Source organism: Anoplopoma fimbria, chromosome 18 (assembly GCF_027596085.1).
Source record: "Anoplopoma fimbria isolate UVic2021 breed Golden Eagle Sablefish chromosome 18, Afim_UVic_2022, whole genome shotgun sequence".
Classification (NCBI taxonomy): Eukaryota; Metazoa; Chordata; class Actinopteri; order Perciformes; family Anoplopomatidae; genus Anoplopoma; species Anoplopoma fimbria.
This window is the reverse complement of record NC_072466.1, coordinates 11,020,789-11,296,086: the sequence shown is the minus strand read 5'-3', so window position 1 is coordinate 11,296,086 and position 275,298 is coordinate 11,020,789. Positions and strand designations below refer to the sequence as shown.

Sequence of the window (275,298 nt, the reverse complement as noted above, 5' to 3'; positions counted from 1 at the left end):
ATATAATGCATAAATCTTATCGAAGCAGATAGTTGTCTCTTTCTCTTAGCAAACCTGCAAAATGCGCAGAGATGCTGTCATTCATTCACACTAACACACACACACACACACACACACACACACACACACACACACACACACACACACACACGCACACACACGCACACACACAGAGGGGGAAGAGAGAGGGTTGGGTGTCTCCTCAGGCTTCAGTTGGCTCAGTACACAAAGTACAAGGTGTCGTATCTTGTTATATGCATGCCTGAGGTTGATTATGTCGGGTTCTGCTATGAGTCCCCAGAGTGAAGTGACAGGATGCTTGTGATGAAATGGGCCATCTCTGCTGATATACTGTATCAAGTTGGACTGCATGTCTAGCTGAGTTATATGAATGAAGTGTTGTGTTCCAGTTCTATCAGCTGTTTGACTTTATCTCCTTTGTCATTTGTGTATACAAATAGTGTGACATTAGGCTGTTAGTCCAACCATTCTCTCTTAAACATACATGCAGTCTGTCACATTTGTTGGTTATACTGTAACTGTAATATATTGTTTTAAGCTGATTGTAGTTTGATTGCAGCACTTTTGCCCAAGCAAAGTTTCCCCCTTCAACACAGCAGAGTTTATTTTATTTTTTCCTATCTTACTCCTTTGGGTTATCTCGTATACAGAGATGATGAATCACTGAACCAGCTTTTTCATTCCACTGTTAGTTTACCTTGTTCTCTGGGAGAGTCAAGAGAAAGAAAAAAACATCCAATTATCTGACTTAGACAGTAACTAAAAATAGAGGTTCAGTAACACCAAGCTTTGTGGGAAAACTGCTCCTTAACGTTCTTTAGATGAGCACCCAGTTGCCTGTTTATTCGCTACAGCTAGCTTAAACTAATGAAATCTAATACAATAGCACTGCATTAAATCCTACCTCCATGGCAATTTAAATGTTCATTTTTTTGTTGAAACTGTTAAACTCGTTGATTCAAATATATGATAATTTGGGGGATGTAGTTTGTGGTGCTGTTGATCTGTATTGTGTTAAACTGTACTTTTTTCCCCAGTATTTTGTCCAACCCATTTATGTCAAAGAGGGAGTGCAAAATAATGGAAACCATAGTGACACACTTGCCGAATATACTTGTGGGAAAGACTGTATTGTCACACAGCATATGCTTTTTTTGTGTGAGCAGATAGTTTGACTTCTATCTGACAGGCAGTTCCATATCTTGGTAGCACCAATAAGCTGTGCGGATTGGTCTCATTTTGTCCCTATGTCTGCTGGGAAACATCACATTTCTGTCAGAGGGGCTCCTGCTGCCACCAGTGAAACTGTGTTAATCCTAATAGTGGCATTTATGTCCCAGCACAGTTTAGCATTTTACTTGTCAAATGCTATAAGGTGAAATTCAGTATTACTTGGAGATTTGCTTACAGGTTTTTTTTTCTAAAAAAATATGCTAACCATGTTGCATATTTCAAAAGGGCTAGGTCAGGTGTTCTCAAATATTTATGTTAAGTACTCCCACATATGGAAAATGCCAATGCAATAGTGCTCTGGTAGGGCGTTGGTCTTTTAATGTCTTTTAAATTGTACCAACATCTGGATAACGAGTGATCATTTTCTACTTGGGGAACCCCCTCAGAACGGGTACCTCTGTTTTGAAAACTCTTGGCACAGCTGCCTACCTGCTGGTCTTTCCTTGTAACAGATACATGAATTACAGCCAGCAGGTACAACATGGCATTATGGCCCAGCATCAGACAGTGGCCAACTGGCAAAGCTCATGTGACCCTGACCTTAATTATCCATATAAAATGGAGAAAAGGAGTTGCCTAGCAACTGTATTTTATTTTACAAGATTGTATCCTACAATACAGGAAGTTTTAGAAACCTTTCACAAGAAATCTTAAAATTAATTTAAGTCATTACAGCAATATTAATTGAGATAGGTCTCCACCTAACACCTCTCCCCCCATTCACACCTCTGCTGGGGTCTCTGCTCCCCCTCCCATCTACACCTCTGCCACCTCCCCCTCTCCCAGCAGACTGTTAGGACCAGAGGATGCCCCCCCTCACCCACTAGCCCTCTTCAGACCAACACCTCCACAGATGTGGACCAGGACAGCCAATCACTCCCCCCATCCCCCCTACAACTGTTCACCCACGGCCAGGAGCTCACAGCTCCCTTCAAACCCCCTCACCACCCAGCCCCACCTTCACCACCATCCAGGTACAGCATCAGCTCTCCAGGCTTCAGATGAGTAAAGCCAGTGGACCTGATGACATCAGCCCTAGGTTGCTGAAAGTGTGTGCTGGACAGCTGGCAGCTCCTCTCAGGCACCTCTTCAATCTCTCCCTGAGGTTGAAGAAGGTGCCCACAATCTGGAAGACGTCCTGCATTGTCCCGGTGCCGAAGAAGAGTCGTCCCAGCGGTCTTAATGACTACAGACCTGTGGCCCTGACATCACATGTCATGAAGACCCTGGAGAGACTGGTTCTGCGGCACCTGAGGACCCAGCTTACAGCTTTCCTGGACCCACTACAGTTCGCCTATCTGCCACACATCGGGGTGGAGGACTCCATCATCTACCTGACACACAAGGCCCTCTCTCACCTGGAGAAGCTGGGAAGCACTGTGAGAGTCATGTTCTTTGACTTCTCCAGTGCTTTCAACACCATCCAGCCCTCCCTACTGAGAGAGAAGCTGCTGGAGATGAACCTGCACCCCGACACCACTTCCTGGATCACAGACTACCTCACAGGCCGGCCACAGTACGTCAGGGTGGATGGCTGTGTCTCTGAGTCTGTGATCAGCAACACCGGCGCACCCCAAGGAACTGTACTGGCACCGTTCCTCTTCACTCTCTACACCTCGGACTTCCGCTTCAACTCTGGTTCCTGCCACCTCCAAAAGTTTTCCGATGACTCCTCCATTGTTGGATGTATCACCAGGGACAACGAGGAGGAGTACAGAGGACTGATTGAGAGCTTCATCACATGGTGCAGCAACAACCACCTGAAGCTCAACATCAGCAAGACCAAGGAGCTTGTGGTGGACTACCAGAGGAACAGAAGACCCCCTGTCCCTGTTTTCATTCAGGGAGGGGAAGTGGAGAGGGTTGAGTCCTACAAGTACCTTGGGGTGCAGATAAACAATAAACTGGACTGGACACACAACACTGATGCCCTCTACAGGAAAGGACAGAGCAGGCTGTTCTTCCTGAGGAGGCTGAGGTCCTTCAATGTGTGCAATAAACTGCTCAAGGCATTCTACCAGTCTGTGGTAGCCAGCGCCCTCTTCTTCGCTGTAGCGTGCTGGGGTGGTGGCATCAGGACTGGAGATGCCAACAAACTCAACAAGCTGGTGAGGAAAGCCAGCTCTGTGGTGGGTCTGGAGCTGGACAGTCTGGAGTCAGTGGGTGAGAGGAGGATGAAGGCCAAACTCAGAGCCATCCTGGACAATCCCTCTCACCCTCTCCATGAGGAACTGTGGCAGCTGGGCAGCTCTTTCAGCCATCGGCTGATTCTGCCAAAGAGCAGGACGGAGCGCTTCAGACGCTCATTTGTGCCCACTGCCATCAGACTGTACAACAACAGCAGAGACCACAGTCTGTCATCATGCTGACCAGACCCCCCCATGTGGATATACTGTACATTTTTTATTTGTATTCTTATTTTTTATTTTATTCTATTTTTATTTTATTGTATAATATGTGTATTTATGATCTGTTTCTGTGTAGTTGAGCTGCTGCAACACCCGAATTTCCCCCATGGGGATCAATAAAGGAATATAATAATAATATTATTATTATTTATTGCAAGCACTGGAACATCATTACTATTAAAACTCTTTATTTACTACCACAAACAACAGTCAAATGCCTATTCTGTAAGAGGATGAAAAATACACTAAGTGGCTTTCTGGAACAGTCTGTCCTTGAATATACTTGAGAATTATCTAAATTAATTCAAGAGTCTTTCTATCTGATGAGCAGTCTGCAGAGAAGATAACGAATATGAATCTGCTATACTGTAGGCTGATGACAATGGAAGATTTTTACTCCCTACAAAAAAAGGAAACAGTGAATTTCCCTCAAATCCCAGAGCTGGAATGATCTTTTACAATCCACCACATCCACCATCCCCACGCTGATGCTGGAGCACACCCCCGCCCTTCCTGCACGACGAGCAGAGTAAAACCAAGTGTCAGCCCGGAGATGTGCGACAGACCCAGCAGCCACGGACCACGGAGCGAGAGGAAACGTTAACTGGAGCGTATCAATAATTCGTTTGTTTAAAAAACACAAAACATTATTCTACATGCTGCCTGTATGGAAAACGATTTATGTGTCCAAACGCAAGGAGAGGATCACCTAAAGCTCGTTAAAACACAGATTGCACCAAACCGGCTCAAGTTTTTTTTTTCTTCCCTGTGGAGTAAAATTACTCCTTTGACCAGCGTGGACTAATGATGGCTCTAATGGTCCACCTGAAGACGGCAGCTCATCTTCGGGGGAAAGGTGACAGGGTCGCCAAAGTTACATTCAGAGGTAGGACAATGTTTCTGGGTCGTAGACTGTATGTTGTGAAATTGAATCAGCCCGTGTGGTGTGCTCAACATTTGATTTATGTTTTACAATGTGTTGGGGGATAATCAGATAAAAAGTTGGGGGAACCCCTCCTGGACCTCCTGGACCGGTGGTCTCCTGAGACGCGCCTTGTCCAAAGATGGAAACTGGACTTATCTTAAAACTAAAGAAAAAAGACAGTACTGCAATCTGAAAAACTAACTAATTAGCCTATGCGATTTAAAAAGAATATACACAAAACCATACCCCTAATGGGAGTTTATTTCATAATGTTTCACTTGTTATATAAGCATTTTGGTGTACCACCCTATCATATTCAGATTGTGTACATGCTTAAATGCTTAAAAGTACTATAGAATCAAACTGCATTTGACATAGTTAATGATGTTTCATCACAGCTATTATATACAGTTTTTCCCCAAATGTCAGGATCAGGTCAGGACACTTCTCTTATGACTTATTCAAATGTAAATTATTGATAATAGCCACAAAAAGCAACAGCAATGTGTAACTGTCTGTAAATCCTTGGGAATATAGTGTGATTAGAGTGATTTCTCATGTGTATTCGCTTGATAGATCATTTTACTCCTAAACCATTAAGGGCGAGAAGCCAGTACTGTAGGTAACAGTTGACTAAGCTGATGGCATTGATTTCTAAAGAAGGTGTTGGAGGTGGGCGTCTCCTTCATCATACCCTCAGATCATTTCCAATCCACTGGTTCTTTGGCGTTTTATAACTCCTGTGGGGTCATTAGCCTAACACCTGATCGGCTCTGCCTCTCCTACTGTTCAGAGGAAAAGAGGGATCACTGGAGGATTGGAGGGAAACATTTGGAGGCAGTTCAGTGGATTCATTCATCAACATCAAACGTTTCTTTCTCTGTGAGAGAGAAACAGAGCCAGAAAGAGAGAGATAGAGAGGCGTGTGTGTTTCAGCACCTTGGACAGAGATCAGTCCTCTTTCAGACAGATGACAAAGGTTCAATCCCACCTGTCCTCTGATCAGACTCCTGCTGTCAGCATCAGTTTTGTGTGGGGTGTTACAAGACCACCACCCCTCCTTCCTCTCTCCGCTGCTATGTGAGTGTGTGTGTGTGTGTGTGTGTGTGTGTGTGTGTGTGTGTGTGTGTGTGTGTGTGTGTGTGTGTGTGTGTGTGTGTGTGTGTGCATGAATGTGTGTGAGCTGCATAGAGGATGGCTTTCAGTGTTGTGCTGCAGGGAATTCACCAGGGTCTTGAAATTACATGATGCGTATCACCCAAGTCAAGGATTAGGTTGTCTGCTCTTCCCCTCATGGGTGAGCTGTCAGCACAGTAGCTGCAGTTCATCTGTTTTATAAGTTGTTAGCCTAAGAAACGATGTGTGTGTGTTCCCCTTTTTTTACCCCATTTTCTGCCCTTTAGTATCTTATTCAGTCAGTGTTAATTAAAATTCTGCCTAGTCAAAGAAACATGTGGCTTTCACTGATTTTCACTGAGGCCTATGTCAAACACGTACAATATTTCAAAAGAAAAAGCAGTAATCTCCTTTGCAAGTTACTATAAAGGTTTATAAAATACCTGCTAGATGCACTAAAGGTTACACGCTATTTCAGTTAAACCGGACAGGGTCACAAATGTTGATAGTCACCAGAAAACCAGAAAAAAAAGTGGCCCCTATATATTCAGATTGGCCTGTTATTAATGGAGAGAAAGCTTTTAATAGCAGTGATAATGTGAACCTAAATGTAAAGGTAATGTAGCCTATGCTAATTTACACTTTCAGCTATCAAAGTGTATGACTCCATCTATTTAAGTACCCAGGTCCGAAAGTTGAAGGGTAATAATTATTTGAACAACCCAGAAGCTAGAATAACACAATTACCGCTATTCAGACGGTATTTTCAAAGCTATCAAAAACTCTTCAAACCAATATGATGAAAAAAATATATATTATTAATCCGTTTCCCATATTGCTAGTCTGTTTCACCTGTATAGCCTATGGTCTTCCATCTTTGTTTTGATTGGGAAACAGTCGCAACTTGGAAAACGTTTTTTTTGCTGACTGAATATCTTCCAAGATGGTTTGGGATTCTGGAGACGGCTTCAGGACAACGACACGTGTCTTCAATCTGGGGTTTTCTAATATCGCTTGTTAATCAAGATAGTTACATTTATTATAACCTCAACGTAACTACAATATGCAAACACATGAAAGGTACAAACTGGGACCAGTGCTGGGCGGATAGTGTGCAGTGGGACAGCTGAACAATAATCTATAAAATCTCAGTACAGCCGACGGGGAACTGCAGATTCAACTAACAATTCTCTGTAGGTTCATTACTACAAGCCACCCCTTTCCCATTATCATCTTTCTTTTTTCACTGAAATTAGATGGGACAACATGGTGAATTTCTATTAATAAACAAGCTGACCCTTCCGTTTTCAATCACCAATGTTATTAACTTATATGAAAGCACTTCATTTGATCATTAAACATCGATAAGAGTCCTATAAGTACAGTTGCATTATTTCACCTCATATACACACATTAACTTATCTGTCGTGTATTCTGTGGCTCCTCTCCTCGGCTCTGCCACAAGTTCATGTAGGGCCTCAGAAATATTTTTCCACACATCATTGTATTGCTTTATATTGTTATATTCAGGCATTGTCCTTTCTCCGGCCAAATAGTATCTTCTTTCCACATCTGCAAAGTCTGTTCCATGTTCGCCCGACTGTAAAATCTATGCTACATCATATTTTAAGGCATTATGAAAGTGCTTCTTTAAAAGCAAGAGATTTGAATTAAAAACATTTTGGTGGAAGGTTGAGGTTTAATTAGAAAAGGAAAGAAACAAATCAGTTCATCTGAGTGGTTAGATGTTCTTCTACTCACAGTATTTGTATTAGTCTTTTATCCCCAGTCTCTTAAATTACTGTGGGTTTTTGAGTCATGCTTTTCACTGTACGTCTGTCAGTAGTGCTTCCTGAGTGCTTCCAGCTTAAACAACTTCCTGTCTGGAGAGGAAGAGGCTTGTCAGGAAGCCCCAGCCCTGCCTGAGCATATCAAACTATATATGACCCCTTGAGAGGCTGGTGGAGCGTTGCTATGAAAGGCTTACTCCACATGTAGCGTTTGACCAGAAAAAAGACCTAAACACACTTCATTCAGGATCTAACATCATCAATAGTTTGAGAAAATAAAAGCCATAAATCAGTGAATCGATGGCACTCATGGTGTAATACAAATAAAGCAATGAAAGAGACTGTAGAGTTCCCTGTCCAGTCAGGCTAATAATGGTTCATTGTTATCTGTTACCAGGCCAATGAAGTCAGCTTCAAAGGGGAGGCATGAAAACTTAATTGATTTTGTGGCAAGACTCTGATGGATCCTTGCTGTTATCTGTAGCTCTTGAATTTATCAAAGAACGACACTCCAGCGCTCGTTGCTTATTGGCTGTGACTCTGCATAGTAGCCTGCAGGATCACACACACACTGTACATCAGTGTTATCTTAGAAATTAAAGCTTTATTTCCAATCTCAAGATATGCCAGTATAGCTTGCTTCTTTCATCCCAACTCTTTCCTTGTTTCCTTGTTTGTCATCCTTTTAACTCCAAATCTTTAATATTTTCTGGGCTGAAACAAAGCTTTGTGGAATCTACTGTATCCTACACACACCATTACATTTTTTAATTTTTTTTATGTCCTCTGCTGGAGCAACCATTTACCGTGTCTTTAGTTTAAATTTCTTATTTAGCATTTACACTGTCTCTTTTTCGGCTAGTAAATTTGCCATGAAATGAGACAAAATTAAATCACAGTGTGGAACAACAAAGATGAGGCGCTCAGAGGCATAAAGGGAGACTCTAGTTGTATCCTAAACATTAAGAAAATGCCTTCCTCTTTTCATTTATACGCTGTATTTGTTCTGTTCCCCCTATAGATCCAGCTAAAGCTGAATAAAAGCTAAAAGCACCTCTGTGCAGGCTTCAGTTGTGTTGGCTTAAGTCTTTCATCTTTCACAGTATTCTCCATCCTTCTCTTTTACTCTTTTCATCCCTATATGCTCAAGAATCAAAATGTACTTTCCATTTCCTTTCCTTCTTCTAAAACAGGTCGGTTCTTTTAGTGCAACTCTGTTTCTCTTTCTTGCTGTTTCCACCAAGGCCAAAACGCAGCCTGATTAGCAGAATGTTGTTTTAGTTTGGTGTGGAGCACCTTACATAAGCCTCCCATGATCTACTTTTCTAAACCCACGTCTCGGTTAGATGAAAACCCTGGTATGACAGTGATGCCGCTGTTTTGAAAATGTAGGAGGAATATTGTCTCTTTCCCTCTCTTACATATAAGTGGTGTTTATTTTCTCAAAAATATTTCATAGGAAGTGGGTTTTGTAAGAGTGTAGAGAGTGTGAAAGAAAAGAGAGATCGTGGTTATGAATTAGAGTCAAAATGGACAATTTTATAAATAAACTGATACAATTTAAGCATAATATATTTAAAATTTTGCTTTTGCATGTCCGTGTGTCTTTTTTCTTTAAACTCAGAGGTTGTTTGCTCTGTGAATGTGTGAAAAGAAACATTCAGTACAAATGACAACGCATCAGAGGAGCCAGAAAGAATCTTTTTTATTTCGATTCAAAATTAATTATTCCAGTCAAACAGACAGGGGCTGTAATTTAATTTGTAGGTTCCTGTGCGTGTGTGACTATATGTACATATTTATATATGAATGTTTGATCTGTTCACATCAGCTGTCCACATGCACCCAAACAAACACCCACACAATGCCTCAGATACACAAAGCAAACTACCGCTACAAAGCAGAATGCGAGCAGTCCGGCACCATTCATGAGGATCACAAATGAAGCCAGGTGAATACAGGCAGTAGAACGCATGAGTAAGTCCGTTCACTGTGCGGTGAATGGCTCGCTGCCCTGCATATAACCTTGAATACACACTGCACCAAGACATTATTGTTTTCACAATAATCAAATCTTGTGTAAATGATTTATTCCTGTAGATAATCTCACTTCTTTGTTATTTCTATTCTGCTGAAGCCTTTTTCTCTCTGTTTGTTTTTATTCTGTCGCCTAATGAGTCATAATGCGGCCATTCAAATTTCTGCATCTCTTTTCTGTCTCCTGTGGCTCCACACAGCCTGTCTCATTTGAGTGTGTATCAGATACTTAAGGCACTCATTTGTCGTTTCACTTGTCTGTAATGTGATTAACAGTTCTTTGACAGTGATGTTGATAAATATCTCGCAGCAATAGAGAATAAATCAGAAGTACTAGATGCAGTGGAGTAAAGGTAAAGAAGCATAAAATGGAAATACTAATAATAAAAAACTAAAGGAAAAAGCATAATTTCCTTCAAACTGTTTTTCCTGCCAAAACTTTATATTCATTTATTTATTACGCTGTGACTGACAACCTACCTGGCACAGTTTCATTATGCGAGCAGATAAAAATAAAAACCAAGATTGATAGTTTTTCCTTATGCTGAATAAATTGCTGATGCTGTGTGTGCTGTCTCGAACTAAAATGACAAATAAATGCAATGTTTTTTATTGAACCATTTATCTGTTTCTAACCTCTACATTCCCCCTCACTTTCCAGGTCTGTCCTTCTACAGCCGTGTGGCAGAGAACTGTGAGGATGTGGCCCACTTCAATGAGGTCAGTGACTTAATTTCCCCTGTCATACACCTCCGTAATGACCAATAAGCAATTAGCCCTTTACTTAATAGAAACAGTCCCAAACCTTCCAATCTCCACTGCAGATAACAATACGCTTACTTCACTTACTGCAGGTTTTTTTAATGAACCTTGTGGTAAGTCAATTAGTAGGAGACATCATTTAGGTAATAGAGTGAGTTTTTACTTTTATATTAATGAGCCCAATGGACCCGGTACCGAGTCCATCCATGTGTTGTAGTTACAAAATGTTGAGATGAAAGATGGTCTTTTATTGTAGATATTCATGTAGATATTCATGTCCAAACTGTGTAAAGGAATAACTCCTAAAACCTGGAAATGAGTCGGCATTTTTGCACCACTGGTTCCCTCGTCTTGCAGTCAATGTTATTTTTTGAATGGGTTTTTCGTTAGATGTCTGAAATAAAGTCTGTGATTAACACAAGCTTAAAAGATTTTAAAGTTTTGCTCTAAAACATAAACTATGTCGGTAAATACCCCTCTCTTGAATTTTGCAGATTTTACCTGTCTTAATAAGGGTGGTTTCTGAGAAGTGGCTAAATGAATACAGAGACTACAGAAGTCATTAAGCTGAACATGAGTATACCTTAAGCTTAGTGTTGGTGACGTGATGTCATGCTACAGAGGTGTTTGTTAATAGCTAATGCTAGCTTTTTACTTCTGGCGATTGCATTAATGCTTCAAAAAATAATTGAAGTAGTGTTCCTTTAGGGGGGTTATCTTGCTGAACCGAGTTTTACTGATGAGTCCATTAATCTAAAAGATGAATTTTCATCCAAAATATTCAAATTGACGATTTTATTTCAGTAAATTTTATTTTGACAAACTGTAAGCTATTTCGTTTAATAATAAGGCAAAAAACATATGGTCTGTGTCACTGCAGCGCAGAATAGTACATGCAGATGAAAGACTTCTCCACCTGGCCCAAACATGGAAACCGTCTGTGTTTCTCTTTATTTATTCCATAAATTGTGTATTTTAGTGTATTTTCATCAAATTTACTGTCACAACTGTAGTAAAAAGTAGAAGCATAAATTCATTGTTGCATTATTATCCATGGGATCTTGGTTATTATTTACTGTTCAATGGTAATGGAGAAAAGGTTTCTTTACAATGGATTCATAGTCCTCAGTTTCTTACCTTTCAAAAGAGACCTTTATAGTTAAGGAGCTAATCCTGATTCCATTGGGGTATGTTATTCTTTTTACTTCCTAGGGCTATTGCTTAAAAGGTATGTCTCTTATTAGATTTAAGTGATGTCATTAATGCGACTAAATTGTATTAGTATGTATCATTAAACATAAATGAGAACAGGAAAATGTCACATTTACACCTACACGATCAGGACTCAATTACTGTAACTGCTATAATGGAAGGATTGCATAATTTGATTGCTATTGATTCATCAGTTCATTTGAATAGGTCTTGCAAAAACAAATTTCCACCAGGTAACAGTTCTTCCTCCTCCTACTGAAACAATCTAAATTCTATTATTCTTTAAATCAGTTAGGTGTCTCTACAAATTGTCCAGCTGCTGTTTACATGTCTACATCTCCTGAGAGGATAGGTTCCATACATTGATCAATTTTGATCAACCTTTTCCCAGCATGCATTGAGCTAGAAGCATGGTAGATCCTGGACAGATGAACATTCACATCTAAGAGCAATTTAAAGTTACCAGGTAACCTAAACTTCTTGTCTTTGGACTGTGGGAGGAAACTAAAGCTGGACATGCTACACGCACCTCCACTTCCCCAACTCCCCACTCTCTTAACTTGTGGCTCGCTACATACAGAGCACCCTTCTTCCTGCGTTGGCACTTAAAAATTGGCATTGCACTTAAAAAGCAAGGTGCTGAATTCTCCAATGTGGTTGTACTTACCGGGATACTTGTCTGCACATAGACTCAAGGAGAAACCTACAATATGAACGGCACATGATCATTCATGCAGTGAGGCGACAGTGCTAACCAATGAGCCAGCCGAGGATCACATATAATCACCTTAATGTTCTTAATCAAAATCTAACTTATTCTCACTTGTAAATGGCCAATGTCCTGCCAAGTGTCTCCTAATGAGCCTCTCCTGTTCGCTGATGGCCTGTAAGGGTCTGAGCGGCGAGGCAGAAGCAGTGGTGTCCATCCATGCATGACATTGAACACTTGCTCTGTATTAATTAAACTAGACACTCCACTGCTGTAGAGAGATATAGCTGGTCCCCTAAATAGCCCTCTTACCAGAACTTAAAGTTCTTTGAACTTGAAGAAGATGTTTAAATAGATATGAACATGGACCTGAAAAATCCTCTCAGGACCTAAAGGATTTCACTGCAGCACATCTGTTTCTTTGTTGGTATGTTTCTTTGGTCGCTGCTGTGGTATTCTGGGAAATATTTCCACTAGGATTCCTGCAGGGTCCTGTCACACTGAGAGACCAGCGATATGATGGATTTAAAAGCAAAGAGTCATATAAGAGATGAGGGTTGGAGGATCAAGAGAGAAGCGCTGGAAGACATTCTCACAGAGACAGAAAAAAAGGACAGAACAGAGGTAGGGGATAAAGTCAGAGAATGAAATAAAAAAAACAAAAGAAAGAGGGCCTCAAACACGAATAGTACCGTCCCGGGGGATTTTTCTTCTTCTCTTTGAGCTGCTTGCTTTTACAGAGGAAAAATGTTTTTCCTTTGATGGGCTCACAGGCAGACGGCTGCTTCCTTTGCTGAAAACCAGGGCTTTTGTTTTATTGTTTTCAGTCTAATCAGGAAAATGGCTGAATGACTAAACATTTTTGGTAACCAGCATAGTGACACACACACACGCACACGCACACACACATATATATTCACAGTCACTGCAGAAAAAATATTGTTTTAGTAGTATGGTTGAAAAGTAAACAAAAGTGAGAATGGAAATATCTATACTGGTGCATTATATTATTCTTGCGACCTGATTATAGTAACTGGTATAGAACTGTGTGGCCGGCACTGATATGTGATCTCTTGTGACTGCCTCACCCGATGCTCTCGTCTCGGTCCTGTAGTGCTGGCGAGGTCGTTAGCATCACTCAGCATCAATAAAACGACCATGGTTTCCCTTTGGACAAATTGTGCTTCCAGTAGTTCCTGTGTCTTTGGTATTTGTTTGTGTGTGTGTGTGTGTGTGTGTGTGTGTGTGTGTGTGTGTGTGTGTGTGTGTGTGTGTGTGTGTGTGTGTGTGTGTGTGTGTGTGTGTGTGTGTGTGTGTGTGTGTGTGCATGTCCATGTGCTACATGCTGCTGGTGCCTGAGCATTCATGTACTGTTTTCCTAGCCACCCTCCGACCCCAGCCCCGCAAACTCTTCAGCAATTCCTCATCACACCCTCCTCATATGACATCTTCATCCTCAGCACTGGGACATTTGCATGGCTCAGTAAGCTCAGTCCAGCCCCTAAAGTCGAGGGGCCATTAGCATAGAGTTGTGTGTCTTGTTGCTTCATGCATGGACTGGCAGGATGCCTTTGAACTAGTATGCGGATAGACTGGATGGGGATTCTGTATTCATTATTCATACCGTGGTGGGATTTGGCTTTTAGCTGCAGTACACCAGGACTTCCCCCTCACTAGTTAGACATAACTGGAGCAAAGAACAGAAAGCCTTGCAAGTGCTGTATGGGAACCACAGGGTTCATTCTATGGGCCTGTCGGTATAGCTTCTGTACACGTGTATGGGTCTACGGCAATGTGTCAGGAAGGATATGAACAGGATGTGGTTGTTTAGTTTTCAAACAAGATGTCAAGAGATTTGAACTATGCATACAAGAAAAAGGGGAATTATTATTCAATCATAATGAGTGCAGGGATATTCCCTCTCCACTAGCCTCAAGCTGCTACATCCCTACAGTGTACTAAGTGCACAGTCTGACATTTTAATGAGAAACTTCTGATTACGTAATGCTAAATTCTGAGTATTTAAGGCCATTGTGTACTAACTGTTTTAAGCGATGTGTCCTAAAAATTCTGTTTGCAACTCAGAGCTGCCTGGATTCCGTTATTTATCGCTGTAATGAGGAATCATTGATAAAGGAGTATTGCACCAATTTAGCATTACTTCTATATCATATTAAAAAAAAAATGTATTTAATCATGAAACCTTAAAACCCATTGATCATATTTCTGAACCCCTAGCATATTGGATTCAGACAAGTATTATGATTTTTAAAGAGATAATACGACAGTGGAAAGCCTCCACTGGGCTTCTACTGTACTGATATTTGCCTGTTACTGCATGTGTTGTGTATTTATATACAACACAGACATTTTTTCTTAAATATGCAGTAAAGCTCTTGTCGAGACTGAAAAGATTTTATAAGGGTCAATGTGGAGAATGGGGCAGCTTGAAAAAACATTATATGTACACTATTTAGACAATTTAAGGACTCAATGGCTAATTAACAGTGGTATGGTTGACATTTTACAAATTGACTTTTAGTATGAGTTGATCCTACAACGGCATATCAGGGCCATTGTAAGTTGAAAAAAGTGTTTTTTTTAAAGGAATATGGAGCCGGGGGAGGGGGGCAATATTCTAAGAGAAAATAATCGAAGAAATAGTGGAGTGCACAACTGTGGTAAATCCAGTCCTCGTCTGAATTTTGTTGCTTCTTAATTAGTGTTTTTATGGTAGGATGTGTACAATCTATTTGTCAGTCAATAACAACCTTTCAAGACCCAATTCAAGTTCCCATGTCTTCCTTGCCAACTGCTGATTTAAATGAAAGGGGTTAGTCCTGATGTAAGCGACAACTTAGTCTTCAGTTTGAATTTGTTTTAAGATTGACTGTCGGTCAAAGTGGGCCAGTTATTCATGCCACTTTAATCATAGAGAATTTTCATGTTTTTTTCACGTAAATTTGCCAACTTTAATCTCTGAAATTCAAATTTGTTCCTCAGAATATTACCCCCCATCTCAGCTCCATCATTTTTTGTTTTTTTACTTACAATGGACCTAATACGTGGCTGTACAATCTTCCCCTTATTAGTTTTAGAAAAAGTGCTTTTGTTGCCTAAATGTAACCGCACAAGGGACCCTGTGCTAGAGCGCCAAAATCCTGTGGTATGTGTACCAGCCATCAACCCCAAACAAGCTCATAATGACTTGCGCACAGTACAGAAGGATAGAATTTCTTTCAAAAGAAACATTGCCAATGAACTGTCCTAACCTAACCCTTGGTAAAACCTAATGTTACTAAAGAAATTAGTAATGTATGTAAAAACCAGTTATAAGGGACAGGGTTGCTGTTTTAGTAGTCGCTGTGTCACTGTTAATGCTTTTGTAGTACTTCAGCACTGAAAGCCTCATAAGTTTGATCAGGAGTCTGAGTCCGGGGCGTGCTGCTGCTCACCAAAGAGAGTAGGAAGAGACCACTTCCACTAAACTTCCCCGACTGCCTCTGTAATCAGGTTTGGGAAGTTAGTGGGCTTAAGGAAGGCGTGTCTGTTATATGAGAACATCCCACCATCAGGGTCTGGTTTTTAAACTAATAGAGATCTCACACAGCAGTACAGGATTCATATCCAGTGAGCCAATGCAGAATTAAACAAGATAACTTCATGCATTAAAGCAATCCACTTCTGGAGTTCATATTTCATCTGATACTTTATTTACCACTTAACTGATACTACGATGACTTGACCACAAGTAAGAAGAAGAGGAGTAGAAGTTGCCTCAAGACAAGACACAAGCTGGACTATTGCTGGTGCTAAAAATATTTTATAAACTCCAGTTTTTAAGATTCAGGGCTGCTCCAGGGAGGTGATTTCCCATCTCTGAGTGTACTGAATAAATGATGATCTGGCAGAATATTTTTCTTTGCCCGCTCAGAGTTTGAAGGAAGCTGAAGACTTGAGACTTGAGATTTGCCGCTGTACTTGCTGTATAGTAACTAATCTAATGACCTTTTAGTTTTTAAAGCTGGTTTACGTATCAGTGTTGTGGATTTAGAATGACAAAACAGCAGAATTAAAATAGTGTGCTGATATGCACACAGAGCTAACAAAACATAATTTCTGTAGGGAATGTTGGATATTTACTTTGTTGTGTGAGCCCTTAGGAGAAGATAAATATATGAACCTCGCTTTTGCTGTTCCTGTGTGTACCCATGTGCATCAGCTTGTAACTCCTCTGCCTTAATGAGTCTCTCTGAAGAGTGACAGTACCGAGACAAAGTAATCCACTTACTGTATACATTCCAAAACTATGAAATATGATCTGGTATTGTAAAAACAAAATAGGCCCCAAAACAGAATAGAATAACACAAATTCAAATGTTGAATAGTAGATTTCTTGTTAAGTCAGTGTTTTTTGCTTTGTTAAGCACGCCAAGAGCTTAACAGAACTAGGGTCAACAGTCACAGTATGTCTGAGTGGATTTCTGTCCTGGGATGAAGACGAATAGATTTCCTTGTGGTCCAATTGTACAAATATAGAAACCAAGGGGTGTTTCATTTGCATATACAGTGAGAGCAATGGTGAGCAGCAAGTGAGGAATGTATTCAACTTGTGCTGCCCTGCCCATTATTCCTTTCTAGTTGCATGCAAATAGAATTTGTTCCTCTGGTTTAGCGTTAGTAGCGATGTTAACGCTGAAAGGTATTTGGGAACATTTGCCCACTATCACACAGACAGAGGCTCCTTACAGCTCCAAAAACATTTATGTAAATTTCCAAATAGCTGTTATTTGGATGAATTGAAAACATATTTGGAATGTATATGGTTACTTTCTTGCCTGAAAAGTTATTAAAACTTATTAACAGATTTTTTTTTAAAGAGATTTTTTGGCAAGTAAAGGATGATTAAGGTGGCAAAGCTTATCAAAGTAATCACACTTGCACTCTATAACATAACTAATATTACAAAAGGAAGTAATGCAGAAGCGCCCTAGTTCAGGCAAAGAATAAGGTGAATAGCTGTAAGCCTCAGGGACACTGCACAGTTTAGCTATGATAAGAGGGTAGTGCTATATTACTGTGAATAGTTTGGAGATATGTTTGTTTGAAGCTTTGTGTTGGCGCAGCTCAGCTCTAACAATAACTGTTCTTTCTTGTCTTCTACAAATACATGCTTTTTAATTAATAAATACAATCCTAAGCTTGAGCTATTGTGTAACCATTTGTAACTCAGCATGGTTGAAATAAATAGGCACAGGATAAACAGAAGGTATAGGTTAAATTGTTGGAGAAAAATATCCATCTCAGCAAAAAAGTTTTTAATGAAGGGATAAGTTCTGTCACCCAGCACAACTGTTTATATTCAAGGAGGTGTGAAGCAGCTTACTGGACAAATGTGTTGTTATTTATCTCTGCACCATCTGGTCTTCCACAGCAGAAACTGGTGAGCTAATTGCTGTTTTAGTTTAGAGTCCAGCTTGCAATAAAATGGGATTTCATTGAATTAACGTGATAAAAGTCTTATACCTGTACTCACTGTCTGTCAATTTCAATTGAGGAGGAAGGGTTAAGTTTCATATTGAGATATATGCAATTTGGTTTAACAGCTACCCTGCTCTTATAAAAAAGTAAAGCCCACTCTTTTATGGATTCAACTCTATGTAGCAGTGGTCTCCCAAACACTGTCAGTAGGGATGACGATAACGGTAACCTGTTTCATGATAAACTATGGTTAAATTCCTGATGGTTAGTATAACCATTTCAGAGAGATGGTAAGAGAGAGACTGATGAAAGTGAAGGGGTAAGCCCCGAAGTTAGCGGTTAACTTAGCCTTCAGTTTTGTTTAAGGTTGACCAGCTATTCTGCAATGTGGGTTGACTCCTATACAAGAGTCCTCTGAATATCTTGTTGTGCGCAATTACTCAAATTCAAGACAGGAAATGAGTTAGATATTAATAATATTGTAATTGTGTATATCAGTACCACAATAATCATAAGTAATATTTGTCACTTTAGTCTTGACATGATCTCTAATTATAACTAACAAACTCTTATCAATGGTTGATCTTGCATAGCACCAATGCAGTAAGGATTAATAACATAGAAAACAGGGCTTGTAGCTGCTACAGTCATTGATAAATGGCATTCTGGGTGATTGAAAGTTTCTGACTGGATTAATGTCAATATTTCTTCACCCTTGGCATTTTAGTTGACACATATTGTAAATGAGACTGAGATGAATTTAGAAACACTGGTGCATGTAGCCACATCAAACTGACATTTGAGGTAACAGAGCGGGTTTGGAAATGAAAACAGGGATGGACAGTCCAATTGGAAAAAGTAAATTGAGACTGGGTTGGGGTGGAGGTGGTGGTGGTGATGGGCATGCAGCAATGTCAGTGAATTGGATAAAATAGAGTTTTTCAGAAGAACAAGCTTATGAGAGATGCTGTTTCATCCAGACTGTCAGACACACTTACACATCTAGTGTATGTGTTGCAATGGTGGAATAGATCCTTTACTCAAGTAAAACTGGTAATACTACATTGAAAAAAATACCATTCTTAATCCATAACAATAAAGCATCAATGCCTTTATTAAGCAAGTATACCAACTGTAGATTGTAATGTGATAATTTTGGTTGCACAAATTTCAGTTTTCAGCCAACATATTCTGCTCAGACCATAGTTTATTTAGTATACTCAGAGATGGGAAATCACCTCCCCGGAGCAGCCCTGAATCTTATAAACTGGAAACTGATGCTCTTAAAATACTTTTAGCACCGGTTTGTGTCTTGTTTAAAGGCAACTGCTACTCCTCTTCATCTTACTCGTGCAAGCATGTTTTTTTTTTAGAGGAAAACATCAAAATGAGAGGCTTAAAGGTTTCACAACGACAAAACTGCTTGGTAGTTAAAACCAAACTCACAATGGTCAAAAAAAGAGAGAAAATGTGATTTAAAGAAGCAGAATAAAGACAGGTTACTGTATGTAGGTGAGGGAAGTACCAGCATCAAATAATTTAGTGTCGAAAAGATGGACTCCCTCTTTTATCATCTGGTACAGCAAACTGAGAAAACAGAGAAACCCTTTTTTCACCATCCTAAATATTGCATAGCATTTTTGAGTGTGCTGGTAAAGCCAGCTGTAATGAAAAGGTGGCTTATATGTCCTCTTTTCTAAGTCTACCCTTATCTATTTTATCCTTTAAGTATACATCTAAGCTTGCACAATCCAGGTGCTCAGGACCGCATCAACATATAAGATCACAACAAGCCTGAAAAACTCAACACCATGACTACATACTTCATACAGAATGCTCTCGTAAATAAAACATAGTTCTCCCTAGCTGTGAGTGAATATGAAAGATGGAACATATTGTTCATAATTAAGCATAGAGGTGTTTTAATCCTCTGTGTCCATGGCAACAGTCATGAGATATGATGAGCGGGAGGAAACTGAGGACGGCCTGGTCAGAGCTCCAGCGTGGGATCACAGCAATAATAGCCGCTCTTCAGTTGAGCATTTAGCCTCTCGTACTGGCCACTGTGGCCTCAGGGCTGCTGGTTAGTGAGATCATACCAGTCACTTTTAATGTTCGGCCTCACTCCGCCAATTAGGCTTTGTATCATACAGTACAGAGGGTTGGAGGGGGGAGCTTGGAATAGTAATCTGTGTTCTTCAGACAGGCTCTAATACTAGAGAGGAGGAATCTAATTGAACACCAGTGTTGTGGTGTATTTCTTTTATCAGTGCAGTGCTGATTGCTTTTTTCAGGTTACTATTGTGCATTTTTATAGCCACATAACTGCGATACATTTTTATAAAGTCTGACTGAATGTGAGAGTAGGCGCATTGCAGCAGCTTTACGTCAGTCAGGGTTAGAGGCACAGTAGCTACTTGACAGCATCAAGTCTGATCTGTGCAGAGCTACAAACTGTACAAAACAGAACAATTTAAAGCCCTGCACAACCTCACTGGTGTTTTCACTTATTGTGGCTGATTAGACCTCTGCTTAGATTAAGGTTGGATGCAGATTTTTTTCTCTTCTTTTTACTACTTATAATGAAATAAGTGCAATATTTACCACTCATAAGCTGCAGTCAGATAAAAAATTTCCCCGGCAAAATGTACTGCCCAGTTGTGGTCGAAAGTAGAGGGGACAATAAAGCGTCTGTGACTCAGAACTGAGAGCAGTCGTATGCTAAACAGACGGTCAGGGGTTTAATCACTGGACCCTACAGTCTACATTTCGAAGTGGCCTTGAGAAAGATACCAGTAGCTTAACTGTGTTGTGTATTGATATAGCCATGGCATTGTCCGTGGAGCTGAAGTAGCAGACGTATTTGTTATTGTGACTTCTGTCAGTTTCATCTTGTATCCATAATAATCACCAAACTTTAAAGCTAGGTTTGTGAGCAGAGAGTGTGGCAGTTCCCTTGTTGCAGGTGAATTAAATAACAGATTTCCTACTGGCAAATATAAGAATGAGAGTGTAAGTTCCAGTCCGTCTAGTTATCAGAGTTTTTCATTATAAATGAGAACACGCTGTTTTTATATTATAAGCATTTATTTATATAAGACACAAGAAATGGAAGCAAGTCTCTAAATAGTTTTTGCTTTATTACTTGACTGCAGCAATTACTGACTTTTTTACATTTGTACCATTCTGGTATAACATCCTTGGCTATAGTCACTTTTATCTGTAGCCTAATGCTCCTTACACATGGAATCATGCAGATGACAGCAAACCAAATATAATTTTACTGGACTACAACAGGACGGTAAAATTTGGTATTGAATACAGACAACGGTAACAATAAACAACATTGCCATCCATACCTTCCTCCGCAACAGAAGTTACAACCCGAGATTATGTTACTCCCTCACACAAAGAGAGAAAAATTGTTTGCAATAGAATATTAAGAGAAAGCTACGTTGTATAGTTAAATATATTATTAAACTAATTAAATAAAATAGTAGACACAAAATAATTCTATTCAATATATCTTATTCTATCACCATAGCAACATATCATCATGCATGCCTCGTTTTTGCAATCCTATCATTCCATCAGACTGTTTGTTTGTTTTTCCCGTGAAGGTGTTGTCCGTCTGCCTGTTTCCAATTAATTAAGGTTGAACCACACTTTTAAAAATGGGTTACCATCTCTGGGATCTTTATCAGTCCACTTAAAACATTTGTCATCAGTAGCCTTTCAGTCTTATGTATTTGTCTGTCCACAATTGTCAGCTGACTGGAAATATACTGTAGCTATCCCATAAAGGTTTTATTGGGGTAACCATGGCGACACTTAATCAAACGATGGTACACACATTTGATTTGGTGTGTTTCATACAGATACCTGCGTCCATTTAGCAGGCTAAAATAGCACTGCAATGTTGCTCAGGGACAGCAGGTTAAAATTAGATGTTTTGCTAAACCACTGCCATCACATAATAATGTCTCTTGTACCTGTTAAATAAATAATTAGAGCTGAGTAAAGAACATTTTTGGGTTGGTGTGCGTCTCTACCTGGGGAAATAGAAGTTAAAAATAGTCATTTCTTTCTTCTGAATAACAAAACAGTTTGAGGTTTTAAATCTTTAAACTTGGCTTTTAGATAACTCTATTTCAGAAAGCAAGAAAAATTAAGTGATTGGAGATCTTCTAAGCTTGACAAATGTGTATATTTCGCAGCTTAATGTTGCATAGCACTATCTGAAATTGCTTTCTTCTGAGAAAAATTGCATCTTTTTGAAAATGCAGTTGTCAATATTGCAAGAGTATTGTGTTTTGATGTTTTGTAACACTGTAGCCAAATTCCATTTGATTTTTTAAAAACCTATGCACAGCTGAAGCATGCTAAACCTTTCCACTTTCTAATCTTAATGGATTCTCTGCTCTCATTTTATTTGTCTGCACTGTGAGGGTATTTAAACCAGTTTAAGCACTCTTGTCCGTAATGGTGGCTGTGAAGGCATAAGGCAACAAAAACAGCTTGCTTCTTCATGTTGTGGAATTCTGCATGTGTGTTACTCCAGAGATAAATGGTCTTGTACAGCAGAGAATGAAGACAAGCAAAGCTTAAAGATTGTACGTCTGTGTTTGTGCATATAGTAAAGTGGAAATGTGTACCTGCACCAACACATGAATGTACCACAGAGATGATTAATATGAGTGGTTTTCTTACTCCGGGGAAATTAATGTGGCTGCCCTGAGTCACTGGTGTTGGATAAAGAAAACATAACAATGTTTGCAGTGGTGTTTGTATGTATAATTTTAGCTGCAGTGTGTGTTATGCTCTGGTATGTGTATATTTGGCATAATTTGCTCCATTAGCAGTGTGGGCTGTCATCCGTGCATTAAAACCATGCTGGGGCATTGGAAAAGATTTAGTTGTAAATTGTAAATGAGATGTGGCACGACTGTGTTAGCCATAATCGTAGCAAATGACCATCACTCTTATGGTGTTTGCAGGCTGAATGTTGTCAGTGAAATGCAGCTCAGAAGGAGGCAACAGTCATGGTCATGCCTGGCTTAAGCCTGGGAAGAGGCAGCAGAGACTGCAGGGCCTCAGGGCAGAGAGCTCAGAGTTTTGGTTTAATGCAGTGCGCTCATGCAAACACACACATCCGAAGATCCTTGAAGGCAGGTCTATCAGTAGCAGGTGGGAACCCCAGGACTCAGTAATGGGACAATCCTGAAGGATCGCTTGCCTGACAGCCCGCAGTGTTTTCCTGAATGAGAGGCCAACATCAGCAGGGGGCCAATGAGTTTTAAATCACCTGTGTAACCCTCATGCCCTCATTCAGAATCTTAGCCAAGATATTAAAGTACAGATAATAGGGCTCAAAGGTGATTTTACTGAAAGTGAATCAAATAATTAATTCATCATGTCTCTAACCTTCCCAATGAATCATGTTGTTCTGTTGTTAATTGTGCTTCCTTGTCATAGTAAAAATCAACCCATGAGAGCTGAGTTATACAATTTTTCTGGCAAACTTTACTGATGTCCACGTTAATGCCTGTAGTGGAACTCTGATGCTTTTGGGACATCTATCACTTTTCTCATAGATATTAGTTCCTTAATATTTCAGAAATGTCTATACCCACATCATAGTCCAAAGGAAGTCCTTTTAAAGTATCTATCTTAATTAAACGGATTCTGAATATATTTCCATGCTAATTTGAGCTTTAATTAGACATTTAAGAGGGTTGTACATTTGTTTAAATTTTCTTTAACTGTGGACCATTCCCAGAAATATTGGGAATTGTAACTTTCTCTATAAATTATTCTCAAACATTTTGACATAAAAGTAAAAAAGAATACAGACAGACAACAAAAAATGTGAAATACCTCCAATAAAACAATACAGTAGAAAGCAATGTAACTTAGATATTAATGATAGTATTTCTGCCATCCTAATTTCAACATGCCATTCTGATTATACATTTTAAATTTGGTCTTTTAATCATTTAAAAAAGTTAGTATCTTTGTATTTATTTTTCATACAAGCATACATGATTTGTGTCGTTTTAATATGCACCATACCATAAATATGCAGATTGTATCTACTGATGATGCAGACAAGGTCAATGAAATTATAAGATAATACAATTACAATGATTCTTACGGGAACAGTTGGGCTAAATTAGATTCACAATTCACTCACAAAGCTTGGGTGAGTGTGGCAGGTACCGAGATATATCACAGTCATTTAATCCCACAGGATCTATTTTAAAGCCTAAAATCTTAAAGTTGGATCCTATTGGTCACTCAGAAATCTGGACTAAAAAGATTTTCAAAAATGTAAAATCCTGTGTAATTGAGTTTTTTCTACTTTTCCTATTAGCTTTAAGTAGTGTGTTTCACCGTTCATACAGAAGGTACTTTAAAAAAAAGAAATTACGTGTTTCTATAACTGATCTAACTTAATTCATTAAAAATGTACTGTGTGCTTATTGGTGTGAAAAACAATTAAAGTAACATCCTGAGTGTCTGATCTGCCTGACAAAGCCAATTAGCAAATATATTACTGAGATTTGTGGTGAAAAGGATATAAAACAAAGATGTGGTTGTTATTATTCCATTTCTCATCTAAAGAGACTTGAAATGAGCCACCTGAAATTAATTTTAGCGCTTATTTTTGTAGCTGGAAGGGATTCTTTTAAACTCGAGGTCACTTCAGAGGAACATGTGTATGCTGACATAAGTGACATGAAACCTTTTGTTTGTGGACTCCGATGACTTGCACCAACACGGTTTTAATTTTTTAGCAGTTATTCTCATCTTCAAAATATGGAGCATTGCATTGCAGGATTGTAAGCAGAAAGTAGCTTACCTACCAAGGACACTACTTATTTGGTTCCATTCTGGAAACTCTAGAGACACAATATATTTAATTTGTAAGAATTTGGACTCTTGGACAATTTGGAAATGGCAGATGGTGAATATAGTCTGCTTTATAGTAAATTGGGTTTGATTTCGGATGCAACCTGACTTTGGGCTCCGGCTGAGACAGAATTAAGACAACTAACAACTAAAAACAGGATGCATAATGTTTTGTTTACAGAAGTTATGATAAGTCATAAAGGAAAAATGTCCAACTTCTTCAGGTTCCTCAAATGTGATTCTTTGTGGTTTTCTCTCTTATATATATTTTTAAATGGATTATCTTTGGGGGATTTACTGTTGGTTGGACAAAACAAGACTTTGAATTAAACAATAATTGATAGATTAATTGATAATAAATATAACCTTTTGTTGCAGCTAAACTATATTCTAAACCCGTCAAATTTGATCTTTTCTTTCCCAGATGTTTCGGTGGCCCATTGCCAGCAGGCTGGATGGAAACGAGATGCTGGAGATCCAAGTGTACAATTACAGCAAAGTCTTTTCCAACAGGTAAGGTTGTACTGCTGCCCCCAGCTTGTCCTAAAACCACATTTATCAGAACAAACAGCATTTCAGTGGCAGTTTGTGGCCCCAGTGCCCTTCCTATCTTCCTGTCACAGGCTGTGAGCAACTCAGACCGACACACGGTGAATGTTTCTCAGATGAAGGAGAATGAGCTTGTATTCCCTGAGTGCTTGTTCTAAATTGAATCAATTGTGTGACTGCAAACCACAGAGCTGGCCATGAATGAGTTTCACGTCAGGAGGGAATGAAACTGCATTAGATCCTCAGTAATGGGTGTATTTGTCACTTTACACTCACAAAAACACAAAGGGTGCAAATTGGATCACTTAAAGTGTGTTATTGATTCTAATACTAGTTAATTAAATATTTGCAATTCAGACAAATTTTGCTGACATTGTTTGTACGATTTTTCGAACAAATCCAAAGCTAAGAAGGAGGTATTTCAATTATGAGCTATTTAAAGTTCTTACATTAAAGACCAAAGGGCGCTTGAGCAATGCAAATCACTTCAATTACTCCAAAGAAATAATTTGTGCAGAGGCGATGGTTAAAACTGGCTAATTGACTAAATCTCCTTTACTCCTCCTCATCTTCTTCTTTTTATGTTCTACATCTTAGTTTCCCTTGAAAAGTGTTTTTCTCTGATGTTTCCAGATCTGATCAGACGTAGGCTGGCTTTGCCAGGAAGTCTGTCCATATCTCGTGTCCGTTACAAATCCAATCAGATCATTACAGCTGCTGCGTTAAACTAACTGGCTCATTGGGTGATGTGTCCAGACTGAGGACACATTATGTTACCCACACAGCCATTAAAACTGTGCATGGTTGTCTCTCTGTGTTTGTGGGTGGCTATGTACTCTGTGTGTGTACCACAGCCTTTACATTTTATCTGTGTGACCTTATTTTGTCAGCCATGAGTGAGTGTAGTTTTGAGTGAATGTGTGTACTGTAGTTGTAGACACATTTCTCAATGTGTCTCACATTACTCACAGAGCTAAAAGCCGGTGACAGGTGTGCAGACAGATGTTGTATCAGTTCTACGTCACAGCAACTATTAACTGTCATCATGATTATTTTTTTCTGGTACCATTGTGTGCAAGAGGAAAATAGAAACAGGACAGCCACACATAAAAGTTCAAAGAGGGTCAGAAAGTAGAGCATAGCTCAAAATATCCAACTCAAGTAGCTTGAATTTTCTGTAAGAGCTATCTCTGGCCGTCAGTCCACCACTTTGTCCAGACAGAAATATCTCAAGGACTTTTGGACTGACTATCTTATAATTTTGTGCGAACATTCAGGTCTCCAGTAGGTTTATCCTAATGTCAATATCCTCATTCTTTTATAATTGCCACCATCAGGTCAAAGATTTCACCTATTCTGTGAAATGTCTGTAATAGGCCAAATATTTTGTATAGATATGCATGGTCCCCAGAAGAGAAATCCTGCCATATTTGGCCAGCGTCTCCATGAGGTTAACATTTGGGGACCTCAACGACTATTGGATGGATTGTCATGGAATTAGCTACATGCATTCATGTGGAATTTGGTGATCATTTAAATTTCTTTCTTCAGGTCAAAATCCAAATTTGTCAAATACTTTGATTAATGAGCAATCATCTGCAAAACAAAGACATTCTCATCAGTCTCAGCTGTACTTTGTGTTTAGTGATAATAAGTAAATGCTAGCATGCTAACATGCTAAAGATTTGTGTATCCTTTTTTCTACACAGGAGGATCACGTCCCCACTCTTAATCTTGCTTACAAAATCTGTGATTCGCGTGTTCTGTCAAAAAGCATAAAGTGAGACCTATTTGAATCAAAATGGAGGCATAGGCTTCAGCCAAGAACCAGTCTTTCATCATCAACCCAAATATCATTGACTTAAGCCAGTGAAAACACATATAAAATACTTTGCAGGTTTTGAGCAAAGAAATGGAGGATTCCAGACAGAAAAAAAGCAAAACAGATAGAAAATGGTTATATCTCTTTTGCTAGCATTTGTCCTCCACTAACTGTCATCTCAATGCACATGCATGTACACAAGCAAAATATATGCTAAAACAAACATGTGCACATAAACAAGTTAAGTTGCATGGAAAGACAATTACCTGCACGCACACATACATACACACACACACACACACACACACCCACACACACAGCCCCACACTCATTGAAGTGGGTAAATAATTCAAGATGAGTCATAGCTTGTGTTGTTCTCACACCTGCTCCATATGTCCACAAGCAGCATCATTACCAGGGTAACTGATCTGCTTCATCACTGTCTGCACCAACACACTGTAAGGCCAGAGTGTCACGCTGTGCGACCATACATGCACTCATATTACCACAACACATAGAGAAAGCGATGATGCAGGGATAGTCTCTTTGGAATTGAGGCATATAGACCATGTTCTATGATCTGTTTCTCCTTTGGCAGAAAGATATGCTTATATATTCTGCATGCTGTGGGGGCCACTGGGTGTGAGTCGGAGCACTGGAGTGAGAAGGTTATATGATTGTATATTTCAGCCTGATGTCCTTGGCTCCCAGGTGCATGGAGAAATATCAGGGGGTCCTTGGAATTTCAATTGGGATTCCTAATTTTACTTTTAAATCAAATGTTTTGGAGCAAGCCCAGTCCATGATTAGCTCTGTTTGCCCTGCAGTAGACACAACTAAAGATAAACTATTGGTGTCCATGATGACTTCCCATAGTGGTCTGACTGGCTCACAGTGTTATAAAACTCTGTGCTGGGTAACAGTATCTGATAAGCTTGCAAACGTTATTGTATAGGATTCTTTTTAAAGTAGAAATCATTAAGATGTCAGTCCTGGTTGATTTAGAATTTCTATTTGAGTGAAAACAATGGGATTGTGCTTAAAGTTTAGCAATAGTGGAGTTTTTTTGTTGGTACATAATATCTCTTTCCCTGATCTTAGCAATAAATCAAATCATGCAATTTATTACCCTTTTTAAATGTCTGTTTATCTTTATGGTTTTAATTTAGCAATAGCCACAGGATATAGATTTGTAGCTTGGCAACTGGTATGTCCTGGCTTCAAAAGTAATTTTCCATGCTGAACACATCGAGGCTCAACAATTTATTGCTTGGTCTTAAAATGCAAGCTGAAAAGCATAAACCTGTTAGTCTGTTGAATTTTCTCTTGGCTTTGTCAAGCCTGAAGCATTGGAATGAACACTGTGGATATGTACCTTTTTTAACATAATTTTTGGTGATTATTTAGATTCTGTATTTCAATGACATTTGATTGAGTAAGTTGTCAATCAAAGGGCAGAACTGCCTTATGACATTATTTATAATATATATTGCATAAATGTGATATAGCACCTTTATCTAATTTGCTGCATTTGCCAAAACAGCCCCATTATTTCCTCCTTATTTCTGTCTCACTTTCTACAGAATGACATTTGAATAAACCACATGTGGGTCATACTGCGATCACCCGTTATTTTTTTATGTTTATTTTGTCCAGTTACACTGCTGTTGTTACTGGAGCAACACTCTGTTCGTAACTTTTTCTATTGGTTGTCTATTATGATTGTCTTTGTGTGTTTGTGTGAAAGACTGGAGTGTAGTTTGCGTCCATGTGAATTGATAGATATTCATCCTTGAACACCAGGTTTGCTGAATCTTCTTATGTTTACATCAGTGTTTGTGCACCGGTGGGGGGCAGTGCTTGGCAGAAGCTTTTCCTCGTCCAAATCACACACACCTGTCAGCTGTTACATTTTCATTTCACACTGTCCTCCAGCTGAGTTAGTGTAGCAGCAGCTGGGGTGGATTAGTGGAAACCTCGAGTCACTTCCATTTGATTTGGGAAAATATTTTACATTTCAAAGCTGTGCTCACTTCCACTCTAGTTCACCTGAACCTCGAGATTTTGTCACAGTCACGCCTCGAAATGCAGAAGAACCTTGAGGCAAACAAAGAAAAATAATACAAATTGAAAAGGGAAGGGAGTTCTGAATTATAAAGCAGATGAAAGTAAATTGTTTGCAGAACCTCAATCAATAATGAATGCCACCTTTTGATGTGCTAAAAAGTGAGCCAGAACATGATAGGCCCTGCTCAGTTCAATTATTCAGCACTTGAACACATGTTACAATGGCTGAAAGGAAATGACCGACCATTTGCTGGAAATATTGATCACCGCTGTCTGGGGAAGGAATGAGGATTATACTGGGTTAGGATTTTCAGTGATGTTGCTCAGAGGTGCAGAAGTTTCTGCTCCTCTTCACGGAAAAAATTGACTTCAGAAAACCATTAAAATCCTTACAGACTGAGTCACGTCAAGCCTGAAAAGTTAAGCATGGAGTGATTCAGTGGAAAGCCTGGCAGACATGCACCTTCACAGTGAAAGCCTCTGCCAGCGCCTTAAGGGAAGCACATACTTTTAACTTTTAACTGAGATTCAAAGTCAAGTTGTAAAGTTTTGAGGCTCTGCTGACAAATGTAGCCTCACTTTCAACTGTACGATGAACTCATCACCACCAACTCCATAGGACTGACATAATAAAGATGAGGACAGAGATGGAAATAAAGACAGAGGCAGGTGGACAAGAAAATGCATTTACTGAAGAAAATGGGTGTGAGATCTCTGGACACTACAACATATGTATTTACTGGAGGAAAAACACAGTGTTATTGCTGACAGCTTAACTATAACAAGAACCCAAGAAAATATCAGAAACTTATATGTCCTCTGGCTTTACAGAGACTCAAACTTACAGTGCTTGCTCAGCTAGATGCATGCTGTACCATGGGAGCTAACGCCTGAGACAGACATGAAAGCTTTTGACGGAATTTCATCCAATAAACAAATTTAGATTTTCAGAGCAGTGCTGTGAAGACCACTGTCCTTAGAATGGATCAAACTCGGGAACTTTTGACCTCACACAGGATCCTGAATATGCAAACAGGGCTAGCCACTGAGCAGACGAGCATCTCAGAAAAACACACATTTTTTTGAGGAGAAATGAATCCCCAAAATGCGTAAAGTGAATGTAGGGATAGGGGAAGAATAATAGCAGGTGTTAGCATTGTGATTGTTATTTGCTCATTGATAATGCCCTTCTGCCTTTTTTATTCTTCTTTTGTTCTAAATTTATTAATATGGTACTTGGTGGTTTTATGTATTGAGGTGCAGGTGTGCTTGTGTACATTCTCTGTGTTTGTGTGTCCTGTACTCATTCACTAACGTCTGACTGTCAATGTCGATAGCCCTGTTGGGAATCTCACATCATTAGCAGACATCCCTGCAGATTTCTTCTCTCTCTCTATTGATTGTATCCCCTTGTTTTATGATGTAACCTCTCTCTGTGGACTCATATCCAGCCAGGTGATTGTGTGTTCTCTTCCCTAATGACTGTCCTTCGCTCCATTTTATTTAAGTATTTTACATGTATTAACCTGTCTGTCACTTATATATTGAAATTTAAAACGCAGTTGGATTTTCAGTCCATCTGTTACCTGGGTGGGTGAATATTTGTGAGCTAGTGACTATTAAAGTACAGTGGAATTAACATATGGCTGTGGCTCAGTGTGGGCTGCGCTGCATGTTTTTTGTGTGTGGCTGATTGCTCTGCGGACAACACACTGTTTTTTTCGGAGGAAACTGTTTCAATTATTCACCAGCTCTAATTGGCTAGCTGAATGGGGACTGTACCGGGTTTCTTCCCACTGTTATGTTCTGTGACGGATCCTTGGGCGGCATAGAAATGAACCTTCTGTCTGATGATCTTATGTAAGAACAACAACAATTAAAGACTCTTATTCTGTTCTGTTTCCAACCACGACTACAAAGATCCCCTAACCTTACCAAGGCTCTTATTTTAACCCAAACTGATCATCACAGTTACTCCAAGATGACATGAAGGTGGCATAACTATATTGAAATAATCCATTAATTCAGCAATGAGGTATTACTCAAAGAAAATAAAAAGCCTAATTTGAATTTACCCTGCTGAATAGACATTTTGTTAAGATAGACATACCATTTTGTAAAATTGTTTCCTTTGATGCAAATTAGAAGAAAAAAAGTTACAGTTGAAGGCAAAATGTTCTGCACTTTCTGAAGATAAATCTAAGGTGTCTGTAGCCTACAGCTTTAAAATGAAAGAACTTTATTTTCTTCCCCTTCAATGGCAGCTTTAGAAAATAGAAACAAAGGAAAATGAATGGTTGGGTGAATGAATGGTGTGCAAGTCTCCATCCATTTATTTACTTGTCCTTGGGGGCATCAATAACAGATTAATTGGCTGACAAATTGCTGCCTGGTGATGAATTGTGTTGAAAGCTTTGGAGGAATAGCTGTCTCAAATGTTTTAAGACCTGAGTCAAAGCAGAAGCTTGACCCTAACCCTGGAATACAGGATGTGTTTTAGCATTTACTTAAATGTGCCATCAGATCGGTGGTATTTACAAATCAAGATAATTAGATACAATAACAATTTTGCTATAACAATTGTCACCCCAACGTTTTCAAATTTGTTCTTAATGGTGCTTATTGTATATAATAATTAAATACCACTGAATGATACTTGTGTGTGGGAGGTAGTTTACAATCAGTTTGTCTGAGCTTGGTGTGGCTGCCCATTGTTTTATACAGACAGGTCATTGAGTGCATTATGAAGGCAGCCACAAGGAGCAACAAACCAAACCAGTTAGATGAAAAGAAGCTAAAGCTACAGAGTAGATAGTTGATTCTCAGTGGCATCAATAGTATTAGCAGCTTTCACAGTATTAAAAACTTTCACACTACAGTGAGTTTTTGAATTAAGTGTAAATAGGTGTTAATTTCAGATGGCTTGTGGAGTTTTCTTCCAAACAAACAAAATGTATATTAACATTCAGTGTTTCTTACCATACGTCTCACAGTTGTATAACATATGGATAAAAACAGGGGATGCTAAGTGAAAGGAAGACTGATTGACAATGTTAGTGTGTGTGTTTGTGTTGGTCTATTTGAGCTGCTATCTACTTCCTTTAAACAGCTTTGAGAAGTGACATACTGTAGTGGGCTGATGATAAAAGCAGTATGGCATTTTCTCAACGCCTGTCACTGCACATATCCATCACCACCCACCACACAGCAGCCTGTTCATGACTATCACTGATATAAACACTTAACTGCAGACTATGACACTGAGTGGTGGAGACCAGATGGTTTTGGCGACTGAAAAAAGGTATATTTGTCAGTTTTTTTTAGTGTAACTTAACAAGTAGATAAACAAGCGATGTGACAATTTCTGAAAAGACTGTAGATTCACACAGAGGGTAACAGATGGGCAGCAGAGGTGAAACAAAGGACACAGTGAATTGATCTAATGCCTTGTATTGATCTCACAGATTTATTTTAACGACTCTCTTTTGGTGTTTCCCTGCAGACTGGTGGGGACTTTCTGTATGGTACTCCAGAAACTGGCTGAGGAGGGACACTTAGAGCTGACCGACACCCTCATTGACGATAACAACACGTCAATAAAGGTAAGGGTTGTAACATTGGTGGCCAAAAGAAATCAATTAATGCAGGCTAACAGCTGCCATGGGTATGTTGCCAGGTCATCTAAAATGAGGAGAAAGCACCATTTACATGTTGGGATCAGATTTGAAGAGAGGTGTAAAGAATTATGCACAAGACATCTAGTCAATTACGTTGTAATTGTATTGCTTCAAATAAGAGCTGATACAGAATATATTTAATCTCATTAAAGATAAATTTAAAGGGGGAAATTATAGTCCAAAATAGTTTACAAAAGCTGAAATCAAACTGTTTATATTAGTAAAAGGATACTATGATTGCATAGTGGAATTGAAATTAAATCTTATTAGTCAGCAAAATGCATTTTCAAGAAATTTGAGAAACATTAAATGTAGAAATAAATCTTGCCTATAAAGACACCAGAGTTTAAGACCTGCACATCAACAAGGATCTGATGGAAATTGAGTCTCTTAGCAACATCAGCACAATAGGACACTTGCCATTAATATTAATCCAGATATTCTCTATTGATTAGGAATTGTGTTTAGAACAGCTAAACTGGGAGCAGCTTAGTGGTGACAATGAGTGTGAGGGTCATTTTCAGGTTTTTAAAGCAGTGGAGCTGGCAGTGCTGATGTGATGTTTCTGAGATGATAACACACAGCATGGGAGTGCTTTAGCGCTTACACACCCACACACACCCACACACATCCTGTCACATATGTGCAAGTGGCTTATTGTGAAATCACATATCAAAGCACACACACACGCACAAACACACACTCAAAATTAAGAGAACTTCAGTATTTACCTCCTTGTAGGAAGAAACTAAATCCGACACAACCTAAGAGACGACACTTTTACCTACAGCTGCACTGGTGAGGTTGCCATAGTGACAATATGCTTGTTCTACTAGGGCATTTTGCAATCTACTCCTTGTGAACTACAGTAATTGTCTGGAGAGGTTGTAAGAAAGAGAGAGAGACATGGAGAGAGAAAGGGGACAAGAGCCCCTACTCTGTCTTTGTCAATAGAATAAATTGCCGGCTCTGTAATAAAGATGCAGTCATTGTCAGGAGGATAATATTGGTCCAAACACAACTTCCCAGGAGACATCAGAGACAAACTCCAATGTCACAGATGTTTCTGGCCTGGATAAAACTAACACTCATTGTCAGTCTGAATTCCTACAGCAAATACTAGGTAGAAGAGGTCTAGTAAAAGTGTGTTGTCTTTACTGAGAGCTTTTTCTACACATTTGAATGAATTGTTATTGATAAGCCAAGACTAAGCTTTAAGGTGTTTCCCGTATCAGACAGAATTGTCAACTCCCTACACTCTGTTTGCATCTGAAGTCGAAAGTTGCCTTCACTTTAATCAATTTCCACAAGGGTTTTGAGATTCGATTTGTGCTAACCAACCACTAGAGACAAATGTATCCGCCTGAAACTTACGTTTTTAAGACTTAAGAACTCGACAGGTGATGTGCAGCAATGAATACATACTTAGTGCTGGTGTTTAAAGATTTAAAAAGAGAAGTTAAAAAAACAGACCTAGCATCTAAAGTCTGGCTATATTGAGACAGGCCAAAGTATTTAAATTTAATTTGTAAATCAAGTCATGTTAAATTCAAAACTTAAATATTATTTTACTAGCTGATGAGAACAGCTGATTACACTTTTTTATATATTTCAGTGTAGACTAAATTCTAAATGATCTTTACAGCCGAAGGAATATAAGATGTGACAGTGATGACAGTACTGACAAGCAAATTAGATTAGTTTCAGGGACATTATTCAGAGTTTCAAGATTTGACATGTCAGATAGTCCTTTTAGATTGTGGTGCAGAGATAACACATCAGAAGCAGCTGAGAGGTGAAATAATAACAGCTGCTGAACAGGTGGGTTTAAATACATTGGCACATTTTATTAGTATCAATTTTTTCACAGACATTAAGATAAAATGATCTTTCCACCAAATGCTTTGAAGATAAAAAAGGTGCACTGTGACCTTCTGTGGAGGCGTGATAATTATCTTCTAATAGTTTCTAATTTCCAACTGTTTTCAGACCAGCGTTACCATAGAGATAAGGTACCAGTCGATGGATGGCTCAGTGGGAGTGTGGAGCGACGGGGAGTTCCTCGATGTTCCCGACGACCGTGATGGGATGTTTGCCTTTGAAACGGACAGTTTGCTGTCAGGACAAAGCCACGGGTCGGGGATGTCTCCTGGACGATCCTTACAGGGATCCATACCGACCTTCAGGAAGTGAGTCAAACACTCAAACTATCTCCATGATAACTCGACTCCCTGATGTTACAGTGAATCAAGCTGTGAAATGCTGATGATTTGCCTCTGAATATTTTATGACTTTCCACACCAGCAAAAAAGATGCCATTTTAATTTTGTTCTTTAGTTTTTAAGAGCTCAGTAGTACTGTTACTTAACAGTAACAGTACTACTGAGGCACAGATGGGGGAAACATTAACTTGAATGTGTTGAAGTTGACAGATGGATCCAGCATTCACACATTAAAAAGGCTTCATGCCATCCAGCTGATGTAACATCTGTCACTGTTATGGAGGAGAACAGGAAGTGGTCCTGTGCTTAAAGGGATAGTTCTGGTCAATTGAAGTGGGGTTATATGAGTTACTCATGCCTAGTCAGTAGTAGTGTATTATGACCTGCAAATGATGGTTCGGCAAGCCCCCGCCTTGGAGAAGCAGAGAGGAGTTACTATGAATGGGGACGTCAGCAAAAGTTTTTTTAGCCACAAAAAGTGTACACTATATTTAGAATATATTCGTCTGTTTATTTTGCCATGGGACAACGGTTTCTGACAAAGAACTGAAGCCGTTGTATCCATCTAGGCTCTTTTTACCTTGCAGATCACAGGGGTTACTGGTCTACCTCTGCTGTAACACAACAGTGTGATGTTCTTGTTTTATACTAGCAATAAAAGGTAATTACACTGTTAAATAATGAAGCACCACAGGAGGACTTTAAATAATTTATTTATTTAAAATACCACGGAATAAAACGGTCCGAAGATCAAATAAATAAAAGACAGCCATTTAGAAAATGCTAAAACTCTATAGATAAAACAAAGGTTTAAAAAAAATGTGTATTAAAATGGCAGAAACCACTAAAATGTACCCAGGTAGATAATCAAGAGTTTATTTATTATTAAAGAGTTTATTAAGCAAAACACAAATGCTTTGAAGTGGATACTAGATTCCAAAATATCTCTACTGGTTCTTAACATTTTACAGGAAGGACAGTGTTCTACTTATGTTCCAGGGGTCACAACAGCGGGGGTATCCATTTAACCGTTGTCCTGTTCGGCTGCTCTGGTTTCGGGTCCTCTGCGTCTCGTCCTCACAACAGTCCTGCTTTCGTTCTCTTGGTCACTTTCCTTACTTAGCTTACAGCAGGCGTTGAACCAATTCATGCTGCATATTAAAAGAATGTCCCACATTGACACTGCCTCGATCGGTTAGTTTGTGTGTGTTATTGTGTGACTTTGTTAGTTTGGATTTACAAAAGTCACACCATAACACAAACAAACTTGTTAGTTCTATATAACACACAAGTAATCTTAGGCTGTACAAGGCTGTATAGATTTAGTGTGAAAAACTGTAAGACCCACAGCACTGCACTGTTAGCTTGTCTTCTTTGGTTTCCTTGTCATTCTTTTGCTGAATAGAATGTGAATTTTTTTTAACGCTGGTATTGATTTCCACTGAGAGTATCTGCACAGCCAGAACTCCAAATCCATAATTATACCGCATGTTGAATATATGTTGAATATATATGTATGTGTGAGACCTAATGCTGTCGGCTCCTTTTTTTTGTTTGTTGATACTGAATTGCAAAGTTACACTGTCTTGCATTATAACATTGTTCAGGGTCTGCCGATGTGAGACTTGAACAAGCCTGAGGTAAATTTGACAAATTAAAGTTTTACAGCATCCCACGGGTGTTATATAACAGATACAATATTTGGATTTTGTCAACAAAGAAATAAGTACAGCTACAGTGGGATAAAATGAGTCACGAAAACTCATGAAGCTAAAACCTGAGCTCAAATTTCATTACATTTCCTCACCTTTCTTCAGGTGGAGAAGCTCTCTGTCCTTGCCGTTGACGAGGTCACCTGTCATCTTGTTGCAGTGGTTGCACAGAGCTGTCTGTCAGACTTTGTAATGGCTCCCGTAGGGCATTTAAGTGAAAAAAGTTGAGAGCCGCTGTGAAAAATACCAACTAGCTTCCAGCCTTGCCAACAAATCCACCTCTAATCTGCCTCACACTGGTGTTGGTCGGACTTATGGGCTTGTAAAAAACTTCTCATCAAAACCCCTTTATATCCTGAATTTCCAGGCACTCAGTTCATACCTTATCAAGAGGTTTCCAGGATAAAACTTTCTAAAATGTTTAATTGTGTCCTGAATTCTGACACTATGTCTACTGTTCTTTTTCTGGTAATTAGGTGTTAATGTGCAGGAGATGATAACCAGGGATGACTCTCTCATTACTCTAGGGAAGAGGAGGAGGAGGAGGAGGAGGATGATATCATAAACAATTTAGCCTCAAGGTTTTTCGCACATTTTTTGTCTTCTCTTTCATGCAGCTGCAATAGTTCTCACCAATGTCACCTCAGTAATCTTTTTATTCTTTATGCCAAATACATCTGACAACGTCTTGGAGAATAACGTGTCTCTCTTGGTTATGCTTATAATCTTAAAACTTCTCAAAGTATTGTCATCAGCTGTCTGAAGTCTTTCTAAGTCTTGAAACTTAAACCTTTAAGGGAGGAGGTCTTATATTATATTTCTAAAACTCTTCATAGGCATGCAGACCCAATTTCCTCTATGATTCATTATCCCGAAGCACTATAATAACTGTTCTGAGTAAACGCATGAATGCAGAGTGGAAGAACAAACAGAGGAACTGTATCTACATGGTACCCTGGAGCTCCACCTACTGCTGTCTATTTCTGTTATGTCACCTGCAGCCTAAAGGTCATGTATACTGCTTACATGAGAGTTTGTGAACTTTGCCATTTTCAGTGGCAATTTCATTTCATATGAACTATATGAGTATGACTGCAAGTGAGTGTAGGTGGCTTGTTAGGGTATGGTTCCTCCTCCTCCTCCCCTTAATTGAGTGAAATTGCACCCGAAGTTGACCATCCCACTGCTACCACGTCTCATTTTTTGCAGCTTTTTTTCTACATTCACTCTGGTCCTGCAGGATGATTTATAGCGATGCCTATGGAGCATTTTGTGCTTTCTACGATACTTGATGAGTCGGCTTTGCAGGGGTTCTTATTCCTAATAAATAAATCACCCTCTATGTGGTTTTACTGCCAATGAAGCAGAGCTGCTGAAAAGTGCATGCAGAAGAGCAAATGTGCCAGACATGAAGAGAATCGATTTAAGACTCCAATTGTCATGTGGACATCAAATACTGGAAAAAAAGACGAACAGTGAGATGAAATGGAGCGTTAACATTGGTGCAACAGGCTAACAGGCCAGGATTTTCTCTTGTAAAAACAATCATGAATTATTTTGCATTGCCTCACTGAGACATTGCTATAAATAGTAATTGTGTTTATTCAAACCTTTTTAATATGCATGATTCATTAGCATAACATCAAATAGGCACTGAAAGGTGACAACTCAGCCGGGGCAAAGCTTCTGTTGAAAGGCTCATTTACTGAAACAAGTGTTCAATTATTTAGTATGATTTTTTTCTCGGTGTGTGATTCATTTGTCCATCAGTGTCAATTGCTGTGTCTTCAAAGACAGCTCCAGCATCACACGTTGATAATCTATCTGTACTCGGCACTATGGTGCAGGTGTTGCAAGGTCTTTTATCTCACACGTCTTTGTCTCAGTGAGTTTGCTCACTGCAGCACTGACTCCCTGTGGAAACATTCATAACAACGGATGTGTCCGTTATTACAGAAGCATGTCATTCTTATACAGTATGAATATATTATTGTTAGATATAGATTTTGTGCCTTTACTGTTATTTGGATATCTGTCATCTTTCAAATGTACTGTACAGTAAGCCCTTGTCAGCAATTTAAAAAATCTTAAGATCAGTGAGTCGACAAGTTGCTGACACACTGCACCACAGATGAAGCCTTACAGAATCCATTTCTGCCTGTCTTTTTAATCTATAAAATCAGATAAAAATGTAATTTTAAATGATCAATCCTTCATTATAGGTTTTAAAGTATCTAAAAGATATATTGGTCAGCTTTGTTTCCTTCTGCAGAGACAGATGCTGGTTTGAAGCAGATGTCTTTTGAGTTTTTGACATTCCTTGTCTCCTCTCATGTAGCTGTATTCTCCTGAGAGACTGCTCTGTGTCTGTCAGCTCCTCTCGTGCTTTGCTGTGGTTTTGCAGTGGTTGTTGTTCTCAGCTTGCATGATAGTACGTTTATGAATTTGAGCACAGCAAGCGAGTGTGTAAACTCCTCTCTTGTTATTTTTCTGTTCCAAGCCCTGATGTGGGAGCAGTCGATGACGACATGAGGACATGCCTCTTGGGGTAAATCCCATTTTCTGCATCACCTGTGAGTTTGTCCTTCCTCAGTCTGCATTAGGAAGATGATTATCCACACAAATGTGCTATAAAATATTGTGGAGGTTTAGTTATTCTACTTATAAATGTGTCCATACACAAAATCAAAATCAGCGGAAAGATTTCTCCAAATGTTTTATTTGCACTATGTAGGCCATGAAGGCTCACAACAGCCTCATTTTTAGGTGTGAGAGCATTGAACTAGCTTCTAACTATGTTACACTAATGAGGGTAAAGTTATGCACAAACATTTGCAAGATCACAGGCAAGAATATCAATTACTGCATGAATTAACTTTTTTGTAGGCAAATAAAGCGAGAGATGCCAATATAACAGGTATATGTAATGTTGATGTTCCATTTTATCTGCTGTGGTCACATCGAAGTTGTCAAAGTGGAAAGTTAGAAAAACATTACTTGATGCCTTGAGCAGCAGAGGAAGAAATCTCTCAATGAAAGAAAGTATTGGGAGTGAGAGCGAGAGGACTGCAGAGCATTCGATAAGGGTTCAGCACAGAGGGTTCTGGTTTAGAGAATGTTTTCAGCCCCTGTAACTGTGTAATCAGGTAGAGCCGATCTTTGTCTGGCTCCAGTCCAGCAGCTCCAGGAGGCATCGAAATATGTGCATCCAATCTTTGTCTATGAGAAAGAGAAAGAAGGTGTGTAGGATATCTCACTGAGCTCCATTAAGCAAAACCTCTAGAGCAGGACACATAGACAGTATATGTCAATGAATTATTGATCGCTGGTGGCTTCTTTTTTATCGCTGGTGGGTTATTTAAAATTTTGAAACACATTCAACGATTTGACACTGAACATATAATTCAAAGTAACTCCTCTGCCCTCCCTATGTGTGCAGGTGTGCAGCTATGCAGTGATCTAAACACACTTCCCAAAAAAAGGTTGAAGACAGGAGTTTGACATTGACGTTTTTACTGAAAGCAATTGTAAAACTGAAAACACTATAGGATAAAACACAAAAGAATTAAATGATAGTGATTACAAATCAGTTACCATAAACAAAAAACCAAGGGAATTTAAAAAGAAACAAGAAAACTGGATTCATAACTGTCAAATTATCTATATTGTATCTCATTACAAGAATCAAAATACCACCCGTGAAAGAATAACATCAATTTGAGATAGTGTACAGAGAAAGTACAATACATTTATTATTCTGGTAAAGATACACAGTCTAGGTGAGTAAAAGTCAAAAGAAGAATTCAATACGTGCAAGTAATAATGCATAATATTATATAATGCAGAGTACAAGTCATAACAATCAACAGAGTCGTCCAGCGAGTTGTTCTGGATCTGAGACATTAGGGAATGAAACTAAAGGAGTGTCAACAAATCATTGGAAAAGCCACCATCGCTGGAAGTTACATCTAAATATGTTTCAATATTAATAAAATAGTAATGGAATAGATAATGCTAATTTAAAATGTTAAGAGCTATATACTTTTGTTTACTTGTTAATGTACCATACAAAATATGTTACTGCAAAATAAGATAATTTAGGCTATTTAAATGTTCGGCTACCAGGCTAACAGTGGGGTAGCTATTTTGGAATAATGAGTGAATATTCCCAGGTCGGAATAACAGAAAGTTTTCCTGTCCTTCCTACTCTATTGTAGGAAACACATTTGTCTCGAAAAGCAAGTATTAAAAATGTTTTTAAAAATTGCTTAAATTTAATATCTTGAGCAGCAGTCACAAAATTAATATTTGTTTCGTTATAGCAGTGGCAAAATGGTGGATGTAATCCTGTCAGCTCAACAGCATGTGTTGTACGAGCAACATAATATTAAACTGAAACCAATTGACGACTGCAGAACAGTGACCTCTTGTTAAAAGTACATTTCCAACAGTTCTTTACACATATAGACGTCCTAGTAGCATCTTCAAAGCCAGGTCTGTGGAGTTAACTGCGATATGCCCACCCATCCTCTGCTCCATACCCAACTGCTTGACATGCACATTAAAAATAACAGTGGGGAATATGTTTCATGCACAGTTATCTGGAGGAGTTGGAAATTAAGTTGCCAGGTGCAAGCGAATATCCTTGGGAGTAAAGCTGCTTCAGTTTGATAATTCATCTTTGCCGTGATGATTTACACGTGTAATAAGGCAATTTATTCATGGTCCCATAAATTATTGATTCTCGCAGAATCACCCCCAGATGCAGTACAGTACATTCTCAGCTTTAAGCACACACGTACATATGTTGCCTGAAATTTTTTAAATATGCAATAGCTGGCTTTGCATACTATAGTAATCTTATTATCTCTAGATCTGCAGTACGAAGCTTGAATGAGTTTCACGTCTCTTTCAAGTTGTTTGAGTGTTCATGTGTCTTAGATATTGCACTTAACATTAAAGTCACTGATGCATTTATGGTCTTTATTTCAGATCAAAAGGAAAGATAAGAGAAAACAATAGGTATAAGAACCTCTTTAAGTCTCTGCTTCGGCTTCTCATCAAGTTGACTTTTCTCTGTATTTTATTTCAAAGGATGACTTTTACCTGCAAACTTTTGTGAATTTGTCTATTTCTATCACCCTAATTGGAAACCCCACTTTTGAACTCTCTTTGCCCTTTCACTGACATCTTGTAGGTTTCATTTTATATTAAATCAACATAGAGGGAGGAAGAAAAAACTTTTGAGGTACAACTCATTTTAAACTCGTCTGATGTTTGTCCTTGTATTCACTCTTAATTCGGCTCAGCAAAAGGAAGGAAAAGAGAATGAAGGGAGCGAAAGACAATATGTATTTTTCCTAGAATCTCTTCTCTCTTTTTGGTTGAAAATCACTGTTCTTTTGCCAAAGAGGTACTTGTTACTGCTGGCAGAAAACTGTCTTTACCTTCCATAACTTCATGGCATTCTGCCTGGCATTCTGCCTGCAACTGTTAATATAACAATATATGTTCACACTTTCCTGAAATGTATCTGTGACCTTGTGTGGTTAATCTCTCTGAGAAGCAAAGGCAGAGGTAACATGACATTGTTATAGTGCCAAAAACGTGTCCTCTACTGTGACTGACGTTGACACAGAAGCGTCCATACAATATTGGTTTCCCTTTACAGTGGTATTGTTTCCACAACCAAAAAGCTTTAGTTCTACAAACTTAACAAGACTTTAAAGGCTCTATGTAGTAACAGCAACCTGAGCAGAGAGTGAGGCCTCACTGCGTGTTGTAGTTTGAGCTTCTTTGTGCTTTGTTTACATAGTAGCATTTTAGTCTTTCTGTTGTGATCCACTGGATAGCTAATGGCCGCCGCTCAGCACTGTGCTCATATGGCAGTTATCGCTGATAATGTTGTCCAGACCCATGCCGTCGTCGCAAAAGCGTATAACCAACCCCAAATCCACCGGCCCACGCTCACATCCACACCTCAACCAATTAAGAGTAATTAATAAACGTAAGCTGCATGTCTTTTGTCTTTGAACTCCATCTTCTTCGGTGGTATACAAAGCCCAACCCACTCCATCCTTCCCCTCTTCTCCCTCCTATCTCCACCAGCCATGTTCTCCACCTCTCTCTCTCTCTCTCTCTCTCTCTCTCTCTCTCTCTCTCTCTCTCTCTCCTCTCCCTCCCGTCCTCTCTCCTGCATCATCCACTCATCTGGCTGGCCTGCAGGATCTGCACTTGGCAGGTGAAGACTATGGAAATATAGTTCATAATAGAAAGAAGCTCTGGGAGGAATTTTGCTGGTGTCAGATTTATGGTAATCTGACCTCTTTTTGGAGTTGAGTAGGATCAGAGTGTTTCACGTGGTATGTATGAAATGCATTATTACACACATTTGGCAGTTGTGTCTTTTGTTTTGGTAGCTTAATACTGAATCATAGATGAATAAGGAGGAATGGATTACTGAAACAACTGATTTACGATTAACCAAGGCTGCAACTCACCTTAATTAGATTATCTATAAATTGTTTTTCAATTAGTTTGTTTGATTGTTTAATCTATAAAATCTGAAGTCTGATGCCTTTTTTTAATTGCTTCAAATTTCTGTGGATTGACTAATTAATCATCTAATTGTTTCAGCGTTTCAGTTACAATTAATAGATGTTACGTCCAAAGGTATTTCCAAGGTGTTTTCATTCATGCACATATAATTCAATAGACTTGCACATCTGCTGGAAATACAATGGTCAAACTGTGCTTCATACAGTTGACATGACAAAGGCTGAGAATGCAAAGACCACATTTTCAAGTGTGATTGGCCGTGATTTGATTTGACTGGAAAAGCTTTTCCCCTTTTATTGATCAGCGATTATTTTTATTCCCATTCACATGCGTCCAGGCTTTTACTTTTAAATAACTCTTGGCGCTGAGCCACATACTCATCTAATGAGATGTAAAACCATCCAGTTGTCCATATTCCATCAAATGAGGTTGAAGGTTGCCTCTAGAATAACTGGGGCGAGATCAAAGCCGAAATTGAACTCCGATACACTGGACTCTGAATGCTTGTGGAAACAAAAGGAAAACCCTCCTATTCATTCATTTCTTGACATGTATCGAAATCCACAGCAAATTGGACGGTCACACTCATTTTTAATTATTAAGGCCCCTCATTTGTCGTCCCGCTGATGATATCAAAAGCTCTTTGTTGTTGTGGTGACATTCGATCCAGATAATATCAATGTGGAGACACTGGATACTCTTGTTTTGTGATTGAAGGTTTGGTGGAACAGAGCAAGGGAGGGGGATTAAATCCTTTGGAATTAAGTGTCTAGCCGAGTTACAAAGATGTTCATGATATAAGTTCTGGTGTTGGGTTGCATTTTAATTTACATCCGCGAGGGAGCCGTGGAGTTTTCTGCTAAAGTCAAGTTCAGAAGTAATCAATATCTCCTGTGGTTCTGAGTCTACTGATGGACAGTGAACTTCATGAGACAGGATGAGAAAGTTCACTTTACAGATACAAATCTAAATTCCCTTGCCCTTCTCCTCCCATCTGCTGTGTCTGTCTCCTCCACCAGAGCAGGGAAGGGAGTGTTCTCAGCCATGAAGCTCGGCAAGATCAAGAGCTCTAAGGACGATCACAAGAGAGGAGGTAAAGCAAAATTAATTTAACACCAAATGAGTCCTTTAACTTGTTGTTATCCTGCAATCCAGCAAGTTAACTGGAAGCAAAATACATGTTTAAGCCCATTTCCCAAGGTATATGTCATATAGCACATGTAGAAACAAGTGGCTCTTGAAATGGACTGTCCTATTTAGGGCAAAAGCCAGGAATTACTGAGGTCATACATCTGAGACCCCCTCCCTTAGAAAATTAGTCCCATGTCAAAGTAATGGAATATATAAACATTAAGATAAGAAATACTTAAATTAGGCTTTTAAATATCCACCAAGTGTTTTTAATTGTATTGTTATACAATAACAACCCCCTAACTTTCAAAGATAATAGCAAAGACATGACCTCAGTGTCCTCAACGGTAGTTACTGCTGTGGTCCTACCTTCAAAACATTTATGGTTGGTTCTGGATGATGTCACCATTGTGAAATTTTCATTCAGATGAGCCAGCGGTTCTGGAAATGGAGGACCTGGACAGGAAGGCGATGCGTCTTGCTGGAGCCCTGGACCCAGACACCATCTCTCTGGCCTCTGTCACCGCGGTCACCACCAACGTCTCCAATAAGAGGTGTCTTTTTGCATTGAGACATGCATGCACACACATGGTAGAGAAATCTGCCTCAGTCAGTACTGTACATCTCAAACTACTGATGCCGCAGGATGATTTGAAGCTGGTTGCACAGTGATGCAAATTAATGAACCTATTCAACCTGGGAAGATGGAAGAATGAGAGCATTCACACTTTGGGATTCAAACTTAGAATTTACTTTTTAATCATATGCCACCTCAATTTTCAATATCGGAGCACAGGAGAATGTAATCCTTGATTGTGTTGTGTTTCTTAAGGTCAAAGCCGGATATTAAGATGGAGCCGAGCTCTGGACGCCCAGTGGATTATCAGGTGTGTATGTGTGTCTGGGTGTTTGTGCATGAACACATATCTGCACATAAAAACGTATGCAGGTTCATTGATGTGAGTTAAATCTTCCTCTCCAACTATGTCTATTTCTCTTGAGGGGTTTGCTTTAATTTTTTATATCTGTATATATGTTTCTAATGTGATATTTGATATGTGTGCGATTTCAATGTATAACTGGCATGGTAGTTAGGAGATGGAAGAAGTACAGCTTGCATGTTAATGTAAATTTAGCAAATTATCTCAAGTTGTGCCGGTACCCTTTAGAGACATATAGTTTTTTGGGAAATAGACTTCTTTGCTTTCTTGCATATACTTAGATGAGAAAATTAAAACCATTCTAATATATATTTAGGTTTAAGTAAAGATGGAATAGTCATCTCTGTTTAGTTTTTTATTTATTCACCACAACATGAATGAAAAGAAGTAAAAGAATAATTGTGGACACAGTGTACCTGTCAACCAATTCTAACCAATGGCCCATTTCCATGGCCTACTTCATTTAAGAACATGAATACATGTGCACCAGACTGAAATACTAGTGTAATTGTTGGCTGTTGACTCTTCCTCGTTTCCTCTGTTTTCCTCGTCATTATCCAACGACTAATTAAACCAGTGGGATATTACTTGGATGTCGAAATCTTAAGCTCAGATCTAGTTTGTCCATCCAATGCTACATTACTTTAACCAAGGAAGAAAAAGTGGAATTAGGCTAAAGCCCTCACTGACTGGAATCAGAATCATTATTTTGTGAAAGATCAATTGTTTTGTTTAGTTTTTGCCTTTAAATTGTCCTAAGGGTAATTACTGCATAGTTGCATGATCTATGGTGATAGAGTTGCAGCTGGTTAACTCATTGTTGGTGGAAATTTCAACCTGAGTCATATCTGATGTGCTTATGTCTACAATCAGATCAGCATCACAGTGATCGAGGCCCGACAGCTGATAGGCCTCAACATGGATCCTGTAGTGTGTGTGGAGGTTGGAGATGACAAGAAGTACACGTCTATGAAGGAGTCCACCAACTGCCCGTACTACAATGAGGTGAGACTTTGTCAGCCTTAAAACATCACACTGAAGGAATGAAACTATAAACTAAATATAAACTAAATATAAACGTCCTTTTTAACTCTATATGTCCCTACTTTTCTTCACATTGTTTCTTCATACAGACAATTTTATTTCCAAGGCTGAACTAATTTTTCTAACCTAGCGGTATTCAAGTCATGCTTTTAATTTGACATAAAATTTCTTACATCACATTCTGGCCAACATCGAGGTTCGGCGGAGATTTGTTGTTGAAGCAGCTTGAGATTGAATTTCAACTAATGATATTAATTACATATGACTTTACTGTAGAAAGGTATAACACTGCTACAATATATATAATGTATTTTATGTAAATACAGTACAGTGTCCATATCAAAAAATCTGATGTCAATATTTGAGAGGTTAACTGGATCTCTGTTAAAATATTATGTTTCTTCTGTACATTAACTAAAGACAACACAACAAGGCTTGTTAACTAATGCCAACAAAACAAGACTTATGTATAACTTATGTATCCTCCCCGAATAACCGCAATAAATATTACATGCTTACAATTTGAGTATGTTAAATAAATTGCAAACCTAGGTAGTATTAGATAAGACCATAAGCTAGGTAATAAAATGCTGTGTAAAGGCTATCAATGCTCTCTTTGATGGTCTAACATTGTTGTGATTTATTGACTTTAAAACGCCACACATAAAGCTCTTAACTCGACAGTTTTTGCCAGCTCTGAGTGTTCCTAAACACGTGGTGGTAGTGGTGAGAGTCACTCAGAGCTCAGCCTCTGGGTTGTGTCCTGCAGGGACAGAAAGTTTGTCTGTTATCGATTGCTACTGTTTGTCTGAAAGTCCCCTGTGGACAGACAAACTGGAAAAAAAGAGTGCTCAAGATAATAGTCCTTTGTGCTTTCTCTCCTCGTATCCAGACCCCCCAGTCTGTGCTGTTTCAGATAGGTGCACACATCTCAGGACTCATCATCTGAAATCATCTCTTGTCTTTTGAGGCTCACTGATAATATTCCCAAAACTCATAATCAATCATGAGAAATGTAATTTCACCCCTTTTCATCACCGTTTTCCTTGTCACAAGTTTTTTGTTTAGTTAATAAATATGTTATTCTGACTTAACAGCACAAATTTGGAGTTTTTACTTACCTGCAAAATACCAAATGCAATTCTGAAGGATGTGCTAATAGGTCCATGACTGAGATGTCGCCTGAAGCAAAGTCAATGATGTACAGTTCTGTATAGTCTGGCTCTCCAGTGTTATTCTTTGTTTTCACTGTGAACAAACACTAACAGCACATGGAAATAACAAACAAAGAGGAATTGCAAAGTGATCTCATGAGACAAATCTGAGTTCTTGTGATGTCTGTGCACCCTGTAGAGACACTGCCTGTAGTAGAGTTGCATATATAGGTCACAGTATAGCTGTAACCAATACAGTGACACATGAAGACACATACAGAAAGGTATGAAAAATATTTGATAAAGAACTTACTTCTTTTCAAGCCACTCATCTTTGCCTGTAAGGAACTGAAAGCTTTAGGGGCTAGAGCTTTGATGTGGCTTCAATATGAGTGGATCTCATGAAGTTTCTACTCTGCTACCCTCTGAACTTCAAAGTTATCTTGCACATTTTACTCCCAAATCTGAAAGAAGAATGTGTTATCCAGTAGTATAAGGGAATATGTTTTTAATGAGCAAACCTTTTTTCTCTACTCTATGCAGTACTTCGTCTTTGACTTCCACGTCCCTCCTCACGTCATGTTTGATAAGATCATCAAGCTCTCAGTAAGTACTCCACACCCCAAAAGTACACACAGCAGTACTGCTAAACAAACCCATTTTTCCCACTGTGGTACATGTTTTGGTTCATGGGTTTGTAATGCTTTCACTTAAGGTTTGATTTTAGAGCACATAAAACACTAAAACATGTTATGTTTTAATGAGGAAAAATTGAATGATGACGGTAATGTAACTCCTTAAAGGAAAACTTCACCCTTAAAATTACCATTTGTATATCAGTTGCCCACTGCGTGTTACCTTGAATTCTTGAAGAAAATGTTGTTTATCTTGCATGCTTCCAGGGAGAAACTGGGAGAAGTTTTGAGGAAAGTAGGAAAGTAGGAAGTAAATGGAAAACTATATCAGACAATCATAAACAAACTCTCTGTGCAGTGTCTTGTGCAGTATAATTCAAGTCTTGTTTATCCAGTCGTATGCTTACTCCCCAAAAACATGCATCTTCGCAAAACCTTACAATTAATAATTTCCATCTCATGCTTGTATTGGTGCTACGATCCCTTGCATTCGAGAGTTCAAGGTAACACACGGTGAATAATTGATAAACAGATGGTCATTTTGGGGGTGAAGTATATTTAATACTTAATGGTCGGAGATGAGAAGATATTACTGCCCTTTGGTATGTATAAATGACTGTGAAGACATAAAAAGGTATTGCCAGTTATTGCATCACATAGCTCATCCCCACCAGTAAAAAAAAAAGCTCTTGAAATAACCAACACATCTTTTAGAATAATTTGTCTCCCCATTCCTGATCTGCTAGCCCTCATTGACACTGCTGCTGCTTAGGAGCGCCGACCATGGCACACAACCCTGCAGCCTCTCAACCCATGCTTAATCCTACTCCCCTCTGGCCGCAGATACAGACATCCAATCTGCAAAAAAAACACGCTTTAAGAGGAGTTTTGTGTCACCAGCCATTACTGCTTTAAAAAGCCTAGGCCTACTGTAATAAACTTGTGTTGTTGTTATGTTCTTACATTGTTTATACCTTGTTTTGAATGTTATTTCTGTGTACAGACTGTGAAAGGAAATATTCTTTATAGAGGCGATAAAGAATTAATCTGAATCTGCATTAATTTGGATAATTAAAGATCTGAGAGAGAAGCTGGTTAAGTTTTAATGGAAAATGGTGAAGACACTATGCAGCCCCTTGTTAAAAATATAGTCCATATCCATCTGTTTCCCTTTAACATTCACACTTCTGAATTATTGATTGCTGTTTCCAACACTGTAGTGCTCTCTGTTTTAATATTTAATTCTCAATTCTGTCTGCGTAGGTTATTCATTCTAAAAATCTTCTTCGAAGTGGGACATTGGTGGGAACCTTCAAGATGGATGTAGGGACTGTTTACTCTCAACCTGGTAAACTACAAGTTGTAGCTCCAAAATAAATCTAATAACTGATCATAAAATACATGCATAGTCTCTTGAAGTTCTTTTGTTGATTGTTAAGTGAGACTGGATTTAATTTTAGCTGTAAGTTATTGACTAAATTATTGACATCTATCCTAGAACATCAGTTTTACCACAAGTGGGCCATCTTGTCTGATCCTGATGACATAACAGCGGGGTGTAAAGGATATGTGAAGTGTGACATCGCCGTGGTCGGGAAGGGCGACAACATCAAGACCCCACACAAGGCCAACGAGACCGATGAAGACGATTTAGAGGGGTAATAAACTGTGACTGTTGTGTTTCAGATTGAATTAATTTTGAAGTCGACTGAGGTCAACTAAAATTTACATTTTACCAGTGGAAAGTGGTATACCAAATGTGATTATATATATATTTCTATATATATATATGCAGATTATTCCATATAACAGATATTTTTGCAGTTATGTCTGCATCACTTTCTTCATTTCAAAGTATCTCTTACAGTACAAGAAGTCAAATGTTTGACTACTTTGACATCCGGTATTAAATAATGTTAAGTATTTTATACTAAAACCAAATGTTTATCAAGCTTATTCCACAATCTGTACTTAACCTAAATGTAGTCAATAACTCCACAATCCCGTCTCTGAAAGAGTTTTTGTGCTGCTGTTTGTTTCTAGGAACCTCCTGCTCCCAGAGGGCATCCCAGCAGAGAGACAGTGGGCAAGGTTTTATGTGAAGATCTACCGCGCTGAGGGACTTCCTAAAATGAACACCACTATCATGGCTAACGTGAAGAAGGCCTTCATTGGAGAGAACAGAGACCTGGTTGACCCCTACGTTCAAGTGCAGTTTGCTGGGCAGAAAGTAACTCCCTCCATGTCCTGCAGTCTCTTATTCTTTGTGGGGTTATTACTCCCTGTGGGGTCCTTCTTTCTCCCCCTTATATACAGTGTGGTTTTGATAATGCATCCATACATCTGTGGTGTGGATTTTAAAAGCTTTACGGTACTCAAATAGTTTAACTAATACTAATACTCAAATAGTTTAACTAATAACTAACTATATTTATATTATTATCATAAAGGAGCATCATGTATACTCAATTCCACCTTTCCCACAGATCCAATTATTTACATTAACACAAGCCTACATTTCTCACATACATAAAATCATAAAAGCAGGCTTCAAATAAGTAATGTAGAGAAAGCATCTTAAAGGATTGAGTCACATATTTGTTGAGTGTATCTTAATATCATAATTGCATGTCCGTGTATACTTTTAAAGGGTTATTGGTTGCTTCTGTCCATATCTGCCACAAAGAGATCCTGTCCAGGAGAGTTTTCAATGTAAAGGAAGTGGAACAAAATCCTTCTTTCCCTGCAAAAGATACTTCTTAAGTACAGGCTAAGCTAAAATGAGGTTTCTGCCATCAGTTTGACTAATTAAAATGAGTTTTTTGCTGCTTTACAGGCTTTTTAGTATAACATTCCCTCTGTTTTTAAATGGACATGGTTTTCTTATTGAGTCATGGCAGGGGGACAGTAACACAAAGACAAAATGTTGTACTTAAATGACAGCAACTTTGAAAGATAGCCATTTGATTTGTCAAACTCAGACTGCTGAAGCCTTATATTAGCTTTTGATGAACTTCAAAATGCATTTTTACACTAAATGAGGACTGTGGATTTCATCCCTCGCCTCATTACATTGAAATTGCTTAAGGACCAGCATGAGCAACTGCAGCAAATATATGCTGTATATCTTTTAAGCAATTCACATTTACTCCTGAACAAACATTTTCCCACTTGCTACTGGTCTGAGGAGGCCTATGAAGTAGAATAGCTCCTTTAAAGTTAATTGTATTAAATCAACAGTATCAGCTACTATAACATACAGACTAAAGCCACATAACTGATCACTACAAATGTGATTGTATTTTATACCTTGTTCTTGAGTGTTTCTCTTTCATGTGTTTTTTACAGGGGAAGACTTCAGTCCAGAAGAGCAGTTATGAGCCAATCTGGAACGAGCAGGTCGTCTTCACTGAGCTGTTCCCTCCACTCTGCAAACGCATGAAGGTCCAGATACGAGACTCGGATAAGGTCAATGACGTCGCCATAGGAACCCACTTTGTTGACCTACGCAAGATATCAAATGATGGTGACAAAGGTAGGTCAACACACACAGTTGGTCTTGTTAGCATTGATTAGCTGTCAGGTACATTAATTAGTCATTCTTAACTAGTTAATATGTTACTCTATGCGGTAATGAGCTGTGCTGTGTGAATCGAACCTCATGACCCATCTGACCCTTCGCTAATGGCTGTATGAATTTAGGGGATGACATTCAAATTAACTTGCAATCATTACATACATTAGCATATATTAAATGAAAGTGCAATAGCCATTATGAAGAGTTTTGCTAATTGTCTGGGGACATTCCCAGCAAACTAGTGATAAAGTATAATTTCTAGCAGAGACTGAAGTTTATTTTTATTCAAAGAGGAAAAATTGATGAGCATGATTAGTGATTTTCCACCATTACTGATCAGACAATCAAACGTTCAACCTTACAGAAACTGAAAAAATTACAAACCTATAATGCTCAAAAAAAAACCATAGCACAGCACTGAGCTTAGGACAATAGTAAAAAAAATAGTCTTATTACAAAGACATTTTAGATTTGCCTTTAAGCAGTGGCAAGCCAATTATCTGTTATGATAGAATTGGCTCTGGTGAAAAGTTCAACAAGAATTTATAATTTTATGTCGTCTAGATAAAGATGACAACTGAAACTGTCCTAGATTAATATGTGATAACTTGCCTGCTGCTGTCTGGCTTTTTGTATGTTTGTTTCTGTTTTGCTGGGCAGTGGTGGGAATAGCTAGTGTTGGATGTTAAGGATGTAATTGTTAAAGCATTATTGTAGATTACCACGTCATCTCCCACAGACATGTATTTTCCCTTTTCCAGGGTTCCTGCCCACCATGGGTCCAGCGTGGGCCAACATGTACGGTTCCACCCGTCAGTACACTCTGATGGACGAGCACCAGGACCTGAATGAGGGTCTCGGAGAAGGCGTGTCCTTCAGAGCCCGTCTCCTGCTCTCCATCGCTGTGGAGATCCTGGACACCACCTCACCTGAGCTCATGAGCTCCACTGAGGTGCAGGTGGAGAGCGTCTCCAACATCTCAGAGGTGAGAAGACCTGACTACAGACACAGCTAAGTGGTTTTTGGAAAGTCTTTTTGATGTATCAATTTGAGGCTATTATTTTATGTAAAGGAAGTATTTTTACACTCATAGACTGGTCAATTACTAAGTAGTTTTGTTGCCTAAACACCACAGTGACTTGCGCAGATGCAATGATCGCTCGTGTTGCTGGCCATTTGTAAAAAATTGCACAAAAAAACCCTACTTTTTGGAATATATCATACAAACCTCTGTATGCTCCAACTTCATCACTTAAATCATATTATCTTACAACACATTTAGCGAAAAGCTGTTATCCTGACTTGTGATCCATGAGAACAGCATGCTGTTTGACCTCTGCTGACCTCCTGACCCACAATAAACAGTTAAATGCTACAATCCATCAAAGGATTGGTACTTGTGTAGTTAACTACTCATCAGTGAAATTAGAAACGTTAGATGCTTTGCCTCGGGGTAAGCTTGCCAGCTATTTTACCTCCTGGCTGTTGGTGTAAATGGGTCCCCTGGGAACCTCAGTCATTCATGCCAGCCTGACTCTGATTCAGTTGTCGAGTGCTTTGCTTTGAGGGAGACACGAATTGCTAATTTAATCATAGAAATAAGAAATGCTGTAAAAGCAATTTTTTTGTTTCACTCATCATTTATTTACAAGACAAAGTAAAATGTGTTTATCAGTGGTTTTTAATCATTCACTGGAAAATAGTTACTCATTTCACTTTGGACGTGTAAAAAAAAAAGCAGATAATGTCTTTCTGCTTCAGAAAATTGTGAGCTGGCTCCGGTCCATTTATGGTTGTCCGATTCAGTTAGGTTGTTGGAGAGACCAATCACGATTGGATCGTCCCATTGATTTCAGCTACATGTTTTCTGGGCTTGCCCTGAAGTTAAAATGTTTAAGAGGGAATAATTCATTGATTTAATGTTTAAATTGTTTTGAAACTTCCCTTAAAAGGCCCTATGAGACCGAGCAGGCTTGAATGTTTTGTAAGGTTATTGCCATAAAGGTTATTTTGAGGGAATGGAATTGTTTTAGGAAGTGTCTCAATGTTATGGTCTTTATTTGGAGGACACTAGGTACTCATCATATGAACGCAGCATGAATTTGTTATGATTTGGGGGCCCTTTTAATGATTTATTGAACAACTCTTCTGCAGCTAAGAAGTGTAAGCCAAGCTGTATTAGCTACCTTGGAGGCATTGTGATGAACTGATGCAAATCCTTTTCAAAAGAATAATGAGTTTTGAGTAATATTCTGATAACAACCATATGAATAAGTAAAACGCATCATAAGGCAGAAAATATGGTGGAAATTAGTGCATTTACAAATGTTGTATATCAATTAAGTGGCTCACTAATTCAGAGAGGAGGCAGCTAGATTTTATGTGTGTAGAGACAGAAAAGAGCAGATGCAGTAATTCTTCCACAGACTCTACAATAAAATAAATGTGCTTCAGTCCAATAAAATGTTTGCTGTTTTTTTAATGAGCTTCTCCTCACCCCATCAGAGCGCCACTGGGAAAATAGATGAGTTCTTCCTCTTTGGTTCCTTCCTGGAAGCCACCATGATAGACAGGAAGATTGGTGACAAAGCGATAAGTTTTGAAATCACAATAGGTAAATAAACCTTTCCTTCATCTTGGTAATATTGACATGCAGCCCACACTTTTACAATTTGTCAGAGAGAAGTGACATGGAAAAATCGATATATACCGTAACCAAGCAAACTCCAGAACAACGTGAAATGTTCTGCCCACTAACAGGTAACTATGGCAACCAGATAGATGGTGTAAGCAAACCTTCAATGTCGAAGAAGAAGAAGAAAGACGGTGAGAATGAAGAAGAGGAGAGCGAGCTCATACAGAACTCCAGTGAGGACGAGGCGGACGAGGACGGGGACCTGGTCTCTGTCTCCTCCACTCCTCCAATGAAGCCTGTCATCACCGACAGGTCAGGGGTCAAGGGTCACAGGGGGAAGGTTCGAGGATGTTTAAAACCCAATTGTAACAATTTAGGATTTTAGACTGTAAACCAAATCTTTTTTTGTACTTTGCAGGAATTACTTCCATCTTCCCTACTTTGAAAAGAAGCCATGTGTCTACATCAAAAGTTGGTGGCAGGACCAGAGAAGACGACTTTACAACTCCAACATGATGGACAAGAGCGCTGACAAGCTGGTCAGTATACACATTTATCCAAATATGCAAAGGTTGGCTCGGATGGCAAGGTTGACTAAACTAAGTAGCATTTATAGCAGTAATAACAAAACTAAGATTCTATAGTCCTGCTGTTGTTGAGATATTTAAGACCAACCAATATTGTTACCCCCAGAACCATGTTGATGCAATGGCTAAAAAGATGGGAAATAAAGGAAAATTCATTATAAACAAATGACACATAAGAGATGGATATACTAGCCATGTGTCTACATAAAATGTCGGTTACCTATAGATGCCGTTAAAGTAAACTACAGGAGATAGCAGTATGTGTATGTTGATATGGGGCATTCCCATTAGTAAAATATGTTTTGGATATAAACCTTATCAGTACTAACAACTTGTTTTGTCCTAAGTTCCAATATTTTTGTGTCCCGACAGGAAGAGGGTTTAAATGACGTTCAGGAGATCATTAAGACGGAGAAGGCTTTTCCAGAGCGCAGACTCAGGGGAGTGCTGGAGGAGCTCAGTGTCAGCTGCAGGCAAGATACATAGAAATAATAATTTTCCATGGTCTTGTATTATAACTGTTATTGTGACTCAGTTGTCAGCACAGATACAGAGAGTTTATCTTGATGCTGAAAGCTGTACTGTAAGAACTAAAACTGCACAGTGCTCATTATCCAGTTTCTGCATTTAATGCTGTTAACAACTTTTCAAACATGCACATTAATTATTACTAGCAGCTTCATTAATGACCCAGAAACAACTGACGACAGAAGTGCTGCACATAGACATCTCTAAAACACAGTCATTATGAATGTCATGGTGACAAGAGTGATCACAGAGGCATAAGATTTATAGAGTCAGTCCACTTTCATGTTTCATCTTCTGTATTTTGTGGTTATTTCCAGTCGGTTTGTGATTCTGGCTAACAAGGATTTGAACCAGGCAGGCCGAACCAAACTGGATCGAGAGCGGCTCAAGTCCTGCATTAGAGAGATGGTATGATTTATGTTTCTCAAATTGGTAAAGAAAGAAGAAGCGTGAGTGACAGAGGAAAAGGAGGAGAGCAGTGATTAATCAATTTGGCTGCTGTTCAGTCTCTAATCCCATCGCCTTAGTGAGTAAATAGTGTGGAGTCCCTGTAAAGGCCACGCTGGAAAATTCATTTTTGTAATACATTTTCATTACCTTGAATAATTATTTGCTTACATTTGCATGTATTTGCAATACTGTCATATTCTCAGACCTGTTTATATTCTGATTAAAGTTTGTATTTAATTGCAAGTAGGGTTTTGATCTGCTTCAAGAAGAAATGCAAAGGGAATACAAAGTGTTCTGGAGAAAAACACAAGAATTGCATGAATGCCTTGGAGTTGTGAAAAAGAGGAGGTTATGCTATGAATTAGATCCATTGTTTAACCTGAAAAGTATGTCTACTAAGTATGCATACTAAAAAAGAATATAAATGACTATATTGCATACCCGCCTGTAGCTGCACTACAACACTGTGAGGGAATGTGTAAACTGCAATGGAGAGCACAAGTATTGCAGCAGAACACAAACATGTTCCCTGAAAGAAATTGGTGGGAAAAGTCATGGATGTAAAAGGACTCAATGAAATAGCATATAGAAATCAGCAAGATGTTCTTGTGTATATCATTTCTATATAGTCTTAATTCTTAGATTCACCAATTTTTATTTTATTTTAAGATAATCCATTGATGCAGTTAGTTAAATTGAATATTGATAGAACCCCAGCTATGATGTGTGCATGTGTGTTCATTATGTATATATGTAATCTGCAATGCCCCTCTATTACTAAGCTTCATCGTCACTTATCACCTCTCCTCCTGCAGGACAGCATGGGCCAGCAGGCCAAACAGATCCGAACTCAGGTGAAGAAAAATACAGTCAGAGACAAACTCAAGCTGGTGCAGAACTTCCTGCAGAAGCTCCGTTTCCTCGCAGACGAGGTATTGTACCTAACCCTAATCCTGTATTTCCAAGTACAGAACTGACACAGAATGAATGCATATAACTATTAATGCAGACTCAATATACAGTATAAAGCGTTGTACATTAAGTAAGAGAAGACAATGTTGATCACCTCTCTATTGATTCCTATCTATTTATCTTGTCCAGCCTCAGCACAGCATTCCAGATGTTTTCATCTGGATGATGAGCAACAACAAGCGCATCGCCTACGCCCGGATTCCTTCCAAAGACATCCTCTACTCCATAGTGGATGAGGAAATGGGAAAAGACTGCGGCAAAGTCAAAGCTGTCTTCCTCAAGGTGCAATCATCTCTTCCTTCTCCTCTCTTAGTCAAACACTGTTAGTTATTAAAACACATTTTGCTGATATTCAACCATTGTAAATGAATCATCGCTCATTATACTCATCAACAGTTAAAGTTGAAACCATGGAATATAAAGTTGTACTTTGCTGCTGACTGCACTGTGAGATTATCAGTAGTGGTGAATAGTCAATATACAAGATACAGTATTGACAAGTATGGTGAATAGGCTTGTAAACAATGAAAGCTGCCTTGGGAGAAGCGCGAAAATCAATGAGATGGCTTCCTAAAATTTATGGGTTGGGCCATGTTGCAACATTGTCTGCATAATGCTTAATGATTGAGCCACTGTAATGATACCAAAGAAAGGATGTACTGTAATATATACTTTCCTGTGGTCATTCAGTCCACTGTTGTTGTAATCTGTGCCCACAGCTGCCCGGTAAGAAAGGGTTTGGTCCTGCAGGCTGGACAGTTCAGGCTCAGCTGGAGTTGTATCTGTGGCTCGGCCTCAACAAGCAAAGGAAGGACTTTCTCAATGGTCTGCCTAATGGTTTTGAGGAGATCAAATCTGCTAAAATGGGCCCTGGTCTTCACTCTGTCCCCCCCGTCAGCCTTGTCTACAACAGTAAGCTCTTGAATACATACGTTTGAATTAATTATTGTTTTTGGTTCGTTTTTCTACTCATTCACTGGAGGGATCTTGATTGATCTTTGAGGTTTAACTCTAAAATCTAAAATCAATTAGAGGCAAAACGCCCCAAAAACTCACTCATAAATCAACATTTGACTCCTTTGATCGCTTTGACTCTGTGGTTCACTTTTATACCTTCTATTGAAGATTGCTAACAAAGTGTTTTGATTGTTAGTTAATATGATGTTATGTGTGTACGTCCATCAGTGAAGCAGGTGTTTCAGCTGAGAGCACACATGTACCAGGCTCGCAGTCTGTTCGCTGCTGACAGCAGTGGCCTGTCAGATCCCTTCGCCCGGGTCTTCTTCTCCACACACAGCCAGGTTACTGAGGTAGGAACATGAATGAGTGTACATGTACTGTAAGTGTACATACACTGTTTGTGTGTATGTGTCAACTGAACGAGTGTTTGTATTAATTATGTGTTAACTGAGTTGACATGGGCGGCAGTAGCTCAGTCCTACTCAGTCAAAGTATTAGCGTTAACTGTTTATTTGATTTGATGTGTGTGCTACAGATCCTGAGCGAGACTCTTTGTCCTACATGGGACCAGCTGCTGGTGTTTGACGATGTGGAGCTGTTCGGGGAGGCCAGTGAGCTTAGAGATGACCCTCCAATCATTGTAGTTGAAATCTATGACCAGGACACTGTGGTAGGATCTTAATCTATGTGAATGAATGGATGCATCATTGAGACACTAATTAATAGATGCGTCAATGCTTGTTAAACAGTTAAAAAGCATTTACTTTGCGAAAAAACAAATCTAAAAGTGCTTTTCTTCTCCTTCCTTCATATGTTGACTGTTCGTGCACTCTTGTTTCATTCCACCCTGCTCTTCACCTGATCTCTGGCCTTGCTCTCGCTCTGCTGGCTTAATAGAGTGTGAAAGCATTAGTGCTGTTGAATTGTGTTGAATTAGATGTTCTGATAGCTATTGGTGTCTGTTAGCTGATATAGCATGAATGGCCAGGTTCAGCTAGCTGCTGATGAGCTCTGGAACAAACTTGCATGTACCCACTCCATTTCCCCTCTCTCACTTTGTAACAGCAGCAGCTGCAGGGGCATTAATGCTTGTACACTATAAGCAGTGGTGCGTTGTAAAAAATCCATCTTGCAACACTCAAGATGTTAAAAATTGCTGATGTAGATATATTTATAATGAGTATGCCTCTTTTTATTCTTTCACACTTTCACACATCTTTAGTCAGTGAGTTTGTTTTTGTTATGTAATACTGCTGCAAGCTTTCCCTCTCAAATTACACAATTTTGAAACCTTCCACCACTTTGACAATACTGACCCCAAGTGGCTGCCATGGAAACTGCACTTCCCTCACCCTTGTTTAACTCCCTTCCCTTGTCCCCCTGACTGTCTCGACTGCCTGCTGTCACAATGTGGTCTTCAGGGCAAGGCAGAGTTCATAGGTCGCACGTTTGCGAAGCCCACCATCAAGATGTGTGACGAGTACTACGGCCCCCCGAGGTTCCCACCACAGCTGGAGTACTACCAGATATACAGAGGGAACAGCACTGCTGGGGAACTGCTGGCTGCCTTTGAGCTTCTGCAGGTAACAACAAAAACACATACAAATTAATGAAGCTTTTACATACGCATGCACACACATGCATTGACACTTACAAATGAATGAATGATTTTTCATATACATGCACACATACATGAGACTCCGTAGGGTCCCTTTGAGAGATTCCATGTCACTGCTCTACGGTGTGTTTTGGTTGTATTTAAGAGAACAACAGAAACGACAACTGAAAATTCTTGAAAACCATCACTGCCTTTGTTGTTACTACATTTGGTTTGTTACAGTCACCAACTGTTAAAAGTGTGAATCTATTCGTAGAACTTTGTATCCACATGCTTGCACTATTCTCAAAAAACAGGGACCCTCTCACAAAAGCACTTCTCCATAACGCCACAAAATCTCCACAAGGTGCCTTTAATGATGTGGAGCATGTACAAAAGATCAGCCAAGCAGTCAGTATATCTGTTATCTAGGGTTGCAAAGGGTCGATTCATTATTGGAAAAATTTTAAAAAGAGATCTGGATGTTTTCCAAGGGAAGTCGAGCTCAAAAATATTGGAAATTTTGCAGATTTTCATATTAAAACTCATACCGTTTTAAGGTGCAGGATGTAGGATTCTCCTGTGTACCAACCATGTCGGAGAACTACAGTGGCTCACACACAAACATGAATGGCCTTCTCTAGAACCAGTATTTGTTTTTTCTGTTCTTGGCTACTTGTGAAACATGGGGGATGGCTCTGTGAAGAGCATTCGATGTAGATATAAACTGCTCATTCTAAGCTAATGAAAATACAATGATTCTTATTTTCAAGTGATAACACGCTTAATAAAACATTCTTATTAATGTTATATTCCATTGCTGCCAGTGGATCCTTCAAAATTCCACACACTGTTTATTTAATAGTGAACTTTTTTGGGAGGAATTATATATCTTATTGCATTATTTTGGCTAAAAGTAAAGATGTTTAATTGTAAACATGCATTGCATTATGCAGCGCACTCTTCCATCACATGTACAGATTATTTGCCAGCAGCCCATTAAATAGGAATTCTGATGGGATAATGAAGATGAGGAATCAACAGACTATGATATTAAATATATTTCAACTCTACTTAATTGTTGGGATGTTTTTTCATATCTATTATAAATACAGCCTGAGCAAGTAACCTATTTAAGTTATTTCACATTGATTCGCATGGAAAGTTTCTATCTCATACAAATGTTTCTTGTTTTCTATTTTGATAATCACACGCATTACTTCCTTCCTTTTCTCTAAATATTTGCATCTTCATTTTTTCCTCTGCCACCATGTCAACTCCCTTCCTTTCCACTAACATATTCATTTTTTGTCCTTTGAAATATCCATTTGCCTCTTTCTTCCTTCCTTCCTGTTCCGCCTCCTCCTGCGTCTACAGATACCTTTCGATGAGGAGGCGATTAGGCGAGCTCTGATCGCTGTCCATAACTTTGCTGTTCCTCAAATAAAGGTGCTCTTTTCTTGCATTCTTTCTTTTCATCCCACTTTGTCTTACTATTCGATTATTGTCGGTGTTTGTGCTGCAATAACTTTTATCTCTACCAAATTGACATTAACCTCTTACTCCTTAGTTTTCATACTAAGAAAAGACAGAATTAATACAAATGTTAGGACTGTACTAAAGAAAACTGGTATGGTTGTCATGCTGTATCACAATACAGAAATCAAAGACACATTGCATCCTTTTACAGTGAGGTTTACTTCGGCTCTCTCCTCCTTTATTAGATTGGTCAAGGAGGGAGGGCCGATCTTCCTCCACTAGAAGGGCCGACAGACTCAGAGCGAGGACCCATTCTGCCTGTGCCGCTGGGCATCCGACCCATCCTGAGTCGCTACCGCATAGAGGTAAGATTTCAAACACCAGATCTCTTTAATTGAGCTCCCCTGCTGCTAATGCTGTTTTTTATTCTGGTTCAGGTTTTGTTCTGGGGCTTGAGGGACCTGAAGAGGATTAACCTGGCTCAGGTGGATCGGCCTCGTGTGGACATAGAGTGTGCAGGTCGAGGTGTGCAGTCAGTCCTCATCCAGAACTACAAGAAAAACCCCAACTTCAGCACCCTGGTTAAATGGTTTGAAGTGGTAAGTACAGCTGTAAATTTGACATTTAGACCCCTACAACGTTGGATCTTGTGTATTATATCCAGTTCCTCTCAATAAACATGAAACCTGACTTGAAATTGGTCTTGTTGCCTTCACTTAACTGAAAAAACATATTGTAACTTAATGCAGGAATAATGCAAACTTATCTTCTTTCCTTTCCGTTACCTCACCAACCTAATGTCCTAATTTTGTCCCCAGGACCTTCCGGAGAATGAGCTTCTCCACCCTCCTCTCAACATCCGGGTGGTGGACTGCCGTGCATTTGGCCGTTACATCCTGGTGGGGTCCCATGCTGTAAGCAGCCTGAGACGTTTCATCTACAGCACCCCAGACAAGACCTCCAACAACTGGGCCACTGCAGGTGCTAACACTCAAGTGAAGGATTATGTTTCTGTTATTGTGATATATTTTATTACTTTTAGTGAGGAGCCTATTAACTGTGGGATTTTGTGTGTGTATTAGGAGAAGCATTGTGTTTCTATTGCCAGTTTTCATTTCCTTTATTCAATTTACACTCAAGCAGAGTTTCTAATCTTCAAATATTGTAAAAAATATATAGCAATGAGTAGCAAATAAATTTGAACAATGTAGAAGATATTATTTTGTTCACTTCTTTGTCATTTCTGGGTTTCCTTTATTTCTTGCAAAAGACCTGTAGGTCCTCCTAAAACATGACTGGAAAAAACATTTTAGACTTTTTTTTAACCTTTTTTGAAATGCCAGTTGGACAGGCCTCCTGCAACATTTAGACAATACCAGGGTATTATGCATCAAGGAAGGTTAAAACAAACTAATTTAAATATTTCTGATTCAGCTCTCTGGTCACTAAAGAATGAATGATCATTCTTTATTAACTTTGCTGATGTCTCTGCTTGCTTTCTGCCCTGACCTCTTTTCCTGCCTGTGTCCTCCCTCCATCTGTTATCTTATTTCCTCTCACGCATGTCCTTGACTGTCCTGTCCTCCTGCCACCTGCTGTCTTTGCCCTTCGGCCTCACTCCAGCTAAGCTAATGAATGGCTACATGGTCCTTGCCAACGGCGGCTCCCAGCCTCGCTCCTCACCCAGCATTTCCTCCCGCACCTTCTCTCGCCCCGCAGGTGACATCATCCTCAACATGGACGCAGAGCCTTCGGTCCGAAAAATGGACACGGTGGTCAAGTTAGACGCTGTAAGCATTTCTTTGAGTTCATGAACTGTAGAGCATTGCCTTTTCATTTCTATTGTACAATGTGTGTGTTTATATATGTAAATAGTAGCACTGCTTTATGTCCAGTCCTTTCTAACTGCCTAGTCTGTACTTGTGCCGCTCCTACCTGCATCATCCATTGTGTGTTTTAACCCTTGTGTTGTTTTATGTGACGCCCCCTATCATAGACGTCTGACGCTGTTGTAAAGGTTGACATGGTAAGTAATCGTTCCTTTGGCAATGAAAATATGTGCTGAAGTTAACTGTTGCCTTATTGTGCATTAAAACTGAGCTACTGATAATCACTTAATGTTTCTGAACTGTTCAACAGACCGAGGAGGGAAGCGACAAAGACAAGAAGAAGAAGAAGAAGAAAAAGAAGGGAGGAGTAGAGGAAGAAGATGAGACGGATGAGAGAGTGCTGGACTGGTGGTCCAAATATTTTGCTTCAATAGAGACACTGAAGGAGGTTTGTCTATTCTATTCTTGTATATTTTCTTTACATGTCCACATGTTTTTGTTGTTGCCCTCACAAGTGAAGTCCTATTAGACTGACAACATTTTCTTGTCTGTTTTTTCCAGACCCTCAGAGCCCAGGAAGCGGCTCAGGCAGAGGCCGAGGAGAGAGAGGACCTTGAGATAGCTGCAGAGGCAGCAGGTATTGAAACAAAATCAGCTAGGCTGCCTGCCAGTGTGCTCAAATGTCTGCTGGTTTGATTTCTTTTAAAGGGATATGACACTAACATTGGCTTTTAAATTGGGATTCTACATTTACTTTTTGAAGGAAGGAAATACAGTTTTGTTATGTCAACTGCATTGCTTGAGATGGCGTCGAGAAATTAGTTTTTATTTGAGTGTCCCGGTATGAAATCTATGCTCTTTATAGTGCCCTGAAAACATTGGAGATGCAGTTTGAGCTTAAAACGTTTAGAAGCTTTTTGATGTGCTTTCCGCTTTTCGTATCTTTGCTCCCATGGATTCATCCTTCATCCATGCTTTGAACATGAGTCAAACATTATCATGTTCATGACCATTTTCAACATCAGCATGGCCTCCCAGCTCTACAGTACACATGAAAGCTGGCTCATACAGACCCACAGAATTAAACAACATTTACACTGACATGCTTACATAATTACATAAATGATTCACTGTTAGGCTGCAATCCCTGCAGCATTAAATTTATCTAAAGGTTTTGGATGCAGTGAAAATAATAAATATTGTCAAATTCAGCATCAAACTTTGATATTAACTGTAAACAATTGAGAAGATGGTGTTTGTGACATGTAAAATTATTACATTTACCATGAACCCTCTGGTCTCTGCCAATCTTCTCACTGATTAGTTCTTCCTGAGAATCTTAAAATGAATGTGAAAATAATTTATTTATTCCATTTAATATTTATTATGATGCATTAATACCCTACATAATATGGTAGTTTTAAAAAACAAGTTTTTATTAATTACCTCCCACCATGTTCTTGTTTTCCACCCCAAAGCTTAACACCATGCTGAGAAGCAGTGTTTTGCTGTCCTCACCCAGCTTTACTGATGGGTTCAGTTTGTCATGAGTGTCCTTTTATGCAACTGTAACCACACCCAATAGTGATGTCACTAGGTCCCATGGTACACCTGTACATCACTGCAGCAGTTTGAGAAGTTAAGTCACTGAAGATCACCAAAAATATGATTTTCAGGTGGTGTTGAGTTACTCTTTAAGGCAGATAAATTTAACATGTTGTGATGTTTTTGGTTCATCAAGTGCATTTCTAGCATACAAGAACAGTTGACTTCTTTTACAACATGAGTTCAGGGAAACTTACCCCCCTGATAAACACATCGGTCAGCTTTCATGTTGAGTGACACGTGTAGTGTGCAACCCTGCCACCCCTCTTCATGACTCCAACCCTACTTTGTGCACCTCCACTTTCACTCACCCTTCCAATCAGATATCAAACCTGATGACCTTCTTCTGAAAGGGTCCAAGACAAAGGAAAAGAGCAAAGAGAAGAAGAACTACAAGGACAAGAAGAAGGGTCAGGCTGCAGACGGCTCTGATAAACGACCAGTTAAAGCAAAAGTGGATGAGCTGGTGGTGAGTATGTCATTTGCAAAAAAAAAATACCAGCACACAATAATAGACATGCAGAGACAAACACTAGTTGTGTTTGTTGACCTATGCAGGTGTACAACAAGGAGCTGGAGAGTGAGTACGGAAACTTTGAAGACTGGCTTCACACTTTCAACTTGTACAGAGGAAAGGCTGGGGATGACGACGAACACGCTCTGGATGACGACAGGATTGTTGGCAGATTCAAGGTGGGGAAAAAAACAAGTAAAAACAAGTATGTCCCAGCCTATACTAACTGACAGAAAACAAGTCATACACTTGTCTTTTACTCTGTTAATTTATTATGTCACCCAGGGATCCTTATGTATGTACAAGCTACCTCTATCTGAGGAAATCACAAGAGAGGCAGGATTCGATCCTAATATGGGCATGTTCCAGAGCATCCCACATAACGATCCGATCAACGTCCTTGTCCGGGTCTATGTGGTCAGGGTGAGTGACTTATCATTTAAATCTATACTGCAGTTAAAAAAATTCACACATCATAATAAACCGAAACTGACAAATATTTCGGTTTTCCTCTAGGCTACAGATCTTCATCCTGCTGATATCAATGGAAAAGCTGATCCATATGTTGTCATCAAGCTGGGCAAGTCAGAGGTCAAGGACAAAGAAAACTACATCTCCAAACAGCTCAATCCTGTGTTTGGCAAGTAAGTTGATAGTTAGCTGCTTTTCATTTGGTTTCAGTTTGTTGTCATGTGTTGGTAAAGCAGCAGAAAAAAAGTCTGGCTGACATGGCCGTCATCAAAAAATGTTTTTGTGCAACAATATTCTGAACGAGCCTGAATCTGTTGCCCTTCTCACATTTGTTTTAACTCTCTTAATTCTGGTTCTCACCTGTTAATCTACTACTTGTCTGTGCTCAGATCATTTGACATTGAGGCCACATTTCCCATGGAGTCCATGCTAACGGTGTCGGTGTACGACTGGGACCTGGTCGGCACTGACGACTTGATCGGAGAGACAAAGATTGACCTGGAGAATCGTTTCTACAGCAAATACAGAGCCACCTGTGGCATTTCATCCAACTATTCTGTGTGAGCATCCTTGTGTTTTATCCTTTATATGTTTCTAGTTATTGGTTTAGTTACAGTGTCACAATATGAAACCTGTCACCTGTCTTTATTTACTTGTCACTTTCTGATTGGCTCCCATACCTTAACACTTCAGAAGTTCAATTACCTCTTTGTTATCCAATCATGTCAGCCATGGATACAATGTTTGGCGGGACCCAATGAAGCCCACTCAGATTCTGGCGAAGCTCTGTAAGGACGGCAAGATCGATGGACCTCATTACGGGCCAGGAGGCAAAGTCAAGGTGGCCAATCGAATCTTTATGGGATCTACAGAGATAGATGACGAAAATGGTATGGCTGCATTTTTCTCCTAAAAACTGTGGTTATATAAAAGTCCTGCATATGATTAATCATCACTATTTAACCGCCAAATTAATTGTGATAAAAGTGATTAGTACTCTCTGATTTCAAAGTTGTGCGGTGATTTATTATGAGTGTATTTACTTTTATATGTGGGGTTTTCTGTTGTAACAAGATTGTTTTCTTCTTTATTTTTTTTTCTTTAAATTCTTTTATTCTTCCCTGTTACTGATTCATACTTAAAAAAAAACCCCAATATCTCTTACATAATCAAAATGTCCCTTGTTTCAATGCTATAATTAAGGAAGAGTATAAAAGAGTATAACTGCACATAAAACTTTTGACATTTGGTCTTCTATTGAAGATATGTTAATCCTAAAAACGATGAAAAGGTAATATATGATCATATATTTACATTAACATGAGGCTGTAAATGTCTAAATTGTTCCCATTTAAGTGTTTTGCATTCCTTTTTTGTTTGTGTCGATATCCCAGGTCTGAAGAAGCAGACTGAGGAGCATTTGGCTCTTACAGTGCTGACCCACTGGGAGGAGATCCCGAGGGTGGGCTGTAAACTCGTCCCTGAACACGTGGAGACCAGACCCCTGCTGAACCCCGACAAACCCGGCATCGAACAGGTAGGAAAGAGCCACGCTTGTCTGGAGTCTACAACAGATTGAAATGAAGGTTGGAAAGTATTTTGTTCTCTGTGTATTAAAAGGGTCGTATTGAGATGTGGGTGGATATGTTTGCTATGGACATGCCTGCTCCTGGACCTGCGATTGACACATCACCACGGAAACCTAAGAGGTAGGCTGGGGTGGGGCGAATAAGACAAACATCACTATGAATATGATGTTTCCGATTATGAAAAACTATAAAACTAATGCAGGTGAATGGGAAATATATATATTAATTGCGTTTTAAGGTGTTCATTTTTTCCAACAGCATATGTAGTTTTATCCCCAGCTTAAGTTATGGTGAGTCTTTTTGACGAGTTAGTTCTCCATTTACTGATAAATGTAAGTCCAACTGTTTGTTCCTTCCTCCCCCCCTTACCAGATATGAGCTCAGGGTGATTATTTGGAATACAGACGAAGTAATACTGGAGGACGATGATTACTTCACTGGGGAAAAGTCCAGTGACATATTTGTCAGGGGGTAGGTACAGTGGGACGCGGTGATCAAGCCTCGTCCCGTGGGTGTGAGCTGTGCGTGGACTTTTTTTTTTTTTTTTTGCAGTTAACCATTATTTTTTTGTTTTGTTTCCATTTTTTTCTGTGTGCGTTTTTGTGTTGTTTGTGTTTGTGGTGTGTCTCCTGTCTGTCTGTCTGTTGTCCTCTCTCTCTCCTCCGGTCAATGCTCTGCTGCTGTCTAGCTTTGAGCTTCGTGTTGTTATTTGGAACACTGATGACGTAATTCTAGAGGACGATGCTTTCATGACAGGAGAGAAGATGTCTGACATCTATGTCAGGGGGTAAACACACAATTCCATCGCATGGCTCGTACAACTACCTTCCTTCCTCCTGGAGACATTTCTTTCTTCCCTTTCTCACTTCCTGTCTCAACTCTCCATCCAGCATGTAACCTTGCTTGTCTTAAACTCTCCAAAGAGCACGCAAATGAAAAATGAGTTCAGTCAGGATCAAACCACATAAACAACTTGTTGGAGAACAATCATGATCATGTCGTATACATGCCAAAACAATCCTATATCCTAGATATGCTGGGCTTGAAATAAATACATACATAAAGTTGCAAGTCTAAGAGAAATAGGTATTTATGAACATCTACATTATCATAACTAACTACATTTTTTTTGTCACACTACCATTATCTTTTTTGTCACAATGCGATTTTTTTTATTTTGTCAAACTACAGCACAATTTCCTTGAAAAACTATTTAATTAACTTAAACTCCCTCTTTTGTCAAACCTTTTTATTTTATCAAGCTTCCATGTTTTTATTTTGTTGAGCTAAAATTTGGTAATCTACTTGTTTCCCTCATTTGTTAAACTAACATTTTAATTATTTATTCTGTCAAAATACCATTTTGTTTTATTTTGTTAAACAAGCATTTTATTTTTTCTCAAACTACTATTTCCAAAGTCAAGTTTGTTTAAGGTTTGTGGTTTGGTCCTGTATTGTAGATTTTACTTAAAATTACTTTACATGCAGACTATCAAGATATTTGTCATTTTTTTGTTTGGAGCTTATTGCATGTTTATTGGTAAAGAATATGCATGGCGGTACGACAGAGCTCCAATGTTTTTGATAACATTGTGATGTTGCAGACTGGTCCCAATACTGGACCCTTTTCATGCCAGACATTTTGACTTGTTTTAAGGGGCAGTTACATTAGCCTTCAGTCCAATGAATTTGCATCACATTGAACCTCAAAAAATTATGTGAATAGTGAATGTATGCCTTAACTCATTTATCATATGAACCTCCATTAAAGTGAATGGAAGTCGCAGCAAATGTGCACAGGCTTGCAGTATAATGTGACCACCTATGAATAATAGAAAAAGAACTGGGGAAACTAATAGCATTAATAATGTCTCATTTCATAAAGTGTCACAGTAAGCCATGAAAGTAGAGCATGCACAATAATACCAGCTTCAGGAGCTTACATCTAAACGCAATGCAGCCATTATTAATGACTTCATTGAAATTGTGGTTTTCTTGTCATTTCTCGTGAAATTGATAAAATGAAAAAGGTATTTTGATATTTTTATCCACTTAAAGTTTTTAATGTCAGTGTTTTGTGGAGCCTCCTCACTCCTGCATCTATCTCTAAACCAAACTTATTTTTCCGTCAGCTTGGTTTCACCAATGGATGTTTCACCTCAGGACTGCACTGTAACAAACTGGGTGCCATCTTAAAACAACCCGATATACATGGAGGATGATAAAAGTATTTTAGAAATGAAGGTCTTTATTAAGTGCTGTAGAGTTAGTTAATGGCCAAACTGTCAATGCAATGACAGTAAATAAAGGAGGATGGGGTTGTTCCAGATGGATCCAACGTTGTGATACAGTGGTTGTGATTCAGTTGTTGGGTCACATGAGATCAGGCATGTTTCAGTGACCTTGTTTCCTTCATACCAAACCAAACACTTTCTCACCTTAACCCCAGTCTTATTTATGCCAGTGCATCTCAATTACCAAATCATAGCACTTGCCCTCACATTTTTCCACTATTCACTGAGATGTTCGTTTTGATAACTGAGAGTGCAGATTCCCTCCTGTTCCCCCTCACTAATACAGCCAGTCTCACTTTACTATTAATGAAAGAGCTCCAGTCGGCCCAGACTGACATCATAGCATTTGATCCTCTGCTATCTGCATCCAGACACTAGAGATGACAGGGTTTTTTAAGTTAAATTTCAGGTAAATTTCACTAATGGAGTTTTTGCAAGCTTTGTGTATGCATGTCTATAGTGTGAAGCTCCAACACCAAATCAGGTTTTAATGCATCATTCAACAACTTTTGTGTCATTATCTCACAGATAACAATCTGATTTGCTTTTGGGGAGCCACATTATGTGTTTTGATTTTGACCTATTAGCATCATCTCTCTTGTTGGCAGACCGGTACATTTAACCTGTCCTATGCTCTTGTTTAAATCCCCAAAATTGATATTCAGTTACTGACAAACAATTGCAATATCCTTCTTTACTAGAACTTAGAAGTGCATGACTGACAAAATTAATCATCACAATATATGTACTTATCCAGCCCATGATCCTATAGGTCAACCTAACTCTGATCTATGCTACTTCCTGCAGATGGCTGAAAGGGCAACAGGAGGATAAGCAGGACACAGATGTGCACTATCACTCCCTGACTGGTGAGGGAAACTTCAACTGGCGCTTCGTCTACCCCTTCGATTACCTCATGGCTGAGGAGAAAATCGTCATCTCTAAGAAAGAGTCTATGTTCTCCTGGGATGAGACCGAATATAAGATCCCTCCTCGTCTCACGCTGCAGGTCTGGGACGCCGACCACTTCTCTGCTGATGACTTCCTGGGTAAGGCGTGATGGAAACAATTACAGAACTTTCCATCTGATCTTCCGCAGCAAAAATGCTTAAGTATCACCATCCTTATTGTCTTTGACTATCACCGCCTGCAGGTGCGATTGAGTTGGACTTAAACCGGTTCCCTCGTGGCGCCAAGACGGCCAAGCAGTGTTCCCTCGACATGATCCGAAACGAGCATGAGCTGCCCACCATTTCCATCTTCAAACAAAAGAGGGTCAAGGGCTGGTGGCCATTTGTAGCCCGCGATGAGAACGATGAGATGGAGCTAACGGTTAGTCAGTCGTGAAATACTGAGCACAACAGCATGACCAATGAAGTTTGGCACCACATGTTAAATCATCATCTTGAAATTACTTCCTAAATCATTTCAAAACAGCAGTTAGAAAGTCACATCCAAACGGAGGGCATTAAAAGCAATAACATTAAATTACAAAAAACATTGGTTTGGAAACCTCTCCATTCATCTATAGAGATGAATGCACTGTCTTATCTATAGAGACAGAAGAGAGAACTAGATGTAGTGTACTTAAGGCAACTAACTAATTGATTAATTTTGATATATCACATGTGTCATGTTGTCATTGCAGGGTAAGGTAGAAGCTGAGCTTCATCTGGTGACGGCAGAGGAGGCGGAGAAAAGTCCTGTAGGGCTGGGACGAAATGAGCCTGATCCACTGGAGAAGCCAAAGTAAGATATTGACGTTTATTCAGAATATAAGTATATGCAACTCACACACACAGCTTTTTCACTAATAAAAATTTGACGATGGTTGTGTGGGGCTGCCCTTTAAATATCCTCGTCAAGAAAATCATTCTCACAGTGCAAAAAGCAGTGAATCAAATGTAACAAATCAGCTTCAATCAGCACTTAATATTTGATAAAAATGTGATCGGGTCTTGGTTTACCCTAACAATGCTTTTTGCACTGTCAAAAGCCACTGTTACACTTTCACACTCGTTTCTCCTCCTACCATCTCTTCAACTGTCTCCCCCTGTCTCTCCCCTCCTTTCTGCGTGCGACTCCCCCTTTCTCCTTACCCTTTCTCCCTGTTTTTGCCTCTATCTACATTCCTTCCTTCCTTCTTCTCTCCCTCTCTCTACCTCCTTCCGTAAAGTCGCCCGGACACCAGTCTTATGTGGTTTCTGGGCCCCCTGAAGTCCATTCGTTACTTCATCTGGCACAACTACCGCTGGCTGATCATCAAGGTCCTGGGGCTGATACTGCTGCTGCTCATGCTGGGGGTCTTCCTCTACTCACTCCCTGGCTACCTGGTCAAGAAGATGCTGGGGGCCTGACTTGCTGGTAGCCTCCGCCCCCTCCTTGCTGTCAATTCTTCTCTATGTAGCCCCTTTGCTTCCTGGATGTTCCTGTCCTACGTGTAGCTCCTCCTCTCCTGTCCTCAGTTTTTTTTTCTTTAACTCTGCTCCTCTGTTGTTTAAGCTGTAGAAAAGTCTCTTTTCTGCTGTATCTTGTCTCACCTTTTGGAACAAGCCTGTGTCCTTTGCCACAAAGTGCCATTGTGACCAACTGTTCTGTATGGAAACACGCAGGGACTTTTTTTTTAGGCATTAGAGAGCCAGGCAGCCACCAAATACCTCATTCACATATTCATTATATAGGATGGATGGTAGAGGTGGGAAAGATTCACAATCATGATTTTTGATTTAACATACTGTGCATTGACAACATAACATTGAACGACAGACTTAAGCTGACAAGCCATGTTTATCGGTTTTCTGTCTCTTCTGTATTATTACCGGACACACATCAGTCAGATTCATCCTGTCCAGACCATAACACAACCAATCCTCATTGGCATCCAGATATTATACCAAACACTGTTTAAAATATTGTGAGCTGTGAGGCAAGTTTTAGTTAAGTCACATAACTAAATTCCTTATTAAGGTACATTTTAAGTTGTGAATGAATCGGAAGAAATATTGGATCATACATTACATTACATTACATTACATTACATTACATTAGTCATTTAGCAGACGCTTTTATCCAAAGCGACTTACAATAAGTGTATTCAACATAGGTATTCAAGAGAACTACTAGTCACCAGAAGTCATAAGTGCATCTCCTTTCTTAAACAAGCATCTAAAAGCATAAACCAGAGCAAAAGTATAGCGCAGAAACAAACTAATACGAATACAATAAGTGCAACAAACTAATACGAATGCAATAAGTGCTACGAGGAAGGCTCAGGGTAGTACTTCTTGAAGAGGTGAGTTTTCAGCCTGTGCCGAAAGATGGGATGGGCACATCATATAATGTGTTCAGGACAACTGCACCTAAAAAAAAAAGAGGAATAACATAGTAATCAAACAAGAATATGAATAACTATGTTTCTAGTTTTTTGTATCATATCCTGAATATGAATACAATCAGAAGTTGTTATATTATATTATTGACAATCTAAGAACAAACCCTTCAGAGGCACTGATTTAAAAAAAAAAAAAAAACTGTCCTGGAGAAACATCAGTGTTTGGAGTTGTTGGTCATCCATCCATTTCTGTCAACATATTCATAGAGATGTGAGCATGCTGTTTTGAAACACAAATCCAAATAGATGCAACGCGGCTTACTAACCACTAATGCCAGCTTTCTCTCTCTCTCTCTTTTACCCATGTTTCATCCCATTTCTCTCCTCCCTCACTCACCCCTCATTAACTAATTCCTCCATTCACCTGCATGCCTTCTTCACCAAATTCTTTTCTTTCCTCTTCCTAAAATCTCCATCCCTCTAGTCGCCCAGACACTACCTTCCTGTGGTTCCTGAGCCCACTGAAAGCAATCCGCTACCTGGTGTGCAACCGCTACAAGTGGCTGATCATCAAGATTGTGCTGGCCCTGCTGCTGCTCATCATGCTGGGCCTCTTCCTCTACAGCATGCCGGGCTACCTTGTCAAGAAGCTGCTTGGGGCCTGAAAGGCAGCTGGGAGGACAGGGAGGGGGGTGGCCAGCCGGATAGATTAGGGAGAGGCGGATGATGGATGCAGGCTTGTAGGCGTAAACCAGAAGGAGAGTACGAGGAGTCTCACCCACAGGAAGGGAGGTACACGGAGATAGAACTTTGGAAGTATGATTTTATTATTTTCCCCTCTCGTCACAAACGGCTCGCCACCCTTCACCTTCGCTCTACGGAGAGAGGCTGAAACCACCCAAAACTACTTTTTCCTCCAACTCATGAGAAACACTAACTGTCTAATCCTCCATCCAAACTGCAGCAAGCCTAACAAAACTAATGCTCAGTATCTGGACTCCATCTTTGAACTGACTAAAAAGCAATCATTTTCTCAAGTGTTGTAACCCCAGATGTTCTTCTTCGTTTCAAGCAATGTTACATGACAGTGAATGTGTCTTTATCTGTTTGTTCAACTTTTAAGTTTAATCGGATTGCATGGACATTCATTTCAAGTAATGCTCTTGAATCTTACTGCTAAAATGTTTGCTGTTGTTTTTAAGTTAATAGGCAACAAATGAATATTATGTTTGATAATGCTTGGCTCTAAACCCCCTTTTAAGAAATGTATAAGCAATATATTTACATTTAATAAAGGGTTAACTGTAAAAAACACTGAGCAGAAATAAGGACATTAAAGTGTTTATTTATGTACAGTTATTGTCAACAAATATACGTCCCTGAGAAGGGATTTTATATTATTGCATCTGAATTTTACGATAATTTACTATCTGTTAAAACAACATCCTCCTTATGGGAGCCCACAGGAAGAGTTATAGTTGTTGACAAATACATAAATAATCATTTTGCTTTTATTACATTTATTTAATGTTAATATATTGCTTACAAATGCTGAATAGGGGGGATTAAAGCAAAGTGTGATAATTTTTTTAAACTGTCATAGCTCCTGCAGTCTTTGCACACGTTACTACTAATTATGTAGAAACAAAAATATAGATGTCTATTTTCCTAATTAAATCCAATGAGACATAGAACAAAATTAATCCAAAATTGATTTGACATTGTTGAGTTCAACTTCAATGTTACCATGTTTAACCAAGCCAGACTTGGGTAAAATAGAATTTGCAAATAATTATTAAAAAAGGGAATAAAAACAAATTATTTGCAAAAATCATTTGACTAAGTCTGGTTGAAACGTCTTCAAAAGCAACAAATACTACAAGATTATTATTGTTTTCTACCAAAATGTAGACGTATATTGTCAATATGCATGCATCATTGTAATAATTGACCACAGAGGTCATGTGTGTTGGCATGGCTGTCTCTCCAAATCACCAAACTTCCTATCTTTAAATTTACAAATAATGTAAAGATGATTTCATGGGAATATGATGCACTGATAATTGCACTTGAGTGGGGTGGTGAAAATAGTCTGGGGTTGATTCTCTAAACTCTGGCTCCATCGGATGGCATTGTTTGCAGTGTCTGTTACTCCCTTTCAAATTTGCCTGCGCCCGACCTCATTTGTGTTGCAGTCTTTGTTTGTAATTCTGTGTTTCACTTATTACAGAGTTATTGTTTGCACTAAACTTGCCTGTTTTTACAATAACTGTTTATATATCTGGTAAAATGTGTGCAATATTTTTTTTTTTGTCTCTTTTGGCAATTTTAAAATAAACTGAATTCCATGGACTACATTGAGATTGCCCTGAATATGACATGAAATCTGCATTCCATTTCAATAGCTTACATTTATTACACTTATTTGGTACTGTAGCTTATTGTTCTAAAAATGTTATAGAAACGTAAAGGCAAGAATGAAATAAAAAATGTCTCAGCATACTATGTAATTACAAAGTCATAGTAATGTACGTAACAAAAAATGTCATGGTACGGTAATTCGTGAAAAAAAAGTCATAAATGTCATAATATATTGTGAAGAAAATGTTATAAAAAGTCATAGTACAGTATGCCATAAAATGTTTTAGTGACATTTTCCTACATACTACACCAGGACCTTGTTCATTTCATTTTTGGACATAATGTGCTATGACATTTTTCAGAACATTTCACTATATTAAGAATTGTTATAGTGACACTTTAGATACCATACTATGACTTTCATGACAAACTCTTTTATAACTTATTTTATGACATTATATACTAAAACTTTTCTTATTACATTTTTCAACTTATTATATTATGACTTTTTTCAAGACATTTTTCAACATAATATACTGACATTTTTGTTCGACATACTATACTATGACTTTTTGAAAACATAATATACTTTGCCATTAAAGACATACTGTATGATGACTTTTTTCACATCTTTCTTCAAAATTTTCTATGACTTTTGTCATGATATTTTTGACATACTATGATTTATTTAACATACTGTACTATTACTTTTTACAAAATGTTTTGACATACGATGACTTTTTATGAAATGCAATATCAAGACTTTCAGGACATTTTTCAATATATTATTCTATGACATCTTTGTTTGGCATACTATACTATGACTTTTAAAGAAATACTATACCTTGACTTTTTTTCATGATATGTTTTGACGTACTATTGCTTTTTTTATTTTTTATGACATTTATTAAACATAAACTATACTATTACATTTTTGTTTCGACATAATATGCTTTGACATTTTAAATACATACCATACTAGAACTTTTTTCATGCCATTTTTTTTACATACTATACTATGACATTTTTTATGAAATACAATATTATTACTTTTTTTTGGACACTTTCCAACATATTATTCCCTGACATTTTTGTTCGACATACTATCCAATGATTCTTTTCAGGACATAATTGACATACTATGACTTTTTTTAATCTTTTATGACATTTTTGTTTGATATAATATACTTTGACTTTTAAAGACAAACTATACTATGACTTTTTTATGTGATTTTTGGGTATACTATACTATGACATTTTATGACATACTTTGTTTTGAATTTTTTCAGAGTATTTTTTGACATAATAGACTATGACATTTTTGTTCAAAATAATATACTATGACTTCTAAATACATACTATACTAGGACTTTTTTCATGATGTCTTATACATACTATTACTTTTTATGAAATGCAATATTATGACTTTATCATGACATATTTGACAGGACTAAACTATGACTTTTTTCATTAAATGTTTTGATATACTATAACTTTGTATTTAACGACATCTTTCAACATAATATACTATGAAATTTTAGTTTGACATAATATACTTTGACTTCATAAAGACATACCTTACTATGACTTTTCAAGAAATACTATACTATTACCTTTCAAGACATGAATAATGAGACTCTTTTCTTTCCCTTTTTTGACATACTATACTATAACATTTTTGTTCGACAAACTGTACTATTAGTTTTAAAGAAATACTATACTTTCATATTTTACATGAAAAACATACTATACTATCACTTTTTCAGGACATTTTTTATCATATTATACTAAGGCATTTCTTTTCAACATACCATACTATAACATTTTTGTTCGACAAACCGTACTATTAGTTTTAAAGAAATACTATACTTTCATATTTTACATGAAAAACATACTATACAATCACTTTTTTCAAGACATTTTCGACATACTATCACTTTTTTTGACAGGCTATGATTTTTTTCCAACATACTATACTATGACTTTTTTCAGGACATTTTTGATCATATTATACTAAGGCATTTTTTTTCAACATACCATACTATTACTTTTTATGACATACTATATCATGACTTTTTACAGGACATTTTTCGACAGAATAGACTGACTTTAAAAGACATACTATGCTAAGGCTTTTTTTCATGTTATTTTTTGACATACTAAGACTTTTTTTTTTTTTTTCATCTTCTTATGAAATTTTTCAACATACTATACTATGACGTTTTTGTTCAACATAAAATACTTTGACTTTTTAAAGACATAACATACTTTGATTTTTTTAGGACATTTATTTTTAATACTATGACTTTTTATGACATGCAATATTATGACATTTTTCAACATACTATAGTATGACTTTTTTCATGATATTTATTGACGTACTATGACTTCTTTTAATGACTTATTTCGACATACTATACTAAGACATTTTTGTTCGACATTAAATAATTTTACTTTTCAAGACATAGTATACTATAACTTTTTCATGACATTTTTCGACATACTATACTATGACATTTTTGTTGGACATAATATACTATGACTTTTAAATACATACTATACTATGATTTTTTCAGGACATTTTTCAATATATTATACTATGACATTTTGGTTCAACATGATGTCATAAAAGATTATAGCATGGCGAAAAAAGTAAAAAAACATACATCGTATGTTGAAAATGTCACAAATATGACATAATGTCAAAAAAATGCAATGAAAAAAGTCATCGTTTAGCATGTTGGAAAATGTTATGAAAGAAGTCATCGTAGAGTAAATCAGAAACAATTTATTGCCAAGTACGTTACACGTGTTAGGAATTCGGATGGCTGAATGGTATATAACAATAAACAGGAAACCCAAAGAAATGGTTTAATACTAGAGATTTTAGCTCACCTGGTAGAACAATGTCTTCTGAACAAATTATGATTCTCTGCCAAATGTTCGCAACCAACCAGTCCCGTTAAAAAAAAAAAATTAAACATCAGCGTGTAAAGTATGTCAAAAAAAGTAATAGTATAGTATGTCGAAAAAATTCATTAAAAATGTCTTAGAATAGCATGTCACAAAAGGTCATCTTATAGTATGTTAAAAAAGTTTAAAAAAAGGCCATAATATGGTATGTTGAAAAAAGTCATGAAAAGGTCATATATAATATGTCGAAAAAGTATTGTATAAATGTCACAATGCAGTATTTCGAAAAAAGTCATAGTATAGTCATAGCATTGCATGTCAAATAAAAGCAAACTATAATTAAAAATACTATAACTGGGAAACCAAAGCAATGATAAGTCACTAGAGACATTAGCTCATCTGGTAAAAAAATGCATCCTGAACAAATTCTGTCCAAGAACTCATAGTATAGTATGTCGAAAAAATTAATTAAAAAAGTCTTAGTATAGCATGTAAATAAAGTCTTAGTATAGCATGAAAAAAATGTCATAGTATAGTATGTTGAAAAAAGTCATGAAAAAGACATAGTATAGTATGTCGAAAAAGAGTTGTAAAAATGTCACAATGCAGTATTTTTTAAAAAGTCACAGTATAGTCACAGTATTGCATGTCAAGTAGAGTCATACAGTAATACAAATAGTATAAATTAAACCCAAAGTATAGTTTTCTTACTAGAGACATTAGCTCACCTGGTAGATCAAATGTCTTCTGAACAAACTCTGATTCTGTGCCAAAGGCTTGCAACCAACCTGTCCAGTCTCTTCCAACTTCTCTCACAAATACATCAAAAAGCCATAAACAACGAAAATGTAAAAAAATCTGTCTAAAACTTTACATCATCTTATGTTCAAAATCCTGTCTCTCTCACCATTTATAATACCTTTATCAATTCAAAAAAATAAAATTTAATGAGTAAAGTATGTCGAAAAAATTCATTAAAAATGTCTTCGTATAGTATGTCACAAACGGTCATGTTATGGTATGTTAAAAAAAGTTATAAAAAGGTCATAGTATAGTAAGTCATAAAAGTCATGTCAAAATGTCATAGTGTGTCATTAAATGTGTAATAGGTTAAAATGTCCTGAAAGAAATTAACAGTGTAGCTTGTCATAAAAAGTCTTAGTACCGTATGTCAAAGAATGTCCAGAAGAAAGTAGCAGTATAATGTTTCAAAAAAATGAAATGCAAAAAGTCAAGAACAGCAGTGGGATTCATAATAACGCTTCCATCCCTTGACAAATTCTCCAGATCTTTGCATGAAAATAATGAATGAAGATGAGCGCTGTTTAATCTCAGAATCTCTCTGTGCAGACGTCCCAGTACCAGCATGTCGTGGCTACTGAGCCCAGTGAGGACGATGTGTATCCTGGCCTGGAGGCACTACAGGCTGAACTGTGTTGTGCTGCTGGCTGCTGTGCTGGGTCTGCTTTTCCTGGCTATGCTCTTCTACTCTTTCCCCTCAGAGCTCAGCCATAAGCTCTTCAACACTGCTGGTTAAAACCACCATATTGTACTATTTTGCATCCACTTTGTGTCCCATATGAACTGTTCTTACTAATATTGGAGTTACTTGTTCTACCTTTTTATATTTTTAAAAAAAAACTGCAACCTCACCATTTTTTATTAGAGGCTTTATTTTACAGCGAATTTAAATCCTTTCATACGTATTCTGATGATTCCACACACTGTCCCAGTTCTGCGGATTCCAAGTTGAGTTTGGATTACTGCTTCTCCGCCTCTGTGCTGATCTGTCAGATAATCAAAGATGTCAGATGAATGATCTTAGAGGAGAGGCACATTCATTTTTGCCCTATTCAATATATAGATTGAATTACACTAGGGCTGCCACTTACTATTATTTCTTTTAATGTTCAATCTGCCAATTTCTTTCTTGATTAATTGATTCATCTTTTGGTCTACAAAATGCCAGAAATATGTACATCACAGGTTTCCACAATTTTTTGTCCTGCCCGACCAAAATGATTGAATGAATGGTTTATAATTATAAAATATACTACATTACATTACTATATTATGCACCTTTTTTATAGTACCTTACTCTTTTGACCTTTTTTTCTACAATATGGCTAGGAAAGTTCCTCAATCCTCATTTTCATTGAATATCTGGAAAACAGTTTGAAATATACAAGAACACTATAACAGATACATGAACACAAACACACACATACTCTTGAGTTCAGAGACTGTTGCAGCAACATACGCAGCTCTGTGTTCTGCTGCTCCAGACTCTGAGTCTCAGGGACGAGCTCAGAGATATCCGTCAGGACCGCCCTGGAAACAAAAAAACACAAAACATTTGAGTACAGATGGTGTTTGCGTTGTGTGTGCGTTCCTGCTAGCGTGCATGCATGGGTGTTACTGACAGGTACTGCTTTAGTGTGTTCTCTGCGGCATCCCAGAGTTTCACTTTGTCTTCAGAGATTATGTTGCCCATACTCTCCCAGTAGGCTTCATCTTTTGAAGTATCCCGGGCTTCTACATGAAAACTATGATGTTGGCTGGCTGAGCTCTCCCTTCGAAAACACCAGGAACACATACACATCACATATTCATAGAGAAAGACTGTTGTATCATAATTTCATGTTCAAATCTCACAGATAGTCCAATTAACAACCATAATACAGCCTCTGTTGGTATGGAGATACAGCAATGATGGAGAGTAATCCATTGCTCATAAATAAGTAGCTTAGATTAGTGCAAATGCGGTCTTACCTGGACCTCATGTGCTGCTTGAGGAAACTTTTTAGAGCAGGCAGAATATGGTTAGGATTGATGAGTTCAGAGGTCAAATGAGTCATAGACTTGGTCTCCACATTCTCTGTCTTGATACTGGATTCACCCGACTCAACACAAACATCCTGCAGGCAGTCGAAATGTACAAACATTACTAATTACAGTCATCTTGTATGTCAAAGACTCAAGGCTATATTTTGTACAAGCATTCATTCACAGCTAACCTCATCTCTGCCCTTCCTGACCTCAGTCGGATCTCTCTGCTGATGTTTGTACTTTAATAAGAATTCAGCCAACTTGGGCACATCCTCCTCTTCAATGCCAAAAGACTGGAAAAGAAAAGCAATAACGCTGGTTGTTCAGTATTTGATCCACACAGTCCAACAGTACACTGATGCATTACACTACATGAACTCACAGAAAGAAGAGAGCCCAGCTTTACAACAGTCTGTTCTTCCTTCTCCAGGTGAGCCAGCAGGTTTTGGAGTTTATCCTCCATCAGGAAGCCCTGAGATAGAAGGAAGGGACACTTTTGGTTGAAGCTGCTTGTCACATAATGACATAGATGATGAATAGAGTTATTAGAGCAACCAAAACCTGTTTCAACATTCATATGGGCCCCTGTGATCATTTCATAGTTCAACATTTTAGGAAATACTTATTTGCTCTTTTGCTGAGTGTTAGATGAGAAGATTGATACCACTCTCTTCTGCATGGCAAATATTAAGCTACAGCCAGCAGCAGGTTAGCTTAGCATACAGACTGGTCCAAAGGTAACAAGACCCAGCCATAAGTACATGTACAGTTCACAAATTAACACATTGCATTTTGTTTGTATTAGCCATACACAAATCTAAGTTTAAAAAAGCATGTTGAGATATGGGGGTTAAGTGCCAGGCTTTTCTTGGTCTGCAGAAATTACTTCATGGTGTCTTGTCTCACTGTGAATAGAAGAGACTTAAAGTATTTACAGGAGGGAAAAGAGAGTGATATTGATCTTTTTATCTTATATTTATTTAACTTAAATGTTTTTCCTAAAATGTCGATTCCTTTAATATATTGTATGCATACAGAGACATGTTATTACTCTTTGTTATGATATAAATATATATTTGATTTTAAAAACAATTGTGTCCACTTCTTGTCCTTTTCTGTACAAACATCTGCTTGATAAACTCTTCCAGTAATAAACATTAACAATGAACTTGTTTCTCACCGCCTCATCACACAGCAGCTCCATCACGTTTTTCAGTGTATCCATCGACAGCTTCTCTTCCTCCAACTCTTCATCAGTCTCACTCTGCAGTGCTTTCCCTTCCTTGTACATTTCCATATCCATGCTCTCAGTGTCAGTCTCTGGCCGGGACTCAACTGAGAGTTCCATCATCCTCTGACTAAACTGTAAATTTTGCCTGGTGTGGAACAGCTGGGAGACAGCCTGGCGGGCAGGCATCCCAGCCTGTTTCTGAGGCTGGATGGGTCCAGAGAGCTCCATGAATTCCATGGGAGGTCGCTCCCAGGTTAAACCAAGGTGCTGCTTGCAGATCAGCGAGTCGATGACCAAAACCCTCTCCACTAGTTGCTTCACTTCCCCCTCAATCATAAGCCACATCTCCTCAAATTGTTTGGCATCAGCAGCTGAAAAGTGTCTGCATGAAGTGGATGGAGGTGTAAAGAAAAGAGAAGAAGAAGAAGAGAAAGAAGAAATTCAGTCTTACAGCATGTCAGTGTTACTTAAAACTGACAGGGTGATTATGACTTACTTGATTTTCTTCTGTATGTGTTCATATTGCTGGATGCTGCGTTTGTATCCCTCAGACAAATTCTGGCTCTTCATTGTAAACTGTTTCTTCTGACTGGAATACTTATTATGAAGTTTTTTAATCTCCATCTGCAGACTGAAACACAAATCCAGCAGAAGAAACAGAGTTAATTAGTTATACCAGTGTGTGTCTGTGTGTGTGTGTTCGTGAGTGTGTGCATGCTTGCGTATGTATGTACGGGAGTATGTTTGTGAAAATCTTTACTACCTGCCAACCCTGGCCTTCATATGGCTCAGACTGAATCTGTGTGCTGTTAACTCCTCCTTTGGCTTTATTATTCTTAGCTTCGTGATCATTTTTCTGGCCTTCATATGTTGACAGTCTCTCTCCAGATTCTGCAGAGGCAAGAATGGAATGTTAGGGCACTCAACACTGGGCTTTTGTATGTCAGATGGTAAAACAATTGCGGCAAATACTATATTATTGGTTTCTGAGGCTGATTCAAATTTAAATTAACACCAAAGGAAAATGCTGGGTTCATCAGAAGCATTTTGTTTATAAAATAGAGCTCATATCACAAAAGTTCAATTCAAAGGATAAGCTATTGGTGTGCATCTTGATATTTGTGCTAACCTGAAACTTTTCATTCTGTTTTGTCTGAAAAGAGCTGTTCTGGTCAGTAGTCTCCAACATCCGATTGTGAACCATTGCTTCATACTCCTCCACTTTTTTCCTCCTCTGCGTCAGCCACACCAGCTAGAAATAGATTAGATATCATTAGATACAGAGCTGATATATGTTAGATATAAGATATGAATTAAAGAAGACTGAAAGTTGAGTCTGCATGTGTAGCTGTGTGGGTGTTATTTATTTTAGTTTTCCTGACCTCTTCTTCCCAAAGTTCCTTCATGCATCGATCCCATTCAGTCTTGTCTTTTGTAAGTAAGGCTTCGTTTTCCTGCTGATAAACTCTCTACATACAAGGGCAACAATTAGTAGGAATGACAACAATGGCATGAACAAGATTAAAAATAGTATTTAACCATGGTAACAGCACAGTGGTGCTTTGAGCTTACTGATAACTTTAGCATGATAACATGCTCACAATGTTAACAAGCTGAGGTTAAGCATTTAATGTTTATCATATTCACCATCTTAGTTTTTGCAAGCATGCCAACATTCTTAACACAAAGCACACCTGAGGCTGATAGAAATATCAGTTTTGCAGGTATTTGGTCATAAACCAAGTGCTTGACATTTTTTAATTTTGATCTGATGATGATGCTAGATGGAAAGTCAGAGGATGACCAAAGTTAATGTTAACCTCATAGTAGTACTAAAGGAAAAGTCAAGGGATCCTTGCCATTCATAGAGCCATGCTTCTAGCCAGAAAGATAAAACAGTCATGCAATTTTAATCAAGACAATAAATGAATTCCCTGTTGCTCAGCGATGCAATAAGCCCTATCCATCTGATTACCATTTGTAGATAAAAAATCCACACTACAAATTATTTAAAGCTGCTTCTTGAATGAGATCTGGGTCCTACTGAAATCTGGGCCAGCTCCTCCCTGTAGGCCATTGTCAGGGTTTTGATCTGGTTCTCCATCCTCTCCATCATCAGGTCCAGCTCCTCTGCCTGCCTCCTCAAGTCCTTAACATAACGATCATCTCCAACTTTCAGCTCCTGTTCAGACAACACACAGGAAATTATCTAATGAATGGACAAGCTTTCAGATAGATAGATAGATAGATAGATAGATAGATAGATAGATAGATAGATAGATAGATAGATAGATAGATAGATGTACCTGTTGCAGGTCATTTATGAGTTTTTTCTTGTCTTCTATGAGAGCATCACATAACTGCTGCTGGTTGTTCAGGGCCTCCTGGAGCTCCTGAGGGATCACCTTCTGCTTTGCTATCGACCAGCCTCTGGCGATCTCCTCAAATATTTCCTGACTGGATTTAAAATCATTCTCCAGCCGCTCCAACCTGGACCAAGACGGAAAAACATGGTGAAAAATAGGAGGAAGAAAGACAAAAGGGTAAGGATAGTGTGGAGGATGTAGAAAGAAACATTGCCCCTTTGTTTTTGTTTTTCTAAATGTATGTTTATATGTGGTAGGGGTGTTGGTTTAGGGCACAGGTATGGTAGTAAAAGAGATAATGGGGAATTAAAAGAGATTACCTGATTCTCCGAGCTTCCTCCAGCTCTGTCCTTCGCATGGACTCTTTGGCGTCAGCTGCAGTTTGGATGTTGGTTACTAATGTCGTCAAATCTCTCTGAAGGTTGATGATCCTCGGAGGAGTGATTAGCTATCACAAAAAAAGGAAAGTTTATTTCTGGGTACATGCCAGAAAACTGCTCTAAAGTAAAATAGCAGCTCATTATAATAACCTTAATATAGCCAGTATCTATTAATTGAACTAAAATGGAACATAATGAATTTGTAATAATACAAATTGTGACTTTTGATTAATACATTGATGAATGAAATTACTTCAGATAGGCCATGACCACAAACTAAACAAACCTTCTCACTTTCCTCCAGCTCCTCCTCCTGAAACTGGCTCTGGCAGGGCTCCTCGTTGAACTCCTCATGGGCCTCAGTACTGGGGTCTCCTTCACCATCCTGCGTGGAGACCCTGAAGGTAAAGTTACAGTGAGCAGTTGTATTCAAGCTTAGGCTAAAAAAATGATTTAAAAAATAGATTAAAACTACAGTCTCTCATTTGTATTAACCCATATGTTATTATCATTATTATTTTTACCATAACAAATAATCCATGCAGCATGACAAATATATTTGGATGAATACTTTTACTTTAGGCATTCTAAGCGAATTTTCCCACTATTTCCGGTACCGTAAAGCGACCTAACTAGTGGACTTACATGTTCTTAACCTCTTGATTTTCGGACAACACAGAAGGTTCAGACTCCTCTTCTGGATCCTTCTCAACTTCTTCCATATTTAGAGTATGCTATCTAAAAATGATTGGCAAAAAGTATTTTTGGATTTTTTTTGGTGATCATGAGGATGAAAACAAAGTAGCAGGTCTGTGTCGCAGCGGTCTGTTTGGTAAACGTTGCTATGGCGACAGAGCAACCGGAGTGACGAGTGCTGCCTTCAAGTGCCCCTCGTAAGCTTTAAACTTCAAGATCATGTTCAAACAACAACAACAACAAAACAACATCATACTATATACAGTACCAGTCCAAAAGTTTGGACACACCTTCTCATTCAACTACTTTGAAGGATCTAAAATATAAAACATATTCTGGTTTGTTGAGCATTTGTTTGTGTAGAAAAAAATAAAAATAAAAATAAAGAAAAACCATTGAATGAGAAGGTGTGTCCAAACTTTTGACTGGTACTGTATTTAGTTAGAAGTTATTTTCTTTATGTGTCACTGTCAATGCTCTCTGGCTCTGACATTTGCAGGTTTTCACTTTTTATTACAGACAAAAACTACATACAGTACCAGTCAAAAGTTTGGACACACCTTCTCATTCAACTACTTGAAGAATTTAAAATATAAAACATATTCTGGTTTGTTGAGCATTTGTTTGTTTACCATAATTCGGTATGTGTTCCTTCATAGTTTGGATGTCTTCAATATTAATCTACAATGTAGAATTATTATTTTTTTTAAATATAGAAAAACCATTGAATGAGAAGGTGTGTCCAAACTTTTGACTGGTACTGTACATGCTGTATGTAGTTTTTGTCTGTAATAAAAAAAATTGGCTTAGTATCTTAAATTAAAAAGTATTATAATGCTAAATATGAATGAAAAATAATAGACAAAGCTTGGTATCCACTAGCAGATGATGATCCTCCAATATAGAACAGGAACACAACAGGGAATTTGCATCACATTGATTCAATTTTGAATATGTGGACATGTACAGCAAGATATAGAAAACATTTTACAGTTATGTAGTAGCAATGCAGAGAGAGTGAACCACAGAGACTGGGATCATTGGTATATCATAAGTGGCTTGGTGCCGCCATCTAGTGGCAGCAACATATTTCCAAACTTCTGTAATGTACCTTAAGGCAAGTTTTGGACTAATTGCATCACACCAATATTTTCTGTTTTCAACGAAAATATATTTTTCTGGAAAGCTTTAGATTCCGTTTTTTACTCTTGTTTTGTTGGCAAGGCTCTTAGATAACAATTAAAGAAATTTACTCATAGCATTTTTACAGGAGAGGTATATGGTCAAAGACAATTCGAACTATAAATACAGCTGGTTGGAAAAATGTTTTGTTAGTATCAAATGGAAAATGAAACTTTATCACAATTATAAAAAAACACTAATCTTTCATATTAGGCTGAATCCTAACACCATTTGTCAACTACAAATGAAGCCTACGAGGCTACTCTTAAAGAACCATGCAGTTTTTTAAATCAATATGAGACTACATCGCAAGACCAAAATATCAGTAGCTGTGAAAAACAATGTGAAACATTTAAAGTACAAAAATCATGATAACTCATCAAAAAACACACAAACAACACTCAAAAACAAACAGGTGCATAATAGATGTACAAAACATGGTATCTGGTTAATAATAATAATAACATGCAGTATTATGGCAAAATATTTATTAAAAGGTTTGCAGTTAGGGAAAAGTATCATTAAATATTAAACACTGTTACATGTTAGGGCTTTAATGTTCACACAAAAACTAAGGAAATCCCAAATTTGAGCAAAATTAAAAAAGTGACATTTTTATGAGCCGTACCTTTAATATTCAGAAGCTGTCTGGAGGTGGCGCTACGGGCTTGTGAACCAAATTCTACTTAGGTTTCACAAACTTATTTTCTTGAAACCTTTCATTTTTACAAGATGCGTGTTTCAAACACATGTAGATTAAGCAGCCACCTCTCTCTCTCTCTCTCTCTCTCTCTCTCTCTCTCTCTCTCTCTCTCACTTTCTTATTCACCCACACACTCAACATAAATGATAAATGTCTTCTCAAGCTGATGGCAAGATGGGCACTCTCGAGGTCGACACAAACAAACCCACACATGGGTCAGATGTTCCTGCCCTGATGAGTGCCCCCCTGCCCTCCCTGCCTGTTGGCAGCTATCATGCTTGCCATTGCCCCCCCGGGGGCACCTCGCCGCTCTTTTGGCCTCAAGTGGCCTCGGTTGCTACTGAGCCACAAGGGATGTAAGTCAGCCCGCAAAGGTTTCTGACATATGATCCAGCATCTGTGATGTCACCAACAGCTGACTTGTCATAAGACCTTTGTGAAAGGGGGGAAGTAAGGGATGAATGAGGAGAAGGCCTTATTTTCAACAGACCCTTAGCTGGAACGCTGAGTGCTTTTGCATCAAGCTTCAGAGATTACAAACTGAATGACTGCCATTAGAGAGTGATTCTATAATCTATTATAATACCATAAGCTAGGGATTGACAGACTTTGACCCCCACTCGCAGGTGTATAATAAGCCCCATTCACTCTGCATATGCTCCGTGAGAGAGGGTGCATGTGGGTGTGTGTCTGCTAATTCCAACCCCCAGGGGCATATGTTTACTCCTTCTTCAACAAAGCATCATATTCATTGCTCAGGGGTTGAGAGGTGCACAATCTAAGCCTGACCTTCAGCCAGTTAACTAACTGACAGCTTAGAGTGTTGGTGGTGCGGAGGGGTTGCATAACAACTTAAGTCCTGACTAACAGTTTCTTAATATTGCAATAACGAAGGAGACGTTCGCTGCTCCTTAGCATGGGGTGCACTTTACAGAATACAGAGGAGTGGAGGACGGCTGCAGAGGACAGCAGAGAATTCAAAGGCATTTAGTCTAGCGGAGGCCGTGACCTTGTCAAAGAACAAATCATTCATTTAACAAAAATTAGATTTAATAAACAAAAAAAGGAAGGCCAGATTCAGGAACAACATGAGTGTCCCCTTACTCCTCTATCAAATATAAAATGTACTGGCCTTGTCTCAAGGTAACCTGTCCAAAGAGAAGTATGTTTTTCCATCAACAGGAGCATCTATTGCAAACAGGCGTACAGTTTTTCCCCAACACAACCCTGTTGCCTCTAAATGTTCAGCTGCACAACTTTACCCTTTAAATATAGAGAGATTTGTTGCCTTCATAAATGTTGTAGTAAATAAAATTATTTCAAGGTCTCTGTGCAGTGGACAAGTGGGTCCACTGCACAGAGACCTTTAGATAATTCTCTTACAGTCCTCATTTCTTATCAGACATGATGTGAGGAAAAGTTTGTGTTAAGCCACTCAAACATCAACAATACTCAGTTAAGCTTCAGCCGTCATGCTCTATACGTTCCTGCTTTATTCCCTCCTCAGATGTGAAGAAGTCAACTAACAAGTTTCCACATTACAGTAGCTGAGAGCTCAAGAGAAAGGAACACATTTTATGGTCTGGATTTACGAATATGACAATTTTTACTGTCCATCTGCATTTCAAGAGAAAAGAAAGGTGTGCGTCACATAATTGATTGTTCGGTTCATCTAACATCTGCTATTTCTGAGATGGGTATTTAGATGATGACAAAATTGTTAACTCTACTTTCTTTCTAGAAATGAATCAATAAAAAAAGTTGTATTTATTTGAACTTTTGGAGTCAAGTTTTGGAATAATACTTGAGTTTTTATAATATGTGTCTTTCAGATAAAATACAGTGTGCATTTACTACCAAATCACAATTATTACAGTTTGTTACATCCCTGTGCACTGCTGATGAACAAAAGGAAATAGATTTTTGCATTAAAATGAAGCTGTGCAAGGAACTACTATGCTACAACATTTAAAGTAAAGATAAATTTGTTATCATTTTGTATGTAAATCTATATGCAATAACTGCCATAATCTTTTCTTTTGCAAGTTTCTATATATTGTCCATTCTAGTGGTCATAGTTTTCTACAAAACAACTCACAAAAACCTCAGCAGATTTTTTCCCCGTTAATCCAGCAGAGAACTAGAGCAAGCAGTCAAGATCAAAATATTCGTCAGTTTACAAAATCATATTAGTTTCCTCCAAATAAACTGTAACACTTTATTACTTACAGTAATTTATTATTCGCGCAGTCATTTTTCTTATCAAAGCTCTTTCAGAGTGGATTAGGTGTACAATAATTATGTGTGGCATTAGGCCATGATTACTGGTGGATTGTGTTATTTTTTGTTGCACTGCAGTCGGTTCAGTGAGAGGGTAAATCAGCTGCCTTTATCATTGTATTGTATCATAAACTGTGGCCAAGACAAAGACAAAAACAATGTAGCTCATTCAAAACAATGATTGTAGCTTTGTGGTTATTTAAGCGCGTTAACCTGTGCACACTTGACACATCAGTTAAAATGAAAAATGTTCTTCTTGCAGCTAACTAAAAAAATCTTTCTCTCTCATTACAGTCAAAAAGCCCTTTCCCCTCTTCAGCAGATGAATATGCAAGCATCTGTGTCAAACACATACATCATTCTGCAGAGAACTAAATGCAAAATGAGTGGAGGGGGGGCTTTAAAATTAGTTCTACATTATCAAACGCCTGCTCATATATTAACGCATTTATAGCCTAATACTAATAATATAACATAGGAAACAGTAGGCCAATAATGCACACAAAATGTAACCATAAGGAGTACTTCTTCTTTTTAGGCTTAAGTAGGCTACATTTTTCAGCCAAACTTGTGCACTCTGAATGCAGGACATTTTTACTGTGAAGGAGTGTTTTGATTGTGATATCACTGCTCTTAATAGTTGTTCCATCATTGACTGTAAATCACGGAATCACTACACAGCTTTTCCATCGGGTTCTCTGATTCATGTGGCGGCCTCCGGTCCATTTTTGCCGGGAGAGTTTTCCTGACTTTCAGCCCCGCTCAAGGACCCGGTGTGGTGCAGAAAAAGCAACGAGGCTTAACGGGAATCAAAGCTGTCATTCTTGAGCTGCGGGCCGCGCCACACACGAGCCGCTCAACACACTTCACTGTGCGGGAGCGTGAATGACAAAAGCCCGTGTCTTTAGCCGCTCTGCTGGCCGCAACTGGATCATATGACTCGGCATATCCGTAATGCTCTTAGACCTGCTGATGGCCAGCAGTGGCTGCGCTCCACAAGACCAAAAAGCCAAAGGAGTTTAACGGATGTGTTGCTGCGATTATTTGGCCAAGTATCTTTATCCCACATCTAGATTAGCTGCTAATGACGGAGGAAAAATCCCGTTGCAAAAAACACAAGGCCATGTAACCTGAGAACAAGGGCCATTATTGTGTGAAGAAAACAGATTTAACCACAACATGGGCTCTTTAGGCGTAATAAGTATAGTCAGTTATGGAGTATTTAGACCCTTTAAGTACCAACACAACAACATAAATACTCCAAGTAAAAGTTATGCATTCAAAGTAGAGAAGTTATAGCAAATGTACTTCAAAGTATAAAGAGGAGAAGTACTAATTGTAAAGATTGGCCCCATTCAAGTTGTATTATTATCACAGATATCGTATAACATTCGAAATAAAATAAAATCACTGAAGATAAATGAAAGCAGTATTTCAAAGTTATAGATGGTTAGGGGTCATTATAACTGAAAATTGATTAAATTGCTTTATATGTTAAGGGATTGTCATATATTTTGAATGCAAATGTTAATCTGAAATGTAACTGATAGTTGTCAGATATGCAATGGTAGTACAATATTTCCATCTGAAATGTAATAAAGAAGAAGTATAAAGTAATATAAAATGGAAAATACTTTAGCAATATTGTACCTAATCAAGTGTTTGAGTAAATATACTTAAAGTCCTTTTATAAACAAACTAACTTACTTTCCATCACTCTGATTAGACTGGTTAAATTACAGAACATGCATCTTCAGTTTTTTCAGACAAAAATATTTATTTGTGCTTATGCATTCAAAATTAAGGTTTACATTACTTCACAGCAAATGCAGTAGGAAATTTGATCAATTCAAAACTCATAACTCATAGAGGAGACATAAATGAGACTTCCCTGTCAGAAGCAGTCAGAAGCCCCTTAACAAATTAAGTTAAACATCTGTGGAAAACGACAACAAAGCACATTAAAAGCTTTATGCAACCACAAAAAACACTGACTGGAAAACAGGTAGCATCACAGTGTGTTACTCTGGAGTGCTCTTACATTATGTGTGTAATGTCTTTATCTACTCCCCCCACCCCCCTGATGTGCACCACCCCTCTTCTTACAGCAGATACATGTCACCACTAATGGACATCAAGTGCTTCCTTTTTTGCAGCTCTCTTCTGGACATACATTAGAGACAGAAAAACCCATTTTTTTCAACCCATAAGTAGAGCACACACACACACACACACACACACACACACACACACACACACACACACACACACACACACACACACACACACACACACACACACACACACACACACACACACACACACACACACACACACACACACACACACACACACACACACACACACACACACACCTCACTCTTTCTAGTGACAGCTATGTGTATCAGGCTACAGGATGCTCTGAACAATGTGAAGATTGTTAACGAGTTGAAAGCAAGGAGAGGCAAGGATCTGTGCAGCAACATGAAGGATAATCTGATTAGCAGTTTATAAAGTTAGATATTATTTGATTCAAACAAACAGCTCGCTTAATATAGATCAAAGTTGTCCCAAAATAAAGCTCATCTCAAATTATAGCAGTAGTAGGCAAACTCAAACAGTCTGTGTATAATTTATTTGTTTGTTTTGCTGAAAAATTATGAAAATGTCAATTCTTCATGTTTATGTTTAATGCATTTCAAACACCATTTAGACCATTTTGGGAAAAATATTTTAAGAAAATGAAAATAAATATAAAGCAGAAAAAAGCAAAAGGTGCCCAAAGCATTTCATTCTCGTATCAATATTCTTGAAGTCCTCTGAATTTTGATCATAGTCTCCTGAACAAAAAAAACAGGGAATGCTGTTGTGGAGTCTGCTACATTCAAACCTCAGGCACGAGATGATGAAAAGTCCAATCTTCTCCCGGGTTGTAACTTCTAATAAAAGAGGGTTGTCCTCCATTTTAGTCATCACCTGCCTCCTCTTCAGCTCAGTTTGTCCTGAATGTTCATCAGACTGCTGTATGACTTCGCCCGTTTGGCTGTAAAGAGACAGAATTTACATTATTCTACAAAAATGAGTTAAAAACACAATTTAAGAGGTTAAATTACTTTTGTTGTCTTACTTTGAGTTGTTCTAGTAAATCAAGTACAAGATGTTTGTTGAATTGTTTTTTTTAAGATGCATAAAGAAATATTCCGATTCAAGCCAAGATGGTTGTGATGAATCGACACTCTTGAGGTAAATAATTCAGTTAATGGGATAAATAATAATACCGCTCCATTTGTGGGAACATTTTATTCACAATAATAATTACCGCCTCGCGGTTGTTGAAGTTTACATCTATGTCTGTCTTAAATGTCAATTCATGTGTCCAATTTTAGGAAAGTCCTTCAGGTGTTCATGAAATATTGCGTTCAAGAGAATGGACCGGACAGATGGATGTACAACTGAAGACCTAAAGCCTTAGGTCATGGCTGTCGACAGCGTAAAGACATGTACATTTTACCCAAGATAAAAAAAGAGGAACTTTGCACCACAGGGCCTCAAGTTCTTTTGTTGAAAATAATAAAAAAAGGCAAACATAATATATTTAGGTGCGTCAGTCATCATTTTAGGGGACCTGAAGCAATAAGAAATAAATAACTTAATGACTCGTATTCAGAGAAGAACTGTGTGACTTAAATATAGAGGGTAAGGTCTGAAGTGAAGTTAGATGATTAGAAAACGTTACTGTTGCTTCAAAACAACAACATTTTAGATTAGTTTTGTAGTGTCAAGCCAGTCTTAATTCTGTTTTAAGATTAGTCTAATGCAAGTAAGACAGTTTCAAAACAGACAGACACTTGGAAATCAACCTGCATAAAGACAATGAGAGAAAGGAAAAAAAAATTCGGACATAAAAAATTGGCAAGCCATAATCATGATATGATCAACAGAATATCAATATTGTTCAAAGTTCATTTTTGTTATTTTTTTTTTTTTCAATTCTTCCCAAAACATATTTAAACTTCAAATTCATTCAGATTAGGAATTATAACTCAGGTCTGAATAACTTGATTATGTTAACTCAGAACAAATCTGTCCCTACAAGTGTTTTCCAAAACCTAAGTAAAAAAAGTTTCCACCCTCCTCAGGTCTTTGGAAACTCTCTCTGATGCTTGAAGGCTACCATCATTCACCGACACGCACACAAAAATAAATCCTCCAACGTTATGATCCAGTTGTTTGCAGGAGGAAACCCCACAATGCTATGAAACAACCTAGAACTCTCCCTCCTTCCCCGCCAAACCCCAATATCACAGTCAGTCAACCCCCCTCCCTCCACAAAGATCCCAAACCCCCTCAAAACCCCGTCAAAAAATCTCTCTGTGCGACAATGGGCGAATTAAGCTGGTTACTCACGGTGTATGAGCTTGCGTTTCTTTTGTTCAGAGTGAAGGAAGCTGCTCAAGTAGAAGATGATGGGCAGAAAGAGCATGAAGCTGGACACGGCGATGACAGGCACCGTCTCCTCACGGGGGAAGGAACAATTGAAGCTCTTACTCCACAGTCTGCGAGTCATATTCATCTGAAACGACGCAAAATACCAAACGCAATATAAGCTTCAGTTGAGCACATAATTATAGGACACTATTAATTCCACTCTTAAATGTTTACTGTACTCAGGGATTCTACATCCTGCAGTTCTTATTGAAAAGACCAGAAGGAGATTCAGGAGCAAAATCCTTCAACCACAATAGAGATATTTCATTGATTTTGATAAGTAAAGTTTTCTGATTTTTGTTTTAATTTCTTGCATTTCTGATGACATTCCTGAATCAGACACCCAAGCAATATTTTCCATTTTTGTTACCATTTTTATTTTTTTTATCAACGCCCTCTTTTTTCAATGGATTATTATTATTATTATTATTATTATTATTGTGTTTAAACACATTGTCGGACATGACACAAAAAAATCCCTGAAGCGACCGTGATACCAGCTTTAAGTTGTTGTTTAACCCTATTATTGTCCTTTAGTTTCTACAGATTACTCTAGGTGTTCAGCTTTCTCTCCTCCCATTAAGAGAAGAGTTCTCAGAATCCCTGACATACATACCGCATCCTCTATGTCAATACACATAGTCAGGTTTGTCTCCATTCTGCTGTACAGCTCATTCAGGCCTTTGTATGTGTTCTTACAGTCTTTGCACAGCTCCGTAAAGTTCCCCTGCAAAAAACAGACATCATTGTCAACTTCTGAACATGAACTCATAATAGACAGATGGACATCTGCTCCTAATTTATGGTGTACCTGTTGATACTTCTTAAAGCAGGTGAGAGTTTGGTTGAGAGTGCTCATGAAGTACAGAGTGTCATTGGTCAGGCTCTGGAATCCTTTAGTGATGCAATCTACACAACAGGAAGTAAAAACATCAGTTAGGTCTCTTTATTCAATAAAAGTGGACAAATGAAACAGCGGTTTGTGATGGTTTCAGCTTGGTGGAATAAATGACTTTCCCAAGTTTATCAATACAATTGCTACATAAGCTTGTGCTTACTTTCAATGTCAGCAAAAAAAAAGGTGTATGCAGAAACAAACTTAAGTTAAAACAATGGGTAGATAAGAAATGTAACTATATTATTTTATAGTAAAGGATTTGCTTAAAAGATTTCACCTTCTCATTTGTTAAGGATTTATTTCTTTGTTGCATGTGATACTAAACTGAATATCTTTGCATTTTGGAGTGTTTGTCATGTTAAACAAGCTAATTGATGACATCATCTGGGGCTTTGGGAGAGTTGACAGGCATTTTTCACTATTTTCTGACATTTTAAAAACCTAAAGACCAAACGAATACTCAATTAATCAATAATGAAAACACTAATTACAAACAACATACTCTGGCTTGTAGAAAACTGTGTGGAGATCTACCAAATCTGATGCAATTATGTCATAAAGTCACAAGCTACTATGGGTATTACTTGTTTTGATAAAAATAGTCTATAAAAATGAGTCACATGTTTGATCTCAGTTGCAACATCCACTGCCCGCTCTTATTAAAACATCCCAATGCAAATCACTGAACTGAACGCTGCCTCGACTTGACCCTGCACTCTGACCTCTCCAGTCAATGCACACCAGTAAGTGAGTCCAAAGTTCAAACAAAAAGGCAGAAGTTCCCAAATAAACTCGTAGAATCACAATATTCATATATATATATATCTAGTTTGAATTCATGCAGAGGACTTACTGCCACAGTTTGATATGCTCCAAATATTTTCCAGGTTGCTGTAAAGCAGATAAACCAGCATCAGCCGATCACTGCGCAGGAGGCTGTCCCTGCAGGTCACATTACCAGGACCCATCTGAGGACACAGAGGCACAACGTATCATGACATTCACTCAGATGTCTCCATTTCTTTTTGACTGACAGAAAATGTTCCTCAGCCTTCTATTGATGGCAAGTCAAGCAGATGAATTCGTGTTTCCTCTAATTTGTCACCAGCAGTCGGTCACATCACGAGACTCGTGACTCTTCAGACATCTGCGCACCAACAGGGCTTGTCCTCTTCATGCAGTCAGGCTGCTTGGGGCAAAAACTAAAACCCAGAAAAAAAAGGACTTAGCACGTACCTGGTCTAACGAGATGTTCAAATAGATGTCCTGGAGGCTGCCATAACTGGAGAAACAGTTCATGCAAACTTTAACGGGTCGGGCAGCAGGGATGGAGCAGTTCACATAGGTTACATATCTCTGTCCGAATATGTGAAGCAGGTCGCTGCAGTAGTCGCTGATCTCCAGGTCTTCAGGGAAGGACGAGAGCAGGTTGAGGGAGAATAGGGGGTCCACGCCGGGCTGAGACACAGGCGGGTCAACCACAACAACAGCAGCAGCAGCGGGGCTCAAAGACGGGCTTTGTTTCATATTGTCCGCTGAATCTGTAGCGCTGACGCTGGACACGCGAGCATACATAAATAATAATACTAACAAAACCATAAACGAACTGTTTTTGTAAAGAGACATCGTCGAAAACGGAGATTAAATCATGTGTTCCTCTTCTTTCACTACACAAAACTCATGATTTCCTGGTTGTCTCCTAACGTGATCATGTGACGGCCCGGAATCTCGCGAGAACAAATCATCACACACGGGATCAGTTCTATTGTGACTTCACATGCTATATATATATATATATATATATATATATATATATATATATATATATTGATTCACTGTAAAGCCTATGTTCCCTCACAAAGCCTATTACTTATAATACTTTTGCCACTTTGACTGGGAAAAGAAAATGTATCATCATCAATAACAGTAACTCTTGTTAGGAAAAATGCACTTTCGCGGTATCATCATCAATAAAGTAACTCTTGTTAATAATAATAATAATAATAATATTTAATAATAATAATGTATCATCATCAATAACAGTAACTCTTGTTAGGAAAAATGCACTTTCGCGGTAATAATAATAATAATAATATTTATTTAGACCTATAATAGTGATATAAACTATAGTGTATCTGTATAACACAAGTGAATCACAAAGGGAAGAGTTGAAGCTATACATCTCAGTGTGGTCACTGCCTACAGTTCCTGTAAGGGGGGTTATGCTTGCGAGCACGTGCGGCTCTGAAAGAGATAGCCGCTCCTCCTCATCTCCTCATTATTTAGGAGTTTTGACACCATACAATTTTGCAATGTGCGCTCGGCTCGGGAGAAAATAATCACGGAGTCAAGGTAAACGATTTGGGCTCCAATCCTGATTGTGATAATTGTCAAAAACCCCCTCGAATCAAGCAACCGCAGTCAATGGTCGTTAATGTGAAATTAGTGGCTCTTGATAACTCGCAGGCCGCATCAATTCCGCAGTCATCAGAGCCTAATGAAAATAAGGGGGGAGAGAATGCGCGCGGCATTAGCGGCCTATTCTGATGCCTGCGCGCAACTCCAGCGTTAAATATGGATTCTGGCCTCTACTGCTCCTCTCGCTGCACATGGCACTATTAACTCTTCTTCTCCTGGCCAGAGTTCACATAATTGTTCAGCTGTTCCCCATTCCTTTATTAGCTATATTCTAGTGTGGTTCTCAGAGAGAAGAAAGGATTACAACCTTAATGATCCTGCTTTTCTCTTTTCTTTTTATATATTTATGTGCTCTTATAGACGTTCACTTGGTTACACTTTCACTTTTAAAGATTTGTCACAAACACGTCTTTCGTGTTATAAACATTATTATGAATATTATATATATTTTTTTATTAGTTGTTGTTGTTATCGTCATTATAAGCATTACTAGTATTATTAGCTTAACGCATGTATGATTAAAACGTATAGACTTATAGGTGAGTCTGCACTCACCATCACATTATTCACTAAGTTTTGGATACTCTGGGGGCTAATCAGCAGAGCACCAAGTATAATCGGCATATCATTATTATTTGAGATGACCGTTATTGTCAGATGGCAGAAAATGCCTTCATTAGCATGTGATAGATAGAGAAACCAAGAGGACAAAAATCACTAATTAGGTCCATAAATTAGACCATGGTGATGATGAGAGCCCTTCAGGAGCGATGGCAAGACTCAGTCCAAGAGGCTTCTCATGATTTTGAACATGATGTACATCATAACCATGCAATGAAGACACTGGTCAAAGAAGGTAAAGCCTATTTTATAATTCGGAGAAAAAAAAATACCACAGACTAAAGCTGTAGGCCCCTATGTGCCTAAGGATTAACCCTTCGTCTAGGAACTTTAAAGAAAAACGTACTCTGATCTTTTACTCAGCTAAAAGCACTAAAAAACAATGTAAAACAGTCCATTACAAGTTAAAGTATTGCATTCAAAGTCACATTTACGAGTATATATGTGAAGAAGTATGAGCTATGAGCTATATAAGTATAAATTCTGCAGAAAAAACAGTCCCTGCGAGTGATATATTATTGTATATGACATCATTAGATTGTGAATGCCAAAGATGTTACAACTAAGACTACTTACTACCTAATCCTTAAAGCATTGTTTTGATAGCCCTGTACCTTTTATAAGATATAAGTCTATAGGCTAAGGTAAAGATTGTTGGCCCAATTTTGGGATTCTGAGATTGTGATTTGAATTCTTTGCGTCCTTGTGAAAGTCTCCAACTGGACAATCACAAAGGGGTTAACTCAAACCGGTTCAGCCTTAAACTTGGCTCTTGGCGTGGGGAGAGAAAATAGGCAAGCTGTAAAGTTATGCAGAAGTTATTCTTCATCCTTCGGGCCGTCCCTAATCCGCCAAAAACCTCATTCTTTCATCGGAGAACTGTGCCTCCTTTCTTGTTCCCCCCTCTCTATACAACATAAAGTCAGACTGCATTTAATGGTTATGTCGGGATGGGAGAGGGGCTTTCTTCTTCCCCTTTTCTCCAGAATATTGCCCTTTTCGTCGTGTGAGTCTCCCAACCCGTAGGGACCCCCATATTCTTCCCTCCGCGTCTGACTCGAATCACAAACTAACCCCGATTTTCACCACTTTGCTGGGAATTGCGGGGAGTGATAATAGAGATTTCGCTTTCATTTTATACGCTTGACTTGGTTATTGTTGCTTTTCTCCTCTCCCGTGATTCTCCCCTTTTCCAGGGATTAGCCCTGACTTCGCCCGCTATACTGGCCGCCGAAGTGCCCCTGAGCCCCGGGATGACAATTGATGCAGATCAAGGCAGGCCTATTCTGCGCCTGTGAAAAGGACCGAGCTGAGCCGGGTTAAAATGAGGGAGTTTTAATGGGAGAAACGGATGCCCCTCAGTTTGCTTCCCACAAATTAATTGCTAGAGTTTTTGTGGGAAGATATTGACAAAAATGTAGGCTAATATATTAAAGGCTATAGGCAGTTTATTTCAGACTTACGTAGACTACTTTAGGCTACACAGACCTTCAGACTGCATGACGATGATGATGGTTGGAGTGAGATGATGAAGCTGTTGATGATGGTGATGTCAAGGATGATAGGTGGACAGTAATGATAAGTATGACATGCATGTAGAATAATGGAAGCGGTGGTGATGATGAAGAAGAAGAAGAAGATTACGATGAACGGGTTTTGATTAGAATGACGGTGAAGATGCCAATGATGAAGCTAAGTACAGAGATGCTGTTGAAGATCATGATGACAATGATATGTATTGTGACGGGGGTGGTGGTTCTGCTGATGGGGATGAGGAAGCAAAAATGCAGATAATGATGATGATCATAGTGATGAAAATGAGGATGGGGATGTTGAAGATAAGATCAGAATAAGAAGCGGCTTTAGCCAAGTATGTTTACACAGGTAATTAGGTAGTTTAAGTAATGAACACATAGCTTATATGTATAGGTGCTGATGCTTTTATATGAACAACAAATGGATAATTTCGATATATATATAAAATAATCGAAGGCGGCTGTAAAGCCCAATCAGGGTCTGTCCATGTTGGACTAGTTGCTGTTGGGAGCCCCCCTGTTTTGGCTGAAGGAGTTTCTGGTGAGCCTGCATTATTTCATCAGATTTTCGACCCAATGACAACGATGACAAGCATTAAGAATAACTACATATAGCCAATCTTCTTCCTGATGGTCTCATTTACTTATTTAGGTCATATAGAGGCATGAGTTAAAAGCTCCTCACAGTAACTTTAAGAATTATTTTAAATGCATCACTTTTACTTGTAGTATTTTAACATTGTGGTATCAGTTTTATTTTAGTTAAGGTGCTCAATGTTTCCTCCACCACTGGATGAGAGTAAGAATGAAGAAGAGAAGGATTGATGGACCGTGGCTGTGTTATATGTATTGCAATCCAACAGCTCTACAGGTGTTACTATCTAATCCCTGCAACAGTTTGAAACAGTCGGACTGTGCAGATCTGCTCATCACTAGCACGTCACACAAGAGAAGGTTTCAGTATTTGCCGTGTCTCCCCCAATCAGGCATCTCTGCAGCACTGTGAGAAGTTAATCTCTGTTGACAGTGTGTTGTGCACTCTTCCGTAGGCCGGTTGGGTTGGGACCACTCCTGGAAAGCCTGGTCTGTGCTCATATAGAGGGGGATAATTACCAAACACGCAGCCGACAGCAGCGACACAAAAGCCGCTTTGACTTCCTCACTGCTGGTCGCCTCCAGGGGATGGTCCCGCTCCCTACTCACCCTGCTCGCCCAGACCACTTCTCATCACTCCTGAGAGGCAGAGACGTCTTGTTCCATAACAAGACATGAAACTGACTTCTTTCAGCTCCAGTGAACTGGACATAAACCCCGACTGACAACCTCCAGTGCCCAAACAGAACAGGGAGAGGACGGGTGGGCCGGGACAGAGGACAAGAGAGGGGTGGGGGCGGCACAGGGCGCACTAAATAAAGTTGTTATTCACTTTAATCTTACATCTTAAGGGGAAAACCACACCAAAGCTACTCAAGTTGAAAATTAATGTAGGCCTATCCAGTTCCAAAAGACCAGCCGTGCAGCATTTACATTTTGAGAGTTTTAGACCTCATTCACGGATGTTTGTCAACTTTTTATGAGTAAATTTATGATTTCTCTCCACAGTCCTCTCAGAGCCATCTCTCTCTCTCAGAGCTCAGCGTGGTACAGCATTGAAAGCACGACGTGCTGTAAATGTAATGGGCCGGGAGTGATTGTTTCTGACAAGCAACAAAACACATCATCCCTCCCCTCAAATTAGTCCCCCAGGAGGGGGTGGGGTGAGGGGTTCATGTCCCAGGAGACACATCGGCAGACAGCATGCCAGCATATAGCATGAGCATGCATGTGACTTCCAGCATCTAACCCAGACCCACACTGGTGTATTTCTTTGGTGGCTCCAGTGATTTAGTGGGTTACTGCAACACACTGTAAACAAAGCAAAGATGACTTATGTTTTCCCTCTTAAACGACTGCCTAGTGCCAGTTTAGTATGTGGCAAGAATTAATAGAATACAGTTGGTTTACCAGCTTAAAGAAAAATTAAAAGTAATTTTAACCATGATGTTGTACAGATAGTTGGATGCACCGTGATGCAGCCACTGTTAAATATCTTTTCTCCCAGTTAAGTAGAATCGGAAACTTATTCTGAGTTTTAAATTTTTTTTAATAAAATTATTCATGAATTGCACTGAAAGTAAACATTTTCTTTAAAAACTATATTTATGTACCAAGTTTTTTCAGTTTATATGTTTTTATGATCCACCTACACAACATCAAGAAGAAGCCATTTGACTTTGAAGCATTAGCTTTAAATTTTGCCACAGTATTTTAAAAACTTTTCTTAAAATGTCACTCAATACCTACATTTAAAGGTACCCTTTGGAGTTAAATTGAGTTACTTACATTTGACGATCTTCAACAAACTTGTGTTCTTAAGGCCTAACAAACATGTCAAATCCATAAAACATTTACGTTACATACAATACTCCAACATTGGCTTGTGAGGGTGGTAAAAACAAGTATGCTGTAATTTATTGATGCAATCTTCATGCCCTTTTTATAAAATAATTAAAATGAACTGTTGTATAAAATATACAAAAATATAATAAAAGGTTTTATAAATCAATTTATTTTCAGGATAATGAAGTTTTCAGATCTTTCAGATATATTTTTGATATATTTAAATTATAAAATAATTATTTAACTATAGCAAATTTAGTCTTAATACTTTGGGGTTATCAAAAGTAACAATAGTGGTCCAGAAATATGTGAAATTGCTCAGTTTTAAGTCAAAACCTTTTTGGAGGAGGACTCCCAAACCCACCATCTCCTGGTATCTTTTATTCACTGTAGCAGTTCCGAATGTAATAATGATTGTTGATCGCCAACATGTGAATAAATGGAGCACTGGCCCATGTTTTTTTTCCACTTCGAGCACTGGAAATAAAAAATCCAACAAACCTCTTACAGTGATTGAAAGCCAAATTCAGGTATACCTTTCTTTGCATTTATTTGTAATAAAGGTTGGGGGGAAAACTTAATACTAAAGTGGAGCAGCACAGAAATCAATTGCTGTGGTCATGTGCAAAGAAAAGAGAAAGTGTTAAGTTAAGGTGTAATGTACAAGTGGCCTAAACCTTTTGCTACTATATGTATCATTAAATATAGAATGAAATAAAAAGGAAAGCCACAGCAAACCTTGTAGTAGAAAAAGACTGATTTAAATCCTACCTGGAAAGCATTTTGTTTTTTCAAAAACAAAGTATAAGCGTTGTTTTGACACAAAATGAAAAGCTGTTTCTTAAGTTCGTAAAAGCAGCAGAGCCGCATTACAGCTCCATGTTATCCAGTTATATTATTCATAGTGGGCCAGGGATGAATAGGCAGTTAGACTGGAGAGAAAAGGCAGTTAGCTAGTCTGTTAGCAAGGGGGTTAGCTTTAAAGCAAGCCCTGATTTGTGAACGAGGGAGTGGGAGGAGTGGTGGAGGGCTTGGCGTTCAGGAAAGCCTCTCCTGGGCCAGAAGAAAAGGATTTGGCCCAGATGCACGCAGCGATGTTAACTTTGAGTGGCCCCTGTGGCTCAAGCTCAGTTCCCCCTCCTTCTTACTTCCCAAGCCCCCAGGTTGCCTTTGCATGACATCATCCCCAAACTATGCCCCCCATACCCATGTGAATCTGAGCTGTCACAATCGCCAGCCACCCCCACACACATTAAACTGTACTGTGCCGCAAACCCATACGTTTCTTCTCCCCCCTCCCCTCCCCTTTCCCTCTCTTCTTCTACCACCAATCTCCTCCCTTCTTCTTCTTTTTTAACCCCCAGAAAGGCATTGTTTGAGTCAGGGCTTGATCAAAAAACTGTTGCCCGCCAACCACAGGGCTTTCTGTAAATTCAATAAGGCCACCTTAAAGATTTTCCTAATTAATGGATGACATCTTTGGCTGGAGGAGAGGCTAGGCATTCTGCTCCAGCTCGCTCTTTGTTCGCCTCCTAATTAACTTTCCTAGGTCACTCAGGTCCCCGCAACCTGAGAGTGAAGAGCCCCCATTGAGGAGGGAGTTGTAAACTTACTTTTTTTGCCTCGGCACTTAAAAGGGGAAAGCAACTATAGGGAACAGAAAATATCCTATTTAAGTCCTTTGTGAGTGAACTGCTTGCACATGTTCCAATAAAGGAAGTCTTCTAAATAAGCTGCCATGTTGCTCTCCGCTCCCCCTCTTTCTCCCTTATCCCACCTCTTTCACTCCCAGCTCCACAGAAAGGTTATGAATGATAGCTCTGGGTTGAGGGGGGTAAAGGGCCAAAGGACAGCATCTGGGCATTGTGGAATTGTGAGCATCTGAAACTTTGAGGGAATTTGAGGATGGGAAAGCACTGAGCTCCAGGGTGGTGGGGTGGATGATTGAGAAAATGTGGTGAATATGAGAAAAAAAACAAGTGCCTCTTTGCCCTCATCATTGTTTGGGTGTTTCTAAAGGACCACATGTCTCCCAGCCGCTTTCATCACTCTTCATCTTTATCTTTCAAAGTTAAAAGAAAAAACACAGTCACACTGAAACACGGCTACACATGAAATATCTTCACATGACACAGATTCTGTCACTGCCTTTAATTAGCTAACACCTGACACAGATAGCGACAGCATGCATTGTGTTGTCATATTTTATTATAAATATGTTTCGTTTTAAATTTAATGTTTTATTTGTTACTTGTGAAGTTTGAAGCACAGTTCTTATATTTTTACTGATACAAACAAAAAAATGAACTGAAAAGAGCAATGCACACCTACATTAATGTTAATCTCTAATTTATTTTTATTTTGTTATAGTATATGTTACACAATTGACATTAAAGAAGCATATTTGCGATGTCCTGGTAGCTTTTTCTGTGTGTGAATGGTAGCAACCTTGAATCACAACTTTTACAGGAATATGGCTCCTTCATTACACCTGAAATTATTTAATGAACACTTTGTCAACAGTTTTGTAAACATGTACATGGCATAGTAGTTTTGTATTTGTACAAATGCCTATCTAGGGACGTGCATTACAAACTAGCTCAGACTATAAGTGTGGCTGTGCTAAAGTCTTGTCCCTGAAACAAAATATAAATAAAACATATTTAGGCATTAAAAATGGGCCCCTCTAAAGGGATATATGAGAGGTAAATAAGAAAATTTAAGAGATTTAACAGTACAAAATGAATTAATTCAAATAAAAAGGTAAAGAAATAATGACAAAAAAATGTACGTATGATATGTTTGCACCACTCTTAGCTTTTAGTCAACGTTCATTCATCAAGTGTTATTAGTATATTGAAGGGGCAAAAGGTTGCATCAAAAATTCTCATGTGATTGAAGCTTTCACTTTTTACCTTGTCTATGTGTGTCTGACCCTCAGGAAGACCAGTGTGCAGTAAATAGGTTGGGTCTAGTGTGTAATCACGTAGCCATGATAGCATATCTACTAAAACTTTGTACTGGCCCTGATGGAGATCCATGTGTAATGTTGTGTCTCCACTAAACTCAGTGCTCATCATGTGCTGGAATTCAACATTTCCTACACACTTTTACCATGCTTGCATTAGATTGGACTCAGATCCAATTTGAGCTTTTTCCATTGTTTTTCCTTCCACTTTAGAGTGAATTTGAATGTATACACTATCACCCTCACGTTATATGAAAACTTTAGAGTACTAAACTTCTTTAACTTTACACTGAACACATCTTATAGCACAAGAACAGCTTCATTATCTTATATTTTGTCAGGTTTAACTAAAATGACAACAAATCCCACAGTGCCTATCATCCGCTGTGAGGGACTTTATACAAAGTATAACTGTCACTAACCTACAAATACCACATGCTCATCAATATTCTCATCATGTCACCTGACACACACTTGTCCACTGACCTAGATCTTCTCTCCAAAGAGCCTCATCACACACATTACGCCCCAGTCTGAACACAGGGAAGGTCACATGCCCTGATTCTTTTAGTGAACCACCGGTCCCCAGCGTGTATGGGTGTGTATTAAGACCTATGAGGTGAGTGTGAGCCTCCTGATGACAGCTCCTGTGCTGCACGGTTCCTGAGGGTTAATGACGAGTGGAAACTGTGACCCCAGACTGTGACCGCTGAACCTGACCTGTGGAGCCGGCGGGATAACATCAGGGGAAGCAGTGCAAAAGCAAGACTGACTGCTGAACAGAGCAGAATAAACAGCAGAAAGACCATCAGAGTGACTCCAGGTGAAGCGCTGCTGACGACGGCCATTCTGTGGTTAATCTGTCTGACGGCCGAGACCACTGTTCACACTGCTGCTGCTTTTTAAAGACATTTAGAAACTGTGTGTGTGTATGGAAGGCACATATACATAAAACTCTTTTTTTGTGATATGCCACTGGAAGACAGCAAACTTTAAATGTACCCCTCCACTCAAAATGTTTTATTTGCTTATTTCCACTTGGATGTTCGCCCGCAGACTATGCAAAGGTTAGGTTTTACACTGCAGTTTTCACATTCGCCTACTGAAGAGAGGATCACCTTAAATCTGACGTTTAAGACGTGTAATTTGAGCAGGACTGTGGGACATCATGGTCAAATGTGTAACATATAAGTGTTAAGTGGAAACCTCCAGTGGACAATCATAGAGAGCAGAGAGGGAGATGGAGATATTTGTTTCCAATGAGGGAGGAGTAGATGTAATTTTGGCAAGTTTTAAAAAACTTAAAAAGTAAATAAACTTTTTTGGGGGGGAAACCATATTAGACAAAAAAATATGTCTGGAGAGTATTTGTAAATTATGCAATTCTTTTGTTGTAATGAACACTTGTCTGGGCATTTATACATGATGGGTTTATTCAAACATATTTATCAGCGACCAACCCAAACTTTCATACATGAATATGATATGTTAATATGTTAATGATATGTTGTATAATTGTCCCAATTATCAGTTGTCGATATGATATGACTTACAACTTTATTTCCTCATCAAGTTGAAGATCAATTAACTAAAAATGACGTTCTTTAAACAATACACAAAGTTGTTAAATGTGAGGTATTTATGCTCTTAAAATATCTGATACATTAAAGTAGCTCAAAGAAAAACATGATACATTGCCTGTTCTTTAAGATATGAGATGTGATCAGATAAGAGTTTTGCGGTTACTCCAACATTATTATTCTAAGCAAGAGCTTAATAAGTATATATCTTCTACTGAACATGTATAAATCATGTCATAATGTGCATGCAGACATAGAAATGTATTAAAAAGTTGGAATAAAGTAACATCAAACTGTATTGTAGTCATAAAATTTGCTTTATCGTACGTTGTTATTAAGTTGACATAAGCAAGTCTTAAGTCATTTGTTTACCTTCTTGCACGGTACTTTATGTTGTAAACTTAAATGTTACACTGTAGATTAACCCCTGTTGTTTAAGTTGTAATAATAGTTGTTGGTGTGAAATCTTATCATCATTATAGAAGGATGGGATGGAAACACCATTCAAGACGATAACCAAGAAAAGACATCAAACATGTAACATGAAATTGACCTGTAGTCTTAAACTCAAAGTGCACCAGTGCAAATAAAATAGACACACCAATTCACATAAAATAAAAAATAAAAACAGATTAATAGCCCAAGTGAGTGTCACCTTACGCCTGAAAGTAAATATTTTTGTCAACTTCATTATGAATGAAAATGAAAGCTTTCGGCTACTTTACACACATTTCACCTACAAATCTAGTCAACATAGTCACCTCTGCATTAGTGAAACCTGTTTTTTCAACTCTGGCCAATCCTGGCATTTTCACACACCACATGCAGGCAGAATATTAAATGAACTGTAGATACATTGATCACATCGCGGGCTCCTTAGCTCTCACAAGTTTGTCTTTGCAGTGTGAACAGACTAAGCCCCTCTACTCAGCTGTCATAATTTGTTAACGAGTCTTTTCAGGGAGGGAAAAAAGAAAAAGAGAAGACAGAAAAAAAGAAAAGAAGGCTCTTCACGAGTGACTGAAAGCAGAGGTCCATCCAGAGAGGGAACCCAGGGGCGACATCAGACCGATTTCAGACCAGCCCGTGATGGCATCTCTGTATATTTTAATATTAATGATCCCGGCCGCAAAGCCGCCTCTAAGCCTCCAACAGGTGCCCCAGTCCCACTCGAGTCTGAAAAACCGGGATCATTCAACACCCCACTATCCGCCACCACCACCGGGAAATAAAGACTGCAAAAGAGGAAGATGACGGCAGAGAGGAGGGGAAAATAATTTTTTTTTAAAGTGGAAGGGGAGTTAGAGAGTCAGACATCTCTTGCAAATAAGTTTTTGAGTCACTTTCCCCAGCTGAAACACCGGTCGATGTTCCCCCCACCCCTTGAGAAAGAGATTGACTTTTGTTTGGAGTTTGTGAGAAGTGGGAATCAGAAGCGGGACAATGGGACTCCCCACAGTGAGAGGCTGAGAGGAGCCATCTCAAATCAGTCAGCCAGAGGACTGACTAATCCGTCCATTGTCCCTCCCCAGCCACCGGCCGCACATCAACACATTCGCCCCCCATTGTCCCCCACCCTCATGCAGCGGGATTTGCTCTCCCCAACAGCCAGTTTTGTCCACGGCAGTTCGAGCGGAAGTTTCTCACTGACAATTTGCCCCAAATAGATTTGTCAGAGCGTCCAACTGCACCGCACCGATTTGTGGGTTTCTGGGTTTGGGTTCTGGGTCTGTGTTTTTTCTTGGTGGGACTCTTCCACAGAGTGGCGTGTGGGTACATGTGCACGAGTTTGCATTTGTGGATGCAGAGGTGTGTCTGGGTGTAGATTACACACCAGTGGAGGAGATGGTGGGACTGGTGTAAAGTCACTGGTGGTTCCTGAAGGAATGGGATCTCTCCTCACTGGGTGCACTATGATTACTAAGAACATCTGACACCTCTGTAAACTCCTGTATGGCATTCAACAGCTACTGGGCCACCAGCAGCGGTGGGAAATAGTTTCCTGATCTTTTATTGAAGTAAAAGTTTAAAATCACACTGTAAAAAATACAAGTAAAAGTCATACATTCAAAATCTTAAGTGAAGTGTGTAAGTATAACTAGGAGAATGTAATAAAAGTATCAAAAGTAAAAGCACTCAATGCAGAACAATCTGAGATGTACACTGTTATATATAGCATCATTAGATTATTATACCTTCTGCAATCAAATTGCAGCTGTAGATGCGTGAAGTGAAGCTAAATATGTCGGACTGCAGCTTATGATATTTTTCATTATGGATCAATTATTTTCTTGATTAATTAGTTGATTCTTTTTTGGTTATATAAATAAATCTGAACATAGTAAAAAGTGCAGAGAGCCCAACGTCACACATTTACAATGCTTGTTTTTTTTCCACTAAAAGCAATCCAAACATCAAAATTATTAAGAATACTTAAAAAAATGAAATTATCAAAAGCAGCTGCAAACTCTCACATTTGAGAAGAACCATGAAATATTTTAACTGGAAGAATTGAGTAAAAACCTATTCAAGTACTTAGTTATATACCACCACTGGCCACCAGAACTAAAAATAAATAAAAGCCATTCATTAGTAAAAGCATGTTATCGAACATGTGTGTTATCATCTGGTGTGATTGCTGCTAATGACTGAAAAACAAATAAGGAAACAATTCAAATGTTTATACTGAAAGATAATGTGGTCTGTAGTGAATTATTGCCTGGATTGTCTTAAATGGGTTTGTTTATTCATTAAATCAGGGTGAAAAGATAAAGTAATACTTGCACAAATTATACAAAACACTTTCCACTTTGACAGCAAGGTCAATAAAAAATAAATATACAATGATGCATCTTTTTTTTATAGGATCTAATTAAAGTCAACTTACTTTATTTCGCAAGGTCAGTCCATCCAGTCAATACTATTTTCCATTGAGTCCTGGATACACAATATAACATTTAATGTTCATCAAAAAGTCAGTTCAGTCTGTTGATGGTGTCCAGGTTTGAGGTCCCATCTGAAAGCCGTTAGATTACTTTGTTTCCTTGACGAACAAATGTCTGATATCATTATATGTTGATGATTTAGCTTTCAGGTAAGGGCTCCAATTGAGGAGAGTTATTATTCTTAAATGAAATACTTATTATGCCTCATGGGAGAGCAGTCACTTTAAAAGCAATTACTGGATTAGGAGACTCAGTCAAGATCACACCTAAGACAATTTTCTCCTAAGGGGGAATATAATAAAGGCTAATCTATCTATCAGTTCTGAAACACTGACTTCATGAGGTAAAGATGGATTGATTCAAATACAATGATTTCACAATTCAACTCATAAAAATAATAAAATTTGAACTACATCTTCACTGAATATCTTTGATTACTTATGAATCAAGACCTTTTGAATAAGTGCGTGGACAGGTAACCTGCAATGACTCATGTGGTAGAACTGTCCGTGGTGCTGAAATCAGGCTGCCTATTTCTCACTTATTTGGAAAGTTTAATCATTTTTTAAGACTATCAAGTATTAGTATTTTGTAGTGTGTGTGTGTTTTCTGTTATTTTTTGTGGCTTTGTTAAACAAGACTGTGCTCACTCTCAATTATTTTCTCTGTCATCAACACAGCTGACTGAATATTCTTAAGACAATAACCTCCTGAGCTAAACAGCAGCGTTGTCTGTGGGCTATAAGATGATTATAAGTGGGGTATGATCTCCCTGGTCAGTTTAAAAGGATGCACGGCTGCCTGGGTCTTTGGTCGTCTTGAATTCTCCCCATTATTTGTTCTCTGGAGCTTTGTGACTTCTCCCTTAAGCCAATTGGTTTACGCCTGGTCGGTTAGGGGCCTGATAGCAGTGCATAAAAAGGTGGTTAAACTCGGGCCTCCAGTCGGTGACCATCTATAGGAATAACAAGAATGCTGTAAATAGAAAAACTGTCATGTTTATCATGTTAATGAAAGAGTGCTATTGTTATTATAATTTTCACATCATTAAAATGTCAGCCTTAGTTGGAAAAATAAGAATCAACAGGTGAGCAACATGCTGTTCGCACCTGACTTGTGTTTCTGCAGGTGTTTCTCATTGTTCAAAGACCACAACGGATATAAAGCCATTCAGAGCCCTTGTATTGTTTTGCAGTGACTTGTTGGACTCTCACTCGTTTCTCGTTGTTTAAGTCTATCCCATAGCATGTCAAGTATCTGCATACTGATGCTGAGCTCCCCAAAAAACAGATACACAATCCACTGGCCCCTTTGTTAAAGTCATTTCATTGACTGTTGGAGGAGAAGAGAGTCACTAATACAAAAAAGTGAAAGAAGGCAACCCCGGCAACCATGATGTTGGTTATATTTGTGTAAAGGCTATCAGTGAATGAGGAGGATTAGGACGAGTTAAGGAGATTATGTCACACATTCACCATTCACCCCAGCCGGGCAGCCACCCACACACATGCACACACACTCTGAAATAACTGAAAATGTTATTGATCTGTTAGAATGTACACAGGATTTCCTATGTTTTAATCTAAGACACATTGAATCTGCTTTTTGGCATGTGTAGTGTTTCATTTCTTAAATTAATTACCAACAAAACAAGTGGTCATTTACTATTAAAATAATTATTTAAAAGTCTGGAAAATTGTGACTGTAGAACAACACACTGTCCTCTCCACTTGCTTTCTATTTATTAAGAACGTTTCGGTCAATAGACTTTCATCAGATTGCTTTTGTGTGGCCCCTTTAATAAAGGTGTATTGAAGCCTTTATTGTGAGGACTATTTATAGAAATTAAAACAAAACACGATATGTGGCCATAAACGTCCAACTGAGGACGAGGCTTTCTGTGTGTCCCTGCAGGGAAAAAGCAAAGGAATATTATAGTGATTTCTTCCTCGGGCTTGTTAGTCTCCAGCCTCGGCCGTTCAGCTAAAGGGAAGGTTGAAAGACACAACAATAGCTGATTGCAATTAACTACGCCTCTCCGCCTCGCCCTGTCCGCTTAAATCGACACTTTGTGAGTCCATATGGCCTTTAGTGTACCGTGGGAATGAACACAATTAAAAACAGAATATGGATTTCTGGAGTTACCCGGCGAAAGCGCAGCAAGCTGTCAAGGTCAGGGTGTCAGTGAGCGGCCCTCCGGACAGCCGGGCACGGGTGATGGGTGATGGGAGGTGTGCACCATAACTGTAAGTTTACCCAAGACAGTTTGTCAAATGGATTCCTTGATGTGGAGGCATCAATGCAAAAGAGATACTAATTATTTATTTTGGTACTACTCCTTATAAGTACTGTTATTATAGTGTCTATTATCAAAGTGAGTTTTTCTACACAAGATGTGATGTTTTTGTAAACTTTTATTATCTCTTTGGTGTGAAAACAACAGCGCAGGGAGAAGTCAAATGGATGAGCAATAATAAAAAGTGAGGTGATGTTGGAACTGCAGTTTAATTACTATTTTTTTTTTTATAAAGCAACAACTAAAATTTAAATATGCTTACATCTGAGTGTTCAGTGCAATGTATGCGATGTTTTTATTAATTAATTATTTTTTAATTAATTAAAAAAAGAAGCAAAAGCGAAACTTTACTAAGAGCTACGTGAGAGGTTATTATAACTGTTGTTATTGCCACCTATAGTATTTATTTGTTCATGTATATATTTCACTTAACGTTTCCTTAAGCCATGATGTTCATAATGCAGAAGAGTGTATTTTCAGATTGGATGTATAGATTGTTGTTTAATATAATGTGTCTGTCATGCAAAAAAAAAAATGTAAATACTTTTTTATTTATCATTACATCACATTCCAGGAGCCTCACAGTGCTAGGTGTATGTGCTTGTGTATATCTGTGTATTACTATCCGATTAAAGAACTCTAACATCAGACTAAACACACCATTTGATGGCAAATCCCCTGAATGGACACTTGTGAATAAGCCAAAAATAACAGGCTACACACGTGCAACAGGTTGAAAAACACTGTGATTAGTGAAGCTCAAAATCTGCTTTAAATTAACACAATGACAAAAGAAAAGACAACTTGCTGACATGCAACAACCTTAGAACATTTTAATTATTCTTTAGCAGTTGTAATATGTGATCATATAAAAAGAAATCCAATAAATCATTATTGTAGCCAAAACAAAAACTATTTTATCCTCAGCTCTTTGACAATTGTGCCTGATCAGCGTCTATAGTTGGCCAACACATTGCCAAGCACTTATCCATGAATCTTAAGGACTGCATGTGTAACCAGACACACTTATGAAGGAAATGAGGAGCATTGACCCTTTTTTCTATGTCGGAGCCTCATAACAACCCCACCCCTCTCCTAGCCTCTTAGTGATCAAACAATATAACTAAGCATTCCTGATACTGCTTATGCTCATAACTGCAAGTTTTCTGCAGCAACGTCTTCTATTCAGCTCTATTTGTTGCTTTATTTCTAATATGCAATGCGATGTGATATTTGGAATTGTGTTTTTAGATAAAGTGTCTATTGTGATTATTATTAATGCTTAAGTCTTTTGTGTCGGTATTTTGGGAGTATTGCCGCGTAAATGAATGAATCTGGAGCTAAAACAAATCAAATGTGGCAGAAGGAATGCGTGCAACACGTGTTTTTTTTTTCTCGCTTGCAATGCCTGTTGATCCATGAGCAAGGCACTGCCCATCACTTCACACGATCACTCACACACACACACACACACACACACACACACACACACACACACACACACACACACACACACACACACACACACACACACACACACACACACACACACACACACACACACACACACTCGCTCACTAGCCAGTGACGTCAGGTTGGAGTAGAAAGCCAAGTGGATGAAGGAAGTGGAGATCTCCACCCTCCAGCCTCCCCCTGACACTTCTCATAAATATTACCACGGCTTATTTGAGGATCTCGCACCACAAAGTCACATCGCGTAGGCTACTGGTTTGAACAAGCTTGCACCTGTCAGAATATCCGAAATTAGATTGTTTTTCTCTCTTTCCACACCGGGTTTGACGCCGTCGGATGAGCTCCAGGCTACGTTTTTCCAACTCCAACTTTATGCACCGGCTGGAGAGCTGCTGTCGCCGTTCACCGCTCTCTAGAGTCCGGTTCTCCTCCCGTACAGGGACCCTGCACAACCGGAGGCGAAGCTTGTCCGATACAATGTGCAAGTGTGTGTCTTAATTGTTGCTCGTCGGTCGGAGATCTACTCTGTCAAGTTGGGCAACTCGGGACTTTGACTCGCCGATCTCATAGCCGCTGGTAAAGACGTGAAGGAAAGAGTTTGATTGTTTGTTTGTTTTTTTGTCAGAAGAGAAAGAAGAAAAAAAAAAGGACAATTTTCATTCTCAACTTTGTTATTAAGTCGAGTGTCCATGATGAGCAAACCCGCCGGCTCAACAAGTGGCTGTCTGGATATTCTGAATGTCAAATCAAGTAAGTGTGCTTCTCTTTCCTGATGCTGATACTGAGTACAAGGTCTCTGTAATGGGACTTTCTCTGACATGAACTGTAAAACATGAACATAAAGCATGCTGCCCACTGACTGCGGTTCGCTCCTCTCTCCTCACAGAAACGTGAGTAGATCCGGGGAATAGCCGAGTCCACTCACACAGTTGGCTGTAAACTTGTGTCCATGGCCGACACTTAAAGCGGCCTCAGTTTGACATTTCTTATGTCGTAAACATACTTTCAATTAAGTTGACCAAAGTTTTTTTCAAAAGGAAAATAAATGATTCCCCTCCTGAGAATATTCCTCCTGCGTCCAGATGTCACTTGTTGCTTGAAACTTCATTTTCAGCAACTTCTGTAAAAGAGTATAGAGCGAGATATTGTATCAATGATAATATACGGTTTTAAAGTTTGTATTATAGATTATTCGCGTACTGCATTGATGGTTTGCTATTTTAGATGAATTAATTAACAGTGCTTATCTCTCTGCTACCGTGCATTTCTGTCCTACTGTAAAAAAAACAAAACTAAAAAACTAAAAAAAACTAATTTATATATTAATTCAAAATGAGTTCAGTGGTTTTGAATAAAATTGTTGAGTATTTTTCCTGTGGTATAGAATATTTTCTAGTGGTTTAAGGTTTGAGATTAAATTGAATATGTTTGAACATTTGCAGTTATCTCTCTATTAGGCCTGACAATAACCCTAAAATTAAATCGCAGTTAGATTATAATATAGGCCTAAAGTAAAGATTATTGTTGTGTTTAAAAAGAGAGGGCATTTCTATTAATTGTACATTTGTGTGTTTCTTTCACTATCGTTTACCTTGTTCACACGTGTTATTCACGTCAAACTGTTGCTTCTGTTGTTTTTATCCTGCAAATGCTTAAACGTATTCAGATTTTATTGATAATAAAAAACATGTTTAAAATCACAATAAAAAAAGAACATTACGATACTGTCACCTCGGTTCTCATGCCCACTTTATGGGTGGTCAGTAAAAACATTTCCTGCAAACTTTATTCCCAGTTCTTTTGGCCTTGATGGTGATTACGTTAATAGAATATGCCATATATCTTCTAGCAATTACTCAACACAATGGAGACGAATTGGACCCCCACAGCGGGAAATTAAATACATGTCCCCCCTTCACAACACAATTATGCGTCATTTTATTTAATTGATTCTCAGCAATCTACAGTTTAAATAAAATTTAAAAAAATGAGTTTATCTTTGGGAGATTTGGGGCACGTTCGTTCATCTTCAATTTAAATATGCTCAAAACTTTTTTATTTTGGGGGTTGCGCAAATGAACTTGACTTTGGGTTCATGAAATATCTGTTAATCTGTAATTTACTCCAAAAACTACAGTCAACATTTTTATTTTTCATTCAAAAAATGATGGATTCCACTTGGCCTATAGACAACTAAAAGTGGGGATATAATTTATTATAACCTACAGCAGTTAGATTTTGTATAATTACTCCCGTGATGAGAAGATGACTTTTAACAGGCCAAATGAACTCTTTCAAGACATAAACGCCACATAAAAGTATGTTCTCTCCATTTTATTGCAATTACACGGTTGTAGCCAACAGTTAAATAGCCAACACGGCCTTCTGATTCTTAATAATCTGGCAATTGAAGCCTTATAACTCTCCTCCTGAAGTCATTGTTTTTTCTGCTCAGTAGTTATTCCCATGCTACCCTTTTTGACGGGTCACTGGTGAATCAATGAGCAGGTGGCAAAACGTCAGTGTAATTACATAGACGGCTTTTCCCTCCAGAATAAAAAAGACTCTCTCATTTACATACAAATATACTTCTTTTTAGTAGATTTGAATACAAAATCTTAACACAAAAAAATCACATTTTTTCATCTACACCGGGGTCGATTTACATACACTTCATTTGAGTTGGTGAAACGAGTTGGTGCGCATTATTCTCATGGTGCAGTGTCACTCCCTAATCCCGGGGCCTATAGACCTGCGGGATAAAGCAGCTGTCGAGTCCCATTATGAAGGGGAGTTGGCAGCTTGTCGAGATCCAGGCAGTCAGACGAGGTTCAATGGGGGAAAATCATTAAGTTAACACTTTCCCCTAATGTCTCCATTGTGCGCCCTCAGGCCATTGTTTTAGAGAGCTCAGATATGACGCTTCCCACCGGACTTTATTCTTCAAATGTGCGCCGTGAATTCCCATGCTCGCTGTCCAGTGTGTGTGTGTGTGTGTGTGTGTGTGTGTGTGTGTGTGTGTGTGTGTGTGTGTGTGTGTGTGTGTGTGTGTGTGATTATGTGTGTTTTGTGGGGTTGTCGGACAAAAACAAGTAATTTGTAGGACAATTTGTCCATAGCTCCACCGTTTAAAACGTCTAAATACTGTTCGTCCACATTGCCAATTTAAGCAGCTGGACTAACTTTTCTGATTTACACAACTCAGTGTAGCAACCGCTTTCTCAAGTTTTGTATCAACTTTGGAAATTGTTGTTGCAATTTATCCAGATGTTCAATATTCTCTATAAGCAATAAGCACAGTTCGACATGACATTTTATTAATTTAAATGGAAGCTGAGTAAATATATTTGAATGGTATTTTAATGGAAATGTGGGCCTTTTCCAGGTCGGATTCTGGACATCCCATGCAAAGTGTGTGGAGACCGCAGCTCGGGGAAACACTACGGTGTTTACGCCTGCGACGGCTGCTCGGGATTCTTCAAGAGGAGCATCCGCAGAAACAGGACGTACGTCTGTAAATCTGGCTCTCAGGTTAGGCCTCCTCCTTATTTCTTATTTCTCCTAATTTAACTCACATAGGCTGCGTTAACCTCTTTTCCACACAGGTCTGTGTGGCAAAGGTGCAAACTCTGAAAGTTAGTATATTTTAGATCATGTCGTTATGCTTTATGTTGGGGAGAAATAAGCAAGTTGCAGAGATACAAGCAATAACAGGAAATTGTAGTGATCTTCGGCTAATAATTCAGTCAGTGATATTTTATCAGTAATCTACTTGTATAAAGATAGATTTGTATTCTCATTGTTATTAGAAGCAGGATTTAAGTGGCATGACGTTCCTGTTCCTCATCCAAAATACATCAGCTTTACGCATTTTACGCACAGCTTCTATTTGTTTTTCCTTCTAGCGTCGTGTTAAATCTCACCTGATGAGCCTAATTGTGTCATGCCTGGACCATTTAGTATTGAAGCTAAACACCACGCTGCTATAACATACCAGGTGTAATCCAATCTAATGGGATGACTCGAAGGCGAGGCTTTAGGCAGCAGAGGGCGGGATAGAGTATTATCCTCCGGGACGAGGAGCAGGTCGATAACGACAAGATAATAGCACGATCTCTCACCTGAGACTGGCCTCCCAGGAAGATAATAGCAAGAAGCCTTCGGTCGTGCTGGATGAGAGAAATTCAACTGATGGCTGTTTCTCTTTCTCTCTCTCTCTCTCTCTCTCTCTACAGGGTGGCTGTCCCGTGGACAAAACTCACAGGAACCAGTGCCGAGCGTGCCGTTTGAAAAAGTGTCTAGAAGTGAACATGAATAAAGACGGTAAATGGGTTTAATTGAATTATCACTTTGACCACATACACACCATGCAGTGGCGCTTGTTTTGGAAGGGGGGGAAATCCGGATGGAAAAGTGTATTAATGCTATTTATGAGGGCTGAAAAAAGTAACAGGTTGATAACAAGGTTACTTTATCTTTTCATGTTGTTTTAAACTGGATGTCATTACACTCTGTGGGAGCATTTATAGAGTATATCTTATTATAGACAATTATTTGTTTCTTTCACACGAAAGAAATATGAACTTTGACTCATTAATTTCAGGAACTGTTATCTTTACTTCATTAAAATAAACTAGTGACTATAGTCTATGAACATATGTATCAACTGAAAACAAACCAGTCACTCCAGCAGAGGTCATTCCTTCACTCTGTCCTCGCTGTCTCGTTTCACAGCCGTCCAGCACGAGAGGGGTCCCCGGACGTCCACCATCCGCAAACAAGTCGCCCTCTATTTCCGAGGCCACAAAGAGGTCAATGGGTCGTCGACCCATTTCCCGGGATCCTCTCTGGCCGGCCCTCCCTTCTTCACCACGGTGACGCAACTGGAGCCTCACAACCTGGAGATGAGCGCAGTGGCCACCACACCGGAGAGACAGGCCATCGTGGGTCTGGCACAGCCAACCCCGAAGGTATATTTTGTATGTTTCTTTCTTTTCTTCCAGCATTAAATAGCTATACGTTCTTCTTATCTTATAAATTGGTTTTCTACCTCCAAATAATTTGTTACCATCAATCTGTAGTTTTTAACTTGACATTTATAGCATTTAATGACATTTTTTTGAATTAGCAGAATATACAATTACCTTAATGGATGCTGATACTCAGTGTATATATGTATTATAGGATTACAGTTTTCTCCTTAAGGGTTAGAAGTTGAAATTCTTGTCCCGATTAAGCAGCAAATCCGCCTATTTCTTACAGTAAATCCACCTCTAATAAGTAACACTAATAAGGTGCTGGGGCTTGGAATTTGACCTTTGTTGTTAACAACTCTGTGAACTGTGTTTCACTGTAACATGAACTGATACATGATGGTGATGACAGTCTCTTTCACTGCTTCCAGTATCCCCATGAAGTCAGCGGCACTCCCATGTACCTCTACGAGGTGGCGACCGAGTCTGTGTGCGAGTCCGCGGCGCGCCTCCTCTTCATGAGCATCAAGTGGGCCAAGAGTGTCCCCGCATTCTCCACCCTCCCTTTATCCGACCAGGTAAGGTTATCCAACATATTGTTTTAATATATTTCAGTTTAATCATCTTACTTCAAATGATGTTAAAAAGCTGGGGCTTTCACGAGCATTACCAAACGAACTTTCCTATGCGCAATAGAAGCAAATATCCACTACTATCGCATTGGTACCTTACAAGATTAAAAAAAAAAAAGGCTGTAAATCCAATCAATCAATCAATCAATCAATCAATCAATCAATCAATCAATCAATCAATCAATCAATTACATTACATTACAGTCATTTAGCAGACGCTTTTATCCAAAGCGACTTACAGTAAGTGTATTCAACATAGGTATTCAAGAGAACTACTAGTCACCAGAAGTCATAAGTGCATCAATCAATCAATCAATCAATCAATCAATCAATCAATCAATCAATCAATCAATCAATCAATCAATCAATCAATCAATCAATCAATCAATCAATCAATCAATCAATCAATCAATCAATCAATCAATCTCTCCATCGTGGTGTGAAGTTTAACACAACTATGCCTCTTTGCAGCTGATTCTGTTGGAGGACGCTTGGAGGGAGCTGTTTGTTCTGGGCATTGCGCAATGGGCCATCCCGGTGGACTCTTCTACTCTTCTTGCTGTTTCTGGTACGTAACAGATGGCTTATCTGACTACAGACTGACACAATCAGTCAGTGGATGATTATAATGTCGTCCTGCATAATGACATTTGTCTTCATATTTATTCGCAGGAATGAACACCGAAAACACAGAGTCTCAGCGGATGAATAAGATCATGTCTGAGATACAAGCACTTCAGGAGGTGGTCACCAGATTCAGACAGATGCGTCTCGATGCAACAGAGTTCGCCTGTTTGAAATGTATCGTGACATTTAAAGCCGGTGAGTGCTGCTTGTTTTAATGGCTAATTTACATTTTTTTTTATCATTTAAATCACCTAAAGTGCCCTGAAGCTTCTGCAGCCTAAACTCATTTCTGGAGAATAAGACCTACATTTCTTTTTTACCAATGAATGCATGTCACTATTCCTGTAATATGACACCTAATTGAAATCTGAAACCCTTCCTCTGTCTTATAGTTCCGACGCATGGCAACACTGAGTTAAGAGGTTTCCGCAACGCCAGCGCCATTGCTGCACTACAAGTTACATACACACCAGGTAGGAGAACCCATTCACTCACTCTCAACAGTTACATCTCTCTCAACAGTTACATACACCAGGTAGGAGAACAACAGTTACATTCATTCACTCACTCTCAACAGTTACATACACACCAGGTAGGAGAACCCATTCACTCTCTCTCAACAGTTACATACACACCAGGTAGGAGAACCCATTCACTCTCTCTCAACAGTTACATACACACCAGGTAGGAGAACCCATTCACTCACTCTCAACAGTTACATACACACCAGGTAGGAGAACCCATTCACTCACTCTCAACAGTTACATACACACCAGGTAGGAGAACCCATTCACTCACTCTCCACAGTTACATACACACCAGGTAGGAGAACCCATTCACTCTCTCTCCACAGTTACATACACACCAGGTAGGAGAACCCATTCACTCACTCTCAACAGTTACTCACACAGTTACATACACACCAGGTAGGAGAACCCATTCACTCACTCTCAACAGTTACATACACACCAGGTAGGAGAACCCATTCACTCTCTCTCCACAGTTACATACACACCAGGTAGGAGAACCCATTCACTCTCTCTCCATCACGTCTCACGCCCATGTTTAACCGTCTCCTGCGGGTATTAGCAGCCAGATTCATTATAAAGCTAATAAGGCAATAAGCCAGTGTAATTGCGCACAGGTGCGATGGCTGAACCTCGTTTTTTAATTAGCAGCTATTTGTATCACAGGTGTGCGTTAATTGGATATGCTTTGTCACAGACTGTGCACATAGAACCGGAGAGAGAGAGAGAGAGAGAGAGAGAGAGAGAGAGAGAGAGAGAGAGAGAGAGAGAGAGGCTGTTTTGTTGACCCTCAGTGGTGTGTTGTTTTTCCAGATACCCGACTCAGCCGTGTCGCTTCGGAAAGCTGCTCCTGCTCCTGCCGGCGCTCCGCTCGGTGGGCCCGTCCACCATAGAGGAGGTGTTCTTCAAGAAGACCATCGGCAACGTGCCCATCACCAGGCTCCTCTCCGACATGTACAAGTCCAGCGATATATGAATTCTCGGCATCTGGGAAAAAAGGACTTGAGCTGAAGGCCCCCAGAGACCCACACAGCAGTGGACAGAATGTCAAATCACAACAGGTGTAACCGTGGGGAAGAAGCCTATAGGCTCTGACTGCAACACAGCCGGGATTCACCAAGTAGCCTGTTAACAGTTGCTCTAGTTAAAGAATAGCCTGTAACTTTCATTAGGATGGCCTGTGTGATACTGGTGTGGGCACAGTGTTTAAATATCGCCTGAAGACTCTGGAGAGCATCTGCCAAGTATGTTTGTCAAAGAAATGTTATATATTAAGAAGTTTTTCGAGTTTCTGTGAGACCAATGAGCTTGACGACCAATTCAGTCTTTTATTGCTGTGATCAATCCCAATGGAGGAAACCAAAAAAAAAACACAAAAAAAACAAACGGGAAAAAACCGATGACGCATGCGTAATGGAGGATGTGAATCGCTGTCCCTCGATCTGGTGCTGAAACCAAACGCACGGGGCAAAGAGGAAGAGGTCGAACTCTGTGAAGAATTAGGGGTACTTTTAAAGGATATGCTTGCATTGCCTCCTGACTGTAAAACTACATTCATCTGAAGATGGTGTTTGTATTTAAGTGGTAACTGTCATGTTTGTGTTGGTGCGTCCTGTTTGAGGCTGTTTTAGGTCGACTTTTGTGAAGTTAGGCACTAACACTGGATAAAAATATTCAGCACTTGGAAATGTTTTGTGGCCTGTGATGTTTTTATTCTGTTGTAAATATTTGGAGTTATAACTATTTAGAGTTGTAACTGAGAGAATAAAAGACACTGAATTAAACTGCTTTCAAATAACCTAGATATAAAACTAACCAGCTGAAACATAATGGTCAATGATGGTGATGTTCTTCTCAGATCTAAATGTGGTTATCAATGTAATGTACATTTCCCAAAAAATCCTAGTAACACTATATTGGAAGAGTAAAAAAACACATGCATGTGTAGCTGATAATGAATGGATGATGATTCAATGTGAGATATATCATGTATAAGAAATGATCAAGGCACTATGAGTTTATGCAACTAAGGATTGTCCTTTTAAAATTTGTTGCTACATTAATTTATGCCACCAAATTAGCTGGAACCAAGTAACATTAACACAAATAAAGTGATAACCAAGTGTAAATAGTTAATGTTCATTCACCAAAAGTATGAGTATGAAGTACAGAACAAGTATTTTTTTGCGTTCAGAAAGGCCCTCTGGATTCAAGTTAATTTAACATTAACAATTACTATTTATTATCCTCAAAGTCTGACTTGATCATGACACATCTTGAATTAATCCATGCATTAAATGATCAAGAGTCATTCATTACTTAGGGATTACCTATGCATGTGTTGCACCCTTATTATAATCGGTTACTGATTCCCCTTTAGAAGTAGCCTACTCTATTCTAAATGAACACTCAGGACAGTTTAAAATAAACTCCTAGTGGCAATATGCCTCAACTTTTTTGTGATGAAAATGACAGATTATGTATTTATTGAATAAGTATTGTAATAATACATTTGGGGTTAGCTGTAATAGTTGTGGCAAGCTTGCTTGTTTGAAAGGTCAACAGTCCAAATCAACAAATGTAATTATGCATGGAGACATTTCACCTATTTTATTGGAAAATCTTCAAAATAAACAAAAATGGCACAGCAGTATACAAATCTCAAAATGCATATAGCCAGTAGAAATACTGCAGTTCCCTCTGTGTAAATTACTTCTTTCGTATTAGAAAATCATTGTGATAACTGGGCAGGTGCTGGTCGATATACACACATGCTTCCTTTTTAAGAGAGGATCAACTTAGTGTGATTTGAAAATCAAGGCCCATCAAATATATGTGCTTGTGTGTGTGTGTGTGTGTGTGTGTGTTAAGTTGGTAATTATGGTGCCCAACATGCCAGTATTGAATATATATATATATCTATCTATATATATATAGATATATATATTCGAGATTGGAAACTCTGTGGGTTTTACTCAAGAGCTTTGCATACATAGAACGCTCATTAAATGTTACGATATAAATGAATATATTCAAGACATAGTTAAATGATAAATACATAATTTGTCCATGTAAGTGGCATTTCCAGACATAAAAAGAAATTACTATAAATTACTGTCAACCACAGTTATGTGTCGAACATTCTTGACTCCAATTAGAAAGTGAAAACAAACATTGATAAGGGTCACTAATTAAACTGAAGGAAGTGAACAATATTACTTTGGAGGGCGCGGAAAGGGGAAGTTGGCATTGCAATGTTTATTGTCTGAGAGAAACCTGAAGCAGTGAAGAGAGCTTTGGGTTGTCGGGCCAAGCTGGACTGAGCAGGGCCGAGTCAGACCAGGCCAAGCAGAGCCATCTTTATTTTCTTTCAGGCTTGTCTGATTTTGGATGGGGTGTAGTTCTTGTCCAAAGACTCGTCCTGTAGAAACATGTGCAGGCATCGTTCGTTCTGAGCTAGAGGGTGACCTGCCACTCTGAAACACACAAGAGAAAAAGGCAGGTTGGAAACCTGAGTGAGAAGTTCAGGGACGAGGCTTGGTGACATGGAGACACGAATGTTCCTTTGGACACACATGAACGAGCAGAACAGGCAGAGATCAACTGGGGGCATTGGACTGCTGGATTCGAAAATCAGAGCATAGATTCAACTAGTAGCTAATGGTATTAGCGTAGCTAACAGTGTAAACAACAGTTGGTAGCTCCTGCTTTATCAGCTGTAACTGCTGTATAAGGGCAGTGCAGAGTGAGTTGGGGGGGGGGCTTCAGCTTGCCAGTGAGACACGCTCACATGCACTCAAAGCACAAAAAAGCTTGAATTAGAAAAAAAAACAGACTGATTTGCTTGCCAAAAGCTGCACAATGAAACAACCATCTCAAACATTTACCAATGTTTCATATCTACATGACACAATAAATACACCTAACTGCATGTTGCTCTGACACAAGTTCTAATTTATGCCTAGTTTCATCCTGTCATATAAAGAAAAAAATATCTCAAAAATGATGCTATTATAAGCTCCCACCCTTAAAAAGATTAAAAACGGTAGCCCACTTTGAAGAAAATCGTGTTTTTTTGGTCCTTTTTGCCTTTATTTGATCGCTGACAGTGTAGATATACACCGTGTCCTGATTCCATACTACATGGTAATTGTTGATAGTATTGCATTTGCAGTTTTATTATACAATACATGAACATTATTTTTCGTAAATGATACTGCCAATTAATGTTCCTCCAAAACTGAAATAGTTATTTCTATTTTCTAAACTGCTCGTGCTGTTTCACCAACAACAACCAGCATCAGCTATTATCTTTAATTATCTCCATTTCCTTTGTGCAAAAGCATTGTGGGAGAATAACGTCACAGTCAAAAATAAAGGGTTTTGGGCATACTGGACCTTTGTTGCTCGTCATTCCTCTTATATCCTGGCGTTACTCTAGTGTCTCGATAATAACATTAACAACTACTAGACAGGAAAAACTCAAAAGTGTTGGTTTTTAGAATGGATTTAGGACAGAGCTATAAAAGGTCTCTAGTTGGACAGGGGATGTTGTGATTACAGTTGTGATTACAGTCTAGTTAATGGTGATAAAGCCTGAATGATGGTCTGAACCACCGTGTCACTGGTGAATAGTTTCACTGACATTTTGAAAACTTTGACCAAACATACTGATAAGCAGTACAGGGCCCGAACTGTAGATTTCACTTGTGTCAAAGTCATACACATAACTTAAGGTAAGTTTTTCATGAGGCTTTGGTGAATGTTTTTTTCCCCCCACACATCTACCTTTATTATCCTATGACTTACCTAAGTTAATCTGCACTTTCTAACCTCTTCATTACAGCTGTATGTTATCACGAAATCTTGAAAATACTTTATTGGGACTGTTTTCCTCTGTTAAAGCCACTTTGACATTATACCTCCCTGAATGTCCCTTCAGATGACGCAAAAGTAGCTTAACGAGAACAAGCCAGTGCACCTGAGACCCTAAAAACATCCAATTTTTTCCAAACGGTAAATTTCTCAGAACAGATCAACAAGATGACATTGTACACATGCATCCATCTTAACCTGTAACGGGAAATATTTTAGACAATTAAGCGGCCGAGGGGAAGCATTGACAGGTCTAATAGCAGGACAATCACTGCAGAGATCGTACCTGCTCCCCGACATACCCTGTTTAATGGGTTTTGGAAATGGAGACGTTGACATTGAGGACAAGGTTCAGCTGAAGCATGTTAAAATGTCAAGGCACTGCTTGCTTTTTGAAGTGGGGATGTAAGTTGTTGTTCCGTACCTGAAGCATGAATTATGTTTGACTAGCCTAATCAAAAACTGATGGTTATCGCCTCTCCTCCCTCTCACTTGTTTCACAGCGACAATCATGTTTACCATTCCAAAAGATTTCCTCTTCACAATGCTCTCAATCACAGATTAAACAAAGCTGCCAGCCACATCGGGCAGTATTAAGTCTGAACAATGATATGATCAACAGCAGTGTTTCATTCATAGGAAACAAGGAGAGGGGGGCCTTAATTACTAAAGCATTCTCATCTTCTTTAAAAAACATATTTATGGATTTTAATTTCCTCAACTGTCTTTGAGCACTTAATATTCCAAAAGGAAACATTGATGCATTTGCACATGAAACAGAGATAATGGCCAAGTCTGCAATCAAAGCAAATAATTACAATCACACTGTAACTTTTATTGTTCCGCAGCTGAAAATGAGGACATACTGGATCAAAAATAAGCAGAGGTACACACGCGATCCAACGGAACCACGCGCTGTAATTTGAGCTGCAATTATCATAAATTACACATCAACAATAAAACAAATGTGGGAAAAATTATGTTGTGGGGGTGCACACTTGAGTCCTCTTTGGTTGTTCTTGTCCTTTGCAAGGTAATTATAAAAGAGAATTAAGGAGGATAGTGAGGAAAAAGACCGGTTCAGTTTGTTAACAATGTGGAGAGAAGTGAAAAAGTTGAATCCACTTATTGCAAGTGTTTCATTGTCCTTGAGAGTAAAAAAAGAATAGCTCACTAAGGCAAGAGCTGCAAAACAACTGCAGCTACAAAAGGAAAAAAAAAAATGTAATAAAAGAAGATTCAATTAAAAACTCATGGCAAAGTAGTGGAGGAACGGAGGAAGACTGTGAAGATGTGGAAAGGCTTACTTGTTGAGAAACTGCTCCAGAGACTGTCGCCTCTCTTCTATGAAAGAGTCGTCAAATATCCCATCATCCCCTCGAAACGGAAGCTGCCGGAAAAGAGCTTTTCCTGGGAGAGGTGGGACGACCACCTGCGATAAAAGACCATCCACAGAAAATCATACAAGGCATATATTACTTATTAATGATGATATAGTACAATCAACAGAGTAAAACGTTTTGAATGATGATCATGGACTGAAATAATCTTGTGAGAACATTTTTATGAGCCATTTCTGAGTCTTAAAAATCAGACAGGACAAAGAACACGGAGCCAATTTAGATCTTTAACAAACTAGCAAAAATCTTTTAACAACTTTCTCTCCCATCCAAAAACATTGCACATGTGATCAACGTCATATGCTGATTTGATAGGCCAACTACTCAAGAGCCTTTGTGTTGAGTTCACCTCAATGGCTCACCTTGCTCTCCCTCTCCAGCTCCGCTCTGAGCCACTCAAAGTCGCTGTACCGCCTCCGTACACTAGACTCCTTCAGCTTGAAGATGGGTAGGTTGGTCTGTGGACACACACACACACACACACACACACACACACACACACACACACACACACACACACACACACACACACACACACACACACACACACACACACACACACACACACACACACACACACACACACACACACGGTTGGCAAATTGTTAAATAGCTGTCTCTTTTAAGTGTTGCCAGGATTTACGGATTAACTCTCCTTTAACCATTAACAAGAAATGACAGAGATGGTCTTAATTTCTGGGACCTCACATTTATCCAGTGCTTTAAATCCCATTCAGGAACATGGAGTGTGTGTACACACTTTTTAAAATCTGCTGTAGTGTACGTATGGCTGCAATAGACCTACTAGGGCTTAAATATTAATTGTTTCATCCTAAGACATTAAATAATGTTTCCTTGTTTTGTCTGACCAGACATTCACAATGATATAACAAAGAGAAACCAGAAAGTTTTGGGGCATTTGTGCTTGATAAATTACAGGGAACATTGCTGATTCAAGCGAAACGTGTCACATCGCAGTGAGCAAGGAGCTCCGGTAACACAGAGGGAAGTAAAACATTTCTCTTTGGTCCAATAATCAATTAATAAAATTGCTGCTTTAACTTTTATGTTCATTAACGAATCATCAACAAATGTTTCAGCATCTAGCTATATATGTACAGTATAAATAGTTTTTCCTTGCCACACTACTTTCCTTTAGAGCTGAAACAATTATTTGCTTCTATGATGAACAAAAAACACACACATACATACACACACACATATATATATATATATATATATATATATATATATATATATATATATATATATATATATATATATATTTCTTTATCCCTTCATTGTTGAGGTCATTTTTTAAACATCAGTTGCTTCCATTTTCTCAATCCTGATGTCGAGTAAAAGTAAAAAGACACAATATACCAAATATTGAAAATTTCCCTTATGTTTTGCTCACCAAGGTTTATCGCACTCCAATTTTTTTGCCATTTTCATTCTTGTACACCAAAGCGCAGATGTGTGTATAATTCTAAACTGCTGTTGACAAGCACTTGAAAGTGAATTTCATATTAGAAGGGCAAGATGTTTCGACATTGACAGAACATTGAGCAAACAGCACATTACAGCACAATGCCAAACCTCTTCAACAGTCCTGACAGCACATGGCCATCGTATGACAATGCACAAACAAGGGGGGGGAGAGTGAATGAGCATTTCATTGGCAGGCCACATTCACAGAAGGTCAGAATTCATGGAAGGAGGAATCACAAGAGCAAAGCAATTGAGCAAGTAGGTGCAGCATGAATACAGTGTGAGCTGCAGACTGATCGATGAGCAGACGACTGACTGTGTGCAGTAAAGGAGTGGAGTTAACTAGAAGGCTGAGTAAATGGCTGAACAAAAGAGAGAGGGGAGGGGGGTGTACGTGGTCATAAAGGAAGAGCAGAAAAACTAGAAGGGGTTGGGAGCTTCATCTGGTCTGTGCAGGACTAATTGAGGAGGAGGGAGAGCAGGAGTGGTCTTTTCACTCTCATGGTCTCTCCCATTCAGTCTTTTTCCTCTTTATTTCCCTTGCTCTGTGATAATAAGTCAGATTTTTTCTGCCCTTGAGACTCCTCTTGTGGTGTTTCAATGGGGGAAAATGCAGGCATTTGTTTTCTTCCCTCTTTGCTCCGTCCTCTCTTCAGTCAAAAATTATGGATCCTACCCAGATTTGGTTGGAAAGAGCAAACTCGTTTGCAAAATTTTAGGTAACGACAATGAGAGCTGCCTTACAACCGACTGATTAAATGTTTGACTGTAAAACAAATCTTAATTCATTGAAAGATAATCCTGGTTTATGTCACAGGTGCCACACTATTATAAAAGCCTTGCTAAAACTAATGCAGTGCAACAGTCCTGCGATAAATATAATTTGGAGGATTTAGTTTGTGGTGTCTAAAATTGCATTGCGTTGTTTCGACAGGTGTTTCTATTATTTTGTCCACTCCATTTAGTCAATGAGAATAGGCTCAATAACAGACACACCTCTCTGTAAAATGTAAAGTTCAACAGTACCACAAACTACATCCTTCTACTACTGCTATTATTACAACCTTTATAAAAGTTTGGATTTATTGCAGGCCTGTTGTATTATTGCGATATTATAAGCTGGGTGTTCCTAATAAAGTGGCAGCATTACTTTTACTTTAGATAACGACATAATTAGGGATTGGATTAGCACATAGACTGTTTGAGATCGTTTTTTTCAAACAGCAGACTGTTCATACACTGACTTCACTAACAGTTAGATTCAGGTGTGTAGAGGTTTGTTTAAAAGATAACTCTCTAACTGTGTACATCAAATATGTATTTATTTTAAATATTGTACATGGTGTTTCTATGAGATTTAGTTTGACAGAGAAAGAGGTGTTAGAGTGTGAACACTCTAAATGAAATGTAGTTCGCACAGGAATAAGTCGTTATTTCTATTTTGCTTTGTGTGGTTGTGATTTGAAAGCTGATAATTATGTTTCCCTTGTATGTGATACCACCTGATTTCAAAATCTGCTTTCCAAACTCTTTAGTTAATTAGGCCCTAACTTCAGTGCTTACTGTTTCACTCCGACCCTGTGACACAAGCTCTGTTTTTAACGACCACCACCAGCCTCGTGGCTATTCTCCCCCCCCCCCCCAAAAAACCATTTAGTATCTGGTATCTTTTTGTGAATTTTGCATCTTTCCCACCGTGTTTTCATGTGACTCACCAGCCCTGAAAACCTCCCTTTCCCCACTTATTTCAAGTTCTCCTCAGGTGAAGTTGTCAATGCGCCCCTCACTCCTTCTCTTTCTCAGGTCACAGGAGAAGTGGATAATCTTAGCTTTATCACCCCGGTGCTCTAGCATTAACTCCACTCTCCTCTCACCGTGGCCTGTCCCCGCTGCGTCATGTTACCTCACAGCATGGAGCGCCGCAAAGTTAATCCCCACCACAACAGATCACAGTTACAGGTAATCTGCCACCGCCGTGACTCTAATCCCATCATGTGCACACAGAAAACACTTAACCACGCGCAAGCACACACTCACGTACATGAAGAATGCACGCACAGGTGTTAAGTTTGAGGTTTGACCAGTCACACAGTTAACAATGTAAATATAATAGCCCATGGCATTCAAGCCTGTTTATGCACACACAGTCGAACACGGACTAGTCGCCTCCACACAATGAAGCTAGCAGTGAGAGTGTAAGGAAAGAAAGTCACCTGGCCTTTCAATCCTCTCGCCCTCTCAAACCCTGTGATTAAGAGATTGGCCTCGCAGGACAAGGGGAGGAATGAAAATGACAGAACTGAAAAATGAGAGGTCTCACACACTCTTTCTCTCACACACACACACACACACACACACACACACACACACACACACACACACACACACACACACACACACACACACACACACACACACACACACACACACACACACACACACACACACACACACACACACACAAAGAGGAAGAGGCGGTGCGTGAGAGCTCTACAAGTCAAAGATAAGGTTTCCCTGGCATCTTTTTTCTTCATGGCTGGTGAAAGGTTAGGGCCCGGGTGTCTCAATTTACTGGCCCCTGCACTGATTGGGAGGTGGAACCAGCCCACCTCCAGCGGGTCTTAGCATTTATTTAATTGTCTAAAAAGGCACACTTTGCCTCTATCACTTTCTACGGGAGAGAATAAAACATAAAAGAGGAAGGTCAGGACAGTGAAAGACAATAAGTTAGCTGAAGGGACAAAAAAAAAAATGCAAACTTAGAGAAAGACAAAAAAAACAAATAATGAATTAATGGTCATGTTATAAGCAGGTTTTTTTTTGTTTTTTTTATTAAAAAAGGACAATAAAGCTACATGTACATCTTTCAAAATAAACCTTCTAGCTTCACTTTCCATTAGGAGTGTACAAGGTAAAAATCTACGCTCCATAGGGAGAGCATGCGATTCATAATGTGTGGGATACAATACCTTAGGCTCATTGAAAATGGGTTGAAAAGAGGCAGAACCCTTAAAAAACAGCAAGACAGAAAGAGGGGAGAGATGGGACAAAGATCACTCATCTCCTGAGAGAACAGTTCAAGGCCACCATGCATTAGCTTTTAGCAGGATGGATTAAGTCAAGTTTGAGTGTGTGCATCCTAAACCTCCCCCATGCCCTCTTCTTATCCCTCCCATATACTCTCCTTTCAGAATAATAGCATAAAAAATGGCAACATAATACCGTCTCATTGCATCATATTCCAAAAAAGAAAAAAAAGAAAAGACAGGGAACAAAAGCGTTGGGGCTTGGTCTTTTGCTCTCGCCTCTCCATGTACACTCTCACTCGTTCACTCGCTCGGCGGCCCCTGCGGCCTGACAGCCTACCCTCTCTCCGACTCGCCTAGCTGGCAAAAAGCTGCTTTGTTGCCATAGTATCAACTCCCACTTTTGATACTGTCATTTCAAGTAGGATATGGTAGCCTTGATACAATATGTTCCCTATTTCCATTAAAATAGTTGTCGAAGAGGATGCTGTAGACTTTGGATTACACTTGACTGTGCCTGACAAGCGCCCCCCCACACACACACCCACTCCCCATCTCTCCCCATTTTATTAATGACCAAAGGCCCCCCGCCCCATAGCCCAAATGGAAAAGAGAAAGAAAGAGAGAGGGAGAAGCAAAGGGAGAAGAGAAGAGGAGGGGTAGAAGACTGAGTGAGAGTGAGCGACAGAGCCGTAAGAGGCCTTTTATGTACTCCTATCCATAAACAAAGTGAGATCCCAAAGTTTGCGCCCCTGAATGTGCTCTCTGGATGAGATGGGAACCAACTAAATACAAGAAATTTTGATAATACCCAACAACCCCTCCTTCCCCTCACACACACACCAACTCCAACCCCTTGTTTGCTGAGGGTCCAAACAAATACAGTATGCTGCTTTAGGGGGGTCCTCTCAAACCAGAAACCACAAAGACACAAACCACAAAAAACATTAAAGTGATATGATAGGACTCAGCAGAATAACTCCATTAGGAACATGACAAATATGTGAAAAGGCAGAAAAGAAAGAACGCCAAACCTTACGGCTTCCTGTGGTCTATAAGCCATTTAAAAAAACTACGCTTGAAATGAAGGGATTTAGGTGAGAACAAAAATCCATTGTTTCTTCACGACTCTGGACATTACAAGTCTGCTCAGGCAAAAGGAGATATCCGCCTCCTTTCACTACAAACTTAGCTTCCGCTTCTTTAAAAACCTGACTGAAATAAGTAGATTGATCCCATTGATTTCTCGACACCAAATGAAGGCCTAATTGTCAACAAGTGACGGTGTAACCTGCCTCCCAGCCACTGCAACCAGTTGGTTTCTCACATGATAACCCAGTCTTTATAAAAGTTTGTTTTACCACTAACTTGATGAACATTCAGATGCTGACAATGAGTCACAAGCCAAATGCATTAGCTGACATTCCATTAATTAGAGTCAAAGCAAACTTTATATCATTTCATAGCACGAATAAACCCCCGCTCTGGTGTTTCCACTATAGATTAAACCTTATATAGTTATCAAAGGGGCTTCAGTAACACATTATGTACTAGGCAACTGACTGCACACAGCTGGGAGTGAAACGGGATAAGTGGGCAATGTGATGAAGGCTGGTGAGGGGGTGGCTTTCTGCCCTCCCATGGGTGGGGGGCGGGGGGTAAGGATGGGGAATAAACTCCAGCTCCCCCACACCCTGGCCTGTTTCATTCTTCTCTTCTCTCAATGAGGGGATTAGGCAGACTCTCTCAGTGCGGCCACAAGGGCTCTCTCGATTTCGAGGTGGATAGCAGGATAGCAGTGGGAACAGGAGACAAGGGAACGAGTTATAAACAGAAACTGTCCAGCATAATGATGTGATAGAATTAAAGTTTCTAAATATTACAAGTAAGATAGAAACCAAAAAAAAGCAAAGCGTATAGTCTATGCATTCCAGGCCGAGGCATTGTGGCTAACACTCTTAAGATGCTGGAGATGGAGTAAAATGCTTCTAAAGAAAGCTGAAGAAAGGAGAAGGAGAGATGCAAAGCAAAGTTGACACCACGTTTGTTGAGAAGTGAGGGATGCGCCGCTTCTTCTGTGGTCTTATGCAAAGCAGGGTCACACAGGGCTATGAGGTGCACAATAATGGTGATTACACGCATATGCTAATTATTACACGCTAATCAAGTACAGTAGCCTTATATTCGACGCTAATGCCTGGAGACGGCTTCTCTTCCCTCAACCCATTTCTTTAAGGTAAAGCGAAACTATAAATACTTTAGAGCTGCTCACCAATCTAAATACGTCAGGCCACTAACCACAGGGGTGTCAGTCAACTGAAATGACAATTTAAAGATAAGAGATTGGGCAATCAGATGTAATTAGTGACTGCCTGACGGTTTCAGACTCTCTATAAAGCCTGCATATTAAAATGGCATACAGTAGAGTCTGGAATGGCTTCATTTATGCAGCATTGTATTTGGTGACAGATATGATGGAAAATGAAACGTGCTAATGTCATTGATTTTTTTTTGGTCCTGAAAATGGTGCCATTATAAAGAGTATAATACCAGTTTCTCGTGTGTTTGTGTTGGCAACCTATTGGATAAAGACTCTTAAAGCTGATCATATTATCATATACTGAGCACTGAAACAATGCCTTTTTTTAAGATTGACAATTCGTATTGGCCTTAGAAACAGCAGGTAAAAAAAACTCTCAGTCCAAGGTCCTCAAAGTTGCCTTGCTCTGGGGCTTTCAAACATATGACACAGTAGTCATCAGCACACTGAGTTTGCCTTGTTGTCATTGAACTGTGGATGTTCAAACTTTTTCGTTGCCCTATACACAGGATGTCTTGTTCATTTGGGTTACGTTTGAACATCTACAGTTCAATGACAACTGATCAAACTCCTATCTGCTGATAGAGACTGTTTGATAATGTCAAAAGCTGCGAAACATGTGGGTAACTGGACCTTGAGAGTTTTTTTTCTGTCAATTATACAGTATAATCATTGACACATGAAACCACTCAAAAAATACTTTGATCTGTGTTTTCCAATGGACAAAATTGTCTAACCACTAGTCTCCTCCCTGATTGCTCAATAGTGCCAAACCTCTGGACAGTGTTAGCCAATAGTCTAACACGTAACACAAGCATTCAAACCCACATGCTTCTCCCTAGGAATTAACACTATTACTTCCCCCAACTCTTACTCTTACTTTTTTTATCCAAAGCTTTTTTATGTTTGGTAGTATTCTCTTCTTTTTCTATGCAAGTTATACATGTTTTTACAAGTCTTATGTGTCCACTGCACAAATGAAGTTCCTCATGGAAATGTAGGTATTTTGAATTAAATTGACATCTTGACAAACTGCAAAACTATGGATTGGCAGGAGCTAAGGAGAAAACTATTTCTTCTCCACTACAAATTCTTTAGAAGAGCAGGAGGAAGGAAATGTGTTGAGGGGGTAGGGATTGACTGGAAGGATCTGGCAGCATACTACATCCTGCCTACAGCTCCAGAAAAGCTGACTTGCTGAGTTATGTTCCCCTTTGGCCCGATACTATGGATGACTTTTGATGACTAACCAGTAAAGTCAGGACAAACTAAAGCATTGTGAAACCTACCAACATCTCCACTAAAATAATATCAGTGCATGTATATGGAAGGAGCAAGCAGAGCATTTGGTCACACAGGCCTTTTAAGGCTGGTCAATAAGTGTAACCAATCCTCTTATCTGTTCTTTGCAGTCAGAAAATGGGGTGTGGCTGGAGTTCAACTCTGAACTGTTAAACTTTTAGGAGGAGTCATTTCATCACCGCTTATTCAGCTTGCTGCATGGGTTATATAACCTTTATTTGAAGCCTTGTGACTTCTCTGGATTGATAAAACAGCTGCACTGTGGAAAAACACTTGAGCCGAATGTAAACAAATCCCCTTCTTTAGCAGAGCGATAACAACATGTGTGTTACCAGTGAATCCCTTTATAGGCAGGAACTTGTACTTGTTAACATTGGTGTACAAATATCTCGAGTATCTAAAAAGGTTAAGTGAAACAACAGCAGTAACTCAGGTCAACTCGTTAGCTTGATGTCAGCGAGCAGACCAGTGTTAGCTAGTTTAACGAGATGCTAGCTACTAGCCCGCCTGCTAACGCTGGCTAGCTCGTTTGGCACCACACGCCTACTCTCTGTATATACACCTTTTACACATGTAGATGCCTGTGTCATTAGTGTGTGCTCGTCTTCTTGACAGCGGTGGATCTGATGTCAAGAAGTCACCACTTTCTTTGACTCCAGAAAAGACGCTAGGTGCCTCAGGTAGCTAGCCTGAAGCTAACGTCATTAGCACTCGCTCCTGCAGGCTCACCTTCAGTCTGACTTCATACGTGGTATATCTGGTCCTGCCCACCCCGATGGTCTCAGGGTTGCTCACATCAATCTCTAGAAAATTACTCGGAGGTCCATAAGCGTCATTTAAGTTCTGAGGCTTAGAGAAGAGCCTTCTTGTGTCAGCTATGGTATCAGCCATTTCTCCCCCGTCCTTCGAGCAGCTGGAATTGTCCGTTAAGTTAGCCACAATACAAATATTCACATCCGGTTTGTCACCTTCAGAATAAAACATGTGGTGTATGTTATCTCCGCTTTATGAGAAATAAAGACGAAAAGCTGCATCATATCGGGGAAATGTCTGTACTTTCTTATACTATATATTTAAATATGTACTTTTTCACGCGATTAAATTGCTAACACATCTAAAAAAACCTAAGAGTAACTTTTATTTTGAAGGCAAATTACTTTACTTCCGATACTGCTCCGTGTCTGACTATCGAGAGCTTGGCGGTCCAGCGTGCTGCACTTCCGATCAGCTGAGGTTCACCTGACGCGGCTCGGCCAACAGCCGCTCGGTTTGTTTACAACCCGTGAGCGGGCACATTGGACCTAATCACGATTTTGGAGGATATACAGTACCAGTCAAAAGTTTGGACACACCTTCTCATTCAATGGTTTTTATTTTTATTTTTTTTTTTTATTTTTTTCTACATTGTAGATTAATATTGAAGACATCCAAACTATGAAGGAACACATATGGAATTATGTGGTAAACAAACAAATGCTCAACAAACCAGAATATGTTTTATATTTTAGATTCTTCAAAGTAGTTGAATGAGAAGGTGTGTCCAAACTTTTGACTGGTACTGAGCATGTAGTTTTTGTCTGTAATAAAAAAATGAATGAAAACCTGCAAATGTCAGAGCCAGAGAGCATTGACAGTGACACATAAAGAAAATAACTTCTAACTAAATACAGTACCAGTCAAAAGTTTGGACACACCTTCTCATTCAATGGTTTTTATTTATTTTTAATTTATTTTTTTCTACATTGTAGATTAATATTGAAGACATCCAAACTATGAAGGAACACATATGGAATTATGTGGTAAACAAACAAATGCTCAACAAACCAGAATATGTTTTATATTTTAGATTCTTCAAAGTAGTTGAATGAGAAAGTGTGTCCAAACTTTTGACTGGTACTGTACATATTTATTTTCCAAGTAACCGACACATTTATGGGTTATTTTACAACTGTTTTTTATTTGTTTGTCATTTATTTAGCTATTATATGGCGGATTAAGTCCTGATAGTTTACGTGCTTGAATTTAAATAAATATATATGAAGTTTGTTTCCATCTGATTAAACCTCCTCAAGACTTCCATGTGTGTCATGTGGTTTCTAGTTGTCAAGTGATTGTCAATAAAGTTTCGCGTTTTGAAACATCATGGCGGCGTACACGGCTCACGCAGCCGTCAGATACTCAATATTTGTTTCTATAAGACACACTGTTCTGACCTCGAAGATATTTCGACTGTCAGCCGTTTGCCCTGGAAACGGTGAGTTTCTTTCCGTTTAATTGTAGGTCGATGGTCATCCAGTTGACCTCGTGTATAAAACCTGTCTTCTTAGGTAACTACATCGCACATAACCGTGATTCAAAGGTTATGTACTTATGTACTTATGCGCCTTCTCTTTCCATTCACGGTTGCACTGCATCTAACTGTACTTAGAAACACATTCATGTAAGCTTTGTGTGTATATTAACAGAGAATGCCTTTGCTGTAATGCTTCAAGGTTACTCTCGTTGGAGGACATGCAGTTCATCCGCATCCTCCTGCTCCTCTGAGTCTCCAGCAGTAGGTACTTGTGCCTTCAGTGGACACTATAATCGCCTAGTTCAATGTGGCTCCCTGAGGAAAGATGCTCAGCAAAGACATGTCCTCCAGCAGCTGTCTCAGCTGCAGCACACCCTGGAGAACTACAATAACAGCATCCACATTAATTCACCTCCGCCTCCACCAAGGCTAAACAGTCAACAATCAAAAGATGATAAAGACCCCCACAGTACAACAGCTGAAAACAAAGGCGCTGGATCTGCTACTAAGGTAAAGGAGATATGGTAACACTTTCTATGACGCCAATCTCTATAATGCATTATAAACAACTGATAATGCATCATAATGATAATATAATTTTAAGTTTGTAAAGTGAAACATATCATTAAAAGGGATGCAAAAACAACACAAAATGTTGTACAATAATTTTAAGTTAACTTAAATCAAACAATGTCCACTATGAATAATGTTTAATGGCATTGTAATGCATTATAATCACTGTTATAATACATAATACAAAGATTATAATGTATTACAACTATGGGAATTATAATACACTATGATCCTTGCAAATAAATTGTCAGTGAGTGACCAGCATTTATTACATTTATGGTAATGTACCTTATAAATCATAATAAAATGCTTTATGCTGTGTTATGATAATTGTTATAAAGCATTATGCATATTTATGCGTTCAGTATAACTATTATCATACAGTGTTATATGCAGATTATAACACCTTTATAAGTACGTTTTATAATGCATAACATACAAGGGCATCATCAAGTATCACCAGACCATGTATAACCACTATACATGGTCTGATAATTAAATCCTCAACAATCTTCAATAAAACACTGTGTGCTCATGCCGACGAATTATCTTCCACAACATACAATGAACTTTGTTTAGAGAAAGTGGTTTCAAGGTATTTTAAGATAGTTGTCATGGAAACAATGCATGATTCTTATTAAACAGTATTATGTAAAAAAAAAAAAAATGTCAAGACCAAACCAGAGACCTAACATTAATGAGATAAAGCAACCAGTTCCCTGATGTGTCACTTTGATTAAGTTTGATTTGATTCGCGGCAAGGACCTCAATGAAACATAAACTAACAAAAATATTTTAACACACCCTCTCTAATTCTCCCAGAGCAACAAGTTCTTCATTTCAGCCAGGTTCATGAATTCTCAAACCAAAAACTTAATACATTCCCACCCCATTTACCATTTACTCAGCTTCTGCTCTGTAATAGTTCATGTGGGAGAATGAGTATTTTCATGTTCAATTTGCAGATTACACCAATCACTACAAAACCACCAGGCCTATATAATCTAGACTAGAGCTTTGACAAACCAAACCTAACTCAACTCCACTCACTTTTTGCAGAGGTTTCAATCGTAGGATATGGTCTTCATCAGTAGGTGGAGTTTGGTCAGTTTTCAAAAAGATGCATCGGTTGATAAGTACGTTCAGTAGCTGTTGTAATATAAAAAAACAGCTACTGGACCTGTGTGTCAACAGATCCATCTCTGTGAAAACTGAGGAAAAACTCATAAAGACCATGTGATGTGGTTGAAATGTCCAGAAAACGCCAGTAAGTAGACCTTTGAGTGGGGGGGTTTGTCTTTTCAAACTCCTATTTCCAGTTCAATAGTTAATGGTCATGCTCTCGATGAGTGCAATGTCTGAAATCATGCCCACATTCACTCTTTCACTATTCTTTACATAATATACACTCAATAGAAGTAGTCACTTGATATTTTAGATAATGCCAAATGTCATTGATATTTGGTATTGCCCAAAAAAACCAGCTACTGGACCTGTATGTCAACAGGTCCATCTCTGTGACAACTGAGCGAACTCCCGCCCCTCATGAAGACCATGTGATGTGGTTGAAATGTTGATTAAAAAGCCAGTAAGTAGACCTTTATCTTGACATTTCACATGGTCTTCATGAGGGGCCAAATATCATTGATATTTGGCATTGTTTGAACATAATGCAAAAAGTAGTTTACAAACTGTAGAGACATGTTATTCTTCCATTAAGGGATTTTCTGTGGATTAATTACTAAGAATTCTGACACAATAAAATGTTGAAAGGTGAAAATATTTAACACTAGGTAGAAAATAGTGAGTTATTACAATACGTTAACAATTTTCACGACAGCATGGATTTGTTTCAAGTCCTTTACGGTGTGTGGCATCTGGACTCTCTTTCTGTTATAAAGTCCCATTGACGTCTAACATAAGGACTTCACAGAGTCCACTGCACTGTACTCCAGTTGTATCACTGATGGTGGCCATGGGGCTCTGGTCAAAGGGAGGGTAGGGGTCTGGGAAGTGTATTGTGCATGTGAATTTTGGAGCGGCGTAATGTAGGGGGCTGTTGTTGTTTTTAGGTCAGGGGAGCTGACTGTCTAGTATTTGGTGGTGGGAGTTGTTTTGTTGGTTGGCTGGCACAGACACATAGGGTTAGGCCGAGATTTTTGGAAGGCAGCAGGGCAGACCTCCCGCTGGGCCCGTCCGGCACCCCTCTCAGTCTCTCACCATCTCCATGCGGTAATGAGGGGATCCCCATTGTCTGGGCCATTCTTGTCCTTTTTGCTTTTGGTTCGGGACTCTGACAAATACTTTGGTGTTAGGCTATCAACACCACCGCCCCCCTCTCCACTTGCACCTTATTTCTTGCTCTGTCTGTCCCACACACATACATACACACTGACTAGAGGACTTATGCAATGAATCTGGTTTGAATCAGGTCATACCACTGTCCTTTCGGTGTCTGTTCTCTCTTTGGAAGTGCCGCCATTGTCCTCGCTAACTGACCAAGTCTGTGAGGAGAGTACACTTGACTTAATATTGACCCGATGTGGCGTGGTTTTGCGGATGGTCGGCTAACAATGGGCCATTGTTTAGAGGGAGCCACTCTCTACAAGTCAGACCTGCATCATAGAGAGTCCTATGATGCAGTCCTCCTGCATGCAGTCCTCCTGTTCACTGTAGGTCTCCAGCAGGACAGTTGTACCACTTAAACCTAACGTAGACTCCTACAATCACTCCTTTAACCTTCTTAGTGAGAGACCTGCGCTTTTGGCTGTAGATAAACATGTTCAGACGCAGTTCTCCTGAAGTCATCTCTAAGCCAAAGTGACCATGTCCTGCATGTGAACTTTCCACTCATGTGCCAGTCTATATCCTCCTCCAGGAGGTGAGACAAGGCCACAGAGCTCAGCTAGACAGAGTGGCTGTGGGACAGCCTTGTCCTTCTCCACTCTTCCGTGGCAGAATGGCTTCCAGCCACCACTGACAATTACCCCGCCATGCCAGAGGGCAGCTTGGGAAGTCAGGGAGAAGTCACACACTGTTATGCCAGAGCAGACAGGAACGGCTTGTTGCTCTTCCAGTATTTCACTCCAGCACAGGACGGGCGACATGAAGGGGTGGAGGGTGGGGGGATGAGGGGAGGAGCAGGGAGAGGGCAGAGAGAGAGGATGGGTAACAAGTTTGTTTTTTTCATTTGGTTTTCAATTGGCCATTGTGCGCATTTACCGGAGTCAAGTGCTCCTTGTCGGTGGACACTGTGTACCGTCTCCATAAAATAGTTGCTAAATTGAATTTTAAGAGGACAAACCTTTCCATTTAGTGCTTAGTTAATTCCAAAGCTATTTGGCGTTGCCCGGTTACAGAGATGGACAATCCTCAACCACACTGTTGTTAGACCCTGTATTAAACATCTATCATTTGTCTTCCTATGTACAAATATGCTCCAAGTTATCATCACATGATTAAACTGATGACACATGTGTTTACATGGCTTAGAGCTATTTGGCTTTACTTGATATTCTCAGCTTGGTCCCACAGAAGACGTTTTTTTTATTTTTTAAAGCAAGGACCTTTTGATGATAGGAGGCAGGCAGCACAATGACTTCCAGCAGCATCTCAATGCAACAGTACCGTATCACAATTAGCAGCGCTAAACAGGCTGCACAGACAAGTCCACTCCATCTCGTATGGAGCCTCATCCAGTCCTCTCCGTTTTGTCTGACAAATCCCCCCATTGTTCCTCTGATGATGCTTTTCTTTCGTGGGAACCCTGGCTTGTCTTGTTGATTAGATCCCCTTTGTCTTCCTCCCCTGCAGTGGGCTAGTCTGGAGAATGTGAAACCTCACACTGTAGTGGTGGCTTAATGCCTCAGCATACTTTGTTTATTAAACGATGGATCAGTCTTATATGGTAATGAATATAACGAAGTTTATGTAGGTCAACAGCTATAGTGTTTTGTGCCCGTTTTATTAAGGAATTTATTTTGAATAACCATAGTGATTTATGGTTAACGGCTGTGCATTATGTTTATGAGGACAAGCAGCTGTTAAAAGAGGTGATGTAAAACAAACATACTTTAGTCATTTCCTAATTTTTCCTCTTCCTCCCTAAAGGAGGAACCTACTCCACCACCACCACCACCACCACCCAAAGGTTTCTACATCTATGGAGATGTTGGTAGGATCATTAAAAAATATAAATATTACCATGGTATTTTCTTTGCTGCCAAATTCTACAAGATGACTTAGTTCAGGACAGAAGTTAGAATAACATTTTTTTCTTGAATCCCTCTCAGGCACAGGGAAGACCATGCTCATGGACTTGTTTTATTCCCATGTGGAAAACACTCGTAAAAAGAGAGTCCACTTCAATGGCTTCATGTTGGACATCCATAAAAGTAAGTATTAACCTCCCACTCCCAGCGCTAACGGCTGCAGATTTGCTGGTTTGACTTTATGGAAGTTAATGACTCCTTGTGCGCTGGAGATCCTATATTTATATCTCTGTTTGTCCTGAAGCCCTCCTGCTAATTGTCTACCATTATGCATACAGGTGAAATACGGCTTTATTCAGTATTGTCACTGGGTTTAGGTTGCCGATGCAGGTGTGCTGTAAGATGTGCCTGACGTTTGTGTTCTGCTTAAAGGGATCCATCGGAGGAAACAAAGCCTGCCAAAACGGAGTCTAGGGAAAATGTTCAACTATGACCCCATATCACCGGTTGCCATGGAGATCAGCCATGAAACCTGCCTGTTGTGTTTTGATGAGTTTCAGGTGAGCGAGTTTGTTACTGTGTGTGTGTGTGTGTGTGTGTGTGTGTGTGTGTGTGTGTGTTGGTGTGTGTATGGGTCTGTGCGTGTTTTTGTGTGTGTGTGTGGTCTCTTAAAACCTGCTTGAACATTAGTTGCAAGTAGCAAACCATGTACCAACTGCATACATTTGATTAAACAGTACTACTCTGACACTAGTACTAAGTAATAAGTGATACTGGTAAATACACTGCTAGTACAACTATATATTAAATTGCATGCTGATGCATAATTGTTATACTTAAAAAAAATACACATAAAGTCCTTAAAATGTGCAAAATATTTAAAGTAAATACGTCATTTGGAGCATATTGTGTGTATGGGATAGATAATATCTTATGGCATTTTAAAGGATTAAACAAAGAAAAAAAAAATCCCAAACAACCATGATGCTTATCGATATTTAATAACCAATGTGTCAAATAATGTTCCAGATAAACAGACAGTCAATTCTGACCTACAGTCATGCTGAAGTAATAATTTGTACATTATATTGAGTGGGAAAGGCGAGCCAACAGCAGATATGTTATATATCAGAACCAAACACAAAGCTAGAATCAGTAGAAAGCCACAGGAAATGAGACTTTGACATACAGTATATAACTCACAGATCAGATCAGATCGAAATCTGATGTTTTACTGTTTTGTTTCTTTTGTGGGTCGTAGTAGCTGCTCTATGGTTTACCCTTCTTTCTTGCTATATCGGAAACCGAAAAATAACATGTAAAATTTTGCACTTTTTGTATCCTGAGTTAAGATTTCAGTGTTCTATCTGTGATCACTATTCGTGTTCAATTAAAGCCAGTGTCTCTCCCTTCTGAACAACTGGATGCTTAAGATCTTGATACCCCCACAAAACAGGACTGGGGACACCTAGTGGCCTTTTTTGAATATTACATAATTGTAAATGACTTCCAGTAGCAATGAAACATCCCTTTCGCCTTAGTATGTATTAAAATAGTGATTCCCTAATACAGTAGCAGTAAATACATGAGGAATGTCACATGTATTGATGTATAACATTTCCTTGTCATTAAGTTGAATCTGCAGCGATCAGTTGAGTCAGTGATCTGCTCCTGTTGCTTGTTTATGCACTCACACTGGTAGTTTGCTCCCAAACCATAAAAAACAAGTCACCCACAGTTTTTGAAATCTGGATTTTACAGAACTGAAAGGCGCTGTCAGCCATTAGTGCTGCAGAACTTCTCATTATTTTTACTCTCTGGTGTCAAAGGAGAGAGCCACCACTGAAGCTCTCTGTATTCTCTGTAAGGTAGTTAGTCATTCACTGAGGAGAGAAAGATGTGTGCTTCTGTCTTCATCATTAGCCAGCCAAACACATCTGTTAGCAGCACAATGTTGTTTTCTCCCACTGATATCATTACAGTTAATGCCAGCAGGTCAAAGGTCACAGAAGGTGCGCTTGCTCTCTCTAATCACCCTCTATGCATCTGTGAGGATCAAGAGCTGCTCCTTTCATCCACCCGTCTTTCACATTTTAAACTGCGGCGCTGTTTGTGCATTCTCATTGATTTGTTTTGTTTGCCGTCGCCAGCTTTGCTGTTTTCGCGTGTCGACTGTTGCTACCGCTGAATGGAGGGGAAACAAGCAGACATGTGCACGTTGTTTGTGATGCATAAACAAGAGGTTGCGAGGTTGCGAGAGTTGGGGTGGGTGGGTGGGTGGGTGGGGAGTCTATACCAATCAGCATCCTCCTCCACTCAGCCATGCAAATGAGGCTCTGGGTATCAGTCGCACTCTCCCGCTTCCTTAAGTGAGTGGAGCTAGAAAGCGACTGGCGGCGGCGGGTCAGATGGATCTTATCCTCTTAAATGCTAATGACATTTCTCCATTCTCTTCATTAGCGCCATGCCATTATCAGTAATTTGTGGCCCCCCTCCCTCCTTTTGCAGCCCGCACCCAGCTCCCCTAATGAATACTCGCCATTGAGAGGTCCGAGATGGAAAAGATGGGAAGAGAGCGAGGAAGTAAAACGAAGAGTGAGAAGAAAACGCTTGAGCGTCATTGTCTCAGGGCCTCAGTCACAGTGCAGCCTCTGTGAAAATTGCTCATAGGTTGTGTACATAAAGAGGTGTAACATCAAAAGAGGTTTAATTTGGCACCCGTGTGGCTCGCTGTAAACTGACAGACGCTTGAGTAATTGGATGCTCATTTAAATATCGGCATTGGCTCACGGAGATTGCACCATTATTTTTGTGTTCCACAAGTGCTACATCAGTCCCCTCCACCTTTCTCATTCTGTGGGTACCCATTCTCTCTCCCTCTCCCCCGACTCATTCAGCAATCAATATTGCCCCTCATACTATGCCCATGTTGAGGGCACATGAATAAACAAATCCAGGTTGTATAAAAGGTCATTTTTAAATGATTCTTTTGAAATGAAAATAAAATCCTGCGGTCGGAGGAAATGGGGGCCCCTTCAGAGAAACACAGAGCCTTGGCTTTCTGTTGATTCTCATTACCCGCACACACAATCACTCACACACACGCTAATTTGATGCCCCTAGCCACCTCTCCTTAGCGAAAATCAAGGCTTTAACACAAATGTTAATCAAGTATTGGCAAGGGCAGTGGGGCTAATATTCAAAAGCAGAAGACTCTCCAGAGTATGAAAGGAGGCATATGCTGGGGGTATGGCCATCAGAAGTGCCTGTTATGTACAGGAAAGTAGGTAAGAGGGAGTAAGAGAGGGCGGCACAGACGTCATCCTTTTATTCAAGACATCCCAGTTCTTAAAAGGTTCCGTGTCCTTTCTTTAAGATAATAGCAAAGTAACTTTAAATGTATCTCAATTTACTTGAAATGTGGATGGTATTCTTTAAAATGTTTCTCCTCAAAATTTCTTTCTACAGCAATCATTTTTCAGGGGAAGGTCACTTAGTTTATTTGTGTGTCATATTGAAAGAAAACATTATTTACCTATGTATTTAATACACATGTAAAATTGCATGAGACTTTCGCCTGTGAGCAACAATAGAAATAATTCTATTCTTTAAGAATATACCCATCTGGTAACGTATGTCATGTTTAATAAGGCTTGTTATACATTGAACATGCGGCTTTGACTACTGTGCAAAAGAACAACAGAGGTGAAAGAGATGGAGAGATGAGGGATAAAAGAACAAAAGTGAGAGCACTGGATCACTAATAGAAAGGTCAGAGCTCTTCATTTAACGGCCAGCGTCTCGTGAACGCCCTTGCTTTCAGTGTTGTCATCGACCCTTGTTTATTGCGGACTCATAGAAATAATGTAGATGAAAAGGAAGTGGACAATTCAATTGGATTTATGTATAAAAGCCTTGTGTAGTTCATACAACACGCACCTTTATTTGGCCATTTGGATAGAAGCTGTGTCTGCCATGGTGACCCCAGTCTGAATTCACATTGCTCCATTTTCATAATTTCTCTTCCTCTTGTTTTCTGCTCGCGTTCAGTTATTCTCGCGTTCGCTAAAATGATTAGCTCGAGGATGCTGCCTTTCCTCAGCTACTTGTCCTCAGCAGAAAGCCGCTTCGTGACCATTTGCAGTCAGTTCAAGTGGTTTAGGTGTGTGTGTGTGTACGTGTATGTGTATGCGTGCGTGAATACGTGTCAGTGTGAATGGCCATGACAAGACACAAAGGATTGAGTGAGCACACCTGAATGACCCTAATCAACATGGCATGGTTTGACCTCAGACATTCACACTCACACACGTGCTGTGGCAAGAAAAGGGTAAATTATACAGTTCATGAATGTCTCTCTTCTTCTTCCCTGATTCTGTTCTATCAGGTGACCGACATTGCTGATGCCATGATCCTGAAGCAGCTGTTTGAGACGCTGTTCAAGACCGGAGTGGTGGTAGTGGCCACCTCCAACAGACCCCCTGATGGTACGACGACTGGTGTCTAAGCACAATCATTGTACATTTATTATGTGTGTTTTTAGCTTCTGTTTCTTAAATATATTTTTGTTACCAAACATATAGCTTAGTTAACAGGTAGGATGGTTTAGTGCAAGATTGCAGAGAGTAACACAGTCATAGCACTCTTTTCTTTTCTCAGAATTTGCCCCTATGCACCCTTTAGTAAAAGTAGAGCATCTTAGTAACAGAAACCACCACAGCAGTATAAGTAGCGACAACAAAAAATGAATTCTGCTCATATTGCAGGAACATATAACACATTTGCATAATGGTGCAGAATCTTTCCAGTATTTCCATCACAACATATATCTGAAGATATTTTTTCTTGCTGTTTATCTTACAAACAAATAAGGTAGTTTCGAACCAAATCCTCCCGATTTGTGTAAAATAATTAAAAAATGGTGAATGGTAAAGGGACTTGTATTTATAGAGCACCTTACTAGTCTCCCGACTACTCAAGGCGCTTTACGCTTCATGTCAACATTCACACACGCATTAATACACTGATGGCAGAGGCTGCCATTCAAGGTGCCATCCATCATCAGGATGTAAACTAATGCTCATTCACACACCCAAAATATTTTGGGGTTCAGTATCTTGCCAAAAAACTCTTCGACATGCAGACTGGAAGAGCCAGGGATCTTGATATTAGTAGACAACCCCTTCTATCTCTGATCCATAGCATCCAAAAAGAATACTTTCTAACACCAACTTTACTCTTTTGTTATAATGCTGACTGCATCCACATAAAGCACCAAGTCACCGTTTTATTGCAAAAAGCTGCACTTTAAGCCATTTGAAAGTTGACAAATCATTGATAAGAAAAATAAAATTGAATACAAAAGTTCTATTGGAACAGCCAGTTATCTTCCCTTTTGCATGCAGATATCTAACATACCCACAGCCATATTCATCCTGTCATGTACACTGAATGTGAAAAAGTGTACTGAAGGGTTTCTACACAATTCTTCAATTATCTTTGCTGGAATATCAAACCAACAAAATTTTAGCTGCAGCACATTTTTCTGGTGTAAAGATAAAAAGTTGAAATGATTGATGTGTTGTTGAGAGCACATAATCAATACATCACTTCATTTATTTTCCAAAGTGCTATTTTATTTACCCATTTTTATTTTTTCATACAGCTATATTCAGGTGGTATCTGAAGTTGTTTCCAGTTTCTTGATTTACAGTTTAGGGTGTATGGGGAATAGAGCATGGTTTGTTGTAGAAGTGTTTTGCAACAAGCAACTGCTTACTGTAAGACTTGTCAGCTCTTTCCAGTTCTATAATGAAATGAACTCCATCTTTGTTAGAAAGCTCAGCTCAGGCTGACAGTGAAACAATGTCAATCTAGAAGGGCAGTCGGAGAGCGCAGACCTCCGCCAAGGCCAACCTGCTCCAAAATGTAGTGGTTGTTTCCCTGGCCCATGCTACACCATTCCACCAATATTCATAAAAATCAGGCCAGTAGTTTTTTCCTTAATCCTGCTGACACGCTAACAAACAAATCATACCGAAAACACAAGCTCCTTGGAGGAGGCAACAATGCCTTATCCCTGAAGATCCTCTTAACTACGCCATACACCATCTACCTGCTGCTGAAATAGCGAGTAATATTCCTGGAACATCAATGTTTGCTTCGCCTCCTCTTGAACCAGCACATTTCTCACCTACTTTACATACATCTGAATTATTCACTTAATGTTCACTTAATACTTTTGTCCAAAAGTGCTTCGCTCCAACAAGGATCAATTTTGCTCTACAAGACCACGCCACCTAATTCCTGTTAACAGCAAACAAGCAGAGGAAAAGGCGAGGAACATTTGAGACAGCTCTCCCTTTTAGAGACATGACAACAACCTCTAAACAAGCTTTGATGTTGCATTTACTGCCAGTGGAGCAAGGTTGGAGGAAGAATGAGCAAGGCGACGATCAAGGTGGAGATAAATGCACGATGTGCTATCTGACGTCTTTCTTTCTCGGGGAAGACGTTGATGCCTCAAAGTCTTGAGTGGGTAGGAAGTGGATGGCAGCAAGATGGCTCTCGTGGACAAAGACGCCGTCTCTGATATTTACTAGCCATTAAGAACAAAGCACCAAACCATGCAAACTTGATAGAGAGGCTACTTGGTATTAATTACATGGTTAATGGAACACTGAAAGCCATAAGAGACAACTGGACATGAAAGGCATACATTTTCCATCTTTATTGATGTGGAGATCCCGGTATCAAACAGCTCTAGATGTGTTTGGAGGGGATATTTAGGAAAAGGGTTTTGTTAAAGTAGCGTTTTATTGTTTTTATACACTGAAGATGTTTAATGAGATTGAGGAGGTTCAGCTTGATAAATGGTGTGTGTTTTGGAGTGCAACACCCTCAGTGCAGTGGATCACATGCAGTTTACATTAAAGGACTTGAGTCCATTACATTATTTAGTAATTTCATAAATAACAAGTGTCCTTGTTAGCAGCATTGGTTACATCTATCTATAGCATCAATAGTACACTATTATGAATAGGCTTTTAAAATGAAAAATAGTTGGCACCTGGTATGATTTTGCAAACTTTGCAAAGCTCCCACCCTTTGCTATCTCAAATAAATAGTTTGACACTTTGAAAATAGGCTTATTTGCTATGCTTTATACCTTATAAAAGTCACATACAAACAGCATATTTTTTTTATTTCTTTTAATCTGTGCAAAAACATGAAGTGTAAAAGCGACAGGTTGTGGTTTTACGGGAGGTTATATGGCGGACTATTTTTAGGAATTCACTTCTCCTGGCCAAGTAATAGTCCAGGACACAAACCCCTGTAAAACCACAACTGGTCAATGTAGCACTTCGGCTCGTGTGTTGATTAACACAGGATATATAATATTAGTGAACTTTAGAGGTGCTGGTAACCTGTACCTATTTCCACCTTTTTTCAGTGTTTGTGCTAAGCTAACTGTCCTCTAATGAATGTACAGACATCGGAGTGGTATCAATCCCCTGAAAAACTCTCGCCAAGAAGGCAAACAAGGTTTTGTCCCAAAGTATTTAACTATTATTTGGCAATAGTCATGTCTCATGGACGGCACAGTCCATCACAGTATAGGAGTTATTTAGCGAGTGCGTCCGGTCCGAGGCTACTGTCATAAGCTTTAGCCCAAACATCAACATCAACTGCTTGTTTACGTTCGCAGCTGGAGGAAGATTAAGCCTCCCCATGTGTCTGTGGGTGTGTGTCTTTGTCTGTGTTTGTGTGTGAATCCCTATCTGTTTTATCTGTCTATCAGGGATGCTACTTCAGATGTAATTTGTTCCAGCCGAGCTAATTGAAACATCTATTCAGAGAGCTGCTGTGGACATTGTCCGCGCTGAAAAGGCGACAGTCCTTTCTCTCGCCACCATTGTTTGGGAATGTAATGAATTTTATGTTGCTGCCGCTGCCGGTAGAGAAATCCATTTTTCTCTCCTGGTCCCGGTCCTTTTGTCGTGCCTCCCCACCCATCCTTCAGTTCATCAATAGCCACTTTATCTGCCAATCTGCGGCGAGGGAATGACATTATTAGGGGGCTAAACAGCAGCTCTAATACAAGCCCTCCCCTCCTCTTTCAGATCTGTACAAAAACGGACTTCAGAGGGACACCTTCGTACCTTTCATCGACGTGCTGAAGGTAGAGACAAAGTCATCCCTCTCTCTTGTCTTGTTAATTAATTCATTTGTTTTTCACAATCACACACATACACACACTTGCATGTGCGCCTCATCCCTCTGTGTCCGTCTTGTTTCGCAAGTTGCTCTTTAGTGGTTTGATGTTTTCTGCTTCCTGGATGCCTCGCACAGTGTCACAAAGCTGTCTTTGATCATACCAGGGCACGGTGAAAGACTCACAGAGAGAAAGGCAGGGGGAGATGGAAAGAGCGTGAGTGAGCGCAGGTAATGTGAATGGGAGACGGGCGGATGAGCTGAGTGACTGACCCAGACTGCTTGCATTTCAAAAGTAAAGGGGGGAGTAGTGGGCGAGAGGAGAGGAGAAGAGAGGAGAGGAGAGGAGCGATGCGGTGGTTAGCATTTCCAGCGAAAAATCTACTTTGCAATTTAAGCAGGTAGCACCATTATCCTGCCTGCATCTCAGATGATCATTGATGTGTTTGGAGTGATCATGATCATAAATAATTGCATAATAATTTCTTGTCATGAATTTTGCAACAGAGGAGGGCAGCATTCTTGCACCTTTTATTGGTATTTAGTCTAAATAGTAATGGCAAGCAATATCCAACTAGTGTATCAGGCATAGATGTAATGTATATTAGTACACTATTCATAAGAAAAATGACACACTAAGAGCAAAGCAAGGTAATGCATAATTTATGTACAGACAAACACTTTTTTACATACAGACCTGTAAGTTCTCAGCAAACGTCTGGCTGAATTACACTTACAGCTGATATCATGGAGCAGGAAAACACTGTCTTGTGACTGAAGTACTGAAAATCACCACTCAAAGTTCTAATTTAATTTTATGCCTTAATGAGGCAAACCTTTTTTAAATTCTCATTACGTTTTATAGATAATAGACAAATTTAAATACCAATTTGTTATCAAAATTGTATAAGCACAATGATTAAAGCCCTAGCAATATATTCTGTTATATTGGTCTTGGTTTATAAATATTCCAACAAAACAATATCTAGGCTATATTGGTACTTACATGTACTAGTCGTTAATATGTTTTAAAATATACAGTACAAAATGAACGAAAAAGTTCTTCACATTTTTTAGAAAGCAACATTTTTAGATCAACCAACAGACTCGGCGCAAAAAAGGTTTAGCATAGCATCACATCTGAGCAGATTTAGGTTCATCTGGTAAGAATAATACGTGATTTGGATTTTCCAAGTAGTCTGGCTCAAAATGTGCATTATTAGTCACGCTAATAAAAGTCAGGATATTATAATAAGGATGTTGTTGCAAGATTTGGATGATCCCATCACTTGTACCTGTTACCCATTACATCACAAACCTCACTGTGAGTAGTGTCAAGAATGAGAAAATAATAGTGGGAAAGTGCAACACAGGTGCTTTAATAAGACCAACATGGTTGATCTGCAGTGCCCCGGCTACGGACAGTTTCAGGGTCATCAGAACACCGCTGTAACTTCAAACACACACACACACATGGACACACACGTACCTACGTAAACGCACTACAACCCGGGAGGCCTTGGAGTCACACTGCTCCCCACCCACTCTCCCGGCAGCACCCTTGCCCTCTCTAATCCACCCTCATCAAGGTCCTGAATGCCTGTTGTCCCTCTCTGCCCTGCACTACCTCCTCTCTTTCAGGGTTCCATGTTACCCTTTGTGAGGCCATCTGGTTTTAGGGGTCGGGGGTTTTTTCGGGGGTGCACGGCGCTCTCTATAGCGGACCATGATGTAAAGTTAAAGCGTGTTTTAGCGAGGTCACGCTGCTAACTAGCTGACCCTTGATAGATTGAATTAATGCTTGCAGGGCCCGGTGGTGTGGGTCCTCCTCCCTGATGCAGCTCGCTTTCGTATGTGCGTGCTAGAGTGTGTTTCTATAGCGGCAGAGGGAGTGAATGAGGGTGTTAAACAGTAAAAAATAGCCTCTGACCTCTCCTCCCTATCACCTGAGCTGGAGTGGTAAAGGTTAATCCACCGCCTCTGTCCGCCTGGGTTGACGTCTCCATTTAGCTGTTGACTCCTGATTAGTTGGGACCCCCTTTTCCCTCGCACACCCCACCCCCCGAACTTATCCAAATTCCTTATCTTTGAAATAAGAAAATAATTAGATCAAGTACAAACTTTCTTGCAGACCCACTTCTCAGACATGGGAAGCATATAACTTCCCTGAACCTAAAAGTTTCTGACTACTTTTTCGATTTTTAGTATGTTTTCTAGTTTTTCCATCCACTCAGTCATTTGTAATTTCTTGTCCTTTTAGTGTCTCTGTGGACTCCATCAGGAAACCTATTCAGTTGTTAAGGCTTCTTTTTCTTTGTAGCCATGGCAAAGCTCAGAGTTCTGAAAAATACAGGGTTTAAGGGCTTTTTTTTTTTTTAATGGATACTGCCAGTATTGTAACTAAGACACTCTTTCTCTCTCACAAACTGTCCTCCCTCTCCACTCCACTCCTCATCGCCCATCCTCTCTCTAGCCCTCCATCCCCGCTCTTTATTCTATTACTATCCCGCTCTGCTCGCTGGCTTTACTTACCCAAGGTCAGGTCTCTGTATTTTGGTAGCAGAATAGTGACTTTACAATGCTGCCGAGGGAAGGAAAAACATGACAACAACCCTGAGGCAACTTTGAGTATCTGTGTTTCCGCCTGTTTTTAACCCTTCTTTTGATCCACACTCCTTCTCTTTTTTTGTGTCATTGGTAATAATTGCCGTGTGCTGTGCAGTTGCTGATGAGAGAAAAAGAAATATATATAAAAAAACCGAATGATAGAAAAGAAAAATTGAGGAATGAGGGGGCTGTGGTCCTCCAATGAAGACCTTGGTGAGAAGGACTGCCTGTGAAGAGCCGGCAGCCTGCCTGTTCAAATCAAAAGGATGTTGATATTTGATGACTCTCATTGTCTTCCAGAGCATTTAATGGCAGGGCAGTGCCACTCACCGTATGCCTCGAGGGCGTACCTCACCTCTCCCATATTAGTGTCTCACTTCTACAAACTGAACAATTAATAGAGGACAAATCAATTTCTCTCATTTTGAACACAAGGAATTAATTCCGGCTCTGTATTATTCATCGTCTAATTTTGAATCGATCCAGTTACCTGCTGCCTAACTGATGTTTTCCACTGTTTCATTATAATTGTGTGCACGTGAAATGTGTTTGATCAAGCATGCGTGCACACAGGTGCATTATTCTGTCCAGTATGTGTTCATTTGTAAAGCAGGCCACCTGCAATCTGAAGGCAACACTTAATTCAGACATGTCGCTTTCACTTAACTTCATTAACATGTATATTTACAACATCTGTTAGACTCTTGATCAACCCGCACGCCTCTTGATGTTCTGCCTTTTTTTTTTTACACATTTGTAACATCATGAAGTTGAAAAGACTCTAAAAGAGATTCTCTTTTTATGAAGATATGGCAACTTACTTGTTTACTGGAGCCTAAGCAGGTTTTTATACCTCAGTAATACAATGTTGGTGATATTAGTGCTCACATAAGGCAAAACAACTTTATTTGGTGAAAGTCAAACTGCCTAATGTAATACATCAACACTAAACACCAGAGTCAATTACATGAAATGAGTAATGGCAGACTAAAACGCAAATAAATAAAATGTAAAGACAAGAAAATAAATCAAAATGAATCAGATTTAAAGTGTAGATTATTAGATAGTGTGGTGTAGATTGTAAAGATAATTAATTAATTTACAGCTACAAAAACGCTGTTGTAGAGTGCTGTAACAGAATGAAGCTCATAAACTATCTTTGGCTGAGTACTGACACCATCAAGCAGCGAGCACACAAACCGGCCATCAAGTAATAAAACAGAATTTATGCCAAATAGTGACACCTGATGTGACCTGCCGCCACCGCTGTTTGTCTTTTCACTGGTGAAAACATAGTATTATTATCATTATTATTATTATTATTATAAATACTTTATTACTTTAATTAAATAACATCCCCTGGGGAAAAAAAAATCCTTTCTGCTCTCTCCAACCCAGTACTGTAGCTACAAAAAAACCAGGGGTCTGGTCGCTGGGTCGTAATTTGACCCTCCAAAATCGAAACAAGATCAAAGCAGTTTGATGCGCCTCATAACGCTTTTGGTACGTGTTCTGCCATTTAAAACAATAGATGTACTTAATAAATGCGTTACACTGATTCTGATTTCAGTGCGTTTGGGCCTGAAGAGTTTTAAAATGAAAACGATCTGGAGGTGCTCAACTCTGCTTGGGGCTAGCGGCGTTACATTAGCCGCTACTATAACTATTTCTGACAGAACTGTTGGCAGTGGAGTTGCATTGTGGGTAATGTTGGCGGCAGGTTGTTTTGACAAGGAAGAAATCGGTTGGAAAAAAAAGATAAAGACCTTTTAGTTCTGCTGTTTTTTTTAACTGTCCAACGTGAGGTTATAGGAGTGAAAATGCTAAATTGGTGAAGAACTCCTTTAAAGGTCTGGTGAGTTGATATTATACTAGATCAAACCATTTGATTATTTATAACATAGAGGCAGTTTTTTTAAATCTGTCCTCTTAAACTCCTGAAGCCAGTGTAGAGCTTTCAGTACTGTAGCGATCTCCAGATAGTATCTGTGTGTTGCTCCCCACACATGGAGCCTCTGTTGGCCAGGTGCAGGTAGCACAGACTCCACAGAGATTTGGAGCGGTTTCGTTTTTTTGGGCCTCATCAGAGCTCGAGAGGGGTTGAGGGTGGGGGGTCCAGTGGGGTCCCGGATCACGAAAGGTGGGGCCTCCGACTCAAAAGATGTTTCCCCAAGAGGAGCAGCCGAGGCAGGGGGAGGTTGTGAGAACGACCCCTCAGAACAAACCATCGCTGGCCCAAGGCGGTCACACTTTAAGGGAATAGATCATTAGGTGTAATTAGGGTGTTCACATTGTCACGTACCCCCCCGACAGCCCAAGAATGAATAAAATCAGCAGACACACACACACACACACACACACACACACACACACACACACACACACACACACACACACACACACACACACACACACACACACACACACACACAGAGAGCAGCTCCCCAGTTACTGAAAACACTTTGATGTCAGAAGAGTCGTCCAGAACTTGCCAGCATAAAGGCAGTGTTTTAAGCTTTCTCTCTTTTCTCCCCCGTCTCTCTCTCTCTCTCTCTCTCTCTCGACCCCTCTATCCCTCCCTCCCTCTTTTCTTCTGTCCCTCCACACAAGGCTGTAAGACACACATGGTTGAATGGACGACAACCTTTCCCCTCCTCCTCTCTCTCCCTCTCTCTCTCCCCCCTTCGTCTCTTTTTCAGCCTTCCCACCCCGCATTTCTTTGAGGCCTGGTCAATTCTCCGGGCCAAACAAAAAAAGCATCAAATGTTTTCTGCTGCTGGGTAATGAGGGAGTGGACCTCATCAGGGCCCAATAGTCAGCTATCCTTGGCTTTTGTTGCAGCTCAATAGCACCGCGTTCTTTGAAAAACTCAAAAGCAACTTTTTGAGGAGTAAAGGACAGAGAAAGATATGGTGTAGAGGGAGCGGGCACAGAGGGGAGGCGGCGACTGGAAGAAAAAAAAAAGAGAAAAAAAGCCACTCTGTTTTTATGCTAAGCGTCTGTCCAGAGACAGCAGCGGACAGCTTGGACAATGACATGATTGGAGCTACATGTGTTCGGATGACTTTCTTCTTAAGAGACTCTGATTCTCATGTCTGTCATCTCTCTTCAGTCTCTCCCTCCCCTCTTGTGTCCGTGAGTTTGTGAATGCACCCGAGCAAGTAGTGAAACTCTTAATTTGCAGTGCCGCTGCTTCCATGCTGCTTTTCTGTGAGTTGGCTACATATAGGACTAGTTTTCACACCGCTTGTACAAAAAGATAATATTCTGGCATGACTCATGGTGAAAATCAAACTAAGAACTAATTATTTTTCTTTACCAATTTAATCTCTATAATCTTTAAAATGTCAGAAAACAATTAAGAAATTACCCCTCACAAAATGCCCAACATGACAACTACAGCTTGTTTCGTCCAACCAACAGTTCAAAACCCAAATATATTCCATTTGCTTTCAAAATATTTTAGATACATTTGAGAAGCTGACACAATTTAAAAAAGCCAGTTTCCACTGCATTTTTTCCATGGGTCCGGGATCATTTCATTTTTTGGGGGCATTTTAACTTGATAAATGACAATTTGTCAAATATAAAAAAATTGCTGTCAGTTTATGTTCTATTGAGAAACTCATCAACTAATTCTCTAACCGTTTAAAATTAAGACACAATGCGACTTCAGGTCAACTTTGTTATTTTTTCTCTTGAGCCAATATGGTGAGATAGAAAGTCTTTGTAGAACGACGAAAGTCAACACAGGTGCAAAGGCATGTCAGAGATGCTGTGACATATTACAAGTATTTGGATACTATTAATACAATAGTATCATGATAATTTGTTCATTAAGCATATATGTAATTTGGTAAATATATATGCGTATATATACACACATATATTCATACATATCTACACACAAGATGTATATATATATATATACACATACACACATACATACATACATACATACATACATACACATATATATACATATATACATACATACATACATACATACATATATATATATATATATACACATGTATATACACATATATATATATATATATATATATACACATATATACACATATATATATATATATATATGTATATATACACACATATATATATATATATTATATGTATGTATGTATATTTATACATATATACGTAGAGAAATACATCACATTGTGGTTGTCCAGCTGAACAGCACGATATACAGAATAAGCTAAGTGGGAGATGAGCCTGTAAGTGGCCAAGTAGACTGACGAGGATTTGAGTCTGTGAGAGGAGCGTGATGGTGGAGGGGGGAGACCACAATGTGTAGGCGGAGGAAATTTTGGAGGAGTAAGAACTTGACAATCCCCTCAAGATGGATAATCAAGTAATGACCCGCAGGGCCTCAGCCTTATCTGATTATAAATAACCAATGGAATCATCACCACTGATTGTGTTTCCATTCCTCCCTTCTCTCCTCTCTCTTATTTGTACCTCTCTTCTCCGTCAAGAAATGCATCAGCCGCCTTTACCGAAGGTAGAGACTGTCCATAAAGGGAGGGAGTGGAAGATGGCAGGAGAAGAGACAAACTGAGACTCTAATGATGTGGCGGCGATAGTGACAAGTTTCTTTCTTTCTTTTTTTTTTTCTTCATTTTGGAGGGACTATTTACCCGTTGGTGGGGTCACAGTAGGTTGATGAAATGACACCTCCCTTTTGTGCGTGGGGGAGGGCGAGTTTGTCAGGTTGTTATTAAGCCTGATTCAGCCAATTGGCTCAGAGTGGGAACCCCGTTTGTGTGAGCGGACATGGAGATAAAAAGTTGACAGCGGAGAAGAATAGAGTATTTCCGTCCCCTTGCTTTGTGATGATTACTAATTATCCTGCAGCTTAAGGGGGGGCAGTGGTAGAAATTCACTGATTTCATAATTTCCCCGAGCTGTCGTTGAAAACTCAGTCAGCCGGTAGTGGCTTGGATGGGATGATATGCAATTCCATTCTTTTCTTTGATAGAATGGTGGAGATGATGATTATAGTTTGTGGTGCACTCCCTGACATGAATCCTGTTGACGTTTTACACTATGTGGAAAAGTTTGAACTCTGCATCACAAGTTCAATGCCGCTTTAACACACTTGAATAGCTGCAGGAACAATAGATCGACTCAATAAACCATGAAGAAGTGTCACAAACCCCGGCGCTGTCAGAGGAGAGAACGATGTCTCCTGCTTTCTGTGTCGCCCTGTGGAATTTGTTCACTTGTTTCTTATTTCCTCTTTGTCCGTGACAGATGAGCAGTAGAGAACTGTATTATAATGTTGGCACATACTGTAGCATGGCATCGCAAGACTCACAAAATAGACACCTCCGCACAAACTCTGTGACAGAGATTTTCAAGAGATGATCAATCTGGACTGAAAAAATAGCATATAACCTGAAAGCCTCGTAAGGTGTATTCTATTTCTATTGTGCACATTTTCAGTATTCCCCTTTGATATTTTCAATACTTCGTACAGACTTTATCAAGTTAAATTACAAAGTTTTAAAATATTTATTCATACAAGAAAAAAAAAACTAAAACTGAATTTGTAATCACTAGATTTTAGTGAAATTTGATACCAACTTTGATGCCATACTGAAATAACAAACTACTTTAAGGACAAGTCGTTGGTATTGCATATTTCCTAAAGTAGTTTCTGTAAGAAAAGCCAAATATTTCTTATTCCTCGCTGCTATAGAGCTCCACTGTTGAACAGAAACGATTGAAAGCATCAATACAACACACACTCACTCACTCACTCTCTCTCTCTCTCTCTCTCTCTCTCTCACTCTCTCTCTCACTCACTCACTCACTCACTCACTCACTCACTCACTCACTCACTCACTCACTCACTCACACGCGCACACTGTAGTTTATCTGCATCAATCTCACGTACACTGTTCTGCTGTTCAGTCTTAGTCCCTAAGAAATGCACTATTACATGTGTTTGTTTTGTAAAAAATATAGTGTGTAGCTATTTTAGGGAAATTATTTAGCCTTTGTTATAAATTAGACCACAGTTATTTCTTGTTTTTTCAAGATTACCATCTTCAGTGGGAAATAATGGGTTTATAGCTGAGTACCACAGGCGAGGTAGGCAAATGCAATGTTGTTCTTGGTATTGTACATCTTACTGTATGTTTGTGTTTATGTTTGCTTGTGTACAGGAGTACTGCCACACCATCCACCTAGATTCTGGGATCGACTACAGGAGGCTGAACGACGCTGCAGCAGAGAAACTCTATTACCTGTAAGACCCACATGCAAACACACACACACACACACACACACACACACACACACACACACACACACACACACACACACACACACACACACACACACACACACACACACACACACACACTAATAATGGTCACATTTGTTCAGCTGTCCAGCTCACCTCTGAGGATGAGCAGAGGTCTGGTAAAGAGTCAACATTAACCTGCATCCACAACATGCACACAAACATTCACATACACACACAGGAAATGTTTTTGCACATCATCGAGATTGATTTTTTTTTTTTTTTAAAGGACAGAAAGAGAAGGCAAACAGATGGATAAATGGGGAGAAACACACTGGCAGATTTATAAAGACCTACATTACCATGAGAAATTCATGAAAAGAAGGAAAGAGGAATCAATAGAATATGAGAAAATGGCAGAGCTTTAAAAGCTAGTTTTCCACTTTTCGTTATTACATATATGCTGTTAGAAACACGCACACACACAGACAAACATGGTATGAATGACACTGCTGTTGCTCATCGCTGTATTGGAGCTTTCAAGTGCTTTCGTCTTTTCACTGTATGTAAATAGAGACACACACTCTTACATGGAGTTAAAACACAAGCACACACACAGACAAAAACATGCACACTTTACAATCTCATTTGGCGTGCATTCACAGGCTAATGCTCGAGGTTTAGAGCCTAACATCCTGTTTTTACCGACGGAGTGAAAAGCTAAGTACCCACCCTCCTGTGCACTCCTTTCTGCCAATCGTTTGATGTTGCCACTTCAACATTATTAATTTCATATCCTATTTTGTCTTCTCTGTTTCATTGCCTGTGTCTTGTTCAGCACAGGAGAGCCTGGTGCGGAGACCTTCTTGGATGCGCTGTTTGAGGAGCTGGCTTTAAGTCAAAAGAGTGGTAAGGACGTTAAAAGGAAACATCTTTAATTTATACTGTATGACCCCTGTAAATAATTTATACTGATGCAGCATGATAACACTATTGGCATATACCTTGTTGAGTGATAGTAGACAAATAGCATAATCCAATGAAGTCATATAAAGTGAGGTTTTTGAAGGTTTTCAAACATAAGCAGCTGGTCAATAAATTTGACGCAATTGGGTTTATTTGTGCAACAGCGTATTCATCCACTGTGATAAGATTGGTTTGAACCATACATTTTACCACATTAAAAGATATTGCTGTCAATATGCAATATGTTTGTGCACAAAAAACATTAAAAAGGCCAAACCTTACAATGTTGTTGACTTCCCTACTCTGTGGCTCTTACCCCCATATGAACACGAGTATAAACTTTCATTCTATGAAATTAATTACATGAAAATTAAATGAGTTTCTAGCAAACCGGAGTAAAAAGTGCATTTGCTGGTGACTTCTCAGTCACAGATTTGTTGCTCTGTTGAGTATTTACAGCAACAGTATGGTTTTATATTGTGCAGAAATCTACCAAAAAGGGTTTAAAAAAAAAACAACAGAAGACTAAAGCTAAGGCCTCAAAAAGTTAGGTAAGTTAGTAAGTAAGTTTAAATTTGACTTTAAAAGCGACTGTTCACCCCCAAAAATCAGTAAAACATCCCTCTGATCTGTAGTGCATCAACTCATAGACAAGAGGATTGTGCCGGTGACAGCATGAATGGCTGAGCGTTAGCTAGCTCAGTGATGCTAGGTGAGCTAGCAGTAAATACACAAACCTCTCGTCCATGACAAACTGCTTTGTCATTATCTTGAGTTACATGGTCATGATTTCTGGAAAGAGACATTGCTGTTGAGTTTTTCAAATTTATTTTTCTTGGCGCTTTGAGCACCACAATCCGAGTGCCATATAGTCCCATTATCTTTAAGAGAAGGCAGTCATCTATACGGCCGATTTCTCCAAAACTAGGCAACTCACACCGGAAAAATCTAGATTGATAAATAGCACTACAGGTAAAAGGAAAAATATATATTTTTTTAAGTTTGGGGGACCTGTCCCTTTAAATCCAGTTTAGGAGCTTTTAAAATGTTGGATCAGATCTTTGGTTTTGTTCTTTTTTGGTTTCAGCCGCCAAGTTTAGTTTTACTGGTTACGGGAAATTACAGGTTCATTGACTGTGTCAGTCTTACTTTGTAAGAGGGTTGAAATGAGGAGGATTTGAATCTATTGTCTAAGATTGATTCATTTTTTAGATTTATTTTTAATATAATGATTCAACTGTAAATGTGAAGATAAAGGCTGTACGATATGAGCATCAGTTATGTTTTGGGGTTTGTGTTTACATAGTTACAGGCCCTCGGTTGCTCACTGTTCTGGGGAGAGATGTGACTCTGGAAAAGACCTGTGGCTCCATCGCTGACTGTACTTTTGATGAGCTGTGTGGCAGAGTGAGTGTTTTATCCTGGTTTGTTTTGTCTTTTAATTCTGTAATCGTAAAACAAAACAGATAATCAATATATTTAGCTACATATATGATTTTTCTCAATGTGTTTAAAACAAAAAATATAAGAAAAAGACAATATATATGACTAGTTACAATAAAAGTACAATTACAACGCAGGAAGGGAGCCCAGATTTTACTCTGACACACACACACACACACACACGCGCACAGTTCTCACACACAAGATCCACTCACCACTAATCAAAACTGCTCAAATTCAAAGCACTTCTCTTGCCTCTTTATTATTCTGTTTCTTCCTGCCTCTGTGTACTTATTGTCCAAGCCTTTGCTCTCAAACTGAATCACCTTCCCTCAATCTCAGTCCTATTTTCTGCTCAATGTCAAAAAGCAGTCTATTGACAATTTAGTGAATAGTTCAGCCTGTTGTGCCTCAAATAAAGCAGTGTGGTACAGTAATCTGCAGTGTGCGTAAAGTCTCAAGCTTGATGGACAGCGGTGAGCTTTTGCAGGCATCTGAGCTTCAAGGCTTCCTCTTCCATCCGACTAGATACTGTATGTTGGCATGTCCATTTTAATTTTTAGAGCAATCATCCTGAATGGCAAAGAACCAAGGACAGGGACTGAACATCACCCTGAGCCTTTTGCAAAAGGTGCCCCATCATACAGTTTCCATTTTTAGGCCATACACTCAGTTTGCAAAATGTATACTGTGTTTGCCGGGGTGCAGTGCATTTGTGCTAGACTGAAACTATTAACTATCTGTTTTGTGATCTGCTGCTGTAGATGGAAGCTCATGTCACATGCTCACTTGTTTTGCAGCCTCTGGGTGCCAGTGACTACCTGGAGATGGCACGGCTCTTTGACACCGTATTCATTCGCCATGTTCCCACGCTGACACTGACACTGAAGGACCAGGCCAGACGCTTCACCACCCTCATAGACAACTTCTACGACAACAAGGTGCTCCATCTATTAAATCTATTAAAATAGACAAAAAACAACAAATCATATCACAATTGCATTAATGCGTAAAGGTTGGAAGCTCAAGAAAGTAGTGCAGGGGCAATTTTCTATTCTATATTATTCCGTGTGCAATGGAAACATCAATTGAGAGGATGATGATTAGGATGGCAGCCTTGGTGTTGGGTTCTCTGCAAATTCACTGCAGCCTCCATCTGTCAGCGGATCACAAACTTCCCGATGGACCAGCGGCAGCAAGAGAGGGTCACGAAAATCACATCCGACACCGAGACAATCAGCACTGGCGCCCCCCAGGGATGTGTGCTCTCCCCACTGCTCTTTTCCCCTCTACACCAACGACTGCACCTTAGGTGTCGATCTTGAAAAGGTGACAAGTCTGCATACAGATGGTAGGTTGAACAGCTGGACCTGTGGTGGGATCAGAACAACGTGGAGCTGAACGCTTTTAAGTCTGTGTAGATGACAGTGGCCTCTCCACACTGCCCCCCATCACCACTCTGAACCACACTGTGTTTGGGTGCCATCTCCCAGGACCTTAAGTGGACTTCCAACATGGAGAATGTATTTCCACTCAGGAAATTCAACCTGCCTCAGGAGCTGCTGAAGCATTTCTACACCACAATCATCCATTCTTTTCTCTGCATGTCCATTACTGTGTTGTTTGGATCAGCCAACAAACAGGACAGGAAAAGACTACAACGGACTGCGTGCCCTCCAATTTTGGATTTGTTCTAGGAGAGTTAAAAGAGGAGATGTTGCGCATCATATCATTGAAGTGCACAATCAAAAGTTCACTGCAAAAAGTACTATTACTGGATTATATAACCACTGCAGTCAATACAGTCTTAAGTTAGAAGCCAGACATATATTGGCTCACCTCCTATGGACTGTTTATATACTCTATATCTGATTCTGCAAAGTAAAGTCAATATGCACATGAATCTTAAAAGGGATGCAATAAAACACATCAAATTGACCAGAAATAGAAGTACTGTCATTTTAAGGGGGCAATGAATGAATGAATGGGTTAACTGCTCTAATTTAATATTGATCACTCAACCATTAATAATAGAGGAAGTAACCTTCATAAATAAAGTGGACATTCCTATGTCTATTTTATTCCCCTTTGTGTCCTAGGTGAGAGTGGTGCTGCTGGCAGCTTCTCCCTTAGAACGGCTGTTTGTCCACACTGGAGGGGACGACGAGAGGGACAGACAACTGCTGGATGACCTGGGCCTCAGCGGGGTAAAACTATAACCATCACTCCCTATCACTAATGAATGTACACAGCTCCCAGAATCTAAATATCTGTAAATATTACAAATGTATCTTCAAATGATAGTTCAGTTCACCTCATAGTAGGTTGCACTTCAATAAGGATAAAAGTCAAACAAACTGACATTGTACATATGTGTTGAAAAGTCAGGAGGTGACAATGCATGGCATTCCGGTAAAAAAAAAAGGGGGTCTTGATCTCACACAGATTGATCCTGCATGTCCAGGAATCAAACAGGCAACCTTCTGCGGACTTAATCCTGATTCTCTAAACAAATGATGTTTCAATTTTAGTTGGGTTTGAGTGTATTGGCCGTTAATCCTGGTGTTGGCTCCTCTCTTCAGGAGGCAGCCGAGCGCCTGACTCTGTTTACAGCCGAGGAGGAGATCTTTGCCTTCCAGAGGACCGTCTCCAGACTGATGGAGATGCAAACCGAGTCATACTGGATGAAAGGAGACCGCAGTCACAGCAAGAAACAAATGAACGCCTAACATCCACTGCTGACCGCCTGATAATCATGTTTACTTCCACACAACACAGTACCTCACTCACTACTAACACTACTCAAAAGAAGTTCATAACTAGCAGAAAAAGAAAAGACTTGATATCTGCAGTAAATCTATAATAAAACTCAATACCTGCGTTGGATCTGATCTCATGCATGTGTGTTATACCGTATTACTGTTCGGTCCTCTTCTACGAGGTGTGCTTTCTCCCCCTTGTGGACTATTTACTTTAAAGAATATGGAAACCTCCCCAACATGTGTGAACCACAACGCAAACAGGAGCTCACTTCAGAGAGACAAAGTGTCACTAAGAGTAGCTGGCTACCGCCCTCTAGTGAGCAAATGTGAGAAGCGTGAAATATTCTCAAGCTGTTCCTGTTTTTAAGAATATTGGTCCACGTGCCGTTTCTGTATAAAATCTGGTATGAATTTAAAATGTTATGCATGATATTAATCCATATAGTCCACCCATGAAGCCCAGTAGTTGTTGGCAATTTGTCAATTACCAAAATTTTTTCCAAATTTGGTTTTGCCACATTGAATAAAATGTATTTTTTTTGCATCCGAGAAGCCTCTTATACTTTTTTTTTTTTTCTATGAGATGGCACATAAAATAAATAAATACTGGAGCCATGAAAACATATTTGATATTGCACAATTTGTTATAGCTAAAGGTATGTTCATTTCTGTGTTCTTTTATGATTCCAAATTTATATGAAAAAGACCAACATTTAAGCTGTAATATAATTTAAAGGACGACGGGTTATCTAATTTTTGGTAGACAAACTGTAAACAACTTCCCAGTTTTCATCTATGGTTATAATTAAAGGGCAGACGTTCTGTGTGTTGTTGTGGAACTTCTTCCTGATTGCCTGTAGGTGGCAGCAGAGGGCAACCAATTGCTACAAGGTTTGTTATTGCGTCCATCTAACGATGAGGTCATTCTAGTGCACCACTACTGCCTGGACCAGCCCGCCATGACAACTACAGTAAGAACAGCGAGCAGCACCTACAGCATCCAAACCAAGAGCATTATAGGAGATGCTGTGTTTGCACCAAGCAGCTAAATTACAAAAACACCAGAGTAAATATAAAATCTCATATTTAAGGGACAGGAATTGGCTCAGTGTGTGGGTGTGTGCACGGATGCATGCACATGATGTGTGTCATTAAAAAGCACTTGAGTCAGTAGCACGGACCCAAGTCTATCCCACCATAACTCTCAATTAAAGGAAAATCAATCACGCCCTATGCCGAGGCCCCTAATCCAATCAGAGCATTATGCTGTTTGGGGGAAACATCAGACACAAACAGAGATGGCCACCGCGCTTTATGATTGTCTTAATTGGATGATTCACGCTGGCTTAGAGGGGTGGTCGCTGTCTCCATCCTCTCTGGACCACAGTCTTATGCTGACGAAGGGAAAATGGTAAACAGTTCACCTTTTGTCTATTTCTCATTGTTGTATCAGTCAAAGGGGATACAAAATGGATACAAATAGGAATATTACGCCTTCTGTTTCTACAGTTAATTCAGGCGAGTTTTTATAAATCCCAGGATGTCCTAAAATGTTTTAAGGTTGTAAGATTTTTATGTTAGAAGATCTGGTAAACATAGATGAAATCTTTTTTTTTTAGAGAGCATGTTGCCAATAACATTAATTATTGTAATGTTGCTCCAACCTGAAAGACCTTATTAAGTGTTGGGTTAAATGAGTCCCATGTAATGAAAAACAGTAATAATATATATTATTCAGGGTTGCATGTGTGTTTGCTTGCTGTACATGAATGTGTCCTTGTGCAACATTACATTGTGGCTCTCAAAGATAAGGATGAGCTGTCTTATCTTGGTGCAGAGTAAAGTGACCAAAGGCCAGAGATACTGCAGCAGGGTATCGAGGGTACACGTCTGACTTTGCTTCGCATGACAACACACAGCTGGAAAAATATTTATAACAGCCTACTATTTTAAATGTGCAGGTACAAATCTGTTCCCAGATGATAAAGCAAAGAAAAGTCAGAAAGTTTATACAAAAAAACCTAAAAACATCAGGTTTAACAGTCTGTAGGGTTCAGACAATGATGGTGTGCTCAATGGGATGCACTCACCAATCAAGTGCTGGTGCTGGTGCCCTTGAAGGAATACCCCCAAAAATACTTCAGGCATGTACATAGACAGGAGCAATGTTTTTTTTAAAGCTGTTATTAGTTAGATGGCTTGGTCATGAGACAATTAAAAAAACAGTTTTCAAACTGTAGGTCTTCTAATCGTGTGTTGAAAATTAAACAAAACAAATGCAATGCTTTACTGAATAATTACCAATAATAAAATATCAAAATCTTTAAATATACTTAGAATATCTCTGATACTGCTGGATACATACTGAATTTCTGCACACACACACACACACACACACACACACACACACACACACACACACACACACACACACACACACACACACACACACACACACACACACACACACACACACACACTCAGACACCATAACCTCTCTCTGTACATCCAGTGAACGGTTAACTCTATAGTTCTCTGCGGGAGCCAAACTGCTGCATCAGGTATTCTCTTTGATGTGAAGGGAACAAAAACCATCACACAATATGTGGAACATGCACTGACTGTCTGCCTGTAATACTGTACAGCACAGACTCCAGACTGCAGCTGTAAATGAGCGTGTGTGTGTTCTGTACTAATCTGACTGGTTGAATCAGTTCACATTAAAGTCAAACAATAACGCCCGACCTATTGAGAGGGCATGAGTGTCAGCTTTTAAAATAAGGGAATAAGAAAATAAACTGCAATTATTGCCCAAAACATACAATAACACTATGATATCCGAAATGAATGCTATATATTATTGTGATGTCAAATAAATATAAAGAAAATGCATTTAAGTACCATATACACATAATAAATCCATGCAGTCATTTAGAAGGGATATCTTGCTATGGTCAGCTGTGAGCGCGCATTCCTGCACAGATACCGCGAGCACGCGCAGCTGGACGCGCACCTTGCGTGGCAGGCAGACCCTCGAAACAAAGACGACCTGGACGAGGCTGTTATGATCCGCAAGACGAGGAATGGGAGAGGGGGAGGGGGTCCAGAGCATCACCTACAGGATGGAGACCCATCTAGGATTGCTCCCCCTTATCTCTAGCTAATAAACGGGATGACGTCATCCTGAACTAGGTAGAACGGGCTCCAGGGAGGGGGGCGTGGTCTGAGCGCCGTGACAGACGTGATTGACAGACTGGTGCGCTGATTAAAGGCACAATCAGCCATTACCAATAAAGCAACAAGAGGGTGAGGTGAACAAAAAAATACATGGGTTTAAGCTAAAATCAGGTCACGTGATGTTGTTCAATTTTTCTTTTTTTTTCATTTTGATCACCATCATGTCAGTAACATATAATAATACAGTGCATAGCAACATGTGCTAAATACACATACAAATACAATGTTAAGTACAAACTTAGACAAAAAAAATAAATCCCAAGCGATATAATGCAACATATTGTATTTTAGTTTTTATCATCTCATGTATTGTATTTCAGTATTTAGTCACCTATGTCAACTTGGGCTCTGGGAAACTGTGAATGAAATGTTTTTCACTATTTTCTATTTATTTATTGATTGTTTGATAATGAATGAGATTCTTAGTAACAGCCTTCAGCAGGTTTAAAAAAAAAATAATCTATATATATCTAAATAAATGGATTCTCAGAAATGTGAAAGCTGTAACACACCTGCAGTGCCAGTTCCACCTAGATGTGCCATTTTTACCAGCACTCTTTGTCTGTGCCATTTATATATATTTATATATATATATATATCTAAAATGAATCCATCACTGGACTTTATTGGTTCTCCCTTTGGTGTTCTGTTGTGTGTCTCTCTCTCTATCTGTCCCAAACATGTCAAGACGTGTCCCAGCCTCCACCTGCGCACAGACGGCTCCGTCCTCTTGGACTGTAGTGTCTCTTTAAAAGGCGATCCCATGCGCAGGATCCAGGGGGCTGGCCCTTGATCGACTTGCATGCGCGTGTCTGTGTATGTACGTAAGTGTGTGTGTGTGTGTGTGTGTGTGTGTGTGTGTGTGTGTGTGTGTGTGTGTGTGTGTGTGTGTGTGTGTGTGTGTGTGTGTGTGTGTGTGTGTGTGTGTGTGTGTGTGTGTGTGTGTGTGTGTGTGTGTGTGAGTGTGTGAGTGTGTGCAGCGCTGTGTGGAGAGCAAATCGAGATACAGTAGTAGCCCGGAGTGAGGTGGCAGTCTTATTCCACATCGACACTGACTTGCCCTGCATACATCCAATCTGTCTCCATATCGCAGAGCGCACTTGAGGAGCGAAGGAGGGAAAGAGTCAAGATGGCATCTGGAAGTGGACGATCCGGGATCTAGTCTCTACGTGTTTTTTGTTTTTTTCTTTTCTTTTTGGTACCACACAGCACAAGTGACTGGCCGTGCAAGGTATTTCATTTAAAGTGTTGAGAGCGGATTTATTTCCCAGAGAGATGATGCGCTTTGAGCACTTTCCCCTCAGCCATTGATCTCCAGTGGGTGGATTCAGACCCTTTGCACCAGGACGGGGTTTTAGTGTAGAGCGCCTATTGATGAGCAAGTAGTGTTTTTATAATGATAAAACAAGCTTTAGTGAGGACGAACTGAATCATTGAAATCCTTCACGTTATTTTTTAAGAAGTAGTTTATTGTTGCTCCATTGACAGAAATAGGTTAAACTGCTGTGTTGTGTATGTTGGCTCTTTATTGCTCTGTCTCTATGTCTTCAACAGGCGTTAATAACTAAGTTGCTCGTGGCCTGGTGGGACGTCGCTGGTGTGGAATAGCAACAAAGGACGGGAGCGCGCATTCATGGGACGCGACTTTGACAGCTCCACATTTCTTGTCTTTTAACTTTTATTACCTGGCAGCGGGGCCGAGAGATCGTGATAGGAAATAATGGCCGAGGCTTTCCCCGACCCCCTCCCGGATTTGGACGTGGTCATCGACCCGGACTTCGAGCCCCAGAAGCGGCCCAGATCTTGCACCTGGCCGCTGCCACGACCGGACTCCAACACGGCGAAACCGGAGAGCCATGACACAGATATTATCCCCGAGGAGGAGGATGATGAAGACGATAACGCCACTCCTACGGACGTCAGTGTCAATGGCTCAGGCTTGGCGACAGAGGACCAGAGCAGCAGCAGCCCCGTGGCCGACGGAGCGCTCTCCTCCCCGGCCACGACAGCGGAGGCTCCCCGCTCTCCGCTCACTCCCCGACGGCCGCTTCTGGCGCGCTGACCCCCAGCAGCCTGGCCGCCCAGCAGACCCCGAGGAAAGCATCGTCTCGCCGTAACGCGTGGGGGAATCTGTCCTACGCCGACCTGATAACCAAAGCCATCGAGAGCACGCCGGACAAGAGACTGACGCTGTCTCAGATTTATGACTGGATGGTGAGATCCATCCCCTACTTCAAAGACAAAGGCGACAGCAACAGCTCTGCAGGATGGAAGGTAAGAGTGGCCCCACTCACCCAGCCAGCCCCCCTCCTTCCTCCATCAAAACAAAAACAAAAAGCATGTGGCTTGTAAACCCACTGACGTACACGTACACGTACACACACACACACACACACACACACACACACACACACACACACACACACACACACATTTATCCCATCGCAGTCGCGTTTTTTAACGAGCGTCTATTTGGAAAGTCTGCCTCTCATTATACCTTATTATTATCATTCTAATGGAAATTACAGATCACTCCGAAAACGTAGAGCAAAATGAGAAAGTAAAAAAAAAATAAAAAATCACATCAGGGAGGTATTTAGGATCATTAATCTCTTTAAGCAGCGTGGGGTTTGGTGACCTACACATAATTATCTCATAAATTGACCACCAAAACGTGGCATCTTGCACTTAATCCCAGACATTTAATTGACAAATGCATTTCCTTTGTCTTTTTTTTTTTATATTATATTCCTCCTTTTATGTTATATTCCTCCGAGGCCACAGTCATAGTCACATGGCTGGAATTAGCGAAAACAGAAACGTTGTAACCGGTTTGTCTGGAAACGCAGTAGCCTATTTTAAGTGACGCAACCCTGTGTAAGACGCTAAGAGAACACAATACAATTACATAAGAGCGTTTACTGAACAGCAGCTAATCCATTATTAGGACAAGGAACTGGATGTAAACAAAGCGATGTAACATGCTGTGTGCAAAATTGTGTCCCGAAAAGACCTCTGCTAAAAGGCATGAACTCGCTTGTAAAAATCAAAGAATCCACTCCAATCTTTTTGAGGTTGTAAATAGTGAGGTTATAGTCGCAGTATGTTTTTCGCTTTTATATTTGGAGACTACATTTCCATCATGCCACTGTATCTACAATGGGCCATTTGTTATGTGAACCTTGGCAGGGATCTATCTCTTGGGTCAGGTAGGCAACTGCCAAGGTTGCTGATCCTGCCATGGGGGAGTTACATAACTATTGGGATGAAATGAGTTTAGGTGTGCGGTAAAGAGAAAAGCCTTTTTGTTTTGTTTTTAAAGGCAGCTATCTGGTCAAGTATAAAACATATGGGACCAACGAAAGGGGAAGAAGGTCAGAGAGCAGAGATTAACACCCATCAGAGGCCGAAGGACCAGTTCCATGGCGCGTGGAGCCTATAGGCCATATTTTGTCAGGGCTTCTCAAGTTTTGCTATGTGATTTGCTTCGGTGAGGAGCAAAGTGGGAGCCTGTGTGTATGGAGCCCCACCAAGTCAAGGCCAGGTTCAACGTCACCATGCAGGGCTGTTACTCCTGGAATTTCGGGTATGAGGGCCAGGCTGTCGGAGGTTTAGTGTTACGCATGGTCTTTCAATAAATCTCCACTGCAGCTCGCAGCCTATGCCTTTTTTTAGTTTTCTTACAAGAGACTCTTCATTACAGACTGTAGTTGTTTCTTCTTCAGAGTTGTGGCAGCACATAGCATCACAAACTAGTACAATTTAGGCTTAGCATATTTACAGAGGCTTTTCTTTTGGATGATAGATCTCTGCAGCTCCAAATTGACAAGCCAGTCCCTCAGCATGAAGGCCTGAGCCTTCTAAAAGCTGCAGTTAGGTTTTTAGTAAAAAAGAAAACGTGAAACCAAAGACAGTCAGCAGAGCCAGGTGTTCAGAGGACTACCTCTGTACGGGCACTTTTTTCAGAGCCCCTTTGCTCTCCATTTCACTCTGAGGCTCTTAGGTTTCACCTCCACACAGAGCCAGGTTTGAACACCTACAGTTTCATGCAGCCAGGGCACCTTTGTTGAGGAGATTTGCTGAGCAAATCCTAGTAATCCCCCTGGGTTTTTCTCCCATGTTCCCACTTACATCATTCTTGTTCATATCTTTGTCAGCCACCATTAGAACTAAAAGTAAAAGTTGGTTAAGATTGCCAAGCACAACACTAGGACATGTTTTATCACCTTAAATTGTCCTTAACCAAAATAAGCCACTGTACAAGCTTTAAATAGTAACACAATCTTTGGTCACTTACTTACATAATGAAGAACTCAGTGTACCGTATGTCAACAATGATTAACCTTGATTTTACTTTATCTTTTTATTTAGAGCTAGTTATTGAACTCGGTGCTGTCAACTGGCCTCCAATGTCTGCTTTAATTTTTAATTTTTTTAATTTATAATCACTTCGGTTTATTCTTTTGAAGAGATAGTTATACATTTAATTCAAAATTTTGCCAATTTGGAAAAATTCCATAAAATAACAAATGATACCCAGTTGCAGTCTTCCTGATATACTCTTAATTATATCAGCCAAGATAAACAAAATCAAGACAAAATCATTCTTGCATGCCTTTAACAGTTTGTCAGCTCAAGTGTTGGAGTAGTCAGCCTTTTTTTAGTACCACACATCGTACCAACAAAGCCTGCGTTAGAGGGGCAGCTCTGGTTCGGAGCTGCTGAAATATGTCCTAAGAGAAGCTCTGGTATGGCGGGGGAGTGACGAGCTGCAACTCAAAATAGCACCTGTAAACATGCCTGGAAGGGTGTGTGTGTGTGTCTGTGTGTGTGTGGGTTTTTCCCCTATGTCTTTGCATAATCGAAAGATTAGTGATGCTGTGTGTATTTGTGTGCACAGGCAGGTGTATTTGTGCGTGTGTGTGTAAATATTTCTAGCAGCAGTGGACCTTGTGCTCTGGTGTTACTTAACCCTATTGTAACTGGCTCCCTGTCCCCAGCTGCTGCCCATCATAGGAACAGACCGAGTTATGTCACAGTGACACTCCACATAAACACACACACACAAACACACACACGTCTGATATTCTCATATAAGGTTATGAGGTTATAACAAACACGCTCACTCACATTCACAGCACATACAGTTCTTTCTACCTAAATATAGTTGACCGTTAAAGTTTTTAAACCTGTTATACATTCCCGCACAGACAGACATGCTCAGACATATACAGTGCATTTGCCCGGTCATGTTCAGGCTTATCTTCAGGGTTCATGACAGTGAGCCTCTGCTGCAGGTCTAAATATACACAGGGGTCTGAAATGAGTTTAACTCATTAGAACCCATCCATGAGATTACTTTAATCTTTAAGACCCCTAGGGTTGCAACCATAAACTGTGTATAAGAAGTGGATGAAGTCATCATGAGGTCACCCATTGGTTTGTGGACTGTTGTTACGAAGCCTCGAATTCTTGGATTTGGCAGTCGCCATCTTGGATTACGGCCGTCGCCATCTTGGCTGAATGAACGGCAAGTGACCATATTTGAAATGCGGAGTGACGCAGAAACACAGTATACCACTCTGGTAGCAGAGGCGACCTGTCAACCACAGTAAGCTGGCCCTAAAGCGTACTCCTTTTTATGCTCTATTTTAATCTAAATGGTACCATAAATTACGAAATGAACATCATACTGTATTAAAGAAGACTTGAAACTAGCAATTGATACCATAAACTCAAGTTTACAATGTTCACTGAGGTAATAAATCAAGTGAGAAGAAGGGTAATTCTCAAAGACTTTTATACAATTAGACTTTTGCATCAAAAGGGTCGCCCCCCTGCAGGGCAGTAGAGATAATGCAAGTTTTAAGACACTTCCGCATTGGCTTCACTTGTCAGAACCGGAGGTTGCCCCCTGGTTGCCATAAGTCACAACTGTCAACATGACGTTGTTGTTTAACATATACATTAGTCATTATGTGTTATGTTATTTAAGTGATGGCTATTTGCTGGTACCTCCCATGCAGCTCAATCCACAAACAAGTGAGTCATGACCCCAAGTGTTAAACACACCTTTTCTCATTTGATCAGTCCCTTTACACAGAAACTAAATAGCAAATGTTCATCCACGGCACAACCATCACAAACACAGATACATACACAGAGGCTGCTGCTCTGCTCTCCACACTTTCCCCCCATCTGACATTGTCTGGAGGCGTATGGAAAACAGGCCCCATAAGCCCGCCGGGTATGTTGATTATCATTTTAACGGCCTAGCATGCTGAAAGTGTTTATTCTTTTGGGCTGAAATTATTTATTGTTCCTTTCAGAGCAGGACAGGGGTTGACAAAAGAGAATGGACTGCCAAAAAAAACAACCTATTCATCCTTTCATTAGCTGTCCCTCAATGCAGAGTCGGGTGATCTTTATGTGAGATAAGATCCCGGTGTCCGCCACGAATATCCCTGCAAGACATGGCTACTAGTGGCTTGAATGTAAACTTTTACTCATTATCTGAGGGCTACTTGAGATACTGGTAAGGACATTCTTATAATACTGACAATACTAAAAAGAGATATGCTGGGGAAAAAAGGGACTGCTTTTTGTGAATTTGTGTGTGTACACTCAGGTACTCAGGACACAATCAGGAGGCCGCTCAGATAAAGCTGGCACTTTGCCAAACTGGAGGAACTGAAGCAAAAAGGGGAGTGATGATTGGGGTTGGGGGGGTGAAGACGGTAGAAGGAGGAGAAGGGAGGGGGAGCTGAGGGGTAAATTAACAAGCTTTGCTCTAAATTGGTGTATTACAACTGCCCTGTGGCTGTGATTCCCAATGGAGGGGTTTGTGGGTGTGTGAGGCTAAAGGCCCGATGGGTTATGGGAACACACCAGCTCCAGACACCCCTCCAGGTCTGAATAGTGTCACCCTGAGCAGTCAACCTCTGTGTGGAGGAAAACCCCAAGGCTCTGTTCTAGTTCCATTTCCAATCAATGAACACATTTATTTCTTCAGATGCCTGAGGATCTTCGCTGCACCAAGATTTTACGTCTAAAAAAAATCACCCTTTATGGCCAAAAGTGTGCAGACACCCGAGCCTCACACCCATACAGGATTCCTGAGCATTTCATTGCAAAACATTTTTTGTTAATGTTCAGCTGCCACAGCCTCCACTCTCCTTTGGAAAGCCTGTTCCAAAAGATTTTGAAAACCTGCCAGCAGGGGTTTGCACCCATTCAGCCACTATAGCATTAGTGAGCAGTTGATCAATACCACTCATGTCTATGAAGCTCCTGCTAGCCGCCAGTTAGCGTAGCTTAGCACAAAGACTGAAAACAGGGAGAAATGGCTAGCCTTGCTCTCGATAAAGGTTAAAACATCCGCCTGCCAGCACCTCTAAAGCTCTTTAATGAAGACACCATATCGTTTTTGCTTAATCTGCACAATAAAAGACGTGTATAACAACGACATACTTTCAGCCATAGTTTATGTCAGCACGTATGCTGCTCTTTTTTTGTCTTTACTGTCTGTCCTTTTGTTTGCATGTGAAAGTGGAAACATCATTTATCAAAGTTTCTGTCATAATTATGTTGAAACCAGTCGTTGAAACTTGCAGACAAACAGTAGCCGTTTTTCCCAGTATTTTCTGTGTCTTCACCAACTCAAAAATGTCACACTCCGCACTATCTGCTCCCCTCAAAGACACTTCTCAATTATTCAATGTGCTCGGGATGAATTCAGATCACTGTATTAATTTTTAAGAGCTTGTTCTCGGCTAAAGGCTAAACCCTCTTTCAGTCTCTCTTTCATCGCTCTAACTCTTCTTTTTCACTACACTCTCCTTCCCTTTCTCTCTCTCACACCATCCCTCATTATTTTCCTGCCAGCTCCCTCATTTGTCTGCATGTAAAACACTGTGGTGAGCAAAAACAAGCTGTCCCCCTGTAGCTTGCTCCTCTGAAGCGCTACTCTTGAAATCAGTTGTTGGCTCTAATGAATGGAGATAAATCTTGGGCCTCTGCTCTTGTTACTCTCCATACTCCCTTGGTTCCTTCTTGTCTTTTTGTGGCCATCATGGTAACACTGCAGCATTTTGTTTTTGAGACACTTGAGACATTATGGCCACATTGTTGTTTTTGTTGCTGTGAAAAAGATTGTAAAAGAAAGGAATAGTCTTAAAACCTCGATGTGGCCCTGCTGGGCTGAGCTGCTTGCAGAAATCCCATAATTCAATGCAGATTTTAGAAATCACATGAAATTGCTATGCATGATGATGATAGTTAAGAGCAGACAAGTCACAGGATTTAAATGTTGCATGTTTTGTGTGTGCCTAAATGTGTTGAACATACACGCACACACAGCAAAAGAGAAACCAGCTGTCTCCACATGCCCGGTCCTTGATAGCATCTAAAACACAAACACAATCAGACGCTCATTTGTGCCCACTGCCATCAGACTGTATAACAACAGCGGAGACCACAGTCTGTCAACATGCTGACCAGCCCCCCCCATGTGGATATACTGTACATTTTTATTTTTTATTCTTATTTCTTATTTTTATTTTATTTTATTGTATAATATGTGTATTTATTATCTGTTTCTATGTAGTTGAGCTGCTGCAACACCCGAATTTCCCCCATGGGGATCAATAAAGGAATATAATATGTCTCACACACTGATTACAAGCTGAAGGTGGGGCTGGATTTAACAGGCATTTTTTCCCTAATGTACAGTAAGTGTATGTTCTTAAAGGACATACAGTAACATAAAGAAATAGTAAAAAATAAATATTGTGAATGCTTCTTGCCGAGAGTTAGACGAGAACATGTTTGTACAGACAATATGAAGCTGGGAGACAGTTAGCTTAGCTTAGCATAAAGACTGAAAACGGGTCTATTCAAAAAGAAGGTGTCCTCATAAAACCACAACATGTCGATTTAATTACATTTGGACTGAGTTAAACTAATTGTGTATTGTATTGTATTGTATCTATATGCTTAGCTAAGCTAATAAGCTACTTTTAACAAACCATTTTTTTTCACTTGTGTAGAAGCCCTAGGAAAGGGTTACCTTCATTAGTCACGGTGCTTCCGATCAAATTCCAGGCTTAGTAAGCAAATATGTATTTGTAATATTCAGTTTATTTGTGATAGTGGACACAGTAATTTTTTTTCGCAGCCCACATGATGACAAATCATAGTTGGGATTTTCGCAGAAGATTAACTTAAACTTGTTCATTATAGTTTAAAACTAGAGCAGAACTATCAAGTTTCAGTATCATACCAAAGTCTGTTGAGTCACCAACATTTCTTATCCTGGTATCAAAGCACCTTAACACTTCAAAAAACTTGTTCAGTAGTTTATACAACATCTGATTACACTGATCATTTGGAGCCAGATAACAGCTAGGGGCACAGCTGAAGTGGCAAGAATTCATCAAGAACTGGTGAATAGAGAAACTGGTAGGTAGGCAAGGAATGCAGTAAAAACCCTAGAAACACAAAACAAAAAGGGGATATACATGAAGTTGAGGTACATTTCTAACATCCAGGACAAACACACAACACACCAGCTCAGGATGGCAGAGAAGAGGACTACGGTGGTTTGTCCTGTGGTTAGAGACTAGTCTTTAACTGGAGCAGCAGGGCTAATCCTCCCAGCTCCAAGCTTTTTGTTCTGTAGTTGACCCTGATCTTTGAACTCTCTGGAGAAAGGTCATACAACGAACAATATTCTCTATCAGGATCAATCAATTACAAGGGGCAGAAAAGTTTTAGTGATGTCAGAGAGAATACAGAAATACCAGTCTGACTGGAAAAGCGTGCTGTAGACATACTGTCTGTCTGCCACTGGAAAGATAAATAAAACATCGAGGAAACGTGCAATTACACGTCGTTCTTAGCCTAGTTTGTTCTGTCATAAAATATATTGGTGCAAATGCAAAACAAAAGTGCTCACAGGAAAAAGACATAACTTACACTTCTGCACATAGTGTTCGCAGTGTCTGAGGTACAGGTTTATTTTTGTCTGAGGTATATCAATCATCCTATAGTATGTTGTACCATCTGTGCCCAAGTGGCCCTGAGCTCCAGGTACTTTCTTATACAGTTAATGTGTAGATCTTGAAAGAATAGTATGACATTTTGGAAAAAATGCTAATTTCGATTCCTAATAAGAATCAGATGAAAATATAATAAAGATAGATACAACTCTTTCCAAAAATAACAAAATCCACCTACCAAAATCGCCCAGCAACCAGAGACTCGCCAACACTTTATCATTTTTTTTACCTTTGCACAGTCAGGTTAAGGATTATATGAAAAAAGTAGGTAGAAGGGGCTGAATCTAAAGTGTCATTTCATAAAATACAATAGGCTCCCCTTTTATGTCCCCTACCTCCCTGCTAATAATATTTGCACAGTCCCTAAGCTGTCTCCAGTCTTTTAGCTGAGCTCAGCTAACCGTCTACCAGCTCCAGCTACATATTTACCATACAGATGTGAGATTGGTGTCGATCTGCTCTTCTAAGTCTTGGCAAATAAGTGTATTCCCCAAAATGTCAAAGTGTTCCTTTAAGTAAACTTGTAACTTTGAATTTGTCTACCTGCAGGGACGATGACAGAAGACACATAATAGTCACCTCATTGTGTCATGTACATTTTTCCCTCATTCTTCGTCTCCATCCTCCTCCACCTGTTGTCATCCAACCCATTTATGTTTTGACACAGCAAACAAATCAGTTAGCTTGAAATATTTTTGTTTATATCATATAGGAAATAAGCAGTGGGGCAAAGGAAGCCCCACTGGGCAGAAAAGGAGATTCTTTAGGAGTCTAGAATAGAGTCAATGACTATCAATAACTGCTGTCCTCTTGACTCAAAATGTGTATTTGTACATACGGCTACATGCATAGAGGAATGCATTCTTGTGTCAACAGGCCAAGGGAGGGGGTTGTTACTTGTTTGTCTCCATAGCAACTGATAACTTGTCAAGCAGGTGGGGGGACGACTGGCAGTTTGTGTGACAGCTGATAACAGAGTGACCCACTGAACACAACTCCCCTCCCCCTTTGCTTACACACACACACACACACACACACACACACACACACACACACACACACACACACACACACACACACACACGCACTAACTTTAAGCACACACATACAGTCTTGTCAGTTTCTCTGATAACCACATTGCTAAAGTGGGCCACTTGCCTGTGAGCCGCCGCCTCCTCAGTAATCGACTCTCTCCACCACCACACACCGTCATACTCTGCACACAGCACAAGTTATTAATAGTGTTTAGGTATTTTTTGAGGTGGGAGTTATTCAATTAAGATGTTATTAATTATTTTGGGGGATGAAGAGGCAGGTGAAGATACCTCTCTATCCGAACTCTGTCAAGAGTCATCATCGTTTGGCTGATTTGAAGAGATCGTCCCTTTGGCTCACCAATGCGACTCTGGGCTTTTAAACTTTAATTTGTTTTCAGCAGAGCCTGTCTCTTTCTATTACGCCACTCCACCTATCTGGCATCACTGAGTCTGCAAAGTCTGCTGAGCTACTGTTCCTGATTAACATTTAATTGACTACAATAAAGCTTTCTGTGTCAGAGGAGGGAGGCAGAAGATGAGAGGTGGGGAATGGGGGTTGCTAGTGAAAGTGATGTGCTACTGACATATCACACAAGTCTTTACTGTAACCCAAATGCAAATAATTAAGGCTTTTTCTCATTTTTGCTTTTATTAGCTAGTTAAAAGTAGAGATAAAGACAGGAAACATGGGATGAGAGAGCGGTTACATGGTTATCATTTAACTGCTAGGTCGTTAGGACAGTCCCGAAATCATAAAAACTTGCTTCTCTAAACGCCTAATGTCAGATCGGTCCTTCCCAGGAATACTCCTGTACCACACAGGAAATGCTGCATTTAAAAAGAACTCAGGAAACGAGTGTGAGAGGTGATGAAGAAATGGGTGACATAATGCTCAACACGCTGCTTGATTGACAGGTGATTTCTGGGAAATGCAGTTAAAACTCACGACTACTTTGTCAACGTCACCAAAATATCTAAATACAGAAATTAGGGCTGTAATTTCCGATTATTTTCATCATTGATTATTCACTTGATAGTTGTGTCAATTAAATGACCGAAAATAGTAAAAAATGTCCATCTCAGTTTCCCTCAGTCCAAGGCGACATTTTCAGATGTCTGGTTTTGTCTGACCAACAGTCCAAAACCCAGAAACGTTAAGTTTATAAGCAGAGACGAGCAGCACAAATCCTCACATTTGAGAATCTGGAATCGACAAATATCAACAACAAAAAAATGCAACACATTGCTTTTTTTGTCTAAACAACAATTCTTAACCTAAAGATATAAGTCTTCCTATCACATTAGACAAATACATTTTAAAGGCTAGAACAAAGTTGTTGCAGGAAGTTATTGTGTTCATAGAGTCTAACCTGATTCCTTTAGTGTAGTCTGTTGTGTTTCTAACATATTGAACAGCCAGTGTGCAGTTTCACACACTCCTTAGGCTCCAGAGTTACTGGTGGAAGCTCTCCAACCACAGAGACGGCACTCCCAGATTTGATAAGCAAAGATTGAGAGTGCCATCAAGCAGCCAGCCCCGGCCACCTGTTCAACCCACAGGCTTTCTATCTGGACACAGGATTCCCTTGTCTCTGTGAAACCCTATAGGTCAGAGTCACACATGCAATGCAGTGTCAGTTTTCTGGTATGAATTACACAGCTCGAGATTTGTTGCTGTACACATGCTGGGCTCCAATGTTCCACATCCTCCATGCACCATTAAAACAAGGGAATGATGTTTTTCAGTTATTTCTGGGCATCTGATAATAGTTCCCATAATTTGCTTATGGCGGTTTGTCTGAAAAATGTGTGTGTGTGTGTGTGTGTGTGTGTGTGTGTGTGTGTGTGTGTGTGTGTGTGTGTGTGTGTGTGTGTGTGTGTGTGTGTGTGTGTGTGTGTGTGTGTGTGTGTGTGTGTGTGTGTGTGTGTGTGTTGGCCTTTCAAGGCCCACTCAGATGTTTGCATGTAGCTGGCAATTTGTAGTCCATTGTGTTAGTCTGCCTCAAGGTCCCACACACAGCAGCCTCTTAGCACTAATCCTACTCTTCATGAAGTCAGTACTAACTAGGGCCCTGGACTTCTGAGATTATGTGCGTGTATGTGTGTGTCATTGTGTGTGTGTGTGTGTGTGTGTGTGTGTGGAGGCGGGTTACTTTGGGAAGAAGGCAAGCCATTGTTGAGCCTGCTTTAGCCACTGAACACCGAAACAGAGAAACAAGGCTGATGGCAGCAGCTGTAGTTACATCGAAAAGAGCTTTAGTGTGATGTGTGCAGTGTGTGTTGTGTGTGTGTGTGTGTGTGTGTGTGTGTGTGTGTGTGTGTGTGTGTGTGTGTGTGTGTGTCTTTATGTGTTCATTTCTGTTTGTGTATGCAAAAAATCTCTTAATGTTTTCCACATGAATCAAATGTGAAAAGTCTCTGCAACAGAGGTACAGGGAAAACACGCAATTCGACAATTTGTTTATTTTAAGTTGCTTTTTAAAACCTAGAAACCATCTGCTCATGTATACAGCTTTTAATTAAATAAACTTTGCACATATTCTTTAAAATAATCTCAACATCTACCTGATAGATTGGTAAAAATGTTTTACTGACTTTCATGGTTCCCAGACGATGAATCCTAATGAGTTTGGTGGTTCTCTGACGACATCATGAGGTTGACAGTGTCAAACTTCTCAACAACTATTGGATGGATTGCCAGAAAAAAAATGATACACACGTTCATGCTCCTTATAGGATATATTATGATAACTTTGTAATCCATTAATGTTTCATCTAGAACCAGGTCAACATTTCAGCTTTAGCATTTAGCTCAAATCACCTCTGTTCATATGCAAAGTTGTAGCCTCGATGTCCTGTAGAAGTAGCAATGCCTTGAGACCTACCTCAAGTTCGTAGATGCCTCATATCAGTATTCCAGCTTTTGACCTTCTGATAACAAAGTAGATAACATATGTCAGTCACCTCTTTCAACAGATTGGGTTATTGACTTATGAGAAAATGAGGCAATAAATTACCTTCTTTGTATCTGTGCAAGAGCTTCCACTTTTTTCTGTCTCTTGTTATCTTAGGATGAAAAAACTAGGCCAAGTCACAACCCAGATGATGGAGGTCACTGTGGATCCGTGGAGCTGGGCCTCCTTCCTTTTCATTACCCCCCTCCCCTCGTCTTATCTGTTATCGTTTATGACGCCTAGGTAAACCTTTGTGTTTGCACACCTGGGTTTTATAAGAGAGAGAGTGGGGGAGGGCAGGGGGGTTGATAAGGGTCAGCAGATATGCCTGCAGAGCACAGCAGCAGCAGATATGGGTGGAACTAATTAGCATGCACCTATGTGTTTGCTGACAGTGCACAAACAGACTTGACCTTTAGCCAAATCATGTTCAAGTTTGTTTTATTGGGGAAAAAAAGAACTTAACACTTCAGAGCTGACAGAAGAATCTTGCAGTTGAATCTGAGGTTGAGACCTTGGAGTGAGTGAAATCTGACTCCGGGGTCATGGGCAGGGGCATATCTACCTTAAGCTGACGAAGGGAAAAGGAGAGAACGGTTTCCTTAGGACCTCTCACCCCACAAACCTACAGTTTGACTTCAACAGTCGGATAGCTGAAAGCAATGAACCTATTTTAGCTTCTCTCATGTATTCTGCTCTGTAGAAACTCAACATGAGAATGTCGCATTGGATGTCCAAGTCTAAAACATAGTAAGTCCTTTTACGGATATACCACCAAGAACTAGCAGGTCAAATCCTTGAACCAGTTGGAAGTATATGAGAAAAATAAAAAAACTAGACAGCTACTGGGGAAATATCCTTGAGCAAGGCATTGAACTATGTTCCTTGAGAGCATTGTTAAGTCAGGAGCTATTAATCATATTAACACAGTTCTATACTCGCGACAGGAGAGTCCATTGGCATAAACTTTGAAAAAATGTATATGAATATATATCCAATGTCCGTTTTTACACTATATTTGCAGCTTTAAACATATGTCTTTGATTTAAGGCTGCACAAATCACCTCGACTTCACTTAGCTGAACCCACAGAGTGGCCAACAGCTTCCGTGATATGAAAGGGATTTTGCATTTGCAAATGGTTCAGTGTTATTAGAGAGCTCATGCATGCTTATCGTGCAGAGGTTAAAAAGGCATAAACTTCTTTCTCAGATAGAATTACTGAAGACTTTTCATGTTGACTAAGACAGCTGAATATGCACTCTTTTTAGTCATTAACATTGAAAGGAAAATGCTGTATGAATAGTTAGATCACTCTGCTGCAACCATTAGTGAATGCATGTCGCAGCAGACTTCTCTCTTTGCTTATCTTTGTTCTTCTGTCCGTCTCCGCCTCTCACCACGTGCCAATGCTTTTTTTTTTCTGATGCGGGTAGCTGGGCAGAGAGAATGCCCTGCAGTGAGTGTGTGTGTGTGTGTGTGTGTGTGTGTGTGTGTGTGTGTGTGTGTGTGTGTGTGTGTGTGTGTGTGTGTGTGTGTGTGTGTGTGTGTGTGTGTGTGTGTGTGTTTGTGTGTGGACTGTGTTTGTCTGGGACTGTGCGTTTCATTGCTTATGGGGGCATGAAATCGGTCCAAAGCCTCAAGGCACGTTGGGCACCGCTCTGCCCAGACACAGAGCCTTCCTCTCTGCTTGACACACTCTCCCTCAGACCTTCCTTCGTCTTCAGCCTGGTGGTGTGTTTGTAGGCATTATGGGTGCATGCATGTGTGATTCCTCTCAACTTGTAGCTCATCCCTCTGTTCCCACGGCGACCTTCATCCCAACCAGCAAGCCATCTGTCCATCAATCACTTATTCCCTCAGTGCTGCTGAGGAGAGTAACCGATACCCAGAGACACTGACCCTTCGACCAGAATGGTCTCAAAATGGCTCCACGGCAAGACATGTGCGTTTGGAGAATGGCAAAGCGCACATTATACATATGTAACCTGCATGTATAAAAGTGGAGCAATACACACTCAAGCACCCAGCCAGGGAGATATTCTCTAGTGCAAGTTTCTTATGTGCATCCTCTGCTCCAGGCATTTGAATATCGGGGCTTTGTGTTCATTTTGAATATATAAGCACGTGTGTATGTGTAGTACTATACACAGAGGGGGCTGGGCTAATGCAGGGGAAAGCCCTGGCCTCAGCTGTTGTTGTTGTACATTTCCCCCCAGAGATCCTCACTTTCCCTGCACAGCCAACTTTCTCTCCTTCTTTCTTTTCTGGAGGAAGCCTTCGAGTCACCGTGACGTGTGAGGATTTAAAGCAACAGTGTTGAGAAAAAGAAAGTGGGCCTCTTGCCTTCTCCTCCTCTCAGTCTTTCTCCCTCCATTTCTTCTGTTATTCCCTCAGCATATTGGTGGTGGGGGATGGGTGTGTACAGTGCTGGAGCTCATGTGATCTGGCTGGAGAGTCAAGCAAGCAGTCCCACCCTGGTACACTTACTATCTCTGTTAAAGACTCTACACACACCACAGGCGACTGTAACCGGGGATAATTAAAGGGATAAAGGAAATCTTCTGAAAGTTCAACACAGTTTTAAGAAACCGCAGTGTTTTGTAATTCTGAGTAGTCAACAATCATACAGGAGGAGATTTTTGTAGGCAGCTCAGTGAAAAGAATGTGTAGCGGATAGAACAAGTACTGAGTTTGAGCAAAGGTCACCTTCTCTCAACACAGTGCTGTCTACACATGCAGGCAAAACAGTTCAGACACACTCTTTTTTGATTGCCCAAGTGCATTCTGGGAATTGTGGGGAAAAACTCCAACAGATGTAGAAATCTGCTGATATCGGTCTTTATATCGGCCTGGTTGATTTATTGGAGAGCTTTTTCAGCAGCTGTCCCACAGCTATGCAGTGTGCATCAATTTGCCCTGATACATTGTTAGCATCATCTGGTAAGGCCTGGATACGCTTTAAATCTAGTAGTTTGTATGAAGTGTCGTCCGACAAAGTGTTTATTGCTGGTCTATTTGGCCACACGTGAACGCCCCTTTCACCCATCCTGTTCAAGGCATTATTCTGCCATTCTGTGTGAAAGGTACTGACGCAGAATCGGGGCAAAGAGTTGTTCAGCGGCTGAGCTTTTTTTTGAAAAAGGACTGCCGACAAGGAGGGACAAGGTTGAGTCTTTGATGACTTGCTGTTTGTGCGCTCCAACCATCAGGATTCAGAAATGCTAGCAGCAGTTCGCAGCTAACCTCCAACAACTGAGAATGGCAACAAATTTGGGAGACTACAAGCTACCAAAACCACCTAAACTCTCAGTTCTCCCGCCATTATTGTTTAGGAAGCAAGTCACTGCCTGACGCATTTATCATACGTAACACTAGTTTACTCTTTTGCTCCAGTGATGCTGGTGTGCTATCTGAAATCACACACCAGACAATGGCGGCAAGAATATGCCGACATTGTCTGGAAAAGTAAAGCGGGTGTAACAGCGTCTCTTCTTCACAGCAGTATTGCAGAATCAGTGTGCGAAAACAGGCTTATAACATGCTCCAGTATGGTCCCAACCCCTTGTATCATGGTAAGAGCGCTCTGTAACAGTGCAGCGTTCAAACTGGAGGGTCACACCAGCCCTCTCACTTTCACTATACAGTCTAATTATCCTGGACACCTCGCTCTGGAGAGACCTTAAAGTGCTGCTCATCTTTTTGTTTCAAGTATGGGTCAATATTGGTCAGGAATCCATTTTCATATGAGCACTTGAGTCAAATTATTCATGAAGGCCCATCACCCCTGATGGGGGAGGGGGGGCATGTATGAACAACCAGACCTGGGCTGACCACTGTATCCTCAGGGATGGATTATGGCTGTGTAGTGACATCACTGTGTGGCTGAAAGGCTTTTAGTCTGATTATTGTACAGTGTCTGTTTGCATGTGTGTGGGTGTGCATCAGGTTGTGTGAACCAGATACAAATCTAGAGTGTGAGACAGAGTGTTTTTGAATGTGAATATATGTAAGCGCCTATATATGGTTGAGCGTAGTGCCTGCATGTCTGCATGTTTAAATGCGTTTGTGTCTGCTTGACCAATGATTCGAATCCCATCTTGTCCTTGGGCACCACATTATAGCTTTTTGTCTTCCCTCTACTTCTCATAATCCATCATTTCCAGAGTGTTGGCTCTGTTGTGAGGGCTGTATAAGTCACCATCTCTTTAAATATGGGTTAGTGTGCCTCACGCTGCTTCTCTGCACCTCCCCGCTGCCCCCTCTTTATCCTTCACTTTGGCTTTCTTATTGTCTCGCTTTTTAGACTCTTTTTTTCCATTCGCAGTTTGTTGCCGCCAGAGCAAAGTTATGACACAAAGCACAGAAAAGAATGTAAATGCGTTATCTATGTTGGCCTTAAATATAATTGCTTATGTAAGGCTTTCTCTTAGAGCCTGCAGTCAGTTGGCTGCAGGTTGAATTTTCCACTTCGCCTGGTGCCAGGGATGCCCTCACCCTCTTTGTGGTAGCATCATGCTGTCAAAGGTGTGTGTGTTTGTGATGTTTGTGTACAAGTGGTGTGCGTGTGTAGAAAGTGAACGTCTGTCTGTGTGAGTGTGTGTGTGTGTGTGTGTGGGCAAGAGTTATTTCTGTTTCTTTGTCTTCAGGCTGTGTTTAGATGAGCTCAGTGTTACTTTTGTTAGTCTCAGTCGCAGACAGCTACAGTAAATCATGTACACTTTTATTGATTTTTTTTTGGCACAAAGTCCACCTACATGTGTGATTTTGTTTGTGCTAGAGTAATAACAAAGTACAGATAATAAGACAAAATCAAATGCAATAACAGCTCCCATCTTTATCATGAGATATAGCAGCTACTCTATAAGAGGGAATGAGGTGGAAAACTGCTAAACACGGACAACAGGTGATGAATGAAAACTAGTGCTGTCCTTGGCCAAAGAATTTCTCAGGAATTATGCAAAAGCAATTCTTTGAGAGATGTGCTCATAAATTCCTCGGAAATAAGTAATTCAGCATGAAAAAGCATTAAAAACGATTTATCGTCTTAAGAGATCTTCGTAGACTAAATTACTCAACTGACCGACCATGAAAGGGCAACCCAAAGGGAAACCAAAAAGGCCTCAAAAGGTTGACTTTGTGGAATTCAAGCATTTTTAAAGTTACATTTCACGTTTTGAATGACTTTCACACAAGTCAGGGGGTCATGAGACCAAGTTTAAGCTCAAGTACAAGTAAAAACATGATGATTATCACCAAAACCTTGAGTCATGAGGCGTTTGGGAAACGGCAGCAATAATTTCAGCCACTTCTGATATTTTTGAGTGTCTCAATGTTCAGGGTTGTTTTAGAGATCAGACTTCTCAGGCTCAGAGAAGGCTGGCCTGGGCCTCAGGCTGGGAAAGGAGCAAGGACAAATATGGTGCACTAATCCACTCTTTAACATTAGCCAGTATTAACCTTCATCTGTTTACAGTTGTAGCGCCATAAGACACCGACGCTGAGAGCAAACAAGGAAGGAACAACCGTTTATTTTTGTCTGTCTGAGCCACGTTTTGCCTCCACACTTTGCCTTTTCTATTTTTTGTCTCTCAGCCTCCCAAACTCCCTCCCGTCTCTTTCTTTCGCTCATTTTCTGTGTTCCTCATCTGTCAAGCTCACCCTTTCTGTCTACATCTCTCTCATTCTCTCTGCCCCTGTATGATTACTGAAAACTGTATGGAGACAGTGCAAGAGCTCCGCGGAGAGCGGCAGACGCCATTGGCTGGCTTGCACTCCACCCCCACTCGTGATTGGCCGCAGGCCTCAACGTAAGATTCAATCAGCTGGGTGGAAGTGTATGTAGGTCAGTGTGTAGCGATGTGAGCCTTCTCTCTCTCTGTTCCCCTCCTCCACCACCTCAACCGGCTGTTGTGTTAATTGGCCATGTTCCAACTTTCAAACCCAGAGAGACTTGAGGCAAGAGAGGAAAGGGAGAATAAAGCAGGGAGGTTAAAAGAGGAAGGGAAGTTGAAGAGGCGAGGGGGAGGAGAAGGAAGAGGGCACAGGAGCGAAGGTGGGGGAAGGGAATGATTTAACATGGGGTGCCCTGTTGCACTCAGCAGTGCAATAGTACAGTGTGTCAGTCAAACACACACAAACACACACACACACACACACACACACACACACACACACAGACACACACACACTATCCAAACAAATTCACAACTGCGAATATAGCAGCGCAGGGTATTTATTTTCTCTCTGTTTGAATGTGCAGAGAGTTGTGGTAGAGAGGGAAAGGGAGGATTGAGGCTTGAAAGACAAAAATGGCTTGAAAGATAAAAATTGTTAATTTCTACCATTTCAAACCCTTCACACTACTGAGTTTAGCCCGTGAGTATCCCCACTGCTGGCTCCTCACCCAGACGCTGACCACAGGGGCCTAATTTGCTGGGTTGTGACTTTGTGGACACTGTATACCCATTGATACACACCAGCCATCCTGCCACAGCTACCCAACGCACCCTATTCCAGCTTTTAAAAGTGAGTGCGGCGCCCGAGGAGAAGCTCGCTCGGCGCTGCTGTACTCGGCTTCACCAGTGAATAATTCACGCTAACCCAAATTCTTCTACAGTGCTTACTCTGCCCCTAAGTGCTCCCACACAGACACAGAAACACACACAGACTCGAGCACCCCTCTTGTAAGTGGTGGTCCCAAGGCGTTGCCCATAGTAGTCTAACCCAGACGAGCAGACTGTGAAAGGCAGACAAAATAAAGTCTTGTACGCTTCATTCTACTACTCCCTCCGCAGCACTGTCTGTCTGCATTCTTCACATTAAAAGCACCCCACAGCAGTTTGTGTTCTCTGCAGCCCTGCCTTTCTATGTCTGTCTGTCTATGTACACATCTCACCCCTTTTACACCCTCCTGCATAAAACAAATAAAACAAAGGAACCCGTCATTTCGTACAGTCGCACTCATCGCATTTTAGAGGTAGCCCTGCCCACATGAGGTGAAGTACATTCCTGCCTGTCTGGCTTTCTGGATTTTCTTATTTAAATTTTCTCTGCCCTAGCTTTGAACTTATCATGGTCTATGTATGTGGCTCTTCCACACACACACACACATACTGGGTGACTTTACCCTCTTACTCAGCCAGCCACTGACCCACTTAGTGTGGAATAGAGCACCAGACGGACGGCAGGCTTTTTTACTCCAGGGCACTCTGGCAAAAGTAAGCTAAAAACAACTGAAGGTGAACATGCATACATACACACATAAACACACTCGCACGAACACAACGGACGAGTTTACTCAGAGTCTGATCATGCAGACGATGGAACGCACTGTCTGCTTCGGTGCCATCAAGTAAGGTCGCATACTGGTTGGTCCACTGATGTCATCACTTGACACATCAGCAATGCAGAAAATTCAGACTGTCACATCGACATTACTTACGTGAGGACCCTCATTAAATATACTCTGCTTTCTGCTATGTGCCTTTCTTTGAAGATGTATTTCAACATCTTGGGAAATACACTTATTCATTTTCTTGGGGAAGAGTCTAAAAATTTCTGCCGAATTAAACCTCTGTCAAATCACAAATTTTTGTTTTTGGCCTTCAGCTTTTGTACCGATTAAACACTCATGAAACAAATAGTTAATTAATGAGCTTTAGATGTGCTGGTTGACAGATATTGTTACCTTTGTACGGAGCCACGCTTGCTGTTCACAGTCTATGGCTAAACAAGGCTAGGCTAACCAGCTGCTGACTCTAGCTTCATATTGAACACACAAATATGAGAGTGGTAGCAATCTTCTCATCTAATTCTCAGCAAGAAGGCAAATAAGAGTATATTTTAAATTGTCAAACTATTAGTTTCATTTCTAGCTTCTTCTTTGGTACTCAAAAGTGTGGAGGATGCAGTTGAGTATATAGCAGCATACACAAACATACACACTAACCCTAAATCTTGTTATATATATAAATATAGAGTGTGACCACACCTTGAAACTTAAACACACTCTGATCCTTTTGTAAAACACTGAGGACGATGCAACACAGACGTTCACCATAGCACAGAATGCTGAGTGATTTCACAGATGGCGAAATATCTTCAAATTAAAAAAGAATATATATATATTTTTTCTTTTTTCACATGGGTCAGAGCTACAGCTAGTTCAGTTCTTATTTTCACCTCAATCTCGTGACCAGAGAAGCTAGCGACAGACTGATGTACTGATGTAACGCCACCACTTCCCTTTTCCTCTGCTTATATCAGTCAGTTTGAGTCTTGCGGCTGCTGACTGATCGTGCCTCATTGTAGTGACTGGGGCGAGGTCAGCATGTGAGTTCAGAGGTGTAAAAGTCACAAGTTGAATTTTGCTCTGATGTTGCACATCTGTCACCTGAAGCAAATTTTCTCGTGCAGGCTGCAGTATGTTGCACTTATTGCATTTATTCCTTGATAACCTTTTGTCCCTATCCTCACCAGTTTCAATCTCTTTCTTCGTTTCGCTTCCTTGTGGTCTCGTGGTCTGAAGCGATGTGAACTTGTTGCGTGACTAGCATTCATGAGCAAGCCTTTCATTACCGTGAGCGTGTGTGTGCGTTTGGTTCAAAGCGCTGTCAATCAGCTTTGAGGTGAGGTTTTCCTGAAGAGTCCTCCATGAAAAGGTTCACACACTCTAAGGTCAGTGTGTTGTGTGAGCACATGTGTGCATTTGTGTGCCTATTTTATTAGCCTGTGGAAGCGGTGTTGCTGAGCCTACTATCAGAAAGAAGCCCACTCAGCACTTTCTTTCTTTCTCGTTTTTTTTCCCTCCAATCTTCCTTTTTTCTTCCCCTTTTTCTCCCCTCTCCGGTTTACAAGGCCTTCGCTCACAAGCTCCAAAAGATTACCAGACACACCCCTTTCAGAAGCACTGAGCCCTACACCTCCTCAGTCAACTCACTGTGTGTGTGATTGAAAGCGAACATTTTAGCATTCGAGATCTCACACTTTTTACCTACTCTGCCTCCTCAGAGAAAAGAAAGAAAAAAAAAGTGGGGTGGGGTGGATAGGAGAGGAAGATTGAGTGATTGCTGCTCACCAACACAGTAAGGAGTAGGGAGAAATAGCCAGAGCAGAGTTTTGGCCTGCAGCCAGCTAGTGCCAGCATACAGCTTTTGTGAGGAGAGTTGACTTAGAAAGGACCTTTCAGAGAGGGAGAGAAAAGAGATGACAGAAAAATACAGAAACGGGGCAATGAGAGGACGTCAGAGCAAGAGCAGAGAGGGGGGAAAAGAGGAGGAGAAATAATCACAAAAGGCCGCTGTAAGGGAGAGGACAGACAAATAATGAGAAAGGAGAAGAATTAGGAATGGAAGGAGGGTTTAAAGCAGATTATAGGAACTAATTTATGAGCGTGTACAGTAGATTAAAGAGATCAGACCACAGATAAAACCTCTTTACCGTCCCCAAACTCCTTTTAGTCTCCAAAATCTAACATAGAAACTGTATCACCTAAATTTGCATTTGGGCATCAAATTATGTAGTTTCGCTTATTCCCCATGTGAGGCCAGAGGAAGTGCACTGATGTCACTTTGTCACTAACTGGTAATTTTGGGTAATGCTGTCAGCCGCAGCTTAGATGAGGCGATTACCTGTGAGACCATTGTTTCCTGCCATGCCAACACAAGTGCATGCACGTACATCTCATATTGAGGATCTTTTAAAACATATTTTAAACATAGCAATGGCCAAAAAAAGGAACTTATATTGGTGGCCGCAAATGCAAATGCAAAAAAAAAAAAAAAAAAAAAAAAAGGAGTGAGAAGGGGTAGCAGTGTGGTTGCCAGTGGTCTATTAATAGCGGGGTAATATAAATACAAAGTGCTGCGTGCGGGGAAAAGAGCTGGACTGGAAAGAGTCTGGGAGGGGACATTCATTCAATAGAGGCCACTGTTCACCTGACTGTGTGTGTGTGTGTGTCTGTCTGTGTGTGTGTGTGTCTGTTTGTGTGCATCCTCATGGATGTGCATAACATGCTAGTTGGTGTAAGGAAATACCAGCCTGACCTGTGAACAGTAGTAAGGGGGTTTGTGTGTGTATTGTCATGTATGAAGCCAAGCTCTAAGCTGTGAGCGCCTGAGAGAGCGGAGACAAAGACAAGGATGAAGGAAGGCAGGAGAGGGGCCCCTTGTGTCCCCGCTGAACCCTCTCTACTCAGGCTAAATTGGGGCCCACATGCCCATACTCGTACCCCCAAATAACCCCCTATAGCATGGGGGTATTTAAGTTCACGCCGCCCCTTGGGCCCAAAATAAATACTGAGACCTGATAACAATATACAGTCTGCTTGGCTAATGAAATTCCAACACTGTCACCATGGCATTGAAGTTCACTTCAAGCAGGCAAGGCAGAAAGGAGGTGTGTGGAGTTTGCATTTAGCCAGGCAATACAAATTAATGATAACCTCCAGAATATTAACATAAACATGGAGCTTAATTTGCTTAAATGCTTTTTTTTAATGGAAGAAACAGCTTGGCTTCCAAGTGGTGAAGAATGTAATTGGCTTTATATTCTGCATAGTGGAAGAAAGAAATCTAAAGATGTGGGCGATTGAGAAATTAGAAGGAGTGGTGGGTCCCTTTGGACAAAGATGCATATTTGAAAATTCATTGCAATCTTGCTCATAACCTTTCCAGCATGTCCTCTCTCTCTCTTCTCTCCCAGACTTCCTGTCATTCTCCTTTTGGGTACTTTTTTTTTGTAGGAGTAACATAACTGAGAAGAATTAAGTATCCTGGCAGCACAGTTGTCCCATTCTTGCTTTGTCTCCTTTGGCAGTAAATAATCTCAACAGGTAACAATTGATACAGATATACTGCATACCAGTAAGTCTTAAGATCAGGTGCAGACAGATCAGATCAGTGAAATATTTAATAGCAGGGTGGCAAACAAACAATCCAAAACTGGACATTTCTATTCCCAAACAGGGAGATGCAAGCGTTAATAACAGCTAAGAGGCACAAAAGAAAGTAAGCTTCTGTTATGTGCTGCTCAGCACACCCTCCCACGGCTTTGGTTTAATGTCTCTGTTTTGAGTTTTAGTTTTAAGTCACTTGCAGCTTCAGTCAATGCAGGACATTGAATTCCTGATTCAATACTAAGCAAAGCCTGATAACTGTTAACTGCAGCTTCAGTTTACATTAAGAGTGAATTGATTGTAAACATGGTAAGACATGGAGATGAAATGTCATACATTGTGAGCAGAGACCTAGTAAACAGACAAAATTGCATATACAACAATGGCTTAATGAAGGCGAGGAGGACGTGCAGATTTGAGCTGACACAGCAGAGCGGAGGCACCACGGCTACGGCATCATCATCTCCTTTGGCAATGATTAATAAGCTTAACAGAAGCGTGCTCCACACACGCAAGTAGACCTTTATAAACAAAAGCTGGGGCTCACGTATTTGCACACGCACATACACACACACAAGCTCCAATGTCATTAAGCATCTTATTGAAAAAACAAACACATGCATACACAGAAACCGGTGGGGTGGGTTATGCAGTCATGAAACAATAGCGTTTCTCTAGAAATCAGACTTAATCAGTTTCGCAGGAATTGATGCAATAATAAGAGATGACAGGAGCGATCACACCAGTCCTGAGACAAACTACAAAATGCATGTCTAAATACAGGTCAGTAAAAATAAGAGTTAAAGAGCGGAGAGTGGAGGCAAACTGCTGCTCTCCTTCCTTTTTGTCTCAAAGCAGGAAGTCATGTGACTCCTCAGAGGGCGGACCCTAGAGACGCTGAGAAAGAGGCTTGCTGTTGCTGGGAGAAAACTCTCCCAAGGTGTGCTGTCCGTCTGTCCGTCTGTGTGCGTGTGTGTGTGTGTGTGTGTGTGTGTCAACCTTTGAGTGTTTTCTCTGCAAAGGTTAGGATCTCGCCCCATGCTAAAACACACACATAAAAAACACACTCAGGGACACAGATACACTGAGTGAGCCTATGTGTGTCAAAAATCTCCACCACCTCCCTCCCTTTCTCCAGCTGCTCAGGGCTGACGGGCCTGGAAATGCTGACATCAGCTAAGAATTAGGCACATACACACACACTAACAAATACACACGGTCAAACAGAAACACTTTCTAGAGCAGAGGTGCCTGGTATTAAGGTCATGCTAGTTAAACTGACCTATAGATTCTGAACCGGAGAGAATGAGAGATGGATTGAAAGGAAACAAAATCCAATTTTCTACATAAGTGCTCTCGCTTGCACTAATAGCTCAGTATTAAATCAGCAGGCTCAGCTCTAAAACTAGTATAAATCTTGAAAATAAACTCAGAGACGGCTCCACACTGCATCTGCACCACCATTCATCACTATCACTTAGCACCATAGGTTCAGTTTAAAACCTAAAAAAGGAAAATTTCTGGTTTAGTGCAATTTAGCTAATTTTTAGCTAGATTAGTTTAACAACACTAATCTGGATGTAAAAAGGAAAGGTAGAGCACACAAAATAATTCCTCATCCCACAACTACAGTGGGTGCGGTGGGATAGAGTTGAACTAAAAGTCAGACTGTTGACTGAGACGGATGTTTACAGCGGACAGTTTGGGGGAAAAAACGTGTGATTTGCCATCGTTTTCACTTCAAATTAAGTTTTTTAAACTGTCTGATTGCGTTCCCGCTGTGTCTGGAAAGTCAGTTTTAGGAAAGTCAGATTTCCAAGAACTCCGAATTAACCTGGTGATTACAACTAGGAATGGTGGCAAACACTAAGAAAATAAAACCCAAGTTGTAATAAACAGGAATTATCCTTTAATGTGTGTCATGGAACAACATACGGTAAGAATCAGTGGCCTGCGGTATCGCGCGTGTGTGTGTGTGTGTGTGTGTGTGTGTGTGTGTGTGTGTGTGTGTGTGTGTGTGTGTGTGTGTGTGTGTGTGTGTGTGTGTGTGTGTGTGTGTGTGTGTGTGTGTGTGTGTGTGTGTCTGTGTTAAAGTGTGTACTGTGTACTGTATCTGTTTTTAGCACCACTAGAGCGAAGAGCCCCATGAACACTAAAGGGGCCCCGACACTAATCCAGCCCAGATGTGAACTCCACCCCTGCACCAAAACTCAAAACATACACACACATAACACGCACGAATACACACATTACAAACAAGAACCGGCACCCTCGGGTTCAAAAACACTCGAGCTCAAACCAGATTTGTAGCCCACTGTTTAGTTAGCCAACGTGATTACACGTAATGCTATTATTGCCGTAATCTGTCTCAATGAGAGCACAGCTCACCTTCAGCAGAGTTAATTGAAGGTTTGAGAGGTCATTAAAACCGCGTATACATGGACAGATAGAAAACGAGACAACGCCTCATCAAGCCAACTATGTCCCGTGGGCGTGACCTGGATACAGCCTCAGGGCTTTAAGCGAGCTGTGTTGTGGAAACACAAGGTCAAAGGGACAGCAGACCCCAGGGTCACATAGACCATTGTAATGATAAATGACATGTGGACATACTGAAATGCACAGAGGGAAAGTCGATGGCAAAGGTGTGTGTGTGTGTGTGTCGCTAAGTGTCAGTGTGTCCGTTCAGCTTGATTACTGAATACACCTAAAAAGGTTTAAGAGAAAGGCACTGTATGCTGCAGGGCCTTTGCACATGTTACAAATGTAAAGGTCATTTACAGTGACATCATGCCTAATATCAACACCTCTACTTCAATAGGCAGGTTTTCACATTGGTGGCTCCACATGTCAGCATGAACTAGTTATCTTTATAATGTGGCTCCAAAGACATTACACTATGTCAGCTAGTGGGCCCCTAAGTTTTTGTCAAAGTGTGCTTTACTTGTCAAAGGGGTTTAGTTTGGACGTGAGTTGTGAGAAGTTGTCCTTCTCAGATTGTTTCATTTAAAGATTTTTTTCATGCCCCCAAAACGTGAAAGAATCCAGTATTTCACAAAACAGCTCGTCATAAACATAATATTGTGTAACAGAATGATATGATTTTTTTTTTTTTTCTACCAATAATGTGAGGTGAAGTCATAATAATTCAGGGACCTAGCTGTCTCTTTCCATATACTTCCTGCCATGAATCTTGGCATATAAACTATTAATTCAAAATCGATACAGTATCAAAACATAACAAAACATAGGATCTCGATACTAAAGTATTTTGATATTTTCTTAAACCTCTTATTGTAAAGCACACAGTTCTGATCTAACCAGGTAGATACCAGTCAGGAAGACATATATTTGTAATTTCATGTGTGTGCAGAAGATCTCCTGCCATTGACTGGAAATAAAACATTGTTTGGGTTAATAAGAAAACTCTACATTCGCAGTCACAAAGGCAGAAAACTTTATCTCCATGGGAAAAAAATCTCAGGTAGCACAGATTGTCTATTTTATATTCCCAGTGTAACCCATAAATCTACCATTTTATTCTGTGCAGAACTCAAGCTGGTCGTCAGAAATACAAGTATGCAACCGGGGCAGGGTGGTGTGAGGGGAAGGCAATAAACCTCAGTCAACCCCTCACCCAAGCTACGCACATAAAAACAGCATGTCGTCCTCCCCTCCCTCATTTCCGCCCTCTGTCCCCTCCACTTCTCTTTCCCCTGTCCCGGCCATCTCCTGCTTTTCCTCTCACTATTAAAATACATCGTCTTTTCTCCATAGATAGATTTTCATTTCTGCCTACCGGACAAGTTTACTTTCAACAACAATCTCACTTTTCCTCCACTTTGAAACACAGGGCTGCTATATTAACATTAATAAAGCATTAGAGACTCCCTTCTGAACTTTTTACAAATGTTTATCTATTAGAGAGTGAAGAGAATGAATCAAACAGGTGAATCATATTGTTGTTGAGCTCATTGATGGCTATTTCTACTGGTTGAAGAAATAATCAACCAATCAGAGCTTTGTTGGGAGGAGTAAAAATAGAGATGCCATCTTCCAAAATAGCTAGCCAGACACCTACAATGGCGACAAGCACCAATGATAACGACTTATATCTTTGCGTATTTCCTTATTGAGCCAGAGGTCTTTCACCCCAGTTGCTTTGTGGTTGAACCAGAAGCTTTCATATATTGGATCACAACTCATTGCATATTCTTTACTGCTCATGATCTTACCTTATTTAAATTACTGTGTGGAGGTCTGGACCACTTACAAAAGCTCACTGCTACCACTAGTCACACCACTCATTCAAGCGTAGGAAGTCCTCCAGCTGCGAGTCACCTGACATTGTTTATGCAGAAAAAACGAACAAGGACTTTAACTTTTAAACCCTTGAATGCCCGAAATAAATCCTCCCACTTCTCTACTCCATTGCCCTTGAAACACGTCTGTGGGTTGAGGTGTAGATGGCAGGATCGTTTCCCAAACATATTCCTCATCACCCGCTACCATATCGTCCCACAGGAATAGCAATATTCCTCTTCGGGATAATTATGAATCATTCTGCTCTTCTCCCTCTATCCCTCCTCTCCTCGGTGCTGCTCGTATCTCGCAGAGATGTAATTAATCATGTAGACACCCTGCTAGTCTTAATACTAAGGGTGCCCTCTTGTTCTATATCTCCCTGTCTTCCCCCTATACTCTTTATCTCGCTCTGTCTCCCTCAATGCCTCTCAATCTCTCTCACACACCACACACACACACACACACACACACACACACACACACACACAGTTTGAAGGTCTCATTAATCACCTGTTCACACAGAAAAGCTCTTTAATGCATACCAGTGGGATAATTTGGTGGTTGGCCTCCCCTGTCTTTTTTTACCTTTGTCTCTATATACTCATGTATATGTACCACCACAACACTGTGCTTTCATTTTGTGTGTATTCGAGTGCATCTGTCATCAGCACGCTCTTACGCCGGGATAAATACGATAATCGTTGCTAACAGACTTGCCCTCTGGTCCCCTTCTATTTTTAGACGTCAGATGTTGAAATAGTTCAAGTTCTTAAAAAGGGCAGGCTGCGAGTCACCGCAGCAGCCTCATAAAGCCGGGGCACAGGATCCGTCTACCCAACCCCACAGCCAAACCCAAACAACATTAATGTCACGCAGCAAATGAGTTATTTTAAATCCACCAGCAGTTTATCACTAAAATATTAAGAGCAATGTTCCCTCTGGTTGTATTTATCGACTGGCAGATGGTTTCCCTTCAGTACTGTACTCGCGAGTGTATTTTTATATTTTCATAAGCGATCAAAAGTTTGCTGGATGAAATTAAAAAATTTCTGTATGATGAGCAAGAAGGGAGATAATGTGATATCTGAGGTACCATGAATCAATAGAGTTTTCTTTACCAGTAAAAAATATATCAAAGTAAATACCTCTTAAATATGGCTGTACCATCGGAGTGAGAGAAAGCTTGTTTATTACGGTGTAAGTAAAGGGGTATGTCGGCTAAAGAAATTAAGAAGCCCCTTGTTCACCCCATTGTAATGTAATTACATTGTAGGCCATGTTGCTTATTTACAAAATTAAATTGGATCAATGTGTGAAGTAATGTTATTTGCCTGGTATTCAATTTGGTAGATTGCTAAAAACACAGAATCCTATTGGGTTAAACATTTTTTAAACTGCAAGAGATTTGACTTGAGACTTGAAAAAGTGAAATACAGAAAATATTGTTGTGTTTGGACCCATTGATTCAGTTTCCTTGCCTCACTGCTGCTTTACTCTCTTGTTAGCCTGTTTCTCCTTCTGTCTCTCTGTGTGAATACGTCGTCTTTGTCTTTGCTGAAATGTTTCTGTTGTCAGTGTGTGTGTGCGCGCGCGTGTGTGTGTTCTTGGCAGACACAGTTGCTCCGTGGCTTAAGGACGCCGTGTCCTGGAACTCGGGTTGATAAAGCCCAGCAGGGATGTCCTGTGTTGTCCCAAAGTAAAATGTACACGTACACTGAGGTGTAAGGAACAGTGTGTTTGTGAATGACCACTGAGGTTGTTGTTTTGCGTGAATGACAGAAATTAGATACGTTTTCGTCTTTTTTCAGGAGCCAAATCATGAAAATATGTAGTGATCGATTTTCCTGCTGCTTCTTCTTGCTTTACTTGCGTGTCTTTGTGCTCAACTTTCCACTGTGACCGTGAGCCAAAGCTCCAAAGGAACTGAGGTGACCGTCCAGCACAGATCATAACAATCTAACCCAAATGAAGTCTAACTAGGGTAACGTGACTTGCCATGCCTTTTCGCAGGACTGCGCTGATTGGCTGATTTAGGGGGGCTGGGTTAGCCAGCTACCCCACCTCAGGATAACTGATTGGAGGAAACTTAAGAGTAAACAAGGAATTCTTTGAGCATGTGGCCTTACACAACACGGGACACGCTGCATACAGGGCGAGAGAGGAGAAGGAGGGAGGCAGAAAGAGAGAGGTTGACATTGCAGTAGTAGGGTCTCGGTGATGACAAGTCCAGGCTTTTTCATGATTTAACAAGGTCACAGCTCTTGGAAAGCAGTGTGTGCGTGTGTGTGCATGTTTGTGTGTGTGTTCACTTGAACTGCAATTTAATTCGAAGAGTAACTCGATACTGATGTTCACACCATAACGATGGATTTGTCAGTCTCAATAAGGCATCATAGATTAGATAGATCCTTTTCATAACAAACAATGAAGATCTATTTCCTGAATTGATTTGATGTTTAAAGTGTGTTGGTCTGTGCGTGTATGTGTGTCTGTGTGTCTGTGTGTGTGTGTGTGTCTGCATTCCAATGAAGACCTTAATCTTTTCACTAAAAAGATGAGCGGAGGGGGAATAAGAGTAGAAATATAAGCAGAATGAGGGTAACAGGATTCCTTCTGCCAAGGTCCAGATCCCCGTCCAGTGTATTAACACGCACACACACACACACACACACTCACACACAAATAAAGCTTAACCACACAAGCGGAGAGACACCCAGCCGCTGGCCGGGGAAAAAGCACATATGATTGAAGAGAATGGAATGTTCTGTCTGCAGTCCAGAGCTCAGGGCAGCTGGAACCTGGACCCAATGTGTGTCTGTGTGTGTGTTTTTGTGTGTTAGTGTAGGGTCACAGTATAAATAACCATCCTCTCTCGGCCTTGTTAGCGCAGGCCAGCCGGACTGTTCATTTATACACTGCCTTATACGTGTCAAAGACGTGTACGCCTCTACCTCACGCCACCTCGTTACACTTTCACTGCTGTGCTCTGCAACTTGAGGCTCATGGTGTCTGTGTCCACGAAGCTGCGAGGTAATGCGCACCATAAATTCGTAATCATATTACAAGTGTGGCCTCTGCACATGCGCTTGAAAAGTAAACTGGACACTAGTTATGTGAACTAAATGTGTGTACTGTAATCCCCATCTTTGGTCATATTCGTGTTAAGTTAACTTAACGTTTTCTTTTTTTACTTTTTCATGTTGTTCAGGCAAAACAAAACAGATCATCTTCTCTTGCTGTCAGAAGGATCGCATTAGGTTTTCCAGTGCACATAGGGGGGGCAACAGATCTCACGGTTTCGGATCGAATCAACGATTTTGAGCAGTAGAAAGAAACGGAACAAAAATAACTGATCAGTTTTTGGCGGCCGATACCAGTTTCCGAACCAGTTTTTTTTTTTTTGTTATAGCAGCTGGGATAGAGGGCTCCACACCATTTTTATTGACATTCTTTATTTCACATTATGATGGTTAAATAGTATAAGTCATCCGTACGGATGAACTACAGTATACCCCTGAACGTAGAAGGTATAGAATCGTGTCTGCTGTCCGCCTCCGTCCTGGAGTCCGATCAGTGATTCAAACAGATGCAGATAGTCTATGCATGCATTCATGTATGTTTAATTTATACACCTGTATTCACACTTTTTGTCAATTACTAATAACTTTTTCAATTAACAAAAATTAAATAAGGCAAAGCTCACTGAATTTATAGTTTTATTGGTTTTTGTTTTCCAAATAAACGCCCAGACACAACAAACCGACATAAAAAAAACTACGAGGACGAAGACGTTCTGCGACTGCGTGAAAATACTTTTGTATTTAAATGACCAGGTGAGCATGAACATTGAGAATAACCTTCTGTGTTTGCCCTCTTCACTTTACTCGTTTGCTTGCTTTCCTCACTTCTGTTGCGCTTAAGCTCAACAGTCAATCAGAGAGATTTCTCTCACCGCCGTCCTCGAATGCAGATTCAACATGCTCGGATGAAAAGCCTTCGAAAAGGGCCGACTAGTGCCAACAGTGCGAAAAACACCACAAAAACTGGGGCCACAGACGCTCACAGCTTCCTGACATCGGCCAACAGGGCCTTAAGAGTTACACACGTCTAAAATATGATGTATTTGTGGCTAAACAATCATAGGCCAAGGCTCTGGTTTGTGTCTTTTTTTATTTATTGGATCATTTAAGAGAGACGGTGCAAATTCATAAACATAGCTAGAGTTTCTTTCTTTTTAAAAACCAATGAACTCTTCTGTCTCTGCCTGTAATGTTTGCTTATATAACATTTTAAAGTTGTCATGCATCTGGTTCTTTTGTTAGGTTATGTTACTGTCTGCCAGTTAATCTTGTTTCGATTCTCTAAAGAAATAACACTGCAGGGAGAAACAAGCATTATTTTCACCACAGCCCATTGTCAGTCCCTCTTCTTAAATGGAAACTAATGTTGTACAAGTTGTCCGCTTGACCCAGCAGCAGTCACTGTTGACATTAGACTCAGATTAGAGTTGGTTTACATAATGGCTGAAAGTGTGGTTATGTTTGGCCAGGACTCACACACACACACACACACACACACACACACACACACACACACACACACACACACACACACACACACACACACACACACACACACACACACACACACACACACACACACACTGTGTCAGGGGATGGTTTAGTACACCAGAGGTGTGAAGCTCAGGTCACGGAGTCGGTCCAATGACAGCAGCGGTAGAAGGGTCGAGGGGGCGGGGCTAACATGTGTGAGGCGAGAGCTGCGACCTCAAAGCACTTTGACCTTTGACACATTGCTGTCTCCTGGCTCTGTGATACTGTACCCTCTGACCCAACCCTTTCCTGTAGCACAACACATAAAGAGCTGTGAGTGTGTGTGTGTTGAGGAGTTTTTGTGTGTTTTTCTCTGCATTTCCTTACAGCTAAAGGAAGGGAAGGTTGCGTCTGGGTTGGGCTGGCCAGTAAAATGATTCTCTCAGGCACAAACAGAGTACAAAAACCTGGCAAAGTGAAATCGACCCAGTTCATACATTTGAGTTCAGATACGTGCTGTAGCTGGGTGATGAAACACACTTGCAACACCATGCAGACCCTCCCTTTTCTGTACTGCCTGGCTACGCAAACCAATTTCACTCCACCAATCAACAGTGCTGGAGCTAGGACGGCTACAACCAATTAGAAAGCACTCTCAGAATCGTCTGCACCAATCAGAGAAACCTGCTTTGATTAACCTCAGGCTCTGAGGTTTTCATTTCTTTACATTTACAACATGAATATGAGGTATTAAATTGATATCATTCCCTCACAATAGCTTAAAATGCCCTCTTTAAAAAAAAAAATCAGTATACACACTCCGTTTACAATTACATTGACATAAATGCATATATACGAGATCCCACCTACGCACCTTCAAAAATCAGAATAATGAGAGAAAGGAGAGAGAGATTCCTAGCGTGGTTGCTGACAGTGATTAATTGTTCCCACATGTTGCTGACGGACAAAAAAGCCTCTGTGTTCCTGAGCTTTGGCTGCAGCTGGTGCACACACACACACACACACACACACACACGCACACGCACACACACACACACAGCTGGGGTCTGTCTCACGAAGCTAGTTCAGCTTCGTCAGGCTATCTTTGAGTCTATTTTCTTCAGAAATGTTACACTGGTGAACCTGGATAACCGGTCTCGTGAACAGTCGACTCTTTGGAACAGTTTTCCCAACAGATTAAATAAACAGTTTGACATTTTTAAAAATACTTCAGTTTGCTTTCATGTCTAGAACTCCATGAGAAGATCACTTTCATGTCTGTACACTCAATATGAAGCTACAGCCAGCAGTGAGTTATCTTAGCACAAAGTCCAGAAACTAAGGGGAAACCAATACTCCGGCTCCGTCTGAACCAAACAAAATCCACCTGCCAGCACCTCGAATTAACACATTATTTCTTAAATGTTTTATTTCATGCAAAAAATTGCTGTTGGCCGGGCTCATTGACTTCCTGGAGTCTCGTCGTTGCTGTGAGGTTGCCAGGCAACCAGTTTCACCCTGTTTCCAGTCTTTGGACTAATCTAACCTTAAAAATATGGAAGCGGTATCATTTTTCAAAGTAAAGTCATTGGTTAGACAAGTGTTGAATCCAAAGTTCGCTAACCTACTTGTCTACCTTTGTGAGACAGGGCCGTGATGTGTTATTTAGATCTCGGAGATAAATGCTCAAATGAGAGAGAATAGGACAAATTAGGTCGGGAAAGAAAAAAAAATTCCTAAAATTAGCCAGGCAGTGACAACAGCATCATTACCTCATGGAAGGTTGTTGCTACAAGTTGTTTTAGTGTGTGTGTGTGTGTGTGTGTGTGTGTGTGTGTGTGTGTGTGTGTGTGTGTGTGTGTGTGTGTGTGTGTGTGTGTGTGTTATTTAGCTCCTGTTGCAGCAGAGTAGGAGTTATGAATCAGAGCTGCTGTCCCAGTGAGCTGTTATTATTATTAATGGGCTTTGGGAATATCCCAGAGGAGCTAGAGTAGTAAGTAAACAGTATCCCACTGGCACTGCGATGTGACATGTACACACACAAACTCATAGTGAATATAATCTGCAAATAACAAAACCTAAAAGAACAAAAGCTTGACCACTGCTACAGATGATGCTGATTTGATTTTGTGTATTACTACTTCAGTAATGAAGATGCAGATTAGATGCATTAGATTGCACAAAAGACAAAACTCCTTCTTGTGTATTATGAGGACTAAACTGCGTTATGACACTACTGATAATTGAAGAACATCTTTAGGGGGAAAAATGGATTACGTGCCAACAGTCGGTGCAAAAAAACTGATTATCTGTTATATAATTTTACAATTGCCTTATTCAGTGAGGCCTCAACACAATAACCTAAAATAAATCAAACAATCTATGGACACCACAGCACCTGAAACTTGGACTACAAACAACGTAAACTACACACTGCGAAGAGCGCACACGCAACTCCGTAGCTAGGCAACCGGGCGGTTGTTGACGTTCTCATCCGGGGAGTCCAGTCGTAGCCAACTGTCACTCACCTGTCTGAACGGCACCGCAAAGTCCTCCACAGTCTACTCGTGGTTCAAGTTCTCCACCATTTAGAATGTTAGCCAGATCCGGCGTGCCCCTACTAAATAGGTCACGTACAGCTTGGGTGCGTCAGTTATCGTGCCAGGTGATGCAAAATGCATTCATCAGTAATTAAGATATTTGCTTTTTTTTTTTACTTCACCGAGTTACAATTATACTTATTATCATACTGCATATGTGATCCTACATTTGACATTTATTACTTATCATTTCCGGGTTGCAGGGTGTCTCCTCTGCGGAGCTTTGCCCTCCTGCAGCCGCAGAAACACCTGCAGTTTCTTCTCTGCTGCGTTTTTTCCTCTCCTCTGTTCCATTCTCACACACACCACACCTTATCAAAACTTTTGTTTTTACTCTGTTACGGATGCGACTTGAAGTGTAGCGAAGTACGATGGGAGGTATAGGGTGCGACTTATAGTATGCGAAGTAAAAGTAGTATTTAGTAAAATAAAAGTATGAAAAAAAGGCCATTTTTACTTCCATATTTAGATTTAAGAGGAGTTCAATGAACCAGTGGGAACTTAAATAATAGGATCGGCTTTCTCATTAGATACAGTCAGAATTGTGGCAGCCAGAAATTAGACGTTGTGGTCTGCAGGAGAGACTGAAAGTCTACATGAAATATGAAGCAAAGAAAATGTCAAAACACAAATGGTTAACAGCTCAGTCCACTAAAATCATGAAACATATTTTCCACTTATAAAACCATAAGTGTGTTTGCCAAGATCTTCTGCTTCATCCCAATATCAATAAGGTGATTGAAATATTGTTTGTGGTGCTCAAAGCTTTGAAAAATTACATTTTAAAATTAGTTTTTTGCAGAAATGATCCAGAGTATAGGAAGAATAATCATTACAATGTTTATGAGGAAGAGTATGCTAAGTGGGAGGATCTACTACTTCCATGTACTACATATATCACACGTAATACTGATACATACCAGGCACAGTTTTCTTTCATTCATCTTTCATTCATCCTCCTCTCACCTTCTTCTTCACCATCACTCACACATTTTCACTTGGCACCCAATTTTTTCTTCTATTTATCACTGTCCATGCTTCGGTTGCAGACGTCCCGTTTCCTTTTATTGCTGCTCCATCACACCGAGTTAGAAATATCTCACCTGACATTTGAAAGATACGAGCAGTGGCACGGAAAAGAGAAACATTAAACAAGTGGCTTTGTGGGGAGGAGGGAGTGGAGGGGTGCAGGGATAAAGGTGGTGTAGGATGGAGCGAGAGAGAAGGATTGATGAAGTGTCGGGAGCTGGCAGGTAAATGTTTACAGCAGTGGAAGAAGGAAACTCACATTCCATTCATTCTGCTTTCATTCATCCCTCCAAAAGTTCCCTTTTTTCTTTACAAAGTGTATCTCCTGCCAGTATTTACATCTCCTTGGCAGCTGGAAACTTTTAGCCGTTATATGTGCTGCATGTGTGTCTGTGTGTAAAAAGTCCTGTAATAAGGCAGCATTACGTCATGCCTCCAGAGATGCTGGCAGAGGATAAACACTGGTCTCCCTGGTATCTCTTCTCATCTTACCTCATTGCACGGAACACACACACACACACACACACACACACACACACACACACACACACACACACACACACACACACACACACACACACACACACACACTTGGGAAATGCACATTCACAAACACACACCATTCATGATTAAATGCAACTTTTTATGGGTTTGCTAATGCACAGCAACGGTCACAAAAGGCACAACGTTTTGCAAAAAACAGCATTTGCAAATGCAAAACACTCAAACGCGCATTTTGCAAATGGAAAACCGTGTAATTTATATATAACTATCAAAAACACACAGATGCATGCTCAAATACAAACACTCACAAAGGGTCATAGGTTCAGTTGGGCCCCAGAGATCATACTTTCTTACTCTGCCAACGTAGCATTCAGAGCAGTAACTTAAGCTTCTCTTTCACCTCTCTGATTGAACTGCCTTGGACCAGAAAAAACAATCCAGTCCAAATTGTCTGTAGACTGCTTCATGGAAAACAATATTGTGATTCCCACAAAAACTCGAAGAGTTTGGCCCGGGCCATTTGGAACTCAGAAATCTGGAGGGAAAAATGCTTGCATGTTGTGGATGGCGGTTGAGTTGTTTATATGGGAGGATATAGCATAGCCCCAAAGTCCCTCAGGGCTCATAAGAGCTATGTGTTTGTGTAACAACAGAAACTGTGGAAGAGGAAGGGGGTATGGAAAGAGGAGACTGAGGCAAAATAATGAATTCAAAGAGGCCTTCAGTAGGTGAAGGGGCACAAAAGGAGGAGGAAAAAGGAGAAGAAGAAATTTAGGAAATGCTTGAGACAGAAGTCAAATGAACAAGGTCACCATATATATCAATAATCCTTAAAGTACAGGTTTATAAAGGTTTATAGTTATGTCTTTTTACTGAGTTGGTATTCGACAATGTGACTGAATGTATTTGCATTTTTAACATTTGTGTATCATCATTATGGTGTCATACAAGAACCATGAAATGATGTCATCTTCAGTAACCAGATGGCTGAGAGTGTGTGTTTGTGTGGGTGCCTGTGTGTGCGTTGATGTTAACAGGGGGTTTGTCTAGATGCTCATGTGCATGGGGCTAATTTACTGACCAAGTGTAGTTGGGGTTTCGAGTCTTGTATAACTGCAAATCCAGAGCTTAAATCTTACAATCCGTCATTGAATCCACACTAATCGATTAGTGAAGCTGAGTAGTGACGGAGTTGGAATGACTTCTCTACAGTGTAAACATGTTTTGTGAATGCTTTATATTGTGCAAATGGAAACCCATAATAGCACGCATCAATACAACTTACAAGATCTACTCCTGTTTAAAGAGTGCTGTAGTTTTATGTGAACTGTAGTATGTTTTTCTGGCTTCTGTGTCTTTTCTTGAGGTTTAAATATAACCCAACTTTGTGACATTAATTTAAAATCCCTGTTGGTTCAATAATGACTGTTATCTGTTCTCTCCCAGGATTAGCACTGCAACTATTAGTAGGACTGAAATGTGACAAAGGTTATAGAAGTTAGATCCAAATTGTAAAATGTAAACTTATTTACTTTCAAAAGACTGTCATCAAAGTCATTAGGCTTCATCATCTGGGAACAATGAATGTCCGTAAGAAATTTCAGGGCAATCCATCCAATAGATGTTCTATCAGTCTGCACCAAATAGGTGGACCAACCAACAGACATCTCTATTGCCATGCCTTCTAGCAAGGCTACAAACGTCACTGTAAAATAAGAAAGCGAGTCAGTTTGAAAATATATGAAAGCCAGCAGTGAGGCAACAGGTGATTCTACAGGGATGTTGTATGGCAGTTTAATGTGTACATACATCTCTGGGTTGTGAATACAACTCTTGATCATGTGCACCAGTTCCCCCACAATGAGCCTCTAGGGCTCACACAAGGAAGGAACTCAGAGTTGATCAATATACGCCAGACAAGACTCGCACGCATACACAAATGATCTGAAACAGAACGAGCTCCTTAAGCAACACAGGGGCTCTTTGTATGTGTCATTCATAATCGAGGAGACGCTTGATTATAGACCACTGTCTCCTTTTATACCCACTACACAAAAGCTACAGGGGAACAATGCAGACATCAGCGCTAAGTGCTGCTACACGTTAATGTGTTCCTGTCTATTTAGTGGATGAACAATTCAAACAATAGGATTTTTTTCTTTGTTTGTGTGTCTAATCACCAGAGCAACTGTTTACATTGTTGCAGAGTCCTTAGTAGTGGGTTGTTTATGGATCAGTGTTGTTGGACTTAATGAGAGGTATTCATTGAATGTTGTATGTGTAAAAGCAAAGAAAGAACACAACAAATCAATATTCATGCCATTGTTTGAGTGATTGCTTCAAAAGGATTTTACACACATCACTTCACGCAGTCTCTTCTCTTTCTCTCCTTTGTGTTACAGAACTCCATCCGGCACAATCTTTCCCTTCACAGCCGCTTCATCCGCGTCCAGAACGAGGGAACCGGGAAGAGCTCCTGGTGGATGATAAACCCAGAGGGAGGGAAGGGCGGCAAGGCTCCACGCCGTCGCGCTGTCTCCATGGACAACAGCAACAAGTACACCAAGTCGGCCCGCGGCCGTGCTGCCAAGAAGAAGGCGGCTCTGCAGGCCGCCGCTGCAGCTGGTGAAGGCGGCGCAGACAGTCCTTCAGGTCTCTCCAAGTGGCCCGGAAGCCCAACGTCACGCAGCAGCGAGGAGCTGGACGCCTGGACAGACTTCCGCTCCCGCACTAATTCCAACGCCAGCACACTGAGCGGTCGCCTCTCACCCATTCTGGCCAACCCCGAGTTGGACGAGGTGCCCGATGACGAGCCTCCTCTCTCGCCTATGCTGTACTCCAGCCCCGGCAGAGCGCTGTCTCCAAGCAACGCCACGACCAACGTCAAGTCTGCGCCGGCCGAGCTGCCCCGCCTGGCAGACCTGGCCGGTACAATGAACCTGAATGACGGACTCACAGATGACCTGATGGACGAGTTGCTGGATAACATCAACCTGGTGCCAACCGTGACGGTGCCGACAGCTCCAAATGTTTCCTCAGGGTTCAACTTTGTGTCCAAACCCAACGGGCTCGGCTCACCTTCCCCCACCTCCTCTCCCTCCACCAACACATCTACAAACGGGGGAGTTAATGGTTACAGTAACTCCATCTTTGGCCCCCACACGGCAGGCTCCTCTCTGCGTCCGTCCCCCATGCAGACCATCCAGGAGAACAAGCAGACCTCCTTCTCCAGCATCAGCCTCTCTCGCTTTGGCAGTCAGACGCTACAAGACCTGCTCAACTCTGACAGCCACAGCCACAGCGATGTCATGATGACCCAGTCTGACCCGCTGATGTCACAGGCCAGCGCCGCCGCCATCGTTTCCCAGAACTCCCGTCGTGGCCTCATGCTCCGTAATGATCCCGTAATGACCTTTGGGACCACTGGAGGACTTCAGGGCAGCCAAGTGGAGATACTTCAAAGTAACAACCACAACCAGAGCTCCCTGAGGTCTTTAAACGGAGGCCTGAACCTAGCCAACGAGGCTAACGCTCTGGCTAATGCCAAGCAGCAGCTCCTGCTCTCACCCTTGGGAGGAAATGGTTCCTCTTCCATGCAGATCGACACCTCGATCTTCTTAAACGGGACAATTAGCAGCAGTGGAGGGATCTGCCAGGACCGTTTCCCCACAGATCTGGACTTGGACATGTTCAACAGCAGCCTGGAGTGTGATATGGACTCCATAATCAGGAACGAGCTGATGGACGCAGAAGGCCTGGACTTTAACTTTGAATCTTTGGCCAACATGAACGGAGTCGGCAACTTCGCAAGCACTAAGAAGAGTTGGGTACCCGGCTGAGAGGGTCAGGCCCGGGGAGGAGCAGAGCAGGTGTGTATGTTTGGGTGTTATGTGCATGGGCGTAAATCATGAGGCCTTGAGTTAAGGAAGCACTGATCCAACCTTTTCTCCCCAAATTCCAACATTTGATCTAATGCCAAGTACAGATACGATACAAGTGTACTTTTTTACAAAATGTAAAATCTGTAGAAGTCTCTGTGCAGAACTCATTAAGATATGTGTAAGCTTACATGACAGTGTGCTATACGTGTAAATATTCATACACCAACATGCTTTTTAGGTGAAAATTGTATCTATATTATCTGTATTGTTTTCATTTTCGTGCTGTACATTACTGGTGTTGCAAACAGATACAGACCTGAAAAAAAAAGGTCTGAACCACTGTCATAAACCCTAATCAGAGTCAATGCTGCACTCATTGTCCTGTAAATACACATTGAAAAGGTTCTCTCAACGTAATTACATGCTTCTGCATCTCTTCACTAAACCACTTCAACTGTTTTCCCCAAACCAAAACCGCCTGGCTCAACAACAAGGCTTCTCCACTAGTTTTCCCTGACCCCGTTGCTTGGGTTCCCAGCAATACGCAAGTGTGAATGGTTCTCGAGAAATCACAGACAAACCAAGTTTTCTTGGATTATAGTTATATGTCAGTCCTCGTTTCCTTGGCCATTATCATTTATAAAGTTTTTCTAAACACGTAGTAGAATGTATTATATCCATTCGAAGTTTTAAAACGACGTTCCGACAAAAAGTACAACAAAAAAAGTCTGTATATACTGTTTATAGAAACACTTCAGTTTCACAGTAAAGGTCTACCTCTTCCTTCACAAAATGCATCTATTGTGAGCCTCATGCAGGAAGTAGCAGTGGTAGCTTTTAGCACGTCAGATTCCTGATGCAAATGTGCAGAGTGGAACAAACAAAGGTGGATTGGTGACATCTGGTTAATAAACATATGACTTTGCAACAGAAAAGATTTGTCCTTGCTTTTAGATAGTACAGTATGAAAACTCCGGCATAATCATCTCGTCCTTTATGTCTCCAGGTCTGAACTATGTAGTGCGAGAGAAGATCAGACACACAACATCCTTTTTGCCAAACCTGCCATCAGCACAACGTAAAAAACGAACCCTGTGTTTACAGAAGAAGACTTCCTCTCAAGAGCTTTACCTTCGCTCCCTCACTGGTGAACCATGAACGATCCGACAGACTCCAGAGATACTGCACATCGTCCCTCGAAGCCTCCTGTGAAACAACAACAAAACAAAAAAAAGCTATGTCAAACTCACAAATCTTAGAATTATGCAATTTTCCTTTGACACCCAGTCTGTTGACATCAAAGAGACACTGCTTTATCAGACGGGTTTTCAGGTGAAACATGAGGACTTAATATCAAGCGACTATTGAAGGAGTGCTCGGTGCAGTTGTTTCCGTTGTAAAGTGAAAAAATCAAGTATTGATGTAGTGTAAATCTGATCCAGTGGTTTTCCTGGATGTGTTATGTTGAAAAAAGAATATCCCTCTGTTCTCTCTTAGTGATTTTAAATGTTCAGTGTTTGTTTTTTGGATTTTCTGTCTTCATCATTGTTTCTGCATCATACATGTCTTTACAGAAAGAACTGGTGTATTGATGAAATGGAAAGATGAAAATGGAGTATCTTTACTCACTGAGTGGCCACGCGTACAGTACATGCAAACACACCAATAGACAAACTTACTCTTTGCCCCAGTTTGCAAATCTTCAGGACCCTTACAAGTCAAAACTGCTCAACTCAATGCCATGCACTTCCAATTATTTTTGCTTCAATTCAATTTAATGTTGCATACTGAGGGTTATATTACAATCAGCTGAATATTACAAAATATTTGCTATCATTTGTGTATATCTAAGTGTAAAAAATATGAAAAAGAGACTAGAGGAAGAAATGTCTGTCATGAATTATTGTACAGTGCAGAGAAGTGTAAAGTTCAAGAAGGACAAGGAAATACTTTTTGTCAGACAATATTAATTTAATATTGGTCAATTCTGTCGGGGTCGTTTATCACTGCATATGATGTAGCCAAAATGAATACCTGTGTCCTAGGGTTGTGAACATTTCCACACCATTACAGGTGCTATGTAAACAGTGTTGAACCCTGCCCTGAGAGCAAGCCGTGCATTTTTGTTTGTTCGTTTTGTTTCTGTTTTTTACCCACGACCTGCAGAAGCCCAAAACTGCAGCCATTTGTAGCACGGCGACAGTTGAACCTGAAGACGGCTGCGGGGGGGAGGGGGGGGGAGCAGGGTTTTAGGCTCATTCCTCAAGAAGCCATTTGTTTCTCGAGAAAAACAATAATAAGCTAACTCTGTATATTGCCAAATTACTTGAAACAAACAGTAGGATATGCTGGCAGCCAAAGCCAAATCACGACACGCACGCACACACACACACACACACACACACACACACACACACACACACACACACATTTGTTGCACACACGTAGATAGAAGAAATAATACCAGGGATCTGTGTTAAGCTCTGCTGTTTTCTTGTCATGAGCTTGTGGGGCTTCTTATGCATATATAGAATCACTCAGGGGGGAAAAGGGAGGCTTCCCATTTTAAGTAACATCAAGTCACATTCTAATGGTATTTTAACATTTCTTGATAAAAAAACAGTAATGCTTTGTGTTTGTGAACTTGTAACCTGTGAACTTTTGGCCGTCAAGATGAAGAAGGAAGATAAACGTCAGGATTAAGACTTCACACGGTCTGTTATTTTTGGTTTTACTGTCATGGCTTTTTTTTTTTTTTTTTTTTTTTCTTCTCTTGTTGGACTCGTGACACACATACACACATCCCCTCATGGACACGCCCGGTGCTCCTGCAGGTGATTTCCTGTATCTCCTGAGTACATGTTTATGTGCGTGCGTGTATGTGTTTATCTGTGGACTTTTTATTTCTGTTGAATTACTCTCACGAGGATGTGTAACCCCCCACTATCCCTCATGGTGCATACAGCACAGCCGACTGTATGCATGCATGTATTTATGCATTATGAATTGTGTGAAATGCATATATACTCGCTGTATGTCCTTATATACTCACGTAGTACTTGACCCCTTGGATTTTGTGATACCCCTGAAGGTAGAGTTGAAGAAGTAATGAACAACGTTACACGCCCCGTAGGAGGGAACACTGTTACCAGCGTTTTAACTGTTGAACCAGATTTTTCTTTTTTTAAATGGTGGAAAAGCACCGTTGTTGTAGCATCTGGACACCCTGGTATCCCTTCTCTGTCGGGGGTAGCAACATGAAGTGTAGGCCCCGCTATGTATAATAGTGTACAGATGTGTGTATATCACTTTGAGGCCAAGCCAGAGGAGTGTGTGTGCATGGTTGACTAGAATGATCTACTGTGCAATCTGAGGTTTAGTGCATGACCTAGCTGTACCCCTAGACCCTTCCAATGGTGCCGTCCTGCGACAGAAATTGTAAAACACACAGGAAACCTGTGTCTTTAGCACTCAAGCACACATACACTTTCTTGTTTTTTAATCAGGGCTTACTGAGCTGCGTCCTCCCACATCAATGGGTTTATTATTATGAGTGTGTGTACACCGAGGCAAACAGGGAAAGCCTCCTTAACGGATGTTCCTCAGCTTCACACTTGTTTTATTCCACGTGGAGTACAGCAGGTTCACGTCCTGGTGCTCTCAGTTGATGTGGTAGAAGCGTCGTCTGACAACAAGCTGGAATTTCCTACACACTTGTCACATCTAAAATTTCCAGAACATTTATCACATGTCTTGGCAGGGGGAATCCTGAGCCATCACCTGAACTGCTAGGCATTTGGATTGATCTTCACTGACCGTACTGAATATTAGAAGCGCCTAAGTACTCTTGTGAAGAAAGCTGACAAGGTAAATCCAGGGAACGCTTTAATCCGTTTTCATTTAAAGAGGAGTTATTGATCCTTGATATTAAATGCAAATCTCAATCGCAGGAAGGTGTTCCATTCATTTTGTACATTCAGCGTAAAATGTTTTGGCTCTTTGGGGAGATAGTTTACACTTCGTCATAGTGGAGCAGGCCTTCCACAAAACCACTCAGTGCTACTGCTTCATTGATGCACAGATTATCTCCTCTTGTGCCCAACACACACAGACACACAGACACACACACACATACACACATCTGCAGCACAACACGTGCAAATGTAAAGCTAAGAAAAGCAAAAAAAATAGAAGAAACATACCACTAGATACCTTAATCACCTCTGACGTTTCCTTTTCATTATCTTCTCTTGGACCTTTTTCATACTTGTTTAGAGGCCCAGGCCAGCTTCCCCTCTTACGCCCTCTGAACTTTTCCCTTTATTAATCTTGCTTCTTCTCGACTTGATGTTAGTGGGTATTTTTCCTGTGTATTCCATTTTGAATTGTAATCTAGTTTGTATAAGAAATGGTGCGCATGTAAATAAAGCTTGGTGAGGCTCCACACCCTTTATGTCCTTGTCTTAAGTTATTTGAGTGCTGTAAAATTAAGAAAGTAATGTACATAAATGTCATGAGTGCTGCTTTGGGAGCAGCTCGTATAGCCACAAGAGAGTTTTTCTGCCTGGTGAAGAAAATGTTACAGCTCTCGCCTGCCTTACATGTGATGTTAATTCACCGGTTATGTTGCCAAATGTTTTCCAGAACAGTGTGTGTCTGAGCAATTGTGCATGAGCACATTTAACCTCACCCTTCCTCAAGGAGATAAATCTTTTTCTCATGTCAGTCTGGAGGGATCTGAACACCAAAACAACTCCGTGTTCCTCTCAAGTTCCTGGAAGTCTTCTTGCACAATGTTTTGTGTAAGGCTGCATTAAACCAGAGCAGACGTACAGCAGACCTCGGATACCTGACACCGGGCTGGGGGCTTTTCTTCGGTTGTTGCGAAACATAAAAGGAAAAGGGGGAACAGTCAGCGATGGGGGTCACTTGCATGTCAGAAATTTTAACTCGGACCCGTGCCACGCCGCTCTTCTTATTCCCTGTCTTGCCTCCCGCCTGTTGAGAACAGCCAATAGGCCACTTTCCCTTCTGCCAGAGGTCAGGCCTATTATCTTTAAAAAGATTACTCCAGATTATCCTGTAAATGAAAGCGAGTGTGTGTTTAGAGATACATTCTTAAATCACTACATATTTTTTCCTTACATTTTAAGTTAGTAAGTGCTCGTAATTTCAACGTTGTAACATTGGCAACCAGTCATTACTTTGAATTTGATTATAATAGAGCTTCTTTGTCATCAATAACTAACTAACCATCCATCTGTCTAACGTTAACTAGCTCTCTCTAATATGGTCAGGAAGTGGCACCAATCACCAAATGTTATAATGTTATGCCTCTATGAATCTGGACCTTTATACCGGTACTTGTTGATCTTTTCGTCAATAATAAACTTAGTTAGCTTTTGCACTTTGTTTAGCAAATATATATCACCGAGGCGTCCCACATTAATTTGGAGACAAAACCTGTAATGTTATCATGAAAATACCCTTTGTGAAGGTGTAAAAGAAACAGACATGTTTCTTTTATGCTGCAATGTTGGTGAGTGATGGCGCCGCGATGTTGGAGCCTCTCTAGCTCAATCATGGTCATGACTTATTTGTATGCTAGCTGATAAAATAGGCTAATCATTGAGGCAAACAGCAGGCATTGTAGCATATGGTCAAGTCCTATATTTCCTTGACTCTGACCCACCATATCATTGAGTCCAACAGTTATAATCAGAACCATTAATAAATAGATCTGGTCATAATTGCAGTCTGGTCAGCAATAATAGTCTGTATATGTATTTTTTATTTTATTTTGTAGAATCATTTCTTAGTCAAAAGGTGAAACAACACAGTACGGTTATAGGAGGACTTGCAATGCCCGCCCAATTCACCTCAATAGAACTGGAACTAAAGTCTAGCAACTATGCAAAATTGGAATGACGTAATGACCCCTCCTTCTTTTATACATTCCTTGTGTCAGTGTATGTGAATGTCATCAGCTGACAGGAAGTAAACATGGACCCAAGCTGTTGCCTAGCAATTCACTTCTGATGAAACAGTCTATTGTATTCACTTTGTCAGAGTAAAACCCGCCTGGATGATTGAAATTCCAGCTGTGTCGTCATATACAGAATGTTACATTCATAACCACCCTGTTTGTCATTAATGCCAAACCCAGGACATGCATCAGGTGTTTTAGGTCTACCAATGTGGCCCTTTCATTTTGTTCTCAAATATACAAGAGAACCTCAAACAAGCACAAAGTCCTTTCTGTTTACTTGGTATCTTCAAGCACTCTTTCATGAAGAGACATTTTAGAAAGGAAAAAAGGAATGGAAACAGAATAATCCACTGTGCTCTTCCAAACAGACATTTAAAAAGGTCAGGGTTGACTGCGAACTCCAAAATTCTCAAACATGCTTTATAGCTGAAAGAGCAGGCTAACCGCAACTACAAATACAGAACCCACACTTCAAACGCTGTTCCCGGTCAGCTGGTCACCTGACCTGACTGACAACATGTCTGGTCTGGCTGCAGTCACACCAGTCCAAGTGAGGTCACTGAGGTTACTGGTTGGCTGGAAACTCTTCTGAACTCGACTTATTTTAGAGCAACTACATCCAGATTCAAAATTCCAGTGAATTTGAGCCTTACCATCGCGTGATTATGGGCATTCATTTTAGCTTTAAATTGACGCAAAAATAAAATGTGGCTTTCAAATATTCACTTTGAGTTTACATTTTATATGGTTAGAGCATTCCAAAGCTATGCAGTAATGTCGTTTTATACACAGAAAAATAAGCAGCCTTATCTGCTGTCCGTTTCTCGTTTCTGCTTGTTGTCTTGCTGGCTGGTTTCATGTCATGTCATAACTAACTGTTTATGTTTCTTTGCCCGCTTATTTCAAGTCAGTGAGCTCCCATTTTTGCAAATGTAATTTTTGTTTTAATACAGGAAGCAATTAACCTGCGAAAGCACTGTTTGCCCACAATCCTGCCATCTAGTTGATTGCCTCTCTAACAGGTGGGAACTAACAGCCGTCAACACACAAAACACCAGGCCTACTTGACACACGGAACAAATGTGAGATATGTGCAGTGATTCAGAGGCCTGGAATTAGGCTAACAATGTCCTGAGCTCTAAGTCGCCAGGTGATGTATTATGTAATGTTATCCAGGACTGAGTCATAGTTTCATCCATTGTGACAGATACATGATCACAGAAGAAGACGTGCTATCACCTGACACAGTATACAGAAGTATACAGAAGACACTCAACAGACACGACTTACTGCTCTCCACTGCTCGTTTGTGGGTTTACACAGAAAACAGTTTGAGCCGACTGATATGAGTTTACTGCAGATATCAATATTGTGGTATATGTAATCCAATAAATAACAATTGCAGTACAGTACAGTATATTGGTTCAGATATTGTTACAGATTTTTTTTTTAACTCTCAAATATTGATAATGGTGTGAGCCTCCAGTAAATCCAGTATTGATCGGGCTCTAGTCGTCAGGTTGTTTGGAACTTTCTGTGTCGCTTGATTGAGTAAAGTCGTTTAGCATTCACGTGCATATTTACAATGGCAAAGCATATTTCCTGGACACTACAAGTTTGCAGCTCCGTCATAGAATATAGTACAACTGTATTGTCCACTGAGATGATCTTTCCATCTGGCAGTTAACAAAAAAAACATAAAATTTAAGAAAATGTAATAGACATTAAGAAAAAGAAAAAAAAGGGTGTGCCGCTCAATAAAGCCTCATAATATCTTCTTATATGTCCACCTCTAATCATCTCTCAAACCTCATGACGTATGACTACATTCTGTCTTCTAATCCCAGTCTATTCACTGATGGACCCCACCTTTGAGTTTAGCCATTTATAATAGGTATGACCAACCTGAGACTAAACCTTGTTTGAAGCACAACGAAAAGCCAGAGGCACTGATAACCATACAATTGGAACAAGCAAGAAAACAGAATACTGCCTGACCAGGCTGGCGGATGAGGAGTCACTGAGGCTTCTGGCTTCCAGTGCTATTACTCATAATGACAGGTTGGATGACAAGTTGGTTCTGACAGAAATATGAAACAGCTAAATACAGAGCAATAAGTGGCAGGCAGTACTGTTGAATTTTTCCACCATCTATCTATCACGCACACCAGACTAATGTATTTATTACTAAAAGTGTGTTGGATATAACAGTCATATTAGTTAATTAGGCTATTATATTGTATTGGGAAAGTAGAGAAAAAGCTATCAGGACTAGCTACCGTATATTGCATTTTCTCGTAACATTATCAAATAAACAATTGTACATTGGACAAGATCAACAATCATCTTGCATATCTGTATATGTGACAAAAATACCCCATAAAATAAGAAATAATTCATTTAATGGCTTTTTTTTATAGTTTATTATAGTGTTTATAATTTAAATGGGATAAGCATATCAATATGTAATAAGATCGTGACTGACTTGAAATGACAGAAATGGGTTAGCCTTTTTAAGGACAAATATAGCAAATAGCACCTTCTCTACACTTAAGTGCAGTCATTCTAAACGCAGACATATTTAAAGCAGGCAAACCTAAAACAATCGCAAATGAACATTCTTTGTCTAACACATTGTTGGAGATCCTGCTTTTTCTACAGCTCCTCCATCACATTGGCCCGATTGCTGTCTGTATTCACGCCCCTGTATCCATTCATCTATCTCTTTCTTTTCTCTCCACTTACACATACGCACACAAATGGAGACACGTGATGCCATGCACAAATGCACCGACTGGCTAATGAGCAGTGAGTCATCAATATGTGATGTGTGGGGTTTAAAGTGTAAACAAGATGGAGATGTGATGGATCTGTTGAGATATGGCCATTAGTGGGCTTCTCATCCCCCAACACCGACACTGCTCCGTTGATGGATGTGCTAGGGCTTCTCTTAATCTCGATAGCTCACCCTGATCTCTATACCTTATCTGAACTCCTGCTACGCACACACACACACAAACACACACACTAATTGCTGCTGGCCACACGAGGATGAATCCAAGACGAGGGGGGGAGACCTGAGAACTGAGCAGTCGTAAATGATACTTCTGTGTGTATGTGTTTGTGTGATAAGAGTGTGTGTGCGTGTATGTGCTAAGTGCTGCAGTGGAATGATGTCATCTCTGTAATGGCACACCGGCACAGAGCGGTTGAGCTTTGTCCCGCAGCACCTCCATTCACAGGCTGTGATGAGCGTCATCACAGCAGATTATAGCTCAGACTCACAGCTTGTGGTGGAGCGACAGATCGCTTCACACTGAACAGACTTTTTGTAATTACACATTCACAGACAAAAAAAAATTAAAAAAATAATCATAATCATCTTGGAATTACACACATTTCTTGTTTTAATGTGCGAACAATCACTACAAAATAATTTATACCAACGTAATCACAGGCCTTTCAATTGCTTCCCCTCTGCTTCCGTTTGAGATTCACAGTATGTGCATCCATATGGGCAAAGGAAAAGAACGAACGTGTGAGGATGTGATGCACAGTGTCGCCGTGAAAAGTGATAGGGAGAGGTGAGGTGCAATGACCGAAATAGAGATATGACAGGAAGTGAGAAGGAATGGTTTGGTTCGTAAAAAGAAGAGAAAATGGCAGATTTTAAAATGATCATGACATTTGAAGTGCTGTAGTGAAATATGTACAACAGCTGAGCCTGTCCTAAGTCTCCCCTACACCTCCAAGGCCCCTCAGTTGCTATAAAGAACAAAATACTACAGACTGCTAGTTCTTACAATGACAGCCGCATTACCTTGGTCAGTGACATCATTCCCCTCCTTTTCTTTCATCTTCACTGACCTTGTAAGATTCTCTTACGTTTACATTTGACTAATGAAGATTTGAGGAAAATGTGCTCCACCTTCATTGCTTCTTGAGCTGTCCATACCAAAAGTTTTTTTTTCTTCTTTTGATTGCTTTGTGTGGTTGTTTTGTGAGCTTGTACGCTCTTTACTATAATTATGTGTTCTGGGTTGTTTGAAGTTATAGAAATTCAAAACTAGTCGAGTGAACTTACTTTTCCGAACATTACGTTACAGAGCTTCACTAAAAATATATATTTTACAAATAAAAACAATTGACTTAAACCAAATTTATATGATGACAACTGAACCATCCTCAGGAAAACTGAGTAAACTGGTTGATGAAGACCATGAGACGTGGCTTAAAGCTCTGCAAAAAGTGGACTTCGTTAAACAACTATATCCAAAGTAAAGAATGACGTTTCAGGCAAAAAATTGACATAATTACATACCAAATAAAACTTGTCCGCAGCGCTGTGTCAACACTAAAGAAAGGTTTGGTTGCACACATTATCATTCTGGTATTGGGAAAAAAAAATTCTGGCTTGTTAGTATTTCTTTAAACCAATCTCAATTGTCTTGGGCGGTGCTAAGCAAAGGATGCAGCGACAGAGCCGTTGCAAAAACATAGCAGAGAAAGCAGAAGGGGAGCAGAATGCCGGATAAAAAGTAAGATTGGTGTAGTAATATATACAGGTTTTCAGCAAAAATCTGTGAAAAATGTATCTGATCGGGGCCTTATAACCACAGTCTGTCCGTCAGTCCTGTAAGTCAGACTACATCTCTAAAGGGTTGAATGTTAAAGTAATTAAATAAAACATATTGTACAATCAAAGATATTGAATAGGATTTTGTTTAACGTATTTTTCAGTATTGCCGGCTGGTTTCTTGTTTTAGCTGTTACTTGGTGAACAGAGAGTCAACATAGGTACAAAATCAAGGGGGATAAGGATTAACAACAGTAATATACTAAACAGGTAGTCCTTTGTTGACACACTCCAAGCTGAACTTGAATCTGGCTGCTTTTGACAATTATTAGTAGTTGATAATTCCTAACATTGGACACACGTTGCAGCAAATTGAACAAATTGAGTGATTTGAGAATGTAAATGTAATATTGTTTCCTTCTACAGGTTGAAGTCTCAGCGTGACGGTCATTACTTCCAAAGGGAGTTTGACTTTCATAAAGTAGCCTCATAAAATAAGCAATATTTTGTGGTCTTTAATGTCTGAATATGAAATTCATCATCACGTACATAAATGATTTTCTGTGTAAATGGATGACGTCTTTATTGCAATACAATACACTACTCTCCTCGTATTTCATTTTCTATTTATCTTGTTTTGTTGAATTACTTTCTGATCCCTCTCTTATTTTCCAGACTCTCTCTCAACCACCCTGATATATAAAGGTGAAGGGAAAAAACGCATTTCACTTTGCAGAGATGTTTTGAAGAAAAATGTGAAGAGAAAAGAAGCGTGAATGAAACTCGTAGGATGTGGATGAGCATAAAGGAAAAAAAAACAGCAGCAGACGCTAATGGATGTCCCCACTGTTTCTTGTTATCAACCTTCATTCAAAATGATTTTGTTCTTTCCGTCTCAATCGATGGGCTTTGACCATTGATGGGATTGAACTAGATAACCTCACTCACCAGCAGTGCACGAGTGAACTGTTAGAAGAGGGGAAATTATTGTGTTGATTGATGCTTTTCATTTGTCACATTGATTTGTCTTGGACTTGTGAGGGGTTTGAACATGTGATGTAATCTTGAGTAAGACATGATAAGCCCTATTCTGTTTTATTGTATCCATTGCTGTGGTTAGTAACATAAATACATATAAAGTAATAAAATAAATGCAAAACGAAAGCACTTATACGACGTGATAAAATCTAATTAAAATCTTTCTTCCCTCGCACTCATTTCCTCGTCCTCTGCTTCCTCACCCGCTCTTTTTTCTCACCTTCCTTTCATTCATCCTCACACCTCTTTCCTATATTATTCTTGTGGGGGTTTTTTTCCCTCTTATTTCTCCACTGTCGACCCCACTTTTCCTCAATAACAGCCCCACAGAGAAAGAGAGAGGATGATGCTGGGCTGAGTGCAGGGAGGGAGATGAGGTGGAATAATCATGAAGGAAACAGAAAAGCTGCCTGTCAAACCTTCATCTCCACCTCCTTCATATCAAGCCAGTGGAGGTGGAATTCATCACACACACACACACACACACACACACACACACACACACACACACACACACACACACACACACACACACACACACACACACACACACACACACACACACACACACACACACACACACACACACACACACACACACACACACACACACACACACACACACACACGCCTGTGTTATTTCCCCATGTGAGGGGCATCGTGCTCGGCTTGCTCTCAATCCTGTTGCTGTATAAGCCCACTAACTCCCATCGTGTTCCCTTCCCCCCACCTCCCCTCTGGGTTGCGAGCATTACCTCCCACTGTAGCATGTGGCTGCATGTGACTGCATTACATGTGTGTTCAATGGGTCATTGGGCGAAATATGTCATACAGTACTCCACCATGCTGCCTCTTTGTGGTGGAGGATTCTGAATGAAAAGTTACAGCTGAAGACAGTGAGAAGTGTTTATGTGTCATACTGTATAGGCGTGTGAACATGTCTTGCATCATCCACCACTGACGTACAGGAAATGTGTTATCTTGCAGAGGGTATGTTCATCACTTTAAATTAATAACTAACCCATGTTGTTCCTGAGAGTGTTCGTGTGGCTGAGCTGTAACACATTACTTCTCTTCCTCGTTCAGTTGGCCTCCATCCGTAACAATGCCAGAATTGGTGTCCTCCTCAAGAGCGTCCTAAGAGCTTCATGACTTTTCTGCAACCTAAACAGAGAGAAGAATATAAACAGTGTATTTAGAAACAGACAGAGTTGTGTTGTTAAGTGTTTAACTGCATTAGTGCTGCACACAGATCCCTGTATTATACACGTGTTTGTTATCTTGATGTTTTGGTAATGTCTTTAAAGCCACTCTCATAGTTATTATGGGTTTATGGCATCTTCCTATTTTTCATTTTAGTAAAACAAAATTTTATCAGCGATAGCTAGCACAGCATTGCCAACTGCAATATCTTGTTTGATTTAATCACTAGGGTTCGACAAAGTTAGACATTTTTAAAAACCTTTAAAAGCAACTGCACTCTCAGGGTCCCAAAAAACGAGACTTACTGTGTGTCAGATACTTTTTAATAATAGTATTGCTTCAAAATTTGCGCCACTTAAAATACGATCGCAACTGGGTCTATGACCAGCAATTTGAAAACTGCTGTGGCAGGCATGTCACTGCATTCATTTGATGTTTTGTAGTTATTGTTGATTTATTTAGAAAATCTATGTTCTGGTGCACCATTATAATGATTCATAGATGGGTGTTTTGGTTCACAGTCAATGTAGACCCTCACCCACCCCCACACACACACACACACACACACACACACACACACACACACACACACACACACACACACACACACACACACACACACACACACACACACACACACACACACACACACACACACACACACACACACACACACACACACACACACACACACACACACAAGGTCACTGTGTTTCCCACATCCATATATCTTCTCTGCACTGACCTTAATGGAGGGCAGGACACACACAAAGACACAAAGAGAGAGTCAGAAGCATTGCTTTGGGGGTGTGTGTGTGTGCGTGCATTTGCACACGTGTGTATGAGTATGCATTCATTTGTGCCTGCGTGCGTGTGCTCTGAGGTGAATTATGGTCTGCACTCACTATTCAAACCACCGGGGAAAGCACATACATAGCTTCATTACTCCCGTTCTCCCTCCCTCCATCCCGTTTTCTCCTCCCGTTAAGTAATAGTGGTGTTGGTGTGTTGGCTGGCGAGACGAAAGGGAGCTAATCTACCGTAACAAATGAGAACGAGTCAGCATCATATCAAGCATAAATCTAACACTGTAGATTCTTATTTATCAGTAATATATTTCCAAAATAACTCCATAACATGTCCTGCAAAACTGTGCACAAACATTGCTAACACACCACATGTGACCATAATGTGGGAAATTATCTCTAATGACTTTAATTTGCATCTTGTCTCTTTTTATGTCCGTCTTGAATCCTGTCTCTTTGTCCTCATCATGTGTGTGACAGCACGCTCACATGTGTGTTTATGAGTTATGCCTGTGTGTGACTGATTCCCCCCCTTCTCTTAAAGGCCTCCTTCTCATCTGTGTTACATATGTGTTTATGAGTGTGTGTGTGTGTGTGTGTGTGTGTGTGTGTGTGTGTGTGTGTGTGTGTGTGTGTGTGTGTGTGTGTGTGTGTGTTCTGGCTTTGACACGCACATCTGTGTGTTTATATGTTTGTGTGTGCGTGAGTCCGTGTACAGCTAAACTTGTGGCTTCAGTCTCTGACTTTGTTTATCAAGACCCCTCGCATGAGAGCAAAATATGCAAACCTGCACATGGACACATGATGATCATTGTGCTTTGATGTTTCTGTGTGTGTGAGTATTATAATTAAATTGTTGTCTTTCATTAAGAGATCCTAACATATTGTTACCTTGTTAAATGTTTGATTATAAGACTGTGTTTTTGGTTGTTTGTGTGTGCAGGAGCGTGCAAGATCAGTCCAGACACAGAGAAATCCATCACCATTAATCAGACAGGAGATCGTGGCAGGATTTAGGAAAGAGAGAAAACCGGAGTAAGGCTCAAAAGGGAGAGAAAGAAATGCAACGAGAAGGCCAGCTATGGTCGTTCACTGGCAACTATCAGCCAAGAGGGATGGATGATCCTCACGATCTAACAAAGGCGATCGGGTCTGGGGGAGGGGTGACGGGAGGACGAGAAGACCTCACTGATGATGGTGATATAGAGTGTGTGTGGCAGTAATATAGTGCAGGTCACTATAGAGCTCCATAAAATGCTCTGCATAATGTCCCGCCGGTGCACATGGGTTCAGTCCTTGTTTTGTGTCTGTTAGATATTCTTATATTTTAGAATTGGATGTTAAAGAATGTGATTTGGGATCGACACATGCGGTTCATCTGGGATTGCTCAGTATGAGACACTGTGCCATGTTTTTTTTTCTCCGCTGTTTTTTGTTCTACTTGGCTCAGCCGTTCTGTGTGTCTGCAAGTACAGCTGGGTCAAAGGGGATGCTTCCCTTTGTGATCAGCAAAGAAACGATGAGACACCCTCTTGTCAGCATGCACCAGTACACCTTGATAGAACAACTCTATATTGGCATTGGCTCATTTGTTGTATGCACTTATAAGAACCTAATATTTTTCCACTGCATTCAGCAATTCCAGTAACAGCGACAAAGCTTGCACTGTGCAGCTCACTGTTCAATTTCAATATCATTGTGAAACCATAACAATTGCTTCTCTTGTTTACCTAAGTGTATGTTGCTCTTAAAATACATAGTTTCCAAATTGCAATTTGGAGTAATAGAGCTTTAAAGAAACGTGGGCAGATGCAAAAAAGCCGCTTTAAAAAAAAAAAAAAGTAAATCCAGAAGCCTTTGAACAGTAAATCTATAAAAAAATAACCCTTTTGTTTTGTTGAAATTTGCTTCACTTCCTCACTGTTCAGCATCACATAGTCCTGAGAGGCATTTTTAACCTGTTGTAAACTGTCGTAAATGCCAATAATAATGTTTTGCAGCTGTGGTTTCTGAGACCCCATAACCAAAGTAGAGAGTACATTTCTATCATGGACTACTAACATGCCATCATTTAAATTCATGTTGGAAAAAAATGTAAGTATCAAGTTGATAAAACAATATTAAGCTAACACGCTCATTTCTTTTTTTTTTTTTGCTCCTAATAAAAGAGCATGATTGCCCCATTGGTTGTGTAACATAAAAGAGCAAAAGGCATTCAAATAAAAGGAGAAGGTTAGTTATTGCCATACAAATGCAAAAAGACACAAAAATGCACTTACACAAGTGGGAACCTGATAAAACGTACTAAAGCCTGAAAAAAGAATAGAATCTATTAAAGAGCGAGGCGAGCGCCGGTGGCCTTCACCAGCCCCCGTGTGTGCTTGTTCAGAAGAGCCTATTGTGAGAGCGACAAACACAGACCTTGATGCTCACTTTTTAAACTTTTTTTTTTTTTTTTTTCCAGGCCTAACATGAGGAGGGAACAAATGTCTGACGCAAGACGGAACACACATTCACATTTCAGCATCTGTAAATGCTTCACAAAAAAACAACAAGGCCTGCCATGTTTGAAAGAGTCGGTGGAAATGTGTGCTTGAGGATGTTTGTATGTGGTGAGATGGCCTTGGTGAAAAGTGCTGCGAGGACCGATGCAGGGGAGGAACACGGTGAAACACAGACAGGTCAGCACCCACACCCGCATATCTATTCATAGAAACAGGCACCAGCTCCATCAAGATAGGGCTGAGTCGCCGCTGATGGACCTGCCTCACTGGGATCTGTCGGGGTGATGGCAATCTCAGGGGGGAAGAAAAAGTTCCTCTGTGGTCCTATACAACATTTTACCACACACACACACACACACACACACACACACACACACACACACACACACACACACACACACACACACACACACACACACACACACACACACACACACACACACACACACACACACACACACACACACACACAGTTTTAAAACATATATTAAAAAGAAAAAAAAAATCTACATTTTGCTTTCTTTAGATGAGAAGATTGACTCTTATCTGTGGAATAAATATGAGCTGGTTAGCTTAGCTTAGCATTCAGTCTGGATACAGGGTGAAACAGGGCTTTGTTAGGGGTTAAGCTTAACTGGCTACTAACTGTAGCTCTTACAATGCCTTACTATCTATTTTATTTTATTTAGTTAAAATATTCCCTTTCATATATATATATATATATATATATAAAGGTTTTAAGGTTTAATCAATAATATACAAGTGATCAGGCAATAGAGTTCTTTGTAAAATTTAAAGTTTTTATACTTATAACTTTAGATTTTTATCTCGTGGTTTCTCGTGCTGTATATTGTACGCCTGCATGCCCGTATGTTCAAGTGTTTGTGTGCCTTCTTTATGCCTGGATAAGGCTTTCAAAAAGATCTTCTGTGCGTAACATGAGTGTGTGCGTGTGTGTGTCTGAGATATTTTCTTTTCCATGCACACAAATAGAGATGAGCGATAAGGCTGCTACTGTCTGCCCGGCGTGTCAGCTTTATTTGAATGTCTGTGAACAGTGTCAGTTGACTCTTAGTCCTAACAGACAGCAGAAGAGTCGGCAAAAGAAATACTGCCAAGGAAAATGATTGCACTTGCATTTCTGATTGTACAAGATCAAGTGATTGTTATATTTCTTTTTGCCCTTTCGTCCTTAATAAAACTGACAGCCAGTGCTTGTTTTTAAGTAAGAAATGTCACTGCAGCATGCTTTTATCTTCACAGAAATGCAATACATACTGTTTGTCCTGTCCTCCTTGTATGAGACATCTCCCCTTATTACGAACTTCCCTTGAAGAAGCTAATTCATCTTAGACTTCTGACTAAGCACAAAAGCTGAAGGTAATCTTGCACAAGCATCAGTGCTGAAAATTTAGGAGTTAGATTTTTCGTGTCAGAGCACACGCCCCTGTCTGTCAGAAACAAGCAAGTTGCTGACGAAGAACAAAACCCAAGAACGCTTCACTGCTAATTTATGTCATGTCAACATGCTGGCTCATTAAAACTTTACTCAACTAAGGCGGTTACTTTACTTACTGCTAGAAAGGCTGACTACAGAGTTACATCAAGGCTGTAAGTTAAAAAAGGGAGAGAGGTAAGAAGAGATCTGGAGTAAAAAATGAATAACCTCTGTCACATCAGAAGTGTTACGGCCTTATGAGTCAACGGACAAACAGGAAACATGAGTGAGCACTTTTAAAAAGAATTGTCCAATTTGATAACATGAAAGAAAAAAAATACAGAGATTTTGCCATTTTGATACAGCAAGTCAAAGGGTAGTAGGGTATAATGTATGTATTGTCATGGAGATCTGCAAAATAAGTGGACTTTAAGTCAAGATTTTATATTTCATACTGATATTTTTAAGATCAAGAATGAACTGTTATGCTCAAAAGATATTAAGCACTTCAAATGATGTATACTGCTTGTCATATAATGTGAGTTCTTGAGACATATTCAAAGGTATGTGAAATTGAGGACATTAAATAAATAATTGCAAAATAAAAAGTATAATTTGTAGTATTTTAGCGCCTCTATACCTATACCCAATTGGTGCTTGAAACATTGTACATTTTCAATTCTACATTGTTGTGAAGATAAATCATAAATAGTTTTAGAATAGCAAAGATGTGTGTGTGTTTCGCACAGTATACAATAGTACAGTGTGATAATGATAAACGATCAACTTGTTCAGCATAAGTGAATTTTCCAGCAAAAATACCAATATTAACTAGTTTCAGCTTCTCATATGAGAGGCTTTGCTGTTTTTTTTAGCAAAATGTGTATGGATTGTAGACTGCATGTTAATAAAAAATATATATTGTGATTGACATATTATATGACATTTCGAAGACCTAACAATTAATCGACTATTCGATAATAATTGCAACTATAGTATGAACAGAGAGATGAAGAGGTTTTTGGAGGCGTGAAGGAGATAAAAAGCAATACTGATGTGAAAACAGGTCAAAGAAAAGGAAGAATACAAAGAGACAGATGGAGAGAAGAGGTGATATCACTCCTCCGTGGTCAAACCAGGACTGAACGGCGATTGAGAATCTGTGAAGAAACCCCTGTACTGTCCTGCGATTCGAGTGCTCTCTGTCAGCCTAAGCTCCTGGCCAGAGATGGAGCTGGTTGCCAGGGAGACACACCACCTTCAAACAGGACGATGGCTCTCACAAATCAACCCATTCATTCCTGTGACGTGAGCAGCGTCGATAACAGTGACGTGAGTGTACTATGAAGCCTGTGAGTATGGGACTGTGTAGCTCCTGATGAGAGGAGCTTCATCTTCAGACCCGCTTTGTGCTTTTCTCTCCCTGGCAACGCTCCACAGGTTATCTCAAACATATAGACTCTGACTATAATGGAGTCCACTGCTTAGCATGTTAGTGCCAACTGTCCTGGCAGTATGTTTCCCCCTCCCTTAGTGACAATGAAATCACAGAGACAATCTTCCTCCTCCCATTGGCTGGTGAGCTCCATGGTGATGCCCTGTGATTGGGCATGCCCAGCACTCACTCTCGGCCAATCAGGTGCACTGTATCCAAGTGACTGAAGCATGTAAGGCTATTTAAATCCAACCAGAGACTCACAAGATTGTTCAGATGTATATTTCACGGTGCAAAAAAAATAAAAAAGCCAAGGGGAAAAGGTTTACGAGTGGACGAATGTGCAAATCCAGACAGACCTGATTGGTGTTTAGAGTGGTCGGCCCATCTAGACGAGTTAAAAAGCTCAGAGCGAAGCGTGAGTTGAATGAATGAACTTCTGCATCATGTGCTCCTCCTGAACCTTGAGTTTATCTATGAATATCCATCTAATTCTACTTGTTCCCAGGCAATGATGTTTGGGTTGCAGTTCGCTGGGCTTGAGGAGAGCAGGGATGGCACGGTTAAGATTAAATGGACAGAGGAAGTGAAAGCTGGAGGTCTTTTTCTCCTGTACTACTGTGTGTCAGGGGGGCAGCCAGCTACGGGTCTTTCACGGTGCACCCGGAGCAAAGACCACCTTGCAGTGGACCACGACTAGAGTGTGAAACTCTCGCTGACGAACGCAGCGTAAGTCCGCAGCCATTTTGAGTCCACTCATTTTTTGACATGTCACACTTTCTGTGGCGACAAAATGGTGGACAAATCCGAATGTCGGGCAGGCAACGCTAAATCCTTTTCAAACTAAATTGTACGATTTTGCTGAAAGGACATATTAAACATTTTAATATTGTAGTAAATTTTGTGTGTACCGCTAAAATGAGAAATTGTAGTTTGTGATAAACTTTTCTTTGTATCTTTTGTTGAATTACATTTGTCTTTTGTAAATAATTATGTAACTTTCAATACAGCTGAAATGAAGGCTTTACCTGTCTTTTACACGATATACTGCTTTTGTTTAGCTTGCACTTTTTTTCCCCATACATTTTGTTCCGTGTGACAGAGAACAGATATGTCAAAAGAACAAGCTATCTGGCTTACAGGATTATAGAGAATGACCTGGCTGTGTGTCTTTCCCATGAATGAGGGTTTAAAGTAGGTTACAGCTACGACCGCTACTCCCAACTACAGTATGACCGTGATAACTGACTGACTGACTGACTGACTGACTGACTGAAGGTATCGGAACGAAGGAAAGTAGTAGAAAAATACGTTTATTTTGTGGAATGAATAATGCTTGTGTAAAGTGAAGGTTTACAAAAGGAAAATGTATTGTTTGATAGGACAGTCACACTTGTATCCACTTTTGTAATCCCTATGCTTCAAAGTGTGGCGTGAGTTTTACGGAGCAGAGGACACATGAATGTTACACTCGGTTTGGAGTTGCTACTGAATCTCTGTTAAACTGTTACCACTTAACGGATAGCCTGTTTATCAATTGATGACATTAATTGTAAATTATTTCTTATCTCAGTCAATGGAGCTGTTTGTTTCTTCCTACACTGTGATACTGAATTGTGCCTTTTGTTATCCTGCTTTATCAAATTATGACAACAGTATTTAACACACAAATCCTATATGCTATAGTATCGCTGCTGTAGTTGTTACTGTAACCTGTGAAGGTTTGTTTTAGAAACAGCATATTGCTGCAACAATGACAAATTAATAAGAAATAAAATATATATTTCCCCAGCTTCTCAGATCTTTTTCGTTCCTTCAAACTAATTTATGTTAGAGACTTTAATTTTTTTCCCTTTTTTTTTTTACTTCCTCAGTATAGCATTCACATTTATATAAAGAGTCATATAAAAGGAAACATATCCAGTCAAAGCCTAAGTGAAGACATTGTGGTCTACAAACAGACACTATAGTGAGACTTGTTTTTATTTGCTATATATATGTTTTCAGTACTTTTTGTGGGTTTATACTGACCAAGATAATTCTAAGATTGAAAATATTTTTTAATGAAGAGTGTTTTGATTGAGACGGTCAAACTATGGGTTAGGGAAAACTTGGAAGTGTGTACTTTTAATTTGTTTGACATGGAGGATTATTGTTGTGGTGCTCTTAAGGACCCCCACACAACACAGATAAACCCTCTCAACAACCTGTAAAATCTTGCTCTATCTAGTGCCTCCACAAGGCTCTCAACATGGAGACAGTTGAGCCGGCGGCTAGCGGCTAACAGCACAAACATTGCAAACAGAATGTTTACTTGGGGAGCAACCGAAGGTCAGGTGCCACACTTCTACGCCGCCCATTAGCCGGTGGGCCACAACAGAGAGACTCCATGTGTTAAAACACACTGTGACTTTATTCTCTGCTGAAGTAGCCAGGACCTCAACTATACAGTACCAGACAAAAGTTTGGACACGCCTTCTCATTCAACTACTTTGAAGAATCTAAAATATAAAACATATTCTGGTTTGTTGAGCATTTGTTTGTTTACCACATAATTCCATATGTGTTCCTTCATAGTTTGGATGTCTTCAATATTAATCTACAATGTAGAAAAAAAGAAAGAAAGAAAGAAAAACCATTGAATGAGAAGGTGTGTCCAAACTTTTGACTGGTACTGTATAATAACATTACAAATGTTAGCTGCTAAATTAATGCTCTTTTCCTCTTACTTACTTACTTACTTACTTTCCTTCAGCTTGAGGGCCAATATGCATCAGAGCGATTAGTAACACTACTCAAATCAACAAATCTCCTTTAAAATGAATAATTATATTTAAATTGACCGTGCATAACTAAAGTTTGCAGCAACCCTTACCTGCACCTCGAGGAAACGCGCGTCACCGAGTCGCGCGAGATTTCCACGAAGAGACGCTCGTGCACGTGGACTAGCTTTCCGCAGGCTGCAAGCTGGAAAACTTCACAATTTTGCACAATTTTGCTCGTGTTATGATTGTTTTTATTTTTTTCAGTGGAAGCCGAGTTTAAGATCTGGAGTGATAACTGTCCCGACTGTCACCCAAACAGGTTTTTCTTTTGTTTACCGGGGTTAACGGTAGGTTTTCTAGATTTATTAACTTAATGAATACACTATCATTCAAACCCTGTTCAGCCACTTACTAAAGATTATAGTTTCCCACTGCTCTTAAGGGTAGTTAACAGTCTGGACCGTGTTTTGGATGCTATGGTTATTTTGTTTATTGGGTTTGTTGTCGAAGCTACCACAGCGGCATCTGGTCACCATGGAGACGGAGCGTGAACGCGCAGGGGGGACTTCTCCTTCACTCACACACAAAGTCCTCAAAACCCACCACGTGTGATGAGTGGAGGCTGAACTTTATTATTTGTTTTTTATTGTATTGAACCACTGTGAACAACAATAAGACATATTCTGGACTCATCAAACCATTATTAGGATGTTCTAAAAAATATATTTGGACCTGTCTGAGCTATTTAAGTGTAAGAGAGTAAAAGCCTTCTACACTCACAGTACCAGTCAAAAGTTTGGACACACCTTCTCATTCAATGGTTTTTCTTTATTTTTATTTTTTTTCTACATTGTAGATTAATATTGAAGACATCCAAACTATGAAGGAACACATATGGAATTATGTGGTAAACAAACAAATGCTCAACAAACCAGAATATGTTTTATATTTTAGATTCTTCAAAGTAGTTGAATGAGAAGGTGTGTCCAAACTTTTGACTGGTACTGTACATATCTGTAATCGTTTTAATTGTGTAATTGGACCAAGCGTGCTTCAAAATGTAAAGTAATTGCTGCTAAAATATGAAAACACAGGTGACACGCCGTTCAACATAACTGAAGTGCTTAATCCTCAAAAATATTGCTTAGTAAAAAAAAACTTACTTAGAAAACGACAAGCGGAACATATAATCGTATTAATTAACAAGTATATAATTTAATCATATAAACAGCAGAGCTCTCTTTCGGCCTAAAATGTGCAGCATTTTGTTTTACCTTATTTACAGTACCAGTCAAAAGTTTGGACACACCTTCTCATTCAATGGTTTTTCTTTATTTTCTTTAATTTTTTTTTCTACATTGTAGATTAATATTAATATTGAAGACATCCAAACTATGAAGGAACACATATGGAATTATGTGGTAAACAAACAAATGCTCAACAAAAGGTGTGTCCAAACTTTTGAATGGTACTGTACATACAATTGAAGGTAATTGTGTTATGATTAATTACTTAATAGTGCTTCAATTCTTTGCTACATTCCAGAAGGAAATATTGTACTTTTTACCCTACTGCATTCATCTGACAGTTATAGTAACTAGTTACTTTGCAGATTGAGACTGTTCATTTTATGTTCTGGCATTATCCCTTTTTAAGTTTCCAATTGTTTCCCATCAGTGTGACACCCTGTCACCACCTGCATAATGAAATTAAAGCACTGAGGTCATTTGCAGACACGTCCTTGGCAAATGTCACATAAGCCTAAATGGCCTCTACGGACAGAAAAGATGAGATTTGCAGCCCCTTTGTTCCACGACGCGACGCAGTGAGGAAAACAAGTGCAGAGATTGTCAGTGAAGCCAGAAGGTCCCTGCGAGTCCAATCCACCCAGCGACCATTTACTCCCCGAGATGGACACAGGCAACTGTTTGGAAAAAGCTCTGCTCGGGCCGACTGCGACAGCAGACCTCCATCTACCTTTAGGTTAGTTACAAATTTCACCTATATCTCCTTCAGTTCTTCAGGTTCTGAGATCAACTGTGGGTCGCATGTGACTTGTAAAAGTAATAAGACATCTTTTGTTTTACTCCTCAGTCTTCATGCCCAAAATTTTAATGCACCTGACTCGAGGCCAGGTTCAGGGACACGCCTCTCTCCTTTAGACCATGTAAGTTATCACACACACACATCTATATATGGTAGTTTAAATAGTATTTAAGTCTTAAATTAAGGTTACTTGTTACAACATATTTGGATCTTTTGATATTATGAGCAGTATATGAAAACTGAAAAGAACGATGAGGAGTAAACACGCCTCTGTACACCAACATGGAGAGCAGGGGATTATAATGATAATATTTATAAAAATTAAAAAAATATGAATAAATGAGTAACCAAAATAATCTCTTTGTAGATTCAAGTTGTGTCTTATTGTTCACACCATCATATTCCACTAATATGTTTGTGTGGTACCAGAAGCCAAAGTTTCCAGTCCCCTTTGATGCTGAGGATCCCTTCAAGGCTTTTCCCAAGACCCCCAGTGCCCCACTGGAAGGGAAGAAGGGGCTGCCAGGGACGCGGGCACGCCTCCTCCGCGCTGGATCTCTCACCGCGTTGTCTCCTGTAGAAGGACACAAAGATAGTAAGGAAATAAAATAGCTGTAGGTCTGGATCAATGCAGACAAGATGGTAGATATTATCCATGTTGTGCTTATTAAAAGGTGAATAAGAGAAGGTGTTATAATAAAAAAAACACACTCCATTTATTTCACTCGTAGAATCCCTGTAAATCTTCTGTGCAAGCACTATACTGCAAGGCCAGCTTTCTCGAAAAGGGAAATGAATGCAGCCATTCACGTGCTGACATTCTACCTGATTTACATTCTCTGTGGTTGGGCTGGGTGATTTACTGCTGCTGTTTTGAGTGGGAAATGAGTGCTCTCTCTTTCTCGCTCTCTCTCTCAAACCTTGTCTTGCAAATCTGCTCTCCTATTTGCAGCAATGGAATAGATGATGAGGATGTTCAAAAGCATTGACTGAATCTGAAAATCTTTGAATTGAGTACATGTTCATAAATAGTTACTACATAAATCTACTTTTAGCTAGTGAAACAAGCTCCAACGTTACTGCAGCATATAGCAGCAACCTGTAACTAACTTCTTGCCACATCCTTTCTGTGTGTTTAGTGAAAGAGCGATTCAATCCAGGCCCAGGACAAAAGCAGCCGTCAGCTAAACGACTCCCCAGAACAGACCACACCGAGGTCTGCAGTGGTCCACACAAACCAGGCCCACGAAGAACAGCAAGTGAAAGGTACAGAAAGGCCTCTATTTGACTTGCAAGATCTGTCCTTCTCTCTTGTCTGCCCCCCGACCCCAACCCCCCACCCACCCACCCAAAGTGACACTGCGACAATGACTTGAGGATTTATAGGCACACAAAGGTTGCAGTGGTAGCCATTACAAGATGGAGTTGATTGTGCCTCCCATTTTTTCCTTTCATCAAATCCTCCTCCTCCTCCTCCTCCTCCTCCTCCTCCTCCTCCTCCTCCTCCTCCTTGCTTTATCTCTATGCATTTCCAGTTTTGGTCCAGAGAAAGTTATAACAGGAAATGCTTTAGTAAGGCTTATCATTATAAGTGTTAATGTTTCTGCGCTATGCTCAACACATAATCCTATTGTTGACAATAATGAAAACACAGGTTTGGAAAGTGCTATTACTATCAAATTGATTGACATGTACATTGTATAGGGTCAAACATTAACCAAACTCAAATCCAGTGTTGATTACTAGTGTTTTATTTTAGCTACTTTCAGCTGATATTTCATATTCTTCAACTTGACACACTCAATCCCATTTAAACCCTCATATTTTTTACTGTACACTATATCTTGATCCCAGTGAAATCCAGCTTCATTCCCAATGAAACTACATCCATCCGTCAATACTATCATGTGTCAGCTTTTACACTTTCACAATACAGAAAGACTAAAAGCCCTGCTTTTTCCTGCCGACCTCATCAGCTGTGTGTCAGCACGAGGGACATAATTCTGGGCGTGATGTCGGTGGGCTGTCGTTACATCTATCCGCCTATCGATTGGGTGGGGCTGTTGAGGCGGGACAGACCATAAAACACTTTTACAGGAAACCTGGGCTATTGCCCGCAGCACAACCTCCCCTCCTCCCTCACACGCCAAGTTAACATGCAATGTTTATGGAACTTGTTGCTGACGAGAAGTCCCAAGAGATGAGGCTCTGGTCAATTCATTATTGAATAAGCTAAGATAAAGAACTTCTTGATTGGTGTTAGGTCAGAGTTTTTGAAGCACTGTTGTTGCACTAATCTTTAAAAAAGGTATATTAGACAGAGGCAAACAAAGTTAAAATCACAGAGATAGTCAAGCCACAAGTACATGGACTGCAAGTGAAAGTAGACACAGCATGACAGATTAAAATGATGAGTTGGATGAGATATAAAGATAGGGGAGATTAGACATCCACTAGGTTCTTTTTCTCCAATAAGCCGGAGCTTTATAGCTCCAAATGGCTCTCTATTAGATTTGGGTGCCCATCTGGGCAAGGCTGGCAGCAGCGTGTGTTGTGACTGCAGTGCTCTGGCCAGGCCTAAGACAGCGATGAGGTCATGTCTCAGAGAATGCAGTATCACACAAAGAGGCCTTATTATCAGGCTCTTCATCCTATCATACAGAGTCAAAGACCCCCCTGACATTCACTGCAACATGCCTCGACCAACACTCCCTGCTACATATGCACTGTGTGCCACTTTATGCCAATCACTAAAATATCCACCAAAATGAAAGTGCACTCTATAGTCACACCAGCACACTGTGTATTAATACTAATGTGATCAAGCAACGCATGCTGGTGATGCTCCAGTGGAATGGAAAGGAGACATTTTTACAATAGCGTGGGCCATTTTCTGTCTCATACCTGTCAGCAAAACCATGAAATTAGGCTCACTTAAGTGTAAAAGCTTAATAAGCTGAGAGTCAGCCTTTTGTACTAATGCCATTACAGAAGCTTAACAGTCATTATAACATTATAATGTCTGTCTTTGACAGGAGTGATTACACTTTTCCATATTTTCTAAGGTTGATTCACTCTTTAGGCAGGGATTTGTGAAGTAAATCTTCCAGTTATAGCAGTGATTAGGATGACTCACTATGCTGCTTGTTTTTATATATCCATTTATTAATAGTTATTTTCTCAGCTGGTCACATAGTACAACGTGGTCATAAGACACACTACCTGTTGTGTTTTACAGACTTTATAGTTGCATTGAGTCATCCTTTTTGTATGTGAGCATAATAGTGCACACTTAACAGTCACATTCAAGGAGTAAGATGCATCAGTGACATGCAGAGGGCAAGCCACAACACATAGCATAGCATGACAAGGGCTGTGTTTTGAAGCACTTTACGGTTACTGCACAGAGGCGGGGAGGCTGTGGAGACGGCTCGCAGTGACAAAGCAAGTACAGCTCTAACCAAACTGCCCACAAAGCTAAGATCTTAGTTCCTGTCTTTTGGGGATTGCAGTTTGTGATGCACATAGCTACACACGCCTGCAAAGGCACAAAGATTCACACCCACACAAAAAACTTACAGGCAGTCATGCACAAACAGACACATACATGTATTTGCATGTAAATGTGTAAACATAGACACACACTACAGTTAACAACGCCTGCACACAAGTCTCAACCTCTGCTGCAACAGGGACACCTAGTGGCCATTGATGAAAATACACCTGTAGCCTTGATGAAAGAACATAAAGTCAGCAACCTTTCATGGAAATATTATTTGACACAATTCATCCTTCAAATTTGTATAATTCTTTTTTACTATTATTTTAATATACAAATGAGCCAGAGCTTCTAAAGACAATTAAATAAAACTACACTAGTCAGTAGTCTAATACTGTTTATCTCATTTCCAAAATGTGATGTAACTAGACACTGTCTTTGTGTTTCTTTTTGCCAACAGTAGAATAAAGCAGCCTGGTGTTGACTCAGGCGTTAGACTCACGGAGTGCACAGCAGGACGGAGAACAGGTTTGTACAGATATACTAAGTGAACTTTTTTATTTTACATATTTAATGTGAATGGTACATTTTATACAGCATGCAAAAAAAAAAAGTACAACTATGAGTTACAACTCTTCCTGACATACCACTCAACCATTCAGTGATTTGACTTCATAGTAATGTGTTTTCTATGATGTCTATAGCCAAACTGAAATCAACCCAAGTGTGTCTCATTATAATAAGACTTGAGCCCAGAAATGTGATTTCACAAGCAACATAGGCACACCTCTCCCTCAGTAACTGAACACCCTTTCTTGAATGTCAAACTTTGATTGGGGTGTTGTTGCTAAGAGCCTTATTTTCCACCATGAGAGGCAGCCAGCCAATAGCTGAGAGAGCTGTTGGTTTGGGCAACAACAGTTTCCTGCATCACACCAAGTAAGAGGGTATGCAAATGTTAAACAAAAAAGGTGCATGGCGGTAGAGATCGTAGACATTTGCTTGCACAAACATGCATGCACACGTGTTTTTGTCACACGTGCACACACACAAATGCCCACAAGCAGACTATTTCAGCACAGAAACAGAAATCAGAGGAAGTGCAACTGTGGATGGTGACCTTTCATTGTGGCATCAAACTTCCTGCCGTTTTATTTTAAGATTGTGAACTTGTGAACCATGCTTGCTGCTCATGTTCACTGTCTGTGTTTGGATGTGGTAATTGGCTGACTGCAATTCTCTCTGCAAATTTCAGAGCTGGGGTACGGAGACAACACAACAAGCACAGAGGAGGATGCAGAGTCATTGGTGTGGAATAATATGATTGCCCCTCGTCTCCAACAACTAGAGAGTGTGGCTGCAGGTAGTGTGGGCAATGCGATTAGAAACCCAATAAAAAAAGTGCAAACATGTGACCATGCATTAGTCTTGACCAGATCCATTCATTTGATCCAAATATTTTAAAGTTCCTGTCACCAACTTCATTCTCGATATCATTTTTCAATATTATTTATTTTTGGGCTGAAGAAAGTCTCTGAGACATATCTAAAATATTGTTGGTGTAGTGATTCTGGTATTTTTATTGAAAGGAAGCTTCTCTTAGAAGTGCCTCATTTCTCTGTTTCCTTATTACATTTCATTTTCAACCAGCAGGTTCTTAGCATTGGCAGATAGTCATGCTTGAAGTCCGGCAAAATGAAAAAGCAGTCATTTCAACCACTGAAGAAAGGCAAACAAAATAGTAATTTGTTTGGCATCCATGCAGAATTGTCTTAGCCTGAAACCGCTGTCTGGCAGCCATGAAATGAAATATATGGCTGTAAATATTTTAACACTCTACAAATTTAATGGAAAATTCATTTGAAAGATAAATATTAAATATTTATTGTACCAAGTGCCTTCTGGCTCATGCATAAAACACTTCTCAGATTCAGTGGGAAATTGCAGGGAAATGTTGAGAGTGAGACTGCAGCCAACCTTTTTTAGAAATGGCCAAGCCCTGTTATTTATGCAGAGAAAACATTTATTTTACCTCAAAAACAAGGAAGAGACTCCACCCTTTCTCTTCCTCTGCGTCAAGATCCCAGCTGCCTGTTGCAGAATTGTTCCCCTGCATGTGACCATCAAAACCCAAAGCTGCTTCTAAGAAAAGGAAGGGGGAATGTTATTTTACTGCTGACCAATGCATTATTGATGTTGAAGATTTAATCTCAAGTTCCTCATGCTAATGATAAATGTACACCATGCAGTAGAGCCCAAGCATATTACATATACATACTACAAGATACACAAAACAACACTGTATTTCTATGGATGAACACTTGCCAACACACACAGGAGGGTGTTTTCATTTTGGGATGTTTGCTTTGTCTGTGGATGTTTGACACGTTGCACTGAATTTGACATGATTTTCTTTTGCAATATCTGGCTTCCCGCGATGCCAGGCAGCTCCGAGGACTCGGTGGACCGACTGTGTGATCTGTGTGACGGTCTCCATGGCACCTTGGCAGAAGCGGACATGCTCGGCCGACGCTGTAAGAGGAGGTCAGGGATACTTCGAACACTGTTCCGCCTCATCGACCTCGACTCTGCCCAGCTCAACCTGCACATCGCCAAGCTCAGCCTCGCTGTGAGTCGTCTATGTGGGTGTCAGCATGTCTGCCACTAAGTCACTATCACAAGGGCATCCAGGGCATATGGGCACTTAATACTAAAGTTGTGGGATTTTTTTTTTTTTTTTTTTACATGTTTCTCTCTAGCTGTGTGTCAGTGGAAACAACCTGCTCAACATCTGTAAGCTCATCTTCCAGATCAGCCGCAGTGAAAGCAACGACATCCTCTTCCAGAACAACTCTATCACAGGTGAACACTATCCTAGGTCATGATAATCTAGCTGAGGTTTCCTATTCTGTACCAAGCCCTATGTGCTAAAATATATGTGAGTAAAAAAGACAACGTTATTTTTTGTCATTATAAAGAAACACAATGATAAATTATCTTCTTTCTGTGTTTGTTGGCTGATGTAGATCTTCCAACAATTACACAAAAATGTTTTTGTTTATGTCTGGTATATGAGCTGCTCCAAGAGCGTAATGTTCTCTGCTGGCCTGGAGTGAATTTTAATCTGTCTGTTATATATAAATTCGGTTAGATATTTGTCTGGTCATTAACTATTGAACCTCTTCAGGTCATTACAGATTGCCACTGTTCTTCTCCTCAACAATACAGAAGGTAATGTTTCATTTTTCTTGTGTCTAGACTGCATTCTGGGCATTTTGAGCAACGAGGATGTGTTCTCATCTGGAGAAGCTCTGCTGTACTGTGTTGGGACTCTGAAATTTATCTCAGGAAACAGTGCAATCCTCAGACTCCTGCTGGACAAGAACTGCGTCGGTGTGGCTCAGAAACTCATCCAGAGGCTTTGCACAGCTCAAGACACCAACTTCACAATAGCCGGGCACATCCTCGTACAGGTGAGTCAGACTCAACACTGCTGAGAAAGTTTTAAAGGATATTTTAAATTGTATTGAAAATTTATTAGATATTTGATGTAAACCAATAGCTTTTTTATCACTACTGGTGGAAGCATTTACTCCTGTTTTCTTAAATATAGACATACTTTCTCTACAGTTTGACTTTATGTGAGTTAAAAAGTTGCAATAGGTCAATATAAAGGAACACGATTTAAATAATGTTCTTCATGTGTTTGTTGGATGATGTAGACTTTCTCACTATTAGACAAAAATGTTTTTGTTTATGTCTGGTATATGTTCTCTGCTGGCCTGGCAACGTTAGTCAAAAACACTCTGCTTCACTCTTCTGAAAATGATTGCTGCTGACTGCACAAGTTGACTCAAGCTAAAATCTTGAGCCAGCGCTTCATCTTACACATCTCATTATGCTGTTAGAGAAGGGAAATAAGCAGACTATGACTTTCCAGAACGTTCAGTGCTGCCGTGTGTTGGAAATGACTGTTTCCCTCTTATGATATAATGATTTATGTCCATACTGAATTGCTTCCTGTCGCTCTGCTGCATGACGTCCTGTACGGACCAGCAGCCAGCCTTAATGAGCATTTGACCAACATTGTGTGTTGCCACAATATCACAACACTGACACACATCACTGGCCTTAATATCAACGCTTTGATACAGCAGGTGCATTTTTTTCTTGCTTTCCAACACTCAAAGCCTTCTCTCTGTTGACCTTTGACCCTTGTAGCTGACAGCGACCTTGAGGAATCTTGCAGATCACCCTGACTCCCGTCCACTCTTCATCTCCTTCTCTTTACTGTCGGAGCTCTGTGTGGTGCTGCGTCATCACCGCAAGGACCCGGACATCTGCACCAACATTTCCAGAATATACAGGTATCACACATGCACTTCCATGACCATGATTTCTTCCCTATATCATCCTACTCCTCAGCTCACTAACATAAATCATCATGACCTGTCGTTAGCTGAATCAAAACAGTCCTTCATTCAGCTCTCTGTTTTCTCTTCTAACACCATCAGTCATTTTGCTTCTAACTTCCATGATTTCTTTTTCCCTTTAGCATGGAGTATTTGTTTGTAGTTGTGTCTTGCAAAACAAGTGTTTCCAGAGAAACATAGAAATCAGTTTTTCTGTCTACATCGTAAAAAAGGCACTCAAGAGTAGTGACACAGCTAGTTGCCAGTTTCTGTAATGTAATTGTTTTTTAGCATCTCCAGTAGAGTTCTGAATGTGCAAATTAGTTTAAATGTGAAGACATACATGCAATGAAAAGGCTACTACATACGCAGTTTAAAGTAAAGTTTATGTGAGGAGCTTTGGTCCATTCAAAGCATTCAAACCTAAAGTAGAACTAACAAGTACTGTCAGTTACACAGTTCTACCTAAAGCTTGACAACATTAGCTAATATTAGCCACCTGAAGCTACTGGTTAAACGAGACCAAGTGAGGCTGTAGCAGCAAAACCTAAAGTACGATAAAGTAAGCAATAATGCATTTTATTGCTTGTCAAAACATTTTACATTTAACTTTCAACATTTAAACATTTGCAGCCACTTCAGCAGGCACATGGGAAAATTGTTCAATGTTAAACCATGAACAGGACTTGTGGCATCAAAGCCACAGGAGGCCTCATCTTTTATGTGAACCCACTCTTACTACTGGCTCAATAAGAGCTGATCTAAATACCAAACAGAGCGCAGTGATTCCCATCTTCAGTTTTTCCCTCAAGTTCTCACTTAGCCTCATCAGTATTCGAAGCACAAAATAAAACATTTAGAGCTTAAGTGGTTAATAGATGTGAAAGCATAAAAGGTAGATCCCAGTCCAGAGCTACTAATCCATTAGCAGTGTTGATTTAATATCTCCATATTAAGTCAACACAGCGGAGCCGTCAGTGAGTGGAGTAATCAGTGGTATTTGTTGTCCCCTCTCTCCCTCAGTAAACTCTCCTCTTACTCGGAGTGCCGCCTCGCTCTGGCCCAGACCCCCGACTGCTACCATCTATTTTTAGAACTGCTGAACCAACATCACCAAAAACAGGTGAGTCCACAGGCCTCCTCTTGCCTGTGTGTGAGTGTGTGTGTGTGTGAGTGTATGTGTGTGTGTGTGTGTGTGTGTGTGTGTGTGTGTGTGTATGTGTGCATGTGTGTGTGCGTGTGTGTGTGTGTGTGTGTGTGTTAGAGGAAAGTGAAGACAAGATTTATTTTCATGATTTTATCCACTAAACATGTTTGCCCCCAGAGCAAGTTGTTTATGTACCTCAACAAGAACATTGTGTCCAACAGCACGAAGTGTTCAGATGTCTTTCTTGTGTGTGTTTTGACATTTAATCATCCCAGGAGAGCCTGAGTAAGTGAGGAAAGGGGCGGAGAGATGGAGGGAGGAGAACAAGAATAAAAATGAGTTGAGCTTGAGTGGATAACTACAGTAGAGGTGATACAGAGGTTGAGGGGAGGAGTCATAGAAAAGAGGACTAGGAACAGAAGAAAAGGGTGGGACTTTGGCAATCATATATGAATGACATGTGTTCTCAATCACACAGAGAATAAACACACGCCCACGCCTGCAAATACAATTACACACACACACACACACACACACACACACACACACACACACACACACACACACACACACAGTGGACGGTAATACTTGTAATGAGCACCTGGTCCTGGGACATCCCGTACCAATGTCACTGCTGGTTTATGGGAGAAAATAGTGTGTTCTCAGCTCACCTGCTCTTAATGTTATTTACTAAGTGGAGTCAGGATACAGGGGTGACGCACAGGGTGTCATTTGTCTCATTTTCTCTGCAAGTGTGTGATAACTCATTGAAAGGGTAGGGCGTAGTTACCTTCAACCTGTCTAAACAGCTATGAACCCTCAGGGGGAAATGAGTGACACTTGACAGGGCAGGACCATGCTGCAGCCACATGCTGCAGGTCAAGTGGCTGTTGATCTTCAATTTTTAAATTAAATCTTATAGGATCTTATGTTCACGGTTTTCATTTTCTGCTCAGAAACTCAGATCCTTTTTTGTCAAAATATGAGGTAAATATATTATACTAAATATACTATACTTATATATAAATATTTTATTATAACTATCAAAAATAAATATGAAAAGTTATATATCTTTCGTTTTTGGACTGTTTATCGGACAAAAACATGACATTTAAATACATCGTCTTGAGCAGTGGGACAATATCCTTATGTGGCAGAGCTGTCGATGAGCACACTGACTTGTGAGACAGGCAGGCTGGAATCAAAGGAGGGTAATGAACCTGAGGAAAAGGTAGACACTTAGTTAGACAAGACTTATCACAAACACGAGAAGCTACTGAACATGAGCTCTTAGTTTGGCTGTAGCAATAGTTCCACATTGGTGAACTGAAACAACAAGAAACCCAAGGGGTGAGGGAGATGCACAGACAGCACCATGACAACTGGGCATTTTTGCTCTTTTCCAACATATTACAGATAAAATACAAGTTGATAAATCAAAATCTGCAGGTTAATTGATAATGAAATCGATTTTTAGGTGCATCCCTTAAATATGGAGATGGATTAAAAAACGTGTACAAACACGCTCAAAATATATGTCCTATACTATCTACATACTATTTACCTCTGGCACTGGAAAAGCTAAAATGCTGGATAAGAAAAAGTGGATGAGCTGAATAAAATGAACGAAATCTGGCCTTTCATCTACATTTGCAAAATAAAGAAACTAAACATGTTTTTTTGTTGGTTTACTTTAATCCAGAAAGTAAAACAAAGGCCTAAAGATGCATATATAGACCACTACAGTCCTCTTCACCATTCTCCCACAGGATCTTGTCGTGCGCCTTCTTTTCACCCTCGGGAACCTCACAGCCAAGAGCGACGAGGCTCGATGGCAGTTCTTTCAGTGCGACGGCTGCATGGACACACTGCTGCAGCTGTACGACACCTACCAGCGTCGGGAAGACTCATCACACACACAACCACAGAAAGGTCCCCCTTCCCACGGCGAGCCTCAGGCCCCTCCGGTGAAAGTGCAGCAGGACGAGGACGTGCTGGTGAAGCTGGTCAGGGTGCTGGCAAACATGTGCATCCACCCGGCTGTAGGTCCAGCTCTGGCAACCAACACAACCTGCATTCAGCTGCTGATGGAGACACTTGGTGAGCAGTCAGTGTTTAATTACACCACCTATGTCAAAAAAGAATAGATACAGTCAGTAGTAGATGTACGGCAATTACATTTCTGGATTTGTTCTTATTTATATGTTATATCTCTGTCCTTTAAAGGGAGCAGTGTGTGAAAATCAGTTGTGCTGATAAGTTTAAAAATAGCTGTTTAGTGCATTGTGAGTACAGTATCTGCTCAGCACCAAACCACTTCCCTTCTGCTGGGAACAAAACATGACTTTGGTCGAAAACACACTCCTCATTTGTCTGTTCAATCTATCGCTCGCTTTCCTTTCAGTGCTTTTTGATCAACACACAGCACATCCTCTTTTGGTTTTGACTGTTGTTTCTTTAGTTCTGACAGAGCGAAGCGCTTCACTGCATTAGCAGGATGTTCTATCACATTCACAGCCGACTTGGTTTGTGTTTGTGTGAAATTCTCCCATGTGGTTAGATGGTTTCAGGACAGGTTGATCTGATGCGCAGGTGGTTGTGAAACTCTCGATTTGTCTGTTGCCTGCCTCCTACACACAAGAAATGAAATAAAGACAGCAGAGAAAAACATTTGTGGAAAAAGTCAACTCTCAAAATAAAGAGGGGTTTGAGATTTATGCCAGAGAGTAAGATGAGAAGTAAATTAAGTAACTGAAGACAGAAACTTAAAATAAGCGAATGAGGGAGAATATGGAGTTGGTGTGACAGCTGGAAACAAAATCTCAGTAGTGGATGAAATAGAGAAAGAGCATGGCTGGGGTACAAAGTTGCATTTCCAGTCAGAAACAGAAACAAAACGAAGTGTGACACAGCCACCGGTTGACACCGACCGCAATATCCGCGATTTATGATTGAGCACAAGACATCTGCTGCTATATCAGGAGCAGAGTCGGTTTCCAAGCTGCTCACCATGTCATGGCTGGTTGCTTTGGTTCACATTGACCTTTGTCTATATCAAGCCAAAACCACAGACAGCAGATAGTTTTATGATCATATCACAGTGTCACATCAGTGTGGCCCAGGCTGTAATATGTAAAGGCTGTATTTATGCAGGTATTTATCATATTTAAATACTTCTATACTTGTTCTAGTTATCTGTAAATTAATAATTAACTATAATTTTCTTACATTTGCATCGCACTTGGAAATAACGTTAAAAACGGCATCTTAATACAGTACCAATAACCAAGAGTACACAATCCATATTAAAGTTGTTTTATGGATTAATAATCTGACTTTTATCTTCTCATCTTCATCAACATAAAAGGAAGCAAAGCTTTCACCTGTTTTCCCCTGGTTAATCATTAAAAGTGAAAGAGCTGTATATTTTGAGTTCTCTGTGAATGCATGTGTTCTCACATGGCATTAGAAAGTTGAAGTTATAATTTCTCACATTATGTTGAGACGAGTCAACGGAATGGGAGAGTAGAAGGAAAGAAATATTTTAGAAGCATGGAAGTCTGTTCAGTGTGGATGCTCCCTCTGTTTGTTGTATTTATTACAAGAGGATTATTAAGGAGAAACATCTACTTAAGATCTTCATTACAAATTATGTTAATTCAAGTTGAGGCTTAGCAGTGAATTATCATTTTGTGTTTTTGTGACACAGAGCTGAGGTGTGTGCAGGAAAGCGAGGAGCTAATGGTGAATGTGGCTGCCACCATCAACAACCTGTCCTTCTACCAGGAGGACAGCTCTGTGTTCAGACGCAGTCAACTCACCATGGCAAAGTGTAAGACTAAAACACCAAAAAGGTTTTCATGTGGAAATGAACATTTTAAAAACAACAGGTTTATTTTGCTGATTTTACCCCACCTCCCATTTTCCTACTTTTGTTCAATTCCCTCCTCCTTTTACACCCTCATTTCTCTCTCCTCCTCTGCCCACTCTTTCTTTTCACTTCAGTGATGTTGAAGTTGGTGCTCTGCTCCAGCATGGACGCCATGCTGGAGGCCACCCGTGTATATGGAAATTTGTCACAGTTCAAGGATGTACGGGACTTCATCATGCAAAACAAAGGTACATGATGGACACAAACACCAACAGACACAGAAAAAACACTCCAACATGAGACTCAACTCTTTCTGGAAAGTTAGCAAAGAGTTGCCATGTTGGAATAAAGAAAAACATACACAGATATTACTTAGAAAAGGCATATGTGAATGTGCATAAATCTTATCATTCAAGCACAGAACTATACAGAATACTGAGTACCTTGTACAGTACGCATCTCTGCATACTGTGTCATGTTTAGGCTGGACTTATCTGCAAGGCCAGCTACAGTCAGTATAAACATGCCTGCTGACTCTGCTGATAGCTGCCCTCTTATCTTTGCCCTACTTTGCCTTTGTCTGCTCCCTCACAACATCATCTTTCTCTGCTCTCTCTCCCTCAGTGCACCAGTTTGTAGTGACACTGCTCGACTCAAAAAGCGCTGAGATGTGTATTTCAGCCTGCGGGGTCCTCACCAACCTGGCCCAGGACCCTCCCAACAGGGCCCGCCTCTCAGTGGAGGGGGCTTTAGCCAAGTAAGGACTAATGCAACTAGAGATCAAGAGTCTGTTCATGTGGATATGTGTGTATATAAGAGCATCTTGGTGCTTAGAACCAGCAGCATATAACAAAAGAAAATCAGTAAATAACATATATATCATTTTGCGATATCACCATAATTGTTGTATACTACATTTCATGCCAGCGGGTCAGATTTTATGAATTGCTACAAGGCATAAAAACTAGCTCTGCAGCAAAAAAAAAAGGAGAGAGTGTCAATGTTTGTCAAAGAAATAGTTGACATTTGCACTTATCGATTATTCCCTTTATTGCTGAGCATTAGATGAGGACATGGACAGCGCTGTCACGTCTGTGCACTAAATATGAAGCTATAGCCAAGAGACAGATAGCTTAGCTTGTTTGAGCTTAGCTAAATATTGGAAACCAGGGGAAACAACTAACCTGGCTCTCTCTGAAGGAAACCGAATCCAGCACTTCTAAAGCTCACTAACTAACACATTGTACTTTTTTTAGATACATTTATACAAAAAAAGCACTATTAGGCTTGGTCAGAGCCAGACTAGCTGTTTTCCCTCCTGTTAGTGTTTCTGGTCTTTATGCTAAGCTAAGCTAACTGGCTGCTGGCCTTACCTTCATATTTAGCAGACAGATATGAAAGTGTTATCAATGTTCTCATCTATCTCTCGGCAAGAAAAGGTAGTGTTTTCATGTCTTTCCCAAAATGTTGAACTATTCCTTTATTCCTGGATATTTTTTTTTTTTGCAAAGGTACCATCAATTGCCACAATGAGTAAACAAGGTGTTCATTTTTGAGCACAACAACTCCACTGACACGAACAAGATGCCATTAATCATCACAAACAGTAGTGATACAACTACGTATAACTACAAATAAATGATAAATGGCAACTCAAATTCAAACAAATTCTCTAGTGTTAGCTTCTCACTCCCAAAAGTGAGCATTGTTTGAACATATATATTCATACTTCCCCTTTATACACACACACACACACACACACACACACACACACACACACACACACACACACACACACACACACACACACACACACACACACACACACACACACACACACACACACACACACAGATGTAGGTCTAATGAAGTGGAGCTAATGCCCGCAAACCTGCCAGTCATGTGAATCCCTCTCCCTCAAGTCACGCGATGTGTGTCCGTGTGTGTGTTACCGTGTGTGTGGTCAGGCTTGTGGACTGTCTGAGGGACTTCGAACCAGGTGACTGGCAGCTGGCGGGTCAGGTCTGTCAGGCGCTGTGGAACATGATCAGCGGCGGCTCAGAAAGGCTGCTGAACACACAGGAGAGAGAGTCACTGCTGGAGATCCTCACGGCATACTTAGGTTGGTTCACAGTGTTATTACTAATCCTTACATAAGAAGGGAGGGAGACATGCTGGAAAGAACATGCTCTTGTTCACATTAGTGCCGCTCAGGGGAAAGGGAGGGACGCAATTATTCCCACTTTCATGAACATAAAACCTCCATGGTCACATCTGGGAGCTGCCTGAACCCAACACCTGTCACTGAGAAATAATCATAATAAACCTAAAGCCTCTAACTACACTCTCTCATCCTCTGTCCGCACTTTTTTAATTTTCTTAGATGAAGATGAGGCTCTGAAGTGGATAGAGAATGAAGACATGAGGGACTTCAACAAGGCATGCTGGGAGTTAGAGTTCCTTCCCGTCGCTCAAAAACTGATGAAGACACTCCGGCCTCCTGACCAGACAACCTGACAAAATGGGACATGGAGTTAAGAGTTTCATGTGTCATAGAAACCTTAGTATCAGTCTCTTAAATACCTAACCCAGAGTCCACATATCAGCTGTTAAACACTTACCTCCAGTGGCTGTAAAGGTCTGCAGTTTCTTTTTCAAAGGAGGAAACAGGTGATGTCAGTCACAGTGAATTCTAAAGCTATTTTTCATGATACAATAAGCTTTTAACAGCCTGTTGTTAGGCCTACACATGGTCAGTGTGTCACATTCAAAACAATAGATTTCAGGTTGTTGATAAATGTAATTATGCAACAAATTAGAAGCAGGGCGAATCTGTTTTAAAATGACCTTGTGTCAATTTTGTACACTTAAAAAATAACATCTTCATTTATTTATTTTCTTCTCTCTATTCAGCTATTTTTTGTTTAGATTTTTTTTTACTTTTAGCTATTTTTATGCACTTTAGTTCCTGTAAATCTTGCAGAAGCCTTAACTGCTGGGTATTTTCACATGTACAGGGATCATTTATTACAAGCTCTTTGCACATTTATGTAACAGACTTGATCTGCTCTGTAAGCTCCCTGTGTTGTAAAGGATCTTTTATGATAATGAAGTTTTGGAAACAGATGACTGACCTACGATAAGTATATCTTTTATTGTCTGTGGATTGTGTGACATTGGAACTTGTACATAATAAAGCAGAAGTAGGTGGAAAAACTTTTTTTGCTTCTCAAAGCCTTTATTATTACACAGATATGGGGCCAGGCAGTGCTTACAAGTAACACCAAGTAGCCTTAAGTACAGCATTTCAAAATCACATCGTTATTACATCGAAACAAATCCAAAACGGCATTTAATGTAAAAAATAACTTTTTTAAGTTCCCCCAGTTTTCACAACGGTGACCTTAAAACAACCACAAGACAAGCTGATGTTTCAAAAAAACAAAAACTAAACAATTCATTAGCCAAAGCTAATAACAAACAATGCTCTCAGGTTGATATGGAGGAGAGTTGGCTGGCTGATATTAAGGTTGCTTAACTGATGTTTCCGTGTATAGTCTGGGAACGCCACCCAAATGTCACGGCAGTTTGGTCAGTGGCGTTAACGGGAAACTTCAGATAGCCTCATATGGGAAGTGAGAGATTTTTCCCAAATGAGGTGTGATATGAAGTCAAACGGGGAAAGCAAGGTGAGGGTTCCTACTAGGAATTCCCCCTTATCTTAATCTGAATGTTGGTCATGAGCAAAGAGACCCTTTGACCATGACCGCACCACAGGAACAGGGACCGTTAACCTGGTTCCCAGTGAGTCACATTGTTCTCATACAGTAAATCATCATTCATGTGAAAGCCCCTGGACCATACAGATGACAGAGTTCAGCTCACTGACAATGAAGTCATCTTTATTGTCAAACAGCTGAGTGTACTTTGGAACATAAGGTGTTCGGATAACACCCCGTGTCTTCTCATGAGTCATCTTGCCATGGGTTATTTCATTTTCTATACTTGTGCAACTGAACAGTGGAGGTGAGCTGATGGCGACACTGATTGTGCTGTGACTGTTCAGGCCTCTCCACATCTCATACAATCTCTTTGATGAAGCAGTGAAATTAAATTGTTTAGGAGAAAACTACGAATGATACACAACAATTCAACATGATAGTTTATTTTTTTTTTTCATATTTTCTTCGAATATTTTCATATTAAAAAAGTGTCAGTAACTGACATCAGTCAGAAGTTTGAAAAAAAAAAAAAAAAAAAAAAAAAAACCTTCTCAAACCACTTCCAAATGTACCATTCCTTTATCATCATCACCCTCTCGCTCTTCCTCATCACTCATTCATTTGTCTGATTCTCTCAATCCACCCTCAGAAGAACGCAGTACTTTACTGGTTTTAGTAAACAAAATAACAAAACAGCAGAGGTTTGACACCTCTGTCCAAAAATAAAAAAGCTGCATTTGCACTGGTTAGACTTCCCCAGCAGGGGAAATAAGCACAGCTACAACCCTTTGCGTTCAACAGCTATCCGACCACAGTCGGCCCTGTGTGGGCCCGCCGGGTCCCCCGAGAAACGGGAACACGGCAGCCCGGAAACCAAAGAGCACTTCTTAAATGTTTTATAGAGAAAAACAGGAGAGGTATTCATTTACTGGTAAATTCACAATCCAAAGCTTCGAAATAGTTAGGGTGACCAGGCAGCTGGGATAGGCGGAAGACAGATAAGGTGAGGTTTGGGCAACCGGAAGCAAATCCCTCCTGAAATTACCTGGTGTCTAACTTCTTGATTAGCTTTTTTTTTTTTTGCTTTTTTTCCCCATTACCAGAAAAATAAAGACATCATCATCATCAACAACAAATGATAAACAGTTATCTCACAATAACAGAGCTACAGCAGAAGCAAGAAGTCTTTCCTTCGAAGTGCCTCGCTTTTTTTTTTGACACATGAAATTCAAAAAGACAAACTTTTTTTCTCTCTCCATCAATTCGGTGAAACAAACACACACAAAACATCCACACCTCAGTCATCATAAACACAGAACGCATCCACACATTTACAGTCAAACTCGATAAGGGCTCAGACAGTGTTCTTTGAGTTTCTTTCCAAACCTCCTGGTTTTCACACACACACACACACACACACACACTCCTCAGATTAGCTTACATTGACATTTGAGATTTGGGACACGGACAAGAGGGAGGGAGGTAATGCAGTGGATTTCTAATGGATAGGGGCTTGGGGGATATAATGAGGGTTGGGGGGGGGTGATTTGGGGATCAATATGACCCCATTGAACACATCATGGGAGCAGCAGCATCAGCACATCTGCAAACTGTGCTGGATAGTTCAGGCACACAAAAAAAAAATACCGCCCAAAGTTAATGCTTCCATCTCCAGTTACCACTAACAGCAACTACATCGACAACAACATCCACTTCTCTTAATACAAAATGAAATAAAAAGGTATTAAAGAAACTAAACAAATATAACAGTGACGACAGAATCAAAGTGCAGACTGTTTCTGGCTGCACAGCTTGCTGGGTTTTTTTTCTTCTTTTTTTTTTTTTTTCGGTGGGTCTTCACTCTACCAGGAGACAGAAGAGATTGGCAACAAAAGTTGTTGCATGCTGGAATACTGAAACTTCGTCCTGGATGCCTCCGGTGTTGTTGCTCAGGCCCGGCACAAACTCCTCAGCAGAACAGGAGTTTGCTCCAAGCGGCCCTCTCTTGGTCAGTTTTGGCACTGCAGGCAACACAAACTGAATTTATGTATCCACTTGTAGTTTGAGATGATTTTCTTTAACAGTTCCTTTTTTTTTTTTCTTGCTTTAATTTGTTCTGATCCTCTTTTCAACACCCATCGAATAAGCACTGTCACAACCCAGGGCTTCTCTCGTCTCTTCCTCACTTTTGTTGAATTCCCCCACCCCTTTCATTTTCTTTTCTTTTTTTTCTTGAAGTGTCCCGTGATGAGCAACGACAAAGACAAACGATAAAAAAAAAAACGCCAAAAGCACTTCATGTCATGTAGCGGGTGATCGCTCTCAGAGCGTATAACAGTTCTGCCTGCATTCGCGCTTCCATAAGAAGCAGATTAACGTGGACCTGCAGGAGAAAAGAGACCGTTATTAAACACTGGACATTACTCAACCAGTTAAAATGGCCGCTTCACATTAGGCCACGATGGATCAGGATCTTACCTTCTCGGAGTGCTGAAACTGCCTCCAGAAACTCTCATACATTCGTTTGGTGGTCTTCTCAGGACTACACACCATAGTCTTAATATAGATCTTAAAGCTGCGGTCCAGAAGCTGGTTTATCTCCCCGTAATCATAGTCATCATACCTGAAGAACACAGATAAAAACACAATGTTAGGCAACAGTGCTGATTTAGCATCAAGACAGTTATTACAAAATAAAAGGTTATATCTATGGAAATAGAATAGGAGGAGAGCGGACATTGACATGACAAATGAGTTGGAATGGTGTCAACACAAGTGAGTGGCGCCATTGAGTGTGGTCGCAGATCGCTGGATAGAGAAGACTGGCTGGCTAGTTATTTAGCTGGTTAGCTAGAGGGAGTCTGAAACTTGCTGTATATCGGTTTAGCTTATTCAGAAGTTTACCAGCTTCAGCTGTCGCAATTGCAACAATACTCATAAAGTTGGCCGACAAACGCACCATCCTGCTACGTTTGACTGAATGAGGATGACCATTCCTACCCTACACGTATAGCCCTATCCTATTTACATCCTACAACAGGACACATTATTCTCAACTGCCTGAGTAAAGAGTTACTGACCTGATGCCGAACATGCAGTGGATGTAGTTCCAGATGGCCCTGCGCAACATACTGGTGTCGACGTCCTTGTGTGTCGCCATGGTGTTGTAGGTCAGATTGTAGGCCATCTGGAACTTCTCGTCCAGCATCTGACCAACGTCAGGGTACAGTCTGTTGACCAGAGAGAAGCCGTGATCCTCCCAGCTGTAGTCCTGGAGAAAGTAGAAATAAGAAGTAAATAAACAGTCGTAAAGACCATAATTTTCTTAGTTGCTGTGCTCTATATTGAGACTGGATTGAATCTCTACCTGCACTCTGAATGTGGGCACATGCTCCCCCCTCCTGGAGAAGTCCTTGTAGCCATAGCTGGGGTCCTCAAAGTGTCGGGAGATGTCTCTGGAGGGGACACACTCCTCGTCCTCCGCCGTGACCACCAGCATGCTCTCAGTCTTCTCCCTCTCAAAGCGAGTCGCCATCTCCTCCTGGCTGGCCTCCTCATCGTCACGACACTCCTGCAGCTGCTTCATGCGCTCCATCAGCACCTCCACCTCGCCACACATCTCCTATGGAATTAGGGAGCAAGAGAGCACACCTGTAGTTAATAAAGAGTCCTGCAGGAAGCATCCTCACTCAGCTGATGCATACTTATTAGCATGCAAACACACACAGGGTGTCTCAGTGCCGGGATTATACCAGCTGCCTGGATTTAAGCTTCACACACTAGTCATACAACATCTTTTACCACTCACCTGGTTGCCAAGCTGATCGTCGTGGTGATTAGCATGGCCGTTGCCGTTGGCAATATCACAGACGCAGTACTGGCTGAGGGAGGGGGGTCTGAAAGTGTGTCCGCCGTTGCAGTGGATCTCGGGCGTGATGCCGCAGCCGAAGGTGAACGAGGCGAGGGAGTGGTAGTGCGTGAGGAGAACCACGGCGTGGATTAGCTCTGCCAGGGACCAGCTGTGCTCCTCTGCTTTCAGAAGGCGCTGGAAATAATAAAGGAAAAATAAAGTGAGTCCTCGTAACTGGAGCCAAATGATGACTAGAATATCACTGACTTTTTAGGAAGTGGGAAAAAATGATTTCACCCTTTCTAACCAATTTATTGTGTCTTCCTTTTCCAGCCTCAACTCCCCCAACCCCTCTGTCACCGTACCTCAAACTGCATAAACTTCCAAATCCCTCCACATTATACAACTCGGCTATATTCTGGCCTACACCCATGATCTCAGCCTGTTACGCAAGACTTTTCATGTCTGCCCTGCAGACCATGTCCGTCCTCTCACCTCGATGTGTTCCTTGGTGAGAAGCCACGGTCGATGTGCCAGGATTTTGTTGAGTTCGCCGAGCTGCTGCAGCTTTTGCGGGGCATCGTCCAGGCCGTTCAGCCACTTGGGATCCCCCCCGACCTGGAGGAAGTCGTTCACGTGGAGGTTGACCAAGTAGGAACACTGGTGTCTAGCTGCCGCCTGCAGGATAAGAGGAGAGATTAACCTCAAGGTATTGAATTGCTTGATTTCAACAGTTAAATGCGTGGGTTTGTTATAAGGAGGATAATAAACATGAGCGTACCATGATGCCGATGTAGTGTCGGTAGTGCAAAGACAGGGGCCCGTCCATCTGGAGCAGGTAGTGCTGCGTCCGGAGAAAACTCCCCAGGTACTGCGGGTGGAAGCCCATCACCAGAGAAATGTTGTCGAGGCGACCGAGGGCTGCAAACGCATCCTCAAATATCGACTGTGTCCGGGCGTCCACTTTACTGACTTGAAGAATCTTAGAGAAGAAAAAAAAAAAACAAAAAAATAAACACACAATATAGATAAGCCTTTTCTTACATAATTGATATGTTTGCAAGTGAGTTAAAAGTCTATGGTGAGATTACAGACTGTCATTTACCTCTTTTTCAGGGATAAATCTGCTTGGTCCGTTTCCTAAGGGTCTTGGGATCCTTACTCCCAAGTCCTGTGGGAAACAAAAAAAATATTCACTTTAAATTCCACAGGAAAGCAGAGAAGAAGCAGAGCCGAGCGTCACTTCTCAGTGCTACTGTCCCTGTAGTGAGCCATCAGAGTGTGTGTTGGTCTGAGTCTGAACATCAATAACCTGTGGGGTCTTCACTGCCCTACAGAGAAAACGACATATGCGATAAATGGGCTTTCTCTGTCGTAAAAGCAGCGTCATAGCACAGATAAGCATTCAATTATAATTAACTCTTTAGTTTTTATAATAATTATGCATAAATCCAAACACATACTTAAACCATTGGCTCCTTTATGCCCTGTAACTTTCCGCTACTTGTCGAGACATGTCTACTCGCGGACACCGTCCCGCAGCGCACAATGAGGCGGATGAACAGGATGAATGAATGACCAGCGAGTTTTATTCAATTCAGAACAATGCACTGGATTAAAAACCAGGCACCTGAACGTGTCATTGTAACCCACACGTCTAGCTATTGGCAACTGGAATAAACGTAAAGTGAGACTTCTTGACCACAAAACTCTTCTTACTCGTAAACAAGTGCACAAAAGACTGCACTGCAGCCTGCTCGTTCAGAGGAAAGGCGACGCGTAAAAACACCAGAGATGTGGCACAACTGTCTAAACCCCTCCGTCGGGCTGAAGCTTTAACATTAATGCATTTTGAAAGAGTGTTAAATGTCCCTGAAGCCCCCTTTTTTCTCTCCTGTCTCTTACCTTTTTGCTCAGCCGTTCACAATGGGTACATATCTTTAACAAGTCTGTCACGGCAAAATAATTATTTTCCACGTTTTCTGCCGGTGCGACCGCGTGCCTCATCGCGTGTCCTCGCTTAACTTTGATTATTTGAAGGGAATAAAATCAATGTAACGCGTATTCTGGGTGGCTGTTTCCTCCTCTCTTTGTTCCTTGAGGCACTGGGTAAAGTGCTCGGCGGTCAGCTGTTGCAGCCCTGTAGCAGAACACCGTCCTCTCTCGCTCATACATTCGGTAAATAAGTCGAGGCTCGTGTGATTGACGTGCTCTGCGGCCAATCAGGTGGCGAAAACAGCCTCCCGACAGCCAATGGCGGAGGGGGGAAGCACGTGTGGGCGGAGCCAACTGTGAAGAGGGGGCGGGGTCCAAAACGTGAGCAGAGAGAACAATCCCCCCTCTAAGAAAACATCATCACTTCTCTCTCCTTCTTTTGTTCACTGCTGCCATTGATCATGATTGAATTGACTGCAGGGCATTTCACTCTGTGTGATAAATAACACCAGCCATCAATTCAAGGTGATGGCTCGCTTGAGTTTTCCTTCCTGATCATTCAAATCAATACTTTAAATCAATCATGCTTTGGAGTGAACAGACTGCAGGATTACTAGAAATTGTTTTCTGTAACACCGGCAAATGTTGCTGCAAGAAAATGCATATTTGTGGTATCTGCGTGATCATCTGTATAATGTGCATTCAGTGAAAACAACAACAAGCCAAAGCCAGCGCTATGCAACAGCAAGTCCCCCTGTTGGCTTCATGCTGCACCAGGGAAGGAGGGGGGGGGTCGACCAGCAGAAGAAGGTAGAGGTCTGCTGTGCGAAGATCAGCATCAGCATGCAGCGAGATGGATGGAAAGCTGCAGGACCTGCTGCAACAACAACAACAACAACGGCGGCCCTTCAGTTAGGGGGTTTGTACCGCAGCCTATCAGACCACAGATAATGTGATCCACCTATCACACCCCAGCTGAAAGGACTCCTTTAAAAGCTAGGAGGAAGCAGAGACAGGGAAGGCAGGTCTTATGGCTTTGTTTATCCCAGCTTAACAATAACACGTTCATCGGAACAGTGTATAACTGGTTTATCACACCGCGGTGGTTAGAAAGTCAATAATTACACAGAATGATATCAGATGGGATGTACTGAAAACAACTATGTGCACCGCACATTTTATATCACAGTATAATATATAAAAACAGACAGGTTTGGATGTGGAAATTATTTTGTACCAGAGGAGTCTTTGAACTTCTTGGTAAACAAGAGATAAACAGTTGTAATTTCATGTTAAAGCACATGCGGGTCAAGAGTTGGTTCCTCTGTGGTTTGCCATAAACCACAGTACAAAAGCATCCACATATTGGCCAGTGTGTGTGAGCACACACATGCACATCTGTGCGTCATGTTTCTGTGGGAGATTTCAAAATAACATGTTTCCCAAGGAAAACAAAAAATGCTTTTCAGAGATTTCACAAAGGCTCTTTATAGTAAGAAAACTACACATTAATGATTGTTTGAAAAAGTTTCAACATTTGTGAGATACTTTATTTCAGTTCATCATCACTGCAACAACTCTTGTCTACGAAAGTATTTGGGTGAACTGTGAAAGGATACCCAATACAGAAACAAACAAACAAGTTTAATTTGGTAACCAGGAGATGGTGAGTGGAGGCCAAGAAGAGGCAAGTTTACCCATGTGCACTCCCATCAAGAGCCTGCCCTGCCAGTTTGGCAACCAGCTGCAGGTCCCCAGCACAGTTAGATAGCACAGTATTCAGCAGGTTCATTGTGTGAATCGAGCCGAGCCAACCCCCCTCCTGATGTCACAGGGTGGGGTGCAGGGCAGCGGTAAACATGTTCCCAGGGCTGGAGTCAGCACTCCCAGGGCTGCTGGGAGCCCCATGGCTCAGCAAAGCTGCAGAAGAGGCTGGTCAGCGTTAGGGCTTACGACATGCAGAACCTTTTCACATAAAAGCGCTTAGGCTCGGGGGGGGGTCCGGCCTCGCGGACAGCAGGGCCAAACACTATTGTCAGAGTGCACGCACTGACGACTCTGTAGGCTTTACTGTACTCACATCAGGAGTATCTCTGTGTGTGCAGTGATCCATGCATATCTGCTCCTTCCTACATCAAGGCTGTGATTTTACCTTTAGTTCAGTACTGCCTTTGGTCAAGTTGTTAAAGAGTTGCATGTTTTTAGTTGGTGCTCAGAACTGAACTGTGCAAAAGCAAATCAGAGCTTGTAAACAAGTAATATGGAGTTATAAAAAGCTTGCATTAAGACATAAAGCACCACACATGCTCTGGAAGGATTCGGAAAGCTCAAAAGTGAACCTTGAGTCAAGGTGTTTTTGTCCAACTATTTTATGCTCTTATAGTCAGTGTAATCAAAAATACGTGTGCACATGTTAACAACTGAAGTGTCTTTTTTCCCCGAGCCATCCAGACAAGTTATCAAGCTTTAGACTTTGAATTTAAATCTTTACCAGCATCACAATGTCTGGTTGTTGAATGTTCCTTGGGAATCAATTTTCCAAAAAACTCAAGTTGTGTTTTTGACACCTGCATTAAAACTCTATAAACTCACAACTCTGAGTATAAGTTAAGCTATCTGACGTTCTGTACATGACCAACAATAACGCAGTTGAAGCTTGTTGCTCTTGTATTCTACCGACTTGCCAAACGCACACAAATCCTGAAAGCAACTTTAGCGTGCATACGCGACCATTGGTGGTTAACGCCCTTACATAGCTTGACAAGCTATAACAGACTGCTGAATTTCCATTGCAAAACTGCATGCGCATGCTTGTGTATGTCATCATTGTTTACCAAATGTTACAGGGTCTATACATTCAGCTCTAAAGCCTTTATTATTAGAAACGTGTGTTGGACTCATCTGCACACTTTGACTTTATGTCCCTGGCGCTGACACAATTCAAGAAAACATGAGAAAATCTGACTCCAGACTTAGAATAGATGACGCCCGGCTTGTATCACAACCTGTAAGTCTTTGTGGTGTCTTCTGAATTTGGTTCAGAACATTGTGTGACTCAAAAAAAAACCACACTGCAGGTGTCTCGCAGACGTCTGAGGACCTTCATCTTTAGGCGTCTCACTTATTTGATGTCACTTTTGTTTTCAACTTGCTTCTTTTAAACTTACAAGACAACAAGGTGGCTGAGAGACTCATTAGTTGTTGTAGGAGATAAACCAGTGACCTTTTAGCAACAGGATTGGTCACTAAGCCACCGTGACACCCTGGATGTGTGTGTGTATACGTGTGTGTGTGTGATGGCTGGAGGACCGGGGTTAGGGACAACATTGGGAAGATTAGTTAGTCATGACGGAGGAGAAGCTCCTGGAAACAACAGGAATCATCTCAGATTTGTTTTAACAGTGCGTCTATGATCAGATAGTGATCTAATGGAGGAAAGGCCTGAAAAACAGGCACATTTCCACTACGCTTACACTAATATTAATTATAAAAAATATTGTCATTAAGAGTAATCACCGGAAAAAGTGTTCAGATCAAACACTCTCATTCCCATTTTAAGAAGCTGCTCATTCATAATTGCTTGAACACCATTTTCACCTGACCTGAAGCTTCTTAAAATTGTAACTTTTGAAAAAAGAAATCTTTCTTTTACAGATTAAAAGTTAAATTAATAAGAAAATTACCCACAGTTCCCTGACTCTTCTCTGTGTACAGCACATTTTAGCATTCACCATTATCACATATTTGCTTTTTGTGGCCATTCTCATAAAATATTACATAAGATTGCTTTAATGTATGAACCAGTGGCCATTGAAACTTAATGCCTACTTAAAACATGTAAGCCTTAACTTATACACATTACATGGAGGAGAAAGCAGGAGCTGTAATTCTATAAACAGTGTTTTCAGCCACATTTTGGTGAAAAAATGTCTTTGTGTGTTAAGTCATGAAAGTTGACGCTGCCACTGAGGAATTTAAGGTTTAGTGAAGTAAACAGACATGCAACAGTTGGCATGCTGAGATAACCTTTTACAGTAGTTATGATGATTACGGCAAAAAGAGGTATCAAAGTGGATACTAAATCTTGTACAAACAAAGCGAAGTAGCGGTTTCATTAATATCTGACTGTCAACTGACAAAAATGAGTTCACTAAACTTTTTCTAAGTTAGAAAGTATGCCAGCTACTTTCTAAAACGCTCTCAAAAGCAGTTTCTTTATGAGTGTGGTAAAGAATTAACAACAGGCTTAAACCAATAAAGTGGATGATAAAAGCTAATGCGATTAAAAAAAAAACAGAGAGAGAGGAAGCCATGCCAGACGTAAACTCTGCACATATGTGTCTCAGTGCTGCGGCGGCTGTGTTTTCTCATGCAGTAAGACGCGAGGGAACCGCAAAAAAACTGTGGGGATGTTCAACAAGTGGCAGAGGTCCACCCGACCCGTTCAAACCTAACCTATCAGTGCTCAGAGGAGAGGAAGCAGAAAACTCTCCAACACTGACATAAGCCTAGCAACAGGCGTCCACCAATCACAGGGGAGAACAACAGTTACAGGAACCAATCTTCTCTGCTCTCTCTCTCTGCCTCTCTTGTTTCTCTGAAAAAAAAAGAAAAAGAAAACAGAAAAAAAACTTTTTGCGGAGGTATGAAGTTCACTGAACAAACTTATCTGGTTTGTTTCATGGAAAGTAATTCAGTTTACTGATGTATTTGCTCAGTTATAACTTTTTTTATTATCTGTTTAAGTTTCTCCGCCAAAACCTGGCAAAACAAATGTCTCAAAAACTTCACAGCAAACAAAATCACATGGTTCAACTTAGCCCAGAGGCTCACAATAGCAACTCTCATCTGTGAAAAACAACTTTTTTTCCCCCATGTAAACAGACACTCTCAAACCCACAGTGACCGTTTTTAACAGTAAAAGAGAAAATCAATACATTTAAAGAGGATACTTTTAAACTTGTGCACAAAGAATGAAAACTGCAGACTAAGAGGGTATCCCCCCACTCTTCAAACAGGGCTCTATGTGGAGCCTGTTCACCGATCACTGAGCATTTAGCTGAGCAGACTGGAGGGTTAACCCTTACCTGCCCACCGGCACAGCACCCACAAACCTTTCTCTCATCTTACAGAGCAGTAACCAAGCTTGTGACCAACAGACTTGACAACTTAGCACCAGTTTTGTTGTGAGAAATGAGGGTGTTACACTGTAATTTTAACCTTATTTTTAATTTAATGTCAAGACTTCTGTGCCAAAGTTGAATCAATGTGGGAATTAACTGGACCAGTGTTTGCCTTTTTGGCCCTCTTTGAACAATTCTGTGTTCCTTTTCTTCGCCTCTTCTCTGATCTGTGTGTTTTCTGGCAGGCTATCAGAGTGGAGCGGTCTTGCCAAGCGCCGGCTTTTCCTGAGAGGAGAGGCGTGCCCCCCCCCTCCCTCCCAGACCAGCGGGTTCTGGACCCAGCGCACACCAACACTGAGAGGAAGCAGCGTTCCCTGGATTCCACGAAACGCAGAGGAACATTGTAGACCTCAGGGAGCACACGGAAAAGAACAAAAACCCTACAGATCGAGGTATCTGGGACTAAAAGATAACCTCTCATATATGACTTTACACTGCCAGGCCCAAACATGAACATCCACAATTCCCTAAATAATCTATACGTACAGTGGGCTACAATACAGGAGAAAAGGCGTTGGCCTGCAAACCCCTGTGTGCATATGAGGAAGAGCGAGTTCCCAGGGATGTTATTCTAACAGGGTGAGGGCAGCTGTCACAATACAACGGGTTCCAAGAGAAAAGATCCCATAGAAAAACAGAAAATACCAAACCCTTTCCCGTGCTATCTTTAGCTTGATATGACAAAGCCAACACGAATCAATGAAAAAGACCGTCCTCTTTTCTCTCTATATTCTCTGATAACAACCCCGGCTGTCCTTTGATTGCCCCCTCTCCATAAAGTGAACTGACGGTACACACAGGAGATAACACTGTGGGGCGAGAGTTCAAAAGACAGAACTCAAAGTCTTGCAAAGTATCTTAGCAAATGTTTCAGATAGTGAAGACATGCTGCTTTAAATCTAGGTAAAGCTTATCTCTACTATTATCTAAAAACATTGGGTCTAACATAGCTGACCTGACACCAACGTTGGGACTCTAACAACCCCAAAGAAAACAGCCCCTCTAGTCGGACGCTGCTGTGTGCCTCCTGGCATGAACAGCTGTTTTTTTCTCTCTCTGACAAGACCGCGGCTCTGCTGACTGAGCAAAAAATGACTCATCTCACTGGGAAGTTGTCCAAAAAAGAAGTTGTTGATCATCACCCTGTTATTCTTAATGGGCACTGTAAACCCAGCACAAAAGGAACCAACCCCTTCACCTGTCGCTGTGAGAATACAGAATGGCGGAGATTCATTCCCCCAAAAATACAGATAAACAACAAGTTCACAAGTGGAGCTTACAGCAAACACAGCACTACAGCTTGTTATCAAAGTGGCCGTTTTGGCCGCCACTTAATCAAAGGTGACAGAAACTCGACGAAACGTTGAGCCTAACAGAGTTTTATCATTTTAAAACAAGGGAATCAAAGAACACTTGTTATATAACAGAACAAGAAGCGATGACAGTCTAGAGAGCAGATATCCAGTGTGAGGTGTATTTAGTAGTCAAAAACCCTGATAAAGTCTGATGGAATATATTAGCAACTATTGCACTGAGTACTTTGTCCTTTTGAGCCGGTTTCTCTTCTCTTTTTCCACCATCCTCCTCTTAATCTGTAACCTTCACCAGTGTATATTTTGATTGCAAAGTTGAGAGTGGATGTGATACTGCTGCACTTGAGGAAGTGATATGGTCTAATCGTTGGCCTCAGAACCATTTTGTCCGTGTCCTATTACTTCATTAATAGGCAATGAGCCCCGGCTCTGAATGGCAGAACAAAATAGCTGGCAGAACCTCACTTGAGGGCGACGTCACAGCGACTGCCCCCATTAATGTTTAACAATTTATGAAATGTCCGTTTGATTAGGTAGAAACTCGATCACCTTGGTCGCTGTCCTCTTCACCCGAAGTCACCGACTCAACATTTTCAATATTCTTAGAGGACATTTTAGACGTTGATGTTTTGTATGACACTGAATGGTGGAGACAGAGGAGAACGGACGAGAGTGAAGGTGGTTATAGTTGATAAACACTCATTTCTATCTCATCATAGTGACTTTATGTCCGTTTTCATTGCTTATTTCCTTTTGCTACACCTTTGTACCAAAGCGCTTTTGCAGTAAACAATGTTAATGGTTACTGGTGTTTTTTGGAACCATGACTCTTTGATTTTAGATAGAGGTAGAAAAAGCAAGCTTCTGGAGGAGTAAGCAGTGTGTTTGGCAAACTACCGCTATCTTGATAACAAGTTTGGCTGGAGATGCTGGAGTGTAAACTTCCCAAAATCCAATTAAGAGCAGGACGAGCCTGCTTACGCTACCTTACACTCTGATAAGCATCAAGGACGAGCTTCCAGCGGAGAAACACAACACAGCCAATGTGCAGGTTATATTCCTACAAAAGTTTTAACCCTATAAATCAATATGGATTGAAATCCTGCTTTGTTTTGGAGGTAACTCTGGGTTACAAGTGTAAAAGGTAAGCTAGACAACTGCATGCTATCTATTGCATCTGACATTATAACAGATAAACACACAGTTTAATCAGTGGCTTACATTTATGTTCTTGTGTTTATGGTCTTATAAAAGCTGAGAAAAAGACACTGCCTTCCAAACTCGTTTAATGTAGAGCTGTGAGGGAACAAGGGCTCCACCTGTTTCATTTAGTTTTTTACTCTTGGTGGACTCTGAATCAACCGGGCCAGTAAAAAAGGTCAATGGCAGAAGTCTGAATAACAGTACAGTACAAGTACCTTCTAATAAACTGAAGTGTACAGATTAAGGTGCGGACTCTTGCACAACAAGTTCAACTTCAAACGGAGGTCCAAGACTGCTTACAGAAAATATACACCATGAAGGCATCAGAGACAAAAGGGACAAGTACCAACATACACAAACTCAATAGTACATGTACATGCATGTTGTCCTCTTGGGACTATACAAAGTCAGTTCCTCAAACACAAGCGCATGACACGAGATCATGAGTTTACTGTCCAAGACAACACTGGAAAAAAGCTTACAGGGCACTTTGTATTCATGGGCTTTAAATATGTTCATACACCTACCTGTTGCGCAAACAGTGCATGCTGACTCATTCATGTGTCTCACTGAAAATAACTATTTAAAAACATTTCATCTCAAATGATGAAATTATCATAATAATTAAATCTGAGTATAACAGATTTTACAAACCATCACCTGTTAAGTGGACATTTTAGAGAGAAAATATACATTGTTGATGAGCATGATATACAGTCTAAATGTATTGTACATCTGCATTTTTCATGCTCACATGCTGTGTTTGCTTTGAGAAAGCTACAGGGTTGGGAAAAAAATGTATTTTCAATTTGATTTTAATCCAAAATTGTGTCCCTTCAAAGAAGCATGTTCTCACAATATGTGTTTTTTTTATTATTTCCTTTCAACAAAAGATCTACCTTGAACTTTTTTAACTAAACTTTTAAAAATGTACAGGGTCAACGTGTTGGGCTTGTGTGTATGCTTGTTCTTCATTTTCACAAACCCTCCATGGACCTCATAACCCTGACAGAAGTGTTTGTGTATGTGTGTGTGTGTGTGTGTGTGTGTGTGTGTGTGTGTGTGTGTGTGTGTGTGTGTGTGTGTGTGTGTGTGTGTGTGTGTGTGTGTGTGTGTGTGGTCCTCTGGTTCATGCTACAGGTAGTGTTGGACATATTTGCTCTGTGGTTAATCAATTACAGGCCTGTGGGACCAAGAAAAGAACAAGCCAACAGCCAAAACTCTTCCGTATCATTCCCCTTGTGGACTCAATGTTGATTCAAATATTGCACTAACTTTGATGTGTCAGATATGATTAGGTGATTAGATGGCTTCTGTCCAGTGTAGCATTCACTTATTTTATTACTGTGGTGTTCAATAACATTAGTCAGCTACTTTCATGATTGTCTTTATTTGAATTCTTTATAGTTTTTTGTATTTAAAAGTGCACAGACAACCAGTTGAATGGTGGAAACTGATGTGCAATAAATGGTCTTACATAACTCAAATACGTAGACAACAATGTATCAACTGGCAGTGACATGTTTGATAAAAACATTATACACCGATGACTAGGTTTATAAGCAGTAACAATAGTAGACGGTTGAACTAAATTGGCACTGTGTGAGGGTGAGACAGTAGTGTCTGAAAGCTGTGAGTATCACATTATTTTGAAGAGGAGGAAAAAGAAGGAGAGCACCATCATGAAGTAAGGTTGACGTGAGTGCTAAGCAACCAAGGGTGAGAATAAATAACGTGATTCAACAACACAACCGGTTTGTGATAATAGATAAGGCATTTAAGACAAACAGATGGAAGAAGTTTGTGTCAAAAAACTGTGGTGCTTCAATGTTGCAAAAGTCTTACTCTCACAAAACAAACGTACAAATATATGGAACAAAGGACAAGTTATCTAAATGTAAAAACATTTATTTATATTAAGTAACAAATAAGACATTTGTGTGTTTTATATTTGACACCGTAGTAATCATTATTACCACATTACAGACCACCAATCCAGCCAAATGCATGACTTTTATACCTGACACCCTCATCAGTGATTATGTCACACATAATGGATGTGGGGGTTAAAGAGGGCATTCATAATGAAAGAAAAGATGGAGCATGGAAAGAGTGATGAGAGAAGAGTGATGAAAGGTAGGAGGACAGAGGGAGAGGATTATTTGAGCAGTGCACGGAGAGAAAGCGCCCGGTCCCTTATCATGGATAAGCAAACACCCCACATCGTCTGGAGTGACATCATTGTCCCTGAGAATCAATAACCAGCCACTTCCTCTGCAGCAGGGAAAATCAATGACTCTGTACACTAGATTACCTATCTGTGCCCACTCACCTGAGGAAGCGCACACAAACACACAGCTAGTGCACACACTGTAATGCAGAGCACATACATGGGGAGCGTTAACAGAAACAAACCTAGTGCCACAGTTTTGACCGAGGGGAGCAGTAACTGTGCGGCTTCGGTGCAGAGTCAGCCCATTATGGGATTAGTGGCGGCCACAGCGCGGTGTAGGCCCACTGTTGAAGTCTAAAGGGGATAATGGCAAAGCCAAATCACACTTCTGTCAGGTTTCCCCACACAAACACACAGATACACACCCCTAAATATCAAAGCAGCATGGCTCCGCCGCAAATCTCACAGATCACCCTGCTTTCCTTAGAACTATTGTCAACCTCTGTTTTCAATCTACAGTTTATTATCAGGGATCAACGCTAACTGTTGAAAGGCATCAGTCTTTTTTTGCCGAAACTTAAAATATGATTGCCATTTTTAGTCACCTTATATGTTGAGTAATTAAGATACAATGCAGTTGTACGTCAGCTTAATAATAAAAAATGAATCACATGCATGCCATGTGTTTGTTTACATGCTGTGCAGTAAAAATTTCCATCCAGTTTAGAAATCCCGGGATCCTTGACTTCCCAAGACAAATTTCCTTTTTCTTTTGCATTCAGCTTAATCTGGTTCTTTGTCACTTAAATCAATTTGCACATTCGCTTGTGATGTTGATGGGTTAGTTGAACTTTTCAACCCAACACTTAATTTGCTTTGTCATTGTCTCTAAAACAGATGTCTGTGCATATGCGAGTAAACGCAAACACGCAAGTGAAGCTTTGTCTTTTTCCGGTTATGACTGCAATATTCAAACATCTCTAAAACAACAAATATTTTTATATTTATCTTGGAGATGCTCGTTGCCAAAAGTGGTTGGTATTGATTCCCACCAAATGCCAGGATTTGGTTGCCAATTTCTGTAAGTGGTTTCCAATGGCCACCCTGCAACCCTTACTGTCGAGCCCTGATATAATCATGCAATAATTAACGTTGTGTTCAGGGTTAAAAATGTAATAAAAATGAGTAATTGGGGCCTTACAACATTTTAAACCACACACAGGCATTTGGCATCATTCAAGGAGCTCCTCGTAAATGTTGTCACCCCTGAACGTCTATGTGGTAAGAGCTTTAAGCACCATTCTTAAAACTGTAGCTAGATGTACTGTAGCTAGAAAAGATTCTTTCATTTAAGCAACAATAAAATGTGTCCCTGCTTGTTTTCCTCGCTAAACGTCTGGGAGGAAAAGTTCAGCATCCGGAGCACGGCTCTCAGATTGCCGCTGTCCTCCTGCCAAGGCAAGCAGTGGAAGAGCAAGCAGCTAACTGACAGGCCTCTGTGGGAGATAATGAGTAACTGAGCTGAGTACAGTCCCACATCACCTGTATGTGAGAGAGAGAGAGACAGAGTGTGCAACAGGAAGGACAGGGAATAAGAGACAAGATAGAAATGGAAGAAGAGGGTGAAAAATCTAATTACAGCCTGAGAGAAATGTGTGAACAGAAAAGCTAAAAACTGACTTGCTGATCTTCATTTCACATGCAGAAAAGAGAAGAAAAAAAAAACTGAGCACAGTGTGTTAACTTCCTAATGTTAACAAGATAAAGATACATTTGCTGAGTGGTTGTGTTTTCATTATTTTAAAAAAAAAGTGCTGTATATATTTCTGTTCGGTTAGCCGCAGCAAATCTTTCAGTATTTATTTTGGGCAGGTAAAACAAAACATAAACAGTAAGCTAACATGACAACCTTCTCTCGTCAATGCACGCTCACCTTGAGAGCAGTCAGTCTGTCTGTCTGTCTGTCTGTCTGTCTGTCTGTCTGTCTGTCTGTCTGTCTGTCCACGTCCTGCAGAGACTCCAAATGCCAAGGAAGAAAAAGCCCTGCATATACCGGCATGGCCAAGATGGGCTTCTGAGTAAAGATGGTCACCAGTCAGTTACTAATCACTTGAAAATATTCAATTTGAAAAAAACAAACAACTGTCCTTTCTTTTTCGGCAGGCTAAAACACAAACATGACACCTAGTGCACATGAACTAGCAACTGTTTTAAAGCTAGATCACATGAACTACAGCTTCGTTATTTCATAGATTATTTTTTTTACTGGCCACATGAATGATGTAGCAATATAAATAGCTTACAGATATGATTGTGTTTGTTTTTCATGTGAGAGTTTCAGACTGACTACACTCTACACAGAGTGTTCATGAAAGGTCCATAACAATAGTGTGCATGGATGTGTGTGTGTGTGTTGTTGTTGTCTGTGTCTGCAAGTGTGCGATCATGCACACATGTCTGGAGAGGAAATCTATTCTCTTGATGCACCGGAGCAAAGTTTTGGCCTACAGCCTTGTAAATCTCTGACCCTCCACTAACCCGACTGTAAGGCCGAGTCATCTCGCACGGCGCAGGACCGTGCTGCTGGGTGAGTGTGCGCTCTCTATGGGACTCCCACAGGAAAGCTTCACACAATACTTGGCTCCCCTTGAGGTAGACACACACATTAACTGCACAGAGGCACACACACACAAAGACAGATTAGGACAAACTTCAACACCCACACATAAAAAGTACACAAACCCTCTCACATATGTTAAATGTACTAGCTTGCACACACACACACACACACACACACACACACACACACACACACACACACACACACACACACACGCACACGCACACGCACACACTCAAGCAGACAATGGACAGTGGAACTGTGCCATAAGGGAAGGCTGTTGTCCAGTCACTGGGCAACTGGGGCAGCAGATGGTCTTCTTCCCTTCCACTAACACCGGTCAGGAGGGAGGGGTGGGGGGTGAGGCACGGCAGAGTGGTCTCCGTCTCCGAGCGAAACACCTTTCACCGAGTACATGGGAATGACTCAGCCAGAACCCATAAAGCAAATGAGCTGAACACTGATAATGTGCAAGTCTGCACGGAGTTACGGCGCTGAAACGGAAAGATTACTAGACCCAGATGCGCTGAGTGAAACGCAGAGTTTGCCTTCAGAGAGGGTATCGCTTTCAGTAGTGTTTGAAATGAATGCCCAAGGATGAAAAAGTCAAACTGAAAAAAGTAGGTTAACCACAAGTACAGCAGAGAGTGAGAGTGAGAGTGAGAATGAAGGAAAGGCAAAAGTAGGCGAAAGGTCAATTCTGACATGAAGAAAAAAAAAAAAAAAAAAAAAGGAGAAAGGAGGGTTTCATATCCTGTTGACCAGTTGCTGCGTGTAAGCATGAAAGTTTTGGTTGGAGAGAATGCGTTTGTGTGTGTATGCAGAAGAGTGTGTGTGTGTGTGTGTGAGAGAGAGAGAGAGAGAAGAGAGAGAGAGGAGACAGAGAGAGAGGAGCCTCCAGCCTTCTGTGTACCCACTGTAAAAAAACAAAAAACTGTGTATTCTTTGTTTGTCTCAGCCGATGTTAATGGAGGAAATAAAACAACAGCCCTGTATTTTCTCCCTCTTTTATTTCCTGTAGCGTGTCAGTATGCGTGTTTTGGGGCAGCTAAACCCATAACAAGACTCATCTTACATAAATAAAGGACTTATTGGTCGCAGCGGGCCGGCAGATGCGGGAAAGACATGTGAGCCATTTGTGCTCCTGTTTAAAGATTGTAAAGCGCAGAAAACAACTTGGTATGAATGGAGCCTCTGTGTGAACGTCGGTAAGCGCCTCCTTCAAGAATACATGTTTGTTTGAGAGAGTTACATCACAGCAGAGGCATGACAGAGGGAAAAGTCGGAGCGAAAGAGGTAAAGAGCGGGAGAGGTCAAAGAAGAGCAAGGGGGAGAGAAAGTGACAGAGCAAGGTAACAGTTAGATGAGATAGTGGGTCAATACGCGTCATGGAATTACTGTATGTTGCATGGATTAGATATGCAACCTCATTTTCTGTTTACCTGACACTGTAGTTCACCCAGTCCAAGCCTATCCTCAAGTGTTTTCCTGTCAAGCGGTTTACTTCTGGCCTGTCAATCAATACTTGCCTTTCTCCACTGCTATTCATCTTACGCCCGCCTACCTCTGTTCCTCCACTCCTTTGGTAATTTGTTTCCCTGCTGCCTTTCAACAATCGCCCTGAAGCGATCCACTCGGATCGTTGTTTTTGTCAATGGGACAGTTAAAATCAATGTGGTCAAAGGAGGATTCACGGCACGCCTGAGGGCCCCGACTGGCGCATTTAGTCATCGCAGTGAGAAGCAGCTCGGGTCATGCGTGTGTGTGCGTGTGTGTGTGTGTGAGAATGCGTGTAAGCAGAGAGTTAAATTGTTAAAAAGTTGAGGAGTCACTAAAATAAGTGCCTGACATGACATGTCTTGTGGCCTGCTATAGGACATGAAACTAAAAAACAGCACAACTTATTTTATTGCTTTCAGCTGCCTGGGGTAAAACCAAATCTCCAAGTATTTTTTCCTTATTGCAGTCTTTCTAAGAACGTGGTGGTGGATTCCTGAAAAGCCTGGGGACAATATGCGTTTCGGTACTCAACTATTTCAACAGAGTTTTGCAAAACAACATCGGATGCCAAGTGCCTGTATGAAGAAGTCAATATATTTTCATAGATTTATCTTTAACACTACATGGAGTCATTGGAAGTGGAGTAAGTCAAGACATCCAAAAAAATCTTATTTTCCCTCTCAACCCCCTCCCTCCTTCAGTACCCCTCTTACCCCCTCCCAGTTATTCCCTTCGCACACACACAGCTCTGAATAACATGTCTTCAGATTGAGAGAGCGAGGCAACAGAGAGCAGAGGGTAAAAGAGAGAGAGAGAGAGAGTGTAGGAAGGGAGAAGGGGGGTTAACCTATATAGTAAGCTATGCTTTTTTTTCCCCCTTTGGGCTCAAAGCAGACTCGGCTTCAGTTTGATAAATAGCAGACCCCCTCAAAGCAACAGATGCAACAGCTCAAACCCCAGCAAATTCGTCAGCTCTCGGAAAAAAACAACAACAGAAAGCCCTGAGCCCGGGCCCTCCACGGCTGTTCCACATACTGACAGCCTGCCTGAAGAGGAACACTGCGAGTATGAACAGGGCACATGGAAAACAGGGCCCCTCTATACCACTCTACAGGCCCACAACTGCAGAGACAACCCAGTTATAGTAGGCCCTCAAGTACCCAGACTTCACTAGGGAGGCACAATCAAAACCCTGACTCCTTCCTCAGCTCAATGGTTGCTGCACTACAAGCTTTCTGGTCAATTTCAAGGTCTTTAGATCCACTTTTTCTTTCTTGTATCTGTGGTTCCACACCGCAATCATGCTACTTTTCTATATCGGCTCATCCTAGTTATAAACATTCCCCCGTGAAGTCCAGGCATCTCTCCACACGGACACTCCTACAGCTGAAATGAGCGTGAATAGTTGTGGAAGAAAAGAAGAAAATCTGTTTTTCCACGCCGTGTTCTGTGAACTCTGAAAAACACTGGCTTCTTGAAAAGTGTTTTTTTTTCTCTGAAGACAGATTGTGTTTTCTCTTTAAAGCCAGACAGAGGGCCTTTCTTTGGGGGATTGTTTGGTGTTTTGTGGGCTGTGTAGGAGAATGTTTGCTCTGAAGTCGGGTTGTGCAAGTTGTTTTTTTTGAAAGAAAACAAGCAGTGGGTGTGATATTTAGGGACAAAGTTTGCATTGTGAGGTAACAAGGTGTTTGATTAAGAACATTGATGCAATCAGCACTTTTCTCTGTGTGATATTTGGGTGTGGGTGCAGGGGCCTCTCATCTCACAATGTCTCCAAAAGTCAGACTGTCTATGGGACTAGACTGACACCGTCATGGAAGAGTATATTATTTAAAAAACATATAAATATCTGCATCAGCAGACAAGAGTGGCATAGTTTGTCTGCATCTTAGAGGCCACATGACAATTGTGTTTCTGTTTTTGTCTACTGGTTGCTTTCACGGGATCTGCTTTTAGAAAATTGCTCCTGGATTCTTCCTGTTTTGTTTCGCCTCAGTCTGGTTTTTATGCACTTCTTTTTCCATTTAAAGACAAATAATGAACTTTCACAGTGAACCATAAAGGAATCTACTGCTCTGGCATGTAGGACATCAGTCGTGCCATAAATTCACCAGCTATCTCTGTCTGTCTGGCTGTGTGTGTGTGTGTGTGTGTGTGTGTGTGTGTGTGTGTGTGTGTGTGTGTGTGTGTGTGTGTGTGTGTGTGTGTGTGTGTGTGTGTGTGTGTGTGTGACACTGGGAGTCTGTTAAAGTGCATATTTCCAAAAGTACTTCACAAGCGCTCAGGAGTGGATTCTACCAAAGGGCGAGATAGGGGGTCAGGTGCTCCTATCAGACACCACCATGGTTGCCATGGCAGACACATACACACATGGAAACAGTCTCATGACCTCAGACAGGCAGGAGACTCGTCCAGAGGGTCAAGATATACAGTGACACTGACCAGAGATTTAAAAAATGTGAGACTGATCGTGTCCGTCCTTTTACTACGCGTCACTTTCAGCATCCACCTTCAATAAAAACGTATGTTACCGATTTTGTAAACAGGCTGCAACGTAATCTATTGGGACAGGCTGGCACAGTCATCGATGTCCACTTTAAAGTGCTTGTGTTTTTGCAATGTCAGGCTCTGGTTGTTTTTATAAGTATCTGACATTAAGGGAAGAGTCTTACTCAAGGAGAAATCAAGTTCTAAAAGTTTTGCAAGGTGTTGCCGGAAGACCGAGGTGGAAACACTGCGAGCCAGGCAGAGTTTGTTGTGCTGGAATACAGAAGGCATAGCTTAGTGTTATCTAAAAGCTGTTCAATGTCATGGCTGGATATTTAGTTGATTTCCAGATCTTTGATTTCAACCGCCTGTGTTCATTTGAGCCAGAGTATATAGATATTCATATTTCACAAACAGACTTCTCCTTGAGCAAGACTTCAACACGAACAACAAACAAGTGCAATGTAAAAAAAACATTTATTTCTCTGAAGTTTTTTTTTCATTATGTTGTCAAACCTCATAATAGTAATCAACAACGTTCTTCCTCAATACCAGACCTTTTCCAAAAACTGATGTAGTCACTTAGACAAAAAGACGTGGAAAAATACGGCGGGCACACAAGGTTTGTCTTTGCCTTTCCCGGTCTGTTTATATTCAAATAAAATCAGACAGCCATCGATTTCAAAGAAGAAATCAAAGCACAGAAAAATGGGACCAGGTTGAAAAAGTTTAAGGCTTTGCTTTTGGTGCCCTGCATGTACGGTCTGTTTGATTATTTCCACCAGAAAACCTGCGAGTTGCACAGAATATGTTTTATCTTTTGCAGGAGCAGCAGTTTACAAATTCTGCTTGAAACTGTTATCATTGCTACTTTTCTTTATCAACTGTCTTAGTTACAAACATTCCCCTGTGATGTCAAGGCATCTGCCCACGCTGACACTCCTACAGCTGCAATCATCATACAGCATGGAAACATATCTTTATCATTTTATTTACCAACATTGACCCCGCATTGACATTATTTCAAGTTTGCATCCTTAAACCTTACTTGCAACAATACAGTTCATAACAGTATTGGGTCATATCCAGTGAACGACAGGCATTCTCTCTTTATCCCGATTACAAAACGGTAAAATAAGCTCTAACTGGTTTAATACCAGAACAACAACAAGCAGCCAATAAGGTCTGCAAGGGTCAAAACAACAGCACCCAGACAGGAAGCAGAAACATTCCTCTGCGTTGCAAGAAAATTGCCATTTCATCAATGATGGAGAAGTACTAACCACATAAACATGAGCCAGATTTCCCGTTTGCTTTTTTTTGTTTGTTGCCAAAGCGACCAGAAACAGGCTGGTTTGTGACAAGATTTTCACAAGCGGTGACATCACTGTGTGGGAAAGTTACTTCATGTCTTTTCTTATCGGCCTCTGACCTCAGAGGTGTTGGCCGATGTTTGTCCTCACAGAGTGAGGGGTCACATGAAAACACAGCGGAGAAACCCGGTGTCCCATTTTTCTGTGTTCACCTTTATCAACACCTGCATGTGTTTCATGCACACTTGTGTGCAGGGACACATACGCAAACATAAGCAGTCAGACACATTGGATTCCACGAAGCTGGAAGACAAGAAGGAAGCCTGACCAAGATTGTGGCAGCGCAGGAAGGAAGTGGAACACACCCCTGGAACTGAACAGGAAACCGCCAGGAAAAGAGGACTCTGACAGGACACGGACACACACACACACACACACACACACACACACACACACACACACACACACACACACACACACACACACACACACACACACACACACACACACACACACACACACACACATACACACATTGAGAGCATTACAGCTCCATGGTTATGAGCTTGAACGCTGACCGTGACATACATTTAAGAAGTGCCTCGATAGAACACACACCAGTTAAGAAAAAGCAGAGTGAGAGAGTTGTTGCTTGGGGTCGAGGCGCGGTGCTGTTTCTCACAGGCCTGTTAATGGACATGTCACTATAGCTGCTCCTAATATTCCTCCGCTGCCACAGGGTCAAAAGAACACCGTGTCCCCTCAGGACAAGTCCTGGTCTGTGTGTGAATGTGTGTACTGGATGTTAATGTGTGTGCCATTTAACCTGGAAGCCCCTCTGTGCTGCACAGTCAGTAATGATGAGCTAGTTTCATCCAACACAAACAAACAATCACCTAAACACGTGGCTCGTTAATTCTAGAGAGCAGCGGGAGTGTTTTACACCTTCATGTGAGATGTACTTGAGTTTCAGAGCAAAGAGAGCTGGAGGTATCCGTCTGATGGATGCAGTGTGAATGACTCATGCTCTGGAACTTCAGGACCTTCGACTGAAAGCACTCTTAGTTCATTTTTAAATTTCGTTGCATTGAATATTATGTTTTTGTTCGTGGTCGGGTAGCTCTTTTTTACTGTGTACCATAAATGTAATGGATAGAACTCAGAGTGAAGAGATGTAGATATTCTTGTGCATTATTAGCACTGAAAAAAAGACATCTTGTTTTGAGCATTAGAGTTCATTCTTCACTTTGGATATAGTAGTTTGATACATTTGAGTTCAATGTATTGTGTCTTACTGCTCAAGAGGAGAAACAAAAACTAAAGGAAGACAGAATCATCATAAGGGCGTCTGTATTGTGAGACAACTGTAAAAGTTTCCATTGAGGTCTGTTTACTCTTCAATAACTTTGATTACATCATCAAACTGTGACAGCAGGAGCCTCCTAGCTTCTAATTTCTGAGATTGATTAAAATGAGTCTTTTAGCCACTATTCGAGGTTACAGAAGACACAATGCAAGCAGCCGCTGCCAAAAGTGAGGCAAACGTTTTCCTGATCTTTGCTGCGTAGGGGCCTTGTCTGAAGCAGCTGCACAGGCTATCTGCCAAAAGAACCACTCCCACTCTATCCTCCATAGCTCTGTCTTTTCATTGTCTATTCAGCATCTCCAAATGTGTGCATGTTTCTGTTTTCTTCTCTAACTCCCAGGGTTATCTCACCTCAGTCATCCCCCAAACTCCCTGTCTGCCCATTCTTTTTCTTTTCCTCTGGCTATTTATCCCTCTCCCCTTCCTTATGGAGACAACAGAGAGTCAGAGCCACTGACATTGATAAGGAAAAAAAAATTATAATAAACCACAAACGCAAACCCGTCTGCTAATAAGAAGTCGAGAAGGCACACAGTTCCCACTGCTCTGTGCGGCTCCACTCTTTGTTTTGGTTTCGGGGTCCTTCCCTTTTCGTTTCTCCATGTTTTTGACTGACCCCACTTCAATATCAGTGTCCAGTGTTTTTTTATGACTCTAGATTCCTCGTTGTACGTGCATGTGTGTCGTTTCAAGCCTCAAATGTGTGTTAAGAGGAAATGCAAGAACATAACCTGGAGGACGTATCAGTTTTGAGCGGTGTAGAATGTCGCACTGGAGCGCCAAAGTACGGAAATAAACCCCCTGCAGCCGTCACTCTTACCCCGAGGTTACATAACACCGAGGGGTTGAAGTGGTGGTGGGGTGGGGGTCACATGACTCTCAGCAGGTTTGCACCCCGGGTCATTTACCCTGGGAATACAGCTAATAATGTCTGCTGGTAGTGTTTATGTTTGAAAACATCTTCACTGTGAGCTGTAATCTGTATCAAACATTAACATTGTTTGGGGCTGGATGCACTGCCAAATATTAAATCTTTTACTTTATTTGAACTAATGCATCGCCCCTGTTCATGTCAATAAAGTCTTGTCAAATTGATAACTGAAGCCTTATTTACATTAAAGCGTTTTGAACGCCAGAAAGAAACGGCTGAAGCATAAAAAAAGGAAAAGGAAAGTCTGTTTCTGGAACCGATT

At 40.3% G+C, this 275,298-nt stretch overlaps 9 protein-coding genes across 9 annotated transcripts; 5 read left to right on the top strand and 4 right to left on the bottom strand.

Annotated features, from left to right (window-relative positions):
- The first annotated feature begins 4,469 nt into the window (after positions 1 to 4,469).
- Positions 4,470 to 71,562, top strand: otofa (otoferlin a). The gene is made up of 46 exons (XM_054618174.1): positions 4,470 to 4,548; positions 10,192 to 10,250; positions 25,031 to 25,119; positions 32,547 to 32,646; positions 34,711 to 34,910; positions 44,233 to 44,306; positions 44,772 to 44,898; positions 45,177 to 45,231; positions 46,159 to 46,290; positions 48,027 to 48,089; positions 49,382 to 49,466; positions 49,617 to 49,776; positions 50,162 to 50,348; positions 51,467 to 51,653; positions 52,457 to 52,680; positions 54,201 to 54,309; positions 54,456 to 54,642; positions 54,749 to 54,869; positions 55,290 to 55,390; positions 55,763 to 55,853; positions 56,711 to 56,827; positions 56,997 to 57,149; positions 57,587 to 57,779; positions 58,053 to 58,177; positions 58,363 to 58,497; positions 59,249 to 59,410; positions 61,149 to 61,268; positions 61,341 to 61,502; positions 61,722 to 61,884; positions 62,623 to 62,693; positions 62,900 to 62,929; positions 63,043 to 63,180; positions 63,294 to 63,369; positions 64,661 to 64,806; positions 64,896 to 65,030; positions 65,137 to 65,274; positions 65,368 to 65,495; positions 65,712 to 65,882; positions 66,052 to 66,212; positions 66,717 to 66,859; positions 66,943 to 67,031; positions 67,284 to 67,382; positions 70,013 to 70,254; positions 70,359 to 70,537; positions 70,854 to 70,954; positions 71,382 to 71,562. The coding sequence occupies exons 1-46, from the start codon at positions 4,470 to 4,472 to the stop codon at positions 71,560 to 71,562; spliced, it is 5,988 nt and encodes a 1,995-aa protein (XP_054474149.1).
- An 8,008-nt stretch (positions 71,563 to 79,570) lies between these two features.
- Positions 79,571 to 85,338, bottom strand: drc1 (dynein regulatory complex subunit 1 homolog (Chlamydomonas)). The gene is made up of 16 exons (XM_054619085.1): positions 85,262 to 85,338; positions 84,903 to 85,014; positions 84,557 to 84,684; positions 84,177 to 84,360; positions 83,915 to 84,052; positions 83,253 to 83,339; positions 83,000 to 83,122; positions 82,634 to 82,761; positions 82,367 to 82,501; positions 81,820 to 82,252; positions 81,022 to 81,111; positions 80,849 to 80,932; positions 80,583 to 80,728; positions 80,234 to 80,383; positions 80,039 to 80,141; positions 79,571 to 79,597 (listed from the first exon to the last, which is right to left on the bottom strand). The coding sequence occupies exons 1-16, from the start codon at positions 85,336 to 85,338 to the stop codon at positions 79,571 to 79,573; spliced, it is 2,145 nt and encodes a 714-aa protein (XP_054475060.1).
- A 5,926-nt stretch (positions 85,339 to 91,264) lies between these two features.
- ostm1 (osteoclastogenesis associated transmembrane protein 1) lies at positions 91,265 to 96,588 on the bottom strand. The gene is made up of 6 exons (XM_054618735.1): positions 96,100 to 96,588; positions 95,717 to 95,831; positions 94,777 to 94,874; positions 94,582 to 94,692; positions 93,885 to 94,050; positions 91,265 to 92,520 (listed from the first exon to the last, which is right to left on the bottom strand). Exons 1-6 carry the CDS (start codon positions 96,487 to 96,489, stop codon positions 92,465 to 92,467), a joined length of 936 nt encoding a protein of 311 aa, XP_054474710.1. The 5' UTR covers positions 96,490 to 96,588; the 3' UTR covers positions 91,265 to 92,464.
- A 17,239-nt stretch (positions 96,589 to 113,827) lies between these two features.
- On the top strand, positions 113,828 to 120,873 carry nr2e1 (nuclear receptor subfamily 2, group E, member 1). The gene is made up of 10 exons (XM_054618921.1): positions 113,828 to 113,888; positions 116,524 to 116,669; positions 117,374 to 117,461; positions 117,873 to 118,108; positions 118,543 to 118,689; positions 119,215 to 119,311; positions 119,416 to 119,565; positions 119,763 to 119,827; positions 119,913 to 119,962; positions 120,711 to 120,873. The coding sequence occupies exons 1-10, from the start codon at positions 113,828 to 113,830 to the stop codon at positions 120,871 to 120,873; spliced, it is 1,203 nt and encodes a 400-aa protein (XP_054474896.1).
- A 1,619-nt stretch (positions 120,874 to 122,492) lies between these two features.
- Positions 122,493 to 135,237, bottom strand: snx3 (sorting nexin 3). The gene is made up of 4 exons (XM_054618719.1): positions 135,041 to 135,237; positions 126,535 to 126,630; positions 126,080 to 126,204; positions 122,493 to 123,373 (listed from the first exon to the last, which is right to left on the bottom strand). The coding sequence occupies exons 1-4, from the start codon at positions 135,200 to 135,202 to the stop codon at positions 123,268 to 123,270; spliced, it is 489 nt and encodes a 162-aa protein (XP_054474694.1). The 5' UTR covers positions 135,203 to 135,237; the 3' UTR covers positions 122,493 to 123,267.
- A 1,206-nt stretch (positions 135,238 to 136,443) lies between these two features.
- On the top strand, positions 136,444 to 164,045 carry afg1lb (AFG1 like ATPase b). The gene is made up of 13 exons (XM_054618628.1): positions 136,444 to 136,565; positions 136,804 to 137,114; positions 141,288 to 141,351; positions 141,470 to 141,571; positions 141,821 to 141,948; positions 145,776 to 145,875; positions 149,512 to 149,570; positions 158,407 to 158,489; positions 159,325 to 159,395; positions 160,759 to 160,859; positions 161,696 to 161,836; positions 162,995 to 163,102; positions 163,478 to 164,045. The coding sequence occupies exons 1-13, from the start codon at positions 136,454 to 136,456 to the stop codon at positions 163,622 to 163,624; spliced, it is 1,527 nt and encodes a 508-aa protein (XP_054474603.1). The 5' UTR covers positions 136,444 to 136,453; the 3' UTR covers positions 163,625 to 164,045.
- Positions 164,046 to 167,892: 3,847 nt separating this feature from the next.
- Positions 167,893 to 211,065, top strand: foxo3b (forkhead box O3b). The gene is given in 5 exon segments (XM_054618378.1): positions 167,893 to 168,125; positions 168,449 to 168,885; positions 168,888 to 169,168; positions 207,233 to 208,699; positions 209,718 to 211,065. Coding segments are annotated over 3 exon segments (1,989 nt in total). The 5' UTR covers positions 167,893 to 168,125; positions 168,449 to 168,614; the 3' UTR covers positions 208,670 to 208,699; positions 209,718 to 211,065.
- Positions 211,066 to 230,775: 19,710 nt separating this feature from the next.
- On the top strand, positions 230,776 to 248,551 carry armc2 (armadillo repeat containing 2). Its single transcript, XM_054618546.1, has 18 exons — positions 230,776 to 230,812; positions 232,199 to 232,448; positions 232,560 to 232,632; positions 232,941 to 233,106; positions 233,651 to 233,777; positions 236,471 to 236,538; positions 237,266 to 237,373; positions 238,455 to 238,639; positions 238,770 to 238,872; positions 239,269 to 239,483; positions 240,232 to 240,377; positions 241,446 to 241,545; positions 243,339 to 243,669; positions 245,279 to 245,401; positions 245,575 to 245,688; positions 246,065 to 246,197; positions 247,408 to 247,562; positions 247,824 to 248,551. Exons 2-18 carry the CDS (start codon positions 232,231 to 232,233, stop codon positions 247,955 to 247,957), a joined length of 2,499 nt encoding a protein of 832 aa, XP_054474521.1. The 5' UTR covers positions 230,776 to 230,812; positions 232,199 to 232,230; the 3' UTR covers positions 247,958 to 248,551.
- A 128-nt stretch (positions 248,552 to 248,679) lies between these two features.
- Positions 248,680 to 255,174, bottom strand: LOC129107147 (sestrin-1-like). The gene is made up of 9 exons (XM_054618548.1): positions 254,918 to 255,174; positions 254,118 to 254,183; positions 253,794 to 253,994; positions 253,508 to 253,690; positions 252,971 to 253,207; positions 252,530 to 252,784; positions 252,243 to 252,433; positions 251,641 to 251,785; positions 248,680 to 251,545 (listed from the first exon to the last, which is right to left on the bottom strand). The coding sequence occupies exons 1-9, from the start codon at positions 255,017 to 255,019 to the stop codon at positions 251,459 to 251,461; spliced, it is 1,467 nt and encodes a 488-aa protein (XP_054474523.1). The 5' UTR covers positions 255,020 to 255,174; the 3' UTR covers positions 248,680 to 251,458.
- Between the last annotated feature and the right edge of the window lie 20,124 nt (positions 255,175 to 275,298).

Coding starts and splice junctions, on each gene's coding strand:
- armc2 (XM_054618546.1), top strand. CDS start 232,231: ATGGCCTCTACGGACAGAAAAGATGAGATTTGCAGCCCCTTTGTTCCA. Junction 243,670..245,278: donor GCTGCTGATGGAGACACTTG/GTGAGCAGTCAG, acceptor TTTGTGACACAG/AGCTGAGGTGTGTGCAGGAA. Junction 245,689..246,064: donor CTTCATCATGCAAAACAAAG/GTACATGATGGA, acceptor TCTCTCCCTCAG/TGCACCAGTTTGTAGTGACA.
- otofa (XM_054618174.1), top strand. CDS start 4,470: ATGGCTCTAATGGTCCACCTGAAGACGGCAGCTCATCTTCGGGGGAAA. Junction 32,647..34,710: donor ATAACAACACGTCAATAAAG/GTAAGGGTTGTA, acceptor AACTGTTTTCAG/ACCAGCGTTACCATAGAGAT. Junction 62,930..63,042: donor CTGTTGTAAAGGTTGACATG/GTAAGTAATCGT, acceptor ACTGTTCAACAG/ACCGAGGAGGGAAGCGACAA.
- ostm1 (XM_054618735.1), bottom strand. CDS start 96,489: ATGTCTCTTTACAAAAACAGTTCGTTTATGGTTTTGTTAGTATTATTA. Junction 94,875..95,716: donor GAGCATATCAAACTGTGGCA/GTAAGTCCTCTG, acceptor CCTGTTGTGTAG/ATTGCATCACTAAAGGATTC. Junction 94,693..94,776: donor GCTTTAAGAAGTATCAACAG/GTACACCATAAA, acceptor TGTTTTTTGCAG/GGGAACTTTACGGAGCTGTG.
- afg1lb (XM_054618628.1), top strand. CDS start 136,454: ATGGCGGCGTACACGGCTCACGCAGCCGTCAGATACTCAATATTTGTT. Junction 145,876..149,511: donor CTCCAACAGACCCCCTGATG/GTACGACGACTG, acceptor CTCCTCTTTCAG/ATCTGTACAAAAACGGACTT. Junction 149,571..158,406: donor CTTTCATCGACGTGCTGAAG/GTAGAGACAAAG, acceptor GCTTGTGTACAG/GAGTACTGCCACACCATCCA.
- snx3 (XM_054618719.1), bottom strand. CDS start 135,202: ATGGCTGATACCATAGCTGACACAAGAAGGCTCTTCTCTAAGCCTCAG. Junction 126,205..126,534: donor AGCTGGAGAGGGAGAGCAAG/GTGAGCCATTGA, acceptor CTTTTATCGCAG/GTGGTCGTCCCACCTCTCCC. Junction 123,374..126,079: donor CTGGAGCAGTTTCTCAACAA/GTAAGCCTTTCC, acceptor TGTGTGTTTCAG/AGTGGCAGGTCACCCTCTAG.
- nr2e1 (XM_054618921.1), top strand. CDS start 113,828: ATGATGAGCAAACCCGCCGGCTCAACAAGTGGCTGTCTGGATATTCTG. Junction 113,889..116,523: donor TATTCTGAATGTCAAATCAA/GTAAGTGTGCTT, acceptor GGCCTTTTCCAG/GTCGGATTCTGGACATCCCA. Junction 118,109..118,542: donor TGGCACAGCCAACCCCGAAG/GTATATTTTGTA, acceptor CACTGCTTCCAG/TATCCCCATGAAGTCAGCGG.
- LOC129107147 (XM_054618548.1), bottom strand. CDS start 255,019: ATGAGGCACGCGGTCGCACCGGCAGAAAACGTGGAAAATAATTATTTT. Junction 254,184..254,917: donor GTGAACGGCTGAGCAAAAAG/GTAAGAGACAGG, acceptor TGTTTCCCACAG/GACTTGGGAGTAAGGATCCC. Junction 251,786..252,242: donor CACTGCATGTTCGGCATCAG/GTCAGTAACTCT, acceptor TGTGTTCTTCAG/GTATGATGACTATGATTACG.
- drc1 (XM_054619085.1), bottom strand. CDS start 85,338: ATGGAAGAAGTTGAGAAGGATCCAGAAGAGGAGTCTGAACCTTCTGTG. Junction 82,762..82,999: donor AACAGAATGAAAAGTTTCAG/GTTAGCACAAAT, acceptor TTGCCTCTGCAG/AATCTGGAGAGAGACTGTCA. Junction 79,598..80,038: donor AACAGTCTCTGAACTCAAGA/GTATGTGTGTGT, acceptor ATTATCTGACAG/ATCAGCACAGAGGCGGAGAA.